General features: G+C 39.3%; 1 protein-coding gene and 1 long non-coding RNA gene across 3 annotated transcripts; one reads left to right on the top strand and one right to left on the bottom strand.

The window, feature by feature from the left end:
- Nucleotides 1-79,391: 79,391 nt before the first annotated feature.
- Nucleotides 79,392-225,797, bottom strand: JAKMIP2 (janus kinase and microtubule interacting protein 2). 2 transcript variants are annotated; one of them, XM_005599322.4, is made up of 22 exons: nucleotides 225,450-225,797; nucleotides 135,634-135,910; nucleotides 126,037-126,534; nucleotides 122,018-122,227; nucleotides 120,074-120,172; nucleotides 119,357-119,503; nucleotides 118,553-118,693; nucleotides 116,323-116,379; nucleotides 115,291-115,410; nucleotides 114,223-114,351; nucleotides 111,740-111,823; nucleotides 110,997-111,059; nucleotides 108,129-108,227; nucleotides 106,851-106,949; nucleotides 105,089-105,142; nucleotides 104,190-104,255; nucleotides 99,173-99,241; nucleotides 96,887-96,964; nucleotides 94,717-94,920; nucleotides 88,777-88,842; nucleotides 84,779-84,849; nucleotides 79,392-80,180 (listed from the first exon to the last, which is right to left on the bottom strand). In XM_005599322.4, the coding sequence occupies exons 2-21, from the start codon at nucleotides 135,760-135,762 to the stop codon at nucleotides 84,799-84,801; spliced, it is 2,463 nt and encodes an 820-aa protein (XP_005599379.1). In that variant the 5' UTR covers nucleotides 135,763-135,910; nucleotides 225,450-225,797; the 3' UTR covers nucleotides 79,392-80,180; nucleotides 84,779-84,798. The 2 variants fall into 2 exon arrangements, with proteins under 2 accessions (XP_005599379.1, XP_014586077.1); XM_014730591.3 differs by lacking the exon at nucleotides 110,997-111,059.
- An 84-nt stretch (nucleotides 225,798-225,881) lies between these two features.
- Nucleotides 225,882-229,322, top strand: LOC138917282 (uncharacterized). The gene is made up of 4 exons (XR_011425051.1): nucleotides 225,882-226,221; nucleotides 226,321-226,552; nucleotides 227,673-227,803; nucleotides 229,015-229,322. It is a non-coding gene; the product is annotated as an uncharacterized lncRNA (long non-coding RNA).
- The last annotated feature ends 18,473 nt before the right edge of the window (nucleotides 229,323-247,795 follow it).

Raw genomic sequence — 247,795 nt, 5'->3', positions numbered from 1 at the left:
AATTGGTCCACAGTTGCTCCCAGTTCTAGAATCTGCCTCACAAACCTGCACCCTCACACAAGGAACTCCTGAATCGGTTTATACACAGAGAGAGACAGACAGACAGAGACCCTCTTACTTCATTGACAATCACAAAAACCTATAATTGACTCACAGACAAATCTACACTTACACCCATTCTTACCCCACATATACCATCACGGGTTTTGCCTTTTCCCCACCCTTAATTTGCCTTCCACACAATTATATTATAGACATACACACGTCCCTAGATTTTGCCTTGCAAAATCATACAACAAACCCGTAGCTAATACCTCACCCACTGACTCAAGCCCAGGTTTGCCTCAGTGGGAACCCTGCACTTGGGCTCACACACAAGTGCAGATTTACCTCAGAAACGTGCAAAGACATTGCCCTCCGTGTTATCTCACATACACACAGATTTTACTTATGTGTATGCATGCTCTCACAACCTCATCCTCTTCCCACGTCCACCCACATATACACTAACCTAGACTTTGCCACGTAAACACAAGAGTCCGCAAACTGCAGAGGTTGCATCGCATCTGTACACACAGCCAACACCCAGAAGCTGCAGTGTCCAGATCAAACTGGGCCCCCTCTCAGAAGTTCCTTCATTCATTTATTTATTCATCCAACATGAATTGAGTGCCTACTGTGCTCTTCACAAGATACCGCAATGATAGTGTTAAACAAGCCAGATGGGAGCTGGTCCTCACCAAGAGTGTAGTCTACAGCCACCCATCTAGCTAGCACGATCATTCCTATTCTCAACATGCCAAATTTATTTTCTGAACTCCTCGCTACACCATAAGCTCCATGAAGGCAGAGATCTGGTCTGTTTAGTTCACCTTTGAATATCTTGAGCCTAGAACATCTGCAGGCACATAAGAGGGACTCCATAAATTCTCTTTGAATCCAGGAATAATGATAATAGTTATAACAGCAGCAACAGGGAACATTTACAGAGCTGTTGCTGTGTGCCATTCATTATTGTACTTGTTTTCCATATATTAACTCACTGAATGCTCATAAGCATACAGCAGCCTTCCTGTCCACACAGACACAATCTTTGAAGGCATCTGCACTGAATTTGGTAAACTGAAATCTGAACTCCAGTTTCGAGGGGGCAATTAGGATATTGGAAAATGGGATCTCGGTGGCAGGCCTATGACAGCCATGAACTTTTGGGGGGATAGAAATTAACATGAACTTGGATAGAAGACAAGTCTGTTGACACAAGTTATACTTACCCCCAGTGAGGAGAAAGGCACTTACTAAACTGCCTGTGCTCTGTCAAAATTAGTCACGACTTCTTAAGCTGACTTCCTTTGGGCAGCTGCTCCTTTTTAACAAATGCTGGTTGGTGATGGACCCAGAACTTCACATGAGAAATCAATGATACAGGCCATTCCTTCCCTTTTTGCTCATGTAGGTTACTTCTTTGCTTTCAGCCTTTTCTCCACTCATTAATTTATTTACAGACTTTTAGGGGGACTCTTGCTATGTGTCCAGCACTCTCCTGGGCCCCCTCCTCTGTGGAACATAACTCTAGTGAGGGGAAACAGACCATAAATAAGAAAGATCAGGTCAGACAGTCATAAGAGCTATGAAGAAAATAAGATAGCCAACTTTTAGATTGGCTGGTCAGCAGACTTCTAAATCCTCCCCTTCTGCCTTGCTGTAAACACCAGTGGCAACAGGACCATCAGCAAGGGCAACTATAAAGATATTAGCTAACATTTATTAGCAATTTATTTTGTGCCAGGCTCAATGCTAAGGACTTTCCATACTGTATCTTGATTAATCTTAATAACACTACAAATCAGGTACTGTTATTCCTTTTTTTACTATTGAGAAAGCTGAGGCTCTGAGTAAATGCCCAAGTTATGCCAGAATCATAACTGGAAGCAATCTATGTGCAAGTAGTTTCAGGTTTCCTGTGAGAGAGGCACGTTCTGAATGTAGATGCATGCTTGCATGTGCTCGTGTGTGGGCGCATGGCGTAGATAAGCCCCATTGTTATAGCAACATTGCCTCACCAGGATGTCTGTTGCAATGTATGTGCTCCATAATTACATCTGTTGACAAAACGTCACATTTAGAAGTCAACAGCTACATATACGCTTATGTGTTTAATTAAGAAAGCAAAGCAGCATTTAAAAGAAGACTGAAATGGGAATGGTTGATCTGACTCAGGTTCTGCAACCATGTGGCCTTAGGCCAAGTGTCTGACTTAACTTCTTGATGTCTTTCTGCCTTGTATTTGCCGCACCCTCCTAACAGGATTAGGAAGGACTTCATTCCTTGAGTAAGACATTGTGCTAACAATTTCATGTGCATTGCCTTAACCTTCCTAACAACCCCATAAATTTGGTGTGATTATTCTTCTCATTTTAGCAGTGGAGAAAACAAGGCCTAGACAAATTAAATTCCTTGCCCAAAGTATCACAGCTGGCACTTCAAGCTAGAATTCGAATCCTTTACTAGCTAGTTCAGAGACTGTGCTCCTAAAAGCCACTCCACGATAGAGTTCGGGGGCCCAGGAGAGTGCTGGACACATAGCAAGAGTCCCCCTAAAAGTCTGTAAATAAATTAATGAGTGGAGAAAAGGCTGAAAGCAAAGAAGTAACACAGAGATAATAAATGGGAAGACCAAAAGTAAGGTGTTAGCAAATGAAATAATTCAAAGTTCCTCAGTTGTTCTTGGGCAAAAGTTAACTTTAATTAAGATAAACACTCATATAAAAAAACCCTAACAATGTCTTCCTAACAAAGGCATTAGCCCCATGGACACATAGCGATTTTGTCATATCTCTTCCTGGTGAGGTAGAGGATACAGTACTAATGACAGACACAAACAAGAGCTGCATTACGTCTACGGCCACCTGAAGTCAGACTTCCCAGTGTAGAGGTTATCCAAAACAATGTGCAAACAGTAAGGTATTTCTACAACGTAGGCTACAAAATACAGCTTTCAGCTTGTCACACAGCAGATCAAATTTGCATTTCCTGTAGCTCTGCAGTAAATGACTTGCCACTTTGCATTGAGATGACTTGCAATGTGAGCCCAAAGCATATCCAATTGTAACCTTAGGGAAATATATTCCAGAGGCATCTTCTATTACCTATAGATCAGCAGAAGGCAGAGACTCTTCAATAGTAAGCAGTGGCGTGCACGGAGCCATCCCAATATGGAAGCACACAGAATACCCTTTATGCAAAATAAATTGCACTGCATTCTTATAAGGCAAAAGTCTACCCCCAACAGAAGATAAAATTTAAATACTCACTAAGGCTGTGCCTCCATGCTCAAAAGAGAGAGAAAATAGAAGAGTTATGCAGTTTACCTTGACTCAACGTTGAATTTAAATATTTCTGATCAAATCCCACCCTCTGGCTTTTTCTTCCTAGAATTGCAGGAATTTAAACCTACGTTATCTCTGATTCTTCATGGTACGGAGATTAGATACCTCATTTTTCACCCTACAGATGCCATATATGAGGCAATTTTTGCAAAATATTCAGCCCTCTGCCTGACACACAGTAGGTGCTTAATAAATATTAGTCCCCCATTTTCCTAGAGTATATTTAGATATATCATTAACGTCACACAGAGTTTGTAATGATGGGCTTGACCTTGTCCTGAAACTTTTGCTTTGCAGGATTTTATTGAGCAAATTGACATTATAACAATGTTTGGTATATATGTCAAAAAATGACTGCTATTTTCAATGTAGCTGCTAAGAAGGTAGGCATATTGAAATTTACCTAAGAATTTTCCTGACAGGCTACCACTGAGTTTCAGCTTAGTATTTGGTGACCAAAGTATTCATTAGAAACCTAAAAACAGGGATTGGCCCAGTGGCGTAGTGGTTAACTTGGTGTGCTTGGCTTCGGGGGCCTGGGGTTCGCAAGTTCATATCCCGGGTGCAGACATACATGCCGTTTGTCAAGCCATGCTGTGGCAGTGTCCCACATACAAAATGGAGCAAGATTGGCACAGATGTTAGCTTAGTGACAATCTTCCTCAAGCAAAAAGAGGAAGATTGGCAACAGATGTTAGCTCAGGGACAATTTTCCTCACCACAAAACAGAAGAACCTTGATTTAAAAGGAAAAGAAACCTAAAACCAGGTTGTTTTTCAAATATACGCACAATGTTAAAACCAGGTTATAACGTATTTTTAATAATCTCAATTGTGCACACAGAAAAAAATCCCTGCTATTTTATGAATATATGTACATATGTCAGGAGGTACAAGAATATATATATAAAAATATTAATAGAGAGTGAGTTGTAGGATTATGAGTAACTTTCAGTTTCTTCTTTTATGCATTTCTATATTTTCCAAAATCTCCATAATAAGTGTGAGTTGCTTTTGTAATCATAAACAATGTTATTTTAAACCTATGTCCAGGATGTTATTTTAGGTTAAAATACATTTATTAAGCATGGTGAAAGCTCCCAATGGAGATTTATTGAACCAAGCTATTGTCTCCCTACTATATTATGAGACTCTATTCTCCAAAATGAAAAAGAAAAGAAAATTAAACTCCTCATCAGAGTCAAGTTGTCACCTCATGCAAAGCGTGTCAGCCGTTGGACAGCTGAATGAGAAAATCATCTTTATGAGGAGGGCATGCAATGAGGGCTTATAAATGTCCTCAAGGCAAATCCTTTCCGCCAAAGGATTAGTTAATAAGACACGACATAATCACCTTCCTAGCAGGGAGGCGTTGGGCCTTCCTGCCCAGTGTCATACAGAGTATCTCTCTTTGATATCACTTTTCTCGAATGTTCAAAAGTCACTTACCATCACAGAATCTCCTTTTGCCTTAAGTGGGAGGGAGACAAAGGTTAAGTTGTTGCTGACTGATATGATGAAACAGAAATTCACTTGTAAGGCTCTAACGCTTTATTTTCCCTGGTTCACAGGTGTAATGTAATCTGCTAAATGAAAATCTCTAAAGGCCAGACAATAAATCGAGTTACAGGATGGAACAGAAAAAAATGAGCAAACAAAAACCCTTTAACCTGTCCTACCTTTTTACCAGCCCCCAACGGTTCACAATATGTTTCCAAGGCTTTAAAAACATGTCCTTATTTGTTATTTTTCCAGTCACTTTTCCGGTCTTTTGTTCATTTACTAAAAAATCTCATTGGTTTTACTTATTGTTATCACAGTCTCATTCTGATTATTTAAAATAAAAATAATTCTCTCTTACCTTTTGCCATTCAAAGAAAAATATAACAGTAACAAATCCTTTGTTTCTCTCTCCCTCCCTCCCTTCCTTCCTTCCTTTTCAATGAAAATTTTAAAACTACAGAAAAGCAGGGGGTAGTCTAACAAACTTCTATGTTCTCATTGTCTAGAAATTATAAATGCTAACTTTTCATCATATTTTAGTTATTTATCTTTAAGCAATGAAACATAATAGAGTTGAAATGCCCTACGTATCCCTTACCTGTTCTCTTTCTCTTCCTCCCAGTGAAAAACAACCACTAACCTATATTAATCTCTCATATTCTCCTGGAGTCTGCTATCTGTTGGAACTGATCCTTTATTTGGGGTTTTTTAAACTTTTTTCCTTATCAAATAAATTATTGTCCTAGTTAAATTCCCTGCTTTTAAGAGTAACCGTTGGTCGGGAATGACAGACAGAAGGCCCTCCCTCCTAGAAAGCTAAGGCTTGCAGCAATAACATGAAGGTATCTCCTGCTAAATAAAGGTAATCATAGGTCATGAATCAGAGCAGAAAACCTTCAACTCAAACTCTAACAGAAGGTGCGTGTCTTCAGAACACTGGGTTTCTGAATCACCCATGCTAACTCTGTTAGAGACAGGCTCAGAAACCAACCATTTTGCTCTGATTGAGAATACCTTGTTAATACCATAACTTGAGTGGCTCAAGGAACCTGGACATGAAACTTGCACTTACCATTTAAAAAGATGACTTTATTTCAGTATTCCCTTGAGCAGAACCTAAGTAATGCACAAAGGTAGTCAAATAAAATGACAATCTGAAAAGACAAGCTCCTTTCTTTCCAGACAGAAATTTGCTGGCTCCACAAGACTAGGGCACATCCTGGCTCCAAGATAAATAGCTAAGTGGCAAGAGTATAAATGATAGATACTAAGAGATATGGGAGAAAAAAATGGAAACGTGGTGAATAATTCTTTCATTGAGAATTTTATGGTTATGCGTAGATTCAGAAAACACAAATGCATTGGTAATGCCTTCTTATCCCAGTGCTATTTTCTGGTTTCATTTTTCTGTTCATAAATAACTCCCTGTTTCGGCAGCTCCCTGGAGCGCCTTATTCCTCCAGATCTTTCATAATTAAGATGAATGGATAGAAAACAGGATCCCTGCAACGTTTCAAGCTTTTATAGTGATTTATACTGGAAACATAAAGAAAAAAAGAGAAACAATTAGTTTTAGTCATAGAGCCCCAATTTCCATTTCTTATTAAGAAACAGCAGAGTATTTATGTGGAGTGTGGTACGCTTGAGAAAGGCATGAAATTTGAAGTCAGAAAATCTGGACTACAATTGTGGGTCCACCACTGGCTGAGTAAAGTTGGGGGAATTACATAAATTCTCTATTTCTGTTCCCTCGTCAGCAAAATGGGGATAAAAAACTTTGGTGTTGAAAAAAATGAGGTGTCGCATACCAAGTTTTCTACAAATGTTATCGTTTTATTTTCTTCAGTGCCTGGCCCCAATTTCTGTGACCCAATAGGTAGCCAATAAACACATGTTGAATTAATGTTCCCTTGAATTTTTGTTTTTTAATGGTAGCTAGGTTTGCATGTAGTATGTAACTAACGATGACTCTTCAGTCTTAGGTGTAACCAAACTGAAAAATATATTTTGGGAAACCACGTCAGATTACCTTCTTCTTCTTCGTTTTTTTTTTTGTTTTGATGAGAAAGATTGTCCCTGTGCTAACATCTGTGCCAGGCTTTCTCTACTTTGTATGTGGGATGCAGCCACGGCATGGTTTGACCAGCAGTGTATAAGTCTGTGCCCAGGATCTGAACCCATGAACCCTGGGCCACAGAAGCACAGCATGTGAACTCAATCACTACACCACCAGGCCAGCCCCCAGATTACCTTCTATTCCATTCCTAAAACTCTTACACATTTGTCCCTTAAATGTACCTAGACCAAAGATACAGTCAGATGTACATGTGAAACTTATTACATTAAAATACACTAGAAATAATGATACAGAAAATGTTTCTAAAGATGGATATTTTAAAGCAGAACTCACATTAAAATTTACTCATTTTGACTATATGATGTCAAACAACTTATTTAGTAATTCTTTTTTTTTTTTTTTTTTTTTTTAAGATTTTATTTTTTCCTTTTTCTCCCCAAAGCCCCCCGGTACATAGTTGTGTATTCTTCGTTGTGGGTTCCTCTAGTTGTGACATGTGGGATGCTGCCTCAGCGTGGTCTGACGAGCAGTGCCATGTCCGCGCCCAGGATTCGAACCGACGAAACACTGGGCCGCCTGCAGCAGAGCGCGCGAACTTAACCACTCGGCCACGGGGCCAGCCCCTATTTAGTAATTCTTAATGTTGGCTGGTCACTAGACTTGTAACATTTAAAGTACGAGATTAACTTGCTAAAGTGTTTATTTCTTATAAAAAATATTAACATGACTATACGCTTAAATAATATACTACAAAATCATTAGTTGTATCAGAAAGGATTTTTTGGCTATTAAATTTACACCTACAAAAATAGATATTGCAGTCTTTTGCAATAAGATTGACTAATCAGCTCTAAGACTGACTAGAGCATATCAAGAAAGACTAATCTAAAATTTTCAAAACCATACATTTATTGAATATATAAATTGAGTGTTTTCTAAAGAAAACCTGAGATTACATACCATGGGAAAATTATAGTGGAGGCTGGCCCGGTGGCGCAGTGGTTAAGTTCAGACGTTCTGCTTCTCAGCGGCCTGGGGTTCGCCGGTTCGGATCCCGGGTGCGGACATGGCACCGCTTGGCACGCCATGCTGTGGTAGGTGTCCCACGTATAAAGCAGAGGAAGACAGGCACGATGTTAGCTCAGGGCCAGTCTTCCTCAGCAAAAAGAGAAGGACTGGCAGTAGTTAGTTCAGGGCTAATCTTCCTTAAAAAAAAAAAATTATAGTGGATTAATTATCTGGGGAAGTATTTTATTTTTAATATAACAATTTATTTTTATGGCTTAATTTTAGTGAAAAATTAATTGTCAAACTAAAAAAAATTGAGTGACTTAAGAAACATATAGGATTTATAATATATCTATAGTATTATGGTAAGTCTGCTGGATGTAGACCTTGGCAATACCCTTGTAACAAAATACTACAAGGATATAATATTGTTAGCTGAGTTATTCATTGTTATAGGTATAATTTTTGACATTGGCTGGCAAGTCCATAATTACTTATGTAAAAATTCAATAATCAGTAATTAAAATACAGTCTCAAAGCATATAATGATGATTAATTTCACCATTTGGATTTTTACAACCAGTGCTTTTTCCATCTGGATCCTGATGAATACTTTAATTCAGGACCAGGCTTAAATGAAAACTCTCCATGGGGAAGGCAGATCCAATTTTATTAGAAATATAACCATTTCTGCAGATCTTTAAGTACTCTTCCCAAAATTCTAGTGTATCTGATGATACAGAAATCACGTTTACTTGTTTTGTTTTTTACCTTTGAAGACATTGAATAATGTCTAAGAAACCACTTTGAAATTTGTCCCTGGGAAAAATACTGTGAATTTTTGAATTAGACTTATTCATCCCTTTTCTTGTGTGTGTGTCCAAAGACCAGTTCTGTTTGTTGTTCTAAAATAGTTCAAATGCAGAAGAGACAATATCTGAGCCAATTTTGTTCTCCTTCAGCTAAGGGGAGAGGAGAACTCTGCTGGAGTAACAAAAGGGAGACGGTCTGTTTAATCAATTCAATTCATCACATATTTATTGAGTATTCATTTTGTGCCAGGGAATATTAAGGTGTTGTGGGAGTTTACAATATAGGAGATAAGGCAAATATTCAAATATAGTGCTGCTCAGACTGTAATAAGTGTCACAAGAGGAAAAGAGAACTAGAGCTCAGTCAAGCCTTTCTGAAAAGCAAACACAAGCGATGAAGGGTGAGTGGCATTTTGACAGAGGGAGATGGGTGAGGTCATTCCTGGCCGACTGAGAAATGGGGGAGAGCAGTGAGCAATCTTGCTTGGCAGGAGAGTGCAATGCTTGTAGAGTGGCAATGGATGAGGCCAGGAAGACTGGACAGGGCTAGAATGTGGGAAACCCTGAATGAGAGGTGAGAAACTTTTTGAGTCGGAAACTAAATATACGCTGGGTCATACCCGCTCTGCAATACTAACCTTACCTGTAGCTGTGAGGTCCTAGATTTGACTTCTGATGTAACAATCACTTCTGCATTTGCCCTCTGTCCCAATTCCTCCTGTCTTCATGTGGCATCTGAAATCCTTTCTAGGAGTTCTGTTCTATAACTTAAGACTTCAATGCTTTTGTAGATACAAATAACACCTCCAGCTATCAGTATATGGACTTCCCATCCTTTGCTGAGTGGGTCTGGGAGGTGAAGAGAAGGCTGGAGTGCTAAATCTCAATGTGTAATGCAAGGAGACTTTGGGAAAAAGTTTAGAAGTGGGAGGCAAATTTCCACCCTGGAAAAGGAGAGTTTCTAACTGAGTCTGCAGTGTTGACGAGAGTTGATCTCTTTTTGTCAAGGGTTGCAGAGGAAAAGAGTTGTTGGAAAACCAGTGATTCAACAGCAGAGCTGAAAGCTGAGAGCTGTGACTGATGAGATAAGCAGATTTCTGTCTTATAGGGGGTGGGGTGTGAAATATAAGATTAAATAATATATGTAGGCCCCTGAAGAAAGGTTTTAATTCTCTCTGTATGAGAGTGTATTAATTTTCTATTGCTATCTAACAAATTATCACCAATTTAGCAGCCTAAAACAACATAAATTTATTATCTGAATTTCCATGGATCAGGAGTTTGGGTACAGGTTAGCTTGGTCCTCTGCTTAGGTGTCACCAAGCTGAACTCAAGGTGTCACACAAGGCTGAGATCTCATCTCAGTCTTGAGGTCCTCTTCCAAGCTCATTGGTTGGTGGCAGAATTCAGTTCTTTGCAGTCACAAGACTGACAGCCATTTTCTTGCTGACGGTAAGCCAGGGACCACTCCCAGCTCCTAGAGGCTACCCTCCTGTCCTTGCCAAGTGACCTCCTTCATAGGCAGTTCATGACATGGCTGTCTGCTACTTCAAGATCAGCAGGGTAATCTCTGATGCTTTCACTCTCTGACTTCTTTTCAAGTCTCACCTGATTGGGCAAGGCCCACCCAAGGTAATCTCCCTAACTTAAAATCTATTGATTAAGGGCCTTAATTACAACTGCAAAATCCATTCAGAGCAGCATGTAGATTAATGTTTGATCAAATAACTGGGAGAAAGTGTATACAACCAGAGTCATGGGACTGTTGGAGGCCATCGTAGAATTTGCCTGTCACAAATAGACGTGTGTCAGAATCATTTTTTTTGGCAGGGGGGAAGATTAGCCCTGAGCTAACATCTGTCACCAATCCTCCTCTTTTTGTGGAGGAAGACTTGCCCTGAGCTAACATCTGTACCCTTCTTCCTCTACTTTTTATGTGGGATGCCTGCCACAGCATGGCTTGACAAGTGGTGCATAGGTCTGCACCTGGGATCCAAATTGGCAAACCCTGGGCTGCTTAAGTGGAACGTGTGAACTTAACTGCTGCGCCACCAGGCTGGCCCCTATCAGAATCTTTCATAGGTGAATCTCTAATCTTTCATATTGATATTCTTATTCCATAAGGAAAGTTGTTGAAAAGTGGGCCAGCCCAGCCATTTCTTATATGTCTCTACAAATCCCTCCACTGCTTAATACTTAGTGCTTAAGAATTCAGTAAGTATCAAAATACACACATTTATAATATTTGAGGATGGCTATATGGATATGGATATGATCCTACGATTCAAAATTATATTTTAATAAAAGAATTTTACTATATAATATTCAGGCTATCAGATGAATGCACAAAACGATGGTACAGTGCCTGGTACCATGTGATAAAATATATATTGAATTAAATAAAATGCTTTGTCTTTTCATTCAGTGGGATTTTTTGAGGGTCCTTGTGGAGCAATGGGAAGAACACATCAGGCGATCTGGATTCTAGCTCAGGCAGCATCAGTTACTAGCAAAGGACTCTCGGGAAGGCCACTCCAGTCCTCTGAATCTTTACAATTTGTACAATAGGACAATAAACCTAATAGAGTTAGCAATTTTAGAAAGTCGCTATAGGATTGAGCAAGACTGCTGTAAGGATCAAACAATAATAGTTGTAGAAATGTTTATACATAATGTGGAAATTCATATGAAATCTAGAGAGAAATTCTTAGGAAAAATCTTGATGAGTTATTAGTTTTTGGGCTCCTCCCCACCAAATATTTAGGCCAGAGAAGCCAAATATCGTGAACTAGAACAATGGCAGACTCTTGCTTCGTGAGGTCGTCATAAGATGATTCTCACAGTTATGCAAGCTTCACCAAGCGCTCCTCTGCAGCCTCAGCAGCCCTCTTCCTCTCTAGGTGTCCTCAGAAGTTCTGTGATGAGGCTCAGAAGTGGTCTAAAGTTGGAGACCTGAGAACTTCATTTATGTGCACACATCTGAGTCTCCCAGCTCCTCTGCAGGAGATATCTTTGCAGGGCATTTTCCATTGAGTTGAAATAAGTTTTTCCCTTCCTATAGCTTTTTAAAAGAGAATGATGGAAGTGCATAGGGGGAAATACAGGAGTTTTACCTTTTACACTTGCTGTGAAAATTAACTGCTAGACAAAAGTAATTTCTGTAACTACTGCATCTGACTTAGTGGCATCTATCTTAAGCTCAGCAAATTACAGCCCATGGGCCAAGTTCAGCTCAATGTCTGTTTTGCTGTGGCACACAAGCTAACAGTGTTTTTTCTATTTTAAATCGTTGAAAAAAAAACTAAGAGAGTAGATCTTAAAAGTCTTCACCAGAAGAAAAAGAGAAATTTTGTAACCACATGCGGTGATGGATGTTAACTAGACTTACTGTGTTGATCATTTTTCAATGTATATAAATATCGAATCATTATATGTTTTACACCTGAAACTCATATACTGTTATGGGTCAGTTATATCTCAATTTAAAATAAAAGAATTACATGATGGTTATGGTTGTGCAACATTGCGACTATACTAAAAATCACTGAGTTGTATACTTTAAAATGGTTAAAATGGTAGTGTTTATATTATGTGATTTTTTATCTCAATAAAAAAATAAAATAAATAGTTGGAAAAAACATCAGAAAATGTTTCACGATGTGAAAATTACATGGCTCAATTTTCAATGTCCATAAACAAAGTTTTATTGAAAGACAACCATACTCATTTGTTTATGTATTGCCTATGGCTATTTTCAAACTGCAGCTCAGAGCTGAATAGTTGCATCAAAGAATGCATGGTACACAAAACTGAAAATATTTGCTACCTGGCCCTTTACAGCAAAAGTTTGCCAACCCTTGACCTATGGCGTGTTCAGGTTGGTGCAGGTGTAGTAAATAGGTTCTCATCGCTTCTGGGAATATTTGTAGGTGCAACATTTTTAGAGGGCAGTTTGACCATAGATACCAAGAGTCTGAACATATTCAAGAAATCTGCAGGTTAAAATGCATCTCCCCGGTATTTCTGCTGCATGGGGTTCTCGGTCAGGGCACACTCTGAGAAACAGTGCTTTTTAGTGTCTCTAAACTGAGACCATCTCTACTGAAATTCTTTTCTCATTACGCGATGCTGATGCTTCCTGACTTGGAGAAGATTCCCAGGTCTCACTCCTGGTGTAGGTGAAAAAGCATCATAGGAACTGTTCTTTCAGCACCACGGCCCACAGGGCTTTTCACAAGCAGTTCACACACCTGAAGGCAGTTTGGGGACTGATGGATTCTTTAAAAAGCAAATCTTAGAACTCTCAGGATTCTCCATTTTAAATGGCAATAGCCTCATATTGATTGTAAATCAAACGACTTGGAATTTTTCTAATTATGCTAGAATGCTCTGGTTTTAGATTTTTTTTTCTTTGAAGATTGCTTTGACCCTCTATTGGGAGGCAAAGACTTATCATTTCTCAGTCAGGAAAAAGATCTTGTCACTGACTAGTTACCCCGATGAACTCAAGGGTAGGTTTGGATATTTTAATGGTTTTTCCAAATTGTTCTTTTTCCTTTTGTTATGTTAAGAAGATGCAATCACCAACCACCCTGAATCAGACCAAGCCTCACCACAAGAGCTGTGTCTATGACCTTTGCCTTATTTTTAATGCTAAGATCTCTCCAGGAGGAGCTTAGGCCTTATTACCATAACCTGCAGTGTATGTGGAAGCATGTTTTCCAACAGAGCCTGCACAAGATAATACCCAGCTCTCCCTTTTGAATATTCATTCCCCATCCGAAATAAATGTCCCTGCGTCCCTTTGTTTGGGGATGCCATGACTCTGGCAATGATTCCTCATGGTCTCCTATTTGCAGCAAATATACTTTACTTTGTGAGACAACTACTTCTGGTGGAGAGTCTGGTTTAACTCGCCAGGAGGGAGCCCACTTCAGTTTTGGTAACAATCTTGCACCCTATGACATAGCAACTTGTTTTCGTCTTATTGTTTTTTAAGCAAAAACACTCTATTTTAAATTTTAACATTAATTTTGAAGAGTTGAAATTGTGTCCCATGTGGCAAGAAAGACAAAAAATCTGGAGTAAGGTTAGCAACTTAATTAGTCTAATTGCTCTCTATTCCTGTTTCTAAATCTGAAGCAAATTGATTTTAGCTGATGTTTCTATGTCTGTCAAAAGGCCAAGTTTGAGAATGGCCCAGGAAAAGCTAATAATTGAAAAAAAAGAGAGAGTCATTGATCTAGTAAAATAGTTCTACATGTTCCTGCTATTTTGTACCAAATAACTTTTGGTTCCACGTCACAAAGGCTGGCAATGCGGGGATTTGAAATATGACCTGAGGTGCAGCCTAGGTAGCTTAGTATGGATTACAGAAACTGGAATTAATTCCCTTATTTAAAAAAAAATTCCTGCAGGTCTACCATATGTGGTACCCAGCTGATGCATCAATCACTGTGGTATAGGAGCTCCCAACATCATGAGGGAGACAAATAAATTATAAATGAAAATATAGCCTAAGTGCTACCAAAAGGACCAGTTCAGACATGGGACACATAAGGTCATCTTTGGAGGGTAAGGGAAACTGAGTTCTAAAGAATGAATAGGGAGAAGGAAAGAAGTGTTGAAGGAGCAGGCTGCAGAAGAAGATTATATACAAAAGACTAAAGGCAACAGATAGCTTGGCTGGTTCTTTGAAATGCAAATAGTTTTATATGAGCAGAGGGGGAAGAGGAAAGAGTGATAGAAATGAAGTGAGTAGACATGATATATATATATATGTAAGTACTGTGGGGAGGAATAAATTTTCTTCTACTCTTCTTGGTTCTTCTGGCTGTCTAAAAACTAAATTGACACGAGACAGATTAACAGGAGAAAATAAAATTTAATTGCATATGTACAGGAACCCCATATACATGTGAGATTCAGAGACAAAATGGTAAAATGAGGTATATATGCCATCTTGAGCTAAGGAATGGAATAGAGGCCTGAGGCTTCAGAGGGAAGGAAGGTAATTCAGAGGACGGCCAGAAGAGCACATGTTCAGTAATTAGAGGTTTGCCCAATGTACAGATAGGTCATAAAAATTTATTTCTGGTAGTAACTCTTATTATGGGCTAGGTCTCCAATTTAAATTCTTCAAGAAAGAGGTAAAAGTTTCTCTTGAGCCTGCAGGGTCTCAATTACCTTTAGACCAAAATATTCCACATGCCAAAGTGGCACATCTTGGGGAGGCCTGTTCTGAGCCCCTTCAGTACATACATATAATTTTCAACATGTACAATATTTCATTAGTTTACAAATTAAAAATATATGTGGAAAGTCTAGAAGAGGTGGTTCAAAGGAAAGAAAGAGGCTTATAAAGTATCTGGTGCCTGGTGAGCCTTCAATAAACGTTAGCTATTATAGTAACAGAGATGCTAAATTTGGGTTTTCTGAGATGGAGATTTCATTTGCTCTCTGATTTGGGCTAGAACAAAGGGCAAAATCTGGGTTGGCCAAGAAGGAATTTAGTGTGGTAGTTAAGAGCCAGATAGACTTGACTTCAAATCCAGGTGTTAAATATTAGCTCTGTGCTCTCGGGCAAGTTTTTAACCTCTGTAAGCCTATTTCCTCATCTGTAAAATTGAGATATTATACTTCATTCACAAAGCTGTGGTGAGGGTTAAATGTAGTAATATATGTAAAATAATTAGCACAAATTGACTAGCACAGAGAAAGCACTCAAAAATGGATGCTCATATCATTACAAAAGGAGACGTAGGCCATGTGGCAGGGACCGGGGAACATTCCCAGAAGATGCATGGGGATAAAGACAGTTGTCTCAGCTGGGCGTGAATTCATCTTACTGGGGCTGGGTCTGTTTGTAAGAAGAATAATCCCATGGATGAATAGGCAGCCGGCCAAGATGGCTTGGTCTTCTGCACCCGTTCTAACCGGGAAATCTCTGAGTGTGAGTAGAATGTGAATCACCTGCTTACTGTAAATTTATTATCATTATTCACTCAGCAAAGAGGAAAAAATGCTTGGTCAGAATTAATCATCTTAAAAAACCCAGTTATTTTAAATTCATTACATTTGAATATGGTAATGAGACATTTGTCACTTTTATAACTCTTTGTGAGGGAGAGTGTCTATTGTAGGCTGGAAAAGGATTAACATAATTTGAAGTGTGTGTCCTTTTTTTCTTTTTCCATATTTATTGAAGCCTAATGTAATATTTGTTGCATGTCCCTACTTTACAGATAAAGAAACAGTCTTTGAGTCTGAAGGGATTTATGGGAAAATGGTGTTAAAAATCCAGATTTTTCCGACTCTAGCCAAGGATTCTCAATTCTAGCTGCACATCAAAATCACTTGGGGAACTTTTAAAACTAATGATGGCCCCTAGAGGGTCTGTGGAGTTGGTCAGAGGTAAACAGTTCCTAAATATGAAACGCCTTGGTCAGAAGCAAACTTCTTTTCTAAGGCTTGCTGAATACAATATTTAATAATTTTAAAATATGGCTGTGCTGTCTACTGAGAAACCAAACTGGACAGTAAGTAGTCTCCCCCTCGCCCTGGCCCCCTCTGCATTATCCAGTTCAGAGCATTTCAGAAGCAGGTTGAAAGCTGGGAGAATGAATTCAACCATTTATGCTGTACTGAGGGGAGGGAATATTTGCCCCCCTCCCCGCCCCGACCTTTGCAATGAGTCATTGATAGCCTTACTGTGGTGACTTTTCAGCCTCATCAGAGAACAAATCCCTCCAAACATTCTAAATAATCAGAACATTATCTGACACTTGAATGAACTTGGTCCACACCACTTAACCAGTTGACCTTGGAGGCATACTTCTCCAAATGAAAGATGAGCCCATTTCTCTTTACATTTTTGTGTCACTGAATAGACAAGAATTTTGAAAAGTGTCCTCTTGTTACCCTGTGAAATTGCAGTGATCACATACATACTCTGTAGCTCCTTTCGATCTCTCCCTCCCTGAATTAAACTCACTCACGTCAAGTGCTGGCCTTGGAGGAGAGATGGAACAGAAGCTGAGGCAAAATCCCTTCTTTACTTGCAAATGTCCCTTTTGCTTACTGGCTAGAAGAAATGATAAAATTATTCCATTCTTTAAAAATCCTCTAAAGCAATGAGTCTTAACTTTGGGTTAATCCTGAGCCCTTTTAAATAACTAACAAAAGTAAGTCCCCAGAAGAATTTATTAAGATATCTATGTTTCAGATGTTTACCTATCTTGACCTCTTAAGGGTCCATGAATTCAGAATTAAGAAATGTGACATGATAAGGTAAAAATAAATATGGTTTTCATCTTTTACCCATGGAGATGGGCACAGATAATTCAAAGAGAAACCATGCATCAACATCTTTTTTAAAAAAATTTGTTCTGAAGTAGACAAAACAAAAGCAGAAAAAAAAAAAGACCTTTCCCCCTAAAAGAAACAACCGAAGCACTGTGATTGTTTCCCTGAGATAAAATTCTTCCTCCTGAGTGTGGCTCACGAATTGCCATGTGTGTACAGATAAAGGCTGCTGCTCCTGATTTGGCTTCCCAGGTCAGTCTGACACTTCCTTTTTTTTTTCTTTTACCTCTACTGTTTCTGGGTTCTTTATCCTCTTTTTATTCTTTATCTTCCAGACATCCAATCAGAGATACCCACAATGGAGACTTGCTATCATCTGGCCAAAAAGGGAGATAGGAAAGTGTAAGGTAATGAAGGACCCCAAAATGTCTCAGAAAATACATTAGCAGGAATTGGCCAGAAACAGATTCTCAATTGATACCTTGAAAATGGGTCTCCTGAGACAGAAGTGACCTTGATAATTGTCCCTTAGCCCCACTCGAGTCAGAGGGGAGATTTGTAAAAATTCCTGGGAGAGTGAGGGTGTGGGGAGAGGCGTCTAAAAGTGAGAGAGACAGAAACAGGAAGAGTCCGTTGTCTGTCAGCGAAGACGCCTTGCTTTGAAAATTCCAGGGCTGGCATTTTAATGTTTTTTTTTGCAAAGTGGGACAAGATTGAGGGATAATATCTCAAATGAGCTTGATTCTACCTCTTTCTATCATCTCAACTTGTCCTATAAATGGAACCATGGCTATTGAAAACCTTAAATGGAACAATTATAAAATGGGTGTATGGTTTCAGCCTCACAAGGATTTAAATGAGGGGATATAAGATCGGGAACACAGGCCTGGTCAGGAGTCTTGGGACAGCTGTCTACAACAGATGTAATCTTCTTCTCTTCCTGGTTTGGAGAAATTTATCTTGGTCAGTCGAAGTCAGGTGTCAGAAACAGGAGTTGAAATCCACGCAGGCAGGAGAAGACTTTTTTAATGAGAACTGTGAATCCATGAGTCTATGCCCTTTAATTTTGCAGCACACAGGTTGGTTAAAAGTATATGTTATGGTTTTTTCCAACATGGCTTCAAAGAGTCTTTTATTTGATGCTTCATCCAATAAATAAATTCTCCAGGTTTAGTCCGTGATCCTTAAAGTCTTCATCTCCCAGAAGCTCTCTGTGAAAGGAATCAGGTACCAACCTTTCACTTATTTTAAGCACCTCAATGAGACCCTGAAAACAATGTCGTACATCCACTTAAGGAAAGTTGGTTCATACATTTCCTCATCTAATTTCATAGGCCATCCTGTTATTATTTCAAAAGGAGACAGATGATGTTGACCAAAAGGTGTAGATCTAAGATTGAGAAGTACTGGCTGAAGAGCTTTTGGCCATGAGAGATTAAATGCTTCTGAAAGCTTTCCCTATTGAGTTTTGATTGTATCATTAGTTAAAATGTTGCATTATTGGCCAAATGTCAGAAATAGATTTAATCATTTATTCAGTGAAATGAGTTCCCCAGTCACTGTGTAACTTGGTAGGAATTCTTCAAACAGGAATTCTTTTCCAGTAATTTACCTACTACTAAAGCCCTCACTCTCATTATAGGAGGAGAGAAGAAATTTCTTTGAGAAGTTGCAGGTACCTTCTGAAAATTCTCAGAGAAATTTAAGTCAAAAGAAAGATTTCATTTAGGGTTTGAATTTGGGGTAGCTTGTCAAAAATATCAAAAGGTTTTAAATCACTTGGCCAAATGAGATCAGGTGTTTGCTGATGTTGTATCACTCTGAAACACTGGTTGCTGCGAAATAATGCTTAGCTATCCATTTAACCAAAGTGACAACAGATGTTAAAGACAAACAATCTTTTTAAAAACTCGAATTCTTTTAATAGAGAGATTTCCAGTGCCAGCCTGGGGCATAGTGATTAAGTTCATGTTCACCGCTTCAGTGGTCCAGGGTTTGCAGGTTTGGATCCTCGGCACAGACCTAGCACCACTCATCAAACCACACTGTGGTGGCATCCCACATGAAATAAAGGAAGATTGGCACAGATGTTAGCTCAGGGTCAATCCTCCTCACAAAAAAATAAATAAATAAAACAAAATAATAGAGAGATTTCAGCCTTTTAGAATACAGGAAATTATTTTGACAAAACATAGAATTTCTTTTATGTAGATTTACTCAAAAGTAAAGAAAAACCTGTTATAATCTCATGATCGAGAGCAGACTAAAAGTCCAGGAAAATTATCCTTTTAAGAAAGAGAAAACCAAATTCTAATTTTGTACAAGCTTACTTTTGATACTAAAACTTATTTACTTAATTAAATTTATTCTAATCTTAGCCAGCTTGACCATGCATAAAACTCTTTTCTCAAGGTTCCTTTTTCACAAACCTTCTATAATGTCTTTTTACATTCAGAATTTGTCCCATGCCTTCCTTTTTTTTTATCCCCCTAGTACTTTAGGATAAACATATTTCTTAACAAAACTCACAAAAATATTTCCTCTCAGGGTCATGTTGACCCACTAATTTGCCACTAAATACCTCTCTGAAACTTTGAAAATGTATCCTGGTTGTGCCTACTGTATGTTCTTTGTTCTAAAAAGATATGACTGTACTGAAAACCATGCTTCTCTAGAACACTTTCTTCCTTTCTGGAAAAGACCTTCCCAGGTTATAATCTTCACTCTGACTCAAGTGAAACTCATCTCGTCTCTGTTACCTAAAGAATGTTTGATTATTGGTTATTTTGCATCAACAAGTGCTATCCAGTCAAATAGGCATCTTGATGCAAGGCATAGAGACCAAGAGAGGGAAGGTGACGGCGAAATGGGAATGATAAGAAAGAGGCAGTAAGAGGAAAAGAGTCTGCCTCAAAAACAAGTGCTCACTCAGCCTATGAAGGTAAAGTTAGCTTCTAAGCTCTGTTTCTTTTCACAAGGGCATTGGCAGCAGGATCCTCTATCATAAGTCCAGAGCCCTGGTCCCGGCATAAAAGTAGATACTCAGGGGCCGGCCCTGTGGTCGAGTGGTTAAGTTTGCGCGCTCCGCTGCGGCGGCCCAGGGTTCAGATCCTGGGTGCAGACATGGCACCGCTCGTCAGGCCACGTTGAGGCCGCGTCCCATATGCCACAACTAGAAGGACCTGCAGCTGAGATATACAACTGTGTACCGGGGGGGATTTGGGGAGATAAAGCAGAAAAAAAAAAAAAGATTGGCCACAGTTGTTAGCTCAGGTGCCGATTTAAAAAAAAAAAAAAGTAGATACTCAATATATATCTTCTGAATGAACAAAAATCTAGAAAGAAGAAAGAAGGAGGGAAGGAAGGAAGGAAAGAAGGGACTACATTGAACTTTGTTCACCAAGCTTTATTGTTTAGGAAAGAGCAAACCACAAAGGACCACCCTTCCCATATGACTCAGTTAATACTCACCTCCTCTCTGCCTCAGTATTCCCTTGTCTACTTCCCTCTATAAAACCCCAGGTCCCCGTCCTTTTCTTTGAGATGTTCTTCATTAATGAATGTTTTCCTTGTTGCCGTTGTCTGAATAAAATCATCTCTCTAATTGTCCTGTGGATGTTGTCTTTCACAGTTGGAAAGAAGAGCATTTCGAACATAATCTCTTGCTTGAAGGACTCTTCTGTGGGTCTGTGGGTTAATGCACGATGAAAACATGCAAACCTTTAATTTGTTTTAACTGCATCCTTTTTATATACATGAAAGAGTAGGGATCATGCTTCTGTGAAAGCCTCATATTATAACTTGACCAAGAAAGAAGAACCATTACTGGCGACTGTAGCATTTGCATCTTTGTCTTTGGGACACATGGTGAATTCAGGGACTTGTTTGAATTCCTCATTTTGGGATCAGGGCATATAATGGAGAGTGTTTTTCCTTTCCCTCTTGGATGATAGACTGGTGGTGGGGATGTGGATATGAATTGACTAAATTATAGCATCAACAGAGAGCGGTTTTGGGTAATAAATAGGCATGCATTTTTATTTATCCAAAGAAAGTGTTCAAAATGTGGCTAAAGGTGGTTGCAAGCAATGAAGCTACCTTTGACTGCTTAAGGGAAAAACAAATTTATTGGAGAATTTATTGGGAGGATATGATATAATTCAATACTTGAAGAAAAAGTTGAAGTATGAGTGCAGTTCTGAGATGTAGCTGATCGAAAAAGAATGCATAGCAGCGAATGAGTTCCTACTCCTTTCAGCCTCACTGTCCCCCTGCCAAAGAATCGAATTCCAGGGAGAGAGCATCTGATTGGTAGGACTTGGATCACATGCTCACCCCTTGGCCAGGGGAGGTCCTGATGAGTTGATTGACAGTTCCACCAAGACTGTAGCCAAAGAGGGAGAAATTATACAGCAACATGGAAGGGAGGCAGGAAGTATCATTACTAGAGGGAGGAGCTAAGGATTTTAGGCAGGCAAAACAGTAGCTTTGCGTAGAATTACCATATGACTGAGCAATTTCACTCCTAGGTACACATACCCAAGAGAAATGAAAACATACATTCACACAAAAACTTGTACATGAATATTCATAGCAGCATTATTCACAACAGCCATGAAATGGAAACAATCTAAATGTCCATCAACTAATGAATGTATATTCATACAATGGAATAATATTCAGTTTAAAAAGGAACAGAGTACTGATACATGCTACAACATGATTAACCTTGAAAACATTATGCTAAGTGAAAGAAGCCAGTCTCAAAAGTCTTCATATTGTATGATTCCACTTATATGAAATGTCCAGGATAGGTAAACCCTTAGAGGGAGAAAGTAGGTTAAGTAGATTAGTGATTACTTAGTGCTGAGAGGACGGAGGAGTAGGAAGGGTGGGGGAGGAGGATTGTCTGATAATGGATACTAGATTCTTTAGGGGGAAAGACTGTTTCAAAATTATATTGTATTGTGGTGATGGTTGCACAACCCTGTGAATATCCTAAAAACATTGAATTGTATGCTTTAATTGTATGATATGTGAATTAATCTCGATAAAACTGTTTATAAAGAGGAAGTAGCTTTTCTGTTACAATACAGTTATTGCAATGATAACATTTATTTTAACTTTTATTGTTTTTACTTGTTGGTAAGTAGGTAGAAGCTACTAGACTGGCTCTAAAGAAACAGGAAAGAAGGTCACTGGTCTGTGTGGTTTCTGAGACATACATTACTTCTATGGATTAGAGCATTATTTTCTGCTAGAAATAGCCACCACCAATGTGGTTCCTGTGTTAGCTTTAAAAATTATCAAAAGTAAGTATGGATTATTTTGTCAGTCCCTTCCAAATGTGTTAACCAAACTGAAACATGTCCTGTCTGGAATGAAACTCACATGAGGCAGTGTGGGATACTCCAAAGAATGCAGGCTGAGATGTGGGAGACCTGAGTTCTTGTCATTGATATGCCACTGATATATACTTGGTAAAAGACTGTGGGAAAGTTCCTTCCCTTCTGTAGGCCGCAGTTTCCTGATATGGAAAAGGAGAGAGATCAAATAGATTAGTAGTTCCCAAAGACTGGTTTCTCTTTCAGGGTTGTGAGTTAATATTTCCTCAAAACAAATTAATCTAAACAAAAAAGTGTATCAATATAAAGAAAATTCTGGGCAAATAGTATGGATACAGTATACACATGGCAAAAACCACGATGTTAGTATAAGAATTACTGAAATTTAGCAAATGCTACAAGATACCTTTGGCTGTAACCTGGTTACTTGAAATAAGAGGTGGGAAAATCCATTGGTTATGAATGCCATTATTTTGTAAAGCTATCTTCCCCCCATTTATTTGATTTATGACATTAAGTTTCTAAACAAGAATGATGTCAGTAAATAATTGTCATTTGTTAATTGCTTATTATATGCCAGTTCTGACAAGTAAAGGGAAACTTCAGGAAGACCTTATGAACAACCTATCGTTTGGGTAACTGGGCAAGGCCTCCCTGAAGAACTGAGACAGGAGGGATGAAGAGATTTAGTAAGATGAAGGGCTGGGGAGCTTCCTGCAGGTGAAATGACATCTGTGAGGGCCTACATTTGAAATCCAACATGTGGCCCATTTTAAGAACTAATAAATCCCATGTGATTGGAGCATGGAGAATGAGGAAGAGAGAAATAACATTAGCAGCCAGCACTTACTGAGCACATACCTCACTTCTCACACTCTGCTAGATGTTTGCTTGTTTCATTCAAGCCAGAAAAAGCTCTATAGGGTCAGTACTATGACTTTATTTTACATATGGGGACCGAAGCTTAAAGTTAAAATATTTTGACTGTGGTTGCAGGGCTAGTCAGAGTGAAAGCCTGGATGTGAACACAACCAGCGTGCCTCCAGAGCCAGTATGTTAGGCCACTACACAGTGCAGCCTGCTCACGTCTCACAGCTTCTCCAATGCATACCATCCATCCCTTGATCTTCCTTGGCCCCAGCTACGATGACAGGCTGAGTAACAATAGAATTACTTGCTCTGTGATCTTGCTTAGGAAGCCTGTTGTTAAAGTAAATAAGACAGTTGAAAGCACAGCCAAAGCTGTTAAAATTTTATAAGCCAACTTTACCCAAGATTCTGCACTGGGGATGAATGTCAAAAGGACTTGTTATGAAATCATATCTTTTAGAACTTCCATATAATTTCTTTCTTCTTAACACAGAGTTGAGAAAGGTAAAAATAACAGTGTTTTGTTTTTACTGGGAAAATAGGATAGCTTTATTTGGGGCAATGATTGAGAAATAACTATTTGGTCAGTTTTTGCCCCCACACTATGATTTGATGCAAAAAGGACAAACAGTCACTCTTCACAACATTTATAACGGTTTGCTTAAAGTTGTGTAACTTCTCATGGTTCAGTGTGTGCTCCTCATAATAAAATAAATCTCTAATAATAACAAACCACTCCTCCCTTTGTTAATGCTGAAGAGTTCTTTATTCCATACCTCCAACTGTATTGTTATTGAACAAAGGATGAAAAAGGTAATACCGTGCAAGAATTATACCCTACGCATTCCAACTTCAACAGATGGAACAAGGGACCCAAACACTTTAATTCCAGTCCAAACTTTGAAAGAAAGTTCTCTTGTTAGCGTTTGGGTTTATTGTCTTACCATTGGAAAGTCAAAAAAAGAAACAAAAATAAACGCAATGTTTGCCCATGATAGATCTACATTTTGGATAAAATTGTCATCCTTTGGCCTTTTCCTAAGAGGCATTTTATAATGGAGTCATAACAGCTAAGAATCCCTATCATATTCTCTTAAATCAAATGCTCACTGGGAAAGAGAAACATTTAGGAAGTTAGAAGATTGACAATCCAAGTGGTTTTTCCTTTTTCAAATGTGACCATTTTGAGGTTACAATGCTCCTCAAAGAGGTGACTTGTGCACTTCAAAAATTTTTCTCCATTCTTTCTGGTTTTCATTTCTCTTTGTTTGCACCATGACTCAAAGTGATTCAAGTGGAGGTCCACGTTAGAAGTCTGGAGAAGATGACTTAGGATGACCAACTGCTCTTGTTTGCCCAGGACTGAGGAGTTTCCTGGGATGTGGGACTTTCAGCATAAAATCAGGACAGGCCTGGGAAAAGCAGAATGGTTGGTCACCCTGGGATGGTATTTTTTGGTCTGGTTACAGAGCTTTGCTCAAAGGAACCAGAGAAGATCCTCCATGCCTTGTCCACTGAGTCATAATCTTCCGAGAGCCCAAGCATCTATTATTTTTAAAAGCTTCCCAGGTGATTGTTCTGATAACCAGCCAGTTTTGGGATGTTCTGAGATGGTGCAGGTAGTTCCTAAATAGAATTGTTTCTATTGGTCTCAAATGAAAAATGCAATTGATATAATATTTTCTTTTTCTAATTTTTGTAAGATCTTTGAAGATGAACTGTACTGAAAACCAAACACAACTAGCTTCTTTGAGAAGAGAACCTGCGACAGTTTTAAAATTTCACAAGGTGCCTACTCTTTTGAAACTTGACTTTTGTCTAAGACCCCAGGGACCAGAACATCAGCTACCTGTGTGGCTTTGAGAAATCTGAGGGCTACATTTAGACTGGATGATCTTTTCCCCATTCTGCATGGTCTCCCATCCCCCTGGAGGGAAAGACTGGCTGTGAAGTTCTGAACAACTTCCACTACTCTTAGAATCCTCAGATGAAATGCTGACCTCTCTTGCTTTTTACTTTAGGTCCCTAATTCTTCTTAAAACTGAAGTTTATAGCTTTCTATTATAACATAATTCATGTTTATTGGAAAACATAGAAAAAAAGAAGGGAAAAAATGATCCAACTGCCTTCTCAACACAACCAATCTTAATATTCTGGTGTATTTCTTTTCTGCATTGTTCCTATGTATTGCTTTTAAAAAATACAAAAATATAACTGTAATCATGCTTCACATGCAACACTATATTTTGCTTTCCTTTTTTTTTTTTTTTTTGAGGAAGATTAGCCCTGAGCTAACTGCTGCCAATCCTCCTCTTTTTGCTGAAGAAGACTGGTCCTGAGCTAACATCCGTGCCCATCTTCCTGTACTTTATATGTGGGACACCTACCGCAGCATGGCATACAAAGCCGTGCCATGTCCGCACCCGGGATCCGAACCTGCAAACCCCGGGCTGCCAAAGCAGAACGTGCGAACTTAACCGCTGCGCCACCGGGCTGGCCCCTGCTTTCCTTTTAAACGTTATGTTTTTGCTCTCCATATAATATAAACATGCTCTCATCATAACATACCATAAATAGTACTTTTAATAGTTAAATTATATCCAAAGAGGATGGGCATAATTCATGATCAGGCTCTTGATTAGCTTTTAGGAGCAATGTCCTTAAAATAATCGACCAAATGCTAGTTGATCGTAGTGAAACAGGTGTCCCTAAAACGTAATATGGGGAAGAATCACTATTTTGCTAGTTCACATACAACTAGGTTTTTCCTTTGGTTAAAAAAATGAGTTTTTTCTCAGGAATATTTCTGTACTTTGGTATTTTGTTGGAGTCGTTTTTAATTTAGTTGATAGAATAGCTTCTAATGAAATTTTAAAAAGAAAAAAATTACCCATAATTCTTCTGCTCTAACACAGCTACTCCAAGATATATAAGCATATAGATTTTTCTACAACTATAAGCACACAATGCACGCAATTTTGTGTTTATTTTTGCCACCTAATATTACATTCTAGCCATGTTATAACAGTCCTTATAATTGTCGCTTTTAATAGTTGCGTAATCATCCGCAAGTTCTTGCTTGTGGCAACACAATTTTTTGGGGTTAAGAACAGGTAATAATTATGTGAAATAAGTAGGGAAGAAAAAAATTATTTAAGCACATTCAAAAGCAGTGATTTTCGGATTGTAATCCTTGGCACACCCCAAAGGTTACCATAGCATTGGACATAAGAGAGGAATCTGGGATGACCCAATCTTTCTCCATCAAAACACTTTGGCTTTAAGTTTTCTTTTGAAAATAGGTTCTTTAAAACAAAGAAAGAAAAGAAAAGAAAAAAAAAGTGTAACAGTAAATGATGCGTCTTTTGTGATGGAGTTGTCATTTCTAGCCTTGTGACCTTGGGCAAGTTACACAAATGCCTGAGTTTCCATGTCTATTAAATGAGATATTAATTGTACCTAACTCATTGAGTTGTGGTAAAGATTAAATAAATATATGTTTGATATACATAGATTGCTTAGAACAATGCCTGGCACCTAACTGTTGTATAAATGTTAAATAAATAAAATAAAATACTGGAAGAAGCAGCATCAGGTCAGCAAGCCTAGAGCATATTCACATGAACTTTAAAGCAGGAAGTAGAACAACGAGAGACAGTGGTAGATCCGCAGATGGCAGTGATGGCCACAAAGTAGCAAAAGGCATACACAGAGGATCAGGGATAAGATTACCAACATTTATGACTAGACTCTGAGACTTCCTACTTGTGTGACTTTAGGCAATTGACTATCCTTCACTAAGTCTTAGTTTTCTCATCTTTCAGAGGGGTAATAATATTGACTGCATGATACAGTTCTTTGAGCAGTAAATGAAGTAATCCCTATAAGGCATTTAGCCCAGGAGCTGGCCCATCCTAAGTCTTCCATAATAGATAACTGGTTCTAATCATCCTAGGCACGATGTATTGTTGATCGCTCACTGGAATTTTTTTGGCCTATCCACAACTTTTTTTATTTTTTAAGGTGCCAAATATGCTACATATGCTGTCCAGATGGTCAGGATGGAAAAGAACTTCGGTTTCAATGCAAGTGGACAATAGAAGAAGGAAGTCTATACTGATATCTCTCTGCAAGTTAATGTCCCAAGACCCTCTTTCCTGTAGCTACAGGCAGCGGAGTTTGGGGAAGCATGGGAACAGTGTGAAAACTACTGCCTTAGGGGTTAGGTGATCCAATCATAGTCCCAGTTTTGTCCTAAACTTGCCACATGACCTTAAATAAGTCAGTCTTCTGCTTCACTTTTCGATTTTCTCCTGCCTAAAATGTGGTGGTTGAACAAGAAGATAATCTCAAAGATATCCTTATCTGTATTATTCTTAATAAGTAAAGAGGTCTGTGCTATTTTTAGAAGCTATGGGGCATGAAGGTTGTGTGGACAAGAAGGTGTTACATTTTCCAGAGCAGCATGCAACTTTAGTGAAGATCGCCGTCCGTAAATCAGTTGTGTAGACTCCATCTTTTCTCTTTATGGGAGAGAAATTATCACACAAAATAATCAAGATTTGGTGGATAAATTCCTGGAGAATATGAATGGTGTTGTAAGAGTCTGTTCTTAAAAACATATTTTATCCAGATATTTATAGTTGGAATCCATGCATTTAGCTTAAACACTCCCTGGTCTGTAAAATGAAATGAATTACCGCCCTAACTTAACATTGTCTCTGGCTCTAAGCAGAGGAGAAAAAATGTTTTTGGTCAGCAATACAGTAGAATTAGAGAATATTTGCCTTATTTAGTCATGGTCTGGCCAAGTCATTCCAACTGATATTGTTTGGAATGAAAACTTGACCAGATGTTCACTTAAATGAACCAGAGAGATTAATTATCAGTCCTACCATATTATCTTGAAGGGTGGGTGTAATCATCTGCAAAGAATTTCCTGGAGCTGGACACAAAGGTTGCTGATTATAATTGCAGCTTGCATTTTATTATATACACACAATGTACCAGGCACCACTCTAAGGGCTTCACGTGTATTAATTGACTTAGTCGCACAACACTCCTCAGAGGAAGGTACTATGGTTATCTTTATTTCACGAATGAAGTCACGGGTCTCAGAAAGGTTTGGGGGCTTGTCTAATTCTCTCAGCTAGTAAGAAGTAGAGACAGGATTTAAATCCAGGAACTTGGACTCCTAAGCCTGTGCTTTTAAAACTTACGCTGTCCCCGTTGCCCTATACAATTCCCTGTTTTTGCCCCAGGGTGCTGTTAAAATTTGAATATATTAGGCTCCTCATTAACCTATAAGTGGGTTAAGAGGAATTTGGACTATTGTGAGTAGGAGAAAATATAGAACCTGACCTGAGGGAAGAAAGAATGCTAAATTTTGGAGAAAATATTTGCACACCTGATTAGAAATCTCTTGGGTTACCGAAACAACACATCCGCTGTTTATTCATCTTTTAAAATAATTTGAGGAATGTAAGAAGATCTGAAGCTTAGACTTCTACTTTCTGTCTGCATAAGATATCTGGAATATTTTGTTGTTATGATCAAAGTTAAGTGGATAATGTTGGTTGATACTTCTTGGTTAACCTTAAGAAGAAGCAAAAAGAAGTGTTGGAGTCTCCTCATTTACAGTGGAATCCCAAATATTTCTTTGTTGTTAGAGTTTGTTGGAACTACCATACTGGTTGACATTGACATTCTTCGGAGCTTAACTTAATGTCTGAAAACTCCCTTATCTTTTGTTAGCATATATTTTCCAACAATGTAAAGAAAGCATAACACTTTAGCTATCCATTTAGGTTTGAAATAGAGTGGTTTGAAAAGGGTGTTCTAGATGGGGAGATTTGTGGACAGATCCTTTCAAATCTGAGGCTGAGAACTCCAATGTATTTGAACGGCATAATTTCATCTTAGACTCCATTCCTTCCCTTTTTTTTCACTCCTAAAGGCTGTGTTAAAGATATTTTTAATACAGCATATTTTTTATATTCCTCTCTCCATGAAGATTTCCAATGCATTTGCATGCAACACAAGCTTTCATCTATATAATTAGGATCCCAGAAACTCGCAGCAGTTGGCTATGACATCTGCATATACGCAATTTTGTCAGTTCAAGCAGTATGATATGACATGTGAACTAAATGCTTCAGTAATAGGATAAGAAAGATGGCAAGGGAGCCAGCTTTGTCACAAGTATAAATATTGTGCTAATCACAAGCAACCAAAGAAATTGGAACTCAGATTAAGACTTGGATTAGCTAAGCTATAGTCAATCTTAAAAGTAAAAGAAACGATCTCTATTGTGCCTCTTACTAAATAAAGAATTTATCCAATAGGGAATAATCTGTCTCCTATCACCTGACCTTTTTTCCTTGAAAGAGTTTATTTTTTCTACTATTAGAAGATTATTCACAGTCAATGAATAAAGTATAGAAAAATAGAAAGATTGCCTCGGCTCTCTACACTTTCACACTGCTACTTAAATGTTGGTACACTGCCACTTAGTTATGATTATGCTCTGCATATAAATGCCACATCCTCCATTTTAAAAGTGGAACATTAAGTTGTCTGTGTTTTCTTTGTATATGGAACCAGAACTTTTGATCATTTTCGTAACAGTCTTCTGAGTGGATACTCTATCCTTTAACTGCATAACCCCAGATTCTTCAACAACGAATGTGTTTTCAACTTTTCTGTTCTAATAAATAATAATTCAGTATTCATCTTTATGCCTCAACATTTCCCTTTTTAGGATTATTTCTTTAGGTTAGCGTCCCTCCAGTGGAATCACCACTCAAAAACGTTGTATTCAGAAGTTTATTGCACATAAACATATTTTATCAGCTTTTACTAACTTCCTGCAATAAACTCACCCACAATGCATGGTTAATTGGTTTGTGCAATTCCAAAAATAGAGTTTGCAAAGCAGAAAGTCACAATTCTCCAAAGGGATTCTGAGTTTTTCTGGTGCTTTAACCAGAGTTTCTGAATTTTCCTTTCTGCTTTGGCACATGTTTCTGCAATGAACCTAAATCCTTATTCACTGGAAGGCTCTGGCTTTGAACACTGGCTCTTTCCACCTACATAAATTTCCTCTTGTGACTTCAGTCTTCTGTCTCTCTCCTGGTGAGAGTGGATACTGTGGTACTTCCCCACACCATTCTATGTCTTCCCTATGGGGAATTGGCTCTTCCACAGCTGCAGATATGGTCTCTGATTTAGCCTATTTGATCTTTCACTTGCCCACCACTCCAGTGAAACTGCTCTGGCCATGTTACCAATGACCTCCATTTTGTTAAAGCCAATAAACAATTCTTAGTTCCCTCATCTCACTTGACCTCTCAGTAACATTTGGTGCAGTTAATTACTCCGTCCTCCTTGATACACTTTCTTGACTTGGCTTCCAGGACCTAATCAAGTCAGGATCTAATAAAGAAAATAGAAATTATTCTTAGTATTTGACCAGAGGGAATTTAATTCAGGGCCTTGATGACACAGGTGACAAAAGAGTTGAAAAACCAAACAGAGATAGTGCCAGAGACTAGCAACAGCAAAAACATAGTACCAACCTAGGCTGGAGGAACAAAGAAGAGAGAAGGTGTCCATGGGCTTGAGGGGAGGTAGCAGAAGCTAGAACTATGGAGGATTTGTTGACAGAAGCTAGAGCCACAATCAGAGACACCACCTGAGAGAAGGAGAGAAAGTCTCTCATTTCTCCTTTTCTCCCTCCTTCCAAATTTCCATCAGCACCGTTAATAAACTGATCCCAACTGGAAACCAACTAACATCAGAGTCTTGGAAAAGCAGCCTTCAGTGGTCAATCCCACTCCCACACAGACATGAGTAGGGGAAGGATCAGGAACAATTGAGGGTCTATAGGGCCAAGTCTGGCTCAACAGTCTTGCTTTATCCCCTGTTTTACTGGTTACTCCTTCCCTGTCTTTCTACTGCCTCCTCCTCTTCTCCACGTCCTCTTTATGTCGAGGTGTTCCAAAGCTCAGTCCTAATTTGTTTAGATCAACAGTTTGTTGTCACCTCTCATGATTCCATGGATTGACTGGGCTCAGCTGGCCAATTCTTTCTTGGATCTATTGTGAAGTTTGTGGTGAACACTGATATGTCAATCAGATCCCACTTCAGGAATGAAAGTTGCCAGGAGTGTGGCTGACAGATAGCTCTCAGCTGTCAGTCTCCTTCAGGAAATGCCTCTGAGGATCACCTCACCCAAGGCCTCACACCCTTCCATACTCTTCTCTTCCCAAATCACTCCGTAATGAACATTTTCTGTCTCAGGATCTGCTTCTTTGGGAACCCAACATACAACATGGTTGCACTCAGGTGATGGGTAAGGCTGGAGTCATCTAAAAGACTGACTGGGTGCGACACCTATGATGGCTCACTCACATGCATGGCAATTGCTGCTGACTATTAATTGGGACCCTCTCTTTCAACTCTGTCCTCCTGCAATCCATTCACAAGTCATCAGCTGGATTGTTCCTTTTAAAATAAGTCAGATAATGTAATTTCTCAGATGAAAAGACAGCAGTGGCTCCCCCTTTCACTCCAAATAATAGTCAAGCCAGTGAAGTCTTTTCAAGTGTTCCCAAGACTTACATGATCTGGTTCCCTTGTCTCTCTGACCTCATCTTGCCTTTGATCCTTCCCTCACACCACTCCAGCCTCAATTTGTAATGCATGCTCATGCCTTAGGGTCTTTGCATTGGCTATTCACTCTGCTTGGAATGCTTTTCCTGAAGAAAATCTGATGGCTCACTCCCTCCACTCCTTGAAGGCTTTATTCAATTGTCATCTTCCTAATGAATCCTATGTTGACACCTCATCTCTTTTGACTTCTAATACTCCAATTCTCCTTTCCTCTGCTTTCTTTTTCTTTTTATTCAATAGAGTTTATGACCTTCTAAACTACTATATAGTTCAATTATTTATTACGTTAATATCTGTCTCCCCAAAGTGACAGTAGAGATCTTTATTTTGTTTACCATCATATTACAAATGCTTAGAACAATGCCTGACACATAATAGGCACCCAATAAATATTTACTGAATGAATCATCATAACCCAGTCCCTTGCCATCAGTATATGGAATTAACCTAACTGACGGTTTAGATCAGGAATGTACTTGTGACCCAGCTTAGGTCAATGAGACAGAAGAAAATCTTTGTGGAGTAATTTTGAAAATCCCTCACTCTTCTGAGAAAGTTTGTAAAAAAACATCTTTTCTCACTTTCTGGATGGTATGGCTTGAGGATATGAAATCTGGAGCTGCTGCAACCATTTTGTTGTGAGGGTCACCTTCCTCAGGATAAAGCTGGCAGCATGGAAGTCACAATGAGTGATGGAAAGATGGGTCCTTGATGACATTGTTAAGTTGCTGAATCAAATCAATCCTAAAGGTTTCGCTGACTCTGAGCCTTCTAGTTATGAAAGGCAATACATCTCCTTTGTTAGGTAAGCCAATTTGAATTGCATTTTGATTACTTACAATATAGAACCCTCTCTGAGACTTTTTTTTTTTAAGATTGGCCCTGAGCTGAGCTAACATCTGTTGCCAATCTTCTTTTCTTCTTCTTCTTCCCAAAACCCCCAGAACATAGTTGTATATATTCTAGTTGTAGGTCCTTCCAGCTCTGCTATGTGGGATGCCACCTCAGTACAGCTTGATGAGCAGTGCTAGGTCTGCGCCCAGGATTTGAACTGGTGAAACGCTGGGCCGCCAAAGTGGAGTGCGTGAACTTAACCACTCAGCCACTGGGCCAGCCCCTGAGACAACTTTTTAACAAGATTTTGCTTCTGCTATATAGACATATGTCTATGATTATCTAGGATGATCTAATCAAAAGTCTTACATTTATTTTCTGAGTTCCCTCTGATTTTTCTATGTTGTTATAAACTAATTCAAACCATCAAGTTTTCTCAGCCCATGAAGGGTAGATCTTTTATTTTTTTAAATTACTATTTACTTATTAATCCAATAATATCTATTCTTATGTTCTGATAACTGATCTAAGCAAACAGCCTTGGATATGTGCACTGCTGAGTTTTGATTATTTGAATTTATTTCTGTTCCAAGTGGGCCAAATGTCAACAAACGGTACAGCCCCTTCCTACTTTTCCGAATTATTTCTCATGACTCTCCCTTTCACTCACTCTGTTTCAGCCATGCTGGCTTTCTTGCTGTTCCTTCCAAAGCACCAAGCACTCTTTCATCTCAGGGCTCTGAACCTGACATTCCCTTGGCCTGGAGCGCTCTGCTTCTAGCTGTATTCATGATTTCCTCACTCAACTTCTTCAAGCCTTTTCAAATGTCACTGTGGTGGTTAATTTTTTGTGTCAACTTGACTGGGCTAAGGGATGCCCAGATACCTGGTAAAACATTATTTTTGGCTGTGTCTGTGAGGATGCTTCTGGAAGAGATTAGATTAGCATTTGAATCAGTAGACTGATTAAACAAGATCGCCCTCACCAAAGTGTGTGGGAATCGTCCAATCCTGTGAAGGTCTAAATAGAATACCAGGGAGGAGGAAAGGTGAATTTGCTCTCTGCTTGAGCTGGGATGTCCATCTTCTCCAGTCCTAGGACACTGGTGCTCCTGGTTCTCAGGTCTTTGAGTTTAGGCTGGAACTACACCACCAGCTTTCTGAGACTACACATGGCAGGTAGTGGGACTTCTCAGCTTCCATAATTGTGTGAGCCAACCTGTCATAATAAATTTCTTTCTACATATCCATAACTATATCTTTATCTATATCTATAACTCCTATTGGTCTGTTTCCCTGGAGAAACTTAACTAATATAGTCACCTTTTAATGAGGCATTCTGTTTTTATTCTACTCCATAGTACTTAGCGCCTTCTCTCACATGATTTAATATACTTATTTATTCTATTTCTGTCTCCTCCAGGAAGGTAGAGGTTTTGTCCTTTTAAAAAATTATTATAACCCCAGTTGTTTAAACAGTACTGGGCACATGTATAGGGACCCAATAAATATTTGTTGTATTTATTGAGCAAATGAATGAATTAACTCACATAGGAGAGTGTAGATAGAAATAACTACTTTTACAGTGAAGTCACCTTGCATGCTTTTTATGTCAATATTCTACACAATACATTATCACTTCTAGCAATTCTGAGTAAATACCCCTCAATGTTCAGTTCAATGGCTGCTTGCAAATAAAATATCAGATACAAAAAAGCAGAAAATGCATGCATTTTACATTGCACACATTATACAAACCACAAAGAAGGAATACAGTCACACACAACCATTGATATCTTTGCGTGGACTTAGAAGTTTACGGGGAGCTAACGTGAGTCTCTTCCATGTTTTCAGCTTTTGGTAGTCATCCAGTTTCCTTGAGAATGAAACTACATTTCCTGGAGAAACCAATCTCCCTATCCAGGCCACTTTTCTGACATGTTCTTCAGTAGCCTTGAAACTATCTCTCTGGGCTAATTTTACCCTGCTACACAGTGTATGTCCCAAACCCAGATCTGAGTCAATTCTGTGTATATCTGTGAATACTCTGAGTCAAAGAATAAAATAACAGAAACATCATACTTCCTAATTAACTTACCAAATGGCCCAGCAAAGAAAGAAACCATGGTTTGGAGGAAGATTCTAAATTGTTTCTCACAGAGTTGGGTGATATAACCTTTTCATTTTATATTGTCTTGTTTTCTCCATCTGAAAAACTTGATTCTGGGGAGAAGGCCTTGGAAATTTTCAGATGAAAGTGGTGCCTTGGATAGAAATGTAAGTACAATCTAAGATCAGAAAAGAAACATCTGGACTATAAGATGATGATGAGCACACATGGAATGTAGATAACAAGATGGAAAATAGTCTTTTTTGTTTCTCCCTGAATCACTCTTGTTTCCCTAGAGTTAACCACGGCAGGATGCCTGGAGTCTACTGTGGTTGATTTCTCTAATATGGTTCTGTCCATTGCCCAGTCTCCTCCATTAAGCTTCACGGTCAAGGCCATGGTCAGGGTGGCCATCATTCCTGCTCTATCCTAGGGGAATGGCGCAAGCTCCTTTACAGACCTACTCAAGAGTAGAATTAGGATGCACAGCATACAAGGCAAACACTCCTTTCTCTGACTGATATTGTCTGTGTCTCAGAGTGATATTAATAATAATTGTTTAAAAATAGCTAAAAGACTTCTCACTAGTGGTAAGAAGGAAAAAAATTAATGGATATGGGGTTGTAGTGGGGAATCTTGCCATGATCGGTAGACATGAGGCACTTATTTGTTGGTGGTATAGTAAAGTTGTTTATGTATAAATAGGAGTTAGAGCCAACAAAATAGTTGCTCAAAATATATATTTGTTGAATCAATGAGTGAACCAATGATTTTGATTTAAATCCCAATTTAGTAGATGTTTGATTTGTGTCCAGTTTTTAAATCTCTTCCAGCCTCAACTTCTTACAGCTACAAAATGGTAATAAGTGGGATTACAGAAATAATATTTGTAAAGCACTTAGCACAGAACAAACAGAGAGTAATTGCTCAATAAATTGGATCGATTTTTACTATTCTATTTGACAGCCTCACAGGTTTAAACAAATTGCTGAAAGATGTGAAGGGAGAGTCCACACAAAATAAGAGTGTTAGGTGGACTGATGAGGTTGATGATGATGGTTTCACAGAGGTCTAATTTCTGCTTTGCCTTGCTGTTGTTTATTTGCAGGTCTCCTAGGAATGTCCAGAAACTTTCCTGTTAGCTAAATATATGAAGAGTAGTACCCAGTTCAGAGAACTATATAATTATTTGTCTAGGTGGTCTCACTGTCTTCATATCTTGCTGTGAGAATCCTTAGGACTGTATTGAGATATATTGAAGACAATCCTGCACCATAATTCCACTTTTATATACTTGATGCATCAGGGCTCTGCATAAGATTTTATTTGTTTCTGCTTCCTTAAAAAAGTTTTGAAACATGTTGACATTGGTAAGCCATAAAAATACTTAGTCATTTATTTATTTGCAAATCTTCTAGGTATTGGATATATAGCAAATGAACCAACAAAGATTTAATCCCTGCCTTGACGAAGATTATGGTCTCATGCATGAGACAGTAATTAAAGAGGGAGATACACCATGAATATGTAACTGCAAGTGTTAAGTAGTGATGAAGATGAGATTTTTTTTTTCCTTTGGGAGTTCTGATTATTAAATATTTGATGAAATATTTTGGAGGGCAAAATGGCATCACCAAATGTAGAAATGACTGGGTGACTGAACTTGAATCTTTTTTACAGAAAGACTCACAAATTTCTGTTTTTTGCAAGAATCTTTTCAAATGATTTGAACATTTACTCTAAAATAGCTAATTTTAAATAAAAGGAAGGAAGAAAATTCCTGCTGTGCAAAGCAATGGAAATGTTAAGACAAATGGATTTGGGGAAATGGAAGAACTTCTTTTGTTTCTCTAAGCCTGGGAGCAGCTTTGAATGGAATTATTGGCTTGTGGAATTATTAGCCAACTGTAATATGTGGTTTATTGCTTAGTTCCTTTTAGAAATGGCACTAGTTTTCAGTTATTCTGTGGTAAGCTCAGAGTCTTTTCTACCGTTTCAACTTGGAACAATGATGGAGACTGGAAGTTTGTGATCTTTGGAGCAAAAAGCAAGTACCACCTTGGATCTAGTGGAGGCTGACACTGGACCCAAACTTACCAAGGGTCTACTTTTTTAAAAAAACTTCCTATTGAAAAAGAATAGAGCACAAATCATAGTGTATGGTTTGCAGAGTTACGGCAAACATACCTGTGCAGCCACTTCCCACAGAAAGAACTAGAACATTACTAAAAATCCTGCTTGTGCCCCCCACATTCACTACTCCTGCCTCTCCAAGGTCATTACTACCCTGACATATAATGCTATACATTTATTTCACTATACAGTATTCAACACTGTATATTTGTAAATTTATATATTCATAACTCTATATAGACATTGTATACAAATGAATCAGTTATTTTGAGCCGTTCATTCATTCATTCAAAGTATCTAGTCCTTTGTTTCTGGCTTTTTTCTTTCAACATTATTTTTGTGAGATTTGCTCACGTTTTTGTATGTAGCAGGAGTCTATTTTTTATTATTATGACTATGTAGTATTACATAGTATGAATTTATTTATCTGTTCTACTCTTGGTGGACATTGGGGTTGTTTCCAGTTTGAGGATATCAAGAATAACACTTGGAGAAACATCCTTCCAAGGAGTTTTTAGTGACCAAATACATATATTTCTACTAAGCATACATCTAGGAGTGAAATAGCTGAGCCATAGGTTTGCACACGTTCAGTATTAATAGATATGATGCTAACCAGCTTTCCAAAGTGGTTGTACCCATTTTCCTTCCTGCTGGCAATATGTAAGAATTCCAGTTTGAATTCAAGATGGTCAATCTTTTTAATTTTAGACATTTGGGCAGAAAATAACCTCATTTTAATAATGTTTCTCTAGGCAATCATTTTTGCTCTGTCAACTAATTTTATATTCACTTATACTAGTTGTACACAAATGTCACTTTGTCATAAATCACTTCATAAAACTACATACTCTAAAACTTTTAGTCCTTACTAATTCCGGATTTTGCTGCATTATCTTCCATACGAGTAGTAGTAATAATGATAAAAATAATAGATAAAATCTGTTGAAGCCCTCCTATATGCAAAACACTATTCATTACTCTTAGCATCATTTAATTAATTTATTTCTCATAACCCCACTAAGAGATAGGGTCTAGTGTTATTCCTCTTTTTACAGAGTACAGAACTGAAGCCCAGAGAAATAAATTCAGTTGTCTAAAGTCACACAATTAGTAACTGGTGACATTTGGGTTAAGCAACAGGCAGTTCAACTTTGGAGCCAGTGTTCAAGAGTAATTCGCATCACTACATCTCCTCACGTAGTGGCGAGTCCAGCATCTTCCCATTATCCTCAAAAGTTCTTGAAGGGGCTGGCCCTGTCGCCAAGTGGTTAAGTTCACACGCTCCGCTGCAGGAGGCCCAGTGTTTCATTGGTTCGAATCCTGGGCGCGGACATGGCACTGCTCATCAAACCATGCTAAGGTAGCGTCCCACATGCCACAACTAGAAGGACCCACAACGAAGAATATACAACTATGTACCGCAGGACTTTGGGGAGAAAAAGAAAAAAAATAAAATCTTAAAAAAAAAAGTTCTTGAAGGCTTACTTTTTTTCCCTATTCATTTCTTTCTCATATTGCTGAGTTTTGATGAGTTTTTACTGTCACTCTTACCTTGCTATCTGTCCATTCTCCTGTAGGCTGGGTGCGACCCAGATGTGACTGCAGCATATTTTCCTTGATTTCCTTAAAATATCCCGATACAAGGAAATACATTACATTAATTGGAGAGAGTTATGTTACATCATAACAAAGCTAATGACGTAAAATTTAATCTAAGGTTTTCATGTTCCTGAAATCCTATTGCCAGCCAGACCACAAAACTATTGTCACTGGCTGATTTCTCAGCAGGTCCTCTCACTGCTCCCATTGTGTTGTTCCATTTCACTCTCTCTTTAGTATTTTCCCTTCATCTCTCCAAACTATATATTCAACCCCAGTATGTGCATTTTAGAGCCTCTTTGCCACTCTTGGATGACTCTAGAAAACTTCAAAAAAGTCTTCTTGTTTTGGTACGTATAACTATTTAGTTCTTTTGATGTGATTTCTTAGCCTCTCAGTGCATCTCTTGGGTCTTCTGTTTTCTCAACCAAAATGGACCACCGTGACGTTTTGCTGACATTGTAGCCATCTATTAACCTGATCAATTCTTAGCCATGCCCTCTTCCTTCATACCAGTCTCTCTCTTTCTCTCTCTCTCTCTTTTTTTTGGTGAGGAAGATTGGCCCTAACATCTGTTGCCAATCTTCCTCTTTTTACTTGAGGAAGATTGTTGCTGAGCTAACATCTGTGCCAATCTTCCTCTATTTTTGTAGATGGGACACCACCACAGTGTGGCTTGATGAGTGGTGCATAGGTCCGCACCTGGGATCCAAACCCACGAACCCCAGGCTACCGAAGCAGAGGGGCAAATCCAACCACTATGCCCCTGAGCCAGCCCTCATACCTGTCTCTTTTTAAATAGAAGAAAACTTGTATTGGTTAGGTGAAAATAGCTCCTGTAACAAACCAACCACAAAAATGCATAATGGCTCAAATACAAGAGAAGTTTATTTCTTGCCCTAAAACCCAAAATAGGTGTTTCCTTTGTTTTTTGTTTTTGATTGCGGTAACATTGGTTTTTAACATTATATAAATTTCAGGTGTACATCATTATATTTCGATTTCTATGTAGATTACATCACGTACACCACCCAGAGACTAATCACCTCCATCACTGCACACATATGCCTAATCACCCCTTTCATCCTCCTCCCTCCCCAATTCGCCTCTGCTACCCACCAATCCAATCTCTGTCTCTGTGTGTTTGTTTGTTGTTGTTTTATCTTCTCCAAAACAGGTGTGTCTGACTGGTGAGCTACTGTTTACCATGGCATGAGGCAGGTGCCTAGGTTTCCTCCATTCCATGGCTCTGCTACCTTCAACACATAGCTTCTCAGATTGCTGTCCTTTTTTAGCATCAAGTCAGGGGAAGGAGAAAGAGCCTGGAGGATGAGAGCTGGGAGATTTTTAAGAACCAACCACACCTACCCACAAGGCAGGCTGGGAAGTGTATACTGGCTGTAGGTCTAGGAAGAAGAGAATATGAGTCTGGTGACTAGCTCGCCGTCTCTGCCACTGAGAAGTATGGAACTCTACTCTTTCCCACTCCCTCCTACACCAAAATGACTGAAACAAACGTAGTCGCCATCATTTTGAGATGTTAGTAAACAGGTCCAATTAAACCTAGAACCATGAAAGTGGCTATGAATAGGCTTCAGATGCAAAGAGACCAGGAAAAGAGAAGCAAGAGGCCATATGCATCAGAAAGAGGAAAAAGGGAAAAAGAAAAGCAGTCTACCCACATCACTGGCCCCGGCATATTACTTTGCCTGAATCATGTCTTCTGTTTATAAATCTTTCACATTCAAAGCACTCAACCAAGAATCGATACTTTGCAATTGTTTCCTGTGAAAGATGAACTAGGAAGGATGTGATTTCACAGATGGGGGAAATGAGAATTGCAAAGAGGTTGAAGTCATGCAATAAGGAATTCTGGGCAAGAATGTGAACTTTCTCATTCATTTTATGTAATTGCTAAACACCATGTCTGTCTCTGTGTGCGTGTGTGTGGGTGTTTGTGTGTGTGTGAGGGGTTACACTTGATCCCCCACCTCCCTCTTTCCCTCTGTTGCTCAGCCCCACCTCCATGCTCTTTGCTGAGAAAGTTGGCTGGATTGGCCCAAAGAAAAGTTTATGAGACAGAATTGACATGTTCCCATCGTCTTCCAAAACTACTTCTATTTGGAACATGCTGGATAACTGGCGAATTGTGTTCCAATTAGATTACTCTTTCTGTCTTCAAGCGGTTGAAAAAATGTTCAGTCCTTTTCATTCCCATTTTTACTCTCAGGCAGTGAGTTTTCTGGTTTATGGATGTATCTACAGGGATTTATCTCAGACATTCACCCTTCCTCAGATTATTAGAGGCAGGAGCAATAAGCGGAAGCAAATGGGGAGTGACATATGTTTGACTTATAGATACTGGGATTTTCCCCTCATTCAACTTGTTGACCATAAAGGTAGGGAAAACAAAAGAATAGTTTGAAGAGTTTAAACTACATGTTGGTAAGAACAGTGAGCAAGTTGCCTAACCTCTCTGTACTTTACTTTTCTCATCTGTAAAATGGGAATGTTAGCAACAATAATAATAATAACCACCTCTCAGGTTATTTGGATAATTAAATGAGTTCCTGAATGTAAAATGCTTAGCCCAGTAATCTGGCACAAAGTCACCTGTTCTATAAGGAGAAAAGTGCTATCCTCACTGATGGATTCTAATCTTGCTTAACTCCCCAACATCCACATAACACTGTAGGGGAATAAAACTTGCCACCCCAAATGTGTCTCTTTGACATGAGGATTATTCTAGGCTGATTATTTATTTATTTATTTTTGTGAGGAAGTTTGTCACTGAGCTAAAATCTGTGCCAATTTTCCTCTACTTTATGTGGGATGCCGCCACAGCATGGCTCAATAGCGGTGCTAGGTCTGCACCTGGGATCCGAACCTGCGAACTGCTGGCCTCTGAAGTGGAGCATCTGAACTTAACCACTATGCCACTGGGCTGGCCCCTAGGTTGATTATTTTTAAGAAACAGAAAGACTCAGGAAGTTTAGCTTTTTACCTCCCTTTTAACTGCCTAAAAGAAGTTAGACAGAGGGCCTGGTCCAGGAAGAGCACTGTCACCAGAGATAACCACAAAGAATATGGGCTAGGTGTGGTAGGGGAGCTCAGCAGGGCCTGGACAGCAGAGCTCTCTCTGTGCCCATTGTCTCTGAGTGGCATGGCAAACATTTGTTTACCAACATTTGCTTTTCCCGTCTTCCTGTAAATTGTCTTTCTCCTGTTTGAAGTCCCAGACCCCTAGCCCCTTCTCCTTAGCTTGGGATGGCGTCTAAACCTCAACTGCCTGCCTGTCAGTGTACTTCATATCTTTGGAGTTCCTGTACATATGTAATTAAATTTGCTTTTCTCCTGTTAATCTGTCTCATGTCAATTTAATCCTTAGGCCAGCCAGAAGAACTTGGAGAGTGGGAAGGGAAAATTTCTTGCTCTTAAACAGCACACACACAGTAGCCTTCCATCCAGGGACACTAGTGTTCTCCTACCCAGCTTCTGTCTCTCTACACATAAACATCTACACACGTACATATGCATAGACTATCTATTAAATGCGTTTTCATTGAATAAAAATTAAAACGAGATCTAATTAACAATCCCGTTCTGCAATTTTTTTTTCACTTCATGTTTCTTGGCCTTTATTCTAAGCCTGTTATAAAGACCTATTTTTCAATTTTTCTTATGATTCCATTGTATGAATGTGCAGTTTACTTAGCCACTGAAGGACATTTGGGTACTTTTAAATTTTTTACTTTACCACACAAAATAGTGAAAGTCCCAAGTAGGATTATAAACACCTTTGAAATATGCAAGGAAATGTAATGAAGCAGGAGTCACGGGTTTCAATCTTCGTAAAGGTCGTTGGTTGTTATTTTAAGGTGTGAATGCTGAGGCTCAGTGACAACACGACTTGTTCAAGGTCACGTAGCTAATAAGTACTAAAATGAGACTCAAACCCAAGACCCCTGCCTTTCAGTACAAAAAGTATCTATGGTAGGGATAGGGTGCTGGTGAAGGTACTGGGCTTAGTAGAATTCAATTTTGATCTCAGAAACAAGGGGTCAGAGATGATACGTGACTCCCCCAGAATCACACATCTAGTAAGTGGGAGATGACAAAGATTCCCTCCTTGACTAAACTCTAGCCAGGCTCCCCTGAGTTCTTTTGGACTAGGCCTCAACTTTGGCCTATAAGGACTTGAACGAAACACTAACATCATTTCTAACAACTCAAGGCCTCATCCTTGGGATGATCCTAGCCCCTCTCGAAGTGCTTGCCTGAGAAAACTCAGGCCTGCCAAAAGAATTTACAGTTTGTTCCAGTCAACATCTAAAGCTGAGGGTCTGCCTCCCAGCCCCTGTGGAAGGGTGGGAGCCTAACTTCCATAAACGCTACTTAACAAACCAGATGGATTTCACATGAACCAACCCTCCCTTCCCCGGTTTGTGTAATTTTTCACTTCCCTGACTCTGAGTCCTCCACGCTGCTCACCACCTTCCTTATTTCTCATTCTCCCTTTAAAACACCCAGTCAGTGGCTGGCCCCAGGGCCGAGTGGTTAAGGGGGTGGGCTCCACTCTGCTTCGGCGGCCCAGGGTTTCTCGGGTTCAGATCCTCGGTGTGGACCTAGCACTGCTCATCAGGCCATGTTGAGGCGGCGTCCCACACAGCACAACCAGAGGGACTTCCAACTAGAACATACAATTACGTGGTGGGGGGCGTTGGGAAGAAGAAAAAGAAAGACTGGCAACAGATGTTAGCTGAGGTGCCAATCTTTAAAAAATACCAAAACACCCGGTCACTTCTGTTCAAACAAAAGTTGAGTTCTCTTTTTCTGTTACAATAAGATATCACAGTTAAAATCTGTCCTAGTGCTTTAACTAACGTCTGACTGTCTTTGTCTTTGACATTGAACAGGGCCTCTCTAGAACCAGATTGCCCTTTCTAATCTTGAGCTCCTCAGTGAATGCCAGGATTTTATCTTTTGGGGGATCAAAAGCAATCCAGAACACTACTGTAAAGCCGACTAAGTCCAATGACTCAGGCTGCTGGGAAGCTCTGCTCCATTTTTTCTATTTTTCCTTTCTGGAAAGTGAGAGCTTAGCGCTGTGACCGATAGTTTCTATCCCTCTTGGCAGCAAGAAGCGAAGAGCTCATGGGCAGCTTGTAGTGTGTTTGCTGTGACACCTATCTAAATATATCCTCTTCCATGATCTGCCAGGTTTCCTGGACTTTCCACGTTAGTGCAATCTTTTAAATATCAGAGGCTCTTTATCAGACGTGTTTATTCATACGTGCTCATTAGGCCTCTTTAAAAACATAGATGTATATCATATTAGTTTTTAGACAGCAAGATAAAAAGGGAATGGGGCAGAGGATAGTTAATTTTGGTGGTGAGGAAGAATTTGAATTTTTGGATGCAATGAGGAGGAATGTTATGGATAGTCAAATCATTGATTACTTGCCTAAGTAGAGGGATTGTCAAATGGCAAAGGAGGTTCCTTTTCAAAAAACATAACAACCTTGGGGCCGCCCCTGTGGCCAAGTGGTTAAGTCTGCACACTCTGCTTCGGCAGCACAACGTTTCACCAGTTTGGATCCTGGGTGCGGACCCAGCACAGCTCATCAAGCTATGCTGAGGTGGCGTCCCACATAGAGAACTAAAAGGACCTACAACTAGAATATACAGCTATGTACTGGGGGGCTTTGGGGAGAAGAAGGAAAAAAGAGAAAAAAACCAAAAAGCAGATTGGTAACAGATGTTAGCTCAAGGTCAATCTTTAAAAAATATATATATATAACAACCTTATTGAGATATAATTTATATGTCATATAATTCACCCACTTAAAGTATACAATTCAATGTTTTTTAGTATTTCACAGAATTATGCAACCATCACCACAATAAATTTTAGAACATTTTCATCACCCCCAAAAGAAACCTTTTACCCATTAGCATTTATTCCCCGTTTTCCCCAAACCCCTCCAGCCTTAGGCAACCAGTAATCTACTTTCTGTCTCCACAGATTTGCAGCAAAAGAGGTTTTTGGTTTTTTTTTTTACCATTTTAACTATTTTTAAGTGTACAGTTCAGCAGCATTAAGTACATTCCCATTGTTATGCACTCATCATGACCATCCACCTCTAGAACTTTTTTCTTCTTCTAGAACTGACACTCTGTATCCATGAAACAATAACTCCCCCAGTAGTCCCCCTCCCCCAGGCCCTGGCAACCACCATTCTACTTTTTGTCTCTATGAATTTGACTACTCTAGGTACCTCATCTAAGTGGAATCGTACAAAATTCGTTCTTTTGTGACTGGCTTATTTCACTTAGCAGGACGTTTTCAAGTTTCATCCATGTTGTAGCATGTACCGGAATTGTTCTCTTTTTTAAGGCCAGATAATATTCCATTGCATGTCTACACCACATTTTGTTTATCCATTCATCTGTCAATAAAGACTTGGGTTGCTTCTATCTTTTGGCTATTGTGAATAACACTGCAATGAACATGGGTGTGCAAATATCTGTTTGAAATCCTGCTTTCAGTTCTTTTGGAATTGAATTCCACAAGTAGAATTGCTAGATTACATGGCAATTCTATGTTTAGTTTTTTGAGGAACTATTGTACCGTTTTCCACAGAGGCTGTACATTTTACATTCCTACCAGCAATGCACAAAGCTTCCGATTTCTCCACATCCTTGCTAACAATTATTTTTTTGATAATAGCCATTCTAGTGGGTGTGAAGTGGTATCTCATTATGGTTTTGGTTTGTATTTCCCTGCTTATTAGTGATGCTGATCTTATTGACCACTTGCATCTCTTCTTTGGAGAAATGGCTGTTCAAGTCCCTTGTCCATTTTTTGTGTGTGTGTGTGAGGACGATTGTTGCTGAGCTAACATCTGTGCCAATCTTCCCTTATTTTGTATGTGGGATGCTGCCACAGCATGGCTTGAGGAGCGGTGTGTAAGTCTACGCATGGGATCCAAACCTGTGAACCCCAGGCTACTGAAGCATAGCACACAAACTTAACCACTACACCTTTGTCCATTTTTGAATTGCAATGTTTGCATTTTGTTGTTGTTGAGTTGTAGAAGTTCTTTACATATTCTGTATGTCCACATCTTATCAGTTATATGATTTGTGAATATTTTTTCCCATTCCATGGGTAGCCTTTTCACTCTGTTGATAGAGTCCTTTGACACACAAAATTTTAAATTTTGATATAGCCTAATTTAGCTATTTTTTCTTTCATTGCTTGTGATTTGGCAAGAAATCATTGCCAGATCCAATGTCATGAAGCTTTGCCACTGTGTTTTCTTGTAAGAGTTATACAGTTTCAGCTCTTATGTTTAGATCTTTGACCCATTTTGAATTGATTTTTGTGTATAGTGTAAGGTAAGGGTCCAACTTCATTCTTTTGCATGTGGATATCCAGGTTTTCCAACACCGTTTACTGAAAGCAAAGGAAGTTCTTAAAAAGAAAGTTGCTGTCTTATTTTGGATTCCTTTGAAGCAGAGCCTGTGACAAGAACTTCTGTATTTATTTATTGGAAGGTGATCTCAGGAAGCAGAAGTGAGGGACAGGGGGATTGATACAGGGAAGTATAAAAATCCAGTTTAAAGGTATATTATACAGATAGCTGTCATAAGTGATAGAGGCTCAGTTCTGCCAGGACATTTGAAAACTATCTAAAATGTCTGCCCAAATAACTTATCTGAAGAAAAGGAGAATAAGGCACTCAAGCCGAGTGTCTGTCTCCCCTGGTTGAGGGTTACCCCTGGAGGGCTGATAGCTCTCTGGCAACTCTGAAGGGTGCATGTGTGGACAGAGTGGCCTGCTGGACTTCGAAGAAGGGTCTTACGTGTGGTACCCACTTGGGGATACTGGCAGTGATCCTTCAGCTTGCAAAGAACTGTCCTCACACCTCAGCTCATATGTCAGATGTGGGCCATGGAAAGTGTTTACTATAGTTAGTAACCAAGAAATAAACATCATCCACTTGAACATTTCGCAGAAGGCCAGCCGTAGGGCCAGGCCCATGCCTGTGGGTGATTGCAGGGATAAGAAGCAAAAACAGCTACATTCTTTTATTGAGCATCTCGGATATATAGGGATACGTATGGTAAGTTATAAAAAATGAATCAGACAATCATTCAGAAGCTACAGTTTAATAGAGAAGACAAGGCAGCTGTAGAAATCACTCCTCTAAAAGGAAGAAAGTGATCAACGCTGTGGAGGAGATGTGTGTGGGAGGGAGAGGAGGTTTCTGCTAATGGGTGATAAAGACTTCATAAGAAAGGTCACATATAAAGTGGGTCTTGAAAAATGATCTCTATTCATTTATTCATTCATAAAATATTTATTGATGGCCTTTCATGTGCCAGGCATGTTTCTAGGTGCTAGAAATTCTGTGGTGAGCAAAGGAGAAATGGTCCAGTCTCTACTTGTATTCTAATAGCGAGACACAGACAATGAAGAGTTATCAAATAAAGAAACAAGATGATGTCAGATAGTACTAAATACTATCAAGGAGACATAATAAGACAATTCGATAGAGTGTGAGGGGGGATGGGGGTACTGTAGACAGAGTGGTCAATTCTCTAAGGAGAAAACGTTTAAGATGAGACTTGAATGATGATGAGAAGGTGTCAATCCCATATCAATTAGAGGAGATAGATCTGGAATAAGTGAAAACGAAAAGACCAGAGGCAGGGGAGAGCTCATCACATTTAAGAAATGGAAATAAGGCCAGTGATTCTGGAGAGTAAGAGGTGGGGATGGGAGAAAGGTATAAAATGAAGTCCCCATGAATGGGCATGGGCCAAGTCACACAGGACCCCAGCAGGCATTGTAAGGCCTTTGGGCCTAAACTATGTGCCAGGAAAGTAACAGAAGGGTTTTAAGCAAGAGAATGAACTAATGTGATTAATATTTTTAAAAGGTTATTCCGATGGCTGCATCATCAATAGACCACACAGGACAGTAGATGCACTGAGCCCAGTTCAGAGACTTGCAGATGTCATCCGGGTTGGACTTGGGGACGACTTGGTCCAGGCTGGTGGCAGTAGAAACAGCAGAGGGAGAGTTGGGGATTCAGTATTGGAGGTGGACTTGAAGGTAACTTTGGTTGCGCTGAGATGATAGCTAGAAGCATGGACAGAATGCCAAGGCGAGACAAGAGTCTTCTAAGGAAATTAGACCTTTTTCTCTTTGCATGGCTTAAGGGGACCGCTGACAAATAATGGTGGAGATGTGGCTTTGAAAGAGATGAAGAACTTTGAACACTGTGCAAAGGAATCAGACTTAATTCTGTAGGCAGTTGGGAGTAATTAATGGCTTTTTAAACAAACGGGTGATAAGAACCAAGCTGTGCTTTTAGGTCCTGTCACCACTGGGTCAAATAGCACATACATCTAACAACATGGAAAACAACAATCACAACAGTGGGTGTATTTGTGTGTGCGTGTGTGTGTGTTTCTGCAAGGAAAATGAGAGCAATTTGGACAGCAAAGCCAGCAGACTTCGTCTTCAAAGGTTAATTTACTTCTCTGTTTATTGACGTTGCTATGGAGATGCTAAAAAGCCAGCCAGGAGGACAGAGAACAGTTGACTGTCTCTGCTCTTAATAATCTGATTTTATGTAAGACATCGAGAAAGAATGCATTAACTCAGGCCCTTTGCTGTGAGCATTAAAAGAAACCAGATGAGGCTGAGCTCACATCCTTCCCAGCCACACCAGTGCCCCTCCTCGGTGCAGGGTTTCAGGCCCAGCTGGCCTGGCACTACCCTGCCTGACATTTGGAGGAACTCACTCTGCATTCTGCCTGCTTTTACTCCCTCAAACCAAAATATTGCAAGCAGCCCACAAAGTGAAATAAAACTCCAAGGAAATGGGAAAGGAATTCTGCCTATAAAAGGGGGTTTGCAGAGGGAAGCTGGGTTCATTGGCGGCTGGAAACTACTCCCTCCTGGAGTATTAGTTGATATGCCCTGAGCACGGTCTTGGAGAAGCTGCAGATTTTGATTTAGATTTGGATTTTTCCACTTTCTTCCAGGAAGTCAGTGTTTGAAAGCTGGTGGTCAAGGTAATTTTTTTTCCCTAATTGGAAACACGTTCTTTCTGTTGTTGTTTAGGATAAAACCATGAATTTTTCATTTTTCTCAGTGTCACACTAGGGTTGTGTTCTCTAACTGGATTTTTTGATGTGAGAAGCAAAAAAACAAATGAGACTTTTCATTATTCTGAATTCTAAACCCTGGGCATCCTAGATTTTTAATAAAATCCTATTCATTCCACAAATGTGAGCACCTTCCATGTTCCAGACACTGTCCTACAGTGCTGAGTCCATGGCTCCTTCTCTGACTACTACAGTAACAGTACTGATCATGACGGCCTCTATTATTTAATCTTTGTTGTATGCAAGGCATTGTGGGAAATCTGTTCCAAGCATTGCCTCACTGAAACCTCCCAGCAATTCTTCAACATAAGTCATAGTATTATCCTAATTTCGTAGATGGGGAAACTGGGGCTTCGTTGTCTGGCATGGGAATCCACTGAATATTATGGTGTCACATGTGGTGTGACTTGAGGAGTAACAAGAAAGGCCACTGGCATTCTGAAATAGCGGGGACTAGAGAGTTTGTTCCTTAAGGTTAACAGTGAGATGAGAATTAAGCCGTTTTGGTCCTTAATACCTTTAACCAAATATCTTTCTAAAGTCCTTCCTAGCAGGGCAGGTAGCTGAGAACCATCCCCTTGGGACTCAAACAGGCCCCTCAGCTTCCCACCCTGGACCCTCTCTCCTCATGCTTTGCTTTCTATACGGCGCTATCACAACCACCATAAGGCTTTGCTCTGGCTTATCTTGTCAATTCCCTGCTCTTTCCGTGATCGCATTCACTCAGGGCTCATTGGCTATCTTCAAGCTCCTTGCTAATATTGATTGACTTTATTCGATACGCATAAAGTTTTCTTTTCCCTGATCATTAGAGGATTTCAGGAATCATTCAAAGTCCATTGCAAGGTAAATTAAGTTCAAAGCTCACAGCCATGACAACTCTGCATTTAACAGAGTAAGAGCTTCCTTTCCCCCAGTCTAGGACGACCTTGCGAAATCACAATATCCACGGCACACGCTGGAACCAGATTCTGAATCGACATGACGTAGATACATTTAAAATCTGAAGAAACTATCGTGATAATCAAAGGCTAATACATTTACGCAGTATAGCCCAGAACAATTTTTAAGATAAATTAAACAAATATATAAATTAAATAAATATATTATATATACTTATAAAATGTATATGTAAACATACATTTGCCATCTGCTCCAGGTTAATTTTCCAAAACTAAAGAAAAATGCCGCAATCACAATAACAAAACCTCTACTTGAGCGTCCTCTTTTACAACCTAGCATGAGGGGCCTTAAAATGAGCATCTTTAAAAGTATATGCATGGCAAGAAAGTAGAACGCCGATTTGTAACAAGAATGCAAAGGAATATGCTGATAATTTCAAAGTGCTCACTTTAAAGTTCATTCTTGCCTAAGTGCAAGTAGAAGACAAAGGGGAGTTACTGCACAGTTTGCACAAGGGCAGACAGAAGACATACCTGGGGGAGGAGTCCTCAGTGGTGTTCACTGGCTTGGTGAAGAGCAAGGTGTGGCAAAGTGGTTTCCTTCAAGAGTATGAACAAGTCTCAACTTAAATAGCTCTTCTTTAAGGAAGATTTCCTGACACTTTAGATTGGGCAATGTCCCTTGATATACCTACACTCTCACTCTATAACTTTTGTTCATAGCATTTGTCACAAATGTAATGTAAACAAATACTTGGGTAATAATTTAATGAGTGCCTTCTTCACTAGAACATAAGGTTCGTGAGATGGTGTTTGTCCTCTCACTTTTTGACAGAACCCAAATGTTTATTTCAAAAATGAACATATATGAAGAGTTCAATTATTTTTTGTGGAATGAATCAAAGGAAGGGAAAATAACTTACCCAACATGATAAACCAAAACAGTAAGAAGAGTGAATTCATTGGAAGTGAGACTAAACGAATTATTTCCAAAATGTTGGTATTAAAAAAAAATGGTCCTCCATGATAGTGGCTGTACTTTTAATGACATTGAGAAAATATGTGCCCCTGTGAATTCAGTCGTATCTTTACAAGATTTTGTTGTGATTCTATCTACATACACTTGGAAAAGAAGAGGGAGTTTTTGTATGCGACACATGATTGATTCCATCTGCAGACAACACCACAGACAAGCACACATGCTTGGTGCTCTCTTCCAAAGCTCTTGGACACCAGAGACTGTCACCTACAGTCTGGAAACTACTTGGCTTAGTCATACCCCAAACTACTCCCTATTCTAAAGTTCTGAGGTTTGTATGCTCAGTGTTTGGCAGCAAGGTGAATAAGTAGAACTAATACTTAATAATTAGCATAAAACCCCTCCAAAATCTTGAGAATGCCTTCTAGCCTTCAGTGTTGCACAGTGACGGTGGTGGCATGTATGCTCCTGAGGTTTCCTTACGGTAACCTAAGCATCTGGTAAGAAGGGAGTGGGAGTGAGGGAGTAAATACCCTCACCTCTACCTCTATCTCCTCCCACCCTCTAGTTTCTTGTTGTTGCTTCCCATCTGCCAAACCCAACAGAAGCCAGGGGGTAAGAGAGTCTGAACAAATACAGCCCAAAGACATCAGCATCTCAAGGCACAGACTAGCTCAGAGAGGGACATAGAATGGATCTAGAGGGGCAAATGTTGGATAACCAGCTGTGGTAAAATAAGAAATATATTTGGCCTTTTCTTGGGTTCCTGGCACAAAGCTCCTAAAGCCCTTGTAATTTCCAAAGTGATAGGAGTTTCTTTTGTTATTCATAACAAGCCCTTTCAGTCACACTTGAGTTTATGCTAATAAGATGACTTAGGGTGAAGTCCCTAGTAAGCTCAGGATGGGGCTGGTCACCAGAGAGACCAAGTAAATTAGAGGCAGATTAGAAGAGATTAAAGCACTAAAATACTCTTGAATAACAAGATTTGATAATCTTCCAAGTTGATGAAGATGAGGAGGTGCTGTGAGAGTGACTTACCCAGAGAGGGCGTGGAAGTTCTATGCCCCTTCCCACACACCTTGCCCGATGCATCTCTTCCATCTGGTTGATGAAATTATATCCTACTATAATTATATAATTATAATTCCTGAGTTACATCCTTTTATAATAAACCAGTAATCTATTAAGTAAATGTTTTCCTGAGTTCTGTGAGCCACTCTAGCAAATTAATGGAACCTGAGGAGGGGGCAATGGGAACCTCCAATTTACAGCCGGTTGGTCAGAAGTACAAATGACATCCTGGGACTTTTGATTGGTATCTGAAGTGGGGGAGGACTGCCTTGTTGGATTGAGGCCTTTACCTATGGGCTCTGACACTTTTTCCAGATTGAGTGTCAGAATTGAATTAAACTGTCGAATACCCAGTTTTTTCACAGAATAGCTTGGTGTGTGGAAAACTCACACATATGGTGTCAGAAGTGAAATAATGTTGTAATAGAGAATTGAGAGAAGAGAAGACACATGGAAGTGTGTTTTCCCTTAGACTAGCACAATAGGAAACTCACATTTGTTCACTTGACAGTTTTCAAAGCACTCAATAAATCCTCAAAGCTGAGGATTGGGATGAAATGGTGGGACAGAGCAATTAAGTGACTCAACCAAGGTTAAACAATGGCTAGTAAAACACAGAACTAGACCTTTGCTCAAGCCATCTGAACTTTGTCTAGTGTCTTTGTTGTGTTTATGCTCCCACCTCCCCGACCCTCCACAAACACAAGACATCCTTGTAACTAGGGTTCCTTGGTGCTATGGCTGAGCAATGTGGGTGGTTTGTGTTCTGTTTCTTTTCTGTTTATTTGGAGATTTTGCCTCTGTTTATAAAATATTCTCTCTCTGTCTCTATAATATTTGTTGTTGTTGTTGTTAAAGTGCCCAGAATCTTTCAGACCCTCCTCCGTGTAGCTGATTTATGTCTAACATGACACCTGATTATTCACACTCTGGGAGAGAAGAGCAGGCGCTTGTAAATCTACACAGGGCTGCCCCCTGGGGGCCAGAAGGATGAGCCCTTCCTGGCAGGGAGTGGAGCTGTGGCAGGAGGCTGATCTATTGGAATGCTGTGAACCCTCCTTATGTGTGTGGTGGGTACCCCAGAAAACTTCAGTGGTGACACTCTCTTGGGCTCTTTTATGCCAATTCATGTTTTTTCTGTGCATTCCTTTTCTTACCCCTTAGCTGGCCAGATTCAGCAAAGATTACCAAAAAACTAACTCACAAATTAATAGGTGTTCCTTCAAGAAAACTAAAAAAGAAAAAGAAAAAAAAGGCCAAAATTTCTCATAATCCCATCACCAGAGAGAACATGTTCATCTAAATCCTTTCCATTCTGTGAATATTCAGGCCTATTTATATAAAATTTATTTTAAAATGGAATTATTCTATACACACTGCTTTGTAGCTTCCTTTTTACTCTCATATGGTGTCTTAGTATAAATTTTTCAAATTTCATACAGAACTTTTCTCAGCTCTTTTATATCCAGAGTAATGATATAGCTAGAAATGAGTGCTCCAGTTGGAGAGGGTGGGATGGCGGATGGCACGGGTTCTCAAACTGAAATAAATGTGCATGGGAATCACCTGCGGATCTTCTTCAAATGCAGATCCAGATCAGGAGGTCTGGGGTGGGACCTGAGATACTGCTTTGCAGACATGCTCCCCAGGATGTTGATGTTGCTGGTCTGTGGCCCACACTTGGAGAAATATAGAGTTGTGGTGCAAAGAACTCCAATCTAGGAGTCAAAAACATGTCTCCAAATCTTGGCCATGGATTTTGGGTAAGTTTCTAAACCTCTTAACTTTAGCTCTCTTATACAAAGAAAGGATCATAAAAATCTGAAAATGCTTAGTACAAAATATGGATTTATAGTTGTATGGAATCGTTATCCCTGTTTGTGTGTGTCACTATACAGAAGTAGAGTTGAACTGGAATCAGATCTTCATAGAAAACTAGTTGAGGGGAGAAGCAAAAGTCTTTTACCTCATAGCCCCTATCCTTCCCTCCACTGCACCAAAAGAATAACATCTGCTATCAAACTAGAAAAATGTTCATTAAATAGCTTCTTGTGCCATAAGAAATCCTAGATACTGAATTTAGAGAGACAAATTTTGCCTTTTCAAAGTACTCAATAAAAAAGGAATCTGTAACTCAAAATGTAACCGGATCCCCCATCACAGTCTCTGTTCGCTGGTCAGGAGCGTGAAGGTTAATTCCTTTCTTTTACGAATATACTAACATCTCAAACATATGTCCAGACATCATAAAATCCACTTTTTTCTATTTATGTTCTCTTTCTAAGTTTTCTGTCTAGGTGCCAGACATGTTCTTTCTCTCCCCCACATCTCCTTTTCCAAATCTCCTTTCCCCATCTTGCTGTCTTCAACTTCTTTCCCCTCCAAAATCTTCCCCTCTGGACCCTTCCACATCCCTTTCCTTATGAAGTTCTTGGCTTCTCTAGTTTGTATCTTCATATGCATTTCTCTGCTCAATTAAAGGCTGCCTTCCATGAGTCTGGTGGGACCTTGTGTTTTTCTTGACATAATCATTGTCATTTGAATTTTTTTCTTTTTTTTTTTACTGGAGTTCAAAAGCAGAAGAGTATGGAATTAGATTTCTGTGTTTCTATTTTCAGCTAGGGAACTTGCCAGCTATAGCATCTTGTAATCTCTGATAATACCTTTATTTTACAAGGACAGACCCTTAATCACTCAGCGTGGCCTCCCTTACAAAGATAGGAGCAGAGGGAGCATGATTGTCCCGGGAGAATGGACTCACTCCACCTCCATGGGGAGCCACTTGGAGGACTGTCTGTCTAGTTTCTTTAGTGGGGAATAGATGCTGGGCTGAGTCAGTCTGGTGCTTGCCTATGTCCCAGGAAATTCTTTGTATGAAAACTGAAAGAGCTGATTCTCCAGTGCTGTTTGATTCTGGACTCCTGTGATTAAATTCTGAGGGCCTCACACTGAGATCAAAATTGGGGGATTACGTTATCTTGAAATACCACCCTGGGTGGGCTCAGTTTGGAGATAGATAATTACAGCTAGGCAAAGAAAAAGAGTGGACTAAAATAGTTTAATTAATTGGGCAAATCAGGCCAAGATAAAATTTCCCAGGCTTACATGTCCAGATACTTAATGAGCAAATGCTGTCCTTTACTTGAATTTCTTAGGTAGTGATGTCTAATTCACTCTTTTGCAATTTTCTGGTTTATTCCTAAGGAGCGTAACATACTCTAGCTTCTTAGTGTGGGGGCTGCAAATCCTTCTCTGCAAACACACAGCAGTAGGGGAGGGGCAGAGGATGGATCTTTGCAGTCACTGGTTGTTTTTTCTCAGATTCCTGATTTTATATAATAATTTTTTTAATGTGCGTGGGGAGGGGGCAGTAGGGTTCATTTAAACACATGTTAGACTGCTCAAATCCTTTTTAGAATAATTTGGGTTTACCTTTTTTTTTTTAATTACTGAGGAAGACTTGCCCTGAGCCAACATCTGTGCCAATCTTCCCCTATTCTGCACATGGGTTGCCACCAAAGCATGGCCATCAATATGTGGTGTAGGTCTGCCTCTGGGAACCCAACCTGGGCTAATGAAGCAGAGGGCACAGAACCCAACCACCAGGCCATGGGGCCTGTCCTGGGTGTACTTTTGATATAAATGGAGTCTGCTTATACAGAAAGGAGATAACACATGAGTGAAAAGAGAATGGAGTGAAGGGGAGCAAAATACACCACCTCAAATATGCCTCTTTGGCATATTGATTATTTTTGAGATGCTGCCAACACAGGAGAATCTCTGAAAACCAAGTAGAAGTTACCTTTTCGTGCAAGGGAAATCTCCATTTGTAACAGTATCTCCCTCTCTGTACCAGGAAGAGGAGGATGATCAAATTTCAAGAAACTGTTATCAATGGAGTAGGCTTGGATTTAAATCTGTGTAACAGCGATACTCTCATTTACTGTGCTTTACCTGAAAACCTCCTATAACTGGCCTTCCCGGCTTTCCCCTCCAACATCTTTCTTTTGTCTTTAGCTGAAAGTATTTAAGTTGATGGCTTGGGCCATTTTGGGGAGTTACTCAGTTTTCCTGGTTATCTCTCATGTATGCATGGAGGTGTATACATGTTATTAAACTTCTGTTTGTTTTCCTCCTGTTAATCTGTCTTTTATTATGATGAGGCAGGGTGGGGGTGGTCTCAGGCAAGAACCTGGAAGGGTAGAGGGAAAATTATTTCTCCTCCCCTGCAGGAGCAATGAGGGGAAGCTGACAATGAAGATATTTTGATATATTTTGGAGAATAACAAATTAATTAGGAGCCAGATTAAGGAGATCAAGTTCAAAGAAAATGAAAGTCTGGGCAAAATTGATAGAGATTGGATGATATTTTGGGAATTGTGAGGATAATATTCTGGACTCACCTCGAGGATAATTTGTACATGGTTATAAGTTCTTCCCATCTTGGAAAGAAGCTTCTCACCCCATTGGTCACCTCTCACATTTATAAAGTGGCTTCCATTTATTGAGTATCTGCTATGTAGATAGTAATATTTCTTAGATATGCAGGGCTCCAATCAATGGGCAAGTTTATTACCACCATCTGGTACCTCCCCTGGGTTACACAGAGAATTGGATAAAGGGAAATACAATTGACAACACTGAGACACAAGTTTTGCTAGGTGGACTACAGTACTCTTGCCCAGAGAAGTCTGGGCCTCAACAGTCTCTACCTGTGGGAACAATATTCAGTGGCATTCCCTAGTGGGCAGTTCTGAGTTCCCTCTGCTGGAGAGAAGTGTGTCTGTGCCTCGTAAGCTAGAATCTCAGGCTTCAGGATGTACCAGGGATAGTTGTGAATTTTAGTACATGATGAGTTGCAACAATCATCCCTTTTCTTCCCTGGAGATGACCATAATTCTCATAGATAGCTCAAAACATAATGCCTCCACCAGCATCTCTATTTTATTTATTGTCTAAAATATACCGGATTTTAAGCACTGCATGTTCCTTTTTAAAATTTTTGCGTGGCATATGGCTAATGCCACTCTCTCCAGGGAGGAGAGTTTAGGGTTCTTGGGTAAGAGTGGAGATGAGAAGAGAGTAAAGCATCGTCCATTGTTTTGATGGTGGGGGTTCTGCTTCAATGATGAGCAAAATGTTTCCATTTCCACAGCCCTTTGCTATAGTAAATCACTTAATTGGTGGCTGTATTTTCTCCACTTTTTCAACTAAGGAAACTAAGTTTCAGAGAAGTAATATTAACTCATTCAAGAGCAGATAATCTGAGCAAGGAAGAACTAGGCTTCAATCTTCACTCCAGTGACAACAAAGGTCCTCTTCCTTACCCCTGTGTATGTCTGCCAGTCCAAACTACAGCACCGATTACCCACCCCACTCCCAGCTGGGGGAGTAACTGGAAGGGAATGTTACTAAGGTCTGCTGCTGATAATTACTCCTAAGTAGTTACCAGTCCTCTCAAACCATCCCTCCCGCCTTTTTTTGTTGAGAAGGGGAGGAGGTCCAGTCTGTCTGCCAACTTCTTTATTCCTTAGAACTGATAGATCTTGGGATTCCAGTTCAAACTTCAATTTGGAGAAATGTGAGCCCTATGAAGCATGTCATGGCCATACCAGGGTGGTTGTTTCTTCTTTCTTTTTCTTTTCTTTTTCCTTTAGCCAAGCAGAGCTGAATGGATGGGCTCTTGGCAACCTCATCATAGCTATTATGTTCTGATCATTATTTAAACAAATGGTATTCACTGGGCTCCAAGTCAGAGGGACAGGACACAGAGGAGGCTTTCTATCAGTCAGCTGGACTGCTCTTCCCTTTTCACAAGTCTTTTGTGTTCCCTGAGGATCTCTCAAGTGTGCAGCAGCTCACAAAGGAGTGAGATGGACACAGCCTTTGTCTGGGAGGGGACATCCAGTCAGTCCCCTTCACCCCTTTGCAGATGTCTTGATCCTTTTGGCTATTTTCTGTCTCTATTCAAATAAAAAAGTGCTGGTTAAACACACAGCACACTGTTAAGGCACTGGGTGCCGCAGACGTGCAAAGAACATGTGCAGGAGCTCTACAAGAGAAGGTGTGATAAAGCATCAAGGAGGGACATCAGGACAGGCGCTAGGACTTACACAAAGGAGAAGGAAAAGGTGTCGAAACATGCTGACTCTGCAGACAGTGTGCCTCAGTTCCATAAATTATCCAAGTGATCTTGAAAAATGCCTTAACCTAGCACGACTTAGATCCCTCATCTGTAGATGGGGGCAATAATTGTAGTTATTTCATAGCATTGACTAGAGAGTTAAATGGAATATTGTATGCAGCATGCTTATTGGCACATTCCGAGTTTGTGTTAAACTCTCGCTTTTATAATTATGGCTGAGGATAGATTTATGGAGGGAGGTGGCCCTGGATCCTGGAAAGGAGAAAAATTATAGAATGTTTCAGGCCCAAGTCCAGGGATTCATGGGCTTTGGAGGATAAAGTCAGCTGCAATTTATCTTCTCACTCTAGGCTATAAAGTTAGTAAAAAATTTTACAAATCTGAAAGGTCTTAAGTAAGCGACATGGGTTTAGCACATTATGCTTGAACATAATTTCCCGAACCACATTTCCACAGAATAATAGTCTAGGAATTTTTTTTAAGGTTGCCTCCTCCAACCCTGTCAAAAAGTGTCCTTTGGTCAAATATATTTGAAAAAGCATATTTGGAAATTCATAATAAACATGAGGATGAAGGCTCTGAGCTGGCCTGTATGAAAATAACATAATCCAGTGTTAACCAAATAAATTTGAATATGAAGCATCTGTTGTTGTTTCTACTGCTGCTGCTGTTTGGAGAGAAGCAGCAGAAGGTGTGCACTCTGACATCCTGAAGAACAGAGGTCCATGGGACGTATGTTTGGGAGCTCTGCTCTCTGATCATTCCCGAGAATGGAGTTGACCACAAGCTGGCTCAGTCATATGTGTGCTGTCAGCTCAAGTGTCTCATGGAAGGCATCTAGTCCATCAGAGAATGTTCTTTGTAGCAGATATGGTGACACCAAGCATTGCTCTAAAGTCATGGCTCTAAATGGCACTAATCCTGAAGACTCAGGAGCTGAGAAGTCTTAGCAGGTATAACCAGGCAGCCTTATCTCAAGGGAAAATATTTTATTATGTTTTGGCACCTCACAGCTTTGACTGGCTTTCAATCAGCTGAGTTTCCAAGATGTTTTCATTGTCAACTTGTTTGTAAAAACATAAAACTTTACCTAGCCCAACTCTTTCCTACTGTAGTATACAGAGTGTATGAAGGGTCAGGGCTTTGGGTAGGACTGAGAATGCAATGGTGTATGTGTTAGACACTGGAAGAGAAGGTGGGGCAAGAGAGGAAGACAGAGAAAGAAGGAGAGAGAATGATGAAGCTATGGTCTTTCACTTTGAGAGAATGTATATATAATATATATATATGCAATATACAGATTAAAATATTATCCTCATAATAAAGGAGTAGCCATATTTTTATATTTATCTAGGTATATAATTTGTCTTCTGGGGGAGTAGAATAACCCTAAAGATAACTGATGAAAGTTTCAATTTTCTTTTAAGTATTTACAGCTACATCACTGTAGCCTAAAATTTGCTATGACTAAGCTTTCAGAATTACTTACCATCTCATAGGTTGCTGGCACTGCAACACGAGAACTTTCTAATTCTGAACATTTGGGGCCAGAGCCTACCTGCTCAGTCCAGTGCACTGTGTCTTTGGAAAACTTCTTTACTCTATGTATTCCTTAGTTTCTTCCTCTGCAAATTGAGAATAATAACTTCGTTTCTGGGTTTTTATGAAACAAATAATACACGGCAGTCATTCCCAAATACCTGTCCATAGACTGGGGTTAGTTCTATAACAAAATTTTCATGGGTATGTAGTAAAATAAGAAAAATAACATCAGTGTGATGAATGTTAATCAAATTTTATACAATTTAAAAAGTGGAGATAAGTTCTTTCTACTCTTTTGGTTTAAAATCTTTATTTTATTAAATAACATTTTTGAGGTTTCTCCCTATTTCTTCCCCATATTTTACTAGTAGGTAAAATCTCAAAGTCCCAGAACTGGGAAGCTGATGATATTGGGCCCAACACAAGTGTGAGTCAGTGTTCCCATGACTTTTGCCTTCTGTATGAAGTTATCCCTCTGTCTAGCAGTAGAGAGAGCTCTTCAGATATAACTGTTTATGGATCAGTGACTCTCAAAAACAGTGTTTTTGAATGGCTGCCTTAGAGATGTTATTGGTGCCTATGGACACAAACAAAGTGCATTGCTCACCAGGGCACGGGCCTCATGGGTGCGGCCTCATCAGCACTGAACTCCTACAGACAGCAACAGCGATAGAACTGGGAGAGAGCCATGGGGCTTTCCTATCCAAACGTGTCTGGCCACATCACAAAGCCAGATCTTACTGATCTCTAGTTAGTCATTGTTTGGCATTTTCTGTGTCTCTTCTCTCCTCTACTCACGCTAACTGCTCCGGGTTCGTTCCTTAATTCATTTGACAGACTTGCACTGGGGTCTATTGTTTGTTAGGTACAATATCATGCTGAGTACTTCAAATAGTTTATTATCTCATTTAATTCACACAATAGCTTAGGGAGGTGGCATTATTGTCATCCTCAGTTTTCACAAATGAGGAAATGAGGCTCAGATGGCTATGAGCCATGCAAGTCACTTATCAAGAGAGTTACCTAGCTGGGGTCAAGTCTAGGTGTTTCATATTCCAAGGTCACAGCGTGGACCATGGCAATGCAAGTCCTTCCTTACAGCAAGGAGACCCTATTGTGCTAACATTAAAAGCAAGGACTTTGGAAATATACAAAAGTCAGTCGTTGCTGCTGCTGTTTTTAGTTTGTTTGGAAAATCAGGAAAATAATTTTGCCTAACTTTTACGGTTGTTTTTCATGAAAAAATTGAATACTGTATAAAAATTCCTGGAACATAGTAAGTTTTTGTGAAATGGTAACTGACAGTAATAATGTTAACAATAGTAACTGGACTGCGATGTGAGTTGTGTGAGATTTTGTAGGAGATAAGAGAATACATACACAACGTGAAACGAAGCAGGAAGTTTGGGTAGCGGGTTCAGAGTTGGGCAGAAGGGTTGAAAGATTGTAATTAGACGTGAAAAGATAATCGGAAGTGGCTTCCAATGTGGTGAGGGCTTTCTTGTTGAGTTCATCCTGGCCTGAGGGGAACTGACAGCCTTAGAGAGAGAGTACTAGTTTGTGTCTGGCCCCAAGTTTGCAGGGCTTTGCCCCACGCCTACTGCAGAGGGACATGACCAAGTGACAAATGAGGTTCATGCAGCTGAGACCTTGAGAAAGGCGTGTGTGGATGAGAAGCTGAGCCAGGCTCCCCAGGGAAAGCCCTCCACCCTGGCTGTCTGGTTTGTGTTGAGAAGTGGAGTCAGTCTCTGATTACCTTGGCCAAAAACCCTTTCTCACAATGGTCCAAGAACTGAAAGATTAGGATCCTTCTGGCAGCTGCTGGCATGGTCTGAACCACAAGGTTTGAATTTACTCCAAGGCTGGGAACCAGCTGCCCCATGGAGTGAAAGAGGATTTCACACGTGCAAGAACCTGAAAGGGGGAACGTTGCTATGGAAGGAAATGAAGTCATGGCTCTTGCAGCACAATGTTTCCTCCAGATTGGGGGACCGGAGCCATGATTTAGATATCTTTAGAAATGAAAATCCACTATTACGATGAACGTTTAGAAGTTGGCAAAATTTAGGGAGTGTGTCATGTTTATTTATCATTTATTTGCATACATTTTCAATGTAGACAAGGCATTTAAGGTATTATAACTTCTCTAGAGGATGACTTATTTCTCTTGGTTTTTATCTTCAGTGTTGTCTGAGAGGAGTGAGGAACAATGTGCTTAATTTCAATGAATTTTCTTGCATTTCTAGTACGTTTATACTTATCCACTAAGTAAATAGCTTATAGTTAATAGTTATTGATTGTCCACCAGCTGTATTGTTATACATGAATATATATATTCATGGCAATGCATTTATACATACAGATATATATATATGTACGTATATATATACGTAGAGGAAGGGAAAATTCCCCCCTTCCTCTCTTGGTTGGTATGGCTGGTCAAATAATTAAAATGACATAAGGCAGGTTAACAGGAGAAAGTCAAACAAAGTGTAATACTTACTCATGGTGAATTCACATAAGCATGAAAAATTCCAAAGACAGACAAAATGAGGTATATCTATCATTCTGGATTAAGGAGAAAGGGGCAGGAGTCCTGGCCTTTGAAGTGAAAAGAGACAATTTACAGGAGGATGAGAAGAGTTAATGTTTGGTAAACAAATGTTTGTTGGCCCATCTAGAGACAATAAGACCAAGACAGAAATGGGTCTGCTAAGTTCCTCCCTGTCTACCACACCTAGCTCATATTATACTACAGTTATCTATGATAACACTCCCTTCCTGGAACAGGCCTTCTATCTGAAATTCTTTTAGGTAGATAGAAGGAAGGTCAAAGTTTCTTCCCAAGTCTTTTGTTCTTAAAAATAATCAGCCCAAAATAATCCTCAAGCTAAAGAGACGTATTTTGAGGTGGCAAATTCTGCTCCCCTACACATACACGCAAACATACATATATACCTATATTTAACTTCCTATTTTGGAAAAGTTATAGATCCACAGGAGGTTGCAAAGCTAGTATAGAGAGGTTCCCGTGTACACTTCACCCAGTTTCCTCCAATGATTACATCTTACCTAACTATAATACAACATCAAAACCAGGAAGCTGATATTGGTACAAGGTATGTATAATTCTATGTCACTTTGTTACATGGGTAGGTTAGTGTAACCATTCCTTGACCCAAGACACAGAACTAGTTCATCACCACAAAGATTTTCCTTATGCTACTCCTTTGTAGTCAGACCCATGCCCTTCCCTCCACCATCCCGAACGCCTGGAAACCACTAATCTGTTCTCTATCTCTATAATTTTGATGTTTTGAGAATGTTATATAAATGGAATCACATAGTAGGTGGCCTTTTGAGATTGTCCCTTTTTACTCAGCATCATGCCCTTGAGATCCACCCAAGTTGCATATATCAACATTTCATTGCTTTTTATTGCTGAGTAATATTCTTTGCTATGGCTGTACCACAGTTTGTTTAAGCGAATTGTCCTTTTGAAAGGACATTTTGGTAATTTCAGGTTTGCGAAATTACAAATAAAGCTGCTATGAACAATAATGTACAGGATTCACCTGGATATAAGTTTTCATTTCTCTGGGGTAAATGCCCAGAAGTGTGGTTGCTGTGTTATGTGGTAAGTGCATGTATGGTTTTCTTTTAAGAAAGTGCCAAACTATTTTCCAGAGTGGCATTACCACTTTACAATCCTATTGGCAATAGATGACAGCTCCAGTTTCTCTACATCCTTGCCAGTATTTGGTGTTGTCACTGTTTTTTGTTTTAACTGTTCTAATAGGTAGGTAGTGACATCTTATCATAGTCTTAATTTGTATTCCCACCAGCAGCATTCCCATATTGAGATATAATTCACACTTTTGAAGTGTATAACTCAATGGCTGTTAGTTTATTCAGAGTACTGCCTCTATCGCCACAACAATTTTGGAATATTTTTATTACTACCTAAAGAAACTCCTTATCCCTTAGCCATTACCCTCACCTTTCCCTCCAACCCTAGCCCTAGGCAGCCACTAATCTATTTACCTTCTCTATGTGCATATTCTGGACTTTCTATATAAATAGAATCACACAATATGTAGTCCTTTGTGACTGGCTTCTTTCACTTAGCATAGTGTTTTCAAGGTCCATCTGTGATGTAGCATGTATCATTGCTTCATTATTGCCAAATAACACTCCAATACGGTTATACCATGTTTTATTTATCCATTCATCAGTTGATGGATATTTGGGTTGTTCCACTTTTTGGCTGTTATGAATAATGCTGCCATGAATGTTTGTATGCAAGTTTTTGTGTGGACATGTTATCAATTGCTTTGGGTGTACACCAAGGGGCAGACTTGCTAGGTCATATGGTAATTGTATCTTTAACCATGTGAGGACTGCAGACTGTTTTCCAAAATGGCTGCACCAATTTACATTCCCACCAGCAGTATATAAGTGTCCCAAATTTCTCCACCTTTTGCCAACAGTTATTATTATCTTTCTTTTTGATTAGAGTCATCCTCCTGGGTGTAAGGTGGTATCTCATTGTGATTTGCATTTCCCTGATGTCTAATGATGGTAACATGACCTGATTGGCCGTTTGCATATCTTATTTAGTGAACCATTTGGATACTTCTCCCACTTTTTAATTGGGTTATTTGCTTTTTATTATTGAGCTTGAAGATTTCTTTATATATTTTAGATACATGTCCCTTATCAGATATGTGATTTTCCAAATTTTCTCTTATTCTGAGGGTTATCTTTCCACTTTCTTGAGAGTGTCTTTTGAAGCACAAAAGTTTTTAATTTTGATCAAGTCCTGTTTAACCATTTTTCTTTTGTTGTTTGTGCTTTTGGGGTCATATCTAAGAAACTATTGGCTAATCCAATAGCATGAAGATTTATTCCCTTCTTCTAAGAGTTTTATAGCTTTAGCTCTTACATTTAAGTCTATGACACATTTTAGTTAATTTTTCTGTATGGTGTGAGGTAGGAGTCCAAATTCATTCTTTTATATGTAGATATCCAGTTGTCCCAGCACCATTTGTTAAAAAGACTATTTCCCCTCCATTTAATTGTCTTGGCACTCTTATCAAAACTCAATTGACTGTATGCCATATTTTTTAGAGTTGTTTTTTTCTATCTCAAATCTCCAGTTCCTGAGAACTAAGCAATTTAATCTTCCAAAGGATTAACGAGAGCTTGATCTTAAGCTTCAGGAGCAATGACTTTTAAAGTCTCTTGTCCTTATCTTAAATGAGATCCAGACAATTTAGAGAGCAACTTTAGATATGGACCAGAGGAAATAGCATTCGATGGCTTTGGGGAACTGGGGGGGAGAAGGGGCGTAGGAGAAAGAGGCAGAGAAGACAAGACAATCCCATAGGTCAACTTTCCTTCTTTTCAGTTGTACCTTTAATTAGTCTTGGGTTTTGTTTGTTTGTTTGGCCTGCCTCTCTTCTCCAGAGAGCATAGTATAGTCTTACTCTGCTTAAAAATGCAGGATTTTGCATTAGACAAACATGGGCTCAAATCCCAGATCCTTTGTTACATCCTACCTGTTTGATCTCTTAAAACTTCAGTTTCTTCCTTGCCAAAATTGAGATAATAATTATGTCTACCTCAATGCATTGTTATGAGTATTAGATAATACAAATAAATACTTAGCATAGTGCCCTGACATATTAAAAATTATCTATTATTATTATTTTCCTTATCCCAAATAAAAACTTATCTGTCTGTCTTCCTTTGCTTGGGTCCTGCTCTGTAAGATGGGATAATCTGTTAATATGATTTAAAAAAAAATCCTACTAACCTCTTAGTAGGTTTTTTCCTTTGGGGGAGTAGAGAAGGTTTTAATCTGTTTTGTGCTTTAATTTCATGAGAGTATTACAAGCTGGGTTAAATTACATTTACATTTTTGGGAGTTTTAAGGGTCTTAAAATCATATTAAGCTTCTATTAACATGTGATAGAAAGGGCAGAAGTCCAGGAATCTGTAAATCTCCATGGCCCTTCCACATACATCCTATGACTGTAGTCAACTTGCTCACCTTCTACGATCCTCACTGTTACCACTTGTAAAATGGGGGTAAAATATCAGCCTGGACTGTTGTACAGAGTTGCTATGACATTCAAAAGAAGTAAAAAGGGGCCGGCCCCATGGCCAGGTGGTTGAGTTCCTGCGCTCTGCTTCTCCCACCCAGGGTTTCACTGGTTCGGATCCTGGGCATGGACCTAGCACCACTCATCATGCCATGCTGAGGCAGTGTCCCACATAGCACAACCAGAAGGACGTATAGCTAGAACATACAACTATGTACTGGGGGGCTTTGGGGAGAAGAAGAAGAAGAAGAAGAAAAAATTGGCAACAGATGCTAGCTCAGGTGCCAATCTTTAAAAAAAACCAAAGGAGGTAAAAACTGTGCAGAGCTTTTAAATTATAAAGTATGTGAGTGTGTGACGTCTGTAAGATGACTTTATGATGTCATTGAGATATTCAGCAAGGTGAGCTCCATGACAAATATCAATATTAACTTTTTATGTTATTTTTCATTAATATTCTACTACCATATTGGTGGTCTTAAGAGATATAAAGAGGACAGTATGGTCAAAAGCTTTAGCTATAAAACAAAGCAGGCAGTCAAATATAAAAAGCATAGTTGTTGATCAAGGTTCTAAGATGTTTGAAGGGTTAATTCTCAGTGTTTTTTGCATCTTTTTCTGAAACATTAGGAGGTTGACTCATTCAATGCTTCCTTTCTTAGTGGTACGATCTTTGAGAACAGGAAATAGATGAACTCAACTTATAATTTTAAGGGCCTTAATTTTAGGGCCAAAGAAATGGTCCCACAGGCTCTAGTCTGGTCATTTAAGAAATCTGATACTCCCTTACGTGTGCTTGTGTATGTGTGGTAGCAGCAAACTTATTTGAAATTCACTGATTCTTACAGTTTAACATCAGTTTATTTCGTTAAATTCAAGTATAATTGAATTATTTACATGTATTTAAAAACAGGATCTATTATAGGATTACATTTCCCTAAAAGGTGCCTCAACCTTTCCCCTTTCACCTGTATATTTATACAGAAAGATGTCCAGGATATGTCCACCTAATGATAATGATGATTATTTTTGTGTGGTATGATTTGGGTGTAAATTTTCCTATTATATATACATTTTGCTACATTATTGAGGATTTTTTCTCCCATATTTTTATTTTAAAATAATTATAAACTCAAATTTGGGAAAATAGTACAGAGAGTCCCATGTAGTTTCTCCCTCTGGTGACAACTTAACTATAGCACACTGGGAAAACCAGGAGATTGACATTGGTATGATACAAATCACAGGTTTGGTTTACATTTCGGCAGTTTTTACATGCACTGATTTGTGGTAACACTCTATGTTTTTTTCCCCTTTTTTTCCTTCTCCCCAAACCCCCCCAGTACATAGTTGTATATTCTAGTTGTAGGTCCTTCTGGCTGTGAGTAACACCCTATCTTAACCCTACTTGTTCCTCAGTGAGCACTGCTCTTCAGGAGTTGGGTGGGGAACAGAGCACATTGCACTTTATAGGGATAAACACATACCTACTTAGAAAAGTCACATTATCTATCACTCAAATGGTGACAAATTGGCAGGAAGTTCTGTCATCCTTCCAAAATCACTGGTAACGGTGTGCTTGAGCTGGCTTGTACCAGCCCTGAAGGCCAATTGTTAAATATTCAGGAATTGTCATTGCTAGCCTGAAATCAGCCATGGTGGAAGTAGTTCCCTCAGAGAGATCTGCAGAGTATAACGCCAGGCTCCCTCTCTCTTGCTAGAGCCTGCCTGCCAGCACACCACTGTTTGCATGATGTTGACAGTTTGTCTCGATTCATCCTAGTTACCCACATACCTCTCCTCATCTCGGTCTCTCAGGAAAACCTCATTCCCCAGTTGGACATTCTCTTATTCATGATGCTTTCTTCCTTAGGGCTATAAAATAGGGCAGCTGGATAGTCTAATACAAAAGACTTTTCTGTTAATAAATTCTAATACCTTAATATATGGCCTTTCTGTGTAACTCACTTCCATTTTGCCCAGGGCTTTTTCTGGAATATATATTTATTTTTAACCCCAAGAGAACGTTTGAAGGCATGAGAGAGAGAGGCTGTGGAAGGAGTGTTTGGGAGGTAGAAGGAACAATGGGGCCTTCCAGCCCCTCTCCATTCCCACCAAGCAGGCAGCTGCCGACTTCACCCACACTGAGGGGCGGCACTGTCCTCACTCCTCCAATCCCAACCTTTTCTCTGTAGAGCTGCAGGGAGTCAGTGGTCCCTTCTGTTGAGGCAGATGGAAGAGAAACTTGCTTTAAACTTGAAAAGGGGTCAAAAGGCAAAGGGAGTTTTTGCGGATAACAGTGTGTGAAACAAGTTGACAACAGTGACTCCATTTTGTACCCTGGACTCCATCTTGTTAAAAATAGGAAACTGTGCTGACCTTGCTGACTTGCCAAAAGGGAGTTATTTGCTGAGAAAGGACTTTCTGAAGGACTGTGCAAAAATATACCTTTTCTGGCAGCAACAAGATGTCCTTGAGTGAGCCAATGAACTGTAACATAAATTGACCCTCCCTAACAAACTGAGGTAATTGTTCTGGGCCCTCCTTTTTGCTAATAAAAATTCCTGACTTTTACTTCTCAGGGGGACACTTTTCTGGCTGCTGCCGGAAACTCTGTTCCCCAAGTTGCAATTCTAAGACCCCAAATAAATGCTCTCCTTTGGTTTTGCAGTTCCCTCCTTTTTCTAAGTAGACATAAGGGTGGATTCACAAGCTTTTATATAGTGAAGGGTCATATCCTTCACCTTTAGTTAACAAGTTAGTGAGGTTTCCTCTGAACACTTAGTACGTTAATTGAAGACAGAAAAAGAGTAAAAACAAGACAAAACTTTTCTAATCTGTATTCTCCCCTTGTCTAAATATGTTGCCCATTGAGCAGACACATGTGGGCTAACTGCCATGTGGACAGTGTGAACCAGGCACTGGGCGTTGGTATTAAATGTTCTCTCCTCTCAAAGACCCACTAACTGCAGACAAAATCACACTGGCTGCATAGTGTAGTGGAAGGAACATAAGCTTTGGAGTTAGATCTGAGTTCAAATTCTGCCTTGGCCACTTACTAGCTGAATAAATTGGACAAGTTACCAAACTTTTGTGTGTTGGTTTTCTTATTAGTAAACGCTAAGTTCTTAAGATCATGGATGATAATAACTGAGCCCCTACCCCGTATCATGCATTTTGTGTATATTTTTTACAATGTTTCATTTTCTTAACATTTTAAAAAAGTTTTACTTTATTTTATATTTTGAGGAAGATTAGCCCTGAGCTAACATCTGCTGCCAATCCTCCTCTTTTTGCTGAGAAAGACTGGCCCGGAGCTAACATCCATGCTCTTTTAATTTAATCCTTACCACAACCCTTCCAGGCAGGTTGTATTATTTTTCCATTTTATGGATGAGAAAATTGAGCCTCAGAGACATTCGTCAACTTAAGGTCAGAGAACTAATGTGAAACAGAGCTGGGATTTAAAAAAATCACTCTAGAGGCCAGATAGTATATGAAAAAATGCATAAAGGTTTTTGACTCATAGTAGGGGCTCAGTCATTTCTCTTATTGTTATTCATTTATTATATAATTAGTTATAATGATAATTAGATTAATATAATTATAATATATATGATTATATAATGTATTATGAAATGGATTAATTACATGAATTATATTTTTCTTAGTGGAAAGTTCACTAAACTTGGAGTCAGATGATCCAGCCCACGTCTTGGCTCTTTTATCAGTTCTGCCAACAGGCAAGTCACTTGCACAAGTAATTCTCATTCACACACAGGTAAGCATGCCACATGGTAGCTGTTCAATAAATATTTGTTGAAAAATGAAGGAATAAAAAAAGAATGAATAAGTGGTTAAGGTCTCTTCTGGGTCTTAAAAAACGACTCTCGTTGTGATGTACACAAATGAAAAACAATGCTCAAGTGAAAGTTCGTTGTTTCTTATAGCGACACCCTGTGGTGCCATGGGGGTACTGCAAAGGTTATTGCGCAGGCTTCCCAGCAGGGCCTGGTGTTGGCGTTTTGCCCGGATTTTGCCCGGACACTTGTTCGCTCCTCCTCCAGCGCCTATTAACCCCAGCCTGAGCAGGAAGACTTTTGCGTGGTCCTCGACATAAATCACTGCATATTCACCTAACACTGCAATGCTCTGGCTGAGTACTTTTTGGTTGGGTTTGTCAGAAAGTGCCAGTAGTCAGGAAGGCTTGTGAAGGCAGGAATGTCTGGGGTAAGACGCATATTACTATTTCATACTTTGTGCTCCTATATTAACTTTTGTACTGTATCGTTTTATACTAATAAATGAACTGAAAACATAACAAGTAATAAAAATGTGAGTTATGGAGCCTGCTATTGATTGAGCCCTTATATGCCAGACACACAGTAAAACTTCTTGTATTCTGCTACATATTTAATTCTCACAACAGCCCAACAAGGGAAATCATCTTATTATCCCATTTACAAAAAAAGAAAGGGAGGCTGCAAATGGTTCAGTTACTCACTCAATGACACATCCCAAGTGGCAGAGATAGTACTGGGACCCAGCCTGTCTGTCTTCTACACACATATAGCCTTTCATAACAGAGTAGAAAGAAAAATAGGTCAGAAAGAGAAGGGCCAATATAATTGGGTCTTTGCTTTACTTCTATGGATAATCAAAATTAAATTTAAGCAGCTGGCTTATTTTGCACTGTGCTTCCCCATAGCAGCCCCTGTATGACTGGGGAGATGCCGGCACTAAGAAGCAGGAATGCTTTGCCAATTACAGAGTGACTTATCGAAGGCCATTTCTGGTTAAGAATGGCAGACTAATGGAATAAATACTTATCTAGCCAATGTTTGTACAAACAAGAAATTATTGTGCTGTTTTTCATTCTCATGCATCTTGGGAGGTAAATGTTTTTTAAGGACAAATCCCTAGTTTTTCTTTAAAAATTCGTTTAAGAAACATAATACGTTTTGGCAAAGATATTTAAAACATAGCACTGTTGTTTAAAAAAATTCAAGCGCGTTCACATAGTCAGAGAAACTCTGGACACAATAACATGCCTTCTCTCATCTGTCCTCTGGGAGGCCTTGCTTCAGAGGTGGAGAATTAGGGAACGAATCTGATGAACTGCCTCGACCCCTTGTGTCTGGCGTTGGAGCGAGTCTGGAATATTTGGAGACTGTGTAATTGGTCGCTAAGTTTCCCTGAGCCTTCGTGTTTGCAAATGAATTTGCTGCCTGGGTGAAGATAACAACCCAGCCTCCCTGAAATAAGGAGAGGCTGCAAAGACCAAGATGGTGAAAACCATGCCAGGAGTGGTCAAGGCAGTGAGTATATTTAGATTATTTCTTTCATAGGGATGTGTGGAAGAGAAACCCAAAACCAAGGGACACAAAATACCCCATAAAATCAGATCTCCCTTGAGCTGACACTTTTTCCTGGACTTCTGGACAAATGCTCCCCTCCTGTGGTCAGATGGTAGAATGCACGGGCCTAGAGCACTTCAGGAGAAGGTGAAGTGAGCAGGGAATGTGTTAGCTTTTTCACATGTTTTCTGAAGAGCTTTTGGTTTATGGGACAAAACTTTACTAAAGTAAAATAATAAAATAAAACAAAATAATGAAAGGAAGAAAGGAAGGAAATCACAAAAGAAGCAAAAATCCAGAACCAACAAAAAAATAACTTTCAAAAAAATGGTCCAGTTTACCTATTTCCACCTTCGCGGAATCTTCTTTATCATCCAAATGAAGGGATTCCTCCCTTGATAGTCCGATACATACACAACAGAGTCAGAATAATTTAGTGAGACTCTGCTAGGTACTAGGAGCTGTGTTAAACGCTGAAGACTGAAAGCTGAAAAAGGCGTATGCGCTGACCTCAAAAAACTCAGATTTATTTGGGGGTATCAGTGGGGATGAACACAGAAGGTAATTTTAATATGCATGGTCAATGACGGAGTAGGTACACACAGAATGCTTCAGGAGAACAAAGGATATTTTGTCCAGCTCTCGAAGAAGATAATGACTAAGCTGAGTCTTCAAGTATGAGTAAGATTTATCCAGGACATAAATAGCGATGCTAAGGAGGGAGTTTAAGCCTTATTTTCTAGAGCTGGGTTAGATAAAACAGTGGCCTTGTGTTGGCTTCAGTCCCATATCTTATGTTTCGTTATGTGTTTAGTTCCATAAGCATTCGAGAGTTAACCCCAGGTAGGTGTGGAAAACCAAGGAGGAATTTTAAAGATGAGAACAACCTAGTATGATTTGCATATTAAATCAAGCTGGAAAAAGCAAGCAGGGTGTATTTAAAGAGGGCACAGCTAGAAGCAGTTTTTAACTAGGAAGCTGCTGCAAGAGTTAGGTGGAAAGCTCTTAGTAGAAGTGACGGAGAATAGGAGACAGGTTGGGAACTGAAGTCAGTAGACCTTGTGAAGGATTGGATGTGGAGGGTGAGGGAAAGGCAGCAGGGAGGTAAGCCCATGAATCCATCCTAATTCCATCGGGCATCTCTCACCGAGTAGGGGGAACAAAGGAGAAGGGGCAGGTCTGGAATGAGAGATGAACTCAGGATTCTTGGTGGCTTGTGGTAACCTCCTGACTTTTAACCATCCTGTGTTGATGTCTATTTCATTGTTTCTGGGCCCTATCTATTTTACTATAAGTTCCTTGAGAGCAAGGAACACATCTTGTCTCCATATCCTTTAGAATACCTTTTAAAAAAGCACTCATCAAATTGCCAAAACTATCATTCTCATGAAAAGAAATGGACATGTGTCAGTTTTATGTACTTCTTTAATTAAAAGAATCAGTAGAATGAACTGATACAAGAAAGATTTGAAGAATAGGGAAAGGTATGCTGAAATGAAGGCAATGTTAAAAACCAAAGTGGTTAATCTGTATATAGGACAAAACGTAATCTTTGGGTTTCTCTTTTTCTATTAAGCAGAAAAAATACATCACACCTTATCAATTTTCTGTAAGTTAGACTCTAACTTTACAGAGGTGTAAAACATCAATTGTTGCATCTCCCCAGAGTCAAATGACTTTCTAAATGGCATGTTAGAAACCACTCTGAAGTGAAATTTATAAAGATACATACTCATCATTTTGCCGTATTTCCAAGGTTTGAATATTTTTCTACATCCCTATAGTAACTCTAAGAATATTTAATGTGCATTTTTAAAATATTGAATTTATATCCTGCGGCTGTACAAAAATAGATTTGACGTGGTGTAAATTAAAAGCAAAATTAAAGAGAATTAAGGGGAAAACAATAAAATCAATAAAGTAAAAAGAAAACAGAAAGAATTGATAAGATGCCATAATTAAATTTTAGATTTGTTCATGCATTTCCAGGCAGTCCAAGCGAAATAATTTAACATTCTTTATCTCTTATCTTAATGAAGAAAAATCCAGTTCCTGAAGTGGTTGTTACTTCGTTTTGTGTTTCCTCATGCTCCTTCCAAATTCTAAAATGTGTCATATGGGACCTCACATAGATGACACAGATGTGGCGGCCCTCGTTCTCAATACGTTTATAGTAATTCCAGGACTGGATTACCAATGACTATTTGTTATAGAGCCTTTTGATCAAAACCAATGACTTCATAATTTTAAGTGAATCTGCATGCAAAAGATGTATTTGTTAAAAACAGATTTTTATTTGAGGCACTTTCAGTGAGAAAAAAGCCTTCACAATTCACCCTCACGTTCCCTATGTAACTACAAAGTTGCTTAAATAAAAGAAGCATTCTTTATCAGCCATGCCGCGTAAATCTTTACCCATGGGCTAGGTAAGCATTTGACTACACGTCTGCGCTTCTGTGACTGCACTTGCTCACCTGTAGGTCAGCGCAGAGCTGTGTCATGAGCCCTTCGGAGGAATCCCCTTGTGTGGGCTTTGTGTGGGCCTGCTGGATATTTACTGGTTCATTGGCACTATGGTAGGAAGTGTCCTCCACCCCCTTTAGCGTCTCAGGAAGACACTAGAGTACTTTCCTCTGGAGCTAGAAGAAATCAGTTGAATTGTTGACATGATAGTATATTTGAGTTATACACCAGAATTGGAGTTCATCAACACTGAGCTTCTCATTTATCAAATTAGACAGAATCCACAACAATAATTGCCTATTTTGTGGCATGCTGATATGCTTGGTACCCTTCTCATGGAGACTCAGTCAGTTTGCAAGTCTTCATCAAATAATGTAGATTGTGATGTCTTGAGGGCCATGGCTATGCCTTATTCTTCTCTGATTTAAGGATTTGACGTGACACATCGATGGTCATTATAAACGGTTAAGAGAACTTTGCCATGAACTGATGAGTGACACTTTTTGCTAAACATAAGAGGTTACAATTGAAAGAAGAAATGTTCTTAGCATGAATTTTTTGAGCCCACTCCTAAATACTAATATTATTTTTTATACTTCTTAACAGTGACCTACAAAATTATACCTCATTATTGTGCAATATTGGCTCTTCGTTTTGCGTGCACATGGGTTGTTTGCTGCATTAAACTGTAAGCTCTTTGAGGGTAGATCCATACATACCAGGCCATAGGCATGGGCACACAATGGATGCTCACACAACACATACTTGTTAACTCACCACGTCTAGTGCCTCTACACGGTAGAGAAAAAAGCAAGGCGGATAAAGAAAAAGAAGTACACTATCTAGAATAAGGATGGCAAACAGCTGGCAAGATTCTCTCCCAAACTGTCCTCAGAGCGAGAACTATGGTTCTCTCCTCATGAGTGTGAATTCTGCCTTGGACACTTCAGCAGAGTGCCCCTGGCTAGCGCAATAAAAAATTCAGGGGGGATGGATGAGAAGAAACCTATTTGCTATCCTTGATGCAGAGATTTTTCCCTGACGTTACACTATAGCTCTAATTTGCCTCACTCTGTTTTTCCAAAGTAGATAAGAGTTCAGTTACAATAACAAACCAAAAACCTACGAACAATGCAAGGTAAAGTTTTAAAAAATGCAGCTTTTTATTTTTATATAAACTAAAACACCAGAGCTCATTGATTCCTATATTAAATACATAAATTATAAAATAACCATTCATAAAACTTTACATACAATAAGTTGATTCCAGTCTCTACGGTAATACATACAGTACATGTACATTTCAGTGTACTTCAGAGGATCATTCTGGCGAAACTCAGTCACTTTGTATTTTTCTTCCTTTAATAAACAAGCACTGAAGCAATATATGGAGTCATGCTAATGAGACGGAGAGAAAGAACCCCAACGGAGGCAGTTGATTGGATGAAAACTCTGAGAAATTGGCCCCTGACCACACGAATACAATAGACATCTGGGGGATTATGTATTCAGACACATCGGCTCTATACTTGAGTCCCCACAGGATTGGATTTTGAAGGTTAAAACATGCATGAACCCTTCTTAGAATGGGATTTTTAGCTGATAAAAATATAGGACTTCTGGCTGATATTAATACTGTCGATTGTGCTGGATTTCCTGTAGCTCATCCCAGAAAACCGTTGGCATCACAAGGCTGGTTATTGGCCCGAATAACTGGAAAGCCAACGAGTCGTTCTTTGCCTCAGTCAACAACAGGGAACAGCAGTGATGGACAGAAGTTGAGGGAGGAGGGGGGAGAGGCAGGCAGGGAGGCGAAGAGCACAGACACCAGATGCTGAACAAAAGCATGAGTTACTCAGCAGCATCAGAAAAACTCCTTCCTTAAGTCCTCAATCCTAGGACAGAAGTACACATCTAGTAAGCGCTCACACCATCATACTATGTACAGAATATATATGTGTCTATATGGACATCACATATTTATAAAAGTGTTTGGATTTTAATCTGCCTCATTGTAGGAAGTTACTATGGTGAATGGGGGAGAATAGGCACATTTCGTGAGATGTCAATCAAAATAAGTAATTGCTATTATTAATGGATGCAGGGGATCTGCTTTTGGGAAATTGCATCATTCACACTGCAGCAAGTTTGTGGAGTCTTGATTGCAGGCAAAGTTGGCCTGAGAGATGTTTGTCTACACCACTCCCATCCTACAAAACTTTGATATAACAAGGATGGAGATATAAGCATGGGCACAAGACCTCAGTGCAAAAATACAAAGACAGAAAGAGGAACTTGACCCAATCACCTACCTGTACCTCTGAGTTTGAGACCCCAGGTTGAATATGGCAAATTATAACCCTTTCCTTTTTGCCACATTGCCTCTCGGTGTATATCTTTAGTAATTTTGATTAAACATTGGACTTGGACTCTCAAGAACAGAACGTTTATTTAGGAAGAACTAAGCTGCCAAACTAAAAGCAGCAAAGGCATGTGAAAACTGCCCTGCCCGGTACTGGAATGGAATCAGAGGATCAGCTCCAACCTTCTATTATGTCTGGAATCCTCTTGCCAATATGCTTGAAATTCAGTCTCAAGATAATTTATTACATAGAAATGACAAGGCAGTTGAACAGAATGAAGCTTTCATCCCTCAGGACCTTGTGACCTACTTTTTTCCCTTTAGAAAGTAGAGGTCCACTTAAGGAAGACCTCGGGCCCATCCTGGAAGCGTTAACTCATGACATAAACAGTCATCCAAGATTCCTTTGATTCTTGATCCCGCAAAAGTTATGTTGAACTTTTTCAATATAGTAGATAAATATATATATTCTGTGCCACTTTTTGACAGATCAAAAAAATGCAGTATTTAAAAAATACAATGTCTACGCTGTCCATCTATTTTGATGTAACATAACACACATGATCCAGTTAATAAAACATCAACATAAAACTCATAAACATTATCTTTACAGTTTCCATGAAAACCTAGGCAAGTTAAAAAGACATGTTTCATTTTAAAACAATGAACGTATGCATTACATTGAAGACATTGAAAATGTGAACTACACAATGGATTTACAGAAAAAGTTGATAACAGGCAAAAAGGAACAAGTTTGCCAGAGATTTATTTTAAACTGAAAACAATCAAAGTAAGTTGAAATAAAATACAGCATTTATTTGGCAAAACTTTATTTCTTCTATTACTAGTGAAGAACAAATGTCCCCTTTCTACTCCAGTGATGACCCATGAGCCTTCTACATCATCTCTATCCTACTGAACAACCACACCACTGCTGTGAGCAGTTATTTGTGAATGTAAGAAAAATCAAAGCAAAATTTATTCTTCCACTCCTAAAACCTCACTATTGGCAGTAATTTCATTTATATGACATAGGTCTAGCGTTTCCTAAAACTTGGGTGGCGTTAAAACACAGTTAGACAGTGATTTAGTAACAGATGCTTTCTAGTAGTATAGCCAAATATAGTATTCCATGTTTTTCCTTTCTCGTGAAAATTTTCCTGCCCTGAATAACTGTGATGAATTGGGGCTTTCATTTTATTTCAAACTATTTTTCAATATTTTCAGTTATGTTTATTTTCCAAGAGATAAATACTTTGTTAAGAAACATTAAGTAAATGAACCCTGAAGAATGTTATTCTGATTGCGACTAAGTCATTAGAGAAATGTATCAGGATAGTTAAGGCGCAGAGATGAAAGATCAGAGTGGGAACGTGTGCTCTCTGTAAGAAGTGGAGCCACAGTAAATCTCTTCGTTATCAACAACACACTCATTATTAGTATTGCTGAACATCATATGCAAGGGAAGCTTTCCTTTAGACATGATCCACTCCCATGGATCCATCAGTGACTGAAACATACATCTACAATTTTGCTAATGTTTTTGTAATTGTGGAAATGGATAACAAAGAGAGGAATCTATCAAAATATTTAGGCTTATCAAATTATATATTAATTTTGAGGGTCATTAGTAAGACTTGGTAAAAATATCACCCTTTAGCCTCGAATCTAGAGAAATTCGCTAATCTCCTCGATCTTAAGCAAAAAGAAAGAATCCTCCTTTTGCATTTGCCCTAAACACATCTTAAGCTGCTGATGGTTTGCCTAGCTGTCATTGCTCTCGTATGACTTTGTGTGTGTATGATATAATCAGATTTATAGCAGATAAGGTATATGATTAAACCACACTATTTTTACAAATGTTTTTAATCATTTAAACCATAATCAGTGCTTGGATATAAAATTTAACCTACAAGTTTCTTGATGGGGAGAGAAAGAGGAAGAGAAGGAAAGTAGGTTTGATGGAGTAGTTGGAGTAGGAATTTGCTCAGATGGACCCTGGAATGGCCAATGAAGAGCAACGGAAGAGAAAAGTCAAAGAGATGCGAGAATAATTTATCCCCTTCCATATATTCTGAGATTTGAAAGGATGGGGTCACAGACTGCAGTGGCACCCTCTTTCACATTGCCTGCACAATGAATGTACTATTCATGTTTATTGTGGAACCTACGCAGTTGAACAAAGAATCCAGCAGAAGGATAGTTATTTTGTATATTCCCAGTAGGTCATATCACTGGGGCTTCCTCCAAAATGAAATGGATAATCAGACTAATCACGTGATGCTATCAGTTCACTCAAAGCCTTAATTTCATGGTTGGCTCTCCTAAGAGAAAAGTGGAGTTTCGTAGCACAGCATGCATATGTAATAGGGAGAGCTAGGGGATGCTTATCATTGAAATGACGCATTCTTCTGTCTTCCTCAATAGCATGAGATGATCGATTTACTTTAGCTTGTTAGAGATCCTGGCTCTGGATCTCTCAATCTTTATTGCTAGTAATGTCCCAGGTAGTTTGATGGGAAAGCTTCAGTGCTGTAGTGCTTAGATTTAACCAAATGGAAGCACTATTTTATTACACAGGGGACTCTTTTTCTCAACAATACAAGAAAGTCAAATAACACAGCAGTCAGAATAATTACAAAGCACATTGTGCTACTTTAAGCACCTCTTGTTCCAGAATTGCAAAAAAAAAAAACCTTTATGTAAAAGCATTTGAACCTCATTTTGCAGATGAGGAAACTGAGGCACAGAGAGGTTAAGTGACTGGGCCAAAGATACCTGGGTCAGCAGTAAATATAAGAACAAAAAGTGGGACCCCAGCATTCCAGCTTTTCTTGTACATTCTTCAGTTATTGTTCTGGCTTTGAAAATGCCAGTGCTAAAACCAAAGAATGCGATACTGAACCCACGTAAGGAAGGATTTGTGTATCATTTCATAGAAAGTGTTTCTGGCTCCCTACACACATTCTTTATGCATGGGAATTCTAGCCCTGTAAATAAAACCTTGACAATTTGAAAAATTGAGGCTGTTTTGTCATCTACAGTAAATGAGGTGTAAAATTAGCTTTTCAGGAACATTTATTTGCTCTCAGAGCTGAATCCAAGACTCAGTATTACATAACTTAGGAAAAGTACCAGTCTTCTCATTGTCTCTGGTAGAAAATGACCTTATCAGTAACATAATGTTACTTCTATATAAAAAAGTAGAGCTATCTTGTTGCTGTCAGCTCTCTGGGAAAAAATGTTATCAGTCTAAATGATAAGAGGTCAGAATGCTCTAGGCATATCAGGATACTTATAAAAAAATCATTTCGTTGTAACATTCACATCTCTGTGGCAAACTTAACTGGTGGTAGAGTTTACTTATTGCCTCTATTGAGTTTTTACTCAAATCATATATTTATGCAGGCAATTTTAAGCAGCCACTTGAAAACCAGTATTTTGGAAATTGGAAGATTCAGAGATGCTCTCTGGCCCATGTTCCCTAGCGACGTTGGCATTCTAAACAGAACTGTGTCAGGGAGCTTGTGACTTAGAGCATCTTCTTCTTAATTTTCAATATGAATGAGATCAGTCTGTTGCTTGTGGAGGAACACAGATGTGACAGAAGGCCAAAGAAGCATCAAATCTGCTTTTATTTCTTATGTTACATTCGCCTGGGTCCTTCGCCTTAGTTGCCAGTTTAGTTGGGGTCACTGTGATCCACTTCTCATCTGTCATCTGTGGAATGCCTTCCATAAGCTCCACCTTTTGCAGAAAAAACAAATTGGAGAGAGAATTTTTTCCTTCCCATTCACATTGCAGATGTCTCTGTTCCTGAGTTTTAAACAATAATAAAGACGGAAAAGCAAATCCCTGTAGTAAGAAACCAGACTTTTCAAATGAAACATTTTATTGTAAATAGCTCCTCATAGGTATTCCTCGTGCTTCACTCCCCACCCACCCTTGTTTTTTTGTTTTGATTTTTTAAAATGATGTTTATTTCAGGACTAGTGTTTCCATGGGGTGTGGTGTTACATTAAAATGACCCCCCTGCACAGCAGGGGTAGAATGTTTCTTTGTAACTTTGGTTCCATGCCCAAGACACATCTTTGCTTGATCTGCTGAAACTGTTTTCCATTGCTGAATTTTTTCTTTACACAATATATGTTTATAGTTCTTTTCTTCTGGTTTGACATATACATGTTTCATTAAATGCAGCATATATTGTAGATTTTCAACAGGGTCATGTGGGAACTGTCAAGTAAGAAACCTTGAATAATGGCTTTAAAATACACAGTTGTAGTCCTGGCTACAGGGTAGTTCTTAGCTTTAATCTCCCTCTCACTGCTGTAAACATTTCTGCCATCTTTGAAGGTTTAGAAGCATTTGCCTTTCTGGGGTCTTATCCATGTTTTCGGTTACTCTGTAAAACAGAGGGGAAAATTCTTTAATCATCATTTCTGTCAATAACTGAAACAGAAAAAAACAAACTATTTTTTTAAAGAAAAAGAAATTTATTCTTAACCACCTCTTTGAGCTGTATGATCTTGTATACGTTACATAAAGAAAGTCTCTAAGCTAATTACTTTAATTCTAAATGAGAAAAGAGAAATATCTATTTTTAATAGCTGTTGCAACAATGCATATAAAGCAACTAACAGTTCTTGTCTCATTGTAAGTAGCCTGGAATATTAGCTATTATCCTTATTGCCTTTTCCTCTGGGGCTCTCCAAGGCAATGCCTTAAGAAGCTCAACTGAATGGCCATGCCCCCAAATATCGGTTTAAGATATTATTTTAAAAGCAACTTTGTCTATGCCCTTCAGTAACTTACTTTTATGCCATACTTCCTCCCCAACAATTGTATCCAATGGCCCATGGTCTCCACCCTAAGGTCCTGACCTGGGGATTCCCTGGAAAATTTGTCACACAGGTTCCCTGGTTGCCCCCAGACATGTCCCTGAAAAGGTCCTTCCTTGGACTATGCCAGTCAGGATTCCCCGCCCTGTTCCTCTTTGAGTCCATATGTCTGGGTTTTCACTTGGGTAGAAGTTTAGGACATAAAGGCCTCTTCCAATGAAAGCCGGAAATGGCACAGAGGACATGCTATTATGTGCTGCTTAAGGACATGACCTTTAGAGTCTGACTGACATGGATGGAGAAAATGGGATTTCCATTTGCTCACTGTATGTCCAAGGACAAGTTATGTAACTTCGCCAAGCCTTAATTTCCCCACCTACAAAATAAAGATACTAATTCTGTAGCAGGATTTTACTGATGCCCCAGAAATGGTGACCAAGATCCAAAGGGGTGGAAAAGGAGGCACTTAGGACCCAAGGACACTTCCAGTCCACCACGCAGAGGCAAACTAGAGATTCAAAGAAATTCCCACCATAAGTGCAAGTCAGAAATATTTGGAATTCGTATTTGTAGAGCTACTTTGCTCCCAAAGGCTAGATTAGACCAGGATGAAAGAGTGAAAGAGTCACAGAGGAGAACTAGGAGGAAGGAAGTTCAGTGGGTGGGATGAGAGTACACCGTGGGAGGGAGGGGACGGTGCCAAAAGGCATAGAGATTGGTGGTGGCTGCAGGAAGCAGACTCGCCTTCTATGGCTCAAACACAGAGCAACGCTCACCTATTGCTCATCCTCTGTCTCTCTGAGCAGAGAACTGGAGAGGGATGGCAGGGTGGAGACAGGGGCAGCAGTTCGCTCCCAGCAAGACGCTGCAGCTAGTACCACCAATGATGGGATCCAGAAGGGCAGTGGAAGGGCTTGGGCCTCAGCCTGTCAGGGCAAAGAGCAGTGGGCATGCCCTGCACGGCTCCTGAACAACTCACACATATGTCCCCCAAATGGCCAGTCTTTCAACACCTCTCATAGAAAAGACATAAAGAGCTGGTTGGTACTAGCCAGAGAAACAGCATCAACCACCAGGAAGAGGGCCAAGCCACTCCAGGGGAGGTGAGAGGCACGCTGCCCTTTCCCTCTTCCTCTTCCCCGCTCTTCAGAAGAGCTGAGCCTTGAAGAAGGAAAAGGGAAAAGATCTCTCACAGCCAGACGGTGACCCTCCTCCTCCACTGGGGAGAGGGCAAGAAATGAGATTAAACAGAGTCTGCAATTGAATTTTTAAATTGGGCTAGACTTTCAAGAACCAAAGGTAACAAAAATTGGGGAAACAACCTAGCTAAGAATTAATTAAAGGATCAGAGAGGGAAGTAAGACAGAACCTGAGGGAAAGCCTTGTTTTGAGAAAATAGATTGTGTTCATAATTACATTCCACTGAGATGAGAGCCCCAGACAACTAGTTACAGCTATAATATCCCCATATTCCCTGTAAAGAAGAGAAGTGATCTGAACGTATATAAAAGATGCTTTAAGGGGGTCGGCCCAGTGGCCATGTGGTTAAAGTTCCACACACTCCTCTTCAGCGGCTGGGGTTCACACGTTCAGATCCCAGGTGTGGACCTACTCTGCTCATCAGCCAGGAACCAGGAAGTGTGGTAGGTACTTGAACACTAGAGTCACAAGTCAGATGTGGCATCACGGCATTCACTGACTTAGAGTCTGCTGGCGTGTAGTCAACTCTCAGAAACGAGAGCTACGATGGCTGTTCTACAGAAGAGGAAACTACTGCTCAGTGCTAGTAAGCAACTCATTCACAAGAATCCCTGAGGTTCCGTAATATTCAGAAGGGCCTCTTGAGTCAAAGATGAATTTATATTCTACACAGTCTTAGTTTATAGCTAATTGAAAATTAGCTCATTGAAAATTGGTCATCTATGGTGACCCACTTCAGTTATTCAGAATGCCAGTTTGAATAAACCTGGCTTTGCTGTAGAAATCATACATCAGTCGTTCTGGGAGACTGCCTATAAGTCCATTTGTTTTTTTAAAACCAGCATGGTTTTACTCAAATGATGGGCTTTCCTTCAGTCGTGATAGGCAGAAATGACACATATGTGCTTTGAAACAGAATTGAAGGTTTATCTCTGAGAGAAAACAAATTGAAAGTTTGTAAGTAAAAGACTTTTTGTGTTTATGTATTTATTTTGTATAGAAACACACATAACTTAAAGCATCTTTTTCTCTTTTGTTTTTGGTGAGGAAGATCCACCCTGAGCTGACATCCACTGCCAATCCTACGCTTTTTTTTTTTGTTTGAGGAAGATTCTCCCTGAGCTCAGAAGGGGAGGGTTTTCAATGGGACCTCATAACTTGGCTATAACATCTAACCCGGTGATAGCTATTTTTCTACCTCTCTCATTTTCTTCTTTCCTCTGTCTCCCTGTATAATTGCTGGATGTGGAAAAATTAATGGTACGCTATTCACTTAGAATAAATATACAGAATGCATGGGCAGATGCTATCTCCTGAAAGTGCCTGGGGCTCCCCCACTTATGGTAAAAGCCCCAATATAATTGAACTGAGTTATTTAGTCAGCAACCACTGCGAGCGGTAAGGGTGCCTTCTTGGGAGCACGGGGCCACTTTAGATCATCACTGACAGTAATGACTTAGGTAATTGCTAAAAGAAAAGCACGAGTCTCTCCATTTGAGGGAGAGTATATAATTTAAGTTAGTCTTAGGTTTAAGAGCAGAATATAAATCATTAATTTAGTAGGAAAAATATTTTTGTGGTTAATTGCAATATGCTTTTACTACCTGTCAACAAGCCGAGCCTTTTTCTTCCTTACTTCTAGCTATCTGTCTCTTGCCTGCTACCTGCTTGACTCCTCCCTGGTATTGGGTCATGCCAAAGCACTTTTGCTCATCTGTTATACATCCAGGTAACAGACTTGACACAACGGAGAGAGAAACTGTCTCTTCTCCATTTTTCAGCTTGCTATAGAAAATGTCAAATAACATGAGGTCCAGGAGAGATCCCTGCATAATACACCTTAACAGGGTCACCAGAGTTGACACAGACCATGATAAATGGATTTCGAATAGCAGCTAGCCCTTCCTCATTTTTAAATAATGGTATCAAGATTTGTGGTTTCTGTACCTGGGTAGACATCAGAATCACCTGGTATGCTTGTTACAAACATAAATCAATCCTTGCTCTCCACCTTTCCCACCCCCTATCTCACCTCCATCTCCAGAAATCTGATTCATTAAGTCAAAAGTAAGGACTCAGAATCTGTATTTTTAAGAGCATTGAGAATCACTGTCTAAGATTATTTATACATGTATTGATGAGATGTGGACTGGATAGTTTAGTAATAATGGGATTCTTCTTTTCTTTTTTCTTTTTCTTTTTGCTGAGGAAGATGTGCCTTGAGCTAACAATCCTTTTTGTTTTTTTGCTTGAGGAAGATTAGCCCTGAGCTAACATCTGTGCAAATCTTCCTCTACTTTGTATGTAGGTCACTGCCACAGCATGGCTGGTGAGTGGAGTAGGTCCATGCCCAGGATCCAAATCCACAAACCCAGGCTGCTGAAGTGGACCGTGCTGAATTTTAACCACTCAGCCATGGGGCAAGGCCTGCTTCTTTTATTTTTATTTTCCTAAATTGAAATAGAAAATTACCTTATTTGAAAAAAAATCAATTTCACTTAATAGCCCACTTTCCTGAGTTCTGATGAAGAGGGACTGGGAGAAAGGGTTTAAAAAAAACCAGTCATTTTTAGCTTGTTAGATTTACAGAATCAGAATTTTCAAGCTGGAAGACATACTTAAAATATACTCATATTTCTTTACTTTGCAGATATAGCAGTAACTTTTCCGTGTAATGAGAGCCTATGATAAAAATACTGAGATCCACTGACATCATGATTTCCCAAAGCAATACAGTTAACTAGGAAAAAATTCTTGATTTCCATCATACGTCAGGTTTGCTTTATTTCTTTAATAGTCACCCAAACGGATTGAATCGGTTTCTCATTTTATAGCATCTAAGCTAACCAAACCAAGCACACTTTTTTTTTTAAAAAACACAGGCATAGCAACTACTATAGGCAGCATCCTTCACATCAAATACCTCTTAAAACCAAATTTTGAGAATTAAATAGAGTCTTACCTTTAAGAGGCACCTTGACATCAAGGCCATAGAATAAAGGCAAGAGAAAAGAACAAGAACAGGAACAGAAACTGCAGAAGAAAAAGAAGAAGACTGTGTAAACCTGAGTTTCTGTAGTGCCATTCAGGTAGTTCAGAACCTCAGCTTTCCCACATTGCTCAAGTCTGACCACTTCTCACATACACACCAAGTGCCTTTTGTTTAAAAAAAACACATACCTTTTATTTATCTAAAGGTAAAGCAATGCAATGAATAACTTGCCTTCAACTAACGTCAACTCACACATTTTAGAATTCTGAGGGGCCTCTAACAGATAATTGGTCTAAGCTTCTAATTTTATTAGTGAGAAAAAAAGCACAAAGCAGTTAATTGATAGACTAATTTCACATAATTTTATGGTATGGCGAAGCCTAGAATTGAGACCTCCTAAGTCCTACTCTATTACACATTATTGTTTCTATTTTTAATGTGTGGGAGGGTATTTCCAAAACACAAAATATGATCAGAGCATATACTTAACCACTCCATGCTATCATTGTTTGGTTAATGTGTTAGGTTTTAGGACTAAGGCATGGCAGAAAGAAAGTGTAGGGTAAGCATATGATCAGTTATCCACATTGGGACACTCCTGAGGTGGAAAGGGAACACTATTAGTAATTACATCAGGGCAACAGGTATAAACTGGGTCTGTCCTGGATGAGTGAGGATGTGTGGTCATGCTCTCGGTACCAAATATGCTTATCCATCAGTGGACGCTTTGGATAATGAACGCATGATGCTGGTGCAGCCTGTCATGCTTCTGAGATAGATTTCTCCTTATTCGTCTCATAGAAGTTAAATGGAGTCTGATTTGTCTCCCTACATCAAGAACCTCACTGGAGAAGCAGGTGCTTGAATGGTCAACATGCTTGTGTAGCTCTGGTATACAACCAACTGTATACGAATTATAAAAGGTCACAGATCAGATCCGTTTTTTCAAATGTCAATTTCCTTGGTGATTTATTCTTACAGAGTCATGAAGTCTTTCACCTCATTATCACACTTCTGGAGCATCCTGTTGGATGTGACATCTTTGAATAAGGAGTATGTATAGCATCTCGTATTAGCATGTTATTTGCATATTTCATTTAATGCCACTGCTCATCAGGCTCTTGCTTCACTATGGCAAAATTGTAGGAACAAGTTACACATATGGCGCTAAGAGCCATGTATTGGTGACATTCTATGCATCTGAAAAGCAGAAACTCTGTCCTTTTTGTTCATTCCTTAAAGACGGAGAGTGATATGATGGTAAGTATAGCAGGAGAGGATGGAGGAGAGAAATGGAAGGATTCTACTATTCCTGTGAGAAGGTCAGACATCGACACTACTTCTCTGGGCATAAGGAGAAGCCCATCACTTAGTCTGCAGTGGGATTCTTAGTCTACGCAGTGTGGTGGCAGACTGTGGCACTTCGAGTCAGACGCCCTGACCTCTGGTCTTGATTTCCATAGACTGCTGATATGATCTTGGAAAGTTGTTTAATCCCTGTGAGCCATTGTTTTACTATCTGTAGAAGAGGGGATCACGATACCTGCTGTGTCTGTCTCACAGCTTAGTTATGAGAATCAAATGAGGTGACGTGGGAGTGCTCTGGACACAGTCAAGTGCTGCACATCTGAAGTAATTATGCCATGTTGGTGGTGATCACCTGATTTATACCGTGTGCATGGGAATCAGGAACAAAGAAGGAATATTGTAGGTACCCTGAGGGAGTGTTCAGGTACCCCAAAGGAAAGAATGAAGAATATCTCAGACATAGTGAACGTTATCCTTTTTATTAGGCTTGTGGATGAGTAGAATTGAGGTCAAACAAATAGAAGGTGCATTATAAACCTCATGTCTCATTCAAATCTCTCAACAGAAACCAACTGGATTGTTTTTGAAGTGGCTTAATCTACTACTACATGTGGAATATGCTGCTTTGATAGCTAAAGGATACTTAGTTCCTGTTAAGTACATTACCTCATTATCATAAATATTTAGGAAGTTCAGACTTGTGAAATGAAAAGTTCACACTGAATTCTGACAGTAAAAATAATCTCAATCCCTCTCCTCCGAACATGTCCATGGGGTTTATTAAGGGAATGGCTAGGGTGGTGACACTGACAGATATAAAAAAATTCCTTTTTTGGTTTGTTTGTTTTTCCTCAGCTGAATGGGAACTAAACTGAACTAAAGTTTCTGGGGCAGAACTGTCTTAACCGTGACTTCCTCCTTCAGCAGTCCCAGGACTGTTTAAGAATTAGCAGAGAGAATGACTAGAGCCAAGAACTTGACATTCAAAAATGCGGAAAATGGAAGACGTTAGGTATGTCCTTTGACAACCAGAGAGACTGTGGAATAATCCTCCTGTAGGTCTTCCTGACAAATGCTGGGAAATTAAACTCAGTCATTGGTTCACTGCATTTCATCTTTGCCTCATTCAATTCCGTGGAACTAACTAGCACACTTCTGGAATGAGGAAAACTTCAAATTTCAAATTTTCATAAGATGTGTACTTTATGCTAGAAATTTAAAAAATCATACTTTTTAAATTTGACTTACTTTCTTAGTCTTTCCTAATTTTCACATAAGTGATCTCATTTCTTCTTCATGGAACCCAGGAGAGGAGGTGAGGGCTAGTGTTATAATCCTTATTTTATAGATATGACTAAGACACAGAGGGCGAAGTCACTTACCCAAGGTCAAACAAGTACCTGAAGACCCAGCCTACATCAGAATCCAGGGGGCTGATGGTCTGGCTACCGGACCCTCCCAACTCCCTCTGATATCACATATGTGGACAACTACAGAAGCAATTTGGGAGGAACCAAATGCTAATCATTGACTCAGAAATGGCAGATGGTTTGCTATTTTCTCCTTGGGTGCCCATGGAAGATACTGCAAAACAACTAGATTCTTTTGCAACACAAGAATTCAGTCAATCAGACTGGAACTCCAGAGAAAACCTCTTGCCATCCTTGTTGTGTTCCTCAGCAGGGCACTCCTGGTATTTTGGGCAGGATAATCCTATTTTGTGCAAGACTGTTTAACTCACTGCATCTTGTTCTGCATCCCTGCCTGAGCCCTGTCCCTTCTCCCACCACACACACATTTCAAAATGCCCTTTTTGAGAACTACTATGCTTTACCCCCAAAAAGTGTTGGCCGACTTAGAAGAAGCAGTTACTGTTTTAGACCACTGGGGAAGTGACATGAGGGCATAATTATGCGTCAATCTAAATTTCTGAACTTATTATTGAGGTGAAATTGCAGCACAAAGAAAAAAGAACCTTTTACGAACAATAATGGGAAAGATTCTTTTAAGGTGCTACAAAGAATTTGAAAAGAAAGAGCAAAGGAGAGGAACAAAACTCAAAAGAAACTTTTGGAAAGGAAATGAAGATGAGGAAGGGGGAAAATGACGTTAAAAAACAAAAAAAAAGGGGCTGGCCCCGTGGCTGAGTGGTTAAGTTCTCTCGCTCTGCTTCAGCGGCCCAGGTTTTCACTGGTTCGGATCCTGGGCGTGGACATGGCACCGCTCATCACGCCATGTTGAGGCTGAGTCCCACATGCCACAACTAGAAGGATCCACAACTGAAAAAATATACAACTATATACTGGGAAGATTTGGGGAGAAAAAGCAGAAAAAAAAAAAGAGGATTGGTAACAGTTGTTAGCTCAGGTGCCAATCTTTAAAAAAAACACCAAGAAAACCAAAACAAAAACAACACGTATAGAAGATAATAGCAACCCACACAAAGGCAGCAATGTGAAGGCTATGGGTTATTGAAGGCACAACCTTTGCTGGAACCCTGGGCCTGGCTGAGGGTGAAGTCACATTTACTGTGGCTACACCTGCCTGTGCAAGATATACAATAACTGAGAGAAAAGAAGGAACACGCAGTGAGAGAAATCCATACTATTTTCTGATTAAAAAAACAAAGAATGAAATAGATATCAAATGTAACTTGATACCTTTTCTTCTAAGTCTTTTATTTGTCTTTTCTGGATGTCTGTTTTATCTTCTAAGTCACGGATTCTCTGAAGAAAGAAAAAAAAAAAAAGGCGTTAGGGGGTGTTAAGTTGAACAAAAAGATTGTTCCCTGACGTAAAACAGAAAACTTTCTATAAAAACCTTAACATTAGTACTAACAGCTGGAAACATCACGTATACGTTTTTCCAAACCCAGAGGTGGTTGCATGTTTCAAAAGTTACTGGCACTTGTGGTGGAAAATCATTGTCATTGATTACATTTAAAAAATATTTGCCACCTCTCTCCACCGGGCCTATCCCTACAGGTCCCTCCCCTGTGAGAGAAGGACAGTCCCCTCCCCGCTGTCCTTGGGCTTCGCCGTGAGACCTGTTTTGCCCAGTGGAATGTGTGCTGGAGTGAGATACGGGAATGCCGCATCCTTGTGGAGACAACAGAAGGTCCCAGAACTAGTGAGCAGGAAACAACCTTTGTTGTAAACCACTTGAATTGAGATTTTTTGGTTGTTTATTACCACAGTGAAAAATGGCTAAGGCTGACGAACACAAATATAAACAATCCCATTGTTTTTGCTACCCTTGCTTTTCAATCTCATTTCAACTCTGTTTCAGGGTGGAATTTCCTCACAAAACACGATTGGCCAGTTCTCATAAAACAAACAAAGTAGAGATTACACTTTGACAAAAATTCCAAGGAGGAAACTGATCAATTAGGAAAAAAACCAAACATAACAAAATAGCACAAATACGTCTGAAAGACCAAAACCTTCCAGAACTGTCTTTGAACTTACCTGTCAACAATATAACAAAATTCCAGTAATTTAAATAGTGCAGATTTGAAATCAACATTACATAAACAATTATTTGGAAGTGAAAAGCAGTCTTCAAACTTCTCTCTGGTAATCTAAAGGCCTTTTATGTTCACAGCACATGCTCACACAGTGTAAGCTTGTTATTTAATGCCTCTTTTGGGAATAATTAGAACATAGAGTACTGGAGTCTGAGAAGAAAACACTGGAAGCTAAATGGGGTGAAAACATGGAAAGAGAGGTTTTTATAATGCAATGTGGAGAGAAAAAAGGGAAGCTAGAACAAAGAATATCTGAACTTGGAAATCATCTCTCCCTCCCTGTAAAACAGTAGTTCTCATCTGGGGATGCTTGTGCCCCCCAGGGGACATTTGGCAATGTCTGGACATTTTTAAGTTAGTTAATTTATTTTAAAGTGTACAATGTGGTTTTAGTATATTCACAAAGTTGTGCAACCATCACCACTATCTAATTGTCTGGACATTTTTGAATTACACGTGATCACTGTCACAATTGGGGGCGAGTTCAACTAGCATCTAATGGACAAAGGTCACGGATGCTGCTAAGTAGCCTATGATAAACCGGACAGCCCACCACAATCGTCCGGCCCAAAATGTCAGTAGTGCAAAGACTGAGAAATCCTGCTTTACTGGAAAGAGGTTGAGCTTGGTGCAGGAGAGGATGGTGTGTTTTGGTCAGAGAGACCAACAAGGCTGACCTTGAAATTATATGACAATGAATGCTGGAGAAGGAAATGGGACTGGAATGCTGATGGTGTGTGTATGTGTGTGAGGCGTGTGCTTGTGTTTATTTCCATAGTGCTGTTCATGCTCCAAAGCTACACGGTAAAAGAATAAATTTGCTAGATATTTCTACCTTGAGTGTGCAAGTAATTCCTTGGTATGTCTACTGGATGTGGAGGCTAGTATTGTATCTATAGAATCATGGACATATGAGATTACTGCAGTATCTATTCAGTCATCAAATCTGTGCTTGTTGGGCATCTTCTTACAAGTTCAGGACTGTGCTGGATGTCATGGAGAATACAGATAAGACATCAATTCATTCCTGACCTCAAAGAACTATCAGATCCAGATGGGGAGACAAAATTTAAAACATGAACAGGGAAAAACGAATTAAGTAGAAAAGGTAAACATTGCAAAACCATGTATAACTTCATCACCAATCTCTAATACCTAGTACAGTGTTTAGCACAAAGGAGCTGCCTATACGTATTTATTAAATGACTTAGTTACACTACATTGTGTGCTGCATGCTTTGTTTCTTTTTCCTTCCCATCCGCTAGCCATCCAATTCAATAGGAAACCCTGTTGGGCCCAAAATAGATCCCTTTTTTACTTGCTTTTTATCTCTATCACTACCAAGTATATCAGGTCACTGTTGTCCCCCATCAGGACTGCTGTAATAGTTTACTGCTGGCTCCTGCTGTTTCTAATCTTGTCCATTCTACATCCATCTAGGGCAGCCAGTGTGAATCCTTAAAATGTGAAATGATCAAGGCAGTCTCTGGGTTTTAGGGATGAGGAAGAGTAAGGAGGCAGAGTTGGCCGAGTTGCACTCAGAATAGAACTCAAACCCTTCAAGGCCCTACGTGATTGATCTAGCCCTGTCTCACCTCTCCACCTTCACCTCCTGTCAACCACACCTTGGCTGTGTGTGCTCCTGCCATACTGGCCTTCTCTCTGTTCCTTGAATATTCCAAACTTTCCCACAATAGAGACTTAGCCTCCGCTGTCTTGATCTTCCGTGACACTTTGCCGAGATCTTTGTGTGGCTGGTTCTTTGAGTTTTAGACATCTTTAAAGAGGTGTGCTCTGACCAGACAGTCTAAAGTGGCCAATCCTACTTCCAAACTCACACACACACGTTGTATAATTTTCTTCCTGGCACTTATTGTCAGTCTCTGAAATTGCCTCGGTCATTGTTCATTTGTGTTGTTGCTTTGTCCCTCTTCATCTGTAGGATAGATGAGAGCAGTGACCTTTATATCTTTATCCACCACCACATTCCCAACACCTGGCACAAGAAGGGCTTCAATAAATGGTTTTGAATGAGTTTATAATATGGTATGGAATGCAGATCTTTCAGTAGTATGCGGTCCATTATTTTCATCAGGGAGAGCATCCTAAAGGAGGTGGATCTTAAACTGAGACTGGAAAAATGAGAACATTTGGATAAATGCAGCAGACATGGAAGGGCATTTGAGGGTGAGTAATCATGCAGACAAAGGCTTAGAGGTGGGATGTCATGGCCCAAGTGGTATCAGGAAGACTCTTGCATGAGTAGAGAGGAAGGTATATTCTGGAGATTGTCTCAAATCAGGATTTCTGGGGGAGGAGTTGCCAGATAATGAAGAACCTGGAGAGACCTGCATAGGACTAGACTCAACTGGAAATGGGGATCATGCAGGCTTTTGAGGAAGAAGGTACCATCAGGAAAGGTGACAAGAATCTGCAGTGATATGCAGACGAACTGAAGACAAGAGAGCTGGAAGTTGTCCCCACGGTGTACTGCATATGATTCTTTTATGTAACTTATCAAGAGATATCATAATTATTTTTCTTTGTGTTGATCTCCTTTGTTCTCCATCTACAGATCCCAAGCTTTGTAAAGGCAGGGTCCATTCTTTGCACTTTTGTAAAGGCAGGGGTCCCTGGTGAATTCTCTCTGTCTAGCATGGTATCTAATGCCTAGGAAGCATGTTTAAACATCTGACTGAATAAATGCATAGATGATGGAGTCGGGGTACCTCAGAGGATATCTGGCAGCACCTGGAAGCTGTTGCAGTAATGAAAGGGCCTGCAGATGGCTGGGGTAACAAGTGTGGACAAACTGGACCAGCTTCAAAAACATTTCAGGGGAAATGCCAATTGGATTTAGTGCTACATTAACTATTGGTGACAAAGGGCCAAGAAGACTCCAGGGTTTCCCGTCTGAGTGCTTTGGGATATGGAGATTCTACTGATCAAGACAGGCAGATGGCGAGGGAAGGGAGAAGGAAGGAGCAGAATGCATAGTTAGGTACGTTTCATATGAGTCCACTCTGAAACATTCATACATAAATGTCTAATAAATTGTTAATGAAATCCTCTAGAATTTAGACTGGATTACATGCTTATACATGACAAATCTTGGCCAATGCTTTCTGGAATAATTCTCTCACAGCTACTGGTTATAAGGGAAGAAGAAGAGTAGGAAATAACTAGAAAAGTCATATTCTCATAAACATTTGTTTGGGAGATAGAAATGTCCATGGAATGCTCTGAGGCTTAGAAATGTGATGCACCTATCAGCTCAGTCTGGATAACTTAAAACACAACAAGCAATACCATCTCTTTCAGGAGTGATTAGCTGATTAAAGAGAGACTCAAAAGAGATGACAAGGTTTTAATTATAAATAAATTTAGATAACTATTTGTGCATCACACTTCTGTGGTTCCCTAACACAACTCCTGATTTGTTGAAATTAATTAAATGCTGCTGCAGCATAAGAAATTTAAGCAGAGAACACTTTCTTTCCCTGATAGAAGAAAAGGACGCCTTCAGTAATGCAATGATGCCATAGAGTTTATTTTTTATTTTTATTTTTTGGCTTGCCAGAATGTTGTCTGTTTTATTTTTTCCCCTTTTTTGTTTTTTTATTGAGTTAATGATAGGTTACAATCTTGTGAAATTTCAGTTGTACATTAATGTTTGTCATTCGTGTTGTACGTGCACCACTTCACCCTTTGTGCCCACCCCCCACCCCATCTTTCCCCTGGTATCCACTGAACTGTTCTCTTAGTCCACATTTTTAAATTCCTCATATGAGTGGAGTCATACACAGCATAGAGTTTATTATTAAAGGCTTAAAAAATTCTTTCCAGGGTCAAAACCAAAACATTTATGATGGAATCTGAAGGGGCATTGAAACAAACATGTATGTGTTCATCATCTCTGGGACAAATGGCCCCAGAGTTCCCTGTTAACTTGGGTAATCTCTTGTTAGCCTAGAAAGATCCATAAAGCTCCTTGCTACATCTGAAGTGTGCTCAGTGTCATGTTCCCCACAAATTGTTCTTCTAGATGTCATAAAATAGCCCCTGTTCCTTTTCCACTCACCTTGACCTCTGATGACCACATTACTTCTTGAATGGCACATCTGGATGTTGTACCAGCTGCTCGTTACAGCTTCTGAGTACCAAATACTACAGGCTGGCACTTTCAATTTGCATTTCTTATGGAATCTACCTTTTGACCAGGGCTCTAGTCCTCACCCTTCACGCTACGACATGAACTAAGAGTTGGAATTAAGAATTTTGGCTATAAATCAATACTGGGTGTCTCTTTTGTGCCTTGCTGGTCTAGATGAAGCATATAAATCATACGACTCAAGCTGCATACGACAGTGTAGTGCAGTGTAGTGCATTGGCCTCAGAGTCAGGCTGACCTGGGTTGTAATCCTGGCTCTGTTGCTTACTATCTGTGTCATCTTGGGCAAATCACTGAAGCACTCATCTTCAGTATCATAATTTCCTAAATTGGGATAATAAGAATACTTACCCTAGTAGGCTATTGTAAAGAGTAAATTAAATGATATAAGTAGAGCCCTGAGCTTAGTTCCCGACATACAGCAAATTCCAGGAAGTAAGCAGCAGCTTCCAGGCTCTGTTGTTGTCACTGTTGGTTCTGGGAATAAAGGGAAAGGCCCTTGTTCTCTTTCAGCCCATTCAGATTATTTGATCAGGCTAGGTTACGGACTGCGATGAGTAACAGAAGGGAAGCATTATTTCTGCCCTGAAGAGAGTCTTGCTTCCTTGCATAAGGGAGGTAACCAGGCCCCATGAGATTCAAAGGGTATTTCATGACAAAGTATTGGAGAAATGTAGCAATATGCAATGCTTCTGAAATGCCAAGTTTTTTAAGACTGAATCATTACAAAACTGTCATCCTATATCTGAGTGAAGGTGGAAAACAATAGCTATTTATTTTACTCTCTGAAAATAACTTATATCTCCTGGGCTTCTCCATACCCATACTCAATACCATGTACTTAGTACTAAGCCCCATTTGCTTAGTCCCAAGCCTACACAGATGTAGTGACTCAGTCCTCACCTGATGGGCTTGCTGTAAGAGCTCCATTCTCTCCTGAAGAATCTGACAGTCATACTCTCTGCTCTTCCTCAGCATCTGCCGCCGTAACTTTTCTACTGCCGTCCTCAACTCCTCTTGCTGTTTTTCACTTAATAATTCACCAAACTTGATAACAGTTTCTTGCTGCAGAGCATTGTACAAAGTAGCTTCTAGTTCCTGGATCCTCTGGCAAACAGAATTAGAAAAGTCTAACTTTGGAACTTAGCATTTACGTATGCTGTGTGCTCTGTACACACACATGTGTATATGAGGAGGGATGTATTATTCTAGTGTTACAGGATCACAGCAATAAAACAAATTTCAAAGCTTATCTAACTTAACTACCCTTTTGATAATCCCTTTTATAAGATTCCATAAGAGTCATCCAATCAATATGTGAACTTCCCTGATGATGGGGAATTTGTTTTCTTTCTTGGGATCCTGTCCATTTCACATACCTTTCATTTTTAGAAAGTCCTTACTTTGTTATAATAACTGTACATTCTTCTATTCTCAAATGTAGCTGAGAATAAGCTTGTTCTCTCGTCCATTTGACAGTTCTTTAAATATTTAAAGACATCTATCATGGTGGCCATACTTTTATAAATAAGTATTGCAAAGTGTTCTAAGTTGGAATAAAATACTTAAAATTGGAGATATATTTCAGGCACAAAATGCCACCTCTCTCTCACAGGACACATCTCCCTACTTAGAGATGGCCTATGGTCTCCATATTTTTCCTTTAAAATAAATATTGGAAATATGATCTAAAATAGCCTAGAGTCTTTGGAGTTGGTTTGTTTTTTAATACTCTGAGTACTACACTTGCTCTAGCTATAAAATGCCTCCTTGAGTCTTATCTTTTTTTAGATGAAGAGTCTACTGCTGCTTATATCCCAGTTGTTGTTGTTTTTTAAAATATGCTTCAGATACAGTTACCAAAATCTATAATCTTAGTCCCTGTGACTTTGACAGAGGTGAATGGACATGTCCCAGTGAGGGATGTTTTCCTAACTCTTGTCCTGGACTAAGCAGATATCATCTTTTTAAAGTTAAATATAGTTGTCTGAAGGAGCACTCAGCTGTGGGACACACAAACACACAGCTTAATCTTATGTAGAGGGAGGGGAGGCAAGGATGAAAGGGTAGGAAGAGTGGGGAAAATCACCTCCTTCTTTATTCTCTAATTAGTGACCAGCTCTCATTTCCTCCTTTCCCCATCAAGCGATGCTCAGAATCTCCTACTCATTTTGGAGGGGGAATACTATTTCATCTTTGTGACAAGCAGGGGCTAAGTGCTTCACTCGTTTCCCAAAAGTGACTCAGGCTGCTTCCAGGAAAGCATTATAAAAACCTCTACTAGCAACCCTTGAAATCTTCCTCTTTTAAGTTTTCTCTCCTTCTCTTGAGTCATTACTGTAAATTAATGAGGCGGTCATGTTTGTGTATGGAAAAAAGAAAGGCAAGCTGTAGTCCAACATTAGGAATTATGCATTATGAATTTGGTACAGGGAAATGGGTCAAATGTGCTTCCACAATCAGCATAATTTTCTGTAGGAGAGAGAAAGCACAGCCCATCGACTGATACAGCCTTACTTATCATGGCTGGATTACAGCAGTTAAGGCCACAATGTCTGGAGTCAGATTGATACACTACCTGCTTACCAATTTGGGCAGAGTTCTTTCATTCTCTAAGCCTTCATTTCCTCATATGTAATATAGAATAATAATATTACCTATACCTCATAGGGTTGTTGTGAGAAATAAATGAATTAAAAATATACACAGCAAACATTAAATACTTTATTGTTCCACCACTAGATTAGGCTCCCAAACCACTGGATTTGATTGAATAGAATTTCTCTTTAATCTACACGGCCATCCAGTCTGTCTTTCATTAAAATATTACATAGCGACATTTAATTTTTTAAAAATGAAGTATAATGAAATATTTATTAAGTATTCTAAGAATATTATAACAGCAAAGAGCTAGGGATATATTTGTTTTAAAATTGGAAGTGGAAACCGCTGAATAAATGAGCTGCATGTTGTGGTCTATTCAAGTATGTGGCTTGCAAATTAAGTAGGATGCTCTACTCCACAGAACATAATTGTAACCACGCCAGGTGTCCTGACTGCCTGGTGTACCTACCATGTATGCTTGGTCCAGAGCTTGTTTCCTGTAGTCTAGTTCTTCCTCCAGATAGCCTTTGATTTTGCAGAATTGTTCCTATAAAAAAGGGCCATATTGATAAAGAGTCAGCTTGATTAACTAGAAAGTGATATATAAATTGAATTAATCAATGTTTTCTCTAATTCCACCACAAGTCAAATCATTGTTTGTAGGGTCATAGATTTTCTCTGTTAGGGAAATATTTCACCTTTCATAGTCTCAGACAGAGAATGTGAAAACCAATGGGAAGAAGCATAAAAGATAAAATGAACAGGCCACATGGAATGCTTTAAAGGATTTCTATGCCAATCCAAGACTATGTGATTAAGATAGCTTCGAAAAGGCGTTAACTCATAAGCGTATCTGTGCAAATATATTGTGATGGTATATTTTTGTAAGAATGTTATGAAATGTAATATAGCAGAGTTGTAATAAAAAAACCACTTATTCAATAATAGCAAACTTTACTAATTGTACACAGATAACTTCGACCAAGTTAGCACAAAGATAGATGACAATTTAGAGAGTGGGGGTGATTCTACCCACAATGCCACTTAATGAGTGTCTGCTTGTGCCACATCCCAGTGTGAGCTGGGAGACTGAAATCTGACATTCCCCTGCTTGTCCGCAGTTTCTCTGTGCCTTTCATATTGTGAGCATCTTGCCAATAGCATTTAAAAATATACCTTAGTGTACCACATAGCCCCAGGCACAGACAACTATTTCTTTGTGTGCTTAACTGAAGGAACAACGCTGGAGGAGACTTGATTGCATTGACTTCTGAGAGACTATATGTCTGCATGCTGTAATTTTGCTGGTGATTTTCCCAATTACCTCTGCGCTCCAGTGCCTAGAACAGTGTCTGGTACAGGCTGACTGCATAGTTAACATTTGTGCATTTAAAGAGTTTTCAAGGGTGTTTGAATATAAACAGTTCTTATTACATGCTTTGACTTTAGAGACTAACCTCTTGGTAAAATGCCAACCCTGTGTAAAATATAAGCAAATGATGTGTAAGCTGTCACTTGCCATATCAGTCTAAGTTGTTGTTCTTAGGATTGCAAGGAGTTCTATAGGATTCCCCAACGTGATAGGAATCACTACCTATTTTTTAGTAATAATAATATTAACGACAGCACAGCTATAAAATTCTATGTATTGCTGTAAGTTAATAATGACTAATTCTTAGGCTTGGAGATTTGAAAAAATTTTAATTGTGGTAAAATACACACAACATAAAATTTACCATCTTAAGCATTTTTAAGTGTATAGTTCAGTAGTGTTAAGTACATTGCCATTGTTATGGAACCAATCTTCAGAACTCTTCATTTTGCAAAACTGAAACTCTGTATCAATTAAACAACTCCCCATTTCCTCCTCCTCTGAGTCCCTGACGACTATCATTTTCCCTTCTGCTTCTATGACCTTGACTGCTCTAGATACAATATATAAGTGGAACCATACAGTATGTGTCTTTTTGTGTCTGGCTTATTTCACTTAGCGTAATACGCCCTCAAGGTCCACCCATGTTGTAACATGTGTCAGAATTTCCTTCCTTCTTAAAGGCTGAATAATATTCCACTGTACATATACACCACTCATCCGTTGATAGACACTTGGGTTGCTTCCAGGTTTAAGCTATTGTGAATAATGCTGCTTCAAACATGGGTATACAATATCTCTTTGAGACCCCGCTTTCAATTATTTTGGGTATATACACAGACGTGATCTTGCTGGATCATATGGTAATTCTCTGTGTAATTTTTTGAACAACTGTCATACTGTTTTCCATAGTGGCTACATACCATTGCACCTTTCCATAAACAGTGTACAAGGATTCCAATTTCTCCACATCCTCACTAACACTTGCTATTTTCTAACTTTTTTTTGATAGTAGCCATCCTAACAGGTGTAAGGTACCTTGGGGATTTTAAAAATCAGCATTAAATCCATCATTTCTGTAATTTCTACTCTAATTATATATGGTAGAAAAATTATTTAACCTAAGAAAAAAAAACACCTAACTGAATTTTCTTCAGCATGAGTTTTGGAAATATTACAAAAAGACAACTTGATATTTTTGGAGACTACGACTTGAAATTGTTGAATAATACTTCTGGGAATTTTGTTCCGCAGTCTGTATACAAAATAATGGGAAGGCTACAAACTTCATCAGAGCCAGATAAAACTGGTAGAAAACAGTCATTTTTTCATTTGCCTTGTCATTTTTTCTTCATTTTTATGATACCTCATCTTTGTACTCACCATATCACTTTCCAATTCCATCATTTTCTGATGCAGGGCAGCCTCTGCTCCCTCTATTTGCTGGATCCACTAAGGGGTAAACAAGACAGAAGTGTCTGACATGATTGCTTGACATGGTGTGTATGGTGCTGTCCCTGAGGTGCTCAGTCTCTTCCCTTTATAGCTCAGGAAGCAGCCTGAGAATTAAAGTGAAAACTGGGTGCCTGTTATCTCTTAGTTCAGAAATAAGACTGGTTTTCCAATCATTCATTCATTCATTTAACAAATGCCTTCATTGATGTCTACCATGTGTCAAGCAATGTGCTAGGTAGTAGAGCTGAGATGGTGAATGTGACCAACATTTTTTTTGTCCTTATTGGAGGGAACCATGGGAAGTTTTCTTAGAAGTGATAATTGCACTGGAGCCTGAAGAATGAGTCAGAGATGAGTAGGCAAAAACAAGGGGCAAGTTCCAAGCAGAAGGGATGTCTAATTCTCTGTGGTTGGAAGGAGCATGATGAAACAAGAAGGCCAGGTGAGACTGGAGAAATGGCAATTTTTCAGCATATAAAGCTGATAACAGCCAAGGGTTGAAGACCCATTTTTGTTGAGTGGAGACATTTTAAGTCACCTGAAAAGAACTTATCTTTCCTAACACACTGAATATATCATTCTGTTATATGGCACTGATGTTAGCATTGATCAACACCCTGAATGAATTTAGACTTTGAATATTATGGTGTGAGCCTACCACATGTATGGTTTAATAGAGCAAATTATTTAATGATTATCTACCAAGTCAAACATCAGCTTATCCCTCAGGGAGGCAACGGGGCATAGTAATTAAGTGTGTGGGTTCTAGAGGCAAACTACCTGGGGTCTAATCCCAATTCTAGCTTTTCATGGCTGTGTGGCCTTGAAAGGTTACCCGATTTCTCTAAGCCTCAATTTTCTTATCTGTAAAAAGGGATAAACGTGAAGAGTACAGGATGTATTTCATGTAAGGCACTAATCACAGTATATTGCATGTACTAGGTACCCAATAAATTCTACTTTTTGGTTAACATTTATTTTTGTGCTTCTGTATTATTAGAAATGTGCCCCATTACCAGCTATTTCTTTTTAGTTTATCTGTGATGAATTATGTGCTGCACTAAGCATCTTTCTATATACTGGAGCCTTGACATTCACAAGGGGATGCCATGTCCAACAGCCCCTCAGCTGTAGGGAACATAGGGGAAGAAAAAAGGTATGGGGAGACTCACGAGGTTCTAATTTCTCAGTTCTTGTACATACACATGGCTTCCCCCTGAAACAAATTTCAGTCAAAAGTCATGGGTTTCTTGTAAATAGCATCATATTGCCTTTGCATATTGTGAAGCTTCATTAAAATTCTTCCTCTTGTTTGCTGCCCATTTGTCACTGAGAAACACATCCTTTTGTAAATCATGTTTAAAGAGTACTGTGAATTTTGAAGGAGTTCTGTCACGGGCTTTGGATATAGATTTGTGTGTTAGCTCCTGCTTGTTACTACTTGTGATGCAGGACAAGTTATTGAATAGCCCATTCCTCAGTTTCCTTATGTATAGAATGAAAAAAGTGGATGAAAATAGGATGGTTGTGGGGCCAGCCCCATGGCCTAGTGATTGAAATCAGTGCGCTCTGCTTGGGCAGCCCGGGGTTGGTTCCTGGGCATGGACCTGTACCACCTGTTGGCTGCCATGCTGTGGCAGCAAACTACATACAAAATAGAGGAAGATTGGCACAGATGTTATCTCAGGGTGAATCTTCCTCAGCAGAAAAAAAAAAAAAAAAGAAAGAAAGAAAGAAAGAAAGAAAAGAAAAGAAAATGGGATGGCTGTGAGGAACAATGATATAATGCACATACAGCATTTAGTGCAGTACCTGGCCCATAATATATTCTCACTTAAGGCCACTGCTATTATTATTTTTAACACAAAGTCACAATAGGATTTGCTTGTTGGAAATTTGTCTAGGCTACAAATCACACTCCCATACAGTAGTTTGTGGTTTCAGAAAATTCAAGGTTGACATTTAGAATTACTTGGAGGGACAATTACTTGGAGGTAGAATCCCAAAGGAAGGAGGTGACCTTAACCTGTGAATGGCAAAGATCTGCACAAATGGCAATTGCACAGATCATGAGCACCACAAGGACAGGCTTCTGTCTCATTCATCTTGTTCCTCCCTTTCTACCACAGTGCTAAACACAGTCATCAGCCTGTGATTGTTCAACCGAACCCCCTAACCTGTCTTGCAAAGGAGGTAAGTGGAAGTATGGGCTAGTTCACCATAGCTGTAATAGACCAGTTCCTACATGCTCTGCATTGGGTACTTCCTGCTTTTTTTTCTTTTTTTCCTGAGGAAGATTAGCACTGAGCTAATGTGTGCCAATCTCCCTCGAGTTTATACGTAGGTTGCTGCCACAGCATGGCTGACAAGTGGTGCAGGTCTGCACCCATGATCTAAACCCACGAACCTGCACCGCCAAAGCAGAGCATGCCGAACTTAACCACTATGCCACAGGGCCAGCCCCAGGTACTTCCTGCTTTTAATAGGACACTCGAGGGGAAGTTTGGTGCAGTGGTTAAGAAGATCATGGCCTCTGGAAACAGACTGCTTGAGTGTGAATCCTGATTCCATCGTTTTCCAGCTGTGTGACTTGGACAGGTACCTACCTCCTCTGTGCTTCAGATTCCTCATGTGTGAAATGGGAATAACAGTAGTACCAAGACGTTGGCAATTAGGACAATGCCACGTGCAAAAGAAGCACTAGGAAAGTGTAAGTCCTGATCAAGTTCATGCTGCCCCTCATCCCCCAGGGCAGAGCATGGAAGGCTTTCTTCCTCCAGTCTAAGTAAGTTTGAGGCACATAAGGGCTATTTTTCCTTTTCCTTTTCCTTTCCTTCCCTTCCATAGAATTGGCCCAAGTTTCCTTTGTATCCCTAGGTTGAGGTGACTATTCTCTCAATAAAGAATCACACCCTTCATGGCCCCAACTGAACAAGACACCCTGGCTATCACTGCTGAATGAATGCAGCAGAACGGGTGTGCAGACAGTGTTTCCTTCATCTTTGTATCATGGCAACAGTGTCTCGTGGACATTCACAAACTCACTCATTCACTCCTTCAGTAAACATTTATTGATCACCTGTTAGCTGTGCTGGACTGGTGGGCAAACCTGGCAAAACCAAGGGGAGGAAACAGATACCACCTTTACCCTTGTGGGGCTTAGAGTCTAGTGGACAAAGGAAAAGGGGCAGTTGCATTACAGTTATTAAAAGCCACGGTAGCAGAAGCACAGGTCACCATGGGAACGCAGAGAAAGAACAGCCACCTGGGCTTGGGTGAATAGGAAGTCTTCCCCTCTATGTGGCTGTCCAGTGATTAAGACTTAGCCAGACAGAGGTAGAAAGGGAAGAAGGAAACATCTTCTAGGCAAAGAGAACAGCATAAAGGGCCAAGGGATGCAAACAGAGGTATAGAGAGAGAGAGAGAGAAGACTGGGGCCCCAAAAGAATTTGTATATGGCTGGGCCTGAGCTAGTGGCCAAGGAAGGAAGTGGGTGCTGGAGAAGAAGGAAAGGGCCAGATCCCAGGGGGCCTCTTGCCAAGTTCTGGATTCTGGACCTTATGTTCGGGACGATGTGATGCTATTAATTTGCTGCGAGGACCAGAGGGAAAGTGGTAAGGTCTGTAATTAAATCGTGGAGGAAGTAAGTTTTTAAAGAGCAAATCCCAGATATCATTTCACAGGGAAATACTTCAATATGCATCCCTAACAGATAGGACCTTTTTCAAAAAAACATAACCACAACGCCATTTCCACACCTTGCAAAATTAACATTAATTCCTTTTGTCACCTGATACCCAGTCCATATTAAAATTTCCCCAGTTGTGAGCGCAATGTCCTTTTCCCCGCACTTGGTTTGCTTGAATCAGGATGCAAGAAAGGATCATTTCAACATTTAGAGCAGTCCTTCCCTTTCCCTCTGCATTTTTTTTTTATGTCATTGCTTTGTTTGAGTAACTTAACTGGGTCATTTGGCCTACAGAGTTCCCTCACTGCAGATTGGAGTAAGCTGATTGCTTGCTCATGGTTTCACTTAAATTTATAACAAGCCTTTTACACATTTAGGAATTAAGAAAGCACCTCAAGGAACTTACACAGTTCTCATTTTATGCAACCATGTACACATGACTCTCAACCAGGCACTGATTCTCAAGGCTCCCTGAATACAGACAGTTACTGACCACCTCCACTTGGCTCTTTTCTCTCCTCTCTCTGTTCCTGCCATTTACCCGATTGAGACACAAGGGGGCTGGAGCACACTCAGTGTTGCCCTTCTGACAGTCCCCAGGTTGGGCTTTCTGAATAAGACTGAAGTGAGCCGCCACCAAGTTACAGAATCCGATGGGGACAATGGTATGTACACATCCAAGGAAAGCCTATACAAAGAGGCATACTCTGGTTTACCCCCTTACCAAAATCCTTCTTTATTGGCTTCCCAGCTTGGTGGGATTGCTTGAATAATGTAATTCAGAAGGTGTCCCATTTTTTAAGAATTCTATTTTTTTTTCTGCTTTTTCTCCCCAGATCCCCCCAGTACACAGTTGTATATTCTAGTTGTGGGTCCTTCTAGTTGTGGCATGTGGGACGCCACCTCAACGTGGCCCGGCGAGCGGTGCCATGTCCGCGCCCAGGATCCGAACCTGTGAACCCTGGGCCGCCGAAGCAGAGCACGCGAACTTCACCTACTCGGCCACGGGGCCGGCCCCAAGAATTCTGTTTTTAAGAGACTGTAAAGCAAGAACTATCCACCCACCCCAAGTCAGTGTGTAGATTTTTCTTTTGTGTGTTCTCATTCTATCTGGGTCGTATATCACAGTGAAAACTAAAATATTTGTTAGCTATTTAATAATACAGTCATGTGCAAAAAGAATGTTCTTCAACACTACCCTGCCCTCTAGGTGTTAAGCCAGACACAGACGATTCGAATGTTAGCACAACATATTACCTTCTCTGCCAGGGACAGCACAGTGCTGGCCTGAATTATGGCCACTTGTTCTTCATTTCTCAAATTCTGTGAAGAAAGGAAGGAAGGAAAATAAGCTGAAGACATTCATGATATTTACACCATTGGAAAATAGCGCCTAAATTCCTGCCATACACACTACTGCATATGCACGCACGGAAGCCTAGCAAATGTTCAACTCTTAGTAATAATTCTTCACAAAGAGTTCATTCAAAACCTGTAAAAAGCACATTGTGATTTTTAAAAATATCTCTCTAATACTGACTTTATGTTTCATTAATAGTCATATTTTGAGAAAAGCAGAAACAAAGTGAAATAAAGAGTAATCTCTTCACAGCAGTTTGATATGACTTATTGATTCTGTTCTCTCTGTTGATAATTTTTCAAGAGAAAAAATGGTGGGAGTCCTCCAACCTACATTCGTCATTCATCTAGCATCTCAATGAATGTTCCTCCCACTGAATTAATATGCCTTGACCCTGCCTGGAAGGTGTTTTTAGAAAGAAAAGGGATTATAGTTTCCTGGGACATTTTTATGGGCCTGTCACCAACCCTACAATTTAGCGGCATTTGCAACTGCATGACTGATTAATTTCACGCTGGATGCCTCCAAGCAACAGTCAGAAGGTAATTAGCTTTAATCACAGCTGATGTGGTTGGCATTCAGACCTCAAACCTGCCCAAGAAAAGCACTTTACCAGTTCCTATTTCCGCCCCTACCTTTCAGAGATTTTTACAATTGCTTAGCCAGGTTGTTTGACAAATTATTGATTCTCAGGGAGATACATCCTTAAGTGAACAAGGGGTCTCACTTGCTATTACTCTTGCTTCTCTTTAGGCAAATTCATATTTTTACTGTACTTCATCACTTCATTACTTACCCCATTATCACCTAAGATATCAAGCTGTTTTATGAGATCAGGGATGTTCACATCCTGCAAAATCAAGGAAATACATTCAAGTCAAAGACACAAAGGTGGTTACCATTCTATCAGTGCCTGAACCCTAAGTTAGAGAAGACATTTTCAGGCTTGTACTTCCTCGGGTTGTTTTCAACCAGGCATAACCTGGTGTTACATTTCCACTCTGCTTCTTTAAAGCTCTGTGAATTTGGGAAAACTACTTAACGCTTCATTCTCAGTTTTGCCAATTGCAAAATAAAGATGATAAATACCTCCTTCATAGGGGGATGCTGAGAATAAAGAGATTGTATATGAAAGAGTGTAGGATGTACTAAGGATTTGGAATTTGTTCATTAACTTTTTTTCTTATAATTTCCAAAACGTTTTTTCAAGTATAATAGAGTTCAGGTATGAAGAAAAGTAACAGGTAATAAATATAAATAATCAACCAATTTCATTCTAATTAATAGAATTCTGACGTGGTTGAGATTTTGACTGCCACATAGAAAACTACAGTACAGTTCCATTTTGGGGGTGTTTAGCATTAATTGCATCCTATGGAAAACAGCTGATTTTTATTATATTCCTTGAGGCAGTTTGAAGCAGCTGAACTCCATTTGGAAGCGTTCCTTTGGACATAAATCACATCCATTGGATTAGGTTGGTTGTGATTTATCTAAGAAAAAGCATCTAAAGTAAAGAGCTTTTCATTTAATTAGAATTGAATCAAAAAATTGCTTTGGTTTAAAAATTTTCATGCAGCCCAGGAAGACCAGAAGTTTAAACACAAGGAGAGTGGTTTAAGATGGAAGATAAGGAAGCACAATTTTACTACGTAATCCCCACCACACACACTTTTTACCTCATTAGTACCACCTTCTCCTCTTACTTATGTTCAGATCGCAGTACAGAAGAGCCCTACCACCAGGAAGGGGAAAGTCTAGCTCGACCTCAGGTAGAGAGAAGGCAACTGAAGCAGGTCTATATGGCAGCTCAGAGTAGGGGCAGGAAGGGCCATGCAGAAGGTCAAGGAGAGACCAGGAAGAGTGGGAGGCTTCCTAGCTTTACCTCTGGATCAGATCTTCACCATGTGATTCCATTACATTGAAGGACAATATATTTTCCAGGAGATGGAGCCACCTCCATGCCACCTTAATATTTAAAATGTATTCCAATATCACTAAAGATAGTTACATTTTGTCTAAGTGAGCAACACGTTATAAACTGTAAGTCCTTCCAAAAGAGAAATCCTCCCTAAATTAAACATATCAAAAGAGATGGTGGACTAGATGATTTCAAGGCCTCTTCTAATTCTGAAATTTCAAGATTATGAATTCCAAAGCACCTAGAACAGCACAACAAAGGGACTCAACAAATACTTTTTTATCTGGCATAATTGAAATATGTTTCTTGAAGTACTGAATCTAATATTTCCTCAAGATAATTATGGGAAGTTATCTTAATAAATACTTTGCTTCTCTCTCATTCTTTATGTTACTCTGGTCTAAATAATCGTGGTTTCCTGTGCTCTTTGCTGTTACCATTCATACATTTGTCACATATTTATTTTGTTTATGTTCTATTGACTTTCCAATAGATGGGATTATTTCCACTTCCTACACAGTTTGTATCAAAATGATATCCAGTGACTGAGAGACAAAACAGTCATGAGCAGCCTCCCCTTTTCCAATTCCCACTTTTTCTACTTTCTACAAACATAAAAAATTAGATATCTGCCTACCTTCACACCTTCTTTCATACAGTAGATCTGTAGTGCACTCACGCCATCTGAGAATGGGTGAATTTGTAGATTAAATGGAGGGGATCGTCTCTCTCTTTCCTTGAAATACAGTGAAGAATATATGGGAATTAAAAAAAATTTTAAAAAGCAGCAACTGATTAAACTCTAAGCCAGTTGTCTGTGTTCTCTCTTTATGCTATTTCAGCAGTTTATCAAATATGTCATCTGGCAAAAAAAAAATTGAACTCAGGATGTTCATACTTAAATTGAATGGAAAGGAACTGATTAGTCAATGAAGAGGTATGGGAGAATTTATAGATGGTGTCATCAGTCTTGTAAGTTTTTTGATCAGAGAAATGTGGGAAGTGGAGTTCTAACTTAAACTGGATGAATATTTAGAGCTTTTAGGTGTCACAAAGAATGGTCTTTAGCCATGAAGTTTTATGGCGGCTAACAGCCTTTTGTGGATTCAATCCACTCAAGTCTTAATAGCAGGATACGTGGGCTACCAAAGATGACAACTCTTCCTCGCTGAGGAATAGCAACTGCTAACTCTATCCCAACCTAATTTGAAATAACCTCGAGAAGAAATTGGTGGCAAAATAACAAAAAAATCAAACGGTAATTTTTCTTATTTTTACGTATCAACGTACGTTCAATCAGACTCTAAACCACATTCTGTACGATATCAAGATACAATTTGATTGATACGCTTAACTTAAAAAAAAAAGACTCTGAAATTTGATGAGATTAACCAAAGTATTTCCTAAAACAAGTAACTTTGCTTCCGAGCCTTTTGCATAAATGCATTATAGAACAAAAAGTTTACTTACAAATTCAAGAGTCTAACAATAAAATATTTTTGTACACAGCATATTTTGAAATATAGTTCTTGAGATAACATTATTATGAGTCAGAATGCAATGGATGGAAACGATTATTTAAAAGCAATAAAATATTGATAAAGTTTGAAATCTGTTATTTAAATCATTTAAAAATTATTCATTAGCTTGTTCATAAAGGCAATGGTATTGAAAAGTACAGTGTCTGAGCAGGTAATTCTGAGTTGCATCAATGCTTTTCCACTTACTGGTCACAGGACTTGGGCAAATTATTTAACCTCAGTTGCCTCATCTATAAAATCTTGATTGTGGTTGTGAGGGCCAAAGAGAGTATACATCTGAAATGTTTAATTCAGCACCTCGCACATAGGACGTGCTCAGTGCACGTTAATCGGCACAATTATTTTTATTATCATTATCATCATCATTTCCTTACTTCTAGCTCTAGGTTTCGAAACTCCAGCAGCTCATTCTGGTCTCTGGCATCCTGCAGTTCCTGTTGTAACCGGTGATTTTCTGCCTCCTGTTTTTCTATCTAATAAAGTAAATCCTCAAGTTAGGTGAACATTGCAAAGAGCATCTCCAATTTGCAAAGCAAGCATGGCTAGCATTCATTACTCAGTGAATAAATCATCTAGACTATGAAAATGGATCCCACGGACATGTGAAGAAAAGAAGTCTTTGGCTTTCCTTCTAGTTACCCTTCAGTTGAGTTGTTTGGGTCATAGAGGAAAATGCTGGGGGACATCTCCATTCATCGAGATAAAGTCTAGGGAGCCTGTGAATACTGAATCGGAGAGTACTCACTACGCCCTTGCTGTAGGTCAAGGACAGTGTCTTAGAACTAGAATTAATGGTGTAAATAGTAGAGACGGACACCTCTTATTTCTGAAGTTACAAGTCATCGGATAAATAATTTTTTAAAAACAATTTTGATCACATACAGAACACATACAGAACTCCTCAATATGGAATTCAAAAATCTTAATAATCTGGTCGCCACCTAGCTTTCCAGTTTTAAATGTTGTCACTGTCATCTCTACACACACCACAACATATGATCACACACACACACTAGAATCTAGAAACCCAGATTTACCCTAGGGACTGACCACACCAGGAGCTCTGTCTGTGCTCATCTGTCTGCCTGAAAAATGCTCCCTCATTTCCTTTTCTACATGAGGAAATCTTTCACTTCCTTGAACACCAAGCTCTAACGTCTTCTATAAGAGGCTTCCCCTGTCTACCCACTGAGAAGTGACACCTCTTCCTTCTGTTTTCCTATAGGACCTCTAGTATAACCTGATGAAACATGGAATTAAGTTAGCTGTGTACAAACATGCCTTCCCCTATAGACAGGGTCCATGTCTACTAGGGATCAGAACATTTTCCTGTCCTGCAATAGGTTTTGCACTGCCTTTGATATTAGCCGTGTGGGTGGGCCTTATGCACAGTAACTACTTAAAATATTAAAGTTAGAAATAAAGTACCAGGATTTTTATCACAGGATAAATCTTACTTTCCCGAGTATACACACTTGAAGTAGGATGTTTAACTTTCTTGTCACTTTGGTTTTCTTTTACTCTTAGAAGCCTGAGCTCAAAAATTCCCCTTTTAGCCCAAAGAAATTAAGACCAAAGGAAATCAGACAGAAGACATAATGGAAATCATTTGTAGACGATAAGGAAATTTAATAATACATTACTGGGCCTCTCTGAGACTACTAAAATCCTCTTTTTCTCAAAGTCTCATGATATAGGAAAATAAAAATGGGGAGACAGTGAGATATCACGAGACATTAATTAATGTAGTCAACTCAAGTTTTTTACACTAGATTTTTGTGGTCTAGTGAACTTTCGAAAGATTTTAGAAGTTGACTTAGATCACAAAAGAGATTCTGCTTTTTAGAGTCTTGGATTGGGATCAGAGGTGGGGTATTTGGGGAGATCCCTGGTTCTAGTGGTTAGCACTGGCAGTTGGATCAGTGGTTCACAAGGTTGCAATTCATAGACCAGAGCCAATGTCTGATGAAGTTTCTGTACAGGGATGCTTAACCTTTCTGAGAGTACCTCTTCTCAATCCTGGAATACCCATCCACCTTCTAGATATCAGCTCTGTCTCTCATGAGATGGAAAGTGAGATAGGATGCCCTAACTTTGTCGGCCCAGGGGGGAGGGAGGACATGTATCTTCTTTCCTTTCTCATGCTTACAGGGGTGTTGTGGTTAATTTTTATTGCTTGCCAAGGCTAGTGAATCTTGGTAGAAATAATTCTAAAATAATTTCTACATAACTGGGGGTCGACTTCCACAATTGTTTCCCTTATTCAAATGGGTTTTCAAATTCTTTTTTTGTCAAGAACAATATAAGATTATTTTGCAGTCTTCTCACTAGATTTGTGGAAGGTAAATACCAAAGGAAAAGCCACTTCTGAACTTAAAATATCTGTTGTATTTCATTGCCTCAAATCAAAAGCCCATGTTTAGATAACCAAAATTAATTATACCTACAGTCATGTGCCGCATAACGACATTTTGGTAAATGACAGAATGCATATATGATGGTGGTTCTATAAGATTAGTACCATATAGACTAGGTGTGCGGTAGGCTATACCATCTAGGTTTGTGTAAGTACACTCTATGAGGTTTGCACAATGACGAAATCAGCAAACAACGCATTCCTCAGAACGTATCCCTGTCGTTAAGCGACACATGACTGTATTGGGCCTAAACCATGCTTTTGTGTCTTGATTTGTTGATCAACCTTCTGGACATGCTGTTTTGTGCTTTGGATGCATCTTTTAAAAATTTCTTTCATTAAAAAAATGTATAAACAGCCAAGATTAGCAAAAAGGTTAAAAATGAGAACACAGTCTAAGCTAGGTTGCAGCATGGTCTTGGAGTCATAGTCTGTCACTTTTTTGCACAAAATAACAAGTCCTACTCATATTGTTTTTGTAGATGGACAACCACATAGAATGTGTGCACATGTGGGTGTATATATATATATATATGTACAGTACATATACAGTATATATATATATTGTTAACAAATTGATAGGTTTCAGGGATCACATCCTTTCAAGTCGGCACAATGCCCAGCGCAGAGCCATGCACACGTGCCACTCAACTGATGGAGATGGCGGTGACAGGGATGCAGTTGAGCACGCAGCAGAGGAGAGTGCAGCGCCAGAAAAGCCTCCCCTTCCCCTGGCCCCTGTGCCACTCCTGAGAGGACCCCCTGCTGCTCCTGGATCTCTCATCATTTTCTCCTCTGCCCCACTAGGGTGTTACGCCCAACATACCTTTTCTAAAAGCTCCTGGTTTCTCTTAATGAAAAGTTGTTTATCTTCTACCCAGTGTGAATCCTGTTTGACAAAGAATATCGCGCAGTCAGCATTTCAGAGTGGCACGAAAGAGCATGTGTCGTCAAACCACTTTGCCAGAGCTGTCTTCTTTTCACCCAGTTTGTTTGCCTGCCAACGACTGGGAAATGACACCCACCCCTGCCAGCTCCTTATTCAAAGACATTGGGGCCAAAGTTGCCAGGAAAATTTAACCCCCTTTTCATTGCCACTCACTATCTCTAACTTTTTCAGTCTGAATAATCCAGGACCAGCCTTCTGGGGACTCAGAAGTGACCACACAGGCAAAAAGTGAAAAGGGTCAGAATGCACACAGGCTAGATACATATGGATGGAGAACAGTAAAATGCAGAACCATAAATGTAGCATAGAGGCAGAGAATGCAGCTTGAGGGGTGGGTCTTTGAGCAGTTTATGACCACTCTAGGCTGTTTGTACAGGCCTCCTCTTCCTCTGGCATTCTCTTTCTTGCCCAACCTCATTCGCTGTTGTAGCTGGGTTCACACTCTGGCCAGAAAAACACCAGGGACAGAAACATAGAGCTGAACATTCTGACACAGTTTGAGAAAGGTCACTGTGAAGAGCCAAGCCGTGTCCTGGATGCGGCCCATGCACAGGGTGATCTAGAGGAAGGCCAGATCGAATTGTCTGCATCTGCAGAAGTGACAGCAACCAAATGCCTACCTGCCCTTTCTGAGCCAGAGTCGCTTCCAGATCTTCAATTTTGGCTTTATACCTTAGCACCTCTGCTTGGAGCTGTTCTTGAGCCTAGTGAAATCAAAATCCAGAACTCAGTAAGTAAAGTCACAATTCAATATTTTTCTTCGTTCATTATCCTTGACTAGAACTCAACAAGTGAGAAAAAAAATAATTTTCTAAGATCAAAGAATCTTTAAAAAATGTATTTTTATTATCTAAATTCTTGCTTAAAACTTCCAGTGGCTCCCTTTACCGTCAGATTAAAATTCAAACTCTTTAGCTTGGGATTTGAGAACTCCCATGATATTTCCAATTTTTCCCCACTACTCATCAACAGAGTCCATCATCTATTCGAGATCGCCTTGTTTCCTGAATATGTCTTGTAACTCTCCACTTCTCTCTGTAGTTGCCCTTCTGGAAAACCTTCTGCTATTTTGCCTCTCCAAAATCTTCCCATTCTTTCAGAGCCAACTTTGTGCCCTATATCTAAATCTAACTCTAAATCCAGATCTATGTATGTATCTCTCATGTGTTTGTGTGTGGGTGTATCAGCAGTTTTGAACAATAATCTTGAACAGAGCAAGCTTACTTCAATTAGTCTAGCAATCTGTTTTTAGATTCTCTTGTGTTCTCTCCCTATACAATCTTATTTTCTGTGAAAAATTAGTTTTTTTGCTTTCTGCCCATACATATATTTTTTTCTTATCTTATGATCTAAATAGGTTCTTAGATACAAAGTTGAATAAAATCAACAATGGTAGGTATTCTTTTCTTATTCTTCATTGTGAGGAGAATGTTTCTTTAGACTGTTAAATATTATATTTACCTTTATCAGGTTAAAAAAATTCCAAAAATTCCAAGCTTAGTTTTGCTAAGAATTATTTTAACTTTGAATGGGTATTGAGTATAATCTATTTTTTCTTATATTGAAATGACTATATCTTTCGTTTTCATTGATGCACTTTCATCTATATTATCTATTTCTGCATTTCTACTTTGTTTGAATTTACTCTGTTGCTCTTTTTCTAACATCTTGATTTGTTTTAGACTGTTTTGCTCAGAATGGTAAGTTTTTTTACTTTAATGGCTAGAGATAATGCTACACTGTTATTTAGATGGGAGAGTGAGACGAGAGAAAGAGAACTGGTTTCTATGTCATCACCTCGCCAAAAAACACGGCCTATGCTATTATTCTAATTGACTAGTCTTATGTTGGTAAGAATGCTTAGTAAATACTGACAATGAAAACCACAACTATTATAGTATAAGGGCATAAATATGAAGGCACATACTTACATCCCTTTCTAATGATTGCTGTCCTGTCCATTCCAAATAAAAAACAGTGGGTTTTTAAAAATATGTTTACTCACTTATGTATATGTACGTGCATGCATGTGTGTATGCTACCATTTAAAATATATAACTGTAATATCTATCCTTTCCCACTAAACAAGTAACAATAGTTCCAATAACTCTCCTCAGCATACCGTAGAGTCTCTAAATGAGAAATAGGATAAAGTCACCGGGTGGTCCCATGCCTCCTTGGCCCATGTAAACTACTCTATGAGGCAGCTATGGCTTGGTGAGTATGACTCTGAACTCAGAAGGACTGGGTTCAAATCCTAGCTTTAATCTACCTATGCTACATATTCCGGTTTTAACCCAACTCAGCTACATTTAACCCCTTCTAAGCTATTATTTTCTCTCCTGTTAAAAGGATATATAATAGTATCTAACTCATGGGGTTGTTTTAGGATTACATGAGATAATGTATGTGAAGTGCTTGGCACAATGCCTGGAACACAGCAAGCACTCAATAAATTTTAAGTATTACTATTGTGTGTCTTTCTTTTTTTTGAAATGGGCATGTGAGAGGCAGTTGTGACATAATAGAAAGAACATTTGACTGGTAAGATTTGAATTGGAATTCCAGTTTTCTATTTATTAGCTGTGTGATCTTGGGCAATTAGCTCAATCTCTCTGAGCCTCAAATTCCTCTTTCATAAAATACTTGCCTTAAAGAGTTGTCACAAAGATTAAATGAGATATTGCCAGTGAAAATTCTTGGTAAGCTGTCAATATAATGCTGTGCATTTATTAACTAAGAAAAGAAACGGACTAACTATTGTTTTTGAAAGATAAAAGTTTTTTTTTCTAAGCAAGAATTCATTAAAAAAATGGATTATGAAAATTCAATATTGTCTAGCTTTGAAAATGTTCAGTTTTCAAACAGCAAGAATGAGAGCTGTATACTCGATTATCTTTAAAGGAACAAAGCATCGATCTAAGCTGGTTCTAACGTCTCCAGATCCAAGGTTTGTTGACATAAAAGATAAAACAGTTCAAAAGCTGCAGTGGAGAGAAAGGTACAGGGACAGCTATCCTACTGATATTGTTATGTTCATGATACTTTCATGCCACGACTGCTGTAGGCCAATTCAGAGCACCCTCCCCAGCTGTACACTAACCTTGGCTTCTCTTTCAGCATCGAGGATGCCTCCAGTCTGCTCCTGTAGGAGGGCATATGCTCTCTGGAGGGCCTGGTATTCTTTTGTTAATTGTCGAAATCGTAGCTCAGATTCTTCAGCTGCCAAACTCTTGAGGTTAAAAAAAAAAAAAGCCGAACAATAATTATGTTACGTTAAGGTCCTGTGTTCAATGTGAAATATTGACATTTGTCCACTTTTTAAAGAGAAGTTAAAAGTTTGATTTTGGATTCTATGTGATTTTATTCTTAATACTAAAGTATTTGTATGGACACAAATACTATAATACTTTCAAGAAGGACATTGGAGAAATAATTAAGTATTTATTTTAGTAAAAGAAGCATTTGTTTATTTATTCATTTCTGACTATTACCTATTTGGGCTTGAATCACAGTCAATTTTGGATCCAAATGAGAACTTATACCCAGATTTGGATCCAAATTTGAGGAAACGATATTCAGAGTTTTAGTCTCAAGTCTTTAAAACACATTCATATCCAATAGCTTCTTCCCCAGATAAATTACAAAAACATAGTTTTACAGCTTTAGATTTCAAACTTCAGAGTACAATATAATCACCAGGGAGTTTTGCGAAAAATGCAGATTTGGGGGTTCCACCCCCAAGAACCTGAGTCAGGAGTTGCGTGGTAGAGCTCAGGAATCTTCATTGTTATTGAACCCCTAGATGACCCTGATGAAGATGGGCTATGTTGTACAGTTTGCTAAATGCTGTCATAGATTGTATCTAAAAGCTCGTTCTTCTAGGCTTCTTCCTTGGTTCACGCCTTCCCCAGATGAAGAATGTGGGAGAGTAACTTCCATTTTGAAAGAAGTCTTCAAGTTACAGAGCTGACTTCAGAGAAGTTTCTAAGGCTACAGGATATAGGGGAAGCTATTTTCTAAGAGGTAACAAAGTCAAGCGTGGTCTCAAAATTGTGAAATCATTTTGTGCCGTTCATAAAGGAGAAAAAAAGTGAAATATTTTTTCTCCCCATTAAAGGAAAGATTTGGTGACAATATCACAAAAGACTAGAGAAGAGGATAAGCTTACTTCATCCAAGTCATCGTCAGGAGTAGCCGGGGTTCGGTCTGTTCTAAATGAGGCCATGGACGATGTCTCTGAATCCATGGAGTCCTCATCATAGCCAATAAATGGGTCCAAAACAGGCCTCTAATGGAAGGAAAGTACATATTTACTGACACGACTAAACGTGGGGAAGGTTGATATACTATTAAAGCACTGTCAACTGGCAGACATGTAAACGAACATAGAAGACATGGATCCTTCAATGCTTCTTTGATGAAATGAAAATATTGAGCATGAACACAGTAATTCCAGTAAACGTTTGTCCTATATTATTTCACTTCTGATGTTTTTGCAGAAGATTTATTAATATTTGGCTCTTTTCATAGACACATTGGAGCCTTTTTTATATTACGTTTTATACAATGATGAGTTCATGTGATATACTCTTTCCAGTATTTAAAATACAATCAAGAGACTCTGAAACTCTAGGCATCTATGTGAAGGAGATTATCAGGTACTGTCTTATCATCTAATTCCATATTCAAATCAAGTTATATACTTGCTAAAAACAAAAATCAAACAGACTAAATAACAAAATTTTGTGGATTATAAGAGGCTATGCAGATATTGGTGGCTTGGGAGTATCATTATCAATAATAATGTGCAAGTGAGTAATAAAAATATATTAATTAATTATAGGTGGATATCAGATGTTAATATTATTCAATGGGGGACATCAAATCATACGTATCTCTTGCACGTTCCTGGAATGTGACTCTTCAATTTCTCAGATAATCCTTTCTATGTCAAACCTGGTGGCTTCTTCATTCAGACAAAGTCATATTAAAGCAAATCCATTTAAGTGAAAATCCACAACACAGTCATTTTTGGACTTCTGAGAACTATCAAGAGAAGAGATTTTCTTCAAGCAAATAAAGCCTATGGTTTGCTTCAGTTCAGGAACATCTAATTTATCACATTTTTGCAGCAAGATTCCTTGGCAAGCCTCGCTTCTCTGTTTGGGACAAAAGCCTGATAACCTAGTTTTCTCATTACCTTAATTGGCTTGGAACTTCTTCTATGCTTTCTCCTACGGATGAGCTTTTCTCGGTCCTGGAAAACAGATGAAGGACTTTTCAGATCTTGAGTTCGTACATATTTCCCCATAGGTTATTTATTTATTTATTTTTGCAAAGACAAAGTTGTTTTTCCCCTGAAGCATTACAATATTTAAAATAAGATTATGTTTTGTAAATTTTGGCAACTTTTGTGTTTCATAATTAAATCTTTCAAAGTAGGAATATAACTATTCCCGATAATCTCCGTGGATCTGAGCGCCTCATACTCAGAAGAGCACAGTATTCCTAATCAGAGTCCTTTGTTTTACACTGAAGATCAAGTAGCTCTGGAAAGAGTTACTCATATTCTCCCAAAGCACAATTCTTTAGTTTTCTCAGACCCTAAATCACTTTAAACTTGTGTTGAAAAAATAGCACTTCAAAATAAAGTAAAACCTTATTATCTTCATTTAATCACTTGAAAGGCATAGAAAGCTATCTCTTGACTATTAGATCCTTGTTCTCACCTACAGCCTCTGAAGATGGGGACAGAATGTCTACTTGGTTGGAATCATCTAGTGGTTATTTTTTGCAGGGGGCATTGCCAGTGGAATTTTGTGGGAAACTCAAAGAATATCTAGAAATAATGATCCATTTCTTGATTCATTTTTGTTGCGAATGCAGATATCCTGGGAATTTGGTGTTCATTTACTAAGTACTCCACGTAGTTACTGTACAAATTCAAAGGTAGATGGAATAAGTGACACTTGGGTCTCTGAAAGTCTGGTTGACATGTCTGAACATGTCAAAATTCTCTAAGAAACTTTCATCTTAGACTCAGGGTAATCAAAGCCAAGCAAATTCCTGGACTAGTGAATCTGTGAGATTTATGAGTTATTAAGGATATGGAAGTGAAGTGGGGCTCATAGTGCTTCAGAAGGCCACATTTAATAAATAATCTGGTTTAAGCCAGTTGTGTTAACCTTTTTGATTTCTGATTTTTATCAGTAAAAATATTTTGATCATGCAACCTTAATATATCTGAAACTTTAAAAATTTATACTTAGAACACCCTCCTAATATAGTATATGTATTGTAACATATACTCAACATAGAAATTTAAAAATGGTGAACCATAAATAATTATAAACAGAAGTCATAATCTTTCTGTGTGTGTGTGAGGAAGATTCACGCTGAGCTAACGTCTGTTGCCAATCCTCCTCTTTTTTTTTGCTTGAAGAAGATTAGCCCTGAGTTAACACCTCCTTTGTGTGTGGGATCCCTCCACAGCATGGCTGATGAGTAGAGTAGGTCCGCACCTGGGATCTGAACCTGTGAACCCAGGCCACCGAAGTGGAACACACAGAACTTTAACCACTTGGTCATGCGGCCAGCCCCTGAAGTTATAATCTTTTCTTCCCTCAACGGCAGTAAATCATCTTGCTTGCCGTACTCTGGAGACTATTGCCTAAAACCTCTCACCACTAGTTCCTCAACCCCCTAGGCCCTGTATTGGTGGAGAAGTGAGAGTGACCAGACATGTCATTCACAGAATAAAGACAGAGAGGCAAGGAAGAAACCCAAAGGCATCTAAAGGTCTTAGTCCACTGTTGTTGGTAACACAGACCTCGGTCAGATGCAAATGGGAGTAATAACTTCTCTACCTACTTCAGCAGGTACTGAGTCATGCTCAGAAGCTCTGGACTGGAATTTCAGGTCTGTCACGTAATTATGACATTGCTGTTCACTTAACAAATATTTAAGAGACTAGAGACTGAATTAGGTGTTGGGGAATAAGAGGCATATGGTCCTGTTACTGCAGGCAAGATATTTAATTTCTGAGCCTCAGAATCTTGATACTGGAAAGCAATTACAAGATATACCCACATGACCCACCTACTCACATAACAATGCATTTGAAAGTTCTTTTAACTTGGCAACTTTTGGGTTTCATAATTAAATCTTTTTCAAAACAAATAAAAGCTGTCCTTTGCAGCTATTATTTGTGTTACCAAATTACTTAACACAGGATTATAATTGAAAAGGCATAAAATAGTTTAATAATATAAAGTATTTTTGGAATAGAGTCCCTTGAACCTATTTACATCCTGAACATATGAACGTGGGCCTTTGGGGCCAATCCAAAATTATTAAGCATTTCCAGTGTTGATTTCTTGGCTACTTGTTTTCGGGAACTGCTTAGAGTTTATAGATTGAAAAGGACCTACCCTTGTGAGCTCATCAATGATGTTCTGCTGCTCAATGACCTGAAGTTTTAGAAACTCTGTCTCTTGTTCTTCATTAGCTTGATCGAGGTCATTCAGAGATTTTAGTTTCTTCAAGGGTGGATGGGATGTTATCTTTTCTCTCTGGATTGGAAAAGAAGAAAGTACCGGTGGAGACTTTAAAAATCCCAGACTTTAGTGGTTAACATACTATTCATAGAAACTTTATGTGGCTTCAGCTAAATTTGAAAATTGCCCACCTTCAATACACACACCAACTAGAACCCTCAGGCACATTTCATCTGCTGTAATGAGTCAAAAGAATTGGGAATGTCTGAAGCTCTCAATAGCTGTACCGGAAGTCTGTTAAGGAGAGCATTTGCCTCTCACTCGTCCATACATAATACAAACGGTGGCATCTGTTCCTCAACTATTATGCAAGATCTGAGAAGATGAGGAGTAGCCACTGTACAGTTATGTAAAGAGCACATTAGTGAGATTCTTGGAAGGAGGTTTCTGTGGTTGAGGAGCTATGTTGAAACTGCTTCTCTATTTTGGAGCTTTTGGAGAGTGTGCCGATTCCTGGAAGCACTCCTACCATTCTGCAAATTTAGAAACCCCATAAAATTTAAAGCCAGCAACCTTCTCTTGGTTTCCTCCTTAAAGTTTCCTAGCTTACATAAGGAAAAATCCAAATTTACTTTTGTAAATAGCATTGTATTTTAAGAATAAACTGAGAAAGACAATAAGTCAGGTTCCTGGCGTCATATAAAGACGGGAGCTGCAGCTTTGCAGAGCTTTACACACCATTTCTGAATTTTCCTTGGTAACGGCTTTCAGTTTCTCTTCCATGCGCTGCAAAGACACCACCAGTTCGTCATTTCTCTTGGCGAGGCACTTGTTCCTTTCCAGAAGAGGTTTACATTGTTTTTCAGTTTCCCGCACGCGTTTTAACTGGGAAGACATAAGTTTCTGGAGGTCAATGACAAGGGTTTTTAATATTTAATTTACCTAGTACAAGCTATTTCTTGAAAATGCAGATAAACACAAAGAAAAGGAAACATCTGTAATTCTACCATACCATACATTAATAACCATGGTTCCATAGTAGCCAACAAAGTGTTCCTTTTAAAAGATAGACTTTAAATACAATAGAGAAATGTTGAACGTAAATATATATATATTCATGAAAACACTAAAAGAAAACAATCTGATATAGTTCAACTAATATCAAAGATTTTAAGTCAAGAAGTATTACTAGAGACAAAAAAATTCATAATGATGAAGACATAAAACAAATCTTAATTTATATGTACCTAGTAACATAACTTCAAATATATATAAAGCAAAATTGACAGAACTAGCAAGAGAAATGGTAGTGATTATAAGGGTTCATCACTCTGGGCATATTTATTGAGCTATACTTTTATTATTTGTGCACTTTTATTATGTTAAACATCATATATACTTCTATAACAAAATGCTTAACAAAAAATAAAATAAAAAATTCCACTTAGAACTCACCAATTCATTTCGTTCATCTCCAAGCAAGGTATTCCTGTCTTCTAGTTTTCTTATTGTGGCATTCAATTCAGCTATTCTCTTTTGATTTCTTCTCAAATCCTACACATGAAAATTAAAATGAGTACTTCTTCAATAACACTTTTCACAAAGTTTTGGAATACCACTCATCCAAGTGATAGGCTCAGTTCCTTTCATCTGGCTTATGAGGTGACAGTAGAATGTTCTCTTATTCAGAGTAGAGTAAATATTTACCCTCTTCTAACACCTATATTCACCACTTGGGTTTAAGACCAAGCCTGGTTGAAACTGCAAATGAATTCCATGTGGCAGATATTCCTTGCAGACCTGAGTCCTGGCAGGAGAAGTGGTAGATGGTTGGACCAGCTTATCAGATCTGTGAGCTGTGAGACAGAGGTCATGTTGTGATTACATGAGGTTCAAGGAGCATTCCTGGTGTCATGGCTGCACGTTGCTCCCCATAGCTTAGACAGATGTCCTGCTATTATACTTAGCCAAAGAGAGGATAGAGTAGGGGCTAGCGATGGGCTTTGTAAATTCCCGCATACTCCTGAAGAAAAAGGTCAGAATGAGAAGGTTGGTGCATTACCTTCATGTATCAAAAGCAGCAGATTATAGGATAGCCTTCGCTGGTATATTCTGCCCAGAGCAAGGGGCTTTCTCACTGGCATAATTGCCATGGATCCCTTTACACACAGCAGTCATGGATTAATTCTATGCTCTGGAGTCCATAGGACCATTATAAACCTGCAATTCTATTATCATCTTATATTTTGATAGTGCTGGACTGTTGACAAAACAGTTTCATATACATTATATCCCTCGATTCACCATATCCTAGAGGATTCAGCAGAACGGGTTAGATCCAAGGAGGTTATAACTTGCTCAAGGTCTCGTGGCTACTATCAGTAGATCAACAACAAATATGGATTGAATGCTAACTATGTGACAGGCCCTGTGCTCAGCATTTTACCTATCACCTTTTCTAGACCTTAGACCAGCTTACGGAGTACCACTATTGCTTCTATTTTACAGAGGAGGAAACTCTGCACAGCGAACCGATTACCTAAGGTCACACAGTAAATGGCAGATCCAGGATTTGGACTAAAGTGTCTGACTCTAGAGCCCATTTCTTGACAATTTTGCTACACTGCAGGTAAGTATCAGTGATAGAACTAAAACTTACATCTGCTAAATCCTAGTTCAGTACTCTTTCTACCACCTACTGGGATATATATATATATATCCCGAAGACCAATTCATAAATTATTCATTACTCTGTTCTAAGTACTATTTTGGAGCCTATCTCAGTTCCTAAATAATACACTTTCATCTTTTTAGCAGCTAAATCATTTGAAAGGTATAAGATATGAAAGTCAACTATATATAAGCTGATTTTTATTGCTGCACTTCTGAAAATAATTTCTCAGATAAAACGATGAAAATCAACAGAAATAAGTGGCAAGTTCAGTCAGACCAGAAGCTTTCAGATGATGATTATGAACGGTTTAGTCTTTTATACAGTTAAATATTTTGACCCCTGTAGATGATAACCATCTTTACCAATTTGCAACCCAATTGTTCACACAAGGGAAAACTACCAGTCTTGGCAAGAGGCAAAGTATTTTCATCTAATCTATGATTCTTATAATAGGCTGACTTTTGGATGGTTATCACTTGGCTAGAAAAAGTCTATGAAAGATTTAAAAAGATTGGTAACTCTCTTGTGATCTGCTAATGCAGTGCAGCCCACTTTGTTGTCTCTCAGTTTAGAAAACCCTGTTCCCAAGACAGTAGCCCTTTTTATAGTAGGAGGTAGAATTGATTTCTGTGTAATAAGCAGGAAAAGAGCTTAAGTGAATAGCAAAACTTGGGAGCTAAATAAAAGATGACTCCCGAGTTCTTAACTTCAACTTGAAGACTTACAGGACTGCTGCAGTGTTCAGAGCCATCTCCTGCTCTTCCTGGAATTTCTCGTTTGGGACTGCTCATGTTACACTCTGCCTCCTTGACCAGAAAGAGTTGTTCATCCAAAGCTTCCTTCTGCAGTTGGAGCTTCTGTACATAACCTGTTTGGGTCTCCAGTTCCTTTTCCAGGGAAAAGATGATCCTGTCCTTGGCTTTGATTTCATCCATCTGAATGAAATGACACCCAGGACATTTTATTTAACAATGCTGTAAAGAAATGCATTTTTACCATGGTATGAGATTAATTCTTTCTGCTGAATTGATATAGAAATAAAATTGTGAATATGACAAAAATATTGAATGCATGAATAAGACAAGGCAATACTGTGTAATGAAGTGCTATTCCAGGCTAATTAGGTGTCAGGAGAGTAGTTTTCTCTCTAGTATATACTGTGTAGATGTTTTGATTCAATTTATTGTTTGAAATGGTCTGGGCTGGTTGGATATGGAAAGGAAAGGTTAACTTTAAAATAGGTTACCAGTGTTAATAAAGACAGATACTAAATATTCCTTTACAGTGTTTCCCAGGACAATTTTTGATGTTACCTCCCGTTCAGGGAATGGCCTTTGAGTTCAGTTTAAATAGAAGCAACCACTATGAATAGGTCACCAGCAACTGAAGAAGATGAAGACTTTCCAGTAGCCTAGTCACTTCCCAAGGCCAGTGCGTTTGCATGCAGGTGGTGAAGATAGAACGAGGTCCTTCCGTGGTTCATGTCATGTGGCTCTTTCCGTTCCTACTCGTATTTCAGAGCAGCCAGTTCTTCCAACCATTTTACCATTACTGTCAGAAAATCATGGTTGGGACAAGAACAAGAATAGAAAATATCTGCTAACATCAACCACTATTTCCCCTCCTACATGTGTGGGGTATATTTATTGATCCCAACTCTCATTTCTGTTAAGCTAGGACATAGACTCACAAATATTTCTCAACTAGAGGCCATAAGCATTTGATACCAAGTGATCAGAGTTCCATTGGACTGAAAATTTTTTGGCCATCTCTGGATAAGTGCTAGTGAAGCGAGCGTCTGCAAACAATTTTTGAAGACAGCGTAGTCATCAGGTGAAAACTTTCTTCTCATTTCATTATACTCCATGAGAATATTCAAGATAGAGAGAGGGTAGAGACATTTAACACAACAATATTATACTGCTCTCCTCTTTATAAAAATGTGTCCTTATATAGAACAAATCAGTTTGTATAAATCTCTTTTTTGCTATGTTCCTTAGACCAAAAAAAATTTCTATATTTGGGACAGAAATTGTGTTGCATAGTCATATCTTCCCACATATAAGTATCTGTGAACTACTGTCTCCAAGTTACATGATTACATTTTAGATCAATTTTGGGAGGGTGGTGGGCTAAATTCTGCATGGTCCTGGGATGTCTGAAACTTGGCGAGTCAGCAAACACTGTCCTGTTAATTTGGGAATAAAAGCATTGTCTTAAGTTTCTATATCCTTTTGAAGACTTGAGCCCACTGTTATTCTTCAGTGAGTAGCACATTCATTTGTTAGACCTGTCACCTCTGGTGTGATTTACAGTTTATCGCAGCTCCAGATCTACATGTTCCTAGTGGATTCTGATGTACCCTTCCTGCTTGAACTTGCTGGGGAATCATTCCATTACTCCCCATACAATCATCCTCATTATCACCATTATCACAACTGAAATTTTTTGATCTTTTACTACATTCAAGGCACTATACTCAGAGCTTTACATACGTTATCTCATTTTATAACAATCCTGTTATGTAGGTTCTGTTATCACTATTTTACAGATGATGACAGGACCTGAATGGTTAAAAACTTGATCTTAGTCATATGGCTAATAAGTGGTGAAGCCTGATTTTAAATTCAGTCTTCTGACTCTAGAGCCCATTCTATCAGGCACTATGCTATACCGACTCCAAGATTATTCATATATTTCCAGCAATTCCTAAAGCATTCTTCTGTAGAATATCCAGTAATTAGTACTGAGAAGTCTCTATTGCATAGTGGTTATAAGCGTGGAAGCTGGTTTTAGAATACCGAAATCTTCCAAAGTTCTAGTTCTTAGGTGGGAAGGTGGTACATATCAGAATTCTCTGGGGAAATTTTCTAGACAGAATGGCTCCCATTTCTCTCCTTTCTGTTTTCATAAATGGAGCTGGATGTGGGGGTAGTACCAAGATAAGAAGAAGGAAAAAATGAAGACAAGTGCATCCATATTATTGAAAAAGTCTCCCATGTTAATCTGTTTGCACCCATTTTTTTTCTTTTTGTAGGGGAAGATTCACCCTAAGCTAACATCTGTTGCCAATCTTCCTCCTTTTTCTTCACCTCCCGCCACCCAAACCCTGGTGATAGTTGTGTATAGTTGTAAATTCTTCTAGCTCTTCTACATGAGCTGCCACCACCCCATGGCTACTGATAGACGAGTGGTGTGGTTCTACACCTAGGAAGTGAACCCAGGCCGCAGAAGCAGAGTGTACCAAACTTTAACCAGTAGGCCCTCAGGGCTGGCTCTATACCCAATTTTTGAACAACTCTTCCAGTAGCTTAGATTTTATATCGTTATTAGGAGGGATTTCATGTCTACTTCAGCAACGTGTCAGTGAAAGGAAGTCATGGAAAAAATTACAGATCAACAAGTGGATACAATCGTAGATTTTACATGGAAAACCATCAACAAACAAAAATATTTAATGTAAAGCTCCCTTTTCATTTACCTACCTGCTGACTCCAGAGTTCACAGTCCTGATTCTTTCTTATCAAGCATGTAGTTTTGAAAACCAAAGACAGAGCAGCGACTAGTACTTCTGCACTGTGTTTGGTCTTTATTGTCAACCAGTGCAACAGAAGAAATTGCAGATAAAGAATGAGGGAATTGTGGCAAGGGCAACATTTTACAGTTACACTGTATTGCAGTGTGAAGAAAAGTACACGTTTAGCTTTTCAAAATGTTTAATGGTAGCTGCTTTTTACTTAAAACTGAAATCCTGGAGATATTATCCAAGGAACATAATTAAAATTCTTAGAAAATAATTGCTTAGAATCAACAGAAACAAGGGAAAGTGTAATTTCTCCTAAGAAAATATTATTTTTAGAGAAGCATAAAGTACATTCTAACAGGCAATGGTTCATTTGATAAGATATAACTAAAATATAACTAATGCTAAAGATTATGAGTATATATGCAGTTTCTTCTAAAATAAATGGACAAGGTCATCCTAGGACATTATAGCTTTCACATCATAATCATCTCTGTTTTGTTTTTAAGCATAGTGAGAGACCGATGTGGCTTTTGGTCATACATATTAAAAAGAAAGATCCCACTTTGTAGGGGTTGAGGTAAATCCTGAAAATTGGTGACTGCAAACAAGACACTTAGGAAGGACATCCAATTTCAAAATTATAATGACCCTGTTTATTTTGGGGAAAAAAAGACCTATTTAAAAAATGACTAGGATTTTATATCTCTATTGCTTTCAGACATGGTTCCTGGAAAGAAGACTGGTGAGTCACTCAGAATGTTCCCAGTGGCTGCCCTTTTCAGACATCATGAAAGCCCTAGAAATTTTCCTTACCCCTGTAAAAACCCAACAACATTTTACAAATGGAAAGTCCATGAAAACATGCTGATTTTGGAAGAGTGCATACTTCAGAATATTTTTATAGACATTCAAGAAAACAGGAATCATTGAATAGATACTTCCCATATGTATGGGGCTGGAAGAATCTAGTTTTTATGAGACATGTGATTCCAAAATCTTTTACATTTTGCAGTTCCAGCTTTGGTTTGGGCATACCTATTTATCTATCTACCTACCTACCTATCGACCTAACCGGTGTTTTGGATAGAGCACTAGACCCAAAGGTGGGCACTATTTATAATCCACTCATGAGAAACACCTTAAAAAGCAAACCCCATGGCGCTCTGAAACCTGGGAAGAGAATGGTTCTGCACTGGTTCACTGCACTGGGTTACTAACCAGCCTCCGAATATCCCGCTCTGACTCCCACTTGATCTTCGAGATGGCTTCCTGATGGGACTGATGCTCACTCCGAAGGTCCCCAGCCTTGATTTTATCCGCTTGGATCATATTGCTTAGAGCCTCGTCCACCTGCTTCTTGGCAGTTTTCAGGTCCGTAATTTCCTGTAAGAGCTTAAGGCGCTCTGCATCAAACAGTTTTCGGGCCTCCTCCCGGGCCTCAATGGTGAGCGCTGTCCTTACTTTATCACTGCTGCCGTCCCGGAGAGCGCACAGAGCTGACTTGAGCCTCTGGATCTCTCCATCCCGCACCTTCACTGTCCTTGACATTTCTTGCTCGTGCTGCTTGATGAGATTCTCCCTCACGGCCTGCAGCTCCTTCATCTTCTCCTCGTGGAGCTTGGCTCTGAGTTCTGTCACCAGAACTGTGTGCTTGCGCTGCTCCAGCTCACGAATCCTCTTTGCTTCTTGAGTCTTCTCTCTTTCAAGCTTGGATACCTAAAGGGAGAGAGGCGAAAAGATGAAAAGAGAAGCCTCAAAGGAAAGGTGCGCTCCCAGGCAGGATCTGCAACGCAGGCTGCTATGATCTCTTAAATCCTCATCTCTTTTCAAATTCCAGGCCACCGTGTGTTCTGAGGGAAGGGAACCACAGGCTTTAAAGCTGGGAATACAGTGTGTAAAAGGAAGAAATACCTAAGGATGCTTATATTATTTTGTTCAGACAAATATCCGGGGTCTTACTATTTGATGTGTAGTCTGTAGACAAGCAGCACAGGGGTCACCCAGAAACTTGTCAGAAATGCAGAATCCGGGGCTCCATCCCAGGTCTATGAATCAAAATGTGAATTTTAATAAGTCCCCAGGTGATTGGTATACACGTTAAAATCAGGAAGCAGTGCTATAAGCTTTTGGTGGGGAGGCGTTCAGAACAGATTCCCCGGAGAGCTTTTTAGACTACCTATCCCCAGCTGGGTCAAAACGGGTAAATGTGAGTGTCTCGGGATAGTTCGTAGTTCAATATTAGGATCAGACTAATAAGTTAGTGCCTAAAGTAATATAAAATATTTTCTATTTTTTTCCTTCTTTTTTTTTGAAGAGAAGATGCTGCTGCTAAGGGGAAAGTGAAGAATGAAGACAGTCAATATCTCCTCAGCCTCACCCTTCTCACTATGGCAACTTGGTTCCATCCTCAAATTTTACACATACACACACACCACCCAAAAACCCAGCAGTTCATTGGGCCCTCTCTCTGTTAAAGGAGTTTCGTGGCTATTATTTCTGCATGCCCCGTAGATGTCTCTTTGCCTCCTTCTTTACTCCCACTCCTCTCCCTCTCTTGCTCCTCTCCAAGCCAACACTCCAAGTAGTTCAAGAAAGTATTCCTTCAAGCCTATGTACTTTCAGGTATTTTGGTTATAAAAAAATCTTCTGTGTTTTGTTACATTTCCAATGATAATATAGGTCTCCTCATAGATTAGCAACAGCGCTACCTCCGTCTGGTTGAGTCTGTCTCCCATTCAGATCAGGGCGGAGTCCTGGCATTTGAGGCTTAAAAAAGCCTCTTAGATCCTGTTCTATTGTCCTCCCCCACATCATCTCTGCCGCCTGTCTTTGTTTCTCGCTCTCTGTCATGTGCGTGTGTGCCTGCATACACACACACACACACACACACACACAGAGTAACCCGGAAAAAAGAAAGAATTGGGCAGCCCCAGGAGTAATATCTAGTTGAGTGATATTGAGTCTCTGACATTTGTAAAATTGGAAGGTTTCATAAAATAATCATTAACAGCTTTTCCAGCTGAACAATCTTAAGCTTCAAACTCCTTATTGAAACCATTGTAATTATACTGTAAAATGTCTGAGATTTTACTTACCTTATCAGTTTACCTACCTTTAGCTAAAACAGGATTTTTTAAGTCCACACGGCATTTTATGAATATTTTATTTTACAGGCACAGCAACTATTCCTATGTTGGTCATTCTAAAAGAACTCAGGGCACAAGGAGGCCTGGTCAAGGAAACAGCCAGGCATTCTCAAATGACCGTCCTCTGACCCTGCTCAGGCCAAGGTCTCTCCCCGGATGCCTCTTATCTCATATGCTCCAGAGCTGTGCTGTCCAATACGGTGGCCTCGGAATACACCAAGCACTGGGAATATCACCCGAATTGAGACTCGTTCTAAGTGTAAAATACACACTGGATTTCAAAGACTTAGTGAGAGGTAAAGAATGTAAAATATCCTCTTAATAATTTTTATATTGACCACATGTTGAAATTATAATATTTTGGACAAATTAAGTAAAGTATATGATTAAAATGAATTCTGTTTCTTTTTACGTTTTAAAATTGTGGTTACAAAAGATTTCCAAATCCCATCTACGGTTTCCATGCATGACTTGTATTATCCTTCTCGTGGACAGCGTTGCTCTAGAGTTCTTGGAGGTTCATTCAATGACCCTAGTTTCCCCCGACACACTGCGGGTGACATTCTCGTAGTAAAACCCAGTTCTGATGCCATTCATGTGGCTGCTCAGAAATTACCCAGGGCTGCTTTATGCTGAGGAATAAAATCCCAACACCTCGGCTTCCCCTTTCAGGCTCTTGGATTTGGTTGGACTTCCAGCTCGCGTTTCTACTCCTCACTCTACCCCCACTCTACTCACTCTACCCCTCAGCTCTCCCCGACTCCAGGCGCGCCAATCACTCCGCGATTCTGTCATTTCTCTCAGCTTATGAACACTAATCTTTTGTGTGCAGACTACAGAGGAGAGGAATGAAAAAACGAAAAAAAAGTGAAAATACAGGTGCATGGAAAATATATTCCAGCCCGCAGACAAAAACAAATACAAACAAACCCTGGCCTTCTTGTCCATCACTTAAATGAATTCATAGAACTCAAAGAAAATTTAAAGGTATGAATTACATTTGGCATTTTTTATACTCACTTATTTTGGTTGTCATGGAAACTGGCATTTTGGGGGAGGATGTCTAGGTATGACTTTTTTTTAAAGCTTGGGAGAAGTGTTTCACTATGAAGGTGATATGAAGGATGTGACTTACATTTGGGACGAAAAAACAACCAAGGAAAATTCTGTACTAAAACCATTTTCTGAAAATTACTTGCAGCTCAGATCACACCACTAAGGAAATAGAATTTAAAATCTTAATGTAAATCATGAGAATGATTATACAAAAAGATGAAGAACTATTCCTAACAATGAAAAATATGATGATAATACTTTGAAATGGAAAAAAATTATTTAGTAGAAGAAAGCATCAATTTTGATTAGTGGAAACATTTTATGGAGCAACATTTCAGCTGGATAACATAATAGTCAGCATTTATCAAGGGCTTACTATGAGTCAGTATCTTTCTAAAGGCATCACACACATCAGTACACTTAACCTCCTCGGCAGCAACACGATGTAGGCAGCACTTGTTTCATCTGAATTTCAGATGAGAAAAGGGAGGAATGGTTTCTACATAAGCACAATGTAAAGAAAGCTGACTAGAGCCCAGGGTGGGCCAGGAGCCAGGTCTGGGTCAGGTCCAGATCTCCTTGTTGGCTCTGAAACCTTGGGCAAGCGGCTTCATTTCTCCAGCCTCAGTCTTCTCATGTATCCACTAGAATTGGTGATATCCTCATACGGTTGTTGAGAGGACTGACTTAGAAAATGTATCAAAAATTCTCAGAAAAGGCTGGAACACATGGGAGATTAATAATTATTAATCCATGGTAGATATTACAATATTAATTTTGATGAATATTGTATATGTGAATATTATATCATGCAATGCTATGTTAACACCATCAACAACCTAAATCTAATTACCCATATTATCATGATAAGACTAACATTGCTATTATTACATTATCAAGACCACAGGCACTATTTTCCTAACAGAAAGAGATGTTCAAAGATAAAATTGGGTTTCCTCTGGATGTCTTGAGTTCACTGGCATTGGTGGCATCTCATCTTAACATGGAAGACACGTGGATCATGTGTACGCAGCAGGAGTGGAGTGTGGGGTGGGACAGGGCAAGGGGGTGAGCACTGAACAGGGCTTTGAAAGATACAGCTCCCAAATACCTTCTATGCTCCAGGTTTTATAGAAGCAAAAAAAAAAGAGTCACTAGGAAAATTTAATCCTACTGGGGAAAGCTTACACTATGACCAAAGGAAGGACTATCCCACACAGGCTTCACACTGTAGTTTCCTCTTCTGTCCTAATTCCAGTCTGCCTCCTGAAAAATGCCAGTGCGAATTCTGCCAAGATGAAGCTGGTGATGTTTGAGCTGTAATGTGATCTCAGAAATCTAGGATTAAAAATTGGAGAGCCTGTCAAAGGTAAGCAGGGTTGAGAGGTTATCAAGACCAGACAAGCTGACATAAGCTTTGGTTCGGATTACTGCTTGGGATATTCCAGGAGATCTAAACTCCCAGTAAGTGGCAGGGATTTTCATGGTGTGAAGTCACTCTGAAACGGGAGATGTGAAGGAGAAAAAAGCTGCCACTACAAGAAGGTCGCTTACAAGGGAAATTTTATACAACCCGAGGAAACACAAAGGCTTCTATTTTTTTATTTCTTGCTTTTAGCCACTTAACGCATCCTGAAAACAAAACTAAAGGTGCAGAAAGCGAGAACTATCACGTGCCAAATTCGGGCCCTGAACCTGGTGGCGGTGGAGCAGGCACTTGAGCATAGAGAAGGTCGGCTGATTTTCGGAGAGTGCCCTGGAGGCAACGGAATGCAGCGGAGTAAGATACTCGTGACAACCACCTTAGAGAATTTTGGCTCCTCCACTCACTGTGTCGCTGGGAGCAAATGAGTTAACCAGTTGGAACTCATTTTCCTTCTCAGTGAAATCAGAATAAGAATCCATGCCCTGCCTTTGTCCCAGGCTCGCTGTGAGGACTGTAAAAGTGCTTTGCAGCCTGAGGGCTGTTCCAGTGGTGGAAAATCCTGTCTGGTGCTGACTCCTCTCAGACCCTGCAACCCTGCCCTGCTGCCTCTACCCTTGGAGCCCCTGTTCTCTGCTCCTGTGCCTTTGTCCCCTCTGTCACTGTGCCCGCAGGGCTCACTGTGGCTGTAGGTTGCCTGTGAGGGAGAGTTCGAAGCCCTGGGGAATCAGGTGGGTGGATGTCACATCCCCCAGCCATCCCTGGTGTGCTCACACACCCTGTGCAGCGGATCACCGCCTCACGGTGACCAGAAAAGAGATAGACAGAGGAAAACACTGCAGCCTGATGGCTCAGACTGCTGGTCGAAGAAACAGACAGACCTGGGTGAAATTCTTTTCTCTACCAGAGCCTGGAGTTTCCCACTTAAATAAATACTATAATGGTCCTTATGCCATGGGGTTGTTGGGAAAGCTTTAAAAAGAGATCATGAAAATTCATTCAACAAGTAGTACTGAGCACCTCCTCCATGCCAGGCCACATTCTCAGCACTGGGGATACCTCACTGAGGGTTTACCTTAAGCAGACATGGTCTCTTACCCGTAGGAAGCTTACAGGTTATTGGGGTAGGGGCAGCAGGCAATAAACAAGCAAATAAACAAATAAGATAACTTCAATCAGTACAGAGTCCTATGATAAAAAGATAATAGGGTGACATACTAGAGTAAATGGAAGGAGGAGAACAGTGTTACCTAGACTAGATGTCAGGGGAGGTCTGACACCCGAAGGATCCTGAGAAGCATCTGAATGCAGGAGGAGCTAGAGCACACAGTGTCTTTCCTGACTAATCCCTAGTTTTGGAAGGACCTTAGCTCTTCTACCTCGTCCACAACCTGCTCATTTTCTACATGCGAAAGTGCAGGCCCAGAAATGACAAAGTCATATGGCATAAAAGACCCACTTAGTGCTCTTTCCCTTCCACCACAGGGCCTTCAGAGTTCCATCCTCTTGGCCCTTATGTCTGGGGTTCAGTCAAAATAACCCCCTTATCGGTATGTTCATTCCTATCAATGCTTGGCAAGTCTTTTAGACAATTTCTATTCCCTGGAAGTTGACTGTGTCTAATATTTTTCTTTCATTTCCCTGTGGTGAAAATGAAGACATCTATGGGAGCAGGATATGGGTAAGTTCCCACCCCATCTCCCAATTCTTCCTCAATTTGAAATTTGCATAATAGTAGAAAGAAAAGTTTTGTGATTCTCCCTTCCTCTGCCTAAGGTTTCTAGTTGTTTCCAGATCTTTACAATTTTTAAGAGCATAAGCATGGCAAGACATGGAAATAACCTAAGTGTCCATCAATGGATTAATGGGTAAAGAAAATATGGTATGTATATATATGTATCTATGTATATACATGTACCTATATATACACACACACACAATGAAATATTATTCAGCCATAAAAAAGAAGGAGATCCTATCATTTGTGACAACATAGATGGAACTTGAGGGCATTATGCCAAGTGAAATAAGTCAGACAGAGAAAGACAAATACTGTATGATCTCGCTTATATGTGGAATCTAAAAATACTGAACTCACAGATACTGAGAATACATTGGTGGTTGCCAGAAGCAGGGTGTAGGGTATGGAGTAAATGAGATAACTGAATTAAAACACTTAACGTCCCGAAACACAAACTAACTGCTCAAAAACTAACACATGTACATACCCCCTTACAAAGCGGACACTACTATTATCCCATTTGACAGATGAGGGGTTTCATAATCTGCTCAGGGTCACTCAAGTGCTAAGTGAACAAGCTGAGATGAGGTCAGGAGGAAATGCGCTTATTACAGTGTGTGACAGAGAGTAAAACTTCAAGAAAGCATAGCTGTTTATATTATCAGCCCAAAGCATTTATGGCTCTGCTCTACACACAATGTGTTCTGTAAAAGTTAACGGATGACTTTCCTTTCTGGAAAAGTGAGTAATGCCCCGGCACCCCAGAATTTTCCACTCTTTAGCTTAGTCTATATCCTAGTAGCTAAATTGTCATTTTATCATCATAGCTTCCGAGCCAAACTGAGAGTGTGAATTCACATCTTGGCATTGTTCATATTCTCTCTCTTAAAGGCTGGGCCTTTGGAAGCACAAGCATATTTATTTTAATAGAACTGCTTTATGACTTGTTTGCCCTTAAAATTCCCTTTGCTCTTTGGGGAAGGTTGCTGACGGGGGTGGGTCTTGCTTTGGCCCCTGTGCTGGGGCTGTAATTAACTGCCACAGACAGGGAGACTGGGCAGCCGGCAGAGGGAAGGGTAAAGGTAGTGCTTTTATTCAAGAGGCTTCCCATCTGTCGGCAGAGGAAGGGGAGGTTATGCTTGACCTGCTGGCTTCGACACCAGCGCCAGGCCCTGGATAAACAGGCAGCCTCATCCACTTGACAGTTACCCGTTTTTTAAAAGGCTTGAATGTGTGGAAAATCGGCAGTGGTGGGGCTGTGGGGCCCCCGCCTCTTTGAAATCTCGTGAGCGTGCTGTCTGTAAATCAGCAGCAGTTTATGGTTACCAGTCTCCGGACGACAAGCTCCTTCCTATGAATGTAGTTCGTCATCCTGTGCTTACTACAATTAAAGGAGACTGCCTCCCTGGGAACATTACTTTGCCCCAGGGAACATTAAAACCAATGAAATGTTCACAGATTGTCAGACCTGGAAGGAATCTCAGAGTGGAGTCTTTGTCAACAGGAAGGCAGAGAACCATCTCCACGGAGACTGCTGGACTGCTTGCTGGAATTGCAAGTCCTGGTCTTCACCTCACTTACTTTATCAGAATCCCGGGATTGCGGGCCCAGGGATCTTAATTTTTAATAAGTTCCCCCAGGTTATTCTAATGCACAATGACGCTGGAGAGACATGGACGTGGGGAAACAGATTCAGTCATCTGAATTACAGATCCAGACACTGAGACACTTAAATTTGTCCCCAAGGAGAGATAAAGACAGTGCTTTGGTCTTCTGACTCTCCAACAAATGTTCTTGTTTTTCTTTCTTTGTTTCTTTTTTGTTTTTTTTTTATGACATCATGCTCCCTTTAGTTTCATGGAAACTAAGACATATCCTTCACAACTTTACCTTGGGGTCTGGTTATCTAAAGTTAAGGCACAGCTGAGATAGGAGGCAAGGGGCTTTGGCGGAGCCAAGCTTTATTATTGCTGAAACTAGGAGAAATAGATTTTTGGGGAAAATAACTAATTAAAATTTAATAGTAATGACAAGGAAGAAGAGGTAGTTAAACAGAATAAGGATTTTTCTTGGTTTGTGATCTATAGCTCGAAAAAACATTTTCTTACTATACAAAGAGTTACGTACATAAGCCTACTTTGTATTAACATAGTTGGCTCCAGTTTGCATCGAAAAAATACATCTTATGTGCATTGAATATTTCAAAATGCCTTCCTATTCATCACCCAATTTAATATTCACACCACTCTGGTGGGATAAGTGTTAGCATATCCATTTAAGAGATGAGATTCAGAGAAGTTAAGAGACTTTCCTAAGACTAGTTAGCAACTGATTCAAGTGCAGAGCATATTAGACAGAATATCACCATTATTTTTTTTGAGAGTTTACTATGTGCCAGGCAGCAATCTGAGCATTTGACATGAATTTTCTCATTTAATCCTCATAAGTACTTTACATCCTTGCCTAATTTAAACCTCATCACAGCTTTACGAGACAGTAGTATGTTATTGATGAAGAAACTGAGGTATAAGGAATGAATCACCTTTCATTCATTCCTCTACTCATTCAACAAATATATATTGAGCTTTTCAGTTCTGGGCATTTATTTAGGCTCTAGTGATACAGAGGTAGGGTAAGACTCTGCTATCATAGAGATTACACTGGACTGGGGGAGAGATAAGCACTAAACAAGTAAATAAATAGATATATAAATTGCTGTGAAACGCATCAAGTATAGTCAGACTGTCGGGGCTAACTGAGCATGGCAGTGTTGTGCTGTAGAGACAGTGGTCAGATAAACGTCACTGGAGCTGACACCTGGAGGAGGTAAGGAAGGAGCATATAGCTGATGGGGGAAGAAAAGAGCAAAGGCCCTAATGTGATCGGCATCTCTCTCTTGATCCAGCAGAGAGGCTAGAACAGAGTGATCCAGGGCAGAGAAGTGGAAGAGAGTCAAAGAGAGAGCTGGAGGAAATATCCTGAGTCGTATGGAAAATCTTTTGAGAGAGGTAGGAAGCCAGTGGAGGGTTTCAAGCAGTGGAGTGACATGATGTGATACAGATTAGAAAGACTGCTCTAAAAGCCATAGGGAGAATAACTTAGGGAGGGTAAGGGTGGGGCTTGCCCAAGGTCATACACTACTAAATGTTGGGAGGTAATAGCGGTGGGGGTGGTTGTCTCAATTTTTATACCTGGTTTCCTGAGCCAGGCTTCCTGAGGAGGCAGAGATCAGTCCCATGAACAGGTGAGTCTGACCATCTGTGTATCCTGTGCTGAATTCCCTCCTGCCACACACAAGAGAATCTCCATGTGTACAGGGGTTGTTGCCCTCTCTGGCAACTGGCAGGAAGAAGCCCTGAAGTTGCCTCTCTGGCAACTGAGGGAGGTTGGCAGGTAGAGCTGGGCCCGAGCTGCTCTCAAGGCTACAGCCACAGGAAGCCCTCACTCACCTTGGACTTCTCTTGATGCAGCTCTATCTGGATGTCGGTGAGCTTGGTCCTGAGTTCTTCGTTGGCAGCTTGAAGGGCGACAATGAGCGCCTCGGGCTTCTCGCCCTTATTTCGCCCTTTCTTGGACATTGTTCCTTTCTAAATGGAGTCTGTTGGTTTTTAATTCCTTTCAAACAGGTGCTGCCATGTTACTGCTTCTTATCCCGGAGTGCGATGTTTCAGCATTTACTGCGTGGTGCTCCTTGGTAGGGTCTCCTCAGCTGCTGCCCTGGAAGCCCTGAGAAGAGGCAGAGACAGCAGTTATTGTGGCAAAGACCTGGGCTAAGTGCCAGTCAGTCACCCTCAGCCTGGGCTGCTGGTAAGAGCCTCCTCCTGAGGGCTCCTATCTCTAGGGTCTCCTGTGCATGTTGCACATGAATTTACAGCGATGTTTCCAAAGGGCTGGTCTGATCATGTCAGTGCTCTGCTTAAAATCCTTCAAAGACCCTCTGAGCACATGAGCATATTTTTCACATCTCAGAGTGCTCTTTGCGCCAAACTTGCACATTCTCCCAGCCTATCTCCTCCATTTTACTCACTGATATTCTGGCCATAAGAATCTCTTAATTTTCTGATTCTTCTCTCTTCCTACAAGGACTTTTCCTACTCTATTCATTCTTCTACATCCTCTGCCCAGCCTCCTCATGATCCTCCCTTGTACCCTTACCTCACACACTGTCACACATACAGTTGAGCAGGACTAATTTTTATGACCCCTTCAGGTCTCAGCTTCCATATCAGTTCTTCCTGGAAGCAGCCCCTACGGTGCTTATTTAATTGCGGTCGCCTCCATGAATCTATAAACTTTGTCAGGGCAGGAACGTGTTGTTTTTATTTACAACTTGCTTTTCAGAATCCATCATAAGGCCTGGGACATACCACGTACTCAATTAGTATTTGTCACCTATGGACATCACCTATGTGATGACTTCATGGTCACCCCATAGAAAGTCTCAACTTTAAGAAAATTCGATATATGAAGACCTAGAATTATACAATGGATAAACTGTGAGATGTGGGGATTAATTACAAATGGACTATTGGGTCAATTGGGTCACTCACTTATTCATTCCTTCAGTCAATATTATTAGAATTCCTTCTATAAGCTGTGCTAGGTACAGTCTGTTGAAATTAAAAATAATTCAGAGTTTCAAGGCAAGAAGAAAACAATCAAAATCTCTATCTATCTTTCTATCTGTCTTCACCACCATAATCATCATCACCACATCTATCAGATAGGCGTCATTAAAAAAAAACCAGTTGTTTTGGAAGTATTGACAAGGACTTCTTCCAATGGGGTGAGTAAGGATGGTTCCCTGAAGAAGGTGGTGCTGGCCTGGAACTTGAGGCATGAGTAGGATGTTAACAGATGGAGTAACAAGTGAAGCACCCTGGGTGAAAGAAATGGCAGGTACTGAAATACAGTAAAGAGAAAGCACAGTAACTCTTTTGTGTAAAAAATGGGGGCCCGGTGAATTACAAGCCAGGATACAGTTCATGGGCACTAGTACTGGAAAGGTTGCCTGGAAATGATCGATTGTGGGAGACCTGGAATGCCAACCTTAAAGTATTGGAATCTTTTTCTTTCAGGAAGCAATGGGAAAGCTGCCGAAGTTCTTAGCAGGTGGTTATCCTCAAAGCAGAGTGGGGAGACTATCGAGGCAGGGAGACCAGAGAGAAGGCTACTGAATTTGTCAAGGTGAAGGTGATGAAGGCCTAATCAGAATAGTGGCAAGACGACAGAAAAAAGAGGGACATGTCTTGATTTACAAGTTCTTAAGTGCTTCATAGAAACAACAAGGTCAGAAAAATATGAATACTAAACCATTAAAGTCATGGGAAAAACATGACAAGACACCTGAGAAAGTTTCCCATGCAATCTTTAGGAAAATTAGGTATTGTGTACATGGAGGTGCTTCAGCCCAGAACTAAGGGGAACTCCAACTGATCAACCATATGTACCAGCAGCTGCTGCTCTCTCAAGACCCCTGGTATTCAGCCTTGAGGACCACGCTGGGATCCTGGGCTTTCTGCCACTGCCCCCATGAGCATTGAGGCCATGCCCTTTGGAGTGTGTCCCTAGGGAAAGGTTAGGGGACAGGGAGGATCAGCCTGTCTATAGCAGTAATGGAACTCTCCACCATATTCCACCTGAAGCTACATGCTGGAGTTGTCCTTCATGCTTCTTTTGCAAATGTTGCTAAATCATTAAAGTGTATGGCTTGTAGACTTGTAAGACCCCATCATTCTTTGCTTTTAGTATTGAAATGAACTTAATAAGCATTTACTGAAAATTGCATGGCAAACATCACTAGGCACAAAGATAAAGAAGACAGTACTTGACTTCAAGCAAGTACTGGGTGAGTAAACTGACACGTATATGTTTAACCGGTTTCTCTCCCTCTAGTTGATCTCTAAATGTTTCTGGTCCCCCAGGCTTGCCCAAGTTATCTCCACTGGCCCCACCTATACCGTTGTGACTCTCAGTTTTATATCCACAGCCATGACCATTCCACAAACCCCAGACTCATATAGTCAACTGCTTACTTACCAAATCTACTTGGACACCTGATTGGCATCTCAAACTCAACCTAACTAGCACAGATGTCTTTATTACTAGTCCCTCAAAACCCTATCCTCCCCAGGTTTTCTTGTATTAATAAATGGCACCAGCACATGCCCAGTTGTTCCAGATGTAAGCTTAGAAGTCATCCTTTCTTCTTTTATCTCTCATTTCTCTTATCTAGTGCTCCAAGAAGTCCTTTTGTTTTACCTAAAAAATACGACTCATTTTGGTCAACTTTTCTCAAACCCCAACAGTGCTGTCAGAACACAGAGGAAAGAGGAATTTGGGAAAAGCTTCACAGTCGCTTCATAGCCTTATAGTCTTCCAGAATGAAGAACGGACTTTTCTAATTGGAGATACAGAAATGGCAGAGGAAAGAGCTTGAGAAAAACTTGGAGTCACAAATTTGCCTGATGTGTTTAGAGAAGGCTGCAAACTGGGAAGAGACAGGCTGGCGTTAGATGTCACAGGTTCCTGCATGACCAATGATTAGATTTCATTATGTAGAAATGAGTAAATATGGCAGCATTTGATATAAGGGTAATAATAAAAACTTATAGTGACTGACTGCTATAAACCCGTCATTGGACTAAGCACTTAACATACTGCTCTCATTTAACCCTCAGTAAAAATAGGGGAAAATGATTCACAGGAGGATTAAGTAACTTGCCTAAGTTGACTGAGTTAGTAGGTGGTGAGGCCCAGATTCAAATCCAGGCAGTCTGAGACTGGGACCCAAGCTGTTATCCTCTGGGCTGCACTGCCTCAAATTTGCATTTCTTAAAAGCTAACTCTGGCAGTGTGATGGAAGACGAGTTACTAAGGAGGGAGGGAGAGGCTGGAGGCAGGAAATCAGCTGCTTCGATGGTCCAGGCGAGAGGTAATGCAGCCCTGAACTAGGCCATGGTCATGGGGATGTGAAAGGGGTGGGAACTCGGACACATGGAGACTCTGATGGAATCATGTTCTACTTTTATTATAACATGCTTCTCTCCCACTGCAAATAATGAGCACCAGCTCTCTAGCATTGCTTGCAGCAAAAATGGCAAAGCAACAGCCAAATTTTACATTTTAATTTAGAATCTTTTCCCAAAAAATATAATACTATGTGCCTGACTTCTTGTATTTTTAATCTGTGAATTACTGTGAACTTAGTCCCACAAGGGATGGAAAAAAGAAAAGGGTAAATAAATTAGAGGAAAGAAATTCAGGAGAGAAAAAAGTATCATAGGAAGTTATGGATAGAATCAACTTATAAATATCTTAAGGTGAGCACCTGTTCATAAGTACGGTCCCATACAGCCCTCTGGACGAGCGGAACTTTTGAGAGTCTTTTCCAGTGGTGATGGGTGTCTGGGAATCTCACAATTCTCATATATAATTTCACTACAATGCTTTTGTCACCTTGTGCTGCCTTGTTTTCTTTTTGAGACTATGGTATAATTCACATATCATAAGATTTACGTTTTTAAAGTGTATAATTCAGTGGTTTTTAGCATATTCACAAGGTTGTACAACTATCACCACAATAGATTTTAGAATTTTTCATCACTCCATGAAGAAACTCTATACCTATTAGTTATTCCCTATTCCTCACCAATTCCCCCAGCCCTAGGCATCATCAATCTATTTGTCTCTAAGGATTTGCCTATTCAGGACATTTTGTATTAAATGGAATCATATAATATGTGTTTTTCTGTGACTGGCTTCTTCCACCTTAGTGTAATATTTTCAAGGTTCATCCATGTTATAGCATGTGTTGATATTTCATTTCTTTTTATTGCTGAATAATATTCCACTGTAAGGATAAAACTGCATTTTACTTATCCATTCATCTGTTGATGGACACTTGTGCTGCCTTTGCTTAAGTTGCTTGAGGTCTGGTTTCTAGAGAAGCTGCCAGTCATGAAGAGGGACATCACCCCTTTAAGGAGTGGGCTCAAGAGGATAAAGGAAAGCTTGAGGGTATCACTGCACACAGATGGAATGTTCCTGGACCATCCAAAGAGCCCTTGTCATGGGTAATGTCTGACACAGCAGAAGATCTGGAGGAGAGATAGAAGCCTTGGGCAACTAAGGGTCCATCCAGGGGACACTTTACTACATTAACAAACTTGAAGGAATTTTAAGTGAGCCCCAAGTTTCGGGGTCCTGCAACACTTTGAGGTACCAAAGGTGTGAATTTTAGTACCTGGTCCTACCCTGTCCTTAAATAGGTACTTCCCAGAGCCACCAAGGTTGAGTTTCTCTGTAACCAAGTCTCTGATAAAGATATCAGAAATTTAGAGACAGTCTCTCAGGAGTATTTGCATTTTAAAATAAAGGTCATTGCTTGAAAGCTAACCTTAACGCAGGAATGAATGATCAATGGAAGAATTACAGCCATCACGCACTCATTCACTTATTCACTCATTTAAAAGGCCTGCACTGAGGAGGAAACACAGTGTAGTGCTTGAGAGCAGAGCTTCCCAAAGCTTTGGCCTGGTTGTGTTAAAATCTACTGCAGAGCTTTAGCGACTCTGGAGCTCCAGCTCCGGAGAGTTTGACGTGGTAGTTGTCAGGTGATTCTGATGTACAGGTATTTTTGAGAATTTCTGTTCAGAATATGGGCTATGGAGTCAGACAGACCTGAGTTTAAGCCCCACCTTTGTGTTAGTAGATATGGATCTTGGATAAATCACTTTGTTCTCTAGGCCTCAATATTCCTCATCTCTGAGATGGGGTGAAGGGAATGGGGATATTTAGTGCTATGGCACTGGATTGTTTGACAAGTAAATGAAAGAGTGAAAGTGACGGTCCCACACAGCTCATGACACATGAAGGTTACCATTTATTGAGTGCTTTCTATTTCTGCTATTGGCTAAGGTGGTTGAAACAAAATAGCCTATAAGCTCTGTCCTCAAGAGCTCCACTTGAGTAAGAATGATAGGAGATGTGCAAAAATAATGATAATTCAAGTGCCACACGTACTGAAGGCCTCAACTATTTAAAAAGCTGTTCTTCTTCTTGGTTCTCTAGAGATTTATTTAGGCATTGGCACAAAATCCTTGAGAGAGAGAGAAACCAATGGAGAGGCGAGTGACATGAACACCAGCAGATGAGGATCAGAGAAGTTAATGAACTTGAAAAAAATTGCACAGCTATGAAATGGCAGAGCCATGACTCAAATACACATCTGTCAGTCTCCAAATCTTCTTAACTGTAATAAGAATTCTTGAAGAAAGGTCGAGATTCAGCTCTGGTTGTAGGTAGGCTGAAGAGATGGTAGAGGCATGAAAATGTCAGCTGGGAGCTTACGAAATAGAATAGTAGAATGTGGTGGTTAGAAGCTTGGAATTTGAAATCAGAAAAACTGGCTTTGAATCAAATTTCCTAGATGTATACTCTTGAGAAATTAAACTCTCTAAGCTTCTATTCCCTTACTGTAAAATGGAGAAAGGGATATATTTACCTTACTGAGTTCTTGCAAGGAATATATGAGCTAAAGTGTTAAAATAATTAGCAAATTATTATTATCATTATCATGATTTTTATTTTTCCAGGACCTACCTATCCACTAAAAGTCAGCTTAGATGTTAAGGGAAGAAGAAATGATTTATTACTCCTTTGTGTTAGAAAGACAGGCCAGGAAAAGCATAGAGATCCCTGAAAAAACTAAAGAAATTCATGCTTATGCGTTTGGGGAAATGGGACCTGCATTGTCAGCAACCATATTCCCAGGAGTCTTGGCTTTGCAGCTGGTTCTGCCCTAAGCTATAAACTGAATAAAGTCGTTATTAATCTTAGAGTTTCCAATAAGGCTGTTGCCTCTGAGCTATGGTTTGAAAAGCAACTGTAATATAAAACAGTTAGAGTTCCTATGTATAAACCTAAATGCTGCAACACTTCTCCATAATTACTATTGGGACATGTCCACTCTACCAAAGACTCATTAGTTTGTCTAAGCTTCTCCCCTTTCGTTTCCAAAGACGATGCTTAGAGTCAGATGTTAGTGTTTAAAATGAACGAATTAAACTTATTTACTTCATTCCTGGTGACCTGCAGAGATACGTTATCACTTGTTAAACCCTTCTCTGTGCAGGAAAAATGTCTCACTTTGAATTCATGAACTTGACACAGCCATTTAACATAAGGGAGGGGAGCTGATATTTAAGCGAGTCCAACCCTGGAGTTCTAATTTCCCTATATAGAGGCAATGAGGTGGTGTGGCTACGGGGTCAAAAGCTGTTAGAAGAAAATGAATCTGAAATGCTGACACTCCACATGGTAGCAATTATGCATTTTCAGGATTGTAAGGTGTCAGGCTTGTATGTTTCTTTGTGTTTTTTTTTTCTTTCCTCCTATTCTTCCACCGAATTGCCCTCTTTATCACATAATAACAATAGTAATTATTTTATTATTATAAATTATTTAAAGTCAACACATTGTTTTTCATATGAAAGAATGCTACATAAATACAACCAAAACCTATTACTCTTGAAGGATTGTTTTTTTAGATCTCAGGTTTAAAACTTTGCATTAGAAATATACTTCATAAAGTGTAGAGTAAGAGAGAGCTCTCTGGACACACACAAGAGACAGCTAACCTCTGTGAGGAGGGATGTCAGGAAGGCTGGGTGGGAGTGATGGCTAAGTTGAAATCCAAAGAAGGTAGGATTCATCCAGAACTGATGTACTCTGCAAAACTGTGACTTGGTCATGCAGCAACTTGCTTGGCTTCCCTTTCCCTTCCTCCCCTCCCTGGTGAACTCCATCCTACTCATCTTTTAAGGCCCAGATCTAAAGTCATCTCATACCACTTTGCTTCACACCTCTTCACCACGCCCTGGGTGGAACGAATTATTCCCTCAACTGGGTTTCCTTTTTCTCTTTGAAGACACTTCTTATAGTACTCATCATTCATTCTTTAACTTATTGATCCACCAATTCACAAATGCTTATGAAACATCTGGAGGGGGAGATGTCTGTGTTAAGCAAGATGCAGGGCGCCTGTCCTTCCCAGAGAAGGAATCGGCAATTTAATACAGTGTGATAATTGCACACACAATAGAAAATGGGAATCACAGGAGTCTTGGTGGGTCAGGAAAGACCCCTTCGGAAAAGTGATACATAACCAAGATCTGTAAGATGGGAAGGAAACAGCCAGCAAAGAGTTCGAGTGGAAGGAATGTTCTAGTTAGAGGGAGTACTGAGTATGAAGGTCTAGAGGTAAAGGAGACTACGTATGCTGCTCTGGAGAAAAATATAGGCCAGAGCTTGGTGAGTAAATGGAAAATGGCAAGAGATGAGCTTGGAGAGGTAGGCAAGGAGCAGTTGGTAGAGAATCCAGTTGTGTGCTGCATAACAATGTTTCAGTCAATGATGGATCACATATATGATGGTGGTTCCATAACGTAGTACCATATAGCCTAGGTATGTAGTAGGTTACACCATCTAGGTTTGTGTAAGTATGCTCTATGATGTTGGCAGGATGAAGAAATCACCTAAGGACGCATTTCTCAGAATGTTTCCCCGTTGTTAAGTGACATACGACAGTAGTATAAACTATGTTGTGCACGACTATAGTATAAACTGTGTTAAAGGATATGGACTTCATCCCCACAGCAATGTGTAGCCACCAAAGGGTTTCACGTAGGGGAGTGATTTGATCACATTTTGGTTTTAGTAATAGTCCCCTGGCAACAGAGAATGGAATGGACTAAAGGGGTAAAGAGAGATGCAGAAAGAACAGTTAGGAGGCTGTGGTCATGGATATTACAGCTATTAAAATAACTATATTTATATTATATTTTATATTATAGTTTATATAATAGTTATTCTTTATGTGACTGAGTCCCACCTAGGGGTAAAACTGTGTCTTATTCATCTCTGTACTCATAGTACCTGTCACAACTACTGCCACAAAGTTGAGTTTAATTAACATTGATCCACATCCAAGGAAAATACTGAGATTGAGGAACATATTTCACAAGTTCTACAAAGATCATCTATAATAAGGTTTACTAAGGGAAATTTCTTTATTTTGTAGGAGCCCTTGAATGGCTATTTTGATTTCAGGCAAAAGTTAAAGACTGGTGTAACAGTTAAATATACAATAAAATTAGGTGAATTTTTGTTTGAGTCATATGCTGAGATTTCATGATCCTTGCTGCTATCCATCATACTCCCAAGCTTAATCTCTCACTCTTTAGCACTGAGTAAGTCATCTCGCATTGCACTTTTTTTTTTTTCAGGAAGATTAGCCCTGAGCTAACATCTGCTGCCAATCCTCCTCTTTTTTTGATGAGGAAGCCTGGCTCTGAGCTAACATCTGTGCCCATCTTCCTCTACTTTATATGTGGGACGCCTACCACAGCTTGGCTTGCCAAGTGGTGCCATGTCCGTGCCTGGGATCCCAACTGGTGAACCCCGGGCGGCCGAAGCGGAACATGCAAACTTAACTGTTGCTCCACTGGGCCGGCCCTGCATGGTACTCTTTTGTTTGGATGTAAAAGGACAAGTTTAGCAAAATACATCTCTGAGCTCTATATGTTCTCATTTGCATTATCCTTTATTTCTGGATGCAAAATATTTTACAACTATTGTAGAATGAGAAGTACTAACTTCATTGGACACGGGCAAAATCTCAAACACAGCAGGAAACAATTAGGTACTCAAGGTCAGACATAGTAAGAAACATGCATCAGAGCCCCTGTTGAAAGTAGGCACTTATTCTACATGTACAAAGTGGTACACAGAATTAAAGAAAAATATCCAAATCACTGGAGGGAGTGGTCTTCAGAGAATTATATTTATAAGTGACAGCAAGCTTTTCAATTTTAGGCATAAGTGAAACCCATGTAACCTATTCTGTTGTTTCCTTGGTGAGTATTTTCAGAAACCTTGAATTAAAAAAAAAACTATCTTAAAGGCACCTTTGAAAAGTGTCAAACATGAGCAGAAATTTCTATATATAGGAGATAAATACTGTGTACTTGCTATTAAAAAAAGGCAAAACAATTTCTGTACTAAGATTTACACTGATTAATATTATTTAAGTAAAAATACATAAAGTTTGAATAAAATAGTTTTTGGATATATTATATAGTTCTATTATAATGAATAGCATTTAATCTTCCATAATCTGTTGAAGAGAAACTGCCTATTGATATTTTCCCTATGTTAGGAGATGGTATAATGTGGTATGATAAATTACAGAACAATATAGATTATTTTTTTAACATTTAGGATTCTGTTTTCAATTTTGACCCAGAAACCAATGCTTAACTATATATTTTTTCCAGTTGATAGGATCTTGGAAGCAAGACTGTGGGGCTGAATAATGGACGGTAGTCAATCTAACCTCAATGTGGGCCATACCCTGTAGGAAAATCATTTAAAAAAACACATCGTGGGGTTCTGGCCTCGTGGCCAAGCGGTTAAATTTCAGCACTCTGCTTCAGTGGCCTGGGTTTGCAGGTTTGATCCCTGGCACGGACCTACTCCACTCATCAGCCATGCTGTGCAGGCATCCCACATACAAAGTAGAGGAAGACTGGTACAGATGTTAGCTCAGGATAAGTCTTCCTCACCAAAATAAACAAACAACAAACAAACAGAAAAAAAATCACAACTATCTCTTGAACCATTATTATGTACAAGGTATTATGTTAAAGTTGAAGATGATGCAATATGTATTTACCAAAAAAAGTTGTACATACTATGTGCCAAAGGAGTAGAGGAACACACACACAGAACAAGAGGAATAATTTCATGAGGGCAGAGACTATGTTTTGTTGGCTTCTTATTGAATCCCAGTGCTTTGCACAGTGCCAGGCACAAAGTAGATTCTAAATAAATATTTCTGAATAAATAAACGACTATCGAAAGACAAGGCCTTCCTTCTTTTTATGGCTGAATTATATTCCATTGTTTGTGTGTGTGTGTGTCTGAGTTTTCTTGATCCATTGATCCATTGGTGGATGCTTAGGCTGTTTCCATGTCTAGGCTATTGTAAACAATGCTGCAAAGAACATGGGGGTGCAGATATTTCTTTGAGATAGTGATTTCATTTCCTTCAGATATATACCCAGAAGTGGGACTGATGGATCATATGGTAGTTTTATTTTTAATTTTTGAGGAACTTTCATACTGTTTTCATAGTTACTGCACCAATCATTTTGTAATATACACATAAATTAAATCATTACATTGCACAACTTAAAGTTACACAATGTTATATGTCAGTTATATCTCAATAAAGCTGGGGAAAAAAAGAGAAGGCCTTATGATTAAGGCTGGAACATGAAGGATGAACAGGAGAGACTGAAAAAAGTCAGGAAGGTAGGACAAGCGGAAGATAAATGTGAGGCATAAATTGTAGATTATGATGTCTGGTGTAGAAAGTTCACTATGGGGAACCAATGGCTAGAAAAATAAGGAAAGAGTAAATTATGCATATCTTGACAGCCTAGGTACTGAATTTACATCTTGTTTAGTAATTACTGGGAATCTGATAAACAGTTTTAGGAGAAGATGCATGATCTACTTTTTTTTTTAAAGGAAAATTACTCTTGAAGTTATGTGCAGGGCAGAATGGAACAGAAAGAAACCAGGGGTTAGAGGTCCAGATAGGAATCCATTGTCCACATTTAGATATAAAAAGATGAAGTTTGCATCAGGATGGAGAGCTACAAGGGCCTTTTTCCTTCCTAAGCTAAAGGAACTCCTATTCATCTCATCAATGGAAAGGAGTCATACATGTGCTTATAAATAACAAGAAATAATATTTCAGGATGCTTAATATAAGCCAGGCACTATGCTAAGTGATATATAGTCAATTTTTATTTAATCCACATTATAAATATAAATTGGGCCTGTTCACCACTTTATCCCCAGTGCTTAGCATAGTATCTCACATCAGGTACTCAAAAATAAAATGTTTGTTGAAGTAAGTGAATGGGATCCAAATGAAATTTTCATTGGCAAGAGTAAAGAACACCTTAAACCCCAAAAATATTAATGTTGCTCTCCAAAAATACAGACTATTATAGAAGGAGGTAAAATTCACCACTGAGTTAATCATAATTTTATTTTACCCCATATTAAACTCTGAAGTATATTAATAATATCTAAGTATTCAGAAATTTAAGCCACATATTTTCAAATGTAAGCAATTTACATCTGAGAAACACATTTTTTCCCCAAAGTTTTCTTTGACTTCTTATCTCCTGGCACAGAAACTAGAAATTACAATTTCTCATTTAAGGTTTTAAACTGTCTATAGACAGTTTTGTTAGGAAAATCAAAGTCTCAAAGGCTCACACTTTTTTTCTCCACATGGACCCTAAAGGAAGATTCTGAAAGTCAGTATTTCCTCTTTGTATAATAAGCAATTTTGATATTCCAAAGCCCCAGGGTCCTGGCCTATAATGTTCTAGATCATAATAGCAGTTGTATCAAAAATTATTAACTTCATGTGCTTACTCATCTGATACTGTGACAGATGAATACTATTACTACTGCTAACCGTCATCATAATTATTATTATTGACCATTTATGCTATTTACAAGCATTATTCTTTTAATACTCTGCGGTGGGTGTTAAAAGTCATCTAGTCCAGCCCTGAACGTATGATTTATGAATCCTCTCTACAACTCTCCCCATTGGGAGAGACCAACATGTAAATAATGAACTGCAGGCCCGAAGATGTGATGAGTTCTCTAACAGAAGCAAACCAGGCACTATTGGAGCGGGGAGGAGGAGATGTAACTCCCCGGGGAGGACTGGGACTGCCTCTCAGAGAAGGGACGGCTGAGCTGCATCTTGAAAGACGAGGGAGGATGTGTTGCATTGTTGAGAGAATAAGGAAGACCTGAATAAACAAAGATGTGGTAAGAATTATGGATGTAACAAGACTATTGATTAACTGGAGTTGCGGGAGGATGGAGGAGGAGGCAGAAAGAATTTGGAAAGCGCTCATTTTTATATCTGATACTAAGTTCATCTCTATTCTTATACTTCAGGTAAAATACTTAATTTAAGGGAAGAGGGTTCCACATTCTGAAGTGTAATTTGAAAAAATTTTTTTATTAATAATACTAAAATCTTTCTATACATCAAGCAAGGTATTTACTCTTGTACATATATTATCACACTAAACAAATTCATGATATAGCTATCATTTTCCCATTATACATGAGAGGAAATTACAAATGTTTTAATTTGCCAAACATTACACAGCTTGTATATCTATGAGCCATTCATTGATTCAATCATTTCTTGAGAGGCTATGATGTGTCAGTCAAAATTTAAAATCACACAACTAGAAGGACCCACAACTAAAGTATACAACTACGTACTGGGGGGATTTGGGGAGAAAAAACAGAAAAAAAATTTTAAATCAAGTCAGCCTGATTAAAAAACCTTTGTTTAAACCACTACACATCACTTGTCTCCTCTTTACTATCAGAAAGGGAATATCTTTGTTTTTCTTTTTCATGTCTATTATTATCTTTAAAACTCTCAGACGACTCAAAAACAAACCCTGTTCTATAGAAATCACAGTACAAGATTACTGAACACATTTCCTGCCCAGAGCGTCGCAAAGATTTAACAAAGGTCGGGCACTATTATTGCAGCAATGCTCTGAGCTCTGACTGAGTTAATCACTTAGGGCATTTCACTGATAAATCCCATTTTTCAGGGCACTTATAACCTAGCAGTTAACATTTTTCCTGTGTGAAATAGGATAAGACAAGGGAGTACTCTACTCCTGCAAAACAGTGTGCACAAAATAGCACTTAAGTCTTAAATGATCACATGAGATAGATAATTAAATGAGATGGGATTTGAAGCCTAAATCTAGGGCTTTGGTTGAAAACCTTCTGATAGTGTTGACCTGTGTGCTTTGTACAGTCTGACAAAATATAATCAATAGGAGTAAACAGTAATCACTAATATTTCCCTTGTATTCATTCAGATGGGCTAACGGACACTGAGTGAAACAGATGACTGACTTTCAGCCCAGAGCTCGTAAGCAATGGGGCGAAGATTCAGTTGAAGTTGTTTGACTGTAGAACCCGTGGTCTTCACTCTGTCACCACAGTATCTCCCGTGGAGAGTGGCGGTGAAAATTCCATGGAATAATGCAGGTAAAGGGTTTAGCATGGTATGCGACCAATAAGTACTCTCTTTTAAAATCAGTTTATTTGACAATCGTACTGAATACTTACTAGTTGCCAAGCACCGTTCTTGGCACTGAATAAATAAAATAAAATGAAATAAAGCAGATCTACATCTCTGGCTCACGGAGCTAACATGTTACTTGGGAGAGTCACATGATAAGTATGATAAACAAATAAAGAAGTAGTCTGCTAGATTATGACAAAGTGCTATGGGAAAAAAATAATAAAGCATGGAAAATAATAGGAAGTGTCCAGGTAGGCTGTGATTTTCAACAAAGGAAAGCTTAACCAAGTCGGTGCTAGTGGTTAAGACTGGAAGGGGGTGAGCCACGCAGATACGTGGGAAGAAAGCATTCCAGGAGTGCCAGGCAAGGACAAGAGCTCCACAGTGGGCACAGACGTGCAAGTTCCAGGAACTGCAGGCAGCCAGCGACGCTGGAAGAATTACTGAGCTAGGACAGCAGCCAAGTTGAGGGCAGATGCTAATGGAGGGCAGCCTGTGCAGACCATGCTGTGATTTTCAGGCCATTTTACATTTGGGCTTTTATTCAGAGTGAGGTCCCACTAGAGAGGGTTTGACAGGAGGGGTGCCCTGAGCTGACTTAGGTTTTAGCATTTCACTGACTGCAATGCTAAGAGTAGAAGAATTTGTATAACGGGACTGGTTTGGAGGCCACTGCAAAAATCCAGTTTAGAGATTTTGGTGGCTTAGGCCACGGCGGGGGCTGTGGAGGTAGAAAGAGGGAGCAGACATAAGCTGCTGTTAATTATTTTTAGGTTGGTGTTTGGCCAGCATCACAGGAGCAGTCAACTGTTGAGCTGTCATGCAAAGCCACAGGCCCGAATGAAGAATTAAACAGTGCACTATACTGTTTGTCTCTGAAATTCATTAGGCTCCCACTCTAAGAAAGGCACTGTGCCAGGCACTGCAGAGATGAGGGGCACTATCCTCGCTCTCTGAGAGCTTATCTCTGTTAAGAGGACAACACACCATAACCGAATGTGGAGGCAGATGGCGGCCATAAAGCACTCATTCAATGAATATTTATTGGGTGCACACTTTTAGGTGCTGGAGATAGAACTGTGGACAGAACAGACAAAAGTCTCTGCTCTCATGGAGTTTATATTCTAGTACAGTGAGATAAAACATTGCCAAAATAAATATATAAATTATATAGCATACTAAAAGGTAATAATGAGGGACTTCATAAAGATCAAACACCTGCATGACACTAGAATAGCAAAAACTGAGAAACAATGTAATGTCCATGTAAAATAATAGTGGTATGTCCAGTCTATCAACTCGTATGCAATAGATAAGAAATACATAAGTAAATCTACATGAACCAACGAGGCTAGTTGTACTTCAAGACATATTATTGAGTCAAAAGAGCAAGATGATGAATGAAACACAAAGTATAATGTTATTCACGTAAAAACTAAAGAAAAAATATATGTGTACAGATACGTATATAAGGGAACAAAAACACTTCGGAAAGATATATGGGGTGAAGGGCTCCACCTCTTTCAAGGATCAAAAGGCTTCCTAAGATGGGCACAGATGTTAGCTTAGGGCCAATCCTCCTCAGCAAAAAGAGAAGGATTAGCAGTGGACATTAGCTCAGGGCTAATCTTCCTCAAAAAAAATAAAAACAAAAAAAATAAAGGCTTCCTAGATGCTTCAGATCATTTGCTTGAAATCCTCTGGGAATGTAGCTCCCACCCCTGCTTTCTCAACCGTAGGTCAGCTGCAGGTAATTCTCCACAGCTGTGTGGCTGTGTGGCCACCACGCGATACACTGTGTTGTCCTCTGCTTGACAAGCCCCACCTTGACCACAGCTCTGACAGTTACATACTCTGCTCTGTCTCTGGAAAACCTCAGACCCTTAAAGTGGACAGGATAGGTCCTAGTGAAAACAAGATTTCTTGTTTCTCTCTAGTCTCCCAGGCCTTCCTGGGGTTTGGGGGTGACTGGAGCCCCATTCTGGCCTCCTTTCTCCTCCTCCTTTGTCACCATCTTCTCGCCCAGTGCCTCATTCCATTCAGCCTCCCCAAGATCGGTAAATGTGGTAAAGCACTCCTGCCAATGTGCCAGCAGATAAGCTTGGTGTTTACAGACTCTCCCATCTGCCAATACATGCGTTTTATTTTTAAAAAGGGTTCACGAGAGCCAAGCATTCCATGAGATTGTATATGAGAAAACTAGTTGCTACCCCTAAACCACTTTACAGAACTTCAATTATTAAAATGATTAATATTAACTCTCCTACCTTCTCCACTGAGCACAGATCAAATGTTACTGTTATTATTAACCTTCCCACCTCCTCCATGGTATACAGATTGGGAAATGCTGCTAACAAATCCCTTTCTCCTCAGCCCTGCTCCTTTGGTCACTGGGAAGTCATCTGCACGAACTGTGCTTGGCTTCAGAGGCCCAGGACTTTTTTTTCTTTTTTTCTTTTCGAGGAAGATTAGCCCTGAGCTAACTGCTGCCAATCCTCCTCTTTTTGCCGAGGAAGACTGGCCCTGAGCTAACATCCAAGCCCACCTTCCTCTACTTTATATGTGGGACGCCTGCCTCAGCATGGCTTGCCAAGTGGTGCCATGTCCACACCCAGGATGTGAACCGGCGAACCCTGGGCCACCGAAGAGGAACACGTGCACTTAGCCGCTGCGCCACCTGGCCGGCCCCTAAAGGCCAAGAACTTTTAATCTTCCCTATTCCGGGCATCGCCTAACATTCTTTCTCCTTATTTTATAAGTTTACAAAGTGCTCAAACATGTTTTATCTCATTTAATATTTGCAATTAGACTCTGAGGTGGGTACTGCTCTCCCCACTTTAAAGATGAGAAAACTGGGGCTCAGACGTGTGCACTCACCCCAGGTGTTACGAGGCTGGATATAACCTAAATCGTCATCTTTCACTGTGTTCACATTTCACAGCCCAAGCTCTGGCCCTAAAGGAGCTTTACTGTGCAGACTTTCTCTCCTGCAGACCCACCCCCAGAACAGGGGCACGTCTCCCCTCTTTCTACTCAAGGACGCATGAGGGTGCTGGTTGGTTAGTGGGATGTAGAGGAAGGAGCACCAGAACCAGTGGGAAGACCATTAGGTTTGTGACTGTCCTCACCTCGTGAGAGGGAATCTGTGTGGGAGCCTATGTGCTGCACCCGTGGGTGCACGTCCTTGAGTCCCTTTGTTCTTGTGTTTCCCTGCATGTGTCTGTGTCTGTGTCCTTCTTTCAAGTCATCAATAGAATGCTCCTTTCTGCCTCAGGGCCTTTACATATCCCATTTCCTTTGCAGGGTCTTCTCTTCCTTAGATTCTAATGATCTCACCTCAAATGTAATTGACTCAAGGAAGCTGTTGTAGGTTGAGTTGTGTCTTCCCAAAAAATACGGTCAAATCCTAACTCCCAGTACCTATGACTGTGACCTTATTTGGAAATAGAATCTTTGCAGATGGAACCGCGTTAAGATGAGATCATACTGGATTGGGGGGGGGGGGGGCCTAATCCAATGACTGGTGTCCTCTTAAGGAAAGGAAAATTTACACATGAACACACAGAGACACACAGGGGAGAACACCTGAAAGATGGAGGCAGAGATTGGAGAGATGCATCTACAAGCCAAGGAACACCAAAAATTGGTGGAAACTACCAGAAGCTAGGAGAGAGGCACAGAAGAGAGTTCCTCAGAGCCTCTGGAAAGAACTAACTCTGCTGCCACCTGGATTTTGGATTTATGGCCTCCAGAACTATGAGAGCATAAATTTCTGCCATTTTTGCCACCCAGTCTGTGGTAATTTGCTACACTAGCTCTGGGAAACTAGTATAGACACCTTCCTGGTTTTTCCAGATCAGGCCTGTACATGTTTTCACAGCATCAGCTATTTTTTTCTAAATAGCTTGTGGTTACACATTTGTTTGTTTGTTTTGATCAATATTTATCCCCCCTACTAAAATGGAAACTCTGTGAAAACAAAATGTTGGGTTTTGCCCACTGTAGTGATTAGCATAAAAACAATACCGTATGCAATAAATATCTTTTAAATCAAAGAAAGAGTGAATGAATGAATGGATAGATGACTGGCAAGAAGAGAATTGAGCACCTGTAATTTCGGCCTGGGGGGTATGGGAAAAGCGTCCATCTGAAAGCAAAACAGAGATTTCTCTTTTTCCCTCTCTCTTTCTCTCTGTCTCGCTCTCCTTCTTGTGCTTTTGTCAAGATAGATTCAGAAAATCTGTCTTTTTAAAAGTGCGTGGGTAATGCTAAGATTGACAGAACATTTCATAATATCAGGGCAAGCCGTCAATGCTGACACTGATGATAAACACTGTAAAACTGTGAAAAATGAAAACAAATGATTTCTTTCTGTAAGTCAGAGCAAGTGGATGGTCTTTATCATTTGGTCTTATTATCAAACAGCACAATAATAATTATTCATACCATCAATTTTGTATATAATCTAAAATGGTAGACAACTTTTATTTGATGAAAACAGTAAAAGTCAGACATGGGGCTTTTTTCTATCTTTAGGGTTAGCTATTTATAAACATAATTGCATACATCTTAGAAATTACAGAAAAATGACATTGCATAAAGGTTCAGGGCAAGAGCTCTGGAGTCAGATCCTAGATTTAAAGACTAGCTCTAATCACTTACAGTGTGACCTTGGACACATTACTTGACTCCTCTCTGCCCAGCTTTTAATTTCCGTCTCATTGGACTGCTGTTTGGATTGAATAAGCGAATGTATGCAAATACATACAAGGGCAATTGGCACACAATAAAACTCAATACATTCAACATTATTACTATTAGACATCTGACGTTTGATGAGACCACGGTGAGCACTCATTCAGACAATCTCATCTATTTATAACTACAAATTACAAATCATTTTCCTTTTTCATCTTTCACAATTAGAAAGTGATGAACAAAATAGCCCAGTGAGTCAAAGGGGGAAGAGGTGTACCCACAACATGACTAACAATAATGTACAACTGAAATCTCACAAGGTTGTAATCTATCATAACATTAATAAAAAAAAAAAATAGCCCAGTGAGTGATGCATGGGATGAGGATGGAAAAGAGAATTTGCAAACACATTTCTTTGTAGTAAAAAAAGCGCTGAGGGGCCAGCCCTGTGGCTTAGTGGTTACGTTTGGCAGTTTCTGCTTCAGTGGCTCAGGTTCGGTTCCCAGGTACAGATCTACACCACGTGGTGGTAGCCATGCTGTGGCAGTGACCTACATAAAAAATAGAGGAAGACTGGCATAGATGTTAGCTCAGGGTGAATCTTCCTCAACAATAAAAATAAAATAAAGATGATAGGCCAGTTGCTAAAAAAAAGAAAATGCCAAAAGCTTAATTAATCTTTTCATTTTGGCAAAAGAGTGGGGGGCATAAAATGTCAAAAAAAATAGATTTAAAACACCCTATTTCTATCCTTTTAAGGATATTAATTTATTTTTACGATAATTTTTTCAGTTCAAGTTTTTGGACTTTAGTCCCAGTCCTATCAAGTCAAAATTTCAAAGGATTGTTAAAAAATCAGGTTAATGGAATGGCTGAAATGGTTTAAAGACTCAGAAGACTTCTGATCAGACAAATCAGATTTTAGTAGAAAGTCAGATCTATTAAGCATATCTGTGTTGTTTGCTCCTTCTCAAGGAAATAATTTCTTCTGAAAACATTTTCAATAATTTGTTTGTTAAAGAATTTTATGGTCAAGTCATATATTTAAACTGATGATCAGAACAGCCACTCTAGAATTTAGGTCTTTTCTTGCTGTCAAATAGGATCACTCTCATTCAGTCTCAAATCTAATGTTGAATTGGTCTATTGACAGTCGCTACTGCCTACACTGGAACAATACTGAGGTTTAAGAAATTCCTTGAAGGTTCTATTTTGGCTAGAGAAGATAAAGTTCATTTTCCAGAGGGATCCTAGAAGTTTGCCATTTTCTTGAGTGTTTCCTATCTTGTCTTTTTGGCTAATTGTGGGATCACAGTCATTTTATAGGCAGCTAACATAGAAATAAGATTCCTCCGTGGGCAGTCTACGCTACAAGCAATCATTATCCCAGGCCAGAATTTCCTGGGAGGTGGAGAGGCCAATCAGGAAAATGAGCCACCCCAACAAGATTCCTACAGTTCCTGTAATTGTCTAGTGAAATTGATAGGCTGTGCTTGTCAAAGTCACTATTTGTCATTCTCCCTCCTGCCCTTCTGCTTTGTGGCTGGCAATTTCCATCTGCGGCTTTTACAGTCTGACATGTAATTCAGCCTCTCATGCCTCCCTGAATGTGACTTCATCTTACTTCTCCTTCTGAGCCTGCATCTTTCTCCAACTTTTCTCATCTCTTAGTGTTGTTCAGCTTCATTCTTCTTTGCAATTGAAGAGTCAGAGTTCCTCTTTGGAAAAAAATACAGTAGAGATGGAAACAACTGTCAAACGAAGAAAATAAAAGATACAGAAACCAATCTGTTTTGATAAGTATAGAAATTAAGGTTTCCGTTTCTTGTCCTTTTGACCAAAGTATTGCATGTGTGCGGCTCAGGGCTTATCAAATTGCGACAAATTTTGCGTTAGTTTAAGGTTCTACATTGGAGGCTCAGTAACTTGAAGGCACAGAATAACTGGAGCACATGCAAGAAGCCAATTTGCTTACGATGGGGCCAGTTTTAGACACAGGACCAAAAGGATTTTCTCCTCTCCTCTCAAATTCAGACTGAGGATGAGTATTCACAGTCAAGTTGGAATCAAACCAAGCAGAAGACATTACAAGTATCAACACTCAGGACTCTTATGGAGTGATTTTTGTACTAAATTTGGCAGTCTATACATAGCTACCAATCCAACTAAATTAAGTGTTCTTTAACACAAGCTTAAACAAAGAAAACCCTATTATTAGTTGAAAGAATAAAAAAAAAAGAAGCAAAATGGCACCAATTGCTGGGTTTCTTTTCATACCCACTCCACAAGGTAGAAGTCTCCCAATGAGGTGGGTTTTCTTTCCTTAAACTCAAGATATGAGAAATTTGGGATGGCTTCTCTTAGTCTGCAGCTTGGCTGCACCAGTTCCCATGTTTCATCTCCAGGGAGAGCATGGCATTCGTTTCTGTGCCATTATCCAACGGGAAAAGCACTGTTCCAACGGCAGCACCTGTGTCCTGGCCCGGACATTTATGTGCCTCCCTAGCTTCTGACCAGCAAAGCAAGGCTTGCTGCTCTCTGTTCTTCCCATACTGTTTGGAAGTGGAGGTGTATCTTTGTGCATGTGTGTGAGACACAGTGAGCGTGCTAGCTAGCTCAGGGACTTTTCTCCTCATTTATACTCATTTATGATTTATGGGGGTTGAGGACTAACTTTTGGCATAACTACTTGACTTAGACTGAGACATAAGTTATATAAATTGAAGCATTTTTTCTGGCAAGCTTATGCTGAATAATACATAGTTCTATTAGACATTTTAAAGCCACAAGAGACTCAGTATCTAAAGTCTGAATATAATATTATATTTGCTTCCATTTTAAAGAACAGACCAAAAAAACCCCAATATTTTCTGGAGATCCTCCCAATATAAAGGTTGCTATCTGTCTTAACTTTCTTCATCCCAACAAAAGTTAGATAATTACAAAAAGAATGTTAAGATATTTCCCTATGGAGGTTGAACAAAATTTAGTAAGCAGATACCAAATGCCAACCATGCTTAAGATTTTGTTCTCTATGGTATGAAGTTTACTGAGACTGACACATTGCACAACTTCAGGGAATATCCCCGTATGCTCCCTAGAGCTCTGCAAAGTGGTGATACAAAAATAAATACAATTTGGTCTCTCCTTGGTGCCCTGTGGCCCACAGAATAATGACTACCTCTTCAGCATTGAAGGCTCTTTGCAGTCTTGTCCAAACCTCATTTATCACAATCAATGTAGCCTAAGATTTGGCTATAAAGGATCTCTTTGCTGTGCACCATTTCCTGTAATTGGCCTATATTCTTCTACCCTACTTGCCTTGTTCATTCTGACTCCAATCTAACAACGCAGATTAAATATATAGCCAACTATTACAAATGGTAGGAAAAACACTAAGGCACACCAAGTTTGTGCTGCAGGTAACGGAAATTGAAAGAAAATAGAGCTGGAAAGGCAATTTAGGCCAGCGAAAGGCCTTATTTAGTAGGTCACAGGGACTGCTGATGGTTTGAATAGGTGTATGACATGAGCACAGTTGTGCATTAGTAAGTCAAAATGGGTTACAGTAAGAAAATCATTGCAATTGTTAAACAAGATAGAATCAAGCTCTAGCCTGGATGGATATGGAGAAGAATAGATGTAGAGAGATTTCCAAGCTAAGAGAAGATAATTGACAGATTCTGGGAAGTTGTCTACATTACTAAGAAAACAATAAGAGAGGGAACCTTTTATAACAGTAAGACCACAAAAAAAGAGGGTAGGTAGACAGGCAAGAGAGGTGGGAATAGGGCTGAGTGGTTTAGGGAATAGAGGAGAATTAAAGAGAATTTCTTTTCCAGTCATACAGTGAACTAGTTTTCTTGAACATTTTACCCACTTAAAAAAAATCACCTAAAATTTATGGATTAACAACAATAGCAACAACCAATAATGGGACAAAAATAGGATTCCAGAAATGTAAACAAACACCACTGATGGCTTTATCCTAGGGGTATCAGCCAAAATATGATGACTCTTGGGTACTGGCAAAAGGAAATAAGTCCTAGTGTCTACTAAGAGTATGGCCTTAGGTTTTATGAAGGAGCTGGTGTAAAACTGAGTTCTCAAAGAGAACTAAATATCAATCTGTTCTACCAGAAGAATACCAAAGCAAATTGCCTATTTCAAATGCAAGGGGGAAATCATTCCCTGAGATGGAACCACAAGTCATCCTTCGTGGCGGTGTGTGGCCTTAAAGTACAGTATACTACCTGTGCGAGTTGAAAGCATGTTGGCTAAAAAATCAGTGCTCTAAGTGAACAGAGAGAAGCAAATTCAAAATCTCTTTGGAGAAACACACCTTCAATACAGACCTCAAAAAATTTTCCCAGATAAAGTCCCAAGATAGAAAAGTTTACTGAGAGTAAAAGAGCAGACAACAAAATCAGACTCACAAAGATTCAAACATCGAAGTTACCAGGCACAGTATATAAATTTTATATGCTAAAATATTAAAAAATAAAACAAGAAATTAAAAATACAAGCTCTAGTTATAAAAATATAAAATTTTAATAAAATTTTATAAAAATAATGAAAATAACCATATAAATATGGTTTATAAAAGAACCTAAACTGACCTTTTATAAATATAAAAATAACTCAATTGAACATTTAGGAAGAAAAAAATAATTATAATTGGAAATTAAATGGTGGTGAACATCAGGTTAGATACAGATGAAGAAACATTTAGTGAACTAGAAGATAGATCTAAAGAAATTATTCAATAAAATGAACAAAAAGACAAAGATTGAAAAAAATATATGAGGTTAACATAAATGGAAATCAGAGAGAGAAAGTCTAGTATACATCTTATGGAATCTCTAGGAGGAGAAAATAGGCAAACTTGGGGAGAAGCAATATTGGAAGAGATAATGGCAACTTTAGAATTCAGCAAGTGTCTTACGTGGGAAATTCAGCTGTGTGTTTGAGTTTCATCATTGCGTCACTGCTAAAAGCTCTGATCAGGGCCAAGCCCAGATTCTCAGCTAGGAGCTAGGGCCAAGAATTAGCAAATCTCCAAGGGAAAAAAGCAACTGCAGGTCTTCAGATCACACCTTTGAAAGTTTTTTGTCTTTCTGGAATTTTAGTCCCTCTATTCTTTCTTGCTTCTGCAGCTCTCTAATGGCTTTAAAATATGACTTGTGTAACATATTTGGTTTTCTAGTTATTTTCAGTGGGAGTATGGAAGTGTCATGAACTACTTCATCTTAGCAGGAAGTGGAAATTTAGGGAGGCTCTTTGATATTTGAGCATATTCAACAGTTGGAGCATTTATGAAGGGTCCACTGTGGCTGGAGCAAAGTGACAGAGGGAAAGGGTGGTAGGTGGGAGTGAGAATATATAGAACTTTGTAGGCAATAGTGAGTTTAGGTTTTCCAAGAACTGTAGGGACAACATATGGTAAGCACCTATGCCACGAATGAAAAAGTCTCTTAGGAGAGAGACAAGATATAGAGGAGGAATATGATTCTGGGTGGAGGGAAGAGGGTATTCTGGGATTAGATTGAAGAAGGAAGCTTGGATCCAACAACAGTGGCATAAGTTAATTCACTTTGCCATCAGATACTGGTTTGTAGTTGAGTGGTAGAGGCAGGACAATTTAAAGATGGAGGAAATGCTGATTCCTCCTCCCTACCCTCATAGTTAGTGCAAGTAAGATGAAAAGCAGTGCAAATAAGATGAAAAGCAGTCTCTACTTGAAAAGGAAGGAATCTTCTTGTTAGCAAAAGGTAGGCCTCAATAATACTAAAACCTCCTGCCCACTCATTTGCTTGCCCATCATCTCTACATTCTTCTGATAACAGAACCTCCTTCAGGGAACCATCCTTCCTCCATTCTCAGCCCATGATTTCAGTAGAGCCAACTACTTTCCCTCTCTACCTCTCTCCTACTTGCCTGGCAAAAGGTTGGGACATGATCCAGAACAGGCCACAGCAACTGGCTGTGGATGGACACAATTTTGTCCAGTGAAACTCAATTCCAGGACTATTGATGGGACTACTTTGCTCAAGTTGATGGAATGTTGGTCTGGATCTGGAAGTGGCTACCTTGCCAACACACAGACAGAACTGAAACAGACAGAAGAGTAGAACCCAAGAGGGAGGGAGACTGAGAGTTAGCAAGACAGAATACTGATGACCCAAACATGCTTGAGTACAGTTCTACTGATAGACTTGCTATTAAATGCCATAGTAAATTACCTTACCTGTCACACCAGTTCGAGTTGTATTTTTGTCGCTTGCAAAAGAATGACTCCTAATGAATACACTTGGAAAAACTGGAAATGGATGAAATTTGTTTGCAACAGAATGGGAGTTTCAAAGACATAAAAAAGCCAATCTTGGAATTTTAAAGCAGTAAAGAAGCTCAGAGAAAAGATGATACCCAGGGAAATGTTTTGACTCGCTCCAAGTCCCACAGTCAGTTAATTGTAGATCTACTGTTAAAATCCGGGTCTCCCATACTTTCTTCTCTCAAGAAGACATGGTGGTGTATTTTCCCTTTCTCTCCTTGCCTCCCCCTACTGGGGCCTTTGGTGCTAGGGAGGATGAGAGGAAGGGTCTCTAGCATTTAAGTGGAGCAAGGTAAGAGGAAAGAAAACCAGGGAGGAAGGATTCACTCTCTCAGAGGACTGAATTATCCATTGATAATCAATTTGCTTCTCCATGGAAAATCAACTGGATTCTCTTTGATCATCAATCAGCACAGTCATTACTCAGTAGTGAAGTCTGGGAGAGGTTTGCTTCCTTAACTTCTCAATATCTTTGGCTGTCAATAATCACTTGTACTTGATATTACTGATTATTCTGACTTTGAAGAAAGGCTCTGGGGTGGGTTAGGAAGCTTCTCTGCAGTGTGACTGTGTGTGAAGGCAGTCAGAGGCCCGCTGGCACTGTGTTTGTTCACTTTTCTGAAGGATGCAGCATTTACCCGATGGAGCCAGAGAGAGAAAATAGCACTAACAACACAGCGGAGTGTGAATAACAAGGTACACCAAACATCTGCACACAAACAGCCGGGATAATTTTATCTCATCATCTGTTATACCCAGGATGCGTGAGTGAAATCTCTTTGGAATCTGTTCATTGGTGCTGCAAGAGAGAGTACTCTTTGCTCTCAACGATAATTGTCCTCTGATTTCTTGATTCCTTGGAATGCCTTTTGCATCAGATAAGCCCATTGTGAATGTATGGAAAAACTTGTCTTGCTCAAGCTGGGTCTGAACTCCAGAATTCTAATACTGTCATTTATCTTATCTGCATTTTAAGCATTGGATTATTGGAGCTGGAAGGGAATTCAAAGAGTACTTAACCCAGAGACAGTGAATGATCTCTTGCTAAGTAAAGAATATATTTGAGGTGCTGTGTAACCCTTGGCAAAACTCTCTCCACTTCGGGCTTCAACTCCCTGGTCTGCAAAGTGAGGGAGTTGGACTAAGTGAAATCTAAAGTCAATTCCAGGGCAGAAACGCTCTGACCTCTATCCTCACAATAAAGTCCCTGGTCGGAAGGTTGGTCATTCAGTTTGACACAAAGCATTGAAAGAGAACAGAAGCTCAATCTTATGCATAATTAAGAATTTTCAACTTAAAACTACAATTCTGTTTTTTACATGTCAGAAAAAATATGTTTTAAATGCACTGTTTTGGCATGGATGTGAGGAAACACTCCTATATTCTAGTAAGAGTGCAAATTAGCACAACCCTTCTGCAGAGAAATCTGACACCATATTTAACAATGAAAAATGCATACGCCCTTTGATTTAGACATTCTACTTCTAGGAGTTTATGCTATAGATGTACTTGCACATGTGTTAGATAATTTTTGTCTAAGGCTAGTCATTACAGATACTGATATCAGTACCTATGATGGAATAGCTCTACAGTGGAATATCATGCAGCTACTACAAATAAAGAGTAGATTTGACAGAAAATCTTAAAAAACATGATACGGAAAGACTCTTGCAGAAGTGAATTACCTTAGTTAACTGATTAATGAGATGCCTAAAAGGGAGGCTGGCTTTTTTTATCTTCCCCAAGACTTGAGAATCAGGAATGGATGTAAGGCCAGCAACTACATTCTAACAAAGAATTGACTAGTAACTCTTTTTAGCCAACACTGGCAAGGATGGAGTGTGGGGATTCTGGCTAAGGTATTCCATTCATGGTCTCCTCCTCTATCTTATCCATCTTCCTACAATTGTTCCCCTTGGGGATGCCTGCAGGTTAACATCTTCCATCATAAATATTCAAAATTCTTTTTCCTAACACTTTTTATAGTCACCTGATATAATAAATCTCTCTTTAAAAAAGGAGAAAATTTAAAATATTGAGTGCCTAAAATGTGTCATGCAGTATGACTAGCAATTCATGTAGATTCTGCCATTTATCCTAAAAACTACGATCTATCTAAATATTATCTCCATTTGTCAGATGAGAAAACTCAGTCTCAGAAGCTTAATAGTTCATTCAGAGAATGCTCATCAGTAAGGGGTTGAAATTAGAATTTCATCCTTCCTGCTGTCAAAGCTTATGTGTGTTTACCTGCGTGTGGTACTCCTAGGCCTTCTTTGAGGGCATGTGAATGTTTTTTATACAGGAAGTTAAACAGTTCATACAGGCATTGTAATTTAATACATATTAATTAATATGTGCCAGGCACTGTGCTAAGTCCTTGGAGAGGGCAGCTAAGCCAAAGAGTCCCAGAAGGGACAGAAATGAACACGTGCTCTCTGTAATGCTGGGTGCCCATCAATACTGGTGCAATCCTGTGCAACCAGTATTGATAAATGCAGCGCTTCCCAAACTTCAGGCATTTTAATAAAGCCCTCACAATTTTCACCATATCCAAATGCCAACTCTAACATTATTTAATTAATTTTTAAGTTAACTCACTTTTTTCCCGTAAAGTTCATCTATCCTAGCCTCAATCTAAGAAGACATATCTATAAAACCAAAGTTGTGGTATGTTAGTAATATTATTCTAGTATATGCTGCAATATATATATTACTATGGGAAAAAAATCCACTCATGTCCCATCGAACAGCACACTCTGAGAAATACTAGATTAATGTCAGGTTGTGACAGAGTGACGGCACCCCCTCCCTTGCCCCAAGAGAGTCTCTCAATCGTAGCAACTTTACGATGCTATGGCTCACAGAAATGCAATGTGTAGCTACCAGAGTTTCACTAGCATTGGTACATCCGCCCTGGTGACATATCCCACTCCAAAACTGACAGACATATACATTTCCAGCAGGCACTCGCCTCCAAATGTTTGACTCAGACTGTCGATGTGATATGTAACAGCGGATTTGTGGTACTGAATTTGTGATGAGTCAATGTTTGATATGCAAATCAGGTCAGAAATGGTAAGTAAGAAGCCTTCTTAGGAAAAGTGGAACTGGAACAAGATGCTGGGAAGGAGCCATGATCTGAACTAAGACTTAGGCTGTTTTGATCTATGCTACACTGAAAGTCACAGGGCCAGCCCCGTGGATGAGTGGTTAAGTTCGAGCGCTCTGCTTCGTTGGCCCAGGGTTTCGCTGGTTCGGATCCTGGGCGTGGACATGGCACTGCTCATCAGGCCACAATGAGGTGGTGTCCCACACAGCACAACCAGAGGCACTCACAACTAGCGTCTACAGCTATGTGCTGGGGGGCTTTGGGGAGAAGAAAAAAAAAAAGGAAAGAAAGTCAGAAAAAGGCTTAAGCTAGGGATGATTTCTGAACAATGTCTCTAAGATTGTAAGCCAAAGAGAAGGGAAATTTAAACTTATATTATATATGTAACAACAAATATTTACTTATTTTATGAAAGATTTCCTTGGGAGACATTCTTGGAAGGGTGCAATTATAGAGTCAAAGAGTATGACAATATTTTACACATTTAGGTACACGTGGTGAAATCCAACAAACTAGGGTTCAAGTGACAATGGAAGGATGGTGTCAACTTGAAAACAATAAAACAAACAAAAAACAAAATAAAATAAAATAAGGAGTGTGGACCAAAGAAAGATCCATATTTCCCTCAACAGTGGGTTTCAGATATTGAGTCTCAAATCTTGAAGAGAATTCGTATTATTTGAGGAGTTTGTTAAAAATACCAAAGTTAGGCTCTACCCAAAAAAATTCTGAAGACTTCTGAGGTGAGGAGTAGGAATCTCCATTTCACCAAGCTCCCAGGTGACTCTGATGCACAACACACTTCAAAACATTGACTTAACTGACAATCATGTGGGAGGAGGAGTAAGTTGGAATTATGATTACCAACACATGTTTTAATTATGATTAGTTTAATAATCAATCTACAGAGTAAATAGTTCTTTAAACTTGTTACTTTGCATTCACAGTTTTGATGTCTGCTCCTTCCATTCTAATACAAACTGGCCCTCCACACATTTCAATGTTCCTGAAATTGAGATGTTGCTTACAATTGACTTTGTTATCCTGAAAAGATATTAGCAAATCAATGTTACAAAATACAGTGAATTGTGCCTTAAAGAAATATATTTGCAAATGACCTCAAAGGTCCATGATATGAGGTCCTTTGTAATACGGTAGATTCCTGGGTTCAAAACTACCCTGAAAGCAGTGTGTAGCTGAGGTTACTTCCGCTGAGGGAGCCCAGGCACCTGCCCAACATCCCAAGGCAGCCTCCCGCTTTAGAAATTCAATGACTCTTCTCAAGTAGTGAAGCAACCACTTCAACAACAGCATATTTTATTTCCTCATGAAAATCATCCCCCAAATATAGCCAATGGCACTGGTGATGGGTGTGGAAAGGACTAAGAGTGATGTTTTAATCTAAGAAGAGGTATTTTGAAAAAAAAAAGTAGTTGAACTGTGGAAGCAAATAAAATCTATTATGCTTACATCCATGGAGCTGTCCAATGTTAAATGATATTTTATAGCATGTTATGAAAACTTAATTACATTAGAGGAGTTGAGAAGATCTCAGATATCTATTGAGAACATTAAGGGTCTACATTATGAAACTGTTATATGTACTTGCACGTACTTGTGTATGAAAATACACACAGACAAATGAAATAAGTCAGAGAAAGACAAATACTGTATGATCAGTCTTACATGTGGAATCTAAAAAAATCAAACTCATAGAAACAGAGTTCATATTTTTGGTTGCCAGAGATGGCGGGTGGGGGATGGGGAAATTGGGTGAAGATGGTCAAAAGGTACACATTTCCAGTTATAAGATAAATAAGTTCTCGGGTGTAATGTAGAACATGATGACTACAGCTAACAATACTGTATTATATATTTGAAAGCTGCTAAGAGAGTAGATCTTAAAAGCTGTCATCACAAGGAAAAAAAATTGTAACTACGTGAGGTGATGGATGTTAACTAAACTTGCTGTGGTAATCATTTCGCAGTACATACATACAGCAAATCATTATTTTGTACACTTTAAACTTACGCAGTGCTCTATGCCAATTGTATCTCAATAAAACTGGAAAAAAATTTTTTTTAAATTGTAAACAGAAAAAAAGACAACACATACAGAAACACCCCCCAAATGTTTATGTACATATCTACAATTACTTATATATACACACACGCCTACAATTACACATATGTATTTCGATACATATGCACATTGATCTAGATAAGCATATCTATATAAATATGTACATATATACTGATGTATGTCGTATGTGTTTTAAGATATTTTAAAAAGGCAAATAAATGCTGTCTGTGGTCTATCCTACTAACTGAGCAAGTCACATACTAATGATTTACTCAGAAGTCAGTGTAGTATTATTTTAGTCTTTCTTTTCCTGTTATTCTGTTTGTACTTCTTTTTAAAGTTCCCATCACACTCTGCCTTGCATTTTATTTATCATTGTGCATGCCTCCTCTCTCAAATGGACTACAAGTTATTTAAAGACAATGATATTCTACTGGTCTTTGCATCCTTCAGTGCCTAATAGAGTGACCAACATATAATCGACGCTTAATAAAATGTGAAGGAGTACTAAATGAATAGAAGGGTCAAGAAACATGAGCTCCATCCTGAGCTCTTTTACTAATGATCTTCTTAAGCTTGAGCAAATCATTTAATTTCTTTTGAACCCAGGTTACTCATCCTTACAATTACAGGATTGGTTTGGTTATTCTCCAAGGGACCTTGGAGATTTTTTTGTTTCACATATTAAAAAAAATTCAAGAAATATTATGGATGCTTTATAACGTTACGGAGATTTATAGATTCTGCTGTGACACACAATTTCATCATTAAAATTATTAGCTATCAAAAAAGAAAAGTCAAATAAAATACTTAAAACCAAGAGGTATGTATTGTATACACAGGGAAGTGTCAAGAAGTAAAAAACATAATATATGGGTGGGCCTCGTGGTGCAGTGGTTGGGTTCTGTGCACTCTGCTTCAGTGGCCCTGGTTCACGGGTTCAGATTCCAGGCATGATCCTATGCCACTTGTCAGCCATGCTGTGGTGGCATCCCATATACAAAAAATAGAGGAAGACTGGCACATATGTTAGCTCAGGGCTAATCTTCCTCAAAGCAAGAAAAAAAAAGGAAAATTGGCAACGGATGTTAGCTCAGGGAAAATCTTCCTCAGCAAAAATAAAAAATAAAATATAATAAAGATTCATAATATAAAAACCCCCTACAATATATGGTCTTTTGCAACTGGCTTTTTTCACTTAAAAGTCAGAAACCCTAGACTCTAGCCTGTTCTTTGCCACTGACTAGCTGGGTGACCTTCAGAAACAAGTCAATTAACTTCCAAGGCTCCATTGCCTGGTCTGTAAAATAAAGATTATAATACCTGCTTTATCTCATTCTCAGGGTTGTTGTGAGGTCCATTAAGATAATCTATGTGAAAGCAGTCTATATAGTGCTGGACAAGTGAACGTGGTAGTTTTATCCCTCAGTATCAACGTCTTAATGGTATTCAACTATCTATTATTATGGCACAATAAATTCAAAATGCACCAAGGCTCTGCTGACGAGAAACATAAAATAAGATGATAGATGCGATGAGAAGCAGCTCTGAAAACTTAATTACATTATGCAAATATAAGGTAAGATTATTGTTTTATATCTTGATGCAGATTTCTGAATCAGTTGTAGGGACGCATTCCAAGTAGTAAAATGTCTAGGTAACAGATTAATGTTTCTGAACAGAGAGGAATAAAAATCTTTATACCATTTCTTACTTAAGTCAAAAGTCTTAGGCTCTTAAATCCTTCTGAAAATTATTCACTTAAGTTGAAAAGATAACATGTTAAATGACAACCTTCTGCAACAGTAGAGACATGAATGGATCTACCTTAAAAATAATTTTCATTATTTTTATTTTCATAGGGACTTTGAGAACGTGGGCTTGATGGAAAAAGAGAATATGGGCCTTACTGTCAAGAAATAGACACTTGTGCTTAATACAAGGGGAAGCATACACCAAACTCAGAGCCTGCAGTTTCCTGTGTCATAATGACGGAGTTGCCAGTCCACAGGAGTGATGATAAAATGACACATTCTATTCATTTACTCATTTATTTCTTCGCTCAATAGGTAGCGTTTATTTTGCATTGAATACTATGCTTGGAAGTAGAGACTCAGTAGGGAATAAGAATGATGGGTTTCTTTTCCCACCCCCAGACTTTTCAATCAGGCAGAGAAAACAAGTGTTAAAGAACATGGAAGCAGGGGGCATATTGGTAAGAATGCAAAGAGCTTAAAAAACTAGGTAGATAGGGGATTTAAGGCAAATTAATTTTATTAAGCCTCAGTTCCCTCACAGATAAAAATGGACTATCACCGATCTCATGAGTCTCTTAGAAAACTAAATGAAACAATGGATGTAAATCATGGGGTGCGATACATAGCAAATTCTTATTAAATGGTAGACTTTAAGGCGTTGATCAAGGTATCTTCACCAGCTATACAACTTTAGACTGGTTGAGGATCAAGATTTTCATTGCGTTTGCCCTAGCCCAAAGGAGGGAGTGCCTTTTTATCCACACTTTTTTTTTTTTTTAAAGATTTTATTATTTCCTTTTTCTCCCCAAAGCCCCCCGGTACATAGTTGTATATTCTTCGTTGTGGGTCCTTCTAGTTGTGGCATGTGGGACGCTGCCTCAGCGTGGTTTGATGAGCAGTGCCATGTCCGCGCCCAGGATTCGAACCAACGAAACACTGGGCCGCCTGCAGCAGAGCGCGCGAACTTAACCACTCGGCCACGGGGCCAGCCCCCTTTTTATCCACACTTTTATAAACTCCTGTTTCTTTTTCTTTTTTCTTTTGGTGTGAAAATGAGCATATTTTGCATAAAGTCCCTCTTAAATTCATATGAAATCTGTTGAAATGGCAGGAACACACAGGCCAGGGAGCAAATTTTGAAGTCTTTCCACTAATAATACTCATATAGAGTTTTATTCTCATCTCTTTGGCTTTCTCACATTATAAAATTGCTTTGCCAATACCAGTTAGTGGAGGGGAGAGCGGACATTCTGAAATTAGGAATTGGATGTTTCACTCAATTGCTCCCTCATCCATCTTAATTTAGACACCATAACCACGCAGCACCTAGCACCCACCCCTTCCACTCTGATGGAAATAACGGCCATGTCTATGAATGTTTAAAAGCAAAAATGGAAGGACATACATTTCAGCTTCAAATACAGTTGGCTTTCTCCTTCTCAAGTAAAAGCCTAAGCAGTAATCCTTTTGAGAATGCCAAGGATCGAAGTAAATACTCTTTGTTACACTGAGTTCATAAATCCAAGTAATTCTAGTTAGGCAGGGTTTTCTTGAGGAATATGACCAGCAATTTAGAAACGTGTGTACAAAGAGGGGAGGAAAGAGAGTAAAGGGAACTGCCAAAGCTTGCAGTCCCTAAAAATAAACCACATCCTAAACATTAATAGTATACTGTATAAACTTAATTTGTTACATTTTGCATTTAAGGATATAATGCAGCTGACTCAGATTTGGTGTCACTTCAAAGACTGTGGTATTAGTCTATCTTTATTATACTAATACAAAATTGTTTAACATTTGTTTAATTTTTTTGACAGTTAACAAAGTAACAAGTCTTTTTGCAAGTGCGAACCTTCATTAACATCAAGGTTCCATTTTTTTACATGACATATTTTTTTAAAAGTGCAATTATGTTAGAAAAGACGATAAAAACTTTATTGAACATTCATTAAGTACCAGGTACTGTTCGTGGGGCTTTATAGGCATCAATTCACTTAAAAGAGTCGAAAGAAGCAGACACTCTCTTTTCTACCTATATAAGGACATTAATATTAGAAAAAATAGTACATTTTAAGTACATTGGGGATTCTACTTAATTAGTGGCAGACTGGATAATTCTGCCTGGCCTTCAACCAATAAAGACAACTTAAAAGGCTGGGAAAAAAATCCCAAATTTTAAAAGGCAAACAAGATTCTAAAAGAATTACCAGGTTGAGACTTGGGCAAAAACAGGAACCCAGAGCCAAGAATACAGAGCACTGAAGGGCTGTTGGTCTGATGGTATTTGCTGATTCAGAAGAGACGGCCAAGAGGCTGAAATGAGTTTTTGATAGACTAATGGGGCTACAGGAAAGAAGCTGGGATCCAGGTAAACTGTCCTTGCTTTGGGCTGGGACCCGAGAGTGCAGCAAACTCAAAGAAAAGATGAAGTAAAAGTAAATGAATATTCAGAAAGACTCCAGCCTGGCTGTGAGTCATCTGGATGACCTGGAAAACCTCAGACTCCAAATTTAGACTAAGGTAAACTCAGATTGCTATTACCCACAGCAGCCTGAGAAAAGCAAAAGGAAATTGACTTGGAGGGCTCAAATGATTTCTATTAACAATTATTGAAATACCATGTTCAGCACACAATCAAAGGTGACCAAACACATGAGGAGACAAGACGGCATGTGTAAGAACCAGCAAAGCCAAGAGACAACAGAAACACAGAGACATCAAATATCATCATTATCAGAAAGATCATGTAAAACAACTATACTTACTTAATTCAAGGAGATAAAAATCAAGCTTGAAAATTTCAAAGGCAACCTGAAAATATAAAAAATGATATAGGAGATTTGGGAAAGAACAAAATAGAAATTATAATACTGAAAAGAAATAGCAACCAAAATTAAAAAAATCAATAGATGAGTTCACTGGCAGTTCAGGTGCAACAGAAGAAAGAATCAGTGAATGAAAGATGGGTCAAAAGCATGGAGAGATCAAAAGATGGAAAATGATGCAAGATACAGGAGAAGACATAGAAGATTCTGCATGAAAGTCTGGCCTATGTTCAATAGAGCCACAGAAGGATCCAAGAGATAGAAGGGGGAAGAGGCAAAGTTTAAAGAGAAAAATGGCTAAATTTTTTCCAGAATTGATCAGATATACCAATCCATAGATTCAAGAAGTCCAGTAAGTACCAGCATGAATTGAAGTTAAAGAGAAAATGTTAAAAGTTGTCAGAGAAAAATAGATGGCTGGCATACAGAACAACAGTTATACTGACAATGGACTTCTCAACAGCAGCAGGAGAAGCAGAAAACAGTGGAATGATATTTTCAATATGTTGAGAGAAAGTAACTGCCAAATGAGAATCCTGAATATATCCTCAAGAACGAAGGTAAAATAAAGACATTTTAGATGCATACTAAAGAAAATTCTAAAGGGTATCCTTCAGGCAGAAGGAAAATGATACAAGAATGAATAAGAAGAAGGAAAAGTGAATACTGACTTTAAAAATATGAATATTTCTTGTGATAAATATAATTATAATTCACAAAAATAATAGCAGATAATTCTATAATTCAAGAAGGATAAATATGGTTTTAAGGACTAGGAGGAGGATAGATATATGGTTAAAGTTAGTCTTTGATAAGCCAGGAATATGTTATAATCACTAGGGTTAACACTAAAAGAAGAGAATAAAGCATCTATAACTTCTAAATTAATAGAAAGAAGAAATGGACTGATTAAAAAATTTCCTATCAATTCAGAAGAAGTTAAGAAAGGAGAGGGAAAGAAACTAATATAGAACTCTTGGGGCAAGCAGAAAACACATAATGAGATAGCAAATGTAAATCCAAATACCAGTAATTACATTAAATTGGGATGAATTAAATATACCAGTTAAAAGATAAAATTGGCACACAGGAAGAAAAGCAAACAAAAAAGCTAAAATTATATGCTTTTTAAAGAGTCCTATCTGTAATAAAAAGATATAAAATAGTTAAAAAATACATATATTTGTTACTATATTATACATAACATAAAAAGAAAATTGAGAGAAAGCTGTGGGGGCTGCATTAATACCTGAAAAATAAATTTTACTAGAAACACATAGAATTCATAATGACAAAACTCAATTTCCCTAAGAAGATCTCACAGTTCTAAATTTGTGTGTATATATTAACATAGTTTCAAAAAATGTAAAGCAAAAATTGACCAAATTATAAAGAGAAATGGAAAAATCTATAATCATAGTGGGAGATTGTTTTAAAATACTCCTCTCTGAGTAAAAGATAGCCCCTTCAAGACATCTTCTGGTATTATCATTTTTAAATTATATTTCTTCCACACTAAAGTATGGGAAGAAATGGATGTCACCTTCTTTATTTTTTCCCAGGGCTGGCACCTCTTAGGAAGGATTTATCCTGGAGATGACAAGTATAAAAACTAATTATGGAACACCATACTTCCTTTCAACAGGTATTACTCCTCTTTCTCCTAAGTATTCATAAATAGTTTACAACACAAAAGTACTTGAGGGTGCAACATTTTAAAGCCAGTAAACTGAATGATTTCTAAAGGTTCTTCCATATCTATAACATTTTAAAAATCAACTAATTGCTGTTCGCACTCTCTACCAGCTTTATTGCAAATAGCTAATCTTAGTGTTTTGCTTCTGGTTGCAATTTTCACCCTGGTGGTTTTATAAATACCTGTGCCATCTTTTAAGGATGTTGTTACAGCTTGCTATCAAAGATTTCAGGTTTGATGCCTTGCTCTTTTTAGTTATTCCTCCCTTCCCTTCTCCTCCTTTCCATACTCTTCTCTTCTTCCTCTCTTTTTCTCTCCCCTCCCCTCCCCTCCCCTCTCTTTTCGTTTTTTCTTCAGTTTTGATTATGTGTTTTGCACATGGGAGTTTCCTTGTGTAAGGAGTGGCTGTTTCCTGAAAATTCCTCTCCATGATTTCCCAAATTTCTAAATCCTTGAAGATTTGCACTGATGAGCTTCAGAATATCATATATGGAAATTTCTTATTTCTCTTTTGTCTCCTAGAGGGGAGAGAATTTGACCTGAGATTTTTAAAGTATCTGACCTGTCCCAGGAAACTGCAGCTAGTAAAAGGATAATATGGGACAACGTTAGTCATAGGAGGATGGTGACAATATTTTGGTTACATTAGAAGTGAAATGAAGAAGAAACTAAATCATCTGATACTAAAGATGTTAAGTTTGGTGCTTTGTCTAAGAAAACAAAACTATCTTAATTTACTGTTCTCTTGATGCCTAGAAAATGAATTTTCTCAAAGAATTATCTACTTAAAAAAATTAAAGGTAGCAAATAGCGATAGTCCATTTCCAATTGCATCCTTCCTTTCTTTCTTTCCCCCTCCAATCTATTTCATCTTATTAGTGAGGAAAGAGATTGGACTGCTTCTACAATGTTAGTATGTTTACACTGCATCAGCAAAGCATTTCTGGGAGAGGAAAAATATGAATATTATATGATTAAGTACATTTTGAATTTTGAAAAATTTAACCATGTACCATTAGCAGAGTATTAAACCTAAAGGAAATAGTGGGAATTTTAGAAGATAATCCATAAATGTCACATTTTGATAGGGTTGGTCTTTCTAATCTACTTGGGTTTTATGCCTTGTTACTCTCATTTTAATATCAGATCTAGAGAAAAACAATATCATACATCACACATAATCAGACACAGAAAATCTAGATATAAAAGCTTGGTAAATATGTTGATTTACATGGCATCCTAGCTAAACATATTATAAACTAGCGTATAATACTGTGATTTTAATACCCACTTGCTAGCTTATAGAAATCGTTAAGAACCAAAAGAGTTTCATTTCTGCACTTAATCTGTGAAAGAAGATTTCATCTTTAGAGACTAAAATACAATTAAATTCAACAAATTAGCAGCCTCCCACATATGTTAACTGAAATGTGAAGACCATGTGAAATAACTCTTCCAAAAATAGGAAGCATTCGTGTGATTTTTAAAAAATTATTCAAATCGGCTAGGGGAAGGGTTTAACACAGCGACTTTGTACATTCTAGGTGGCATGTTCTATTATAATTCACCCTTTGGGTTATTAACATTAATTCTGGGCAATGCCAGGGGGTGAAGGTTGGTCACTCTTTTCAAAAAAAAGAACTTTTTTTCTCTCAATGCTGGGTGTTCAATCACAGGCAATTTTTTAAAACAGGTAATCACTGATCCACATATAGTAAAAAGTTGATAACTCCTCCTTAATATTCACAAGATGATTCTTTCTTACTCTTCTGTGCCTTTTTGTGCAGTTATTCTTAGCAATTACAGCTCTGCCTGTGTCTCATTCATTATGCAGTCTGTATAAACCATTATTAGACATTACAGGAAAGAATAGCACACAGCTTAAAAAGTACTCATTCTATCTTATCCACCAGCTCTCGCTGTATAGTTGTCTCTTCACACTAGCCTGGGGATAACCATCTCAAACACTTTAACTCTTGAAAAAATATAACGAATGGTCTAAAACTCAAAAGAAAAGATGCAAGACTCATCTGGAAGATACTGTGGTAAAATGATCTTATAATTTCCCACTACCTGTGGGAAGGCATCGTCACATCTCCAAAGGGTTTTCAATCAAATCCAATTCAAAATCTAAAAGACACTATATATTGTAAAGAAAAACAACCCGCCTCACCAGATGCTTAGCTGAGACTTGTCTTGTGGCAGGTACACTGCAAGATGATAGGGTTACAAAGACAAGGAAGAAGTTAACGAAATAAACTACTCCTTTATTTATAATTCTACTTTTTTTTTTGAACACTTACTATTTGCCAAGCATTGAGCTAGGTCCTGAAGATACGAGACACTGACTTCAATTCAGTTTTTTATTCTAGAGTTCTTACAGTGCAAGGTAGCTTTCTTTCACCATCTAATGTGCTGTATGCCCATAAACGAAAGCCCTATGTAAACATGCCAATCCTACATTTTCTAGCACCATTGTTTTTGTCATCTTCCTCTTATTTGTATTCCCACCTGCAGCTTGATGTAACTAGATGTCTTGTAGAGCAGTATCTCTTTACGTCTTTCTTGCTCTTCAGTAACAATAACAACAATACAAAGAAAAACACCTAATGTGCTGTGTACTTATCGTGTGCCTGGCATTGTGCTACGTGCTTTGTAGGCATTGTCTCTTTAAGTCTGTCTAAAAAACTTCATCAGGTAAGAACTATTATCATGTTAATTTAACGAGAAAAAATTGATGTTCAGAGTGATTTACTAAATCCCTTGAGTTAACCAGGCTAATAAGAGGCTCAGCTCAAACTCAGACTCAGGTCTGTTACATGGAATGGTGATACAGAAGGAAGATTTTCCTGCACCCACTCTATCTTTATGAAGTCTTCACAAGTTGAGGGAGTTTGAACTGATTTTTAAAGGAGTTGGATCAGCAGTTTTCTTTTCCTTTTCAATCACTGTTCAGATAGATAGGTAGACAGATAGATAGACAGATAGGTAGGCAAGTAGGTGGGTAGATAGATAGATAGATAGATAGATATTGCACTTCTATATAATGTCTGCATGTCCCTGAATTACGAGATGGCTGACATCACTTTTAGTCACAGATGCATTACCTTGGCCAACACATTTACCCCTTCCATGTTTGTTTTCTTGTCCATAAAGTCTTCTATCCTTGCTTATCTCACATCCTCACTCTCATGAGGATAAAGTGAGACGATGTTTGAGACAGCACTTTGGAAACTGAAAAAAGATGCTTAAGTGTCATCAATAAAAACTGCAGAGAGGGGGGAAAATAAAGGAGAGAAAAATAGCCAACCTCTACATCTCTAATGTGTTATAATTTCAAAAGGCTAAGGCAGGGCTAGATGCTGTCAAATAAAAAACTTTGTCCTCTGAAATATTTACTCTCTGAAAAACTTTCCCAGCAGAGCAGAGCAAACAAGAGTCTGTCCTTAACGGGGAAGCAGTCGAGTGCAGTGGTTAGGGAAGTGCATTTCGAGGGCAGCTGTGCCTGGTTTGCAATGGGCTTGATCGTGTCATTATCTACGAGACCATAGAAATTGTCTACCTTCTCTAAGCCTCACTTTCCCATCTATAAAACAGCAATAATAACAGTTATCTGAAAATACGGTTGCAAAAATTAATCTATGCAAAGTGCTTAGCATTGTGTTTGGCACTGTTCCTGGCACACAGAAAATGCCCATTTATTGAGATAAATGGTCTCTGCAGAGCGATACACTGGATCATTTCCTACCAATGTACTTGTATTTGTTCTTTTAACTGTGGGCCAAGCCTGAGTGATTTCAGGCCATTTTAAGATAATAAAGAATAGAAGCAGATAGAGGTGCAAGGAAGAATCGAGGCAAGTTTGTTAGACTGGAACAAAGAGAGCGAACTGGAACCGGAGGTGAGAGTCCCAGGTCCCATTCACAGAGCCGATGCGATGCAGAAACAAGAATCAGATCAGGACCATTTTGAGTGGACTACGGGAACGAGGTCACTGAGGCCACGATGATCTAGTTTGACAATACAAGGAACTGCTTGGAATTTTTAGGAAGAGAAATCATTCAAGATGAAAAATCCTCTTGGGGATGTGAGATAATTTAGACTTCTGAGTAAAGCAATGGTGATATTCCAGTGCACTCAGGACAGACCTGCTCCACACCTGCTGTCCTGGTGTAACTAACAGTGCTCTGAAAGGGTCCAGGTCCGGACAATGAATTATACACAGGCCCCCTTCTGAGGCCTGACAGTCAAGGGGGCTTATTGAGAGGGATTCTGGGGGAGGTTTGCACAGGATTTGCGAAGGCAGCAGATCCTCGAGAACATGCTATATGCTTTAGAGGTTTTGCAGCATCCCTGAAATTCATGGTTATGTTTACCCACCCAGGAAAAAGAGCCTCAGATTTAGAGTCCCAGACAACACAGCAACGCTCTCCTCTTCCTTTCATCTAGATTATTTTCCTCCAAGCTAATCGCAACAATAGTTCTGAAAAATAGGTCACCTAGATTTCAAAACTATTTTGTTTCGAGCCATCTGGGGCTGAGGATGATTTTGAAACTAGCTGTTTTTGGGATCATGGTAGAAACCCGACATAACACATTTATTTGCACATCTGCCAGTGTTGCCGCATTGTTCTGGGTGTTTGATATTCACAAGATGTATCAAGAATTTGAACCTTGGAGAAACAAACTACTCAGCATTTCAATTAGGATCAGTGTGCTGTGCATACAAAGCATCGCTACAGAAAGTCTTGGAACATGTTGGACTATGTGGGTTTTAAAAACTAAATATTGCCGAGTAGTCACATTCTGCACGGGCGCTCTCTTCCCCCGTCCCTGAACTGTTCTTCTAAGAGATTTGCATCTCCACATACCTACCACTTTAGGTTTCCCGTCCACGTTAAGTGAATTACTTTCAGCACATTTAATTGACTCTGTATAAATCTTTGATTAAACGGCATCTAAGAAAGCAGGCCATGTGACTCCATGTACTTCTCATAACACCCACCATAACGATAAAAAAAGATTAGTGGCTTCATTTGGAATCATCGCTGTTCTTGTGCCCTTCCCTCATCTTGCAGGAGTAATTCTTAACGTTCTTCTCTTTCACCATGTGTTCGTGGGGTCTCCAGAGTTCTATTCACAGCTGCTATTAGCACCACAGAAAGAGAGATGGTTCCATCTCTTGTAAGAAGCGGAGTGTGTTAGCATTTAAACATGGCTGTTTCTCCCTGTCTGCCTCGATGGTAGATATAGGAGAAAGCACAGGGCTTATTGCGACCTTTCAGATAATAATAATGAATGATATTACTACCACTACTACCGCTGCTAATAATAATATCAATAAAAATAATAATAATAAAAACACGTGTATTTAACATCTACCAGGTGCTGAAGGCCTTACCTGCCTCATGTCCTCATGTCATTAATCCTCACAAAAACCTGATGAGTGAAGTACTATCACTCCTATTATTTTAGTGAGGAAACTAAGGCTTAGAGAGGGTAAGGAGCTTGCCTGGTGTCACACAGCAGGTGCTTTTTCATGAGATGGAGCTTTAAACCCAGATCTGTCTGACCCTTGAATTCCCTCTTAATCTCATGCTATGATACTTTTCATTCGTAGTACGAATTCCCGACATACCTAACACCGTCCTGCCGCTTGATCTTATGTAATATAACCTGTCTTTCCAGCACCTTCAAGGAAATAGCTAAAATTAAAATCTTTATGACGCTTATAGAATAGAGATTGATAGAGATTGCCTGTACAAAACTGTTACTTGTCATTAAATCATGGTTTAGGTTAGGATTTGTTTGTAATCCATTAAACTCTGAGGTTCTCAGGGGGAGAGAGATGGTATCACTCATTTCATCCCCGTTGGTAAGCACAGTAGTTGACAGGTAGTTGTCACCAAGGAATGCTTATTGAATAAACGCGAATAAAAAAAACCCACTTTACTCATGATATCATTCACTTTAGTTGTGAAAGCAGCTCAGACATAGAAATGCAGAAATGGGCAGCTTCAGTCCCTGCTGGGCTCCCTGTTTAACAAGGGGGGGAAGGAACAAAGGAGGATGTCTGTCGTTATGTTACACTGTTACCGCACTCCCACATTCTTGCCTTTCCTAATGATTATACTTTTGTGCTGGTATTTTCCATTTTGCTCCCTATCCCCTTTTGTTTTCCTACTTATTCCTGATAAACTGTCTATCCTTCCATTTACCAATGCTGTTTCAGCATCCTTGTAGGTAAGGTTATTGACAAAATAGATTGCATTCCAAGAACAACAGAAATTGATTTTGGGGTAAGATTTACAAACTACATGCAGATCATAATAAACTGCTAATAAACTGCTTTCTGTCTCTAATGAGTGTGAACACAGAGTCTGATTTACGCTCTGTGTAAAAGGAGGAGGTGGAAGGGGGCACCCTGAGGGCCCTTGCAGACGTCTATCTGAGAAAGAAATGCTCTACTGCAAGAAACAGCAAACACTGCCCTCCCAGGCAGACTTTCGATGAGTTTTGCAAGATTCCACACAGAAGGTCAGGGTGAGGACGCCCTGAAAATGGATTCCTGTGGATCCACATATGCTGGCGTCAGCAAGCTGGAAGAGGGGCTCCTCTGAGAGCCTTGCTCGTAGGTGTCTCTCCTTGTGGTGTCTTTCAATGTGTTTCTCACCTGCCAGACCTGTTTGAGTGCTGGCTCTACCAACAATGTCACCTTAGCCAAATCACTGACTGAAACTCCCTTAGTTCTTCCCTTGTTTTAAAAAAGTAGGTGGTGTGAAACTCCAATCAACAACTTACAGAACATGGAAGTGAATTTCAAACAATAAAGCCCACTTCAAACGTTGCTTGTTATTATTATTATTTTATTTTTTCGGTAAGGAAAATTGACCCTGAGCTAACATCTGTTGACAATCTTCCTCTTTTTGCTTGAGGAAGACTGTCACTGAGCTAACATCTGTGCCAATCTTCCTCCACTTTGTATGCGGGATGATGCCACAGCATGGCTTGATGAGTGGCATGTATGTCTGTGCCACGGACCCAAACCCATGAACCCTGGGCCGTCGAAGCAGAGTGTGTGAACTTAACCACTACACCACCAGGCCAGCCCCTGTCGTTTGTTATTATTACAGGCATCATCTTCCACATGTATCCACCAATTGAATTCTCATATTTGTTAATGATTAGCCTTAGTTAATAACTGGCCATCTTGGGGGCTGGCCTGGTGGTTCAGCAGTTAAATGCACACGTTCTGCTTCTCGGCGGCCAGGGGTTCGCCGGTTGGGATCCCAGGTACGGACATGGCACCACTTGGAAAGCCATGCTGTGGTAGGCGTCCCACATATAAACTAGAAGAAGATGGGCATGGAAGTTAGCTCAGGGCCAGTCCTCCTCGGCAAAAAAGGAGGAGGACCGGCAGCAGTTAGCTCAGGGCTAATCTTCCTCAAAAATAAAAAAAATAATAATAATAACATATTGTAAAAAAACAATAACTGCCCATCTTGAAATCCTGTTTGTTAGTCATAGTACTAAACACTTTTTAGCTGTTGTACTTTCTACCAAACATTGCTATTGGTAACTCAGTGTAGGTGCCATTTCTATGAAATAATGTCCGCTCAGTCGACTAGAATAAGAACTGGTTTAGAAGCGAGGAGTCTGACAGTTCTGGTCTCAGTTTGGAATCCAACTTAGTACCACTCTGGGCAAGTCATTCTCCAATCTGAGCCTCAGGGCAGATAAAATGAGGCAATTCTGATAAACTAATGCTCTTTCGCACTCCTAATTCCTTAACCTGGCTTAAGAAAGAAATATAGTAAGCTGTGTCTCGGCTACAATTCTCAAGAGATGGGGTTTTCTAATTCATTTACTTTCTTGATTAATTAAAATCAAAATTTTGTTTCAATCATTGCTAAGAACATTCTAGGAAGATTAATCTGTTTGATTTAAAGAGCATTAGCTACTAAGGAGTATCTCAGAGTTCATTTCATCAAAACCCTGGATTTTAAAGGTTTCCAATGTTGAACATTTATATGTATCTTTTACACATATTCTATGTGAGCCTTGTATTGTTTCAATGTTAAAATACTGGAGATATTCAGGAAACTGGTAGCAATTTGGAGAATTTAAGGTCAATTCTTCACACATACCTGCTGAGCATTACCATTTCCCCACTGAGTTCCCAATTTAGGGGAGGAGAGAGAAGCTTACTAGCAGAGACACTGAGCCTGATAGGAAGAGATGTGAGGTATCCTTAGTTGCTTTTATTGTGTGAGACATATGATTTATAAGACCATAGAAGTGTTCATTTACCTCTCTTACTATAAGGATGGGCACTTGTCTTTTTAGGTGAGATATTTGCTGACTATCTGATGTCAGACCCAGCAATCTCCATTAAAGAACACCAATTTGAAGGAAAAAACCAGAATATTTTCTGAAATATTTATTGTAGTAATAGAAATTTTGAATGTTGTATTTAATTTTAATTTCTTAGATTTAAGTATTGCCTGATCTTGCAGAATGAAAATACTTCCCACTTTAATGTCAAAACATCTAATAAAATTAATTATAGAGCTGAAGCATATGATCATGACTAAATTTTTTCTTTGTGCTCTGTTCTAGCCTTGCTGTAACTCTGCTCTTTCGGTGTTATAAATCAGGACTACAAATAAAGAAGAATGTAATTTTTATTTTGTCATTTTTAGACCAAGACATTCAAGTACTTTTTTCTAGAGACAGGGAGGAATTAAGAAGAAAGAACACACTAATAAATAGCACTGAGAATTTCATTTCCCTTAACTGAAATGGTAATGATATAAATTTAGAACTGAAGTCCTCGAAGGTTGGAAATGTTACACTGAGCAGGATTTCCCCACAATTCTCCTCTTTTTGTAATCTCTAAGGTATACATTCTGACCAAGAATGCATTTAAGCTGTGACAGATCTCTTGGTCTAGCTATTTAAAATATTATACAGGGATTGGTTCCAGGAACTGCAGATTGATTTTAAGATTCTGCTTATGAAATGTTCATTCTTCTATCAGAAAATAGCATTCTCATTAAAGGTACTCAGGATTCTTCTTTTTTTCTTTTCTTTTTTTTTTTTTTGCAGGGAAAGATTAGGTCTGAGCTAACACCTGCTGCCAATCTTCTTTCTTTTTTATTTTTCTCCTCAAAGACCCAGTGCATGGTTGTATATCCTAATTGTAAGTCCTTCTAGTTCTTCTTTGTGAGTCACCACCACAGCATGGCTACTGACAGATGGGTGAGGTTCTGCAACTGGGAAAGGAACCCAGGCCCCAAGCAGAGCATGCTGAACTTTAACCATTAGGCCATCAGGGCTGGCTCAGGATTCTTCTCGATTGATTAAGTTGAGTGACTTCAGTGTCTCAGTTAACATAAGTGTCTTATTGAGGACTATATATAGAAATACTTTTTTTTTCAAAATGTTAATATAATGGATTTAAGCAGCAATGCCTTGAAGATAAGAGAAATTTAGGTTGTATGCTTTATAAGAAAATTCAGCATATGAAAATTCAATGCACAGGTCATGCAGACAATTACTTAGTACTGACACACTTTAGAACTTACTTGATAGGACTGTTAGATTTATAAGTGTGCTAGTAAATATGAAACTTGAACATATAATTATATAACTAAGAACTTGGGCTTTGGAGTGAGAAAAACTTGGTTCAAATACTGGCTCTGCCATTTACCAGATGTGCCACTTACCCACAAACCCACTTTTCTGGGCTTTAATCTTTATATCAGAAAAAGAGTGATAAGAGAGTCAGTGTTGCATGCACGTTATTAAGATTTGATGAGATCAGGAGATGATCATGAGTAGAAGAGAGCTAATGTTAACATTTTAACTAAGGCTGAAGATATAACAGATGCTGCAAACCAAACAGAAACACTAGATCAAAAAATACATTTTCAGAATACGTCCCGAGACCCAGTTTCACGACCCTTGGGTCTTCACCCAAGGAACTTTAAACAAGAGATAGGATATAAAATGTTTGAAGGTGAAAAGGAGAAGCATTTTGCTTAGCTGGTTTTGGAAAAAAGGTTTCAGAGGACACTATGCCACACCTGCTCCGTAGTCCTCACCACGAAGAAGGGATGAGAGGGTACCTGTCCGTGCCACTGAATCTTAGTGAGGGAGACCTTGATATGGGTCTCCTGGAATCTTAGAGGCAATGCACTTGAGTCTGATCCCCACCAAGAAAACCTGGAGGGCAGTAGAGAGGCTGGTGAGCGGCTTTACTGGGGCCGTGGAAGAGAGTTCCTGCCTCAAGCGCATTTCCTCTAATAGCAGATCAAGGAATAGGTGAGTTTACCCTAAAATTCAAGCCACATGAGAGGAAAAGCTGGCCTAGGGGTGTTTTGCACTTATGCCCAAGAGTACCACCTGGAAGGGGTAATGAGAATCTACCTATGTGGAGTGTCCTCCCACGCAACCAGCAGTGGAGTGCGGGGATGGCCAGCCAAAGGAGCGACCTTGCCTGGTTCAGGAGAGTAACAGCTCCAGGAGCCCATGGAAGAACCTCTAAAAGAACCCTCAAAAACGTCCATTAGGTACAAGTCAGCTTCAAACTCTCTTCTCTTGTGGAGATAAAGAAAAGAGTGGAGGGTAAGAAAAGACAAGGGCTCCCCTGCTATACACACTACATGAGGATAGCCTGTATCATCAATGGGAGAAAGTCCAGCATTAAATCAAGTGCAGAGTTGTGATCATCCGCTGAGACGAGACACTTCAATTTCCAAAATGAGACTATCTGTGATTTACAGAGGTCACAGGACTTTCTATTACCTAAGACTGACCAGAAGAATCATAGCCCCTGCCTATTTTCCATCCAGAGTCATAAAAAGACTAGGCCTAGTAAGTAAATTTTAAAGGGAGCAATGGAAAATGAAAATAAAGTATTTGATTATGTTCCATGAGCTGTACCTGTTCAAAGTAAAACTGATTATGGGTATAAATAGCTCTCTCTTTTTTTTAACAGCTAGAAAACCTTATTTACTGGACACCAGACACTTATCCATACACTCATATGGGGCTTTCTCTTGAAACACACTCCTAACCTGCTATCCTGGCTTTAGCCAGATGCCACCATAGAGAAGGTATGCTTGTTATGCGTACTTACCCCGGCAGGATGTTATGGAAGGGCGAACAGCACGTAAAGTGAGAATGTAGGTAGCACTAAGATCGAATGGCTAATTATAGAATCAGACTGCAAGACACACAATAATCACTCAGCTATAAAGAAGAAATTGAAGACTGATCGCCATTACATACATAAAAATATATTTATTTAATATTAGCACACTGTGAAGGCAGACTCCATGTTGCTGGGGGAGGGCAGGGGTTAGGGAGTTAACCATGGCAGCTGGGACAAGTAGATCTAGTCATAGGCTTGTTCCTAAAAGGACAAGGCAGTTTCATGAAATCTGTTTTTTCTGCCAGTTGACTTTGAGCCTTTCCCAGGCTAGAACCTGGTAGTTGTCCCAATGAACCCTCCCTGAGATGCCAAGTCTTTCCCCATTGGTGCTCAGCATATCTGCAATTCCAAAAACCTTTGGACAACTTAGAAGTAGTATTGGATGGTCACAACAATCCTGAAATCTTTGTCTCACAGGTTCTTCTCTCATCTCCCAGGAATGAAAAGGCTGAAGCTCAGATATCAGACCTTGTCTCCACAACCAGAGCTTAGCTTAGCACAGTAATTGGCACTTAGCGTGTGCTCAATAAATGACAGCTGGAAAAAAAAAGTGTCTGGTTGTTATTACTGCAACTCCTCTTGAAGAGGAGACCTCACATACAGGGTTGGTGAAGAAGAAAACTGTCCCTAAAATGAGTTGTGGGTTCCTTTTACGTGGGGAGGCGCTGGCATATAATGATGAATCGCCCAAAAAGATCATTTCTTGCAGCCTCTCACGAGGTCCAGGTCAACTAACTCTTCATGTGGGCCTGACTTCTTAAGATGGAGTTGATCAGTACAGAGCGCCCTATCCATTCAGGCCTGCGAGTGCATAACAGATACAGCTGGCCGCGAAAATCCCAATTAACTAAAATACAAACTTGTTCAGCTACTACAGGTGTTAGGATATCACTGTCTGAAAATATTTTTTATCTTACCTAATTACTAAAATAATTTCAGTGCTTCTCCAAATATAAATTAAAAATACTTGCAGAGTATATTTAAAGTAATTCTGATAATAACTACAATGCAAAACACTTATCCGATATATACTTTTAAAAAGTATATCTTTTTCAGCTTTAGAATGAATGCTAAAGTGCTATGACTTAGAAAGTAGAATTGTGGCTGGCATTTATTATGTGTCTACTCTTTTGAATTTTATTAGTTTCTTTTCCAAATTTTCTAAAATGAACACATATAACTTTTTTAATATATAAGAAGGTAAAAATTATAAATACGAGTATATGCTTTTTCCTAGAGGCAAGGAATTTTGCTCACGTCCTTGATTAACTCACCAGAAGACTGAGAACTCTTTGCTTTGCTTTATAATTGTTTGTAGAGTTTGGTAAGATATTTGTTACTTGGTGAAAGAAAACTGACAGAAATGGGTAATATACATTTTAGATTTTAACTATAGGAAAAGAATTTTCCTCCAGCAATGCACAAGCAAGTGTTTTCTTTCCAGCTTCAGGGAAAGCCTGTGAGCTATAATTAAGTACTGAATTAATGCTACAGGTTTAGAATCAATGGTCCTTACAGTCGATTCCCGAGCCTGAATGAAATGTGATTATGGGTGTCACAAAACTGCTGAAAAGAAACAGCACTCAAGATGAACTCCATTTCCTGCTCCAGGTCACCTAGCCCTAACAATCAAGGTGACAGCAGTGTAACGCTGACCAAATCATAAAAGGTCCAGCTCAAGGTTTCAATTGAACACACACATACACACATGCACAGATACACGTAGACACACACGGGCACACAGTATTTAAAGACAACAGCGTTGCCACTAGCAAACCACACTGCTAACCAGAGTATTGTGACTTTGATATTACATTATCTGTGACTTTCTCTCTTCATTCGCCACAAGCCATGTGGATCTCACATATAATTTTATACTACTGCATTGTATTTTTTTTAAAGTCTTGGTAATGAATGCGTAAATGGAATGATTTTTCTAGTGCTCTTTTCTTTTCTTTTCTCTTCTTCTCCCCAAAGCCCTGCAGTACACAGTTGTATATTCTAGTTGTAGGTCCTTCTGGTTGTGCTATGTGGGATGCTGCCTCAGCATGGCTTGACCACTGGTGCCATGTCCGCGCCCAGGATCTAAACCGGCAAAACCCTGGGCCACTGAAGCACAGCATGCAAATGTAACCACTCAGCCACTGGGCTGGCCCCCTGCATTGTATTTTTTAGTGAGTTTTTTGTGGAGCTCTGGTGGGAGGGCAACATGCTCCTTAAGATAACTAGAGACACTCTAAGCTGTCACAAAAGCAGGGCTGGCCAACACTGAACTATTGGTTCAGAAGTACATATTATACCCTGAAGCCTTATTTTTATTTTATTTATTTGACACAACTAAGGTGCAGAGCAGCTGCCTCTCCACCCTGGATCACGCCCTCTGAGATCCTGCTCTCTTCATAAGTCAACTCATTCTTGAGCTCTTCTGTGGCGACGAGCAAGTTTATTTTCATTCATTTGTTCCTTCATTTAGCCAAGAAAGGGTTATTGGGAACTTCCCACGTGCTAGGTGTTGGGGAAACAACCAATAAAGTTTGGCTCTCATAGAACTTATAGTGTTATGAGGGAAGAGAGACAACAACAAAGCAAAAATAAGTTTGCACCATGACAGGTGATGACAAGTGCTGAGGAGAAACAGTAAAGCAAGGTAAGGGTGGGGGGGGGGCAGTTTATTTACACAGGACGGTCAAGAAAGTGCATTGCTGGTGCTCAATAAATGTTTGTTGTGTAAGTGAATGAGTGCTGCTGTACACAATCCTACAAGTTTTCAGTTAGTTGGTCCTTTAAGAAATGATGACCTGTACTCAACTCTGTTACCTTCTCCTCTAGGTGTTTCCTTTTTAATTTATTGCGTTGTTGATCATCCCTACCCTATTTTCATGTTAGAAGCAAATTAATTATTGAAATATTAATATTAGTGGCTTAGAAAATGTCTAGCACAAAGCTTGGCATATAATAGGTATATTGTAAGTCTTGTTGACTAACAGCATTGAAAACCTGAAATAGGACTGAATTTTGATTCTCCCTCTAGAATTCCAAACACCATCCCAATCTTCAATGCTTGGGTTTCTCTCTGTGAGAAATGTTTCAAGTAATAACTGTAATCATAGTCGACCTTATTGATTGAGTGCTTACTGTGATAAATAAACGAGTTGCTCTGTTAATTCTATTTTTCTTTCTGCTGAGGAAGATTCACCCTGAGCTAACATCCGCTGCCAATCTTCCTCTTTTTTTTTCTTTTGTGTGTGAGCTGCCACTACTGCATGGCCACTAACAGACGAGTGGTGTAGGCCCATGCCCAGGAACCAAATCCCAGGCTGCCAAAGTGGAATGCGCCAAACTTTACCACTAGGCAACCGGGGCTGGCCCTAGCTTATCATTTTAGGAATCCTTACACTGACACTCCGAGGGAAGTACTCTTTGATCCTTTTTTCTTTGGATAAGGAAACATGTTCAGAGATTTTAGGTGACCTGCTCTGCATCACATAGCTCGTAGGAGGTAAGACAGGTTGGAGTCCGGGCCATCTGACTTGAGCTGAGCCAGCGTTCTCACTCTCACACACGTTGTCTAAATAAACCTTATATTATGCATTTAATTTGACATAGCTTTCATGTAGAAGGCTGCTGAATCTGTTAAAGATACAAAAATTGCTGATGGTACTTGAATAATAGTACTTGAGTGGGCGTGTGTGTGGAGGAGAAATCCTTTTTTAATTGGAATCCGTGTATCCCTCACAATAAAGTACAGGCATAAGACTTTGATCTCAAAGGAAACTTACAGCCCAGATATTTTAAAAATCTCTTCTGTTCACTGATGAGATGAAGTTGAGGCTGAGTAAGACAGAAACCCGGACCAGTAGATTATCCTTACTGTCTCTCCATTATCCTAGAAAATAATTCATGGATAAGCCACCTGATTGGACAGTCCTATGCTACTCTCACTACTTATTTGAGAATGTTCTATAGCACTAATAGCCTAATGAATGTAGGGAATCTGTCTAGAGGACGTGTCTTCCTTCTTTTGTTTCTGGTCTAGGGTCCTACACTTGAGTTGGCTTTGATTTCCTTGTGAATTCTCCAGAGCTAGCAGGAGGCCTGTGAAGCCTTAACCTCGCAGTGATGTTCTTCTCCAAAAGGCTCAGCCTTGAAAAACAGAACTGAAAATTATGCTCTGTGGAGGCTGGCATTTATCCAAGGTTAATCAAAGCTTGAATTCAATATCCCTTCTCTGCAGTATCCAGCTGTTTTCTTCTTTCTTTCTTTCTCTCTCTCTTTTTTTTTTAATTAAAGCAAGTTGCCTCATTTGTTTTTCAAAGAAAAAAAGACAAATAAATGAGCCAACACAGGGAACTGGCTTGTCTCCAAAAGGTAGCTGAAGATATCAAGGAAAGGACCTGGGACAGCTAATGAATCTTTTCCCAGCTATCCTTGCAAAGAAAAACAGACTTCTCCAGCCTGTCACGTCATATTTTATGATGACAGGGGACACCACATCTATGATAAAGAGCGACCAGGTTCCAACATCACCTTTGTATGACATTATTAAGAACATGCTCAGATTCTTAAAAATTCACTGAAGAAACGTTCTGTGACATTTATAAATAAATTGCCAAGAATCTCAAAGGCCAGTTGTATTAGAAAAAAATGAATAAAGGTCTAAAACAATGCTCCAAAATCTGTTATATATTTTAAACCTATTAAACTCTTCTACATTGTTTCAAAGCAAAAGATGCAAACCAAAATAACTATGCTCCTCCCAAAAATAATCACAGTATTTTTTATATTAAATTAATCATAGTTCACTAAAGGCTGTCAGGTCTTGCAATGGGACAAAAATTCTAGATTTTATGATGGATGTTTTCAATCCTGTCAAGGTTTCCCCGTGACTGTGCACAGACCCTCAGATGGACCGAGCATCAATGTTTAAACGTACGACCCTCTTTGAAAATGAAGTCTGCCCTCCGCTTCTATTATAGGCCTATTGAGTGCTCCCTGAACAACAGGTCCTACGGAAAACGCAGACAGACAAACCTCGGGGGATGAAACAGATTCATCACTAACAAACACTTACCAACGACCTGAGGACAGCACGTCAGCAAAATATTTGCCAGTGCAGGAAAATGAAGACTAAAACTGTCTTGAAATGATTTGGACCACTCAAGACCTGTTCCTTGGCATTCCGAAACTTTTGGACTTTGTTAGATGCTGTTTGATTAAACACTCCTTGATTCATCAAACAGAGAGGAGCAAGTCTTGGCCTGCAGTCTTTGCATTGTCACTATAATGACTAGTGACTGTCTTGCTGTGGCCAAGTTATTCCCTTAGTGTCCACCAGGAGGACAAGAACACCCATCCTCCCCTCACCTCTCCAGACCAACGTGGTTTCAGCTCTTATGATGGAACTTTATGGTCTTTTGTACACTCCCCTTTTATTGCTAACGATTATATTTCTCACATCTGCTATTAGCCTGCAAATAATAGACTCTCCTCCGACCTGTACTGTTTCTTTTCTCCTGAGAGCTTAAAGATGAAAAAAGCAAATTTTGTCGGCTGTGTCTAAAAAGAAAAGCACAAACAGCCTTGAGGCGATGTTAGGAATTCAAAATACCAGGCGTCAATTTCAGTACCTGAACTTCTGCCTGTTCAGACTCTCTGAGCCTCAGATTCATCATCCATAAAACTGTGCATAGAATTTTGGCGAATATTAATACAGTCATATAGCATAATAGAAATAAATGTCATTTCCTTAGAGTAATATAGACAAGCATTTACACTTACTACTTTTGTTTGCTTGTTTTGAGGAAGATTAGCCCTGAGCTAACATCTGCCACCAGTCCTCCTCTTTTTGCTGAGGAAGACTGGCCCTGAGATAACATCCATGCCCATCTTCCTCTACTTTATATGTAGGATGCCACCACAGCATGGCTTGATGAGCAGTGCTAGGTCTGCACCCAGGACCTGAACTGGCGAACCTTGGGCCGAAGCAGAATGTGCAAACTTAACTGCTGTACCACCGGGCTGGCCCCTACTGTTTTTGATTATTAGTTGTGTTAAAGATAGATGAGGTTTCCAGAAAGCTGTATTCTGGGGAAGTGATATCAAGTTTTGAAATTCTGAGAGTACAGGATCCAAGTTGAGAAAATCCCAAACAAATAGATAGTTAAAAAACGTGGATCTTTACAAGTACTAGACTCATCTAAAACAGGTAGACCTTCTCAGGACTCTTTGGAGCACCCAAGTTATCCTGGAGAAGCAGGGCTTCCCCAAACCTCAGACATGGCTTTATGGCCTTTCATTCAGATGTGCCTGGTAGGGGTATTTCCTCATCTAATCCTCACCAGAAAGAGACTGATGACCTAAGTTGTACCCATGGATTAAAAATAGGAATAGAAGGGGCCCACCCTGTGCTGTAGTGGTTAAGTTGATGCATTCCACTTTGGCAGCCCAGGGTTCACAGATTCGGATCCCGGGCAAGAACCTACACATTGCTCATCAGGCCATGCTGTGGCAGTGTCCCACAGAGAAAACAGAGGACGATTGGCACAGATGTTAGCTCAGTGACAATCTTCCTCACCAAAAAGAAAAAAAAAGGCATAGAAGTAACACAGAGGTAGACGTCCAATCTGTCAGAAGAACAATTTCCTGTAGCTACCTGCTCTTCTGAGACTCATGCCTTATAAACTATTATTTATATATAAATGTATGAATATATGTAAATATGATCAATATAGAAAACATAAATAAATATGAGATAAAATATATAATTTATAAATTTATATTATATATATGCAAAGCATTTATCATGGAGCCTGAAACCTGTAAAGTACTCTAGAAATACTAGCTAGTTCCATTACTGCAGAATTAAATATCTGCTGAAATACCAGCTAATTAGATAACTTTATCTTTTCCTCTATTTTATACATTAATTCATTCACTGGTATAAAAATATACACTTTTTGTTATTCTAAAAATAATTACTCAGAAATTCTCATTTACATACATTTGAGGCATTACTGCTGTTTACACACTTTATAATTGATAACAATTAACATAATTTGCTTCGTAATTCTACATCTTTGAACATTTATAAAAAAAAATGAAGTCACCAGACAAGCTAGTGCTCAGAAGTTAGTGCTTTAAGGCAGGAGATTGAATTTTCCTCCTAATGGTCTTTACTAGACCAATCCTTCATGCAGAAAAAGCTGTCTATGTGTTCAGTGCTTGTTAACAATCAGGCAGCGTTGTGATTCCGAGGACATGAAAAAGACTACATGTAAGTACAAATGCCCCCTAATTATCCACATGCCAGAGTACCTACATTTTTTACCCAGTAGAGTTATTAGGAGTTCTTTTAAAGAACAAGCTTCTTTTGAGATTTGGTGGTACCACACTGCAACCAGAGAAGGCTGTGCAATTAAGCCCAGGAAAATGAACTGTCCCCAACAGAGAAATGGAGGACAAAGGCTGCAGATCATTATACATATAAATAAGCAAGAAAAATAGCTCAAAACATCCTTTCTACCTAGCCACCAAGAATTCCTGTTCTGAGGGTAAACTGAGCAAGCTGAAGAACAAAAATTACACACTGGACACAGCTGGCTTGAAAATATGAGGATTCTAGCAATAAAAATATGTAATTACCAAAGATGGAAATAAACAGACAGAGGCTGACTTTCTGTCCTGATGCGGTCTCATGGCCACTTGGTCTACCTCAGGACCTCATCATATGTCACATGAACTAATTCAATAGCCTTCTACTGGCCTCCCCTTTTCGAGACTCTGCTTCCTGCAACCCATCTTCCAGGGGCCATCAAAGTTGCTAACTGAGAGCGTCTCTTTCTACTCAAAATTAGTAAATGACTTTCCCTTTTTAGATCCCTTTCATTCTATTTAAACCACGCCAAAGTTTAATCCCAGCCAAGCTTTTTCAGGCTTATTGTTCCAGATCTCCTCCCCCATCGTATGTTCCGGCCAAATTCAACTCTTGCTATTCTCCATATATGTCCTGTATCTTCCTGCCTTTGTATCTTTGCATAAGCTATTTTTCTCTGTCTAGAATGTCTAAATGCAAAAATTCCAAGGCCTGGGTTTGCTTAACTCTTTTCTTGCTGACACATATTCTTCAAAGTACATCTCATATGTTACCTCTTCTAAGGAGATATTTTCCCATATGTTATTATTTATAACAATAACTGGGAACATTTCCTGCATGTTTACACTGCACTAGCCACTCTGCTAAAGGTTTCATAGACTTACGTAACAAATGAGAAGTATAACCTAGTGTTAAAGAGTGCAGAATGCCAGGGTTCAAATCTGGACTCTACCACTAATTTGCTGATGAACTTGGGAATTTATTTACCTTCCATGTGTTCAGAGTTCTCACGTATAAAATGGGGATAGTTATAATACAGCTAAGACTTAGTAGAGTTATTATGGGGGTTAAGACTTAGTAGAGTTATTATGGGGGTTATATGAAATAATACACATAAAACCCTTAGAACAATTCCTGGCACACTGTAATCACAATGCAAATATCTGATGTTGCTATTATACCTATAACGTGCTACCAAGTAGATATCTTCATTATTCCCATTTAAGAGATGAAGAAACTGAGGCTTAGAAAAGTTGAAAGCATGTCCAAAGTCACACAGCTAATATGTGAGAGATCCAAAATCTGTCAATCCGAAATTATGTCATCCAAAACCTGACATAAATCTGTCAACTCTAAACCTGTGATCTTATTTTCTGCAATATGGGCAAACTAGTTGTCTTTGTTTTCAATCTAGAGATTTTCTTAAGGTTAAACAGTAACAGCAACAACAATATTTGTAACATTTATTGAACACTTACTATGTGCTGGGCACAATACTCAACACTATTCAGGCATTATCTCCTTTAATTTTCACAACAGACTTAGCAACTGAAGACCATCTTTATCCTTATTTTTAGAGGAGGAAATAGTTCTTTAGAGAAACTTCTTCAATCACACGGCTTATAAGTGACAGAGCTAGGACTCAAACCCAGACTCTTATCTTCAATGATATCCTGCCTTACTTTAGCTGAAATTACTCCTCTGTTCTTCCAATTCCCTTAGCAGAAGGTATTTCTATGTCACCGGGTACTTTGTTAGTTGTGTTTATGTCAGACATCACTGTCAATGTGTTAATCACCTGAAAAGCAGGTCCCCCGTCGCATTCACACTGCCTACCTAACAGTGTCTTCCAAGCAGTAGACGCCTAATAAATCTTGGACTGAAGCGAACTTCATGTTGGAAGTCGAATCATGAAGAGTCAAATGTTGCATAGAAAATATTTTGCATATATGCTGACACTTTAAATTATAATGACAAAGGGCTTGAGTCCAGTTCCTCTAGGAATGACTAACGAGTGAGCAACAAATTTCACATTAAATGAAAAGAGGCTCAGCCTTGAAATTGGATGGAGCTGGAATCAAGCCCCAAGCTTACTACCTTTGTGTTCATTTTACCTGTTCATTCCAAACCTCAGTTTCCTCATCTATAAATAAATGATAAGAATAATACCTCCCTCTTAGGGTTTTTGATAAAATTAAATACTCATAAAAGTTACTTAGTATTATGATTTGTACATCGCAAGCACTCAGCAGAGTTTGCCTCATAAATAAAAATTTATTATTTTTTAAAAGTCAAATAATTAAAGAATAGCTCCTTGATCATTTAAGCAATTGGTCTGGTCCAGACCTAAAATCTTCCCGAGGGAAGATTACAAATATTGTGAAGTAAACTTGAGTGAAAATCAAGGATCAGCAAATAAACAACTCTCTAGGGAGAGGTGCCCTGAAAGGGCCAACCATGTGAGAAAAGGCAGGAAGGGGGGTCATTTTGTGGTAAACAGCTTCATTCTTAACCCAAGGGACACAATCCCCAGTGTGTGCCTTTGTGTTGTTACAAAGTGTGATAAAGGCCCCACAGTGAGGGTTTTCCTTTGTTCTCCAGTCTCACTGAGAGAGTGAATTTCACATATAGTACTCATTTATTTGGAAACTCTGATCTCCAATTTATGAAGAGTTGCAAGATTGAGGCTGGGTGTAAAATCTGAGAGCCAATAAGACTAAAAGAGTAAGCACATAGATTTCCCAAGGAAGATTAAAGGGGAAACATATATATTATTCCATATAATAAGTATTATATATTATTACAGTTATTATATAACTATACATACAATTATATATAATATGTAATTATTGCATATTACACATTATATATAATCAATAAAGAAGTCTTCAATCAATAAAGATCATATAATTAATAAAGAATACTATATTACATGAAATTGCAGCATTTGAAGGTCCCTAGCTGTTATGGACTGAATTGTGTACGCACCGAAGTCATAGTTGAAACCCTAACCCTCAATGTGACTATATTTGGAGACAGGGCTTTTGAGGAGGAAATTAAGGTTAAATGAGGTCTTAACGGTGGGGCCTTAGTCTGATAAGACTGGTGTCCCTATCTGGAGAGGAAGAGAAATCAGAGATCTCTTTCCACATGCACAGAGGAAAGACGATGGGAGGACGAAGTGAGAAGGTAGCCTTTTACAAGGCAGGAAAAAAGGCCTCAGCAGAAACCAGCTCTGCTGGCACCTCGATCTTGGACTTCCAGCCTCCAGAACTGCGAGAAAGGGAATGTTCTGTCGTTTCAGCCTCCCAGCCTGTGGTATTCCATTACGACAGTCGGAGCAGACTAAGATACTGACTAACACTGGCACTAAATTATTTCCTATCCTCCTATAACAATAATGGTTATATTTTTCCAATCAAGAATCAGGATGGCTTATGGGACAAAGGATTTTTGTGTCCCTTTCAAGTCAAGGAGTCCATTGGGAGATGTAGTTTGGATCTTCTGGCTTTCATACTTTGGACAAAAAGAAAATATTAACACCCCACACATAACACTTGTTTTGTAAAGTGTCTCTTTATTAGGAATCTCTACTCTAAGTACCTCGCTGTAGACATTAAGCATGGGCAACAGGCCACAGGAAGACAAAAGCCAGTCACACAGCAGAAATCAGTGTAAACTTGGTAATGATACAGGCTCTTTGTTACACGGATTTTACTCTTTGTCCTTCTGAAATTTACATTCTTTCTGGTTGAAAGGGATTTTACAACTCCAACTTTTTCAGCCAGCCACACTTGGCAATTTTTGGCCAAGGAGGGCAGAATAAAGCCATGGCCTGCACTGACTGACGAGGCTCTGTTGGCCCTTAAGGACTGTGGGCTTTAAGTGGTGCTTTGGTTTATTACTGATTAAGAGTATTTATTTTTCCTCCCAAAAGGTTTATTTTTTTTTTGCAGGAGAAGGTTCACCCTAAGCTAATCAATCTTCCTCCTTTTTCTTCCTTTCCCTCCCCCCAAAGCCCCAGTACACAGTTGTGTATAGTTGTAAATTCTTCTAGTTCTTGTATGCAAGCCGCTGCCACAGCACGGCTACTGACAGATGAGCGGTGTGCTTCTGCAGCCAGGAACCAAACCTGGGACGCCGAAGCAGAGTGCACCCAACTTTAACTGCAAGGCCATCAGGGCTGGCTCCAAAAAGTATTTTTGGAGGCCTGCTCTGTGCCTGGTACTGGGCCAGGTTCCGGGGACACAGCAGTGACATAGCCTTAGTCTTTGCTGCCAGATTACAAACTAGCATGTAAATACAGACCATCATATAAAATTAACCAAATTACTAAATGAGATACTTTCTGATGATGGTAAGTACTCAAAAGACCATAAAAGATAGTAATGGATGACTTAGTCTTTTAGAGGGAATCTGAATTTTGGTCAGGCCATGCTAAGATGGGGGATGAGAATTCAGGGCAATTGGTACAAAGGCACTGTGGGAGGAATCAGCTGGTGTCTGAAAATCAGAAGGATGGTGTGGCTGGGGTAAAAAGGGGTATGTGATCAAGAGGGCCATGCAGAATGTGGCCAGGAGAACTGAGGATGCTTCTTAGTGCTGTGAGAAACCACCGCAGGCGTTTAAGTTAAGCGAGTCTAACTTTAAACAATGGCCCCCAGGCCAAATGCAGCCTGCAGCCTGTTTTTTGTCAATTAAGTTTGACTGGGGCACAGCCAGGCCTAGTGGTTTAAATCGTCTATGGCTGCTTTTGTGCTACAAGGGCAGAACCGAGTGGTTGTGACAGAGACTGTATGGCCCACGACACCTAAAATCTCTACCATATGGTCCTTTACAGAAAAAGTTTGGTGGAACGGAGCAGAGGGAGAGGTCAGCAGGCTGTGCAGTCACCCAATGGAGAGGTGATGGTGGCTTGGACCAGAGTGGTTGGAAGCAGTAGAGAGGTGGGGAGGTAGACAGACCTAGGGAGTGCTTTGCAGAAGAGCTGACAGAACTTCCTGAAGAATTAAACATGGTAGGGGATAGAGAAGAGGATAGAGAGGAGTCAAAATATTTCTAGCTGTTTGGCTTAAGCAATGGAGTAGATAACAAGGTCATACGCTGAGTTAGGGAGTTCTGCAGAAGGGGCAGCTGGATGGAATGGATGAGAATGAAGAGTTGTTCAGTATGAAATGCCTTTTTACAAAGCCTGTCTGTTGCTTTTGTTTCTCAGTCCAGTGTAGTGATTCTCAAAAGCACCCAATGACTTCTTCTCCCTCCTTGTTCCCTAACATAAACAAAAGCCACATGGCCAGAAGAATGATAACTGACATTTCCTTGGATGCTAAACCATAAACACCCTGCAGGTAGGGACCATGCCTGTACTGCTCACCATTGTATCTCCATGCCTAGCCCAGTACCTGCCACATAGTAGAAGCTCAATAAATATAGGTTTTGAAAGTGAACTGAAGAAATAGTCAGCACTGTTTACTGAGAACTTACTGTGAGATCAGGAACTCGGTGAGGCACTTCCCATCAATTATATTATTTAATCCTTACAAAAGTCCCACAAGCTAGTTGCTGCTACACCAATTCTACAGATTTGGGAACTAAGACTTAGAGCAAGGGATCAAAAGCACCAATGCCTGCCCTACAGAACTGAGTGAGGAGATGGAAATGAAGGAAGGGGACCACGTACTGACTAATAGGAACTGGTAGAAGGACAGCCTTCCTTAAGCAGGCAATTGTTTATCAGCTGTCACTAAGCCTTGCTCTGAGAAAAAGTAACCACACAATAGGTCTAATTTTTTCAAGAGAAACTGGAAATCCAGTTCGTTTTATAAATGTGAGATTTCTCAGTTTACAAAAAAGGGCCGGCCCAGTGGCATAGCAGTTGGTTTCGCGTGCTCCACTTTGGCGGCCTGGTGTTCACTGGGTTGGATCCTGGGTGTAGACCTACACACTGCTTATCAAGCCGTGCTATGGCAGGCATCCCACATGTAAAGTAGAGGAAGATGGGCATGGACGTTACCTCAGGGCCCATCTTTCTCAAAAAAAAATGTGCTAGAACAAACATTAAAGAATCCAGTCCTAGCAGGCACCTCTCACACTTTCCTTTGTGCGATAACTGTCTTTCTAGAGGGAAGAAAAGCAAATCTACTCCTTAGTAAATATTATTGGTGAATCTGGTGTAACACACTCTCCCTGTGTGCTCAGCCAAACGTATTTTTTGTTGAAGATGTTTCTTATAATAGCTAAGGGTTGCACTAGGCACTTGCTTTTTGTTTCTAGAACACTGTAGCTATTCTCTGATGTTTGAACATCTGCTTGATGACTAGAGTGAAACCCCAAATCATATTGTCCGGGTGGCTAATGAATTCGTGAGTCTTCCTAATGCAATGATGTAACTACACTGACCTCACTGTGCCAACAAGCCCTACAATTTTAGAACTAAAGATATCGAATGCTTCCTTTTTTGTTTATTTGTTTTTAAGATTCATTTGTTATTACTAAGTCTGGTTTTTGGAGACTAGATATCATATTGATGGTTCCAACTTAATAATTTCATAAAAAGGGGAGATTAGAAAATGCTGTCACAGGCTATCTTTTCAATTTTAAGCACAATCATCTGTAAACAGTGTAACAAGGAGGGAAATAGTATGTTCAAAGTATCTAACAAATTCAGTTTGGTGAATAATTACTGAATGCCTATTATATACCAGGATCTGTGCTAGGTCCCAGGATACAAAATGAACAAGCCATTGCCCCTGCCTGCGAGCACTCGCATTCCAGTGGGAGAAAAGATCCATAAATAATAATAGATTAAGTCACATGCTATAATAGAAGGATTACAAAATGCTCTGGGAAGTTAGCTAAAAGGATGATCAATAATGATTTCATGGAGGCAGAGTTGGGAGAAGTCTAGGTCAAGGAAAGCTATATAGGAAAGGTCACAATTCAGCTCTAACTTTAAGGATGGCGGGAGTTTCAGAATTCAGGTGTAAGAAGAGGTGCATTCTGGGTAATACAAGCTAATGTCTATCAAAAGTTTACCATGAACAAGGTACTATACTTAGCACTTGTAGATCATTTTTCACAACAACCCAATAAGTTAAGCTTGTTTTAAACCCACATTTTAATTAAAAAACTGAGGCCCAGAAAGGTAAAGTAATTTAGCCAGAGCCTCATAGCTTGTCATTGGAGAAACTTGTATTCTATTCCAGGCCTGTGTGACTTGAAAGCCTGAGATTTTAAACACTATACTCCATCACCGGGTAGGGTAAGCGGCATATAGACATGAAATGTTTTTGTATGAGGACTAGAGATTAGTCCATTATAAGTAGACGATAGCTTGCATTGATGTGTGTTGGGGGGGTTGCAGGTACAGAGCACTTGTGAATATTTTGACATAAGACTTGTAAACTAAGTCCCGATTTTAAGACTACAGAGTTGGAGTTTTACTCCATAGGCAGCAAGGACTTGTTGGATGCTTGTAAAAATCAGAGTAACATGATCGAGACTGAGCTCATTAGATAAATCCAGGAGCTTTGAAGAAGCTTTAGAGAAACCAAATACTAGAAAATCTGTTAAGAGTTTATTGAAATAAATCCAGACAAAAGATGATGATTGTCTAAACTTGGGTACTGGTAGTGAGGGCAAAGAATAAGATAAAGATGCATAAAAAGCTGTGGGGGAGGGAGAATCAACATGATTTTAGAATGGATTAATTGGAGGCATGAAGGAGAGGTCCCATGGGTGACACTAGGGATTCTGGCTTGAATAACTGGGTAGGTGTTGATGTGAAATCTGGAACATAAGGGGAAGGCCCATGGATGTTCAACTTGAAGAGTCCAAGAAATAACTGGTAATGCAGAAATTTGTCTTGAAAACATAGAGTCAGGAGCCACAAGAAAGAGGAGATCACCTGCACCCAGGTGGAGTGTGGGAATGAGAAGAAATGAAGACCTAAGACACATTAGCAACACTAACAATAATTATACTCATACATGGACATTAACAATAAGGTTAAGCCAGATAAGCACTATTCTTCCCAGTGCCTCTGTAATTTCTTTCTGTTTAATTGGTTGAAACTAACCATGGTGTAGTAACATTATTATTATTACTATTTTTACAACTAGTCCATCTGCAAGTATTTAATGGCTGGGGAGTCTGAGCCTTCACTGATACTAGGCTATCAGTGAACTGAACATATTCCAATTGAGGAGACAGAATGAGAATTGAGATCATTTAATTTAATCTACATATGCCTGTATATGGTGCATTTATTTAATAAAAAGGAGCACAGCTTACTTACAAACATCCATATAAAAGTGTAATAAACAGATGACTATATCAGTGCAAAGGGAAGGGCCCAAGAAGAATATTTAAATGGTTTTTATAAAGGAATAGTCACTGTGATTATCAGTGTTCCAACTATAATGAATTAAATGAAAGCGCAATGCTTTGAAAGAATTACTTTTCAAAGCATTTTATATCTTTACGTAGTGACCAAAGCGACAGAGAGAAGAATTCTATTGAAGACAATGTGCATGTGTGTTGTCTTTACAGAAATCATTTGTCATGAAAGGTCAATCAAAACCCAACAGGGAGGCTCCTCACCCCCCATCACCCACCTCCCCCTGCCGCCGTGTGTGCAGAGATTAGAACATTCTAACCGCTCAGCCTCAGAATCGCTGCGTACTTTACCTTCTGAGCTATTCAGCAAGGCTTTGTTCTCAAAAAGTTCTCATGGTAATAAAACATTAAAACAAAAAAACTTGTTCAGCGTGATGTGCTGCATTTATCTCTCTTTTTGTTTGAGGAATTGAGAAAGCTTTGCAAACAAGACCTAATAAATCTCTTTAAGACAGTTGCTTGTGGGAACTCTTCTCTGCTCAATGGACACTGGGGACAGGTAGAGGGAGACCGGAGACTGAGAGGAGGAAAGGGGGTTGCAGGCAGCTACTGTCATCTAAAGTCACCAAAGAAGGGCTACACACATTTGTCCTCTGATGGGACTTGTCAACATGAACAGCCAGCGCTCTACCCTTCCCGCGTGGTAGCTGCTGTTTGTAGATTTTACCATCTGTTAACACAGGTGAGCCACAGTGAACAAAACATCAGACGTGCAGAGGGTAGGGAGGTAAAGAAGGAAGACAAGCAAAAGGAACAATTACAGAGTGCTTGCTGTGTTCTGGAAACTACACTAGATGCTGTGACACTTATAGTAGGCGCCCAGTCAATACTTAGTTTCTTCCCTTTCACATAATTTCTGCTATTTGATTAAAGGAAACTAGTTTTTGTAGAAAAAAAGAAGAGTCCCTGTGAATTAAAACTGCCAATCATGAAAGAAGTTAATTTACGTATCAGTGCTTCAAGGCATAAAGGAAAGGGCAGGCACAGTGCTGGGTCAAGGTCCATTTATATGCTCTGTATAGCGATTACACCCAGGTAGCACCCATTCTATTCACAGAAAATATCACTATCAAAAATGAAGAACCCAAGGGACACAGGACAGAAGTAGCCACTGGGACAATGAATACAAATTATCCACAGATCTTTTTCTATAGCAGAGTAGGCTACTGAGGGTAGAGAATAATTCACAAATGAAGTCCCTGCCTTAGTCTTGACTTCGGTAGCACAGGAGAGACTGAAATGTGACATAAGGGTGACATCTTCTTACTCTCTCTACTCATAGACTAAACTTGGGATTTAAATTTTTATAAAAACCTAGAGAAGACCTTTGAGAGTTACAGCTTTCATGAGACAAGAGAGCTGGGCGTGAGTCCAGCTTCTGTCGCGTAACCTGGGCCTAGTCATGCAATCTCTGGGCCTCGTTTCCTTTTCTATGAAATGAGTGATAATACTAATATTTATAATATATACCTCTTAGGGCAATTGTCATAATGAAATGAGATAAGACACGTGCCAAGAATTGAATATCTATTAGTTTATGCTAGAAGCAATTTTTTAAAATCCTGGGATGATAATGCACTTATATGGGAAGCTTAGTATCAATCTACATTATTTTTAAAGCATTCTGATAATTTTTGATAAATAGAGATAAGATGGAAATTTTTATATATATGATTTATACATATCAATTACTATAGAAGTTTATATATATACATCAATCCACAGGATCTGCTGTTTCCTTTTTGTGCAATGTATCAAATACTAATATTGATCAACTGGCTGTTCATTTCAAAATATGAGCCATAAATTTTTTAAAACTCATGCATAAGCTATATCATGCGTTATTTAACTTCTAAGGACAAACTTATCTATTAAAAGGTTATTCATCATAGACTTTATTTCAGGTAAATAGATGCTGTAACGAACAGTTTAGTACAGATTCAGAAAATAATGCAAGTCCCTGAAGTCTGATTCCTCCTTAAAATGCTATTAGACCAATAATGAGAACACAAGTACTAAGGTAATCAAAATATTGTCCACTATTTCCCAATTTTACAACTGTATCTAAACAGTTATAGAAAAGTATACGGCAATATAACAATTAAGTAATTTACATAATTTTTGTTGATAATGGAAGGACTTAGTGAGTAATTACTAATATAAAATTGAAAGCTAATTTTAGGAGAGAGAAAAGTAACTTCTTTGAAAATAAAACGTAATATTAAATAGAAAAAAGAAAATTATTTTGAAAAAACTTACAGTTTATATCACATATCAAAATAAGGTTCAGGTTGCTTAATGAGTTAACTACGGCTTTCAAATAATGGAAATACCAGCTAAAAATGGAATATCAGATCTTCAAAGATACAATAACGTTCTAAAGTTTGAAAAATAGAAACTTTAAATCACAAAGAAAAAGTCCAACAGAATCAAATATAAAAGCTTTAGAGTTTTACACAATGAAAATCCCAGTAGGACATACAGAAATATATATGCATGCAAAAACTAAACAAACAAACACAAAAAGGGAAAACAAAGGTCCCAGGGTGCAATTTATGGGGCTATATGTAGCCCAGGTGCCTCATTAGGGTCTTCCACATACACCGACTAATTCCTCTACTACTTATTGGAAAGTGTTCACTGTTCACTCTATTACTCTTGAAACCTCTCTATCTCTGCATAGTGTTATGCCTTCTCTCATTTTTGGTGATAAATGACTCAAGAGATGGAGTGAGAAAAAACAGATTTTAAGGGTCATAGGATCTGTCTTAACTTTTGATCTGATTTCTATTACCTGGTAAATTATTTCTAGAAAATAATTAAGACAAAGAGTAAAAGTACATGCCTAAAGATGTTCATATCAGTGTTAGCTACTAATGAAAAACAGAAAATAAAGGAAGGAAGGTATGGGTGATTAAAAAAAAAAAGCAAAGAAAGGAGGGTGAGGGAGGGAGGGGATCAAGGAAGGAGGAAAGCAGAAAAAAAGGAAATGATCTGAATGTCCAAAAAATATGAGACAGTATATCAATTAGATTAATTATTATTTTTTAAAGATAGTTTTGTGAAACATGCAGTCACACGGCAAAATGTTTAAGTGAAATCTAGTCTAGAACATTCATTCAGCACATATTTGAGTGCCTACTCTTCAGGTGCTGTTTAAGGCTTCAGGGATGCAAAAATGAACAGAGTGCTGGTGGTAGAGAGAAAACAAACACGTCATTAAACAAAATATCAATCAGTGGTAAGTGCTATATAGATCATTCAGATGAAATGAGGTGATGGGGAGTGTCTGGTGGCTTCTCTAGACTGGATGATCTGAGAATGCATCTCTGAAGAAAGGACATATTAGCCGGGATTTGAATGACGAGAAGCCAATCTCATTAAAGGAAGAAGGAAGAGCATTCCAAGAAGAGTGTGTCTGAGGAACAGAAAGGGGATTGCATGAGGAAGAGACTAACAGAAAAGGATGACACTAGAGAATTTTGCTAGTCAATTTTCAGGACTATGTAAGCTTTGATAAAGAGTTTGTATTTATGATGATTTTGAAGCCAAAGTTGTGATCTGACTATATTTTAAAGGATTGCCCTGTTTTCTGTGAGGAGAATTTACTATAAGGGGGGAGAGAAGCAGGGCATCCCACTAGTGGGTTATTGAGGTGGTTCAGGCAGAGGAAGATGGCAGCTTTAACTAGGAAGATAGAAATAGAGATGGGAAAGTAGACCAATTTAGGAAATGTTTTGAGGTAAAAGTAGCAGGATTGTTAACAGATCGGATGTGGGGTAGGAGGGAAAGAAAGAAATCAAAGGCAGCTTTGCAAATTGGATTAAAAAATTTAGAGGATAGGGGCTGGCCAGTGGCATAGTGCTTAAGTTCCTGTGCTCCACTTCGGGGTCCCGGGGTTCGCTGACTTAGCTCTCACACATGGACCTACACACCACTCATTGAGCCATGCTGTGGCGGCATTCCACATACAAGAAAAGAGGAAGATTGGCAATGGATGTTAGCTCAGGGTCACTATTCCTTATCAAAAATAAAAAAGAAATTAGAGGATGAATGTCATTTACTAAGATGGATGGAGACTGCGGAGGGACGAGTTTGTGCTTGGTGTGACATGTACTTAAATCAAGAGTTCTACTTTGTCCCTGTTAAGTTTGAAAAACTAGTAAACACATTAGTGGAAATGGTAAATAGGTGATGAGTATGAGTCTGGACTTCTGAGAAGTCAGGACTGGAAATGGGTGTCATCATCTTATAGATGAGAATGCCGAGATTACCCGGGGAGAGTGTAGCTAGGGAGCTTAAGGAGGTATAGGACTGGGCTTTGGTGAACTCAAATACCTAGAGATAGGAAGTAGAATGGGGACCAGCTACAAGAATGGAAAAGAGGGAGCCAGTGAAATAGAAGAAATAATCAGTGCCTGTGCAGTAATAGAAACCTTGAAGGGAAAACAATAAGAAGCGACTGATCAACAGTCTTAACTGAGAGGTCAAGAAAAGAAAAGGATTAAATGACTAGAATTTGGCATCACAGAGGCTGGGGATTTGACAAACACAGCCCCAGTGGAGTGATGGGAATGGAAGCCCGTTTAGAATGGGTGAAGGAGAAAGTGTGGGGTGAGTAGGTGTAGACAGCATTGAGAGACAGCTTTTTCAACAGGTGTTGCTGTGAAGGGCAGACTATAAATGAGGTAGCGATTACAGGGGATGTTGAAGCCCAGAGAGGAATTTCTAAGATTAGAGATAAGAGTATATCATATGCTGACGCGAGTAATCGAGTTGAGAGGAAAAAATGGATGAATCAGGAGAAAGAGAACAACTGCAGGAGAAAATACCTTGAGAAGGTGAGAGGGGATGGGATCCAGGGTCCACAGCCTCCTCTCTGGCCTCGACGGCACAGGGACAGTCTTCACCCGTGAAAAGTATGTGGCCCCCACACAAAGGCACACACATTCATTTATAACTATGACCTCGAATATGCCTCAGGCAGGCTGGAAGGAAATATGACTAACTGAAGAAAAAATAAGGACGCTGGAGGGAATCTTCTTTCTTCTAGTGTCCCATAATATCTGTTCGCATAATAAATAGAGTTTTTAAAAATAGCAGATTCTCATAAAAGCTCCTAAATCAGGTGCTCTCACCAGTTATACAGCAAGAAAAGCGCTGGCAAATAACATGGTTGTTTCCCATAGATACAAAACACCTGGGCTACTATATTTTGACAATGTGGCGCTCTTCACGGTAAGTAATATATACCAGCCCCTGTATTAATTCTTCATGGAGTTAATAAACGCCCATGTCTTACTATGTGCCAGCACTGTTACAATAATTTTATAAATAGTAATACATTTAATACTCAAAATAATATTTATTATATAGGTAGCATCATTATTCTTATTTTACATATGAGGCATCCAAGGCACAGAGAGGTTAAGTTAACTTGTCCAGAGCCACACAGCTAACAAGTCAGGGAGCTGAGATTCAAACTCAGGCACGCTGATGCCAGAATCCTTGCCCTGAACCTCTCTGCTGCACTTTGCATATGTTATCTTAGTTCATCTTAACAACAAACTTTTAAGAAAAATATATTATTATTATATATTTAAACAGTTAAGAAAAGTGAGACTTGAAAAGGTTAGGTAACTTCCTCAAGGTCACACTGTTTAAGAGGCTGGGCCAGCATTCAAATCTGGATCTTTTCTCTCTACAAGTGTGTATTCTCAGGACTTCACACTCTACTAAGTTTTAGAAACGGACAAAGTAAAAAGTTTGCATGTTTCAGGCTGGCCTGGTGGCGCAGCGGTTAAGTGCGCACGTTCCGCTTCAGCGGCCTGGGGTTCACCGGTTCAGATCCCGGGTGCGGACATGGCACTGCTTGGCAAGCCATGCGGTGGTAGGCATCTGACATATAAAGTAGAGGAAGATGGGCATGGATGTTAGCTCAGGGCCAGGCTTCCTCAGCAAAAAGAGGAGGATTGGCAGCAGACATGAGCTCAGGGCTAATCTCCCCCACCTCAAAAAAACAATTTACGTTTTACCACTCAGAAATGCTGAATAAATACGACAAGTGGTGTCAAAAGGGAACTTTTGGATCATAGGAATGAAAACAGATTGAATTATACTCATGAAGATAATTAAGTATCCAACGATATTATACACATGGGTTTATAAGATAGTAGTAGTTACTGAGCTCAAGAATTTTACAATCTGGACACATTTTCTTCCATATAAAAGCTGCTTTTAAACTATGGGATAAATCGATATGTGTTTATCTAAATATTTCCAAAAATAATTCATGTTCATCAGGAAAAAAATAGGCTTTATAGACAAGCAAAAAAAAAAAAAAAGGAGGAATGGAAAGTAAGAAGGAAGGAGGAAGAAAAGTATATCTATATCTAATAAGGATTCGAGAGTTTGTTGGACACAATTCTGGTCATTGTACACACAGGCACACACATACATACAGATAAATACATTTTTACAGAAAATGGGATCATATTATCTGTGTTTTTCAGTTACCTCTTCTTCTAACTAAAACCATATTGGGAGCATTGTCTCTATCGATAAGCATGGTATAAATCATTATTTTCCATGATTACTTTATATTCCATTGTTGGATTGTACTGTAATTCAGGTCATTTTCTCCTATTATTGGGCAATTAGGTTGTGCATTAGTTCACTAGGGCTGCCATAGCAAAATACCACAGGCTGGGGGATTTAAACAACACGAATTGATTTTCTCACACTTGTAAAGGGTACATCTAAGGTCAAGGTGCCAGTACAGCTGGTTTCTGGTGAGGACTTTCTTCCTGGCTTGTAGATAACCGCCTTCTAGCTGTGTCCTCACATGGCCTTTCCTCTGTGAGTGCACCTTCCTGGTGTCCCTTCACCTTCATATAAGGACACCAGTCATATTAGTTTAGGGTCCCACCCTTATGAACTCATTTAACCTTAATTACATCTTTAAAGGCCCTCTCTCCAGATACAGTCACATTGAGAGTTAGGGCTTCCACATATGAATTTGAGGGGACATAATTCAGTCCATAACAGGTGGTCTCCAATTTTTTGGTAGTATAAATCATATTAATGATAAATTGTAAGGTGATCTTTATCCAATTATTTCCCTGGGATATAATCCTAACAGTTTAACTGCAAGGTCAAAGGGTATGTCACTTTAAGGCTTTTGATATAAGTTGCCAAGTTGTCTTCTGGAAATATTTTTCCCTTTAAGCTTCTGCCAGTATAGTATGAGAACGGAGACACAATCATTTTAAAGAACAATTTGCATGTGTAAAGTTCTCTAACCCTGAACTAAATCTCAGCTCAGGCCATCATCTCTTGACTGTCTACGACTACCATAGTTTCAAACAGCAGACCACAGGTAGCCAGTTTGTTCGCTCCTGCAGTTCCATCTGAATTCTGGGGAGCAAAGGAGAACTTTGTGAGGGAGGCAAAGAGTGAGAATAGCCTGGATTGATGCGTTATGACAGTTTCCTTTAGTACCTTGTTGCCTGTGTTTTAAATTACTCCCTTTCAGTTCTTCACATTGCATTGATGGGAAGATAAACCCAGTTTATCTCATTGAAAAAAAGAAACACAGTGGACCGTAGAAGAGTGGGAACGTGCTGGTTAATTTGGGAGTGGCTATGAGGCTGTCTTCTCTTGCTTCTGCCAAACTGACATGGCTGAAGGGGGAGCCTTTTCCTACTCAGCATTCTCTCCGTAAATATTCAGTTCTGCGGTCTCTTGCTGGAGTTAGGTTCCTACAGGCTTCCGAATATCCTAGAGGCACTGGGGGAATTTACCTTCAGAATCATTGCTCTCTCCTCATGGCCTTTTGTCTCGAGTCTGGTGCCTCCATGATAGGAGAATATTTTAATTTAGAGGCCAAGAGGAATCTCAAATTGAAATAGAGAGAAAGTAGGTTCTGTCACACAGGGAATAGAGAGAGCTTATCCATATAGCCACGTCTTTAACGTTGTTCTGGGCTACAGCAGTAGTTTAATGAATTGGGCACTTTGAGGTTTAAAGAAGTTTTGGTGAGTGGAGAAAATATCATGGGGAAGATACCAAGAGAGGAAGAAAAACTTGGCATGAACAATAAGGCCATTTAAAAGCAAATAACCAAGAGTTGATTATATTTAAGGTTTCTGCCATTACATTTTACCTCCGGTTATGTCAAACAAAGCAAAAAATATGGAAAGATAGGAAATGGAATAAAATTATAAATGAGCTACCACACTTAAGTGACCTATTATCAGCAGTCAGACAATATGGTGGAATGGAAAACGCTTAGACACCAGAGGCAGACAGCTCTGGCACTAAACAGCTGTGTGGGCTCAAGAAAGTATGCAACCTCTCTGAGTTTCAGTCTCATTCCACGACACGTGAGGAATTAATAGCAACTTGAAGTAGTTATCAGGTATAAATGAGAGAACATGCAAAACACCCAGCACAGTACATGGCATCCAGGATTCACTCCTAAAACAAAGGTTTCCTTCCACTTCTGGGAAAAGGAGGAGGACTGTACATTCTTCAAGGGCCTTTCAATCTAGATGTGGAGACAAAATGAGAACATTTGAAACAAGGAGAACAATTATGCACTAAACAGTGCAGTAGTGATCACAAGTATGATAGGAATTCAGACAAGGGGAGATCTGAGTGCACTGGACTACTCTGCCAGCAAGAGCTTCCTCTGATTGTCGGGTCTTACATACTGGGTGTCTGCGATAAGTAACATAGAAAAGTAAACTGAGGAAAGAAGATACTGAAAGAGGACAGGGGGTCGGGGGAGATGCTAGAGCAAAGACACAAATAAGTGGTAGGCACATTGAATAAAATTAAGCAAAAGTGATAAATGAAACTCCTCAACGGATCTATAATTTACAGAAAGAGCAATTCATGCTCATAATCGATACATTAAAAAATAGCTGGAATGACTAAGAAAGATTACAGTATGAGTATGTACTGAATAAACACTAGCCAGATGATAATGGTTTATCAGAATTCATTTTGTAAATTAAGAAAAAGATCCATAAAAGAAGCCAATTGGTCATATTTTCCAAAAAAGAAATGAGCCTAATATTAATTTGGACAACTATTAGTAGATAGAACATCAAGAAAGGCTGGGTTTTTTCTATTGATGGTGATGATGTAATCACTTTGGTTTGCTTGACGTGATCTTGTCGCTTTTCCTTTAGAATCATCACAGCTTTAACACTGGCAGGACAGTGCTGCTCGTCTTCATTTGGCTTGTCTAAATCCTAGGGGTTTCGTTTCCTGCGTATACTTACAGTTGATAATTATTTTAATTGACGTTAAAAAAAAAAGACCATCAGGGAAATGCAAATCAAAACTACACTAAGATCTATCACCTTACACCCATTAGGATGGCTCTAATAACCAAGACAAAAAATAACAAATGTTGGAGAGGCTGTGGACAAAAGGGAACCCTCATACACTAGTGGTGGGAATGCAAACTGGTGCAGCCACTATGGAAAACAGTATGGAGATTTTGCAAATATTTAAAAATAGAAATACCATATGACCCAGCTATCCCACTCCTAGGTATTTATCCAAAGAACATGAAATCAACAATTCAAGGAGACTTATGCACCCCTTTGTTCACTGCAGCATTATTCATGATAGCCAAGATGTGGAAGCAACCCAAGAGTGCATCAACTGATGATTGGATAAAGATGTAGTATGTGTATACAATGGAATACTACTCAGCCATAAAAAAAGACAAAATTGTCCCACTCCCAACAATGTGGATGGACCTGGAGGGTATTATGTTAAACAACATAAGCCAGGCAGAGACAGACAAACACTGTATGATTTCACTCATATGTGGAAGATAAACAAATAGATGGACAAGGAGAACTGTTTAGTGGTTACTAGAGGGGAAAGGGGTGGGAGGTGGGAAGAAAGGGTGAAGGGGCACAGCTATATGGTGACTGACAAATAATAATGTACAACTGAACTTTCATAATGTTGTAAAGTATCATAACCCCAATTAAAAAAAACAAAAAAGACCAGGGCCGACCCTGTGGCCATGTAGTTAAGTTCACCCACTCTGCTTCAACAGCCCAGGGTTTCGCCCATTGGGATCCTGGGCGCTCACATGGCACCGCTCATCAGGCCATGCTGAGGCGGCGTCCCACATAGCACAACCAGAGGGACCTACAGCTAGAATATACAACCATATACTGGGGGGCTTTGGGGAGAAGAAGAAGGAGGAAAAAAGAAATCTGTAATGATGTATAGGGATGGACGTTAGCTAGACTTACTGTGGTGATCATTTTGCAATATATACAAATATCGGCTCACTATGTTGTACACCTGAAACTAATATAATGGTGTATGTCAATTATATCTCAATTTTAAAAAACAAAACAAAACAAAAAAGTTTATACCACATGCTCTCTGAAATGTTCTTTCACTATAACTTCACACTATATTTCAACCAGTCAAGGTAATTTTATGCAGTTTTACATTTTGTAGTTAGATATTACAAACCTAAAGGTTAAATTAATACACATTTTGAGCCTCCTGTAATTCCCTCACCCTTTCTCGGATTCTGATCCATTCCTTAGGGTTGTGTTTCTACCTCACTTCCCTCAAGGAGATTGCTGGCTAATGGAGAAATAAGAAAGGTCCATAAATAATTGTAATCACTACCACAGGCAAATAAAAAGGCAAGCAAAAGGACTCTGCATTTCCGAAGATTTCTTCAATTAGTTTGCAAAATATGCCGACGCATCCGAAGGCAAAGGAATTAAGAAAACTTTTCTATATACTTTTACTTTTTTTCCTTCCTTTCAAGCGGAACAATAAGAAAAGAAAGAACATGACATCTTTTACCTTTCTTTTTACATCTGAAAAAACAAAACCCAAGACTGGACAGGATGGCTGCTCACATCATACAGCTAGTTGGTAGCTGAACAAAGATTAAGCTCAGGATTTCTGAAGCCCAGTTTTGTGTTTTCGCACTGTGTTGCACTGGTTCACCCGCTAAAAAATGACAGTCAGGATAAGTGAACCTGGTAGCAAGACAAAGACCCTGGGAAAAGAAGAGCTGTCTACTCAAGGTACCCTCTATTTTAGAACAGCAAAACATGGCCTGAGAAATGGGAGAGAATGAAAAAGATAATCCTGAACTTTCATTTGATTTTTTTTCTTTCAAGCACAGCTATATTCATACTTTGATTAAAATATCACACATATGGCAAGCTGGCTTCCAACACGGCCTCTAAAAAGGGAAATCCAGAAAGTGACTTTCTGAAAGTGCAAGGGCAAACCTTTTATGGGTCAGAGAATGCTCCCGCCTTGGGGGTCTACTTACCACACATTCATACTGTTGAGTGGAAAGAGTACTTAAATATAATCTATATAACTCCTCAAATAAGCTGGAAAACCTCTCAATAATACCTCTGCCAATCAATCATTCACCTTGTGCCTGAACATTAGCAATTATGGATTCAGTGAGCTGAAGCCAAGAAAAAGTAAACCCAATCCCTTTATGCACCGGACTGACTAATTAGCCCGCAGCACACCACGTTATACGCCTTTTTAGATGTATGGCCTGGATTTAATGACCTGTTTGCCAAACTGAATGGCAACATCACACACACACACACACACTTGTACACACTGAAAGAGAAAAGTGACAAAAAGCTGATATTGCTTTATTACCTTTGGAAGCGTTTATGAGGACAAAGGACTGACAGAAAATGTGATGGACAGCCACAGAGGCATAAACATAGAGTTTTACAGCTGGAAGAGTCCTTCTTGTAGATAATCTAGCCCAAGACTTTCCTTTTACTTAAAGGGAAGTAAAGAGTTTAAGAGATTTGCCAGGGTTTTACAAGTCTCTGCCTTAGTGGCATTGATTACAGAGAGAGTTTGCAGATTATTTCATACAGAGGCTGCAGTATTGATAATCACAGCACAAAGAAGGAAAACCGCCGAAGTGAAGGCAGGCGAATCAGGATCAATACTCTCATAAAATACTCAGTGACCATTTTCCCTCTGGATTTATATTTTTCCTCACTTTATGGGTCACTTTTTATTCTTTTACTATTTTCTTTTATTAAATACAGAAAAAAATAAGGAAGGAGCCCCTTGTCTGTAACTGGAATCAATGTATCTAACATGTTTTCCAATATTTCCTGTGCACATGGCCTCATTAGATTCACATAATAGGAAGGGTTCAGACAGGAAAAAGTTTTAGAAAGCCATTCATAATTTCCTCTTCAGGATTCAACAGTCAGTCCTTACTTCAGTCTTCTTGTCTGGTTTCTAATACTTCCCAAACGAGAAAGCTTCAAGAATGCTCAACTCAGAGCACAGCAAACCGTTCATGCAGCCAACGGAACTGTCTCTGTGGTTTTGTTTTCTTTTACTTTTAAAATCCATATTTTTCTTTATTCTCTGAAAAAAGATGCCATTAGCGGCTTGATTTTGTGTCACCGTAACATTCTTTTTTAAGGCCAGGCAAGCTACAACGCCCCCTTCCCACTTTCAGGTGAGTAAACTCAATCTTCGTGAATATTCTGTTTTTCTTTGTTCATGTTCCTTGACTGAAGTTCCTAAGCAAGCTTTCTTGTACAGATTTTCACACTTGATGCTCAATTTGTAAATGTCCTTATGATAAAGGCCTCGGTGTCTCTTGGCATAATTTCAGTGCCTAAGTGCTTCCTGCTTGCTGTGCCTTTGGGATTGCATCTTCATCTCTGTATGTTCCCCTCTCTCTACACCTCCACACATACACCTAACTTAGAAGAACACATCGCAGGTGTTAAAATTATTTTTAAACTTAATTTTTCTTTGTATGAAAATCAGGACTACAAATCTAAAGAATACTCATTTGTATTGTTTTAATTCCAAATGTTCAAATAGATCCCTGGTTTCTAACTGAACAAGTTCACCAAGTGATGTCATAAAGAAAAAAAAAAAAAACTTAGTAATTCACAAAAGAAATAAGCTATTTGAGTTATCTTAAGATTCATCAATTGAGATAGGTTTGGTCAGATACTATTAAAATATATGATCTAATGTACAGTATTACAATGTGTAGTATACAGCAATAGGAAATACTAATAGATCATTCACATTCTGTTTTTATTTCTTCAGTAAAGAACAAATAAAATTCAGCTTAAATAAGACTCTATATCTTGATGGCAAATGTTAAGGTTTTCAATTTTTTTTGAGGCCATGTCCTTTGGTGTCTGAATGCTAAAGCCGTACCACTGCAATATCTGCCATGTTTTACTGTGAACTCCCTGTTTATGGACCTGCCTCCTTTGCTACTCAATAAGCCTTTTGAGAAGAGAGCCCTGATCTTTATCCCATCTACCTAGTATAAAGAAAAACACTTAGGAACCATTCAGTAAACCATTTGTTGGCTGTTTGAATATTTCTCTTAGTTTTCTCAACTAAAGGGGTAAGGGGGTACAATAGTACTTACCTCAAAAGTGTTATGCTTGTAAAGTGTTCAGAACTTCACCTGGCACAGCAGGTGTTAATTCAGTACTGTTCCACTGCACAACCCTGGGAGGTGTCATTCACATAGTCCTCCCTGGAGCTGGGCAACTCCAGACCCCACCCTCAAAGTGTCAACTGTCATCATCATCATCACTACCAGCATCATCACCACCACCAGCATCGTTATTATTAGGCCCAAGAATAGAAAGATTTCATTTCATCTAAACTACAGAGAGAGCAGCAAAAGAGTAAGAAGGTTCTTCATGTTGAGGATAAACTGTGCCTACCTCCTGAAGGGAAAATGGTCAGAATTTTAAAGAATTTCTGTCCTCTCATTTAATAACACTTGTTTAAGGTTTTCAGTACAATGAATTATTACTGAGTCACGTGGAGTTAAGCTTGGAGTTTTATCTTATTGCCACTGAGTCTAATAACTATTGTGACCTAAAACCACTGGAGGTAGACAAAAATAAGATAAATATTCATGCAAAAATCAAAACTTTTAGTTTTTAAGGAAATTAGCTATTTGGGCACACAGAATATCAATTACATCATTGAGTTTTCAAAGTATTTTGTGACAGGATCTTTTTCTGAAAACTTTAGGACACCCCAAGGGTATTTTGTGTAGAGAACTTTGATCCCATCTTCCTAGCCTTTCCCTTGTCTCTATGGCTCATCACGGACACTGTGGTCATCTATGGGAATTAGTTTGGACTCTCCAACCCAGAGAGAGCAAAACTTCCATCTTCCAGAAAACCCTGCAGAGTCACTCTGGATAGTTAAAGCTTTGGGTTTGTGGATGATTTAGAAATTTTGATGACAAAACCAAATTTAAAAATATTTATCATATTTTGCTAATGAAATAAGTAAAATGCATTTTAATGAATTTGGAAAACATAAAAAAGTCAATGAAGAAATTTCTTGTAAACTTACCACCCAGAATTAATTCCTGTTAATATTTTGATTTACACTATTTTGATCCTTTTTAAAAAATGTATATATGTTTGTGTAACTTTTTTCCCTTTTCACAAATTGGGATTAAATTCCATCTTTTGCTTTTTGACCTCTTTTTATTAAATTAACGGAAATATCTTGCATATTTTCCTATATCACTGAACCTTTTTCTACAACATACTGTGTAAAGGGCCTCATTGTATTCTACAGTTGGGATAAGTCAGAATTAATTTATCATATATACCTGATCTATATATAGAGACAGATAAATCAAGGTTTCAATCTTTTCTCACCCAAACTTATTCTTATCAAAACTCCTGCTATTCACTCTAAGCAAAAAGTTGAAACAAAAAAGTCTTAACTTGCATAAACTGAGCACCATGGAAACTATAAGTGCACAGAAACGATATTGCTCATAGCACTTAGTTCTAGGATTTGCACCACTCAGTCTATTCTGCAGCTGAGGATTTCTTCTAGAAATGAAATTCCTGTAAAACTGCTGTCTCAATCTCTTTAGAGAAAAAGAAAATGTTCATAGTTTACAGAATTGTCAAAAACACAGCAGAAAATGTTTTCTTGCTTTTTCATCACTTGGAAAAAGTAGGAAAGAAAACTAGGTAATATTCTTTTATTAAAATGTACTTAAGCCCTATTTAAAATTTTGTTTTAGAAAGAGAATCCCGACTACATTGCACAAATACACATTACTCACGCATGATCTTCTAATAGTTATTGAAACACAAAATCTCCAAATCGTCTATTTGAGGACTGGGACTCATTCAACCCTTTATTTTCTTTCTTCACTGAGGAAGCTGTGGTTACGTGGACTTTGTTCTTGAATATAAATTTTAGCAGAGTGTTACCATTCTTCACTTAGAAAGAATTGGGTCTTGATTAATCTTTAACAATAATTATAGCATTGAAAATACATTTGCCTTTCTGTTCATTTACTTTAATTTTCAGGAGCACAATCAAGTTTTCATCCTAAGAGGGAAGTGGGTTAGCTTATCAGTTAAGACGTGAGTTCAGAATCTAGTTCCATCAGCTATTAGTTAGATAATCTTGAGTAAGTGTTAAATTGCCTTATCTCAATCAACCTTAGTTTAGTTACGCATAAAGCGATATTATTACCTTTTTCAAAGTGTGTTGGTGTAAGGTAAGCAATGACTTTAGTGCAACACCTGATCGATATCTAGGCAGGGTAGCAAAACAAACGAGAACCAACACAGCAACTTAATGAACAACAACAACAATGAATATTAATGTCAAATATATGTTTTGAAAGAAATTTCTTAGATATTTTTTAAACCTGAATTTGGTCCAGAGGTAGAGTGATATGCCTCAATAGTCTCTGTTAATGTAAATATTATTATATTTGACTTATCAAATGAAAGATATATCTTAGGAGGAGAAAGGTAGGACTGAATACTGATTCAAAACCATCCTTGTCAACAGGTGCATTAATAGTTTAGGTCCATTAGCTAGAAGCCATAGTGGTTACTTTCCCAAAACAAAGACTTCTGCTAGGAACTGTGGCGCTCTTTATGTATTCCATGTAAGTGTTACATGTGTTAATATTCTATTTAAATGTGGCCCTTTCCCCTTTTAAAAACATAAGTTCCTTTTGGACAGGAACCAGGGCTAATAACCAGAGTCTATGAATACTTTCTATTTTGAAGACCTTCAATTAAGCTTTTGTGGTGTTAGCAATGATGACAACGATACACATACCCCCCAACTCCAAGCTCTTGGTTTATTTAGTTGTTTCCATATACAGACACAAACCCATTGATTGGATGTGAAAGAGAGGGCTCGATGGGGATAACTGGAAGACCTAGGTTACGTTAGTTCCTGAGTTAGGACTTACAGGCCAAGTCAGATCACATCATAATTCTTTGGCCCTGATTCACATCACTGATGGATCCTCTGGTTGTTTGGGGCAGCATCTTCTAGAACAAAAAAATTCTGAAGTAAAGAAATCTAGTTTGAAGTCCTAGACCTATCACTTAGTGTTTAGGTGATGTTGAACACAGGGAGACACTCTAAACTTTACCCTGAGGATGATTATAAATAATGTAACATAACATAATGTAATAGAATACAATATACCATAATATATAATCTCTTCTGTACCTGTATATTTGGGAGAATTTAATCAAAATATCCAAAGTTCTTTGTAACTTGTAAAATAAAGTATTAAATACATATTAATTGTGGAAAAATGCCTTAGCTTACTAATTATGAAGAGATAAAATGAATAATTGATTGGGCACAAGAGGAAACACTTAAAGTTGCAAATTACCCTGTTGAAATGTCATTGTGATTGCCCAAAAACCAGATCAATAGCATTACATTTCACACAGATAGTTCATTTTTATCAAATGCTCATCTGCTGGGTTATTCTTGACATTCATTTTGGCTTCTCTATTAATAAAACCTGAATGTTTCCCTGAAGAACAAAAACCATGCTTAACTGGGAAACAACATGGTGCAGTGGATGAAAACGGGCTAAGCAGAGGTCAAAACTCCAACTGCCTCAAGGGCCAAAGAGTCAATGCAAATCAGTTGGGGGGCGCAGAGGGCTTGGAGGTCAAGGCAGCACGTGCCGTCGAGCACAATACCCACCCAGAGGAATACCCATTATTCAACTCCAGATGTGTTTGCCGTGAGGAGATGAGCCTAGTGATGCCATATTTTCTTATTTTCTAAGAGAAAGCAGATACTCAGATATTTTTTGAAATGTCAAAATTATAAAATTTTGGATGAAAGCGTAGTTTTAAAAATACCGTGCTGGAAACATATACTGTTATTTACAAACACTTTACACATATTTACAAACACTTCCCCGAGCTGGGTCCAGGCCACAAGGCTCCAGTTTTTAACCACTGAGCTATAAAACTAGACTTTACTTCAGTCTCAGCTCTAAAGTCACTAACTGAATGGCTTTGCCTAAGAAATTTAACCTATCTAAACTTAACTGCCCTCTTGCAAAGTGGGAAGAATAATGCCTCTGTTGTGAGAATTGCAAAAATGGACATGGATGAAAACAGTATAATAGACACATAATAGGTGCTCAAAGAATTTAGCTCTTTTTCTGGATAACTTTGAAAAAGTCAGTCATTCTGTTTTCTTCCTTTTATACTTGTTATATTCAGAGCATGTCAGATACCCTCGTTTTTAGGAGGGTCTGGACTATCCCATTTGTCGTGGGAATAAATTACTTTACTTGAATTATACAGAAACTTTGCAACTATGGATGTCGGCAATTCTTCTAAAGAATAGCAATGCATTAGCAGCAAGTTTGAAACATTGTTCAGATGGACTCAAGGGAGAGTGCTTCTTTGAAAAATGACTGTCTCCTGAACAAAGTGTTTTTCCACTATTTCATCAGCTACTCTCTGTCATAAAGATCCTTTCATTAGGCAAACAATATTTGAGGACGTAAAGAATGTGGTCAGTGATAGCACCACGTGGACAGAGAGTGGGTCAGTTCTGCTTAGATTACAGTTGACTATACAGCCAAAGATCAATGTTTCAAAGCAAGAGGATTATACAAAACAAATTTAGACAGTTAATGTTTTCAAAGCACACAAACTGTTAGTGAAAGTTCAGTAAGCAAATGACTAGTGACTGATTAGAAATATTAATCCTGTCTCTTTACTACCTTCCAGGGGCCTTGACCAAGCCATTTGGGTTGGATTTCAAAAACTGTAAACAGAGTGAAAGGAGAAAAATATAAACTCATATACCTCAGTTAAAAGAGACGGGACAATCTATGTAGTCAAAACCGTCCCAATAAGAGCATCAGGACAAATCAGGCATGTTTAAGCATGCATTTAGAGACTGGGCTCTTTTAAATCTATAGAGGATAAAAATCCAAAGGTCGCCCAGTGGTGGAAGAATCAATTTCCCTGGTTGCAGGCTGATATTTCCTTTCTCTTGTTTCAGAGCCTAGCACTGCCTCCTGTGGAGCCTAAAATGTGGACAATTTAGCTAAGAAGAGAGCAAGATAGCTAAAGTGTTCCTGCTATGTAAAATTAACTAAGGGTATGGGGGTCCTTGTTACTTTATTTTTAAAAAGGTAGGGTTTATTTTTAATGATTGCTGATGTTTTAGGTATCTGGCTCAAAATACTATAAAAATCTAAATTTTGTAGATGCCTTTACTAAATGAAGTGTTTTAAAAATAAAAGTAAGTCATAATTCAAATGTTTTCCTTAATACAGCAAAAAATCAAATATTCTCTAAAAACCAAAATCCATTTTATGGTTAATTAACTACTGCTTAAATTTCTCCTTAAGAGACGCAGGAGACAGACGAGCCAGTGGAGTAGGAGTAATTCCTTCCTCTGGGTCTAGGTAACCAGAATGGAGCAGACAGTGGAGAAACCCCAATAATTCCAGAGTACCCATTTTCATAATCTGAATTATCTAGGAAATTCATTAAAAAGATATTTGGGGATCTATAGCATACATCTTCAAAACACCTAAGTCCCTCTCCCTGTCTTGTCAGTGCCACTTAGCAGAATTACTATCTTGTGAATTTTCATGTGAATTCAGAGTGTTGATTTTTAATATAAACTCTCCAGATTGGTTATTGTTATATAAAAACTAGTTTTTTATTGCCTTGCTATTCTTTTATTTATTTATATCACTTAATTTTCTTTTTGCAAGGAAGATTGGCCCTGAGCTAACATCTGTTGCCAATCTTCCTCTATTTTATGTGGGATGCCGCCACAGCATGGCTTGAAGAGCAGTGCTAGGTCTGTGCCGGGGATCTGAACCTGCAAGTCCTCGGCCACAGAAGTAGAGTGCACGAACTTAACCACTATGCCACTGGGCCAACCCCTGTTGATTGTCTTGCTATTCTTTTAATGGTTTGTTGGTAGGCTAACACAATATCCTAGATTTTACAGAATGGCATTCATTTAAAATATTCTGTCTAGTTGTTTTCATCAGTGTTCTTATATTTAGCAAAACAATTTTTGTTTTGTAAAATATATTCAAATTAGGTATATTGGATCTATGAATAGTGTGCGGGCCTTAAATATGGATCAGTAATGACTATAGAGTGAGGACTCAGCTTGTTTTCGGAAGGTACCTCTCTCTGCAAAATGCTGCACAAGAAAGAGCCAGATAAGGAATGTGGGTGAGAAACATTTGCTTGGTTTACATTTTCCTTGTGGATATACTGGGTAGCATTTTCCAGGGGAACATTTCCAGTTCGGAACAGAAGGCATGATGAAAATATCACCCTCTCTTCTCAAGCACATGCTCACTAGACTTTTTAGAGTCATAATGATCTCAGCAAAATTTCCTTCTTGAAAATAAAACCCATGAATTGTTTTCTGACCAGATAGTGTCAACTAAACTTAGTCAGATTTGGTTTTCTATGTACATTTTCTATGTGCATTTAGCAGCTGGACTCCGGAATTTCAAGTATTGCAGTAAATGATCTTGATTTAGATGTCAAACAAAGAAAGGGAATAAAACTTTTTCCTCATACTTAAGTTTCAGTGTATCAGCAAGTTAGGCACCTAGAACAATGGCTGTTCCCAAAGGTTTGAAGATATTTCTCTGTATTTGCCCTGGATATGCCTCTCTTCCTAGTCACTCTTTCTATATTTCATTGGAAAACTTTCATGAAAGCAAGATGCTGCCTTAATTTATCTTTTGAGTAAGGTTATTGCCTCCATTCTTGTTTCAGCTTAATTTTTGGATATAGATATTAAGGAATGATTTGTTTACAATTAGTGAATTTAGGAAGAATGGATTTCTAGACCGGTAAGATAGCTATGAGTGTGTACCACGTAATTTGATGCTAACAATAATTAAATTACTAATTTGTTTTAACAAATTACAGTGAATTCAAAGATATTCCCTTAATGGTTTCACTATTTCTGACTTGCAATACACTTTTTAAAGGGAATAAAAGGAGCCACAGAAATGTTCACAGCTTTTCTTGTTTATGTCATAGCATGTAGTGAACGATTTTTAATGATGGATTTTTAAATGTTGTGATTTGTTACCTTTAAGAATTTGCTTTTCTTTTATCAAAATACAAAAATCCTGAGAATATCACATGTACGAATATAATCCATTTTGTTTTTACAGCCAAAACAAAAGGATGAGAATTACAGTCTAAAGAACTACTAGTGGAAAGCTCTTCTATGGTCTTAGACCAGAGGTCCTTCAGGAGACCATCCATCCATTCAGTCAGTCAACCAGTATTTACTGAGCATATATGCTGTGCCAAGGCATTTGTTATTAATTAACAGGTTCATTTTCTGCCCTCATAGAGTTTACGATCTAGTGAAGGGTAGGGACAACCAAGTAAGCAAATAAATAGCTCTATAATTGCAACTTCGATAAATGCTATGAAGGAAACACACAGGGTGCAGAGAGTAATAGTGGGGGTGTACTTAAGAAAATCTCTTCATGGAGTTATAGTTAAAGCTCAAACTTAGAGGATACAAAGAATCCAACCATTTATTTTTTAAAAAAAGGAAGAGTCAGATGATTGGTCTTTCATTTTAAAACTATATACAGGTTTAAGGAATACACAGATGCCAAAAATATATCTTAGTTTAGTCTGAGAAGTCACGTTGTTTAAAAATGTTTCCATAAAGGATTTGAGTTGGTCACAGAGGTGAGGACTGTGGATGCCACTAATACTAAGGAAAAATAATAAGAATCTGAAACAGATTTGTATTTGTTTTTTAAGTGCTGCTTACGCATGCACCTGGTGAAACTCCTAGTGATTCAAACAGGGATTTCACTGATTTGGGCTTCAATCTCATTCATTATCAGCAGACAAGAGATGACCGAGGTTAATTCAACACCCATTGTGAAACGCTGTGGCAGGTTGGGGTAAAAGATCTCATATTTCCTGAAAATAATGCTTGACTCACAGCTGCTGTAAATCAAGCAGAATCCACCTGCGTCACGAGAGTATTTAAAAGCAAAGTGTACAGACCCCCAGGTGGGGCAAAAATGACTTGAATCATCAAGAAAAATGCACACGGAGACTAAAAGTTTAATGAAGACATAGTTCATTTACCTGCAAAGATGGCCACCTTATATATAGTAAAAGAACTACAAAACAATGCGTAGAATATGGTTGCATTTATGAAAGCGTATGTCAGAGTGTGTTTACATCGGCATATAGAAAAAAACCTAGAAGGAAATATTCCAAAATGCTAAGAGTAATTATTTCTCATTGGTCAGCTTATGGGTGATTTTCTTTGTATACATTTCTGTATTATTCTTTTTTTTCCTCACAGGGAGGATGTATTTTTTAAATGTGAAAAAAGCCTTTAAAAGATAAAATTTAATTGCATTCGTGAATATTGATTTAAAGCAGAATGTCTTTAGTGTGACAGGTCTCACTTGTACTGCAAGATAGCTAATTACAAAAGACACTTCCTAAATGTAGAATGATAATTCACATGGCATGATTTGCTGTTTGGCCAACACTGAACTACCAGTCAGATAAAGTATGTGCCCGGGCTTTAGCAAAGAAAGGGAGACACCCAAAAATTAGAATATTTTGAAGAAAAGTATTTGACACTGATAGTTCAGAAAAGTGTAAGAGTATCTGTCCAGGGGAAATATCAGATAGTTGTTGAACTGATACACTTATTTATGATTTAATATCATTTTTATTTGTAAGAATGCTTAGGTGGAGAGATGCTTAGGACACAGAGGTAGGAGGTATGGCTAAGTTTTTTTCAAGGTACAGGACCTATAGGAATCTTAATTTGGTCCTAAGCATAGAAAAAATTATGATAGCTCCCAACCTGCATGTCATTAAAAATAAAAATAATACTTAGCCATAAAATAAGCACAAATCAGTCCAACAAAGTTTGGATTTTTCCCCAGGCAAATGCTTCTATGCTTTTCTGAAATATCAAGAATCCCAGATCTTTTCCAAAATAGTTTTTGTGTGCACCATTTTTTTTTTGGCTGATATCCAAAGCATACACTTAGTCTATTTGGCAATTCACTATGACTAAAGAGCAAATCATGGCATACAAAACAGTCGACAAAAATTCAAATAAAAATGAGCCATATTCAACACAGATTTACTATATTTGATATTTTAAAATTCAAATCAGCAAGATAATTTGTTAAATTTTCTAATATGGCAGATTTGGGCTCATGAGATTCAGAATCCAGGCCTGGTTGGATCATTTACTAAACTTAAACTTGGATAAGTCTAACCTCTCTAAGCCTGTTTCCACTTATTTAAAATAATTATGATAACAATAGCTTTACTGGCATGATAGAATTTGGGGGAATATAAGATGAAACATAAAGAATGTAAAATGACTTTAAAAACTACAAAAGATTATATTAATTTAAGGTGTAAATGATGGTACTAATTACAACTATATTGTTTTCATCATTAACGATCTCATGTGTGTATATCTTATACTCCCCACGGAAATTTTATGTTGCTTGCATATGCAAATTGTGCTAGTCCTACAAGAGCTCTACAAACAGTTGTTTTCCAATTGATTAATTCATCTAGTTTGAAAACACGTTTTCACTTGGTAAAATAATATAGTTGGGATGTGCAATCAGGGGGAATTGCAAATGACCTCTCAGAGTAATACTCAAGTATAAATCTAGTTTATTTATTTCAGTGAAAACCAACTGTTGAGTTATTTATGTTGAAACTTCCATCACAAATCTGGTTTTCTTTTAGGCTCCAACCATGGAAAACAAAGCACTAATCTTTCTATGAACCTATGAGAAATGCAGAAAACAGTTTTAACCCTCCAGATATTTTCTAAGTCATCCTGGTGGATGAAGCATGTACATAAAATTGAAATATTTTCTGAAGTCACTTGAAGAACTAAGAAATATCCCATCACAAAGTGAGAAATTAGACAATGGGTATTTTACTCCAATTAAACAAGTTTTACTAAAGTGTAAACACCAGTCCAAATATTTAATATTCCAACAAGAATGACATTTTCAAGTTAGTGTTTGAGAAAAAAGTAATTAATAAAATGTTTCTTGTTAAACAGCATATTTAAAATAAACAATTATTTTAAACCAGTGGAAACAGGCTTAAAGATACATTGTATGTATCTTTCATACATTTTGCTTTTTCTTACATCACCTTGATGACTCTTGAATTACTTTGTATCTGGACTCCACTAAACTCCATTTCACTTTTCAAAATTAGCCATACAAAAAGGAATAATTTTAATATGGCTAGTAGGCATCACATTCCATATAGTTGCTGAGAAAGGACTCTTATGAAGAGGCCTGTGTTCAGTACTCCACATCCTGACAAGATGACATATAAATTTCTCCAAGCAGATGGTCAATTGATTTCTTTAAAATTATCCACATTCTGTAATTTAGAGGCCCATTACAAAATGGAGTCTTACTGTTATAGGGTTAGAAGAACCTGATGTTAAACAACTAAATCACATTCTTAAACAGACAATTTACTCTAGAAAAAGCTAGAGAAGTTCTTGAGAAAGAATCTAGTCCATCCCAAATAAATGCATGTCTAGGTCATACTTTTGGAGGTTTTGATAAAAGAAGAATGCACTGCCTGGTCTGTTTACCCAGTTGACAACTCAAATTTGCTATCAGGAAGTTCCACGTTTCGTATTTCTAATCTTCATTCTTCCTAAAAAAGGTGAAGCCTGTTGACCATATTTTAGGTTCCAACATGTAAAAACCTTCAGCTCTTCTGAAGCAAACGATTATCATCTCTCAGTTTTCTCTTCTCCAAATGAAATAATCCTAGTTTGCTTATCTTTTCTTGGAGAGTTCAACTTGTAGTCCTTTAAACACACTTCACTTTTCTGCAGCCTCTCAGCAAAGGCCATATAATTGTCTCAAGCTGTGGGATCAAAAACTAGACCTGTATTCCCATCAAAGTCTAACCACTTAGCTGAAACATGCTACTGATAGTTCTGTGCCCATGGCCTACAGTGATTTGCCTCTGCTCAAAATTGTACCAACTTCACCTATAAAACCACATCCCAGTGAAAACTCAACACAAAGGAAATAAAACAAAGTCCCAAGATATCTGTTTTCATTGCATGAAACAGTGTCAACTACAGTGCGTCTTCATTTTCAAAGCTTACTGTACATATATCTGAAATTTTAATTTTTGGAAGTCAAAAGTTATCATCAAAAGATTCAGGACACAGTGTGTTAGCAAAATTTTGATATAACATACAAGCTCAGTACCTCTTTCTGTGCTCTACTTTAAGTAGTTGTTATAATTAGGCACACGGAAGCATGACTTTACAGAGTTGGGACTCTGTATAATATACGACATTCCATGAGCATATTAAATCCATTCTTCCCATTAAGTCGCTGAAAAGCTTTCCCATATATAAACTAAACAAGCCATTTATTCTCAGAGAAATTAAACTATAAATCTGATTGAAATGCATGCAAAAATTTTAAATGAAGGGGGCAGTGTGTAAAATAAAATGCAAGCTTAAAACAAAAAATACTGTTATTTTACATCGTAAAACCTATTTGCACTGACAATGATATTGTTAGAGAAGAGATAGATGGATAAAGCTGGTCCATGTGATGAATATAATGTTCCTAACACACTTTTACATGCAGGGATTTTTCTGGCTTTAATTCAATGAAATCCATTATCCTGGGTGGTAATGGAGCCCTGTACCCTACTCATCTCAGGCATCTTTAGTCTCCTGAGCTGCCTTAAAGCCTTGACATAATAAAAGGTCAGGCAGCCCCAGTAAGCATTTGCAAACTACAATAGCTCCTCATTTCAGCTACAAGCCACACACATTCTTGTTCTAAGCTTTGCTCACTCTCTTGCTCCATTTCATTGTATAAGGAGGCTAATTTGGAAATGGCTAGGGTACTTGGGAACACCTAGATTTTCAAAACAATCCCACTTTCCTACTTAACCACCTAAAGAAGTAGACCCCTAATACAACATTTGAGAGGACTGTAAAATGGTGCCTGGGTACTGAAGGAATGAACAGCAAACATCAGCACTATTAAATAAAATGAACGCATTTCACCTGCCAGCTCGTCTGTGCTTCCTGGGACACAAGGTCCAAACATGAAAGGGTTGGGGTAGAATGTCAAGAAAACTGATTTGTTTCAACATCCATTTGGCAAGATGCTGGGCACAAAAAATACCACAAGCCACCTCCCTTTCCCATCAGTGTAAATTCAGGGCTCTCAAATCACCCCCCACAAACCCAATCAAAAATAAAGAAAAGAGGCAGGCTATGAATTCACATCTAGGGCTATGATACAGATTAAATGACACGCATCTGTCCTAATTGGTCACAACGAAACTAAGGGACAATAACAAGAATAAATCTCACATTAGTCCAAATGAAGCCAATGAATAGTAATACAAACCAGAAGCATAGTTTCAAAAATATGCAATTACCTCCAAGCATGCAAGGGCATTTATAACCCATAAAAATGATTGCAAAGCACATTCTGCATATAGATACGTTTCATAAATGCATTATAAGTGCTAAGCAACGTGTGTATATGATATGCTTATCCATAGGTATACATTTATATGTTCACAATCAAATCTATGCACTAAAAATGAAACTCTGTATCTTGCAAATGGTATCTCAACAAGAGTATATTAGAATATGAAAACAGAACGCAAAATTCTGGGGCAACCTTTTCTTAGCAATGAAGGAAATAAGCAAAACCACCTTATAATCAGGCCGGAAAGCTTATGAGGCACCAAATGTGTTTTTGAGGAAGGCCCAACCCTATATGTGAGCGCTGCAAATGAAATGATTCCTTTCAATAACACCCATTTCTTGTTAGCTCTTTTTCCACCCAGTTCTGTTGCCAAGCTTGTAAGGAAAAGCAAGTGGCTCAGTCTGCATTCTGAGCCAGTTCAAGATAAAATCAGAACACCATTTCTTTTTTTTTTAACACAAGCAGATGCCTTCTTACTTCTCTCCCTGGCAACCTTCCTCTCCCTCCATCCCCATCTCTGTCTCCACATCTTCTGTCCTGCTCTGAGGGAGTCATTGTTCAAGTGCAGGCCATAAATGTATACACAGGTCATTTAATAGCCAGCTAAACCAAGAAGACAGCCCCGCCGTCTCCTACTTACCGTGCTGAGACCCGGAGAAGCTGTTGAAAGGAGGGAGAGATGCAAACTGAATCCATTTTCCTTGTGACCGAGTCGGATGCAGCCTCCGAACCCAACATCAGCAGCGGCTGCTGGGATTTTTTTCCCTCCCTCTCTGGTTGGCGATGGTGCGAATAGGAACCACCCTTCCAGCTCCACTAGAGTATCAGCAGTCGAGGAGGCAGAAGCAGCAGCATCACCACTTGGCCTCCTCCCTCTCGGAGGATGGGGTGAGCTCAGAAGCAGCCAGGAACTTGCAGCAGACACCTCCTCTGGCTCCTCCTCTCCCGCCCCCTCCCCCACGGCCCCACCCCTGCTGCGGTAGAGGCTGCCTGCCCCGGCAGCTGCTGGTTGTCATGGTAATGACCAATGGTAGGCGACCAGACTAAGGGGGAGGGGAGATGGATGAAAGGAGCTGCAGGGTCTGGACGAGAGTGAATTTGTCCTGCTGCCTTCTGGGATGCTCTTGGTCTCCCCTACCGCGCGCTCAGGTCTTTAAAAATGGGGCAAAGGTGTACAGGCAAGGGAAGAGATTAATTTAAATTTAATTGAAATCTAGACTGAAACATATAAAATAGCTTAATTATTTTTCTCATTTTCTGCGGTTTTCCAATAAAATATTAAATTTGCCATCAGAAAAAATAATGGCAAATGTGGAGAAAATTATGTCGTATAATAGGAGATTATTATTATTTTGATTGTTTCTCCTTTGTGGCGTCTTTAACACGATGCCACTCAAGGTGTTAAAAGCAAGGTGAGTGGCTGGACTGTGTAATGAAATAAGTCTGTTCTATTCCTTGGCACTCCTCTCTGTTCTTCTCAGGTGAGTCACTTCGTCTCACTGTTTTCCCAGCTCCTGCTCTTAGAAGAGGACCTGGAGGTATTTGGTACTCCCCTGTGGAAACGGAAGTTGGAACAGAGGAAACAGAGGAAACAGAAATTCCTTGAGCAACCACAATTCTCGGTAGCACCAGTTGGTGGATGGTTCCAAACCCTTTCAGTGTCAAACTCCTGGAGTGTTCCATTTCCTGAGGGAAATTCTATGCCATTTTCATGGATGCTCTTGGAGTTCCCAGCCAGTGTAGGTAGGAAAAAAGGAAGTGAAATCAGTAGTATTGAGTCCTAGGTAAATTCTATTTCTAACTATAAATTATAGATGACACTAGTATTTATCTCATGCAGTAGTTGTAAAGAGTGAATGAGATAAGGCACTAAAAGCACTTGGCATGTAGTAAGCATACAATAGCTGTTTACTATTATTACTATTAGGAGGAGGAGTACATTGTAGCCGCTTCTCAATCCAAGGGATTAAGGGAATTGCACAACAATTTCAGAAAAGGGAAAAAATTAAGGTAAGAAAACACTACATAATAATTGTGATGAAGATGATGATGGCGAAGAAAGGGATGCCCTGAGAGTTAAAAGTTCTCTAAAATGTGACCGTTGATGATGTTGTAAGTCTTAAAGGAGTTAGAGAAATTTCCCAGATTCACACAGCTAATAAATGGCAGAGCCAGAATGGAAAGTCTGACTCTTCTAACACTAACATTTGCTCTCCTAACCATTACAGTTTTCTGCCGCTCCTCCGTGGAATGGAGATACTCCATTGTTAACCCATAGGGTTATTTATAGATTCAAATGGGATTAGTACAAGTTTCAGAGTCAGACAGCCTGGGGTCGATTTCTGGGGCCGTTATTTACTATAGATATGATTTGGGACACAGAATTAACTTCCCTGAACCTATGTTTTTGGAAATAATCATAGAACCTCATAGGGTCATTGTGAGAATGAAATAGAATGATGTCTAGCATATAGTAAGTGTTCAATAAATGTTATCTATAATTATTTGTAACTCATTCTTAAGTAATTAATATTAAAATGTAAGAGGACTTTTTCCTGCGTAGGCTCACGCTTGATGCCAGGGCCTTACTCTAACAAAACTCACTTGAAGGTAATTAGGTGGGTGAGGAAAGGGTCGCAGCTCATCCGCAGCCTTGGCATGGCCTCCTGGTCCTCTCCAAGGGAAAGCCTGCATCCTGCTCTGTATGGATAACGGCCCCTGCCTCCCTGAACCGTCACACAGTCTGCACACACTTCCACATCAGCTTCGCCTAAATGTAGTCAGGTAACATAAAGGAATAGGTGTGATGATCTCGCTTCTTTTTGTATTCTTCTCCATATTTCATCTTCGGCTGTCTCCACAGAGGCGGTACGTAAGCAAGCAGAAGAAAGCTGCAGGTTGTAGAAGCTCAGACACGTTTAGGTGACGGAATCCTTCCCACTGGCCTTGTGAGGGAGCATTTCATCTTTAGCATCAAGAGCTGACTTGGTTGGGGTGAGTGATTCTAGTTTTCTCTCCTCCCATCAACACAAGCAGAATCAATTGGGGGAGAGAAAGTTGTCTGGTGTTCCCTATTTGAACAATTCCCCAATTTAACCATTCAAATACTACTGTCCCATATTTTGCTTTTACCATGCAGCATTGTTATCATTATTTAATAATAGTTTTCTTTAGATATTTACTTTACTTATGTAGTATTTATTTTTGTTTACTTTAATTATTGGTTATTTGTTTCCTTTAAAATGAAATTTGTCTCTGGCTTCAGCAGAACATAAATGAAAGTTGGTATGGTAAGGAGAGTATCCTCAGAGAAAGGAACTTAAAGCAAAATCATACATTTTTCAGTATAACAGATACTTCAACTTTATTTGGAATAATTTTTAATTTTATAATTTCATTCCTTCTCTCCATTGCCATCCCCTCTCTTACTATCTCTATTTTTCCATAGTATGTATTGTCTTCTAATATACTGTATTATTTATTTGCACTTAAAATTTTTTTTTATAATTTTTAAATTTTTTTTTCTCTTCTTCTCCCCAAAGCCCCCCAGTACATAGTTGTATATTCTAGTTGTGAGTGCCTCTGGTTGTGCTATGTGGGACGCCGCCTCAGCATGGCTTGATGAGCAGTGCCATGTCTGTGCCCAGGGTCCGAACCTGTGAAATCCTGGGCTGCTGAAGTGGAGCGCTCGAACTTAACCACTCCGCCACAGGGCGGCCCCTGCACTTTACAATTTTTTTTTTAATTTGTTTCTCCCCACTAGAATGTAAGCTATGAAAGGGCAGAGATTTTTGTTTGTTTGTCTCTGTATTTGTGAACAGTGCTGACCCATATGAGGTGCTCAATAAATATTTGTTGAATGAATAAGTCGGTAAATAAATAAAATAACTTCTGCCTTGAATCACGGCTGTATAAGTTATTACTATAATATTATTTGCCTATTTATATTTTTTGATATCTCTCAAAATTAAAAAGATGATTACAATAATTATCTTATTAGCATACATGCACATTAGGATAATATCCATCTAAAACATATTTTAAATATACATAGCTATTAAAATGAAAATGTTTGTCCATGCATATTCAAAGTCATCTATCATATCACCAGTGGTATGCATAATGTTGTTTGGAAATACTGATGTTGTTCTAAGAGCATCTTCTCCAGTAGTACTAATAGTGACCAGACTTTCTCCCTCTCCCAGGACCTTTCCAACTTTGACTTCTGAATTCTGTGAGATGTCTGAAAAAGCACAGTATGAGGCTCTTGGCTCCAAAAGCAGCATTAAATTTTCAGGAGAAACCGCTGCATAATGGGAGGAAGCTGCAAAGTGTGGGCTCTGGAGACAGACTGCCTAGATTGAGTTCATACTTCACCGTTTGTTTTCTGAGTGACCTTGGGCAAGTTACTTAATTTCTCTGTGCAATTTCTTCATCTGTATGACATAAGAGCAGTACCCACTTCACTGGGTTGTTTTGAAGATCAAAGTTCATGGTGCAAAGAGTTAACAGGTATCTGGTATGTAATAAATAGTAAATAATATTAGCTAATGCTATTATTAATGCAATTGATAATAACTATGGTTATGCATAGCACATATTTCTGGATGTTTCCAAAACACTCAGATCACTCAGGCTTGTTCTAAGAACTTGCTGCTATGACTGCAGACCAGCTTTCAGCACACTCTGAGGGTTTCTGGAGATGTCTATCTCAGAGATAGGGCACTGTCCAGATTTCCCTCCAAAAAAGGAAAAAAAGGGAGGAGTTCAGAAGTGACTGTTGTTTATTTGCTGTCTATTCTATAAGAGATTATTAGCATAGCCTATGTTTACAGAGAAAATTAAATGTAAGCAGTCAGGATCTTCTTGAGTTCACTAAGAATAAGGATATCATTCTGACCTCGCTGCTTTATCGATAGTATCGAGAGTATCAGTGAGCAAGGATATTAGAACTTTCCCATGAACCCTACACCCCTACGGCCAACAGTCTAATGAATGACTCCCTGTATCGCAGGTGGAAACTTTTGCCTTTACTCACCTTGTTTCTTCTGAAAGTTCCTTCCCTGCCCCAAATTTTCAACCTTTAAGATTTATCCATCACCTCCTTTGGGGAGTCTTCCCTCATACCAGAATTAGTGTTAAAACTGAGGTTCCCGTCGTCCCTTGCAATGTCTGTATTACTACATTCGTGACGTTGAATGGTAAATGATTTTTTCTTCACCTTTCTCTCCTGTTTGATCGTAAACACTTTGAGTCGGAGATGTACTGTTTCTTCATTTTTTTATTGATACATTAATCTAACAAGTCCTTACTGCTAGCTGCTACTGTATTCTGGAGTAGGTACCAGGGATCTAGCTGTGAATAAGATAACATGAGCACTCTCTTCCTGGAGCTTATCATCTAAAGGAAAGAGAGACTACATAATTACTTAAAGTAAATTATGTTGAGAACTACAGGAAGCTCTGATAGCACATAAAGGGAGGCTATGACTGAGTTTAGGAGCCCAGGCACGCTGTGCTGCAGGGACTGTTGGGTGGAGTGGGGGGCAGGTGCTTTTGGACAAAGGGAAGGAAATATACAAGGTGCTGAGACGTGGAAGAACATGGCGTGTTACTCAATTTTTGTTTAATGGTGGTACCTAGCATAGTACCTGTGTACATTATGTGCCATTTACGTGTTTGTTGAAAGAACCTGCCTCCCCCTCCCAACACGGCTCAACACGCAGCTTCTTTCCTCCATATTTCTCTTCTGTTAATTTATGCGCAGGATTAGAGTTTGTCAATAGCTAAGGAACTGACAGGCTGTATGAGGTGAGAAAGCATGAAGGGAGGCGAAACAATTAACTCTTCTTAGGGTAGAAAAGGAGGTGTTATACTAACAGTGACCACTGCTCCATTGCAGATTTATTAAGTAAGATTTAAATGATAATACAAACCTTTGCTGTGATGTGAAAATGAGAAACAGTCCTTCCCTTTCAGGTCCTGAGCAGTTACATATTCCCCGATGGCAGATGACACATGGACTTAGGTTACCAGCAAATCAGGGACACCAAAGAAATGGGAAAAGTTCCATTTCAATGACCTTTTCCAAAATTTTGCAATCAGAAAATCTACAAAAGCTAGTTTAATTTTAGTGCATATGCAAGTTTTAGTTTTAGGATAGTTTTTACTTTTCGTTATCCGTGGGAGACACCATAATTTTTATAGAGCTTAGGAACTCAAAGTGACTAACAAAATTATTATGTACATGGGCCAGGCAGTTTAATAAGCACATGCATATCACAGTGAATAAAATAGACATAGTTCCTGTCCTGATGGAGCTTGAGTCTAGTGGATGGGGCAGTTAAAGAACAAGAAAACAAACCACTAAAATAATAGCAAATTTTTACAAGTGCCGTGAAGCAATGAATGACCGAGTGGAAAATAAGGGACTGGAGGTGGGGTGAGTGGGAATGACTCATTGTGGGGGTGACATTTAAACTGAGAAATGAAGTATAGGTTATACCAGTCATGTAAGAACCGAGAAGAGAGAGTTTCAGATGGAAGGATGAGCTGTGAGGAGAGAAAAGGCCAGGAATGAGAAATATTTTGGAAGGTCAGTACAGCTGTATATGGTGAGGATGGGGGAACATGACATGAGGAGAAGTTGGGAAGGTGGGCAAGAACCAAATTATGCAGCACCTTGTAGCCCATTGCCAGGCAACCTGGAGTTTTCTTAAATGCAATGAAGAGCCACTGAAAAGTTTAAACCTGGTTTAAAGGAGGTGGGAAATGAACTGCTACCGGGCAAAGTGGATGTAGTTAGGATGCTGTGGTCATCTAGGCTAGAGATGAGAGGCTTAGATTAGAGTGGTGGCAGTAGATATGGAGAAAACCAGACTGTTTCAAATGGATACATTTTAGAGGTGGCACTGCGAGCATTTGCTGATGGATTGGATGTTGGGGCTGAGGGAGAGGCAGATGTCAAGGATCATGTCTAAGTAGACAACTCGTCTTCCATTTTGAAAGTTGCTCTGTTGAGGTTCAGGTTTTACCTTCTGTAGTGAGGAAAGGCCTCAGGGGTCTGGCTCTGGGAAAGTGTGGGGAAACTTCAAGGGGTTTTAAGTGCCCAACTTTCAGGGACCCTTTTCCCTCCCTCCCCAGGCATAGTGCTCTAGAGAATGAGGCATTAATGATCAATCAGTGTGTTGGGCAAATCATCACTGAGCTTGTGCAACTGCAGTGGAAGCAGCTTGGCTGAGAAGGGAAGATGAGGCCCAGAAAGAGCAGCATGACTTTGACTCAAAAAACCCCCAAATCTTGAGAAGTGTATTGCCAACAAGAAATGGCCATCCCCTACTCTGAGCCTCCCAAACACTCCAAGCCATATTCTCTTCCACAACTTGTTTGGCTTCTTCCTAGGGTACAGTCCTGATTCTGCCACCTTCTAATCATGAGAACTTGTAACCATATTTTCTCTCAGCCTCATTGTCTCATCTGTGAAGCCGAGGTAAAAATTGCCTTTGCCAACTAAATGGAAATTTAAATGAATTATGTTTGTAAAAACCTTAGCGCATGCCTGGCGTGCAGAAGGACCTCTACGAGTTCCTGCTATTCTATTATACTATCCCCTCCTCCATATTGGAACCTTTCTTATTAAAGCCTTTAAAGCCCCAATCTTTGCTTTCTGGCCCCCAAAGTTTTGAAAATTTCCCCTAATACCTCACACTTCAAGAGCCCCCAAATTATTCCTTAGGTCCCTCAAATGGCTGAATACTTATTTTCCCCTGGCAGACATGCCAGGTGCAGAGGGGCTGAAAGGAGCATAGGGTTGTCTAAAAGTGGAGCTTACAGATTGCCTGGTCTGCTTCACACATTTATGAGCCCGCTTTCTTTAAATATTTACATCCTGCATTTACATTTTATGATCTGGAGTGTGAAATTGGGAGCCTGGAGCCTGCTAACACTTCCATGTTAGAAAAGTGCACAATGAAGGAATTTGAGTTTTGTGCGGTGTTTTCGCCCTCCGCCAAGAATAGCAAAACTTTGCAAGGAAATCTTTAAGCTCCCTTGTCTCTGCTCACTGCCTCCTCCTGGGGCACTCTTGCTTAACGTGTCCTCGGCTCTAGCTCCTGCGACGAGCAGAGGGGTCTTTCCTGAGGAATTGGAGACTACCTCTTTGGCCCAAGTGGGTTTCATTCTGAAAGGAGATGATATAAGGAAGGCAGGCCAAACTCAGAGAGAGGGAGTTAAATTTCAGGAAAGCAACTTCCTCATTGTAACTTTTTTAAACCTCTTTTCTTTTGCCCGAAGACCAAATTCCTTCTCTTTTCTCAGCATCCATTTCTCCTTCTAATAAATTTCTCAATCCTTAACAAAACCCCAATCCATCTTTCAAACAAATCTGTAAAACTCCTAACTCTTGTTGAATTATAATTTTCAAAATGGTGAAGTCAAGATCCTCAGGCAAATGCAAAATGTAGACATCCATGATTATAATTAATTAATTAGAAGACCTGTAAGATGTTAAAACTGGCCCAAAGAGCATTTGAGAAGCTAGATATTTATAGGCAATATACAAACGAGGGGCCAAGAGTGGTTCTACTTATGCAGTCGCACTTGAGCTTCAAGCCTTGAGATATAAATTTCATGCACAGGCTTGATCTTTCTGACCCTGAATAAACTAAGCTGGTGGTTGATTTCTGTAGGTGATCATAGCCAGCTCTTGTATCACCTGAACCAGCAGATGGAATGAATATTAATCTCTTCTTTTGTTCCTAGGAGAGACCTCACACAGGATGTTAAGGGCACAACACTCTGATATTGAAGTTGAAGAAATGGAATTTCATATCCTTTCTCCTAACCTTTCTTGGTTTGCCGTATAATTTTTTAACCTCCTCCACTGAATCGCAACGTGCCCAAAGTTAAATTTTGGTGTTTTCATTTCATGCAGTGTCTTCATCTGTCACAATATTCTCCCATTTTACAACTATATTTATGGCAGAGAGATAAATAACCAAAAATAGAGGCCAAAATGAAGAATGGATGAACATTGTTTTCAGGTAGAATGTGACACTGGTCCTTGAATCAGTCTTGACCCAGTTACACTGGGAGGTGTCAGATATGTTGTGCTCTGTGTGGAAACGGAGTCATCCTATTCAACACTTCCACACACTGGGGCCCAAGTTGTCCTGCACTGACAATTCTTTTAAAAGAAGCAGAGAGAATTGCTCTCACCTCAGTAAAGGAGCTTCACATAGAGGAAAAGAGCTTTCTCCTTCCCCAAGAGAGCTTAAGGCACAGGTGAGAGGGAATTTTCCTTACCATGAAAGGGACTGCTAAGCATTTCCGCCTGACGAGGACTGAGGGCATCACTGGGCAGGACGAACTGGGCAATCTCTGTGCCATGGAGGACACGAGGACTCGTGCAGAGTGGCAAGAAGCACAGTGGACCGTGTGTGAGGGGCGTCTGGAACAGCAGAGTCCGCATGTTTTGTGGCATTGGTGAAGGCCTGGTCCTGAGAAGCAAAGACAGAGGCTGCTGCACTGATTCTTAAAGTCATATAATGATCCCCTGGAGGACTTCTAGAGAAATATTGAAGCAGAAGATGCCGAGGGCATAGGCAGTCTATTTGGCAGGAATGTGACCTTTTAGTGTGAGTAGGTCAGGACTCACTCATTCAGCCAGGCAAATCAGGGCTTACGATATTTTGGTTATACAACAAGTAGTTATTTTTAAGTTCCTTCTCCAGTCTCCCGTATCTTCTTTGCAGTCGGGTAAACTGAGAGTTAGTTACAGAAATGCAGGGCAGTGTCATTCGTCTGACTTATGCTTCATCGCCTCCACATTAGAGTGCAGTAGGATAGTGGTAGAAAAATACAGTCTTTTATGTGTACAGTTGCTCATGCCCAAGCTTCGCTAATCTCACTGTTTGTATTCATAAAAGAGAATTTCTTGAAGGCATGAGAAGAAGAGAGGAAGCTTTGCTGCATGAGTTGCCCTTGATTTGTCTAGAGTTGACTGGCAGAGGTCTTCAGAGCCCAGAGTCAGTATGAGAAATCAAGCCTGGAGAAAGGCCTTCATGTCTCTCTTTCTGTTCAGTAGAACTGCAAACTCTGTGGATCCTACTTCTCTAATGTCCCCCTCAAATGGAAGCTCCTCTTGGAAAGCCAGTACTATGTGGCCACAGTGCCCTGCAGAGTGATTGGATTAGTGCTTCTGGGCAATGCAGAGTCAATGGATTTTACACCACACATGTCTCCTTAGGGGTCGCTTACATCATCCCACCTCCAGGCAGATTTAGATTTTACATTATACTATAGACAACTGGATAGACCCTTTCCTAGAGTTTGAGATGTTTGGCCTTCAATATGAAAGCATAATGTCAGTGGCAGAATTTCAAGACTGTACTGTTGGTGGACCATCTCTCATCTCCTGAAGGGCCTGATATGTAAGAATGACAGAAATAGTGAATTTAACCTCCCTTTCCAGGCTATGTTTTAACAGGTGAGCCACTAAAAGTCTTTACATCAGGAGCAAATTAACACTGAGTGAGAAAAACGTCTCTTCCTTCTACATCTCCAAACAGCTCAGTTTCCAAGCCCTCTTTATTTTATCTGTAGCCACTGAATAACTGGAGATCGAGACAGGAGAAACAGGTCACATTCCTTCATGATAATTTCCCCAGATTCCCAGCAAGCTGTAATCTGCCTTTGTAATACAGAACAATTTTTAAATACAAGAGCAAAAGGAGGTGTGACATATTGAGCTTCATGTAAATTTATCTGTAATTCTTAAGATTTGTTTGGCCTTTATAATTGAGAGCAGATCTTTATTCTTTCTTTTGTTTTTTTCCTTCTTCTCCCCAAAACCCCCCCAGTACATAGTTGTATATTCTAGTTGTGAGTGCCTCTGGCTGTGCCATGTGGGACACCAGAGCAGCATGGCCTGATGAGTGGTGCTAGGTCCATGCCCAGGATCTGAACGGGTGAGGCTCTGGGCCTCCAAAGCTGAGCGTGCTAACTCAACCACTCAGCCACGGGCCCAGGCCCTTTATTCTTCCTTTCTGATTTTAATACCTAGTTATTGGGATTAAAACACCTACTGTGCATCAGAGGTGATGGAGCCCCTAATTTTTTCTCCATTTTTTGAACCATTTCTATCTTGGCCCAAAGACATAATAGCATGGAGATGTCAAAGAGGAAGTGCAAAGTGCTTTGTATAATGCAATGTCCTAATTTCCCAGAATTTTTTGAAAAATGACCTGTTTCTGATTTTATATAGCGATCTGTATGGAGACATTATAGAACATAGATTTGTTTCACATATCTTCCCTGATGGAGGAGAAGTCTTCATGTCCCAGATCTCAGTATGGGGTATCAAGCCCAGAAAGAATACTTTATGCCTAATTGTGGCCCCTCTGACCTAAATTAGACTAATTCAAAGGCCTGGCCTTCTGTGGGTCATAATGATGATCTCTTCTACCTCTTGAACCAAAGGTAGGAATGGACATTAAATTTAGTTTTTGAGCCTAATTTCCTCAATCAACCTGGGTAAGGCTCTACAAACAGGATTTTAGAAATGGATGGTATGAGACCGAAAAAAGGAGCTTCATACTTCGGCTACTAACATCTCCTGGGCTTCCCAGATATCTTTAATCTACTCTTTAGCTAATATATCACAAAATAATCTCTTCATTCAATGTCCTCAAACCTCATACTTTCCTCCATTCAGCACCCTATCCTCAGGCCACACATATTTATGTATAAAATAGCAGATGAGAAAATGAAGATGATTGAGACTGACAACTCCAAGTACATGATGGTAATTTAGTCCAGAGCCTGACTGAGAGACCAAACTTAGAGAGGAATCCTAATGCTGTTTATCTCCATTTTCTTTAACAAGTACTTAAATGATGTGTCACCAGCACTCCTAGTGTCCTTTTAGTATGGGCATCTCCCCTCCACCTCCACCCCTCAATAGAAAAGTGACTTTGTGATTGTTTTCAAGATCCTTGCAAAACTCTGTCTTTGTAGCTGTGCATGGGAGCCGCAGTTGGAAACTAGAATTGTACCTTCCTTCTCCAGTGAAAAGCCTTTAGAACACATCTTACTTAATTCTACCTCCATTCTTGGCTTGATTAAAAATTTATCAATATGGCATTGAATCTCACCCCTCCCAGGTCCATCCCCAGAACCTGTTGACTCTAACCATCATGACCAAGATCTTTTCGGTCATCCCTTCTCGCAAGACCTCCTCTAAACTATGGGACAGCCATGGATATGTCCTATGTCTTGTGCTATGAAGCAGTCTGGGGTTGGTTTTCACATGTATACTTGGGTGGACAAATTTGCTATGGCAGAATTAAGTGGAATAGAGCTTTCTGCTAACTCTTTTTTCCTATTTTTCCTCTCAATCAGTTTTTATTCTGGGTGAGAATCTTAACATTAAGGGCAGGCTGAAGAGGAGTAATAGAATGCTTTGCTTTATGCCATATACTCATCTCCCCAATATTTCCTTCCACTCCAAATTATCTTTGTGGCAAAGTTTTATACGTAGGCTTTAAAGGTAAAGACAAGATGTTTTTCCACTGAGCTATCCCTGAGGAGTGTAGAATTAGCGAATCTTAGCAATCTAAAGTCCATTATCAGAACCCAGCCTTGAGACCGGGTTTCATGTATCTTCTGTAATTTGTGCTTGCCCTTATGTCTCCCGTATACAAGGGGGCAGGTGGACAGAGTCTTCTGGGAAATGCCTAGCCTGCTGTCTACTGAGAGTTGCAGGCAGAACTTTGGTCATAGACAGCCACACAGAGGGGAGCCCTTTGGAGATATCTACCACCCTGTGCCTCCAGGCTGGAATGCAGCATACACTTTTAAGAGGCACAGTGAGCACAGTCGCTTCCCAGATCTGTGTGAGTATGACCTTTATGACTGGATAAGACCACTAGAAACTGTCTTATAAAATCAGATTGTTTGAAAACAGCTTCTGTTGATGAGATTGTGGAGAAACAGACACTCGCATAGATTGCTTGTGTGAATGTAGATTGGTAGTGAGGTGGAGGAGAAAGAGAGCGAATGCTTAGATGTATATGCTAGCTCTGTCTGCTGAGAAGGCCTAGCAGCAATGATGCATCCGTGTCCAGATTATGAATTCTAAATACCATACTTCATTAAAGGAAAAGAAACCTGGGCTCCTTGGAGAAACAGCTGATTCTAAGGCTGGGGCAGTAAAGTACAAGATGAGCCTGGGACTTCTTGCCATATCAGAAAGTAAAGAAGTACCCAAAGAATGATAGGGAAACCTCAAAAGTCGAAGAAGCCAGCTTGAAAGGACTCCCATGAGCAAAATATAGGAAAGTTTGGGCATCAAAATGAATAATCATAAGGGAACATAATCCATAGAATAAAATTAGAATCCATGAGTCCATATTGTTATAAACAAATAAATAAAATGGAATAAATAAGAAAGAAGGAAAATCTCTTTCTTACAGTAGAATGCCAACTAATAACTATAAAAGGGATGATAAAGCATTTGGAAAATAATCATTTAGCAAAGATCATAATATTTTTAGGCATGAATCATCAATGGATGCTAAAACTAATGAGTAGAAGTTTGATGAAGAAGAGGATATTTACAGTCTGAAACTATCTCCCCACAAAGTCCCTATTAATTACAAAGGGAAAAATAGTAACTACAGTGAAGAAAGCTAGTTGATATATCTTTAATTAAGTAATTAAAGTTAAAAGCATCAAGAGTAGGACAAATAGAAATCATGTGCCTCCTTAACACGATGCACTGAAAAAAACACAACATCACTTCTGAAGTAATTCTGCCAAAATGCATTACATGTCAATTCTAATCCATGAGGAAACAGCAGACAAACCCAAATTGAGGGACATTCTACAAAACGGCCCATACTCTTTAATAATGTCAAGGTAACACAAGATGAAGTAGGATTGAGAAAAACTTCTAGATTAAAGAATACTAGAGACATGATTATTAAATACTATGGAGTTTCGGATTGGATCCTGGGGAACCGAAACAAATAAAACAACTTGCCATAAAAAACATTAATGGAATAATTGGCAATATCTGAATAAAGCAAATAGATTAGAGAGAATTATATCAATGTTAATTTCCTGATTTTGATAATTGAACTCAAAAGAAATTGTCCTCATTTTTAGGAAATTCACACAGATGTATTTAGGAGAAAGAAAACAATGTCTGTAAGTTTTCTCTTTCTCCTCCCTCTTTCCCCTCCTCTGGTTCTTTCTCCCCTTTTCCTTCCCCTCCTCTTCCCCCTTCTCCTCTCCCTACTCCTCCTCCCACCTGTCCTCCTGTGTTGCTGGAGTGATACTCACAGGAATACCAAGAACACATGAACCAAGTGGAAAAGAACAAGTCCCTTCTCCCTCCTACAGTCTTCTCGGCTCCCTCTAGCACCCCCCTATTGGCAGAGTTGGCTGACTGGCCAAGCAACAATGGGGTTTGCATAGCCCCAGACCTAATATCACAAATCAAAGTATTGAAAGGTCAAATTGAAGCTGAAAGACAATGTTGTCTCTTAGCCCTTCAGAGCTTTCTAGGAGGTGGCTTCATGACTTATACTTCAGTATAAGAGACTCAGTCTTGAAAAAGGAGCTTTGTGTTGCTTCTCAGGTATGCAGGACTCTGACCTGTGAGTGCTCAAAATTCCTAGTGTCACTTTCTTAAAGGGGACACTTTCATTCCATTGGAAGTGAGCTATATGCTTTATGCTTGTGGTTATAAGTTTCTATAAAATTATCTGCAAATTTTTACACAGCACTAGTGTTAGGAGCTTAGTTGAGAATCAAGTATTATGAGCTCCTTCTCCAGGGCAAAACATTTAGAGATCATTTACCCTCTCCTCTAGACTTTACTAGATGTAAGATAGATATTGCGTATTGAGTGTCTCTCGCTCCTAATGGCATAACCAGGTCTCTCTTAATTTGACCTTGAGGGCTGAGATGTTGGTTTATTTATTTATTGATAGATTATGCCTTCTGGAAGAATATAATCAAATTGTAGATCAGTGAATTGTGTGATGTACTCTGTTTAATACCATAGAATTGGGGGTCTTTTATAGCTATAGTTTGGGAGCAAATTCAGTGATGCAGAATTAGGAGGAATGAAGCTTCATCTTGCTTTTTTTTTTTTTTGAGGAAGATTAGCCCTGAGCTAACATCTGCTGCCAATCCTCCTCTTTTTGCTGAGGAAGACTGGCCCTGAGCTAACATCCGTGCCCATATTCCTCTGCTTTATATGTGGGACGCCTACCACAGCATGGCTTGCCAAGCAGTGCCATGTCCGAACTCAGGGTCTGAACTGGCGAACCCTGGGCCAGTGAAGCAGAATGTGCACACTTAACTACTGCACCACTGGGCCGGCCTCCATATTGCATTTTTTTATTGTGCTTATCAATTTCCCATCTTGTTTTCCCCATTGTCCCAAATCCGGACATCTAGAGAAGGCTGGAAAGAGAACAGGATTCTGTGCCTCAGATAACGTTCTTATTCCTTGAGATTCTTGTCTGCTTTATACCCATGCTTAATAGCAGAGAAATGCAGAATCATGAGATGTCAAGGACAAGGATTGCTTCTTGCAACCTCCTCTAAGCCTCTCAGAGCTGTCTAGGAGGGGTCTGCATGACCTGGTTCTTGGCGTGACAGACCAATTCTGTGAAGAATACTTTAAGAAGCTATATAAGTCCAGGGTTTCTAATGCTAAATTAAAGGAAGCAAATTATCCTGTCAGAGTCGGAACCTCATACACTATCATTGTGGTTTCCATTGTCTGCCAAATTTTCATTCAGGCTTCATCACTCTGGTGGGGGTGACCACAGCAAGTTGGAGTCTCCTAAGTTAGACAACAGCATTAAGAGTTTGTCTGATTCTACCCCTTCCTTCTGGATGGGCTGGATGTAAATGCGAAGTCTTTTCGGTGAAAACTTGGAGAGGCTTTAACAGTAGGAATGATGGGAAGAGATTAATGGAAACTAGGAGAAATGAAGATTCACACTGTGTATCCTCAACTATTCCCATTCTCCCAGACTTCTTCACTCTGGCTCAAGTCATCGTACCGTAAGAAAGGGACAAGAGAAGGACCATTCTCAACTCTCAGAGTTTCCTATACTTTGACTTCATGGCAGAGGAGGATACATAGGCCTGAGAGGATACTAATAAAGAATGGTTTCATGCAGCCTTTTCTTCCTCCCCAAGAGCTGTCTAAGAAGAGTCTTTGTGGCCCAGTAAAAATAGAATGCTGAAGAGAGGCCTTCGTCTTCTTGCACCCACAGTGTTTGAGCTCTCTCAGGTCTCTGCTCTATTGTTCCTTCTAAAGGACTCAACTAGCAGACAGTTCCTGTGGGTCTTTGCCTATGGTGGGCAGCAAATCAACTCAAGTAGATCAGAGGGAATGCAGTTTCCTGGGCACCTCCAATGCATGCTCCCCGTTCTCCATGGCTCTCAGTCTCAGCATGGATGGAGTCCTAGACCGGTAGAGCAGAGGGCTGGGTTTTATTTCAGACCCTTTTGCTCTGTCATTTCTGCCCATTCTTTGTGGCAGGGACCTCTTGTAGGTTGACCTAAGTGAACACGTAAAGGAGATGCCCTATAAAGCCTCATTCAGAGCTCCCCAGCACTGCCTAGATGTTGTCTTTGGGGTCCAGAGCCTACCTGAGACAACAAGGCTGATGGTGGGACTTGAGTCCAGAGGGACACTCATTTCTATGCCCCTCTCTGGACATTTCCCTAGTGTTCCTTCAAGGAACAAATCTTACAGTTAGTTATTTCTTCTCTAATTTAGGGAAGCCCTACTATGTGTCAGGAAATTGAGATGTAAAACAAAACAAACAATACGCATCTAAGACTCAAGCCAACTTCCCATAATAAGCTGCAGTTATTGGTTATCTTTTTTCCTCTCAGTCTTCACAGCTCAGTTAGTTGAAGCATCCCCTGCACTTGAGGCCAGAGTTAAGGATTCTCCTAGCAGTTGGTTTACAACAGTCCCCTGGGCCTCTGCCTCCAGGCGGTCCTCTTGTAAACCAAATGCCACCTTTCATAGAGCTGCCCTGAATAGGCTTCTTGTATTATGGAGAATCCTTTGAAGCTGCCATTGGAAACACATTAAAGCCACATTTCCTTCTGTTCTACCTCTCTTAGAAAACTGTCTTTTCACAATGTCTCTGAATCCAGATATTTATAATTCATTTAATTTCTATCATGATATGACAATGTGCCTCCTACCCTCTCTCCTACTTTTCTCTGTCCCCAAGTATTCTAGCACATGTTTCCCCAGACTTTGGGATGCGGTTTAAACCCTATTTCCTTCTCAATCCCCAGTGGAATATTTAGATTTGACTCTGTGCCCCTAGTTGAGTTTCTATTTCCCCAAGAATTTCTACCAGTCTTCCTGGTTGTGCGGAGGGACACACTCTGTCTACACTGAAATCACAAAATGTTTACACAGTACATGTCTTCGCATCTGTTATCCCCTCCTCTGCATGGAGATTGGACTAATTTTAGGTATGGAGATGCCTGAATGCTTTATATGTGACTATTTATCTTGCTTGAATCAGCCAAGGTTTTTGGTATCGTCAGGAGAGATCTCTTTTCTTTCAAGGTTCTGGGATAAACAAGGCCCTGAATATCAATAAAAAGTCTCTTCTCCTTCAGAATGTTTTTCCTCTAATTTGTTGACTCTTCCAAGATGATAAAGCCAGCGGGATAAACAAGGCCCTGAATATCAATAAAAAGTCTCTTCTCCTTCAGAATGTTTTTCCTCTAATTTGTTGACTCTTCCAAGATGATAAAGCCAGCCAATAAATGACTGAATAAAGAAAATGCACACTTAGTTTAGAGCAAATGAGTAATGCAGGAGCTGGAAGAGGTAGGAAATGAAATATTATCTTCCACCTTGGCAGTTCTCACATGATAGGAGGGCTCAGCTGAATTTTTGAGTGGCTGGAGGATTATCTTAGCCCTGTACCTGGGCCAGTAACAATTTTCACTTTTTTTCTTTTAGATTTTATTTTCTATTTATTTTTCCTTCCCCCCAAAGTCCCTCAGCACATAGTTGTACATTTTAGTTGTGGGTCCTTCTAGTTGTGGCATGTGGGATGCTGCCTCAGCATGGCTTGATGAGCAGTGCTAGGTCCGTACCCAGGATTTGAACCTTTGAAACCCTGGGCCGCCAAAGTAGAGCATGCGAACATAACCACTCGGCCACGGGGCCGGCCTCAGCAATTTTCATTTTTGACCAATTTTATGAAGTAATTATTCTTCAAGGAAGTACAGGTCAAATGCCCTATAGAGCCTACATATGAAAGGGAGTTTAAAAACAGCCAAACTCTGCCTTTTGCAGCCTCCCCTGTCACGAATCTCACTCCTTTGGCACTGATGTGATTTTCTGAGCAGCCCTTGCTGAAAGGAAAGATCTCAAGTATGGCACAATAATGAGCATCAGGAAAGTGTTCTCTGGGGTGGGAGAGAGTTCCCTGCCACTAAAGGGCCATGAGAACAAGACTAACTGGGAAGTCAAGGTAAGAGAACGCGGCAAAAACAAGTTAAACATAAGGGCAAGTTTACCGTACGATCCAGAGAATCATACAGAAACTGTTATATAAATCTTCAGAAAGAAGCCGTTTAGTTGGAATCTCCCATTCCTGTTTATAACAGTCTTTTAGGCCTGAGAATTGGTATTTCTGATTTTAAAAATTCTCATATGCTTCAATACATGGATCATCCTTGGTTTAAGCGCTGAAAGTTGGTAATTTTGCATTTACTTACTGACTGTAAAAATACCAGTTTTTATATGGAAGACTTGATTCATTTGTGGTCTAATATTAATACTAAAATAAAGAAAGCCATTTAAGTAGCCCTCTCTTGTTCCGGTCAAATATATTTCCCATGGACGACATACTGGGAGACATAGCACCCTGAATACAGACCCCTTTGGTTATACGTGGTGAAATGCAAACCTTGGCTCATCAGTTATTCGTTCCCAGTGACTTTGAGTAAATAAACGCAGTCCTAGTTCTTAGGAGAGGTGATTCCATCCCAGTTTTCCTGAAACAGCCATAAGAAACTCTCTTGTTTGCAGTAAGAAGGACAGCCCATTTAAACTAAGCTGATGTAGGGTGACAGATGGGCTTGTCTTAAACCTGGCCTGCCTGGGGCAACAGATTCCTCTGGCCAGAAATGTTAAGAAAATAGCAGGATAAACAGGTGAAAATGAGATGTAGAAGCTGGGTCAGGTGAGTGCCTAGGTTAGCTTGGGACTTGGCAGAGAGGATGGGAGAGCTCAGTTGCGGTGGAAGGAAGGGAACGCTGAAAATGGGCTTGAGTTGGTTATCATGTGGGTATCATCTGAGGCCCAGGAAATGTGACCCTAATGCTTGATTTGGTTGTGCTCTGCCCCTTACCTTACACTTTCTGACCAGTCTTGTCCTCAGTGCCCCTTACACATGTGGTTCTCATCTCTCACACTTAACGTGCTCTCTCCCAGTTCAGCGGGAGCAACTGATCCTAGCAAACCTTGCCACTGAAAGCCTACTTCAAACTTCTTGGAGCATGCTTAACTGGCTTCTGTAATGTGGAGGCATCAGGGCAGAGAAACTGAAGTATACACTCCTCTCTACTCTTTGGTTTCCAAGGAGAATTAGACAGGTGGGGATTTGGTGACTGTCAAAGGGGAGAAATCAGAAGCTGAGGAAGACAGAGGCAGATGTTTCTATCTGATACTCACCTCTCTGTTTTCCTTTTCAAGGAATGAAAAACAAGTGACCCCTGAAATTCCCTTTATTCTGAAAGGATGGGTAGATAATTACACGGTTACCTCATTGGCTGGTGTCAGGGTCACATTGTGCATCACTAAGAACACCAAGACTCGCCCCCTGGGTTTTCTGGATTCTAAGAGGGATTTCATGTCAGACAACACAAGACAAAGATACCCAGGTCAGAGTGAGGAGGGTAGTGACCTGATCGTGCTTTCTCCTTCCATCCCTTCTAGGGAGGTACACGGTTTCCTTTCCTAGGACCAAAGCACAGACCTTCTCGTTGCTAACAGAACTCTGTTACAGTGGAGAATTTTTCCTTAGTTCCTTGCCTACCCATGAAACTGAACTTCAGCCAATGTTCTCTTGAGAAAGCAGGTGCTCCTGAGTGTCAGGGGTCCTTGCTCCCTGTCCCAGTCTCGGTGTCTGCCTGTTCCAGTGACACTCAGAGTTTTTCACACAGATTCCTTAGAACAGGCCAAATTTTACCTCTTCTTTCTCAGAACTTAATGTCATCAATACCAGTCTCTCTCAATTATGTTTGCTTGAAAATACTTTATATCAGGTAAGTAACCTCTGGCCTTTGACTCTCTCTGAATGTCTGAGAAGAAAACTCTGTCTATCTTTCCAAAATCATCAATTAATACACGTCCTCATTCCTAGTCATGTGAACAGAATACCCATTTTAGTTCTCACAGATGCAATTGTGGAGATGGTCTGCGTCACTATTTTGTAATAGAACTCTAGCTACATGCGGTAAAAACAGGCACAGGCAAGACCAGAGGAAGGTAGAAATGAGAGAAGTAAGGCATAAGCTACACTGGGACAGGATTTGGAACAATGTTGGTAGTAGGCCTATGAAACAAGTGAGAAATCAGCATAGGGATGATATCCTTGAGAACAGTGATAATCTGTTCCTCAAAGATAATGTGCCCTGATGCTCAGGTATGTTTCCCCATGCCTTACATGTTCTGCTCCTCTGACCCCTAAGCAGCTCTGTTCTCATTGCCATCTGCGCTGAAGGCAGGAAGCCAATAGGCATCAATCCCCACCCCCTCAACCTTGTCTCCTTTGACGTCTGTGCTTTCTTTTTCTGTGGACATTGGCCCTTTCTCCCATCCTAGTATGTTCAGAATTGTATCTATCGAGCAGAAGGAGCAGCTCGTCCAGGGATGCTCCATGCTCAGGACATTTGCTTGATTATACTTGTGATCAGTAGCAGTCCCATGGAGGAGCCTGGGAATGATGCATATCTGGGTGCTTATGCCTTTGGACTCACAAGAGGCTCCTCTTAGCAATGGCTGTTAGGGTTCAAGTAGGGGTAGCAGGAGGGGGAGGGGTGCTTTTGATGAGGGAAAGGCAGCATCTTCTGCATTCTTCTTCCTTTCCCAGACTTGGCATCTTCTCTTTGGACTGGCTCACAGACTCAGCATATTTTTTGACTTTTTACCCCTTTGCTGTTTCTTTTGGAGGATTCTGATTCAGCAGAGGAAAGAAGGAGACTGGTATTTCTGTTCTAGGATCCATCAACACAACAGCTTCATCTCTGGATAGGATCCTGATCCTTCACCCTCAGCCTGCTTGGCCATCCTCTTCAGTCACTCCACTCTGTTTCCCTGGCTGAGAAGATCAGCCCAATTTCCCAAAAAATATTCCAGCCTAGGGTAGGAAATGGTGACTAGAAAGAGCAGACAACTTTGCAAAATAGTTTTCTCATATATTTTATAAATCAAAAGTTCACACCTGTGTCAGTTAGTGTCATGCCTGGAAATCAGAGACTACTCGAAATATTTAAAAGAGGTATTTAATGCAGGGAATTGGTTACAATGCTCTTAGAAGGGCTGAAGGAAGAAAAGAGAGAAGGGTGTTACCTAGAAACTAGAAGTTGCTATTGAATCTGGATGGGAGCCTAGCTTTATCTTGCCACCTGTCTGCTAGAGGTGCTGCCATTGATGCTGAAAGTGCATCCTGCAGTTGAGCAGGAGTGTGAGACATTATAATCCTGCTGTTGCATGCACTACTGCTGCTTCTATGGTTGCATCTACACTGTGGAGCTGAGCAGGGACTCAGGAAATTACACTCCTACTGATGGGGCTACCATTTCTTGATGTACCACCAATAGCAGAAAATAAAATGGCTTTTCTCTTCCTTCCTTTTTTAGTGTCTCTTCTTAGCCTTAGCTGTAAGGGGACCCTGGGAAATATGGTTTGCAGGCTCTCATTTCTTCCAATTTTACAGAAAAGAGTGGGAATAGAGCTGACAATAAATAGGCAAAAAGTCAACGTAGTCCACCCTTAGTTACTCGGTGCTCATTCATTTCTTTTCTACCCTTATTTAATCTGCATTCAACAACAATATGGTGCCTTTTTTTTTTTTTTTAACATGATTAACAATATTGCATACAAACAGAAATGTTCTCACCCTGGAAATCCTGTAATTTAAATCCTGAATTGTAAAATTAGCCATCATCTCGCTTCTTCTATAAAATAGGGTAGGAAAGGGAGAGAATAAAAAAAGAAACAATGGATTAATATATACAAATATTACATAATGATTAAGGAAGATATTATATGTAACTGCCATAGCATCATCTCTATAGTTGGTGGTTAGCAGGTCTTGAGTCTATGGTAATATTTATAATTCCCTCTTCTACTCATTCCACGTTCCCTTTGACCCTACGCAGCACCTCAGCTGGTTAAGATTTTTTAGCTGGTGGGGTAATTCAAACCTCAACTCTTGAAGGATCTGACCTCTTAATCATCTTTTTTGTTGGGTTGCTGTCCAGTGGTACTTAGCTTTAAAGAAAAGCACATACAATTCATTTCCGTAAATAAAAGAGCTTTAAAAAACCTGAACTTAACATGAGCAGTTCATAATACAACTTATTTTGAATGTGGCCTTCCAGAATCACCTTCACAATAAAACTTACTAAATTTTCACTTTCTCGTTGCTTCTCACTCTTTTTCTATTCAGGCGCTTATCTCTATTTCTCATTTTTTAGTTATGTGTATGGCTCTTTTTGCCTTCTTCCTTTCTAACTTTCACAGTTATGTATTTTTCTTATTTTCTTTGTAATTTTCTTTCCGTTTACTTTTCTATTTCCAATACAACTGTTCCGCTGGTGACTCCTAACCCCCAGCTTTCTCTTATCCTTTTTCTTCCTTCAACAGGGACTAATACAAAGGCAAAAAAGTAGTATTTACTTTATTTTA

The sequence above is a fragment of the Equus caballus genome, chromosome 14, assembly GCF_041296265.1.
Source record: "Equus caballus isolate H_3958 breed thoroughbred chromosome 14, TB-T2T, whole genome shotgun sequence".
In the NCBI taxonomy this organism is placed as follows: Eukaryota; Metazoa; Chordata; class Mammalia; order Perissodactyla; family Equidae; genus Equus; species Equus caballus.
This window is presented reverse-complemented; position numbering and strand designations above follow the sequence as displayed.

Bases quoted from the DNA above. Each gene is read 5' to 3' on its own strand.
- JAKMIP2 (XM_005599322.4), bottom strand. From the start codon at position 135,762: ATGTCCAAGAAAGGGCGAAATAAGGGCGAGAAGCCCGAGGCGCTCATT. The intron at 126,535-135,633 runs GTGAGTGAGGGC...CTCTCCCTTTAG, and splicing joins TGCATCAAGAGAAGTCCAAG to GTATCCAAGCTTGAAAGAGA. The intron at 116,380-118,552 runs GTAGGTCCTTTT...TCTGTTTTCCAG, and splicing joins TCATTGATGAGCTCACAAGG to GACCGAGAAAAGCTCATCCG.